Genomic DNA, 260,280 nt, shown 5'->3' with positions numbered 1-260,280 from the left:
GGATATGGTCTTGTAAAAAAGAGATGAATTAAATCTGAATTCTGGATTTCAGTTTGGTACCATTTACTGAGATATGTAAGGTTGAAGGAAGCAGGATTATAAGCAAGGTGAAGATCAATAGTTCCCTTTGCAGAACATTAAGTTTTAGATGCATCTTAGGCATTTAGGGGGAGATATTTAAAAATATCTAATTTGTTTCTTAATGTTGAAATCAAGTCCAGAGTTATAGAAGGGTTGGGACAAAAGCATGCCTGCTGGTATGCTAAAGAGAAGAAAGGGAAATCATCTCTTTGTACATTGGGAACCCATTTTTAATTTTTAAATTGTTGCATAAATAAAACCTTTTAAAGAAAATATTTGTTTAACTTTTTAATTTATTGGATACTATGCAGACATTAAAAATTCAACAGGTATTGATAGATAATGTAAGAATTGAGAAGACTTTTAGATCATTTTTTACTACCATTCTAATTTCAGTTCAGTTTTCATTTGTGTCTCAAATGGTCTGCAGATAATGAGTTTTCTTCTTCTCCCAATATCGCTGTTAAATAAATTAATACGAAAAATTCTGAGCTGTAAAGAATTAATTTTGTAGATGTCTAGAACACAAAGTACATTTGAGACACTCATCATTCCTTAGAGGGTCATATTGAGCTGATGAGTTATTTAGAGTATTTCATTATAAACATTATATATCTAATTTTATGAGAGAAAAGTCTGTACAATGAGAGTTTGGTGAAAAACTGCCATGAATGTGATGATGTGGGAAGAACATTAGTTAATGCATCCAGCTATGTTTATGTGGTTCATAGGGTTTTTTTGATGACCACTCAAATTCAATATCTAGTTTGTGACAGATTGTATTCACCAATTTTATCAGCTTTTTAGCAAATTTAATTTAATAATCTTTCTAAATACAGACACAGTGAAAGTCTCCTGGTTTAACTCTTGACTTATGTTTAAAATATTTAAATATAGAAGTTTGAAACATTTTGGATGCGTAAATGACTCATAGTGATTCTTTTTATAGAAAGTTGGGTAGTTGATGTGTTTGCGAGGTAGAAGTCAAAATTCATTGTCTCTTATAGGCATTACTTATGTTGTAAATTTCAGTTACAAATTTAGACTAAATACTGTTTGGAGTTGGTAAATGGTTAGGACTCTAAAGAGATTTATAGACAAGGTTGCATGCAGATGTTATCAGTGAGATGTGGTAAAATAAAGTGATAACATTTCTCAAGTGTTTTACTCTGTTATATCTGCCCTGTGTTGATAAAATTAAATAATTTATTGGTAAAAGCAAAGTTATTCCCTATAAAATACTTTGTGACACATTAATTAGAACAATGTAGAAATACCCTGAGATCTCAGCCTGGAATAGTGATTCTTTCCAATAAAAATTTTAAATTCCAGAACTCTGATCTGTGTTTGAAAACCTTTGCTAGATGTGCAAGCCTGAGAAATGTAATTGATTTCTCTCTGAGTAAACTAAGAATAATAATAAGTGGCTTGGAGCAGTGGCTCATGCCTGTAATCCCGGCACTTTGGGAGGACAAGGCAGGTGGATCACCTGAGGTCAGAAGTTTGAGACCAGCCTGGCCAACATGGTGAAACCCCATCTCTACTAAAAATGCAGCAGGATAATTAAGGAACCAGAGAGACTGAGGGGTTGAGGAGGAATTATTTAATTATTTAGGTGCACCCATCCAGTCGGATTAACATCCAAAGGACTGAGCCCCGAACAAAGAGTACCATTACCTTTTAAGCATTCCGTGGGGTTGGGGGAGATCTGTGCAGCGGGAAGCATTTTACAGAAGCGAGAAACAAAGACAGTTATTCAATTAAGACATGCATTACGTTATTTCTTACTTTTCAAGGAACAACATGTCTTATGACTTGAGATGATCTGTTTAGTGACCTTGCAACTGCACAGCTAGAGAAACAGAGTCTTCACAATGCCTGGGAAAGGGAGAGATAAGGCTCACTAGCCACAGGAAAACATGCAGTCCATTTTTAAAGGACTTTAGCTCTTTCTCTTCCACAGGGGGGATTGGTTTTTCTTACATACAACTGAGTTTTTGCTTACAAAAATACAAAATTAGCTAAGTGTGGTGGTGCATGCCTGTAGTCCCAGCTACTCAGGAGGCTGAGGCAGGAGAATCATTTGAACCTGGGAGGCAAAGTTTGCAGTGAGCCAAGATGCACCATTGCACTCAAGCCTGGGTAACAAGAGCAAAACTCCATCTATTAAAAATAATAACAATAATAATAATAATATCTCCCCAGATTTTTGTGAGGATTATAAGAAATATATGTAATATATTAAGCACTGTGCTAGGCACATCCATTAAAGAAATTTAATATTATCACAAATGACAAACTTGGAACAAAATAAATAATTAAAATTTCTATTAAAAATTTCATTTACTTGCTGAGTAGCAAAAATTGCTCAGTAAATAGTTATTGAAATCTTACTATGTGCTTAGCTCCTACATTGGAGTTAGAGCACACAAAATCATTTATTTAAGATCTGAGGGGAGGATTCTGGGAGGAAGGCACAGTAGAAAGCACCAATATTCTGTCCTCTCACCTAGACAATAATTGCAGTGGCAGAATCTGTCTATTGTAACTATTTTTGAAACTCTGGAGCCTATAAAAGGCTTTCAACTTACAGAGAAAAACTTGGATGCAAATTGAGGTTAATGTCAGTCCATTTCAGTGCTTAGCACAGTAGTAACTACCCATCTCCCAATCCATGCCATACGGCAGGAAATTGTGCATTCATTCTGGGGCAACTTGCATGCAACTTGAAGAGTCATCATGAGCAAAATGACCTTGTTATCCAAATACTGGGATCTGTGCCCTGATAGCTGATGGCTGCTTCTTATCACAGAAATATAGACAAAGAGGAAATGGCTGTTGTTTTTGCACCTTCCTTCATAGTTACAAGCATCTCATCTTCCAGCTAAAGTTACATGCAGAGGACTTAAAGGATCTTCTTTTTATTTCCCTTCATTTTTATTTTTCCCTTTTGGGAGCCAGCTATTAAAGACAAGGACATTTAAAAAACAACAACATATACAGAGAAAGTAGTCATTGTGCATGTCAAAAGAAAGATGTAAGCTAAGACCCAAGAACACTTATAATTAATGCATTAGTCTGATTCTCAGCAAATAAACAGTTTACAACAATCAAAACAAAACAACACATACAGAGACACAAACACACCCAGCAAATCCTTGAGGGTGATGGAGAATATGATATCTAGAATTAGCATGGTAATAAATTTCAATGTCTAGTTTTCAGCAGAAAATCACAAGGCATACAAAGAAACAAGAAAATGTGGTCCATTCAATGAAAAACAATTAACTAACAGTAATTGTCAGTGAAAAGGGCCAGATGATGGATCTATTACACAAAGACTTCAAAATAACTGTCTTGAAGATATTTAAAGCCAGACATGGAAAAAGTTGAGAAAATAATAATAAACAAAGTAAAAACACCAGTAAACGGATAGAAAACTAAATAAACAAGCAACAAGAAATTCTGGAAGTGAAAAGTACAATAACTAAAATAAAAAAAGTCAGTAGAGGGACTGAAATGAATATTTGGACAGGTAGAAGACTCAGTAAACTTGAATATAGGACAATAGATATTATTGGATCTGAGTAACAGAAAGAAAAAAGATTAAGGAAAACTGAAGAGAGTGTAAGGGACCTGTTGGGCACAATCAATCAGACCAACACATACATTATGGGAGTCCCAGAAGGAAAAGTGACAGAAAGTGGAGGAGAAAATATTTAAGGAAATAATGTCTAAAAGCTTGCCAAATTTGATGAAAAATATAAACATCAATATAAGCAAAGTCTCAGGATACAAAATTACTGTGCAAAAATCACAAGCATTCTTATACACCAGTAACAGACAGACAGAGAGCCAAATCATGAATGAACTTCCATTCACAATTGCTTCAAAGAGAATAAAATACCTAGGAATCCAACTTACAAGGGATGTAAAGGACCTCTTCAAGGAGAACTACAAACCACTGCTCAGTGAAATAAAAGAGGACACAAACAAATGGAAGAACATACCATGCTCATGGATAGGAAGAATCAATATCATGAAAATGGCCATACTGCCCAAGGTTATTTATAGATTCAATGCCATCCCCATCAAGCTACCAATGAGTTTCTTCACAGAATTGGAAAAAACTGCTTTAAAGTTCATATGGAACCAAAAAAGAGCCTGCATCTCCAAGACAATCCTAAGTCAAAAGAACAAAGCTGGAGGCATCACGCTACCTGACTTCAACCTATACTACAAGGCTACAGTAACCAAAACAGCATGGTACTGGTACCAAAACAGAGATATAGACCAATGGAACAGAACAGAGTCCTCAGAAATAATACCACACATCTACAGCCATCTGATCTTTGACAAACCTGAGAGAAACAAGAAATGGGGAAAGGATTCCCTATTTAATAAATGGTGCTAGGAAAATTGGCTAGCCATAAGTAGAAAGCTGAAACTGGATCCTTTCCTTACTCCTTATACGAAAATTAATTCAAGATGGATTAGAGACTTAAATGTTAGACCTAACACCATAAAAATCCTAGAGGAAAACCTAGGTAGTACCATTCAGGACATAGGCATGGGCAAAGACTTCATGTCTAAAACACCAAAAGCAACGGCAGCAAAAGCCAAAATTGACAAATGGGATCTCATTAAACTAAAGAGCTTCTGCACAGCAAAACAAACTACCATCAGAGTGAACAGGCAACCTACAGAATGGGAGAAAATTTTTGCAATCTACTCATCTGACAAAGGGCTAATATCCAGAACCTACAAAGAACTCAAACAAATTGACAAGAAAAAAACAAACAACCCCATCAAAAAGTGGGCAAAGGATATGAACAGACATTTCTCAAAAGAAGACATTCATACAGCCAACAGACACATGAAAAAATGCTCATCATCACTGGCCATCAGAGAAATGCAAATCAAAACCACAATGAGATACCATCTCACACCAGTTAGAATGGCGATCATTAAAAAGTCAGGAAACAACAGGTGCTGGAGAGGATGTGGAGAAATAGGAACACTTTTACACTGTTGGTGGGATTGTAAACTAGTTCAACCATTATGGAAAACAGTATGGCGATTCCTCAAGGATCTAGAACTAGATGTACCATATGACCCAGCCATCCCTTTACTGGGTCTATACCCAAAGGATTATAAATCATGCTGCTATAAAGACACATGCACACGTATGTTTCTTGCGGCACTATTCACAATAGCAAAGACTTGGAATCAACCCAAATGTCCATCAGTGACAGACTGGATTAAGAAAATGTGGCACATATACACCATGGAATACTATGCAGCCATAAAAAAGGATGAGTTTGTGTCTTTTGTAGGGACATGGATGCAGCTGGAAACCATCATTCTTAGCAAACTATCACAAGAACAGAAAACCAAACACCACACGTTCTCACTCATAGGTGGGAACTGAACAATGAGATCACTTGGACTCGGGAAGGGGAACATCACACACTGGGGCCTATCATGGGGAGGGGGGAGGGGAGAGGGATTTCATTGGGAGTTATACCTGATGTAAATGATGAGTTGATGGGTGCTGATGAGTTGATGGGTGCAGCACACCAACATGGCACAAGTATACATATGTAACAAACCTGCACATTATGCACGTGTACCCTAGAACTCAAAGTATAATAATAATAATAAAAAAAAGAAACCTAACGTGATTCATAATATTACACCAAAACAAATTTAACATGTGTAAAGATCCCATTAATTTGTAAATATATATAATGATTTTTTATTATGTTTTATTAATATGCATATAAGCTATTTGAATATATTAAATAATGTCAGCTATACATGTCAGTATAGAGAAATCATTAAAAATTAACATTTTTAATTAAGTAATTGCACACATTGTAATATGATGCATTTTAAACATATTCATTTTTACTCTTCTTAAAATTAAGAGAACAATGATTGTTTCCTGATAAGGTAGGTAACTAAAGCACAGCTTGAAACTTGTATATTGGCACACTTCACTATACTTTTGACATTGATAACTTAGCTGTGGAATTTGGATATCGTCTCGGCTTGTACAGTGATTTGTAAATGTAGTTTAGCAATGCTCTAAAATATATTGTTATAGGTAATGTTTAGTACTAGTTAAAATGCAATCTCTAAAGTTTTTGCCACTACATATTCATTGCAAATAACTTTTCTTATCTAAAGAGGATCATATGCCTTGGTTTGTCCCACTGCCTTTCTCTTTCAGTAGCCTAATTATTAATGTCGACTCTTTTAACTCATAATATCATCTTGGTTCAAATAATAAATTATATTGTCACCCTACTTCTCTGTCACTTGGGGAGTAATTCAAAAGTACAAAAGAGAATTCAAGTTTTTAAAACAGATATCAATTTAGATTTTTTATGACTATTTCAGAGTATAATAACGTGATGGGTATAATTTTCTTTCCTTTTCCATTCTCCACATAGCAATTAGGACATTTAAGCCAGGAAGAGTTTGGGTTAAGACTCTGCAGGTCAACTAAACTGTGTCTCCAGAAAAAACTCCATGTTCTGGACAACCCTGGATCCTGTAAAATGCATTTTTTACTGCTAATGTCACTCTGTACATTCGTTTATGGGTATATCTTTTTACCTTGTATACTTTTGTTGGAGTGTAGTAGCCTTCACTGTACACCGCTGTATTCCCTAATGCTTACCATGTGCCTCTACATAGTTGTTGCCTAACTGAAGCCAGACTATTAAAAAAAATCAGCTAAGTGACTCTTCCATTTTAATGTCAAGTAATTGATTTGAATGCTTTTTCACTGACCAGGTAACCTTGTTTATTTTGTTTCTTTTTCTCCTCCACATATCTCTCTTCCTGGCAGATCTATAACCACATATTCAGGTCCCAGTTTAGTGGGATATTATTACTTTCTCTGGGAAACATTTACTGATTTCTCTAAACTTGCATGTAATACTGTGATTTTCTGTTTAATTGTCTGTATTCCCCCAATACCCTGTAAATGTTACCAGTGCCCCATGGCTGTAGCACCAAGCATAGGTCTGGTACATAGTAGCGCATTGAATGAATTAGTGTCTTATGTGGCCACATCAGGATGTATAGTGCAGCTTGTCCCTCCACAGAGAGAAGTCTTGACTATTTGGTAAATTCACTTTGGATTGTCGATATAGGTTTTGATGTGAAAGGGAGAATAAGAAAGGCTGGCAGAAATGCTTCCCCTATTAGTTAATGTAACAGCTGTGTGGCTCTGGAAGGAGAATTGGCAGGGCAAACTTCTACACCAGCACACGTGTCCATTCTTGGAGTGACACTGTTGCTTCATCTCTGGGTAAATTGGGAAAGTATTGGAAAGCCATGTCTACGGCTCTGTGGCTTTCTCTTCTTTTGAAATCTATTAAGGCTTAAAATTCGATGAGAAAAATACTTTCTGTTATATGCAAGAAATGAATAAGGCCTGCTACCAAGTGAAATGACTGCTCAGAATGGCACAAAACCTAATCTTTTATGTCTCCATGGGCTTCCTCACCTTGCCTCTCTGACTTTGTGCATTCCGATCCTTTTGCCAAGGATATCTTTCCTCCCGTCTGTCACCTGGCATATTCCTGTTTATGTTCCAAGACCTAGTTTAAGTTTAATGATTGTTTTTTTTCCCCCTTTGGAGCCTTCCTAAATTCACCATCGTTTGGGACTCTCCTGTTTTCCTTTAACTCTTTTATTCTCAAACTTTACCATATTCTCTATGTTGTAGTTCACTCATGTTTTCAGTTTGCTGGTGCTATGATTTAAATGTGTTCCTCAAAGTTCATATGTTGGAAACTGAATCCCCAATGCAACTAGGTGGAAAAGGGGGGCCTTTAAGTGGTAATTAGGTGGTGAGGGTTCTGCCCTTATGAACGGATTAATAGCATAATTGTGGGTATGGGTTAGTGATTGCAAGAGTGGGTTTCTGATAAAAGAGAAGAGTTTAGCTTTCTTTCACTCTTGCTCTCTTGTACACTCTTGTCCTTCTGTCTTCTGCCATGGGATGTCACAGCAGGAAGTTCCTTACCAGATGCAGGCCCTTTGATCTTGGACTTCTGTTTCCAGAACCATAAGAAATACATTTCCAATGTTTATAATAAGTTACCTGATGTCAAATATTCTGTTATAGCAGCAGTAAATGGACTGAGAGAGTTGGCTTCCATAACTACACTGTGAAGTAATTTAAGACAGAAAAAGCTCTTTTTTTCTTGATTTATTCATAGATATAGTGCAACAAAATGTTAATTGATATGCAAATTGATATGTTTATTGATGGATTCAAAATTACAGTGGGAATAATAAAATCCAGAACTACAGGGAACTGTTGAGATATTTACTTGAATTCTATAATTTTGAGAGATGAAAACCTTGGCTATAAGAACTTCTTAACAATTTGAATCTGATTATTTTTGCAATGCAAATGGCATTGGGGAGAATTGAGAATGGGAAAAATATGTAGTCTTTCTTTGTCTAATAAACATTTAGAGCTTTAGCATCATGCATTTTTAACATATTTAACTTTTGAGTAAATTTTTAACATAGTGAGTGTTACATGCAATAAATATAAAATTAAATAAATTAACTTGATTCTTATATATCAGCAGGACATTTATCTTTCTTTTGCTGTGAAACTTAAACTGGTATGCTGTATTTCAGTTATGCACTTATGTATTACTGTAGAATAGAGTTATGAGCTAAGAATTGGCCTTCTGAAACTGGCATTTCCTCTTTGAAGTGACTATTTTGAAATATAGCTCCTAAATAGGATACATGCTAAGTGGTTGAGTCAATAACCATTCAATATTCATTTTACAGCCCTTTTTATTTAGCAGAATTCAAAGGCAAAGAAGTATAAAAATGAGCATGACAATGTTATTGCTCTCAAAAAGCTCCTGATCTGGTTAAAAAGAGAGATAAACCAGAAAGTCACAATTCAGCTATCTAAATATTAGATACAGTGGATGGAGTGACTACTGTGCTTTCTGTGCTTATTTTGGTGGCTTATTTTTACTCCTCTTCTGTACTCGCAAACAATTGCAAAGATTGGAACCTAGTTCATTTTCTCCTATTACTACCCCAAGCCTTCAGTTCGATTCCCAATCTAGCTTTGTGATTTTGGACAAGCTACTTAAACATCTGAGTCCTAGTTTCTTCATTTATTAAATAAGAATGATCTCTGTTTTATAATGTTGCAATAGGTATTTCTGAAAATATTACATTTAAAACACTGGCCGGGTGCGGTGGCTCACGTCTGTAATCCCAGCACTTAGGGACACCAAGGTGGGTAGATCACCTGACCAGCCTGACCAACATGGAGAAACCCCATCTCTACTAAAAATACAAAATTAACCGGGTGTGGTGGTACATGCCTGTAACACCAGCTACTCGGGAGGATTAAACCCGGGAGGTAGAGGTAGCAGTGAGCTGAGATCACGCCATTTCACTCCAGCCTGGACAACAGGAGCAAAGCTTCCTCTCAAAACAAACAAACAAACAAACAAACAAACAAACCCATTTAGCATCATTCTTAGAGTACAGAATTATCGACAATTCTTACTTATATTTTGTGACCCCCCTTTACCCTTTAATCTTTTTGCTGCTCAGATTCAATAATAACCTGGATTATTTAATAGCTTACAATGTAGTGTGCATCAAAAAACAGTCTATGATTGCATTCCCTTCCTTGTTCAATCCACTCCACGATGCCATGAGTAATCCAGGCCAGGGACTGTGGCTTTATTCATCTTTGTAGTTACAGAGCCTAGTACTGCACAAGTGCTCAGTAATTACTTTTTCAAGGATTGGATGATCCCCTGGTTCTATTTATTTATTTATTTTTAAATAGGAATGATTTCTTGAGCAAAACTGAGCATGATATAGTCTAAGCAGTATAAAATTTATATGACTTCAATTTCTGGTTCCTCTAATTACAGTTTAGTGATGAAAACTATTACAGACAATTGCCATCATGTTAGAGTCAATGTTGGAACACAGTGGCAAGATATGCTCCAATCTGACAACAGAAAAATTGCCAGGGAAATTCTGATCCTAGAAGCATTCAAGTGGTGCAGTGATATGAAGCAAAATCAATTTAATTTCTAGAAACTAGATTAAGGAGAAGAAAAACAAAAGTACATTTCTGGCAGGTACAATAAAAGAGACCATGGTAATAGATTTATGATCAATATGGACAAGAGAATTTCTTCAGAAACACATTACTTTGAACATTCAATATAAGTATGCTTCCCTGATCCTTAGTATATTTTAGGTTCTTTTTGCATGATCTTAGCATAATAACTATATTCATACATTTGCTTGAGTGCCTCTTAAAAATGTCTTTACAAGGCATTTGTGTTGTCACTTATTAAATATGGTTTAAGATTAATATAGGGAATTAAGGAAGTGTTTGTTGGCATGCTGATTTGTCAGAGATTTATTGGAAAGAGCTGATGAAAATGTAACCTTTCTACCTATAAATAAAAAATAAAGCATGTCTTATAGAACTGGAATCTATTCAGATAAATACATCTAGACTCTTACCTCATGGTTCCACTAGAGAATCCTTGAGGTCCCTGGAGGAAGTGGGATACTCTATCTCCTACAAACAGAACAGACCCTATAGACCGTATGACTTCCAGCAGAAATCTACGGGAAATTCTTTCTAGATTCTTATAGAAATGTATACTCATTTTCTTTCATGGTTTGTGGATAAATCCTTATTGTATATTCTTGGCAAAATTAAAAGTTCCTGTTCTATATTTTGTTGAATTGTATCTAAAGCTAATACAATAAATTGGAAAGCTTTTTTTTTTTTTTTCTTTTCTGAAAAAGGAGTTTGAGGCTTCTGAATGTTGCTCTTCAATCAAGGTAATAAGTATGAACAGACTCAAAAAATGCATGTATTCTTTGTCGCAACAGAAGCCACCAAGAATATTTATAGCCTGTTAAAAATAAAAGTAGTTAGAGACAAGCCTGGGCAATACAGTAAGACCCAGTTTCTACTTTTTTTTTTTTTTTTTTAAGCTGGGCATGCTGATACATGCCTGTGGTCCCAATTACTTGGGAGGCTGAGGTGGGACAATCGCTTGAGCTGGGGGATTGAGGCTCTAGTGAGCCATCAAGTGCCACTGCACTCTAACTTGGGCAACAGAACAAGACCCTGTCTCAAATAATAATAATAATAACAATTATGACAATTTTTATTGGTAGCATGTAGATAAAATTTATTGAGTACTTAGTTTATACTAGGTACCAAAATAACTATGCTATATATTTTATTTTAATATTTTCAAACAATGAAGAATAGCTATTTTCCCTCTTGAGTAACTTTTCCGAGCTTAGAAGTAGTAGACCTAGAGGACTTGAATGTAAATTTGTTTGATATTGTTATGGAGACTATAGTTAGGGAGGCCCATAGAACTCCAAAGAGCGGTAGAACTTAGTCTTATAATTAAGCTAAAATTCTTTCTCAGTCTCCCTCTTCTCTTCCTCTCTCCATCTTTACCTTTCTGCCTCTCTCCTTCCCCTTTCTCTATCTCCCATACACACATACGATAATAATGAAAAGAGTTTAATAGAGACTAAATCCTGTCTTATTGACTGATTTAACTGGCTTTAACTCCATTTAGTTTTGCTGAAAAGTTAGATGGATATTTGGAGATCTTCATAGATAGGGAGAATATTTATTTATTTGTTTGTTTGTTTGTTTGTTTTGAGATGGAGTCTTGCTCTTTTGCCCAGGCTGGAGTGCTGGAGTGCAGTGATGTGATCTCGGCTCACTGCAACCTCCGCCTCCTGGGTTCAAGCAATTCTCCTGCCTCACCCTACTGAATAGTTGGGATTACAGGTGTGTGCCACCATACCTGGCTAATTTTTGTATTTTTAGTAGAGACGGGGTTTCACTACATTGGCCAGGTTGATCTCGAACTCCTGACCTTGTGATCTGGAGAATATTTAATGTTCAGCAAATGTGAGATAAAACTAGATGATCATGTGGCGAAAAATTTATATTTCTCTTAAAAAACTAAAAAGACATATCATTGCATTGTTTCAGAATAAGACACTTCTTAGGAAGCTCACATACTACAATTGTCATGATCTCCAAAGTCTTCTCTCAATACACATTTTATTCAGTGACTGTCCCCAAAACTGCACTCTAGAGGTTGGCCTCTCAGGAAGCCTGATTAGACCTATTCAATGGCACATCGATTTATTTTGCAATTAACAAAAGACAAGGAGGATCTATTGGAAATTTCTATTTCTTGCACCACTATTTGTAGTTTAAGCACTAATTAAAAGAAAAATCTATAAATCTAAATATTTATATGTGAATAACAGTGTGAACCACTCATTAAGAAGCACTTAGTAGATAAAATTCAATTTTTATTCAAATGCAAAACATTATCTTTATTTTTAGCTGTCATTCTTAATTTTACTATGAATTAGTTACATTTATAATGCTTGATGTTTCTCCTGAACTCATCTCAATGAAATTTTAGTTATAAATGCCTTTTGCATACTTGAAACAGAGGAAAATGCTTTTCTTCACTATTTCCTTTGTGTAATGGTGGAAAAAAATTGCACTGAAAGTGAATTTTTATGATGTACCTTGGCCACTGATTTATTTTGAATTGATGCCTGAGGGTTTCTTTCACTCCACATGCCCTCCATAGTTAAAATTGATTAAAGCCAGGATGATGAAAGGAGAAAAAGAGAGAAATACACAGAAAAACTGAACATTTGACTTCAAGGTAAATTTTACAATTCTTTCTTTTCATGTTTGGACTTTATTTTTTAATAACAAAATTGCTATATGTTTATTAAAAATGTCTTTGAAAGGAACATAAGTAAAGATAACATATATATATCACTGATGTTCTTATGCCAGAAATAATTATTGATAACATAATGGTTTTTATCCTCTACTTTTAAAAAATCACATATATAGATCATTTTTACAAAAGTATTCATAAGCATAGATAACAGTTAATGCTAATTGGTAAGAACATTATTTTTCTTATATCCTCCACTTCTTTTCTGGGTGGAAATCAAAGCGTGTACTTTGATAGTCATAAGTACTGTTTACCAAATAATTTTGGTTTTCTCACTTTTGAGCATATGGGAATATTTCACTTTCTGCTCATCTTTTAGTTAAATGAGATCATGTGCTAGACAGTTTTAAACCATTGATTATGATCAGAGTGATGTATGTCATTTTGGAACCAGATCATTTACTGGTAAATGGGCAACCCTCCTAAGAGTTCTTCCAGGCAATACAGTAAACAACAGCATTCAAAATGACGTCTGTGCCACGGGCTTGGGTCTGCGATTAATTAAAATGAAGAGAGCCCCCTTCTGGCCAGCACAGGACATATGATAAATGATCGATATGTATTTTTAATGAAAAATTATCATTAAGCTAATGTGTTCTGTGGTTAAAAAAGTGCTGTGTGAGTTAACATCAAAGTGAAACAAGGAATTTCTCCTTGTTTAATCAGGACTCTGAATATGGTGATATCTCCACAGCAATTGAAAATCTAGGATACCAAGGGCTGTTCTCATTCAAATGATAAAATAACAATATGCTCCTAAACATGCCCCTAAAAGCAGGCAGAGTTGTAGTCAAAGAGAATTTCTTAAAAGCCAAAAGATAAATAACACTAGTTAGCCCCTCATAAGACTGATAATGAAAGGACAGAAAGCACAAATTGTAACCATCAGAAAGAAAAAGTGAGCTAAGCACAAAACTTATAGTATTTAAATTTATAGAAAGAGTTACTACAAACATTTTTGCCAATAAATTAAAACAAAATATAAAATTTCCCAAATATGCATAGTCACCTGAGTTACCAAAACGCACATAAGAAGAAATATAAAATCTAAATTAGTGTTTATTTTAAAAAATAAATCTAAAATTACAAACTTTCTGCAAAATAAGATTTAAAGGTTGTGTACAGAACTATATAAAACATTTAAGGAAGAAATAATAGTACTAGCTAGTACGATAAGACAAACAAAAAAGGAAATAAAAGGTATACATATTGGAAGCGATGCAATAAAACTGTATTTTTTTGCAGATGACATGATTATTTATGTAGGAAATATGAAAGAACCGACAATCTCCTGGAACTAAAAAGTGAGTGTAACAGGGTTGCAGAATACAAGGTTGATACACAAAAGTCAATCATTTTCCTATATACTAGCAATGAACAGGAAGAATTCAAAATTAAAAACACAAAGTCATTTATATCAGCACCCCCCAAAATGAAATACTTAGGTATAAATCTAACAAAATATGTACAAGATCTGTTTGAAGAAAACCACAAAACTCTGATGAAAGAAACCAAAGAACTAAATAAATGGAGACATACCCCATGTTCTCAGATAGGAGGTCTCAATGTCAAGATGTCAATTTTTTTCTAACTTGATCTATAGATTCAACACAATCCAATAAAATTCCCAGCAAAATATTTTGGAGATATTGCAGAACTGATTCTAAAATTTATATGGACAAACAAAGATGCAGAATAGTTGTTAACAAAGTATTGAAGGAGAAGAACAGAGTTGGAGGACTGATAGTACCTAATTTAAAGACATGCTCTACAGCCACAATTAGTAATAAAGACAGTGTGTTATTGATGCAAGAACAGACAAATAGATCAAAAGAGCACAGGAATTGATCCACATAAATATAGTCAACTGATTTTTCAACAAAGGTGCAAAAGTAATACAATACAGAAAAGAGAAGCTTTTCAACAAACGCTGGAACAACTGGGTATCCACATGCAATGAAGTGAATCTAGATGCAGACCTTATTATACCCTTCCCCAAAATTAACTTGAAATGAACCACAGACCTAAACATAAAATGCAAAACTATAGAAATCCTAGAAGATAACATAGGAGGAAATCTAGATGATGTTGGGCTTGGTGATGGCTTTTTACTTGTAACACCAAAGATATCATCCATGAAAGAAAGAAATAATAAACTGGACTTTATTAACAATGAAAAATGTCTGCTCTGTGAAAGACAGTCAAGAGAATGAAAGACAAGCCACAGACTGGGGGAAAAGATTTGCAAAGACATATCTGATAAAAGACTATTATCCAAAATATACAAATAACTTTTAAAACTCAACAATAAGGACACCAACCACTTGATTAAATGGACCAAAGACCTTAACAGAGAGCAATGCATATAAAAAGATATCCCACATCATACGTTTTCAGGGAAATGCAAACTAAAACAACAACAAGCAATCTATTCAGTTATATAAATAGAGTAATAATCTATTCAATTATGTAATTGGAATTATAGACAATATGTTATGAACATAGATTATTTAGGAAAGACAAATCAATATGGAATTCCAACCACAGAAACTATGTTTAAGAAAATTGCTGTCAACTTCTACGTAAAAATAAGAGGATTTCTATTGTTTTGTCAAATATTTATCAAAATTCATGGTTTTGACTATTTTTCTCTGTTTATTTTTAGTCTTCATACTGATTTTGATTGATTTCAGAAGAGAATAGAAGAGAAATAGTTTTTACCTACAATAGCTTGTGTTAAATGTCTTAAAGTAATTATGTTAAAAAACTCAAATTTACTCTGATTCCCAGTTTGCTCTTTTCTAAGTAATAGAAAGTCTAAATCAGAATTGAGGTTGAGAACACTAAAGAAAATTGTAGTATATACGTTGTAACTATTATTTTCTAATATCATGATTTTTTCCTTTCATTGTGTAGTCACTTTTTTCGGTATGTTATCTAAGTATAAAAAAAATTGTATTTTGCCCTCAGTCTTAAATTGTTCTGGTTTCTTGGCTATTTTGTGACATTTGCAGACTCATTTTGAATTCCATGTACCTTTTTCTGAATGCCTAGCTCAAGAAAGCTTGCCTTTGGGAAGACAAAATCAAAAACATTGAGACAGATATTAACTTTAGAATAAACACAAGCCGCTTGCCCTTTGCTATAAATTCATATTTCTTTGTATAATGTTCTTAGCATCTGGATGAGATTACATTCTTCAGATATCTACGCTAATCCTATCAAAATTTAATCTGTCAACTGATTTTTTTTCAAATACTGTTGTTTTCATCTAACCAGACTTCTATTTACTCACTCATTCTTTCCTATAGATAGCTCTGTGTATCACGTGAGATCTGAGAATGCTTTCAGACTCGCTTTGGGATGGACATTTATGGTTTGTATTACATACTGCTCTATTCAGCTGGCAAAGTTTTTTCATATCAACATTTCATTTATTCTTCATGAGGGGTATTATTATCCTCATTTTTTTCCATAGGAAACTGAATTATAGAAAGTGATAGGTATTTACTGAGGGACATGAAGAATAACCTTCAGACTACAAATTATTATCCCGGCCCCTCCATATTGACATACGCAAACATCACACTAGTATGCACACAGAAAGGTTTCAAAGCCCCACAGATATTGGGGGAATCATGCAAAACAGGGAAAAAGTCACACTCACCCAAGAGATACAATTTAAGTTCTCCATAGTCATCTGCTTAGCTCACTGTACTTTGGACACCATATTGTTTTCCTTATAGTCCAATATCTTTTCTTATTGATGGACTCTCTGTCATGCTCAGGGTTAGATTCCAGCCTCAGCTGAGATCTGAGGGGAGTGGGTGCATGGTGTCAGGGAGCTGGAAGAACATTCGAGAAACAGCAGGTAAATGAGACATGGCTTTATTTAGCAGCTCTCTCATCAGCAGTTCTCGTACACTGTCTGCTCTGTCTCAACTGCTTGCTTGGGCTGCTCCCACACACAGCTGTGTGACTGGCTCTCCCTTCAGGGACAGCAGATTAACTCTTTCTCTCTCTGGGCACAAACGTGCCTGTACAGTGTCAGCAGAGCAATTATTCCTTTAACAGACAATAGTGGCATAGGGCCAAGGGATGACCTTCCCGTATTATGGCTACATGGCTGTGATAACAAGTGGAGTCAAACGCTTGCACTCCAAACTGGCTGAGTCATGCAGGATGTTTACCTCAGCCTATGCCCACTTGGCCACAGTGCAGCCATGTTCCTTACACTCATCTTCCTTAGTTTCTATGGCCCTAATTCCTCTGGCATCTCCTATTTATTGTTGCTCTGTCTCCTATTTTTATTTATTTCATCCTCTAACCATTTTTTCAATAGCAGGTTTATCCATGGCATTAATTTATGGCCTCTTTCCCCTCACTCTATGCATTTACCTAAGGGAAATGTAAGCATTACTGTATTAATCAGTGTTCAATTGCAAATAACAGAAACCACTTTATTTAAGTGGAAAGAAGTTTAATTCAGAAAATTAGATGCCATAAATCATTGGACAGTCTTCAGCTGTGCTGTCCAATATGGTAGTCACTAATCACACATGGTCATTTACACTTAAATTAATTAAAATAAAATTAAATTAAAAGTCAGGCCAGGTGCACTGGCTCATGCCTATAATCCCAACACTTTGGAAGGCTGAGGCAGGAGGATTGCTCAGTAGCTCAAGACCAGCCTGGGCAACATGGTGAGATCCTGTCTCTATTTCTATTTTTTAAAATTAAAAATGTCAATTAAAAAAACTAAAATTCAATTCCTCAGTTGCAATAGTCACATTTCAAGTGATCGAGTCACAAGTGTCTAGTGGCTGCCATATTAGACAACACAGATTCACAGAACAGTTTTCTCATGACAGAACATTCCATTGGACAGTGCTGGCCTAGACAATCAAGTTCTAGGTTGAGCTTATAGTAATGATTCTCAGAACAATCTGACAGAACTTGTTCACTAGAGGATCTACTACCTCTACCACAATCAGCAAGGAAAGGAAACAGGAAGCCAATATCACAGCTGATGACTCCAGGGCCACATAACTTCTGTATAATCTTCGCCAGTAGAATGAATGTCCCATGCCCTGTCTCTTGAAACACATTAAGCTAAATGCTAGAACCTGGGACTTCTGCTACAATCAACACAAAAAACAACTATACTCACAATTGGGCTTGCCAGCAGAAACAGCAGGGGGAGCAGAAGTTTGTCCCTCACTCATAAGGATGAATTCTGCTGCCAGATCCCATGAGAATGCATCTGATCAGTAGACTCTGTGTGTAACCTAAGCTATAAAAGGATCTGTTAAATGTGCCGTTAGGTTTTCAGTCTCCAGCTTAAGGAATACTACAAGGATAACAAAATTAAGCTGAGTGAGCCCATCTTTATCATCTGTCACAGTTTCCAGGTTCTCTCCTTTGATGATAGACATATTTTTATTTCTAGCCTTTTTCTGTCTTATGGGCAACCGATCCATGTATCTAACTGCCACCCAGATGTCTCCCCATGGTTATCTCACACTCATAAGTCCAAATGTGAACGCTTCTTTCATCCAAATCTTCTCCCCATCATGTGCTTTTTCTTAGTGGATAATTATCGATTGAAGCCCAAACAGGGGCTTCACCTGTATGTTTTCCCTCCCCTTGACACTCTTCATCTAGTCAGCAGATCCTGTTGACTCTTTCTTCCAGGCTCTGGAGACCTTCCACGTACCTTCACCATCATTGCCTCTGCTCCAGATGAGAATTTATCATCTTCAACCTCTTCTATTGATTACCTGTAATATGTTTGGAATCATTCTAGTTTCTTGTAATATATTTCCCCATTTATTCTTCATGACAGGTGAGTGTTTTCACTTACCTTTTCAAGTAGGAAATCTGAGGCTTAAGGAGAATTAAAGTTTAAACCTTGATCTCCTTGGTATCTGACTGTGCTTTCAAGTGTTGGTTCTCAGGAGAGAGTAGGGGTCAACTCCAGCTGGTATGTTTCCTGAATCACCTTGAGCATTTAAAACATAGGTTCATAGGTTCTACCACAGACACCCTGAATCCGAATGTCTGGGTTTTTCTTACCCCCAGAAATTTGTACGTTTTAAAATCCTCTAAGGTGATTATGTTGGACCTCCCTTTCCATATGTATGATGGGAATTTTGGAACAAGGATTTTCTATATATTTTTTTTAACCAGTAGAATTGCTTTATCAATAAAAATCTATCATTTTGCATTCTCTGTCTCTCGTGTGTGTGTGTGTGTATGTGTACAATAAAAGCATAGATGTTTGATCAAAGCTGGAAAAAGGTAGAAAGCCACAAATGTTCAACTCAGAAGACTCCAAAGCATGTTTGTACAGCATGTCTATTGAAAATTATTTTCCCTGGAGATCTTTGATATTCTTTTCGTCTTTAACTTAATGTTAATTTAAGAAGACTAGAGCTCTGGGCATATGCAAATTAGAAGCAAATACCATACAGTTCCCTAACCCTCCCAACCATGCCACCATTGCCTCTCAATAAGCACATGACGATACTTACATCTTTGGTTTTGTCACTCTCCATTATCTTTTATTTAATGATTATTGGTGGGAAGAAAGCAAGAGGAATTTAAGGAATGCTCATTATTATTGTAACATCTGCTGTCAGTCCCCATCTTTTACAATCTACTGGCCCATTTTTGATCCATCTTCTCATATATTTCTGACAATTATCTGTACATAGAATTATTGATACATTGTATGGATAGTAAGACTTGGTTCAGAGAGAAGCAATACCTGACTACTTAAAACCATCAGAGTCAACTTACTCTTCCTACTCAATCCCCACCGCAGCAGTCTGAGATCACTTATACTTTAATAGCTCCCTTATCTCCCACCCTCAGCATATACACATAATTTAAATTCATTCAACAAAAAAGATTCTAGTAATTAACCAAAAATGGAAGGTGGTAGGTTTTCAACTCCATACTCAGCATAACAACAATGGTCTAGATACCACATACCTACTTCAGAATCACTTGGCCTCTGCAGCTACTCATTCTTTATTTGTTAGTGGCTTCTAGCTGGGCCTTGCTTCCAGCATCCCCTACACAGAACTAGCACAGCAACCCCACGGAATTTCAGCTCTCCATCCCAGATGGATTTGATGGTAGATACATGGGAAGGTAAGGCACAGACTGACAAGGGTCTTGTTTTTTTTTTTTTTAGATGCTGTCTCACTCTGTTGCCCAGGCTGGAGTGCAGTGGCATGATCCCTGGTTCAAGTGATTCTCCCGCCTCAGCCTCCTGAGTAGCTGGGATTACAGGCACCCGCCCCCATGCCCAGCTAATTTTTATATTTTTAGTAGAGATGGGGTTTCACCATGTTGGACAGACTGGTCTCGAACTCCTGACCTCAGGTGATCCTCCCACCTTGGCCTCCCAAAGTGCTGGGATTACAGGCATGAGCCACTGTGCCTGGCCAAGAGTCTTGAAAGTTTTGAAGGCTTGAAACATGTTTCTCTTCTTCTAGCTTTGTACTTAAAAGCCTATCCTAAGAGCTTTCAAATAATATATTTTTAATTTACAGGAACAGGACACATTTATTAAGTACCTCTTATTTTTAAAGTATCAGCTGGGAGTTTGAGGGATATTCAGACAGGGTGAATGATATGTCTTCTATCTTCAAGGATCAGTTTATATAGTGTGACTAGAGTTAAGAGAAAAAAATAAAGTACGGTAAAGAATGGCTAGGTACCATAGATGAGCTATCAGGCTCCTAAAGGAGGCCTGTTAAATTATAGTAATATTTTAGGAAAATAGTATGTGATCTAATACTTCATACACTTTATTGATATAAAAAAAATTATTCCAGATTGAAATAAATATTGTTAGTAAAGGCACAGAACTCTAAAAATGTTGGTGTGCTGAGGAGGTAGTGTACCATGAGAGAGATCTTGGAAAATAATACTTAAGATGTTGAATAAAATAAGATGATGTAGCAAGCTTTGAGTGCCAATCTAATTAGTTTGACCTCTATTATTCAGACAGGGGAATGCAATAGAGTCCTGGTAGAGAAGAGATGACATGCTCAAACAAGGTAATTGAGGATAATTTAAGGGAAGGACTATTGTACTTACAAATGTGGAGCAAAGGTAAGGAAATCCTACAAGAACCAATGAAGTCAGAATTATCCTGGTGTATCAACGTGGGGATCTGTTATACTTCTAAGTCTGAAGGAGCAAGGGAAGTGAATAGTTGTTCAAATCCTAAGAGAAGTGTAACAGTAGCAGAAGGTATAGGGAGAGTCACCCAACAAGCTGTACTTTCACTAGAGAAATGTAGCCACTGAAAACTCACAATCCAGAAGGAGGGAAGCCAGGGAATAAATACCCCAGTCTTAACCCTCTTCTGCCCTCAGGTCCCTTGCCAGTGCCTCTGTGTACTAATCTCAACATGGTATCCGTTGTATACAGTCCATTCTCAGTTAAAGCTGGACAGAAGATCTTCATGGTCAAAGAGAGAATGTCTAGAACAATGACTAATGGAAGGCTCTTGAGAAGCGTATCAATATGTTTTTACCTATAATGTAAGAAAGTGAATGTCAGGAAACTAAAACCAGAGAACAGGTAGGAAGCTTTGGCAAAAGGCAGGTAAGAAAAATTGGGAACTTTTCTGCAGCAACTTATTTATAGAACTTGGAAAACTGCCATCTTATTAGCAAAATAATTGGACCCAAATTAAAATTTCTGCAATGATCTTCTCCGATTTTCTATGCCCCATGCTTCAAATATCACAGTTATAACAGCATTCACTCCTAGCCTCCTTCTTTTACAATAAATTCTTGCTAAAATTTGAATATCAGATGAGTAAATACCTTATGGAATATAATAACAATAAGTCTCTGAGACTCTAGGAATGGGTATAGAGATTTCAGATTAGATTTCCTATATGAAGTAGAAAGATTCTAGAATTATGCCTCAGAAACCAGTTTACTTAGAAAGGAGGTAGAATCTGCCCAGATATACATTTGGAAGTGAAATGGATTTATTCCAACAGACAGATCCCATTAACTGACGATCCAAGTCAAACAATTACCTGTTTAAATACAAAAATTCACATAATGGAACAGGGGTAGACTGGCTATATTTGCTAACAAGTTTCACATTTTTTATATTTGGTTGTTAGTTGACTCAGGAAGCCAAGTGAATTCCTATGAGATACTGTCAGTGAAGCTCCTCGTTGTGGTGAGATGTCCTAATTAAAGACTCTCATTGGTCTTTTCTAGATTGGGGCTGTGGCTATCCTTGCTCAAGATTCACTTTCCCTACTACCAGGGCTGCTGAAGTTGTGACTGGTTTAAAGGTCCTATTTACTTACAGACACCCTGTCAACTGTAAAGAATGATAGGACTGGAATGAGACCAGTAGTTGATTTTGAGGAATGGAAGGGTGACTCTCAGCAGCTACTTACTAGTGTTCTGTTTAAATGGGGTTTTTTTTGGTCTTTTTCATCCAGTCCATGGCAATCCATTTCTTCCAGTTGGTTAAGCCACTTGAACCCTAGTATTTTCCTCATATGTCAAATCCAATTTCTCAGTAAATATTTTAGACTCAACTGCCAAAATATACAGAATCTGACCATTCCTCATCACTTCCACTGCTACTCCCCTGGTTCCAGCCATGATTATATCTCACCTGTGTCACTGCAACAGCCCCCTAGATGGGGACTGACCCATCAGCCTATTTCTGACCCAGCCTCCCTAGTGTGAAATTTGAGTCAGATCATGCCTTGCTTTAAATTCTTTAATGGCTTATAAGGTCCTATAGATTCTGGCCTCCCCCCTGAATTGATCTCCTATTGATCTCCTTGTCCACTCAATTGATCTACTTGTTCATTGTATTCAAGCCACATTGGCCTAGGTGTTCCTTCTTTAAGATATTTATACATGCCTGGAGTATTTTTCCACACTTGCCCACTTGGCTGCTCTTGCAACTCTTGTAATTCTTTATTCATATGTAGTCTTCTTAGTCTTCTCAGCAAGGCTTTCTTTCACCTTTCAGAATTGCAACTCCTTCTCCATTATTCCCTTTCCTTGTGATATGGTTTGGGTGTGTCCACACCCAAATCTCATCTTGAATTCCCACGTATTGTGGGAGAGACCCAGTGGGAGGTAACTGAATCATGGGGGCAGGTCTTTCCTGTGCTGTTCTCATGATATTGAATAAGTTTCACAAGATTTGATGGTTTTAAAAAAGGGAGTTTCCCACACAAGATCTCTTCTCTTGTCTGCTGCCATGTGAGATGTGTCTTTCACCTTCTGCCATGATTTTAGGGCCTGCCAGCCATGTGGAACTGTAATTCCATCTAATCTTTCTTTTGTAAATTGCCCAGTCTCTGGTATGTCTTTATCAGCGCATGAAAACAAACTAATACACCTTGCTTTTACTTTCTCACAGCACTTATCCTCATCTGATATACTCTATATATCTGTATATTCTAATCTATTGATTTATTGTCTGTTTTCCTAATAAGAGAGTAAACCATGAATACAGGATATTTTCCAGTTTACTCTTTAATTTCAGGACTTAAAATAGTGCTTGTGAGAAAGTGGACACTCAAAGCGAACTAAAAAAGACAAAAATGTTGTTAAAGATGAGAATGTAAAAAAGATGTACTTATTTTGTGGCATTCTGGGACATTTTATTAAAAGCAAACACTTTTATAAGAATGATATGCATTAAATTGATTAATCCCCTCTCTACTCCGCCCCCAACCCCAACATACATCTCTTTCTCTCTCTCATCTATCTGCCAGCCTACCTTCATAATACACATCATATCATTGGAAGTGTAGGGGATGAAGATATGCACTAGCTTCTGGGTAATGCATAGTCCCTGTGCTCCTCTGACACTCTAGGTCACCAGGCCACACACAATGATGACAATTCAGCTTGGCAGAGTATTGACTGTTTTCAAAATGTGCCCTGCCCTTAACTCTGACTTTGAAGAGGACACATACGGTCTCTCTTTGGGTTGAGACCTACTAGACCTTTTATGAAAGTCAACACCACTGAAGATAAATCAAACTCTCAACCTTTGATCTGATGAACTCACTATATATTACAGCTTTTATGTATGTTTTATACTCTATTAAACTTTGTATATATAATCTTTGCCACAGTATTCCTTGAATATTTAAAGTATACCAACAACATGATTTCCCATAACAGAGACTGCCCGCACATAAATTATTTGGAATTCTTCTGCAAGGGACATTTACTTCTTTCTCCCCATTTATTTATTTATGTAATCATTTATGTCAATATGGATTCATGGATATGTATTTTACACCTTGTTTTATAATCCAATACTGATTCATTTGTTTTATTCCTTAAATTTTCCAGCTGGCCATTGGAAATTCTTTCACTTAGCTTCTGTGTCCTTTTGACATATTCCCATTGTGTGTGTGTGTGTGTGTGTGTGTGTGTGCGTGTGTGTGTGTGTGTGTGTGTGTGGATGTTTTAGTAATTTCCTGACTTCCCTGCTTTCTGGTACCATTAGATACTCTAGACTCATCTTACATATTTCCTGCCTCAGTATTAGAGTCAGTCATTCCTACAAAAGCCCTGTGTTTTGTTTTGCTTTGTTGTGTTCATTGCCGCTAGGCCCTCTCAGCCAACAGAGCAAGAAAATACATGTGTGATAATATTCATATTTATTCACCTATATCTATATCAAACTAATAATGAGTTCAAACGGATGCTGTCAACATTAATCCTATATTTCTTTTCACTGTTTTATATTCTATGACTTACATAAGGCCTCTGCACAAGGTACACAACAAACAAGTATAAGTAAATAAGTGAATAAGAATATCCTCTTCATTTTCCTCCTACTTCTGAGCTCCTGTGTTGATTTCTCTTCTTGCATATTAAATTTAGGAGTTCTCTGAAACTACTTTTTGTGAAGATAAAATAGATGTATGGTGCTTACTTGCATGGATGTACTTTGTGGTCTAAAGTATTTTATATGTATATATGTGTGTGTGTGTGTGTGTTTGTGTATGTGTGTGTGTGTGTGTATATATATATAAAATATACAGCTTCCTATACCATGGGAGGTTGGGGGGTGTGTGTGTGTGTGTGTGTGTGTGTCTGTATACCTCCCATGAAACTCACAGCAACTTCCTGCCGCACTTTCGTTTTTATATGTGAAGGCCTTTTTAGCCTGGCTTCGCTTGTCTACTTTTGTAATTTATTGTCCATCTTTTTCCCCTTTCCTCAGCCTAGAGCAATCTATCCTAAATGTGAATGTGGTGGGAGCTTGGACTTCACTCCTCAAAACCTCAAATATTTTGCCTAAATCTCAGTGTTCTCTTTATTCCACCATGAGTATAGGTTTTGGAAAAAATTCAGAAAGATTTGAATAGGATTTTCATTCTGATAAATCCATGCTCAAAGTAGTAGACCCAGAACAGTCTAATAATAGAATGGCCAAAAAGGCAAAGTGGGGAAATAGTAATGAAAACACATTGGCCCTTTGCACAATTTGTTTCTATACCATAAATTCCAATATTCTGTATCTCTTTCTGTCCACCCATGACTTTCATATCCCAGAGACATTTTCCAATTTGCACACAGAAGGAGAGATCTTTGATAAAATAATCTTTCTTCTTGTCTCTCCCTGCTGCAAATCATCTTTCCTGCTACTGCCAGTTACATCTTTATTCCTATACTCATAAAGTCTTTTGTGCTTTTCCTTGTTTCCAAAAAAGGATCTTGGCATTCAAGGTCATTGCAATATGGTCCAATTGCCCTTACCATATTTCCCCACTGCTTACTTTATGTAAACGATGCAATATTACACGAAATTCTTGATATTCTGAAAGCTAGTCCTAGGTGTTCCTTATACTGTGCATTTGCTTTTACATTTCCTTTGACCTGCTGTTAATTTAGCAGTCATGTCTTTGAACATAAGCTCTCTTCTTTTTCCTAGTTTTAAATATTTTATAATTGACATACTGCATTGACCTGTAAGTCAAAAGTATTATTTTGATTTGTTTGGCACTTGATGTAACCTCTAATTTGAGGATTCTCTTAAGGTCTATTCAGGGATCCCAATAAGTAGTTGATCTCTACCTTTCATGGGTTTTGAAAAAGTTGCTAAAAGTTACAAAAATAAAAATGAAGGCCAAAATGTGATCTTTATTATAGGTATAGGTCAGATTAGATAACTTAATTTTAGCTCTACTAGTCTAGTGTGTATGCTAATTATTGAACTGGGCATATTTACCCATTTGGACTCAGGGAGGTAGACCTCCCACATGAAGAGTCTGCAATGAAGAGGAGAGTTGCTGACCTGAACATGCTTAATGATTTTTCTCAAATATACCCAGTAGATAAGTCACTCTACTTCTCTGAAATAGAGTGAGTAAAGGGATGGAAAGAGGACAGAAATATTTTTCAATAAGTTCCTTTCATCTGGAAGAGGGAAGAACATTCTTACTCCTCTTCCTCTTAAAAAAAGAAAAGACTGATGTCTTTATTTCTGGAAAAACCTCAATCCACTAGACTATTTTTAAATTGGAGTCTCTTAATTTAAAAATACTTGTGTCTCAATCTTTGTTATTCTATGTTATCTCTCTGCAATACATTTGGGAGAATTCCTAATAATATTTTCCCACACATTTTCTTACTTATTACATTTTGAATAAAAGTTATCCCATTATGGTAGACACTTACAATTAAGTGTATCTTCTTCCTTCTCAGTAAAAATCCTATTTTTGGTTAAGGAGTAGGAAGTATCTGTCCAACCCAGAAGAAATACTCATTATCCTGCCTTTCTTTGTAGCCAGTGATGGTAAAAATTCTGAACAAAGTCTAAAGGATGCTTTTGAAAACTTTTGAAATTGTTAATAGTGTGATCTTGAACCTAAATTCATGGAGTTACTGCTGTCAACTGCATGTTTTAATGTCGCCCTCTCCCCCCAAATTCATATGCTGAAATCCTAACCCTAATGTGATGATATCAGGAGGTGGGGCATTTGGGAGCCAATTAGGTCATTTGGTCCAAGCACTCATGAATGGGACTAGTGCTGTTATAAAAGGGACCTCAGAGAGCTTCCTCATCCCTTGTACTGTGTGAGGCCACAGTTAAGAAGACCTCTATCTGTGAACCAGGAAGTGGGCTCTTACCAGATGCTGAATCTGCTGGCACCTTGATCTTGGACTTTCCAGTCTCCAGAACTGTGAGAAATAATAAATTTCTGTTGTTTGTAAGTCACCCAGTCCATGGTATTCTCTTATAGCCTCCCATTTAAACTAAGACAGTTACTGATTCAATCTTAAGAAAAACCTGTCTTCAGATGAAAACTCATAAACAAATATGGTTTTTCAATTGACCAATGACCTTTCCTACTTTGTGGATTGTCTCTTAATATCCCTTGCCAAATTTTCTGTTTTAAATTTATTTTCTCTCTTTTTCTTATTGATTAGTGAGTATTTTGTATATAATCTGGATACCAACTTTTTGTTAGCTTTATGCATTGATCTCTCATTCTGCAGCTTTGTATTTCTACTTTCTGTATGAATTTCAAATTTAATGTGGTTTAATATATCAATATTTTAATTTAGGGATATATATACACATATATATTATGACTTGTCTGAGAATACTTTGCCATTTTGATTTGCAGACTTGAAGCTATCTTCCTACATTTTCTTCCAAATTTTAAAGTTTTGTTTTTCCCAACAGATCTTTAAGCCACATAAAATTAATCTTTGTGTTTGGCATGAGCCTGTTTCTTGGCTCTCTGTTTTGTTCTAATGACCTTTTTGTCTGTCCTTATGAGAACACAAAATAGCTTAAATATAAACCTTGACTTTCTTCAAAGTAGTCTTGTCTCTATTGGACCTTTTATTTCCATATACATGTTTAATATTATGAACTTTACATGAATCATTCATTATATGTCCATGTAAAATCTTATTGGTATTTTAATTGAAATTACATTGATTTCAGAGTTTGATTTGGAGAAAATTAAATGTTGTGTGATATTGAGTCTTTCAATCCATGAGCATTGCATATATCTCTCCATTTATTAAGTTTTTTCTCCCTCAACAATTTTGGTAATATTTCTGAAGAAGTTTCACACATCTTTTAAAAACTTTATTCCAATATAATGAATGATCTTTATGTGAATGACAGTGGATCATTTTTATATTAAATAGGTTTTACTTGAATATAAGAATGCTGTTTAGTTTTCTATGTTGATCCTGTATTCAGAACTCTTAGCAGATTCTCTTACTAATTCTGATATTTGGTCCTTTGAATGTCTTTGATTTTATATGTAGACAATTGTATAAAGTAATTTAGGTTCTACTACATGCTAAGGAAATTACACTACAGGGGCTAAGAAAACGGAAGGGTGAATTTGCAGTAAGAAGTTTGGAGGAAGGCAGTTTCAAGATGGTATAGTGGCTCAGGGGTTTCATTGAGGACCAGACTTCTAATTTCAGGCTCACTCATACTGGCAGTGTTACTTTCATCCTCATTATTACAAGATGGCCACTGTACTATCAGACATAAAGTCACCACTTCATTCAGAAAGAAAATGGAAGGCGTCTCGGACCCCTCCCTCACCCCATTCTTCCACCTGGAGGGGTTTCAGTCTGTATAAGACCTTTCCTTCCCCTATTGTAACTTTCACTGATGTCACTTCCTTTGCTGTGATGCACTTTCTTGTTCGGTTGCAGACAACACATTTTCCCAGGCAACACTTAATAATAGCTCCACCCAGTTCCAGACTGCCTGCTGTGTAAATTGTCCGATTGTCCTTTCAAGGAAAGAGTTGTTCTTGTTTTTGTTCTTTGCCCAGTGGAAAAGGAAACAGAGGCAGATAGACTCACAGTACAAATTTAGCAAGTAAAGATGTCAGATATCTGTCTTCTCCTCTTTCACTAAAGCATTTATTACAATTTTTCCCTTTCCCCAATAAAGCTTATTCCTTAATCCAACTGCACATTTGTAACATTGTGCAATTTGTCCCAAGCTCTATTGTATAAGAGGTGATGATCATGTTGGGACAGCTGTTACATGACACTTTCTAATTCCTATAGCTGTTATTTACTTTTTGTTTTCCATCTGGTTGCATCAACTATCTATTGTATACCCCCAATAGATACACAATAAATTTTACAGTGAGTATTCTTGATTTTTTTCTGAACTGAAGCAAACTGAGACTGTTTTCTAAGTATAATATTTACCTAGTGTTTTCATTATATAAATATTTAACAAGGTTTTCTTTTTTCTTAATTTTTAATATTTTCTTTTGCATAAATAGATGTCAAACTTTATGAAAATTCCTTTCTACATTGAGAAAATATTTTTTTTCTGTTAGACTATTAATGTGGAGAGTTATAATAATATTTTTCCTGATATTCAATCATGCGTTATTTTCAACAATAAAACTTTTGATCATAATTATTTTGAATATTCTATAGTATCATATAAGTAATATTTATTTAGATATATATGTGTGTGTGAAATGGTCTTTTGTGTGTGAATTGTTCTGATGTGAGCTCAATATCAAGAGTTTCCTAGCCTTATTAAATGAACGGAGTACCTTTTATTTACCTTTTGTATCATGTGGTACAACTTAAAAAGGATCGGAACCAACCTTTGTTATTATAAATGCTATCTTTTCTGAATTACATTTCAAAGTACACTTAGATTTTGGAGTAAATTACAATTTGGATTATAGTAACTCTCTGTTGCAATTGATTTTATACACAATAACATTGCTAAACTCTATTAATTCTAACACTTTCTCCATAGAAGCTATTATTTGATTTTCTTTATAGTATCTACAAATTATATTTTTCTTACTTCCATTGTGATTTTTGTTCATTGTGACTTAGTTTTGTTATCTTATTACATTGATTAGAACCTCTGTACAATAATAGAGATAAAAACTGAATCTCTGTGTTGTGACTGATTTTAAACAATGTAATTTTCACTTTTACTATTGACTGTATGTAATATGTGTTTTCATTTTTGGTAGATACCCTTAGACATTATAAGAAAGTTTTCTTCTTGTGTAAATTTGCAAAGCTTTTGAAATAAATGAATATTGAATTTTGATGAATACTGTTTGCACCTTTAGCTCACCTTTAACATGGCTTTTCTTACTTTTGTAGGTTAACCTAAATTTATATTCCTTGTACAAATTTTCTACTGTTTGTTAGATGGTTGTTTATGATCATAAATGGGACTGACCTTGAGTTTGATTTTCTTGTATTATTTATATTTTGCTTTGATACTATGGTTATACTAGTCTAATTTAAGAAATGTATATTGCTGCTTTTATTTCTATTCTCTGGAATAATGTTACATTTGGAAATAAGATTTCCTTGAATTTTTAGTCAAATTTGTCTGTAAAACAGTATGAGCTAATATTTTCTTAGTTATTAACAGAAGTTCTTTAGTAGTCAAGCATCTATACAAGTATTTATATGCTTTTGATTCAATTTTATGTTATTTTCATCAGAAGTTTTACTTCCTTTTCAAAATTATTTGAATATTATTCTCAAAATTATAGGAATATTATTTACTTTATTTAAAAAAGTTTTGTTAAGTAATACACATCTAAAAAGTACCTGAGACTTAAATGTACCATACAATAATTATACCGGTATCACTCGTGTTACCACCACTTATGTCAAGAAATAGGACATTGAGAGTATCTTAGAAATTCTCCTTTATACTCCTTTCAGCTAACATCGTTCTCCCACTTAAATGCAACCAACATTTTGATTTTTATGGTAATTATATCTCTGCAATTTTTATTTTTACCTCCTATACGAGCATCACTATGCAATAGAGTTCAGTTTGGTTTATTTTTGAACCTTCAAAATAGAACCATACTATACATCTTCTTATATATCAAGTACATATCAAGTCTTTTGCTCAACCTTAGGTATGTAAGACTCACATGTTGACATATTGCAGTTTCATTTTGGTACGTAATTTTTTAAAAATTTCAATTAAAAAATTTTTAAATTTCCATTATGATTGTTCTTTGACCAGGGATTATTAGATGTATATTTCCTTAGTCCAAAAATATGGAAATTTTCTAGTTATCTTTGTATTACTGAATTTAACAAAATTTTATTATGGTCAGAGAGCATGCATTGAATGATTTCAACCTTTTACATTTGTTACTTTGCTTTATCTCTTGTTAATGGTCAATTTTTATAAAAGTTTATTTTATGATTGAAAGGAATATATATTCTGCAATCATTGTTAATTTATCATATTGTGTAAATTAAACTTATAATTTAAAAAGCCTATTCTATCAATAGACTTGTTAAAAATATTCCTAATTTACAGATTTATCCATTTTTCCTTGCATTTTTGTCAATTTTGTTTTTTGTCATTTTTGCATCATCTGTTTAAAAGAAATTTGATGAGGTGCATACAAATTTAAAATAGTTAATTTTTCCTGGTTCATAGACCTGTTTATCTTTTTCAAATGACCTTTCTTATATTTAAAGAAGTCTTCTTTATCAATCGGATTCTTTATTTTTAAGCTTTTTGCCTTAAAGACTATTTTGTCTGTAATCAACAGAGAAATACTAGCATTCTTCCGACAGTGCTTGCTTGATTAATCGCTTTCTTTTCAAAATTTCTGTACTATTCTATTTTACAAGTGTCTATCATTGATACACATAGTTTTTAAAAATGTAATCTGATAATTATTTACTTTTTATTGGAACACACACCATTAACATTCAATGCAATTAATGATGATATATTTTAAGATAGATATTAACATATATTATTTCAATATATTTTATAAAATTCCAAATACATCACTATTATTATTTACAGTAAATGTAAATAATGTTTATTAGGAATCGTTGGGGTTCTAGAATCCTGTTTTGATGTCTCTCAATTCTGAAAAATACTCAATTCACACACGCACACATACATATATTCATAGTACTTATTGGTAAAAAGATTTTTCAAAGTAGTCATTTTGTTGTACCAATATTATGCTTTTTGGTATGCAAATTGTCTCATCTTGGCCAATAAAAACCACTCTCTTGAAGCATCTGCATGCACACACATGACATTTTAAGAACAACAGTGATATTATTTTTAAAGCAATATGATACTGAACATAGCTTACAATTCTTGAAGACTTCCTTGTCCACAAGGTATATTCTACTGTAGAGACACAGTTTTAAACTAATTTGAAATATTTTTCTGAGATTATACCATTATCTGGATATACAGCTAGATCCATCTATTGTATTTTATTTTCAAATTTAACCATCACTTTTTTCATTTTCATTTAACTTTATTTAAAATTTTATAATTTTTTAAAAATTTGTAAACTTTTGACTTTTTTTTTTTTTTTTTTTTTTGAGACGGAGGCTCGCTCTGTTACCCAGGCTGAAATGGAGTGCAGTGGTGCGATCTCGGCTGGCTCGCTGAAAGCTCCCCCTCCCGGATTCACGCTATTCTCCTGCCTCAGCCTCCCGAGTAGCTGGGACTACAGGCGCCCGCCACCACTGCTGGCTAATTTTTTGTATTTTTAGTAGAGACAGGATTTCACCGTGTTAGCCAGGATGGTCGACTTTTGACTTTTAAAGTGGCCATTTAGAAAATATTTCCTGTGTCTTTTAAGGTACCACAACTATTCTCTGATTCTGTGGAGTGGTGTTTTACAAATGTCCATTAGATCAATCTCATTCATGGTATTATTCAAATTTTCTGTTTTTTCCAAGAGGCAAAGTTTACCTTTCCAAGACTGATTTTCTTCAACTTGGCTTCTAGAGAGGGATTATGCCTCCTGTGAAACTCTTTATAAACCAACCAAATCCAACCACTTAAGGCAACAATTTCTGGCCAACCACAAAAATTGAATCCCAGTTCCCTGATAGTGCCAAGGAAGCAAGCAAACACAAATGTGGAGATGTCAGGAAGACGGGCTGGATCCACATTCTGTTACATTATATTGCTATTATATCATAACTCATGATAACACCATGGGAATGGTTAGAGCTTTTTAAAAAAGGAGGCACCTAGAAGCCCTGTTGCCCAAGTATCAAGATCTTTGCTGAGTTTTACGTCTGGCACTGCTAAATTTCTCTATGCTGCCAATCTCGTGATGAGCAAGGCAGGATATACAAGTCTGTTATGGATCCTGTTTTCCTGAGTTTTTCTCCAATGAATGCTGATCCAGCAGACCTTGTGCAGGTGCCATCTGATCATTTGCTTTTGTTCACATGACATTTACTAATTTATTGCCACTTGATCAAATAGTTACCTAAAAATATCAGATAAATTATCCTTCTATGATATTGATTAATAATTTTTTATTTTTTTTTTTTTAAGTGCACAACTGGCCCAGATAAGCATGTCTTAGAGTTACTGCCTCTGAGGGGATTTGGGATTCTGACCGATGCAGTCATTGTTTCAGCAGGTGGTTTGGCTAAGTCCCTAGAAGCGATTAGTGAGACTAATCTGCCGTCTAGCTCCTGTTAGTAGGAATAGAGATTTTCAGTGATTTTTCAGCTTTCTTTAACACATTGTAGGGCTTGCCTAGCTTCTAGCTTCAAACGTTGATCCTGTCTCTGGCTCACCATTTCCTGCAATACCATTTTGGTTTCCTTTAACCTCTAGATGCCAAATCCTGACTGCCTACTTCTGTACAAACACACTAGTAAACCCACAGATTAGCTCCTGCCAAGCTGTGTCATGGTGGCTTTTCTTTTTTATTTTATTTATCCTACTTTTTTTTTTTTTTTTTTTTTGGTTTGGAATAGAGGAGGTTTTTAAACCCAAACCCCAATAATCCATGTTGACCTTTTTGCAAATTTGCATAATTGACTTTATGCAAATTCTAGGCATAAAGTCTTTTTAAATAATTTTTTATTACCTGAATGTTGTTAGCTTTAAATTGTTGATTTTGTTGCCTTATCAGATTTCTTTATGTAATTTGGAATTTTAGTTTTGTCTTGAGAGGGAGGCTGTCCAGTTATCCGTTTGTTTTACTTTCTTTATGTTTACGGTTCCGTGTCGGTTAGGTTTGTGACTGTCTTCACCAGTTTTCCGAGGCCCTGCTCCAGAAGCAGGTCTTATATTAGTGGCTCAGGGCATTCATCCCACAGTTATTTTCTAGATCCAGCAACTGAGTGGGTTGGTATTTAGGCCTAGCATTCACTGAAGTTATCTTTTGTCCTAACAGAGTATATAAACTTCAAACCTGAGTAGCCCTCAGGAATCTTCCACTTATTATTTGGGAGGAAGAATTCTGTCACAGTCTTTGCATGCATGCAGTGACACCTAATCTGACCCCCATAGTGGGCTCTATTATACCATAGGAGACAAACTGACATCTGCTTCTACTTAGTTCATTACTAAGGCTTTGCCATCATTGTCAATTTATTGCTGTGTACCTGATTCCAAAGAGGTGTTTATCTTGATTTGAATGCAATGATTGTTAAACAATTGAACACATTTATCGTTGCTGTACATTTGGAATATCTTGTGTCATAAAGTAAAGGAGTGCTCAAACATGATGAGAACTTTTCAATAGGATAGAGGAGACAGCTCAAAGTGATTTACACTGGCCAACATTGGGTCAATTTAACATCGAAATAAACAATAATAATAAAAAATATTCAGCCGGGCACAGTGGCTCATGCCTGTAATCCCAGTGCTTTGGGAGGCCAAGGTGGGTGGATCATTTGAGATCAGGAGTTCAAGACCAGACTGGCCAACATGGTTAAAACCCATCTCTACTAAAGATACAAAAATTAGCCAGGCATGGTGGCAGGTGCCTGTAATCCCAGCTACTTGAGAGTCTGAGGCAGGAGAATCACTTGAAACTGGGCGGTAGAGGTTGCAGTGAGCCAAGATCATGCCATTGACTCCAGCCTGGGTAGCACAGTGACACTCTGTCTCAAAAAAAAAAAAAAAAAAAAAAAAAAAAATTGAATAAAATAAAAATCCATGAGTTTTTAGTGATATCAACAAATAGATTAACAAGGAAATAATAGAATGCCAACTACTAACTATAAAAGGGATGATGAAATTTTAAAATCACCATTGGAAAGAGAGAAAGATAAAATAAATACAATAAAATGTTAATCGTGGAATTTAGATAAAGGATATTCAGATGTTATTTGTATTACTCTTGTGACATTTGTGTCACTTTGAAATTATTTCAATATAATAGTATAGAAAAGAGTAATATAGTAAAACCATCTCAAATTGTGTTGCTTTGAGAAATGAGAAAAGAATTCAAAATTAGGAAATATATGTACATAAATATAAATCAAATAAATACATTTCAGGAGGAAATATATACAAACATCTGAACTTTAATAAAAATGTTAGGTAAAATTTCATGTCCATTTGGTTAAAAATATCTTAATTAGGGCAGGCGCGGTGGCTCATGTCTGTAATCCCAGCACTTTGGGAGGCCGACGTGGGTGGATCACAAGGTCAGGAGTTCAAGACCAGCCTGGCCAACATAGTGAAACCCCATCTCTACTAAAAATACAAAAATTATCCAGGCTTGGTGGGGTGTGCCTGTAGTCCCAGCTAGTAGGGGGCCTAAAGTAGGAGAATCTCTTGAACCCGGGAGGTGGAGGTTGCAGTGAACCAAGATCTTGCCACTGCATTCCAGCTTGGGCAACAGAGTGAGACTTGTCAGACAACAACCACCATCACCACAAGAAGAAGAAGAAAAAAAAAACCCTTAATTAAGTAGAAATAGAAGCTACATACTGATGAAAGTGTCATCTCAAAGAAAAATTCAGCCTTATGAATATAATAAAACATGGTAGCTTTTCATTAAATTTAATTTTAAAAACTTGAGTATCTGCTTTTATCATAGGTTTTAAGTAATATTTGTAAATATTGTATCTTTAGTATTTTAAGAGAAATATTGAATAGATTTGGAAAAACATTATTTGCATAGGATATTATCTAGAGAAGCAAAGACAGGCAATAGGAAAACTATTAGGAGTTTTCAGGTAGACATTTATTAATCAAAAATTAGTGTCATTCTATAGCTACCAACGTGATTGCTTTGAAAATTTATTGAAAAATAAACCCATGGTGAAAATAGGATGTGGCCTTTGAGATACTGAGGAATTTTAAATTTTTGGAAGATGGAGAGCAGATACAAATTTATTTTACAAACAAAATAGATGAGTTGAGTAAAACACAGTTGTGAATACATACAGAAGTGCTGTAGTGAAGTTTGGTTTCAATTGGCCTGAAAGAGCCGTTTGAGCCAGCTCTGAATGAATAGGGAGTTAGGGGGAAAGATTTCTAAAATTGCAGGTAGTAGAGGAAGATTTTACAGTAACCCCTTTCTCTATCGTCCACAACTCCAGCACCTGAAGCTGTGGGCAGCTTGATGCTGATCCCCAGCGAGTCTATGGATGAACCAGAGAGAATTAGAGTCAAAGGTACATTTTTTTAGAAAAATTTTCTGGAAGCCTAAGCTGCTGTGAGACTTTCTTTCCTCCTGTAATATGGAGTGATTCTACTCTATATTTCTGTGGGAAGTTCACCCTGTAAATCCTGTAAAACAACAGCAGAGCTTATATATCGTATGATGTCTGGTTAAATTTGAGAAGCAGAAAATTTGTCTCTTCAATGTAGAGGAGAGGGACATCAATGATTCTCTTGGTTTACTTGTTTGTTTGTTTTTTGTTGTTGTTTTGAGGCTGGGTCTCACTATGTTGCCATGGCTGGAGTGCAGTGGCATAATCACGGCTCACTGTAGCCTCAGTTTTCTGAGCTCAAGGGATCCTCCCGGCTCAGCCTCCAAAATAGCTTGGACCACAGGTGCATGCCACCGTGCCTGGTTAACATTTTATTTTTATAGAGACAGGGTCTTCCTATGTTCCCCAGTCTGGTCTCAAACTCCTGGGCTCAAGTGATCCTCCCACCTCAACCTCCCAAAATGCTGGGATTGCAGATGTGAGCCACCACACCCAGCCTCATGCTCCTCTTTGGATTCTTAGAAAGGACTGTGGCTCACAGGCCATGCATGAGAGAATGCATGCTTACAATGACTATTTTACATTAGTATGGTAGATTTGTTATAATTAGTTAACCAATTCTAATACAGTATGAACTACAGTTTATAATTTATTTTTCTAATTGTTATCTAATGTCCTTCTTCTCTTTCAGGATCCCATACAAGATACTGCAATACAGTTAGTTGTCATGTGTCTTTAGTCTCCTCTTGGCTGTAACAGTTGTTCTGACATTCCTGGGTTTTGGTGACCTTGACAATTTCGAGGAATACTGGTCAGGTACATGGTAGAATGTCTCTCTGTTGAAATTTTTCTGATGTTTTACTTGTTATTAGATTGAGGTTATTGATTTTTGAAAGGAAGATCATTGAGGTTAAGTACCACTTTTATAACATTTAATTAAAGGTACATAAAGAAATGGTGTGCTCACCCTCCAGCCAAAAAATGGAGATAGATTTTATATATATATATATATATATATCTTTCCAAGGTATTCACATGTCCAAGCTAACATAAAAAGCACATGTTAAATTATTTTGTGAATATTAAAACTTACTTAAAATCTATTTTGACAGTTTTTTTCTTTGTAACAAATTGCTTGATATTCATTTTTCCCAAAACAACAATGGTTTAAAAACTATAGTAAGATTACCTATTACCTATTTGTTAATGATCAAGTAGAAAAATGGGTCCTAGGGTTGATGAAATGCAGACAAGTTTAATATTACATCCAGGAAATTTATACACTGACTTTACAAACTTTGTTGCACAAACATATCACATCATCACTAGATCAATACATTGGTCATCTAAGCTAATTTTAAATCTAGAATGGCTCAAGCATAATTTCAACAGCCTTTAAGAAAATTGATTAAATAAATGAGCCACAGAGAACTGAGCTTTCTTTTTTCATAATATTGACAGATCTCATTATGTTTAAATCTAAGAATGTTTAAATATTAACTACAATAAAATTCCAAATGAATATTATTTTAGTGTAAGCTGGAAAGTTCTAATGTCATTTAAAAAGCATATAATAATTATTATTTATGTAAATTCTCAAGGCCCTCTGGTTGCATATGTTTTATTTACATTTCTTTCACTCATATTTTATAATAGAAAAGTTAACAGTGGCAGAAAAACTAGCATGCCATTCTTTTTCCTTTTTCACAATTTCGTGGATAGATTTGTTCTTACAGATCTTAGCAACCCCAGGATATTACTTATTAAGTTGAGAACTTTCACCTTAACACTTTAAGGAAGGACTTTAAGGCTTCTCTGTGGTTTATCTGAATTGCCAGCATCACTATTTCTTCTGCTTTATTTCTTCTGCTTTGTGGCCATTATTAAGTCAAATAAAGGTTACTTGAGCACAAGCATTGTGGTGCATTGAAAGCTGATCTGATAATAGATCCAGCAAGTAAGTAGCTAAGAGGCAGGGCACAGACAGAGTGGAGATGCTGGGAAAGGGATGATTCACGTCCCTGGAATGGAACAGAATGGTGCAAGATTTCATCACGCTACTCAGAATAGCGTGTAACTTAAAATTTATCTTCTTTCTTGGATACATAAGCCACAAATAATAAACTAAAGAACCATAAAAGGAAAAAAATCAAAAAAGTCTATGAATTGTTTGTTTCTGGAATTTTTCATTTAATATTTTTAGACTAAGGTTGACCATGGTTAACTGAAACCTTGGAGAGAAAACCCGCGTATGAGGGGGAGCTACTGTATTAGTTTCAAGAATCTGAAGAGAAAGGAAGAGGAAGTGAAAAGCTAATATTTATGTTATTACTTATTCTAGAATGACCAATGAAAAAAGGTAAAATCAACTGGCAGATTGGTTGCTTAGTGGTCTTTCCAGGGTAGATGATTTCTAGAACGCACTTACCTGTGGTACCAAACTTTTGATACTTGTGCACATTACCATATGTCCACCACTAGGCTCTCCCCCACAAGTCTTGTCTCCAATCTTTCTGTCTTTTCCTTCCAGGTTTCTGACCAGCTGGCCAGGACTCTTGTCACTGTCCAGGAATCCATTTACATTTTTACCTTTGGGTACTTTTCTTTCCACACAAAGTGGGTACCAGGTGCACCCCTTACAAATCCTCATCATGTGTCAAAATGTCCCTGACAGCTATTAAATGCATTCACACGGGCCTCACTTGAGAATGTAATAAACATTAAAAAAAATTCTTGAATGAAATAATGAATATGTGAATGATTGGGCCCATAAGAATAAGAAAATTTCAACTAATTTTGAATTAACTCTTAACAAATATAGCCAGATTTCGTGAGTAAAATGAGCTTTTAGAAGATATAGACTTAATATTTCCTGGCTATTATTATTGTATTTTTCCATAATAATACTTATTAAATGATAGGAAAATACACAATTTGGAAATTTTAAGTATTCATTAGCTTTATTTCTTTCATCTAGACTTTTAGCTGAATTTACAAGATACACATACATTTCTCAAATTCATTTGTTTTCCATCACAATGTAACCCTGCTTAAGTGTACTTTCATGCTTTGATTTACTTTCCATATTTTTCCTAGAATTCTCTCTTTTCTAGTTATATTCAATAAAGACTGAGGATACTTTCTGAGGCTGAGGCATAATAAAACCTCTGCCATGAAGCTCTGTCTACCAAAAATGCCAATGAGTTTCACTTTTATTTGTATTCTTAGAGCATTTTACCGTTTAATTGTGTGTTATCTTGCAGTTTATTTTTTACAAAATTTAAAAGGCTTTGTCCATCCCAAGCTGTAAGCTCTTTGAAAGCAGGAATTATGATTTCTTCTCATTACATATACCTCCTAAGTCTGGAAAAGTGCCCAGCAGAGTAAATGCTCAATACACACTCATCACATAACAAATATGCATTTTCTGTATGTTTCTTTTTTCTGGAATAATTTTTTTCCTGAATATCTTAGAAATTAAAGATGCTATCTCTCTAGCTGTAATATAAGCCCATTTATTACTGTAGAAGAAGAAAATATTTTCAATTTATAAAGCCATATGAATTGGTAATGTGTAGTAATTTCCTTTCAAAATAACAATTTCAGTAGAGTATTATTAAATTTAATTAATGTAAAAATAATTCTCTGGTCTCAGAAGCATACTTGCAATAATCATCATTCTAAGCTTTAAAAATTCTACTTTATTCTAAGATGACAGTGTTAATATATTTGGTTACAATGTAGTGATTCCCTTGGGCCCAGAACATGTTGAACGTTTTATAACACTTTAGCTCTCTAACCTGTAAACAAATAAAATACGTTCAATTCCCTAGGGAGACATTTTATTTCTGAAGTTTTATGAACCTCTCTCTGTCTTTTCCTCAGGGCTGACAGCATTTAAGTGGCTGGTGTTATATAATTTATAATGTGGAAGAATTTACTGGATAAGGAGATTCAAAGTGATTACTTGTTTGTTCAAGAAATATATATATATATTTTTAAGTTGCAACACTCTGCTGGGTGTGGAAAGTAAAAACATGGACCTTGCTTTCTGGGAACTTACAATTTATAAGCAGTGAGATATGTCTAAGCAAGATCAAAACTGGTGATTTAAGTCACATGTGACTGATGTAAAAAATTTCATAGTCACAGAGGCAGGAAGATTATTTCTAGTTTTATTGATCACTGAAGATTTGATGGAAGTGGTGGCTGATCATTGGGAATTGAGTAAAATGTACATAACTGTAGAGAAAAAGAAAACTCCTGCCCAGGGATTGAACTGTGACAACAAATGCGTGGCATTGTAAAGGAGACACTTTAATGAGATTTAACCGGCAGCAAATTGAAGACTGTGACAGGGCGCAGTGGCTCACGCCTGTAATCCCAGCACTTTGGGAGGCCAAGAAGATAGATCACCTGAGGTCAAGAGTTCAAGACCAGACTGACCAACATGGAGAAATTCCATCTCTACTAAGAATACAAAATGAACTGGGCGTGTTGGCGCATGCCTGTAATCCCAGCTACTCAGGAGGCTGAGGCAGGAGAATCGCTTAAACCCGGGAGGCAGAGGTTGCAGTGAGCCGAGATCTGCCATTGCACTGCAGCCTGGGCAATAAGAGTGAAACTCTGTCTCAAAAAATAAAATAAAACAAAATACTATATTAGTAAAGGTGGTTTGTAAATACAACTGTTATGTTAAATAAGGAGGAAGCAGCAGGAATAGAAGAGATGGATTGGGTTAGCATCTACACTAGAATTAGAATTCACTGTTGAATGGACATAGTTGTTGACTGAGAAGGTGGAGTTGAAGCAGCAAATTCAATCCCGAGTATCTGGGAGTGTGATTGTATGATAAACAGAAATACATAATCAGGAAAGATCTATTGTGTCTTTATGGGAAAGAAGATGAGCTCGAATATACCAAATTCCTACAAGAAGAACATCCTGAAAACAGGAGTAAGGAAGTAAAGATTCTGAGAGTTCTGAGATGAAGAGGAAGAAATGGGATAGAGTTTACAGCAGATAAATTCAGACTTGTTGGTAAGGTTGTGGCAAGAGTATTTGAGAGTGGATGGAGACAAACAGGTTAACCCCTGGATCAGTATCACTGATTGTTCCTTTGGCCTCAGGTTCAAGTATAACTGGACATGCCACTTTTAATGGTCTTGTCTTTATTTAAATTTTAACATTCTGTTTGCCATGGATTTTTTGCATTAATTTTGGCACATTAAAAATCTTTCATTAAAATGTTTATCTTCATTGTTTTGTTTTTGGCACCTCCTTAAGTGTTTGAGCTGATAAAAAGCATGATTTCATAATTGGGGAAACATCTACGTGGCATTTTATGCGTAATAGATCAGCATGTTGTGATGAGTACAAGTTCTCAGTGAACTAAAGGTATAACTGAAAGATTTTCTTTTTAATTGCACTAAAAATGTAGGATGTAAAATGTACCATCTTAACTATTTCTAGTGTACAGTTCAGTAATGCTAAGTATACTCACATTGTTGTGCAATGGATTGCCAGAACTTTCTCATCTTGCAAAACTCAAACTCTATACCCATTAAACAACAATGTCCCATTTTCTCCTGCACCCAGCTCTTGGCAAATACCATTCTACTTTCTGTTTCTATGAATTTTACTACTTTAAATAACTCATGTGTGTGAAATAAAACAGTATTTGCCTTTTTGTGAGTGACTTATTTCTCTTAGCATAATATCCTCAAGGTTTATTTATGCTGTAGCCTGTGACAGGATTTCCTTCCATTTTAAGATTGAGTAATATTCAATTGTATGTGTATATCAGATTTTGTTTTTCATTTATCTTTTGATGCACATTTGGATTGCTTCAGCCTCTTGGCTACTGCTACTAATGCTGCTATGAATGTAGTATACAAATATCTGTTGAGAGCCTGCTTTTAATTCTTTGGGTATATAGCCATATATGGGATTGCTGGATCACATGGTAGTTCTAGTTTTAATTTTTAAGGAAACTGCCATACTCTTTTCCATAGCAGTTGCACCGTATTATAATCCCACCAAGAGTGCACAAGGTTCCAATTTCTCCACATCCTTGCCAACACTTGTTAGTTTCTCTCTCTTTTTCATGGTAGCCATCTGAATGAGTGTTAGGTCTTATTGCAGTTTTGATTTGCATTTATCCAATGATTAGTGATGTTGAACATTATCTCATATGCTTGTTGGTTATTTATAGATCATCTTCAGAAAAACTTTTATTCAAGTCCTTTGTCCATTTTTAATGGGATAATTTTTTTATTGTTGTTGAGTTATAGGAATTCTTTTTATATTCTGGATATTAATCCCTTATCAGATAAATGACTTGCAAATATAATCTCCCATTCTGTAAGTTACTTTTCACTCTGTTGATTGTGTCCTTTAATGCATCGAAGTTTTAAATGTTGATATAATCCCATTTGTCTATTTTTGCTTTTGTTGCCCATGCTTTGGTGTCATATCGAAGAAACCACTGCTGATCAAATATATAGCTTTCCCCCTGTGTTTTCTTTTATAGATTTTATAGTTTTGGGTCTTATGTTTATGTATTTAATCAATTTTTAGTTTTTTTATATATATTAGCCTAATTTCTTTTTTTTTTTTTTTTTTTTTGCCTATGGCTATCCAGTTTTCCTAGAACAATTTGTTGAAGAGACTGTCCTTTTCACCCTTGTTAAAGACCAATTGACTGTATACATGAGGGTTTATTTCTGGGCTTTCTATTCTATTTCATTGATCTACATATCTGACTTTATGCCAGCACCATGCTGTTTGGTTACTGTTGCTTTGCAATATATTTTGAAAGTAGAAAGTGTGAGTCTTTCAGCTTTTTTTCTTTTTTTATGATTGTTTCAGCTATTTGAGTTTCTTGAAATTCCATATGAATTTTAGGATTGCTTTTTTTAGTTATACAAAAATTGCCGTTTGGATTTTGATAGCGAATGTATTGAATCTGTACAACGCAAGTAGTGTCAACATCCTAAATACATTGCCTTCCAATATATCAACATAGATGTCTTTTCATTTATTTGTCTTCAATTTCTTTCAATGATGTTTTCTAGTTTTCAGCATACAAGTTTTTCACAACTTTGGTTATGTTACTCCTAAATATTTTATTCTTTCAGTGCTATTAAAAATAGAATTGTTTTCTTAATTTTCTTTTTGGATTGTTCATTGCTAGAATATAGAAGCTTAACTGATTTTTGTATGTTAACTTCGTATCCTGTGACTTTGCTGCATTCATTTATTATTGCAACTGAGGATTATTAAAAGTGCATATTTGATAAGCAGTATTCTGGACATGAAATGATAAGAATCATCTTACTAAACTCTACCTTGGTCAGATTAAATATAGAAGATTATAAGATTATATTTAGTTATAATTGCAACTTAAGAGAAATTCAGGAAAAATAAACAATCCTAGAAATTACAGGATTATATTTGCTTTTATTAAAGGCAGACTGTCTTGTGATATAAGAAGCAGATTTAACATTTGCTACCATAGATAACAGGGGACAGATTACTATATGGTTATATACAGAAGTAATTTCTACTTAAAGAATTAGGTATATCTGCCTCCCTAGGTGTATTTTGCTCTTCTTTTTTCTACCATTTTATGGTGGAAGTTTAAATAACTGATTTTAAACTTTCTTTTCTAATATAAACACTTAGAGCTATATTTTTAACTCTAAGCAATACAGTTTACGGCTTTATCCTGCAACTATATTTATGTTCACATCATTTACAAATATTTTATAATTCCAGTTGTGATTTTCTTTTTTACCAATGTGTTGTTTAATTTCCAAATATTTGGGAATGTTGTGGATACTCTTCACTTATTAATTCTGAATGAAATTCAGTTCTAGCCAAATAATATACTCTGTATGATTTCCATTGTTCTCAGTGTATTGAGGCTTGTTTTATGGGTGAGCATATTTTCTATCTCGCTGAATTTTCCAAGTGTACCTCCAATTTTTCTATTTACAGCATAAGGTGTGTATCCTACTAGTGTATGGATTTTTTAATGTGAAATGGGTCAAGTTGGTTGATAGTATTGTTCATTTTGTTTATATTCTCATTGATTTTCTTCTTAATTACTGATAGAAGAATATTTAGTTTTCAACTGTAGATTTATATCTCTCTTTGGTTTTGTCAATTTCTACTTCTTGTCTATTGAAGTTTTGTCCTAGGATACCTATACATATAACACTGTTATGTCTTGTTTCAAACTAAGTAAACAATTTACTTTTATAAAATGCTCATCTACCTTTGGTATAGTTTTTGTTCTGAAGTCTATGTTGTCTGACATCAATATAGCTCCTCTAGTTTCTCATGATTAGTTTGTTTTTGGTTTCTCTTCTTCTATCTTTTAATTTCTGTTTTATGTCCTTATATTTAAAGTGCATTTTTGTTGTCAGCATTTGGTTGGATCTTGATATTATATTCAGTCTAATGTTTTCTTCCTTTTAATAGAACCATTTAGATCTGTGCCATACAAAATGGCACTAACTAACCAAATGTGACTATTCAGCACTTGAAAACTGGCTAGTCCAAATTCAGATGTGCTATAAATGTAAAATACACATAGGATTTTGAAAACTTGATATGAAAAAAGAATGCAAACTATCTCAATAAATTTTAATGGATTATACATTAAAATGGTATTTTGGGTTGTGTTAAATAAAATGTATTATCGAAATGAATTTACTTGATTTAATTTTTAAAAATATGTCTACTATAAAATTTTAAATTACTAATATGTTTCTTATATTTCACTTAGAATGTTTATACATTATAATTACACTATAATGTAATTTTAATTATGGTCGATTTAATTGAAATCTTGCAATTTGTTTACTTTTTTCTTTTCAATTCTTCTTTTAGATTGAGCATTTTAGGATTTAGTTTTATCATCATTATTAACTTTTTTTTTTTTACTTTAAGTTCTGAGATACATGTGCAGAATGTGCAGATTTGTTACATAGGTGTACATGTGTCATGGTGGTTTGCTGCACCCATCAACCCGTCATCTAGGTTTTAAGCCCCGCATGCATTAGGTATTTGTCCGAATGCTCTCCCTCCCCTTGCCCCGTACCCTTCAATTGGCCCCAGTGTATGATGTTCCCCTCCCTGTGTCCATATGTTCTCATTGTTCAACTCCCACTTATGAGTGAGAACGTGCAGTGTTTGGTCTTCTGTTCCTGTGTTAGTTTGCTGAGGATGATGACTTCCATCTTCACTCATGGCCCTGCAAAGGCCATGAATTCATACTTTTTTATGGCTGCATCGTATTCCATGCTGTATATGTGCCACATTTTCTTTACCCAGTCTATCATTGATGGGCATTTGGGTTCTAGGATTTGCAATTTTGCATCTACAAAATATCAAAATCTCCATTCAAATAAAATTTTATCATTTTATACATAAAACCCTTCCATTCCCCCTTCCTGTTCTTTGTCATATTGTTGTCCTATTTTGACCTATGCAAGTTGAGCCTCCCTTATCCAAAATGCTTGGAGCCAGAAGTGTTTCAGATTTCAGATTTTTTTTCAAATATTGGAATATTTGCATATACATAATGAGATTTCTTTGGGATGACACTAAAGTTTAAACAAGAAATTTATGTATACTTTATACATACAGCCTAAAGGTAATTTTCTATAATATTTTTAATAATTTTGTGCACCCATCACATGAGATTGGAGGTTTGGAATTTGCCACTAGTAGTGTCATGTTGGTGCTCAAGAAGTTTTGGATTTTGGAACACTTCAAATTTTAGATTTTTGGATTAGGGATGGTCAACCTATATTATAAGCCTCAAAATACATTAATATACATTTACTTTACAGTTTTATTTTCATATAAGTTTAAAAATAAGAAAAATTTAAAATTCTGCCATTTTCCAGTACTCTTAATTTTTTGTGTAGATCCATGTATCTCTTGGATAATGTCCCTTAAGACTGAGAAACTAACTTCCTTTAGCATTTTTTTAAATGCAGATCTTCTCTTGATAAATTTTCCTATAATTTTAAGTTTCTTTAATTAAAATTTCTTTTTATTTAAATTAGTTTCTTTAATTCTAGATAAATTTTAATTTTTAATTAAATTTCTTTTTTTATTTTTAGATAAATAACTCTAGGTTGATGTTTTTTTCCCCCTAGCATGGTAAAGATGCTGAAACTTTGCATTGTCTTCTCAATTACATTGTTTCTTACAAGAAGTCTATGATCATTCTTATTATTTCACTTGTATTTATTCAGGATTGTTCTTTTTGTCACCAGCTTCCAGCAATTTCATAGTAACATCTCAATATAAATGCTTTGCTTGGAGTGAGTGCATTTCCCTGTACTGTGGTACCAGAAGTGCATTTACGTAGAAAGCTAGGGAAATCATAGGACTCATCTCATTTGTACTTTTTGTCCTCTCATAGATCATAGACCCATACTGCCTATTGTTAGGTGTCTGAAAACAGTTGTTTCATGTACTTAACGTAGTTTTTAAGTTGTTAATATTGGTCACATAATTTTTGAGTCTGTTTTTCCATCATAGCCCAATGCAGAAGTCTATACTATGTTTTTAACCTATGTCTAAAAAAGAATAGGGCCAATTCACTCAATTTGTGCAATGTGATTATGTTGAATTACATATAACAATAAAAAAAATGTAGCTACTTTGTAATAGTCCCAACTTTTTTTTTTTTTTTTTTTTTTTTTTAGACAGAGTTTTGCTTTTGTCACCCAGGTTGGAGTGCAATGGCGCGATCTCGGCTCACTGCAACCTCTGCTTCCTGTGTTCAAGTGATTCTCCTGCCTCAGTCTCCTGAGTAGCTGGGACTACAGGCATGTGACACCATGCCTGGCTAATTTTTGTAGTTTTAGTAGAGATGGGGTTTCACCATGTTGGCCAGGCTGGTCTCGAACTCCTGACCTCAGGTGATCCACCTGCCTTGGCCTCCCAAAGTGCTGGGATTACAAGGCGTGAGCCACCGTGCCCGGCCCATAGTACAATTTTTAATAAGTTATGTATCTCTGATTTAAGTAGGATAGAATAATATTTCTTCTCCTTCTTACTCTTCTACTCTGTAACTGAGCCTCATAACCTTTAAAGTTAGGATCACATATTATATCTTCCATAGTGAATTCCCCATGTTTTCCTTAAGAATAAGAAATCTTTTTATCCTCAGTCTTCTCAGAGCATGTATGCATATCTTTGTTAGGTCACTTTCAACTTGAAGGCAGGCATGTCTCTTATTGTTATAGCTTGCCTGCAAATTCCCTAAGCACAAGAAGCAAATCATATTCATCTCTAAAACAGCCATGATAGCCCACACCTTTCCGGTAGTAAATGATAAAGAAATGTTTTTAAATGAATGAAATGTAACTCTTTTGACTGACTTTGTATTCACTTACCAATATTTCTGTGTATTGTACATAAGCAAAAGAGAACTATACTTTCAAAGTGTCAGTAATATATATGTTAAGCAATGTTTTAGAGTTAAATTTTGGAAATAACTGAGTCATGTGTTTTTAAGTTTAGAGCTAAATGACCTATGGGTACAATGAAATTTCCAGTAGTTTATTTCTCCCTGCCAAAGAATAGTACAAATCTATGATAGAAACCCAGAGGCACATTCTCTATAGGATTCTTTTTTCCTTTTGGTACTACTGTCCATCATAGGCATAATTAAACCAAAAAGTGATCTGCTTTAGTTGTCATATGTATTGAGCAAACTTAAAATTAAATCAAGACTATTGTTCTGTCTCTGAAATAAAATGCAAATAAATCAAAATAACTTTTAAAGTAAAAAGGATATACTATATAGCACTTGGAAACATAAAAATTTACTTTTAATAAGAAAATTTATTGCTGCTTTTTTTGGGAGATTTAAAAATCTGCAGATAAATTGAAAGACCAGTACAAATAAAGTCCACACAGTCTTCACCTAGTTCTACTCACAGCTGATCAATTTTGTCATATTTTACTCCCCTCCCTCAGTACACATTTGAATTTTTGTTGCTGACATCATGACACTTCACCCTCAGCATTCATCTACAAAAAGTATAGCAGTCTTCTAAATTAACCTAAGAAAATTTTCACTAATTCAAAAATATCACAATATATGCACCACACATTTAAAAATGTCTTAATTACACAAGATATATATTTTAATAGTTAGTTATTCATTTACTTGCTTTTTATTCATTTGTCTTAGGTAATAAGATTCATAAGCTGTAGTGAAAGTTCACACACAGCCTTGAGGTGTTATATATCTTTTATCTCTTTAGATACATAACAGTAGAAGAGCCCCGAACCCTTTTGTTTTGTTTTGCTTTTTATGATATTGAGTGTTTTAAAGGATCCGGTCCAGTTCCCTTGTAAAGGGTGCTATTTTCTGGATTGATCTGATAACTCCTTGTGATTACATTGTCTAGAGATTTTCAGCAAGAATACTACATTATTGATATTGTGGATTTATTTTTGCAATACATCAGGAGGTTTAAAATGTCAGATCTTCATGCTACTAGTAATGCTAGGATTGCTCATTGTGTTCAAGTGAAACACAATAAAATTTACACATTTGAAATTACTTTGTGTTCTTTAATCATACCAAATCAAGACGTTTGTTAAATGAATGCTAAATATAGCACTGTTGTTTCTCCATTTCATTGAGTAGCATATAAATTTAGCACGAATACATATTTTTAATCTTAATGTTAGCATTATAGCTTTGCTATATTAAACCAATGATATATTCTTTTTAATGTGTAAGTTATTGTACTAAAGAGTGTAGAAAGGTGACTTTCAATGAAAAAATAAAGGCATATATATAATCAAGATAAATTTGATTGGAAAAATAATACAATTTTAATGAAGAAGTAAAATTACAAATCAATTTCAGGAGCATGAATAAGACAGCATGCTTATCATTTACAGCTACTTGATGAAACGAATTTTTATACAATTTTATGTATCACATTTTTAAATGAGCTTGAATCACCAACTATCTTAATTATTTGATAAACAGGAAGAAATGACTATGCTAAATAGCTTTTGATGGTTTATCAAACTATATTTGGAAGCAATGTAATATGCTAGAAGTTTTGATAAGTTGTCATAGAAAGCTTTTGTTAGTAATAGACTAGTAAAATAAAATGCTGTTATGACCTTTGTTTGCAAACCTACCTCTTATCTGCTTTTATTGAATTTGCCAGAAATATAAGCATTTGTAATTACATAAAACGCCCTATTGAAATGCAATTTTATGATCAGAAAATATAGACTGGCAGAGTAGTTTGGCATTAGAATTAGCCTAGGGGTAAGGAGAGCTGATTTATATTATGGACTATTCTCTGAGTCATGGTTTGAAAACAATATTTTTTTCTCAGTTCTTCCCTCTGAGATTGTTAATATAAAACATACTTGTTGTCTGTCTACCTCTGAAGTAGACAGATAAAGAATGACTTTTTATATATTTTTCACTCATATTTACACAGTGAAGACAATACTTTGAAATATTTTAAAATTATTTCAACCAATAATTTATTCAACAATTACTTATTATTACTTACTACAATTGCTTATTACTAATTAACTTACTTATTAATAAGATACTAGGTTCTGGATTATTGTTGGGTAGGCATGAAGAACGTCACATGTTCTATGGAGCTGATATATTTAGAAAGCCAAATAATAAAAAGATATTTAAATAATAAAATATCAAATAGGAACAATTACCTAAACAGAATAAAGCAGGATAAAGGGAGAATTATCAAAAATGGAAGATATTTTATACAGGGGAGACTTTTCTGTCTCAGTGGCACTTTAGCAGAAACTAGTGAAATGAGAGAGTAACCAGTGAAATGAGAGAGTAACCGGTGAAATGAGAGAGTAACCAGTGAAGTGAGAGAGTAACCAGTGAAATGACAGTGTAACCAGTGAAGTGAGAGAGTAACCAGTGAAGTGAGAGTAACCAGTGAAATGAGAGAGTAACCAGTGAAATGAGAGTGTAACCAGTGAAGTGAAAGAGTAACCAGTGAAGTGAGAGAGTAACCAGTGAAGTGAGAGTAACCAGTGAAATGAGAGAGTAACCAGTGAAGTGAGAGAGTAACCAGTGAAGTGAGAGAGTAACCAGTGAAGTGAGAGAGTAATCAGTGAAATGAGAGAGTAACCAGTGAAATGAGAGAGTAACCAGTGAAATGAGAGAGTAACCAGTGAAATGAGAGAGTAACCAGTAACCAGTGAAATGAGAGAGTAATCAGTGAAATGAGAGAGTAACCAGTGAAGGGAGAGAGTAATCAGTGAAGTGAGAGAGTAACCAGTGAAGGGAGAGAGTAATCAGTGAAGTGAGAGAGTAACCAGTGAAGTGAGAGAGTAACCAGTGAAGTGAGAGAGTAAACAGTGAAGTGAGACAGTTACCAGTGAAATGAGAAAGTAACCAGTGAAATGAGAGAGTAACCAGTGAAATGAGAGAGTAACCAGTGAAGTGAGAGAGTAACCAGTGAAATGAGAGTATAAACTATGAGCTGATTTGGGGGAAAGTCACTTAAGGCAGATGAAGGAACAAGCACAAGGCCACGAAAAAGGAAAGATCTATGTTTCCCAGAAAAACAAGAAGGCCAGTGTCCTAAAGCAGACTGAACATAGGAAGAATGATGGGAGATGTGATAGGGTCATATTAAAGCTTGCAGGTTCAAAAAGTACTGGGATTTTATCAGAATGTGAAGAAAAATCTTTAGTAGTTTTCTCATCTTGGAGTCATTTTGACCCCAGGGGACATTTAGCAATGTCTAGGGAAATTATGGTTGTCACAAGTGGGAACTTGTCACTGGCATCTTGTGGGTAGAGGCCAGGGATGCCACCAAACATACTACAACGTGGGCACAGCCTTCACCTCCAACGAAGAACTGTCTAGTCTAGAATGTCAACAGTGCTGAAGTAGAGAAACCCGGAGGAGCAAAGCATCTCTTGGACTTCTCTGTGGAAGGTGGAGGCAGAGGTGGGTATACAAGAGGCTGATTAGGAGGTTACTGCAGAAAAGTGGCTGGGACTGCAGGCACTGAGAGTGGATGTGGTGAAAAGATACCTGATCTGAGGTGTATGTTAGAGTTCATGTCTGTGGGCTTTGCAAATCATTAATACGTAAGTATGAGGAGAAGAGAAGAATCAGGGTTGATCCTTGGGTCTTCTCACTGTGCAGCTATGAGTTGGATGGTACCATTTGCTGACATGAGGAAGAAAGAGAGAGAAGCTGATTGGGTGCAGGAAAAGAAGCATGAGAAGAGGAGACAGTGAGTTTGATCTAGGATACAGATAGTTGTGATGGTTAATATTGAGTGTCAACTTGATTGGATTGAAGGATGCAAAGTATTGTTCCTGGGTATGTCTATGAGGATGTTGCCAAAAGAGATTAACATTTGAGTTAGTGGACTGAGAGAGGCAGACCCACCCTCAATGTTGGTAGGCACCATCCAATTAGCTGCCAGCACAGCTAGGATAAAAGCAGGCAGAAGAGAAAGATGGAAAGACTAGACTGACTAAGTTTGTTAGCCTCCATCTTTCTCCTGTGCTGGATGCTTCCTGCCCTGGAACATCAGATTCCAAGTTCTTTAGCTTTTGGACTCTTGTACTTACATTAGTGGTTTGCCAGGAGCTCTTGGGCCTTTGGCCACAGACCAAAGGCTGCACCGTCAGCTTCCCTGCTTTTGAGGTTTTGGGACTCGGACTGCCTTCCTGGCTCCTCTGCTTGTAGACGGCCTATTGCGGGACTTCACCTTGTGATAGTGTTAGTCAATACTCCTTAATAAACTCCCCTTCATATATACATCTATCCTATTAGTTCTGTACCTCTAGAGAACCCTAACTAATACAATAGTCTAGGATTCCTTTCAAATGTTCAAGTAGGGCCACAGGTACGACCTTCTCTGGAGCTCAGAGGAGATGTGGTGAAGATAAATATTTAGGAATCATCAGAACATAGACAGTATTTTGTACCATAAGGCCAAATGATGTCAGTAGTGAGGGATTATAGACGAAGAGGAGATGACGAAGGACCAAGCTCTTGGATACTCCAACATTTAGAGGCCAGAGAGAATAGAAGGAAGCACTGAAGGAGACTGAAAAAGAACACTCAGTGAGGTAGTATTCCAAATGACAATGCAAAAAAAAAAAAAAAAAAAAAAAAAAAAAAAAAAAAAAAGGATTTCAAGGATCAATTGTGTCAAATGCAAAACATAAATGGAGAATTTACAAAGGAATATATGCAAATAATTAGGTATGTGGACAAATAATCAATCATATGAGCAATCAAACAAACCAAAACTTTAATAACGAGATATTATTTTTCATTGACAGTATTGGGAGTTAAGGGTTAATTTGTGCTTTATGAATCCCTGCAAGCTGGCTTTCCAGAAAGTCAATCTTCACCCACCCTAGCAAAGCTCCCAAAAAACTGGTATGGTCCAGTACTCAAGGCAGTCAGTCCTGATCAACCCCAGAAACTGGACTTCATGGGAAAGCTTGGTACTCTCCCAGCCAATGGAGGCTGATGTGAATCCTGTCACCAGGTTGCTCTGATAACTACCCGTAATGAAAGACTTTGATCCCAGACACATGAGTATGCCGGGAAGAGGCAGGGAGGGGATGGAGCTAAGGTTCTTACACATCATATTGCTACTCTAGCCCAGTCCCTGATCCTCCTAGGGGAGAGCTCGATGCATCCCTAATCACAGACTCACAGGCCACACAGTCCATGGGTCAGGGAATCTCTCACCAAGCTGATATTCTTTCCTGCCAGATCACTGCCCAGTGCTTCAGATTGTGATAGGGCAAGGATGCAAGGGTGGTAAGGGTACAATGACTGCTATTGCTCCTGTCTCAGGGAGTTTTCCCTATGAATCAGATCCAGGAGATGCTGATGTATCTGCTGAAGAGCAGTTTGGTTTCATTTACATGTAAATATTCACAAAAATAAAATAGTGGCTAATGTCAAATATTAGTGAGTACATGAAAAAAATAAGCATTTGTTTACATGTTTTACTGTATATTTTAGGATATTCCTCAGGTAAAATCTGACGGTGGTAAGTACCAAAATATAAAAGAAGGAAATGCTTTGTTCCGGCAATGTAACATCTAAAAAAAAATCAGACAAATATGTAAAGCATTATTTTAATAGTGAGAAATTAGCCAAAAGGCCTAATTTAATCTAAACAATAAGGAATTGGGTCAATAATCTGTATCAACAAAGTAGAATTTCATTGCATGTGCTATATTTATGTGTGAAGTACTTTATAGCTGTATAGATAATGTGATCTCTTTTTATGTTTATAGATATAAATATATACATATGTGCTTTCTACATTCAATAGTATGTTTATTAATAGTGATTTTTCTTTGACAGATGGAAATATGGTATTTTTCATATTCTAAATTGTGATCTTTTATAATGACAGTAGTCTGAATTTCTTAAAATAAAAATATTTTACTTTTACAAAAGATCATACATACCACATTTGAAACATAGGAAAGCATATATTTTTATATATTCCATATTTTTATGTTATTTTAGTAGATTCTACAAACAAGAAAGTAAGATAATTGTATCTTCCAGTTGCTGTATTATAATAAATTTTTTTAAAACTAATTTTTGCAAACAATTGCCCCTTTTGTTTCAAAACAGTATCTTAAAGTTGGAAAATAAAATGAACATTGATAACAAATATATCTTTGAGTGGCACTATATTTAAAATAATAAACATATTTTTTAAAGAAAAGTTCTGTTATTGCTGATACAACACCATGGGGGTATATACTAAATTCCTCACTATTACCTGAAATTAATAAATAAAATGAATCTATGCCAAGATTAAGGAGAAAGCACATGCACATGGAGAAACCACTTATTTTTATCAATGCTAGAAAGAAAAACTGCTTCTAATATCCAGCAACTGGCTTGGCACTCATAGCTAAGTCATAGTATTCTCATGTTGGTCATGTGCTGTTTCCCAGAACACCGACATCAAACAAGGCTGTAGCCATGAAGGATCAAGGCAAAAACAAAATCTCTCTGTAATCATACGTGAACACAGACAAAAACATGAGTATTGTCCAGACCACAAAAATGTTCAAACATCTCCATATCCGGGCTAATATGCATGACTGCTGCTTCTTCACCAATCAGGCTTTAGCTTCATTTCATTTTGCTTGTCTTCTAAATTAGATTTGTTGTGATAAAAAATCTTAGAATTATCCTCCTTTTTCTGACAGCATCCATGCCAGAGCAAAGTTCAGCTTTTTAAAGTCCTCTGTCAAGTCACTTTACACAAAGCCCAAATCCTAAAATAAGTCTTTCTCACACCCTTTTACTAAGTTACCCCAGAATTTGCCATGGTGTAGGTTCTCCCTCATTGCAACAAAAATAAAACCAACTCTTCAACTATGGGTGCATCCGTGGCGCTATGTGAATGACAGGCATTGATGATGCATTGCTTCTTTGAATGGACAAATTTGTCTTTATGAATACTTTCAACTCTAAGAACTTTTGTTCATTGTGAAAGTTGTCAGAATCAAAATGAAGTCACTTGTGTTAAAAACAAAATAAAATCCTGGTAGAGCCAGGAAAGACAATAAAAAGTGGGTTCTCACACTTATATGTCTAATTAAACTACCACAAAAGACTGCAAAAACCACAACGTTGCAACCTTACACACAAAAAAATACTTCTGCAAGGACATCTGCCCAGCAACTGCCTCTCTAATCTTGGACTGGCACCTTCCTTGTAAATCATCCTTGTAGCCAAGGACAATTATCTCAAAAGAATTATGTAACCCTCCTCATTTTTTTCTTTAAAATGTTTTTGTCTTCTTTTACCGTTTTGAATACACACATAGTTTACTATGACATGTGTAGTCCCATTGCAGCCCTATTCCCAAATAAATATATTTTTCTTTTAGAAAGTCTTCCTCTTATTTGTTATTTAGGTTGACATAAATAGTGTCCAGAAGTCGGACCTGGCACAACATCACTTTAGAAAGGAACTGGCAACTCTTGGAAATGGATTGCAGAATTCACTTGAGCCCTTTCAGCTCTCCACTTCCTCAACTTGCCTTTTCTGCCCTGGTGAGTCTTCTCTCAGGCTGAGCCTCCCTCCCTTCTGTTTAGTAGAAGCTCTAGACATTATTTGGAATCTGATTTGGATAAGGCCAGCTTAATAAAGGACCTTACTTTCCTTCTGAGATAATAAAAGTCTTTTGTATTTTTGGAAAGTGCTTTATGGTCTAAGGACAAGTGTTCGCCTGGTTTGAGTACTCTGATTTCTGCAGAATTTGCATTCTGTCTATGAGGCATGTCTTTTCTGGTGAATTTTTTTTTGGTGCTTTCTGCATGTCTAATTTAATACTTTATTTTATCTGCATGCCTGGATTAAAACATTAAGGCCTGCCAAGTTTTCTGGGATTTTAGCCACCTGCATACCGTGGCCTGTTCTCATGCATATTTTTTAACTGATGGGCAAATTACACCAAGAAAAATTCAGAGCTCAATGGTCATTATCCAGACTCTCTTTACAAAAACTCTTACAATGATAAACTTAACATGTAGATCCTCCTAAGTTATCTGTCCACTTTTTTCTGTGTGTACTTTGAATTTGCTGACTTTTCTGCTGGTGTTGATATAAAACTTATGGCTTTTGGCAACCAAGATTAAAAAAAATGTCTTAAAGAGCTTTCAAATTAATGATCTTACAAATTACAACAGTTCCATGACAACCACCAACCTAGATATATTTTGAAGATGTAATTTAGGTTTGCTTAACTAACAATTGCTTAGGGTGATGGAACAGTTAATGAAAGGATTAATAGTACAAAAACGAAAGAAAGAAAGAAAGAAAGAAAGAAAGAAAGAAAGAAAGAAAGAAAGAAAGAAAGAAAGAAAGAGGAAGAGAGAGAAAGAAAGAGAGAGAGAGAAAGGAAAGAAAGAAAGAAAAAAAGAAAGGAAGGAAGGAAAGAGAGAGGGAGGGAGGGAGGGAGGAAGGAAGGAAGGAAAAGAAGGAAGGAAGGAAGGAAGGAAGGAAGGAAGGAAGGAAGGAAGAAAGAACGAAAGAAAGAAAGAAAGAGAAGGAAGGAAGGAAGGAAGGAAGGAAGGAAGGAAGGAAGGAAAGAAGGAGAGAGAAAGAAATGCCAGATAAATGTGTATAAAAGTTAAGTGCTCAGATTATACAGGTCAAAATCTTGAAATCAGAGCAAAAATATGAGGTGTCTCTCTGTCCAGCATAAAAATTGCTTTGTCTGCCATGCAAGGGTCAGAAAACATTGAAAAACTGCTGAAATGGTTTCATGCCTGCATTGTCTAGTCAAGCAAACCAGACTAGCAAACAAAAGATAGACTAGTTACTGAAAATTCAAGGGTACTTGAAGTTTTGATTTTCTTATGCAATTCAACCAGTCCTAGCTAAAATGCAAACATTAAAAATTTAGCCAGACCTCATTTGAAGCTGAAAAAAGAAAAAAAATAGAAATTAAAAAAATATTCCTTTATCCAAATTTCGCTCCACAGCCTTTATTAGATTACCTAACAGGTCAAATAAACTTTAGCCATGTAAACAGGTCCCATTTTGTCAGAAATGTAATGTGAATCCAACTGTCTTTTAAAGTGATGAGTTTGTATTACTATTTCACGACTAAAATTTTATATTTAAAGCTATAAGATCGTTGCTTGTGTATATGTAGAAGTGTTTCAGTGTGTTCATGCATATGTACCTGTATTATGTTATATGTTGCATCTACAAAATAAAATCTGGTGCCATTGGACAGAAATCTCCAAAAAAATTCTATTCAAATCAGCTTAAGTAAATGAACACATATAAGATATGTATTAATTAAGCCAAATGTCTTTTAGTTTTTGTGACTTAAGTAAATTTTTACTAAATAAGGTGGTTTTAAAATTATTGGTAAAATAAAAATACAAGAGTCTTTAAAATTGTCAGCATACATTTTTGCCTATATTGACTGGTCAGTTTTATCTTCATCTGTACTATATGTTTTAAATTCATAAAACCATAAACCTAGTCTAAAAACAGAATAATCTTTGTTTTTGTAACTCTTTGATAAATATTGCTAATTTAATGTCATTGGTTTAATAAAAACAGATGCATCTTCTGAATTATTGGCAAATTGCTTAATATTTAAAGTTCTTAGGTGAACACTTGATAGTTAAAAACTATAAAAATGATTTCACAGAGAAATCACTTGCAATAATGACTAGCTTTGTCTAATATGTCAGTTTCCATAAGTAATCTAGGTAAATTGTTGGAAGTAAGTAGATTAGGTAAAGGTAAATGAGATTAACATCTATAAATAAGTTTTTCATGTAATTTGAAATCTTAAAGTTATGTTAAATTAAATGACAGCTATTCATTAAATGTCTGGGTCTTTTTAAAATAATATTTTAAAAACTAAAACAAATTGTTGAGCATAAATATAAATTTGTTCTCAACTTCTTCTGTTCTATATCATTGTAGGATTACTACAGTTAATAATAACATATAGTTTCAAATAGCTGGAGGAGATTATTGATTGTTCCCAACAACAACAACAAAATGATAAATGTTTGATAAGTGTTTGAGATGATGGGTATGCTAACTACCCTGAATGGATTACTATACATTACATGAATCAAAACGTCACTGTCTACCCCTTGAATATACATAATTATTATTAGTCAATTTCAAAAATAAAATAAAAATAAAAAAGAAGAAGAGATCTAGTTTGAGAGGCCCCTGGTATGTATGCACCCACTGCATCACCCTCAGACCAGTTTTCTCATGCTATAAATGAACAAATAAAGTAAATCCAAAAAAACAGTTATAGAAGGACTAACTATATTTGGGTCTATTAATACATATAGAATTGTGTTGTGGGGAAAATGTTTCTAAAAATTATAAAATAATTCTTAGCTCTAGAATACTGATATGTAACAGATAGCTTGTTTTGGTAAGAAAAATTATTAAATCAGGCATAAAATGTGTTTTTTATTAAGAAGAAATTATTTTGTATAATTTGGAGGTTATTTAAAGGTTGTTTGAAAAAATAAATTTAGGAAGGAAATAGAAACAAGATAGAAAGGAACAAGTAAGTAGGAGAAAGAGATGTTGAAAAAAGTTATGGATATGAAGATGTATTTTTGGTAAGGAAGTTTAGAAAGGAATAGGAATAATTTTGTATGAGAAAGAATGTTGTCTGGTAAATTTTTGTTCTGAAGGAAAATGACTGGTTATTTCAGAAAGAGGAAGTATAGGACCAAGCATGAAGTCTAAACGTGTCATCAAAAAGCTAAGTTGCGGGTGGTTCATTCCAAGATGGCCGAATAGGAACAACTCCAGTCTGCAGCTCCCAGTGTGATTGGTGCAGATGTGATTTCTGCATTTCCAACTGAGATACCTGGTTCATCTCCTTGGGACTGGTCAGAAAGTGGGTGCAGGTCACAGAGGGCAAGCCAAAGCAGGGCAGGACATCACCTCACCTGGGAAGTGCAAGGGGTCAGGGGATTTCCCTTTCCTAACCTAGGGAAGCTGTGACAGGGAAAATTGGGACACCGCCAGCTAAACACTGCACTTTGCCAATGGTATTAGCAAATGGCACACCAGGAGATTATATCCTGCACCTGGCTCAGTGGGTCCCATGCCCATGGAGCCTTGGTCACTGCTAGTCTGAGATCAAACTGTGAGGTGGCAAGCCTGGCTGGGGTAGGGGGCTTCTGCCATTGCTGAGGCTAGAGTAGGTAAACAAAGCTCGAACTGGGTGGAGCCCACTGCAGCTCAACTAGGCCTGCCTGCCTCTGTAGACTCCACTTCCGGGGGCAGGGCATAGTTGAACAAAAGGCAACAGAAACTTCTGCAGACCTAAATGTCCCTGTCTAACAGCTCTGAAGAGAGCAGTGGTTCTCCCAGCACAGTGTTTGAGCTCTGAGAACGGACAGACTGCCCCCTTAAGTGGATACCTGACCCCCATGTAGCCTAACCTGGTGACACCTCCCAGTAGGGGCCTACTGACACCTCATACAACTGGGTGCCCCTCTGAGACAAAGCTTCCAGAGGAAGGATCAGGCAGCAATAGTTGCTGTTCTGCAGCCTCTGCTGGTGATATCCAGGCAAACAGTGTCTGGAATGGACCTCCAGCAAACTCCAACATACCTGCAGCTGAGGGATCTGACTGTTAGAAGGAAAACTAACAAATAGAAAGGAATAGCATCAACATCAACTAAAAGGACATCCATACCAAAACCCCAATTGTAGGTCACCATCATCAAAGACCAAAAGTAGATAAAACTGCAAAGATGGGGAGAAACCAGAGCAGAAAAGCTGAAAATTCTAAAAAACAGAGCACCCCTTATCCTCCAAAGGATCACAACTCCTCACCAGCAACGGAACAAAGCAGGATGGAGAATGACTTTGACGAGTTGACAGAAGTAGGCTTCAGAAAGTCAATAATAACAAACTTCTCTGAGCTAAAGGAGGATGTTTGAACCTATCACAAGGAAACTAACAACCTTGAAAAAAGATTAGATGAATGGCTTACTAGAATAAACAGTGAAGAGAACACCTTAAATGACCTGAGGGAGCTGAAAACCATGGCATGACAACTGCGTGATGCATGCACAAGCTTCAGTAACTGACTCGATCCACTGGAAGAAAGGGTATCAGTGATTGAAGATCAAATTGATGAAATGAAGTGAGAAGAGAAGTTTAGAGAAAAAAAAGATGAAAAAGAAATGAACAAAGCCTCCGAGAAATACAGGACTATGTGAAAAGACCAAATCTACATTTGACTGATGTACCTAAAAGTGATGGGGAGAATGGAACCAAGGTGGAAAACACTCTTCAGGATATTATCCAGGAGAACTTCCCCAATCTACTAAGGAAGGCCAACATTCAAATTCAGGAAATACAGAGAACACCACAAAGATACTCCTCAATAACAGCAACCCCAAGACACATAATTGTCAGATTCACCAAGGCTGAAATGAAGGAAAAAACGGTAAGGACAGCCAGAGAGAAAGGTCGGGTTATCCACAAAGGGAAGCCCATCAGACTAACAGCAGATCTCTCAGCAGAAACCCTACAAGCCAGAAGTGAGTGGGGACCAATATTCAACATTCTTAAAGAAAATAATTTCAACCCAGAATTTCATATCCAACCAAACTAAGCTTCATAAGTGAAGGAGAAATAAAATCCTTTATAGACAAGCAAATGCTGAGAGATTTTGTCACCACCAGGCCTGCCTTACAAGAGCTCCTGAAGAAAGCACTAAATATGGAAAGGAACAATTTGTACCAGGCACTGCAAAACATGCCAAATTGTAAAGACCATCGATGCTAGGAAGAAACTGCAACAAATAATGGGCAAAATAACCAGCTAACATCATAATGACAGGATCAAACTCACACATAGCAATATTAACCTTAAATGTAAATGGGCTAAGTGCCCCAAGTAAAAGACAAATACTGGCAAATTGGATAGAGTCAAAACCCAACATTGTGCTGTATTCAGGAGACCCATCTCACGTGCAGAGACACACATAGGCTAAAAATAAAGGGATGGAGGAAAATCTACCAAGCAAATGGAAAGCCAAAAAAAGCAGGGGTGGCAATCCCAGTCTCTGATAAAACAGACTTTAAACCAACAAAGATCAAAAGAGACAAAGAAGGCCATTACATAATGGTAAAGGGATCAGTTCAACAAGAAGAGCTAACTATCCTAAATATATATGCACCCAATACAGGAGCATCCAGATTCCTAAAGCAAGTCCTGAGAGAACTAAAAGGAGACTTAGATTCCCAAACAATAATAATGGGAGACTTTAACACCCCACTCTCAATATTAGACAGATCAACGAGACAGAAGGTTAACAAGGATATCCAGAACGTGAACTTAGCTTTGCACCAAGCAGAACTACTGGACAGCTAAAGAACTCTCCACCCCAAAACAACAGATTATACATTCTTCTCAGCACTACATAGCACTTATTCCAAAATATTCCACAGAGCTGGAAGTAAAGCACTCCTTAGCAAATGTAACAGAACAGAAATCACAACAAACTGTCTCTCAGACCACAGTGCAATCAAATTAGAACTCAGGATTAAGAAACTTACTCAAAACCGCACAACTACATGGAAACTGAACAACCTGCTCCTGAATGACTACTGGGTAAATAATGAAATGAAGACAGAAAAAAAGATGTTCTTTGAAACCAATGAGAACAAAGACACAACATACCAGAATCTCTGGGACACATTTAAAGCAGTGTGTAGAGCGAAATTTATAGCACTAAATGCCCACAAGAGAAAGCAGGAAAGATCTAAAATTCACGTGCTAACATCACAATTAAAAGAACAAGAGAAGCAAGAGCAAATAAATTCAAAAGTTAGCAGAAGGCAAGAAATAACTAAGATCAGAGCAGAACTCAAGGAGATAGAGATACAAAAAGCCCTCCAAAAAATCAATGAATCCAGGAGCTGGTTTTTTGAAAGATCAACAAAATTGATAGACCACTAGCAAGACCAATAAAGAAGAAAAGAGAGAAGAATCAAATAGACGCAATAAAAAATGATAAAGGGGATATCACCACCAATCCCACAGAAGTACAAACTACCATCAGAGAATACTATAAACACCTCTATGCAAATAAACTAGAAAATCTAGAAGACATGGATAAATTCCTGGACAAATACACCCTCCCAAGACTAAACCAGGAAGAAGTTGAATTGCTGAGTAGACCAATAACAGGCTCTGAAATTGAGGCAAAAATTAATAGCCTACCAACCAAAAAAAGTCCAGGACCAGACGGATTCACAGCCGAATTCTACCAGAGGTACAAAGAGGAGCTGGTACCATTCCTTCTGAAATTATTCCAATCAATAGAAAAAGAGGGAATCCTCCCTAACTCAGTTTATGAGGTGAGCATCATCCTGATACCAAAGCCTGGACGAGACATAATAAAAAGGAGAATTTTAGACCAATATTCCTTATGAACATCGATGCAAAAATCCTCAATAAAATACTGGCAAACCAAATCCAGCAGCACATCATAAAGCTTATCCACCAAGATCAAGTCAGCTTCATCCCTGGGATGCAAGGCTGGTTCAACATATGCAAATCAATAAACGTAATCCATCACATAAACAGAACCAAAGACAAAAGCCACATGATTATCTCAATAGATGCAGAAAAGGCCTTTGACAAAATTCAACAGCCCTTCGTGATAAAAAACTCTCAATAAACTAGGTATTGATGGAACGTATCTCAAAATAATAGGAGCTATTTATGACAAACCCACAGCCAATATCATACTGAATGGGCAAAAACTGGAAGCATTGCCTTTGAAAATCGGCACAAGACAGGGATGCCCAAGGATGCCCTCTCTCACCACTCCTATTCAACATAGTGTTGGAAGTTCTGGCCAGGGCAATCAGGCAAGAGAAAGCAATGAAGGGTATTCAATTAGGAAAAGAGGAAGCCACATTGTCTCTGTTTGTAGATGACATGATTGTATATTTAGAAAATCCCATCAGTAGGTTCAGAATCTCCTTAAGCTGATAAGCAATTTCAGCAAAGTCTCAGGATACAAAATCAATGTGCAAAAATCACAAGCATTCTTATACACCAATAACAGACAAACAGCCAAATCGTGACTGAACTCCCATTCACAATTGCTACAAAGAGAATGTGGGATGTGAAGTAATTCTTCAGGGAGAATTGCAAACCACTGCTCAACGAAATACAAGAGAATACAAACAAATGGAAAAACATTCCATGCTCATGGATAGGAAGAATCAATATCGTGAAAATGGCCATACTGCCCAAGGTAATTTGTAAATTCAATGTCATCTCCATCAAGCTACCAAGGACTTTCTTCACATAATCGGAAAAAACTACTTTAAAGTTCATGTAGAACCAGAAAACAGCCAGCATTGCCAATACAATCCTAAGCCAAAAGAACAAAGCTGAAGGCATCACGCTACCTGACTTCAAACTATAGTACAAGGTTACAGTAACCAAAACAACATGGTACTGGTACCAAAACAGAGATATAGACCAATAGAACAGAAGACAGCCCTCAGAAATAACACCACACATCTATAACCATCTGATCTTTGACAAACCAGACAAAAACAAGAAATGGGAAAAGGGTTCCCTAGTTAATAAATTGTGCTGGGAAAACTGGCTAGCCATATGTAGAAAGCTGAAACTGCATCCCTTCCTTACACCTTATACAAAAATTAATTCAAGATGGATTAAAGACTTAAATATTAGACCTAAAACCACAAAAACCCTAGAAGAAAACCTAGGCAATACCATTCAGGACATAGGCATGGGCAAGGACTTCATGACTAAAACACCAAAAGCAATAGCAACAAAAGCCAAAATACACAAATGGGATCTAATTAAACTAAAGTGCTTCTGTGCAGCAAAACAAACTGCCATCAGAGTGAGCAGGAAACCTACAGAATGGGATAAAGTTTTTGCAATCTACCCACCTGACAAAGGGCTAGTATCCAGAATCTACAAAGAATGTTAACAAATTTACAAGAAAAAATCAAGCAACCCCATCAAAAAGTGGGTGAAGGATATGAACAGACACTTTTCAAAAGAAGATATTTAGGCAACCAACAGACACATGAAAAAATGCTCATCATCACTGGTCATCAGAGAAATGCAAATCAAAAACATAATGAGATATAATCTCACACCAGTTAGAATGGCGATCATTAAAAAGTCAGGAAACAACAGATACTGGAGAGGATATGGGGAAATAGGAACACTTTTACACTGTTGGTGGGACTGTAAACTAGTTCAACCATTGTGGAAGACAGTGTGGTGATTCCTCAAGGATCTAGGACTAAAAGTACCATTTGACCCAGTGGTTCCATTACTGGATGTATACAGAAAGGATTATAAATCATGCTACTATAAAGACACATGAACATGCATGTTTATTGTGGTGCTATTCACAGTAGTAAAGACTTAGAACCAACCTAAATGTTTATCAATGATAGACAGGATTAAGAAAATGTAGCACATATACACCATGGATTACTATGCAGCCATAAAAAAGGATGTGTTCATGTCCTTTGTAGCAACATGGATGAAGCTGGAAGCCATCATTCTGAGCAAACTATTGCAAGGACAGAAAACCAAACACCACATGTTCTCACTCATAGGTGGGAATTAAACAATGAGAACACTTGGACACAGCATGGGGAGCATCACACAGCAGGGCCTGTCGTGGGGTGGGGGGCAGGGGCAGGGATAACATTAGGAGAAATACCTAATGTAAATGATGAGTTAATGGGTGCAGCACACCAACATTGCACATGTATACATATGTAACAAGCCTGCACGTTGTGCACATGTACCCTAGAACTTAAAGTACAATAAAAAAATAAAACAAAATAAAACAAAATAAAAGTTTAATGTATTAAAAAAGATTTAAATTGTGATAAAGTTTGTGAAAGATGAATTTATGACAGAAGTTTGTGAGTGATCAAGTTGTCTGTAATTAGAAGGGAATTATTAATAAGTTTTCTAAAGATTGAACTTTGATATTAAAGGCACACTTCTACAAAACTAAAAATTGGGTTATTTATGTTAGAACAAGATTTTCCTGAATATTGATCTCCTCAATAAAACTGCAAGAGGTTTTGTTCTATAATTCTGAAATGTTTTGTTAATAGTCATCTTCTAAACTGCAAACAGTTTGTATTCCTGTCATATTTCTTTCTGAGAGCTATTTAATTTCCATAGTTTCAGATTGGAAATGCTATTTTCTTCATTCATAATGGTAATTTCATGTCTCTGCGTAACTTTTTTTTTTCCTTAAAGTTTCTCAAGTTAAAATCTTAGAAGTTTAACTTTTGCTGTTTCTCACTGCATGTGATTTGAAAGGCACACATCATTACCTTCTGCTCTTCCTCTTTCTTCCCTTGAGAAAGTCGGAGATAATAAATCTCCCCTTCAGAAGGTCTAGGATGAATACTGTTATCAGCTCCTGTAACTTTTCTCTCTAACTCTACTGGTATGACCTGATGCTAAAATGTTTATCTTGAAGGCCCAGAAAAACAATGTTTTCCTCCAGTATAACATAATTCTATGCACTTGGCTTTTTTGGCTGTGTCTGAATTGTTCCATGTAACCATAAAACTTCCCATGCTGTTACTAAGGGCCAACTATTACTCTGATTAAGGTACTAGTTTCTTATTTACATTCTTCTATAACATGGTATACACTGATAACCTTAGATGCATTCTTCTTGTATCCAATTAAATTCAAGTATACTTTTCATCGGGTTCAACTTTAACATTGTCAAAATAGGCTTTCAATAAAGAGAAGAAATCACACTGCAAGAAGTTTTTCTTTACCTTTTTGGTAACTGACCTAAGAAATAAGGCTTTTATATTTTATCAAGGTAACTTACTGTGTCAGTTGTGTTATTTTTTAATTATTTAGGAAAACTGAGCATTGAAAGGGTTAAAGTTTTTACATTGATATAACATTCTGTATTGCTTTTGATGTCCTTTGATTATCACTTTGGTTAAATTAATGACTATTATTTCACAGCGATCCTATTTTGGCCAAGTGTTTCTGAACGTTTTAACATCTTTGGCCAACTTCCCCAGGATCAAAATTTTAAATTAAGACTTTTTGACCTAGAATTAATTTTGAGATTTTTTTTTTAAGTGGGCCCTGGAGAGCCTCAAAGAATGTATCTCTCATCTTCTAAAAATATTAAATAATTAGGATTATTTGTATGGGAAGCATTGTCAAAGGATAAGTGATGGGAGGTCTTCCTTCAGTTCCATTTATGGGTATGTTACTAATATTTATATTTCAAAATTACATAAAAGTCTTATAAATTAATTTGTCAGGTATAATTCTGATTGTTATATTGTACGCTGCAAAAATAACCAAATTTTATTGTCAATTTCTGGTTATGGTGAACTTTAATCAGATATTTAGCCATGGTTATTCTTAGTCTCTGTCATCCACAATTTAATTTTTCTCCAAAGTCATCTGCAATCAGACTCGTAAAAAAGACTCTAGCAAGTACTGTTAAATACAGGGCTCTAATAAGATCAATAGACTAAGTGAATTCTTTTTTCAGAATTTTAACAAAGAAATTGATTGGCTCATGAAATTTGAACATAATGTTTTTATGACTTATGTGATATAGTATTGATTATCAACCTAAATGTTTTATTTTCTAGATTTGAGGAATTTTTTTCCTTAAGCTATCTATAGTTTAAAACAATTTGGTAAAGTAAGGTTTTGTAAACAAAGGTGGAAGCATTTGCTTTTTCTCTATACTTAATCCCTCAAAAATTTGGAAATTAAGCATGACTATTCTTGTTTTTTATTGCAATATTATTATTTGCATAAGTTCAATAAAAACTTGATCTCTATAGCAGGATGTCATTCTAACAATTGGTTATATTACCAAGGCTTTGACTGACATATCATTTTTGAGAATATGCATAAAATGTCTGATATGAAGGGTCTCTAACGTCACATAATTTCCTCACAGGTCGAGGAACCCTAAGACTCTAAATGAAACCTAAAGTCTGCACTGGTTTGTCTCCCCAGCTTCAAGAGGCTTCTAAATGTGAGATTGTTAAGTGATCATTGTAGAAATAGATATGTTTCTTTAAAAAAGCTGTAATATCATTGTTGTTAGATAATAGTTCTGTGCATTAATGTTGAGCTCTTGCCTTCTCCTAGGATTAGACTACATCCTGAATTTTTCTGGAATTTTCTAGATTGCTCCAGTCAAATTTGATTCCATGGAATTACCAAAAATAGAATTTTTTTTTTTTCTGAAAGCCTTATATGGTGAAACTAGATAAATTTTAAGGAAAAATCTCATGTCTGATGTATAGACCACACAAATATTCACCAAACAGTTTAATGCCATAAACAGAGATACTCCAAGGGCAAATCAGAACAAGAAGTCATTTTCATGCTGTAGACAGCATTTCCAAAGACACTGGAACAAGAATCGATATAAAAACGAGACTTACTCCTCTTAATGCCTATCTTCTTTACTTGACAAGTAATAATCATTTTATTTATTTTATTGACTGCATTTAAGCCTAGGTTCATATTATTATATTACTATTAATTTTACTTTGTATTTTCTCTTTAAAAAATTTGTATCTGTTTCTTGTTAAATTTTTGCAGAAATACAAATTCTAGCAGAATAATGCTGGCCCAGCTCTTTGAGATAATAACAAAAGACTGTGGAAGAGATAAAATTGAAGTTAATAATGAAATCCAGGTAGATTTAGTCTAAGGATCACTCCCTTCAAGTTTCCTTATTGCTCAAATGTGGCTAAAAGGGTTTTGACACAGACTTCTAGTTGTCAATCACTTCGGTCAATGTGGGACCAGACCAGCATCCTGGGACAAGGTCATCCAGCATGAAGGAACTATGAAAACTTAACTAAAGGAAAATTGATCATTGATGCTTTTAGAGAAAGATCTTAACACGGGGAAATGTGAAAGTTGTACAAATCCAAATGGAGCCACTTGAGTTAAAAAAATGATAATAACCCTGAAAAATAGAGCTGGAGGAGGTCATAAAAGGAGGGTTCTCAAGCTTGTGTGCCTAATAATGGAACTATCATAAAAGACTGCAAAAACAACTACCTTGCACAAAGGGCATCAAAACCTAACACAAAAAAATACTTCTTCAAGGTCATCTGCCCAATAACTGCCTGTCTAATCTCAAACTGGTTCCACCCTTGTTAATTGGTCCTCATAGCAAAGAATAATTTATCTCAAAACATTTATGTAATCCTCCTCATTTTCCTTTAAAAATCTTTGTCTTTTTTTTACCTCTCTGAATATGCACATAGTTTACTACAACAAACATATTCCAATTGCATTGCCCTATTTCTGAATAAATATAATTTTCTTTTAAAAAGCTTCTCTGTATTATTTAGGTTGGCATCATCTAGTCATACCAAGTTGTCAAGTTAAACCATTCTTAAATAGCTGGTTGATGGTATTTTCTGGAGATTTAGACCTCTATGCCTTGACATTAAATAATTATGTTATCCTGAACAAATTGTTTAACCTCTTCAATTTTAATTACTTTAACTGCGAAGTCTAGAAAATAATACCTCTCTGAGAGGATTTGTTAAGGATCAAATGAGATAATATATTGAAACTATTTAGCAATATTCCTATAGTATAGTAATTACTGGATACCTGGTACTTGAATTGACTATTATTGTTGTGATTATCTTTTTATTATTGCAATTACATTCAGTTGTTTTGGAAAACATTTTTTGATAAATTCTCTTTGAAGATAGATTTACACTGTATGTCTAAATTGAATATTTTTGCTGTATCAGTCAATATTTTTAAAAAAATGAACATCTACTTCAGTGTGCCATAAGTTAGCATGCATTGTCTATTATTGTTACCCTTTAGCTGTATTACTATTTTAAATTATCCTCATTTAATAATTTTCATAAATATTTTATGAATGATTTTCAATTTCTGTATTTTCCTTTTATATTTCAGAATAAAACAATGAACAGAATATTCTGCAAAATAGTGAAAAATCCAAACTTAGGGATATGTAATATGTAATATGAGGTTGGCGTCTATTCTACAGTTTACTTATACTTTGCTTGTAGTTCACTGTGATTTTGTTTTCTTTATTCATTCCTTCACTGGTTTAGGCTATAAAGCTACCAGTCATCCCTAGTTCTTTTCTTCCCATAACTACTAATCACTTCCCTCTCCCTTCCCCTGAGCTGAATCATCACTCCAGCCACTTCTAATTTAACAGTACATTCTTTAAAATATATAAATGATCTCATAGTTTGTCTTCATCTCTGTGGAATTACATCTATATCTAACCTGGTTTATCACAGTAGCCTCCTAACCAATTTTGCTCTTTCCAGGACTTTTGCCTCCCTGCTGTATATTTTCTGTCCAGTAGCTGGAAAAACATTTTAAAAATGTAAATCATATCAGGTCACTTCCCTGCTTAAAACTTTGCAATGGTCTCAGTAAACTTAAAAAATATCCAAACTTCCTAAAATGGCCTACACTGTTTAGATTTGTCTCTTCCAACTTATTTCCCATCTTTTTCTTTTGACATTATTGGCTTCCCTATACATCTTTGTAACTATCCATCTAAAGACATCTCTCCCACTAATCACTTTCAAACTCTTTATTCTATTTTTCAATATAATCTATCACTACCAGATATTGTTTTACTTGTCTATTCCCACTTTTTTGTTTGTTTGTTTGTTTGTTTGTTTGTTTTTTACTAGAATGTAAGCTACAGAGGGCACAAGAATAGCACCTAGAACAGTGGCTGATGATAGCTGGTGCTCAGTAAGAGTGTTATAAGTGAACCAGATATTTTGCTTATTTAAGGTTTTTGTTCTGATTATACTGTTTTTCTTGTGCAAAATACACTTTACTCAGTTTGTTTTAAACATTTTGTCCATGTTGCTGATATTACTTATTTAGAGCCAGTTATGTAGCATATCTAAGCCCCAAAGGAAAATTTTAAATAATCCTAAATTTAATATAAACTCATACAATTTCCTACTTATTGTCACTGTGGTCATCACATTATTAGAATATATAAATCAATATTTATAGTGGATCCAAATCTTATACATATTCATAAACAGCATTAATTACTATACTCTTTAATAAATAAAGAGTTCTAAAAGGAAAAAATTTTGATGTTGTTATAAATATAATAAGTGCATAGTAAAATGATAACAAGTAAAATATAAAACTTTTACTCCCCATCAATTTATCAATCTGCTTATTATTAGAGAAAATTATATGAGTCTAATGAAATTTCTTAGCATCTAGTTATGTTAAGTTTAATTTTTTATTCTTCTCTTGTAGACAGTTGAAAGAAAAAAACAGTTGTAAAACATGCAGAGTTGCTCAAAAGTGCTAAGAGCAGGTTTACAATATCAACCAAACTCCTTCTCTTCTCCAACTCATCAAATGCCATAGAATGATGGAAACAAAGGGGAAAATCCTTGTCATGGAGGTAGCTAGGGTTATTAACGTTAAATGTAAAAAACACTTCCCAACAATGCAAAAACCTTTGGGGCATTCGGTCAGATAGAGCACAATTTTTAAGAAATATAAAGAAAGCAGTGAGAACCAACACCTACTGCCCCTCCCAAGAGGCCAATCTGTTTAAGAAAGTGAAGGTGGTTCTAACAAAGCATCTTCAATATCCCTTCATGTCAAGAGACAAAGAGAGGCATGAGGAATGACCAAGGAAGATTGTTTCACTGATGATCAAGATGTCTCCCCACTCTTTGCAATACCAAAATTAACAAAAGTTATTTATGTTGTAAGATGGTGTGTAGAAAAATTTAGAATTGGTATTTTTTTTTTTTAACCAAATCCCTTTAGTTTCTATCCAATAAATAGTGCTTAGATATTATCTGCACTATTTATTTCTGGTGAGATTTCTCTCTTTAATGGCAGCACTATTTCAAAGTTCTCACAGAAACTTGAAATCACCTCCAAACTGCTCATCTCCCACCCCAGTCACAGGAGAAGCAGAGAAAAAGATGTTACTCTATATAAAGTCTCCTGGTCTGGCCTGGCCATTGCTTCTTCCTCTGAAGTTATCAGAAGGTGATTGATTATGATGGAATCAAAATTTAGCTTGTCATTTCTCGTTTTTAGTATGAGGAGGTTGGCTTCATCTATACTCAAATACAGATCTTACAAAATGACAAATATGAAAAAGAATGATCTTGATGTAAGCTGTAAAACTAAGAAACACACTATGCTTTTACTCCATGCCCTTATCAAAACTTCCACAAATTAATCTAGAGGGAATGGGAAAATATGACTTTGCTGATTAATTCTGTCCATCTTGCAGTTCACTGGATCCATATGTTCACAAGAAGGAAGCATTACCAGATAGTAACAGTACAAAAAGCTCTTTAAGCCTGCTAAGGAAAGATTGTTCAGTGTTCTCTGGAGAAGTAAATATTGGAAGAGAAGAGAATTGTTACACATGTCAAGTCCCTTTCCCAGAACAATCTGTGGTCTTGAAAAGAAAATGTTAATTTTCCATTTTTACCAATAAAGCTGTTTATAGTTGAATAGAATCACTTCAGTGAAAGGGAATTATCTTAATATTCAGGGAGAAGCTTGGAGACCATGGAAGCCTAGAAAAAAATGGGGACTGATGTACCTCTGAGCAACTCTGCAGCTGTTGACCCACAGTCAAAAGGTGAGTGGCTGCATGTATCACAGATAATTGCTCTAAAATTTATATATATATTTGAAACAGAGTCTTACTCTGTTGTCCAGGCTGGAGTACAGAAGCACGATCTCAGCTCACTGCAACTCTGCCTCCTGGGTTTAAGTAATTCTCCTCCCTCAGCCTCCTGAGGGTGCCTGCCTGGATATTTTTTGTATTTTTAGTAGAGACAGGGTTTCACCATGTTGGGCAGGCTGGCCTCGAACTGCTGACCTCAGGCGATCTGCCCACCTCAGCCTCCCAAAGTGCCGGGATTACTTACAGGCATGAGCTGTTGAGCCCAGTCAAAAAATTATATTTTTATTCTGTCTTTTTTTTACAGTTAAAAATGGGAAAATTTTAATGCACATAGCAGATGTAAAGCTTTTATTTATTTGTACCTTGAAAATAAAACTACGTACACATTTTCTTAAAATTCTTATTATAAACAACAGGATTTTAGTAGTGTTCTTGACTATGGTTATTGTGATATGACTTAAAATTGAATCGTTATTTCTTGACAGGTGACAGCTCTGGGCTCATGTCATGATACTTCATTGAGCTAGATATTTATGATTCATGGACTTTTCTCTGCAGATGCTATCATTTTCTGGGCATATTTGTTCTACAAGAGCTTGTGTAGCTTTTTTTTTTTTTTTGTATGGGTTGTTTGATGTAAATTACTGCATCTTTTTGGCTTTGTTTTTTTGCTATGATGTGAAAATTTGTATAATTTTGGACAAGCAGCTAGCCACAGCAGGAACCTGGGGAGCCATGGCAATAAACTAAAGCAAGCCCTGCTTCACCTTGTTATTAGGAAACCAGATAATGGCAAATCGTTACTGAGCATCAACAATACACACTATTAGGCTCTGTGTGAACTCTGAAGATCGCAATCTAAATTCAGATCTATCCTTAGAGAAGACTAAAAAGGGATCACCCTCAGGGAAAATCTGCTTCCAAAAGCCAATAAACTAGAATGAATCAACATTTTTCTGCGGATAATAACTTTGTAGAAGAATAAAAGAATAATATACTTTGTTATAGTTGTCTTTAGAATGACCACAAATAACTACTATCATCTATTAAAAATCACTGGTTATGAAAGCTTATTTTAAAAGAAAAATGTATGGAATGAAGTAAATCAAAAGTTTCCTTGTATATTCAAAGATTCATTTGGATTTGATGAAGAGAAATTCAGTGATTCACAAGGCCAGTTAAGTTGCTTAATAAATAGATTTGAAATTAAAATTAGGTTAGTGTAATTCATTTAAATATTACCTACTTTTATTCCAACTGAAGTTGGAGCTCATTGCTTAGATGTTTATCGTAAATATCAACAGTAAAAATTCTAGGACACTGGGTAATGCAGAAACTGTCATTTTTTGATTTTGTTGTCTATTCCTTAGATATAAACAGAACAGTTTGTTATTAAAGTAGGAAATCTGACAGGGTGATCAAATAGAAGACTTTTCTCCAAGTACTGTTTACATTTTATAATCTAGATGTATCTGCTGCAACCTCAGTTTTTCAATTACTTCTGTTCTTCTGAATCTGACTCAGTATGAATTCATAAACTTTACAACTCTTACTATTTTATTTTTACTTCTAGTCTGATTTTCTAAATTCTAGTCATAGATTTGTATGCAACAGTAAAAGACAAAATATTCATAAAAAGCAGTTTCAAGTTATTTTAGTTGGACGTGTAATATTTTTGACTAAATTTTTTTTTTAATTTTAATATGCAATCTTTTCGTTAGGTAGTTTAAATGCTGTTTGAGAGAACATACATAGAAAAAATCACTAAGATTAAGTTTTCCATTGGGAAGAGCTTTTAGGCTATATATCAATCTTGTAGATGGCTAATGTGGAAGATACAAAGCTGTCATCACCAGCAAGCAGTTTTAAGGCATTTGTTCTGCTTTAGCTTTCATAGCTTTGATGCAGATCATATACTCCTATACGGCATGGACCCTTCTTACTCTTACCCATGTGAATTTGGTCATTGCTGTCATGGACGTGATAGTGAAGTACATTTATTTTCTTTTAATTTTCAGATATACAACCTTTTTCTTTAAGTCATGTTATTAAAATTGCCGTGGCATATTTCCAAATAAGGAAATATCTCTGCTGTACGCTGAAATTAGTTCTGAAAGTGGGGTGTGGTAGTCAGCAGCTTGTTCTCACTGTCATAATCTTGGGAAAAAAAAATCATATTGTAAAATTTGTAGCATATGGATTCATAACACAATAATCTCTGAATAAAAGAATATATGCGTACCTAATATACACAGTGTCATTCAGTTCCTTGTTGGATAGAGAAACTGTGCCTATTTTAGTATTTTCTAAAACTTTAATTTGACATCAAAGTTGATTTTAACTGTGGTCTCTTAGAATTAACTTTCTTTTTCTATTTTCTTGGGCATAAAATAATTCTACTGTTAAGAGAACTACAACTAAGAGCTTCTAACAAAAATCTGGAAATTCAACATCATCATCAAATATCACAGGAAGTACTGTTTTGGTTTAGATACAGTAAATCACAACTGTCTTACTCAGTCAAGCCGCTCTAACAAATTCCGTAGACTGGGTGGATTAAATAGCAAATCTTTATTTCTTTCAATTCTGGAAGCTGAGGAGTCTAAAATCAAGGTGCTGGCATATTCAGGGTCTGGTGAGGCCCCTGTTCCTTGTTTGTAGGCTTTCTCCTTGCTGTATTCTTTCAAGGCGAAGTGCTAGAGAGAGAGAGAGCTCTCATGTCTCTTCCTCTTTTCACACGAGCATTGATTCCATCATAAGGGTTCCAATCTCATTACCTGATCTAAAACTGATTACCTTCCAAAAGCCTCACCTGCAAATACCATCACTTTGGGGATTAGGGATTCAACGTATGAATTTTTGTAGTGATACAAACATTCAGTCCATGTCAACAACATAATCAGCGTCAGTTGAAAGCTTGGGTTAGGGAATTCACAGATGGTAGTGACATTTCCTCAATTTTAATGAAAGTTAAAAACTCAGCAAAACTGAAACATCTGGTGACTTTAACTTACACAATCCTCAAAAAAAAAAAAAATCATGAATCTTTTTCCTCCTTAAGTATCTTGCCCATCAACATCACTGAAACACTCTCCCCTTTTCGAAATGCTGCTTAATTCCAGACACTCAATATGTTTGGTCATACTGTAAAATTACTATTCGACTTATCCTTGGTTATTAAGAATTTCTCTCATTTTCCTTATTTCAAAGAAATAGCATAAGAGCAAAGTTTTTGACATTCGTCTTCCACAATGAGATGACAAGGTTCTTTTGAGTAAAAACAGTTCAATATAATTTTACAGTTCATTCAAAAAGTTACAACATATGGAAAATTGCCTATGAAGATAAATGTTAATCTTGACAATAAAAGAGTGAAAACTATTTTTTTAAATGAGTGTAAGAAGTAAGAAGGGAGGGAGTAAAAGTGAAAGGAATTACTAAACACCAATTAAAGTATACCAGAAGCAAATAATTATATTCTTCTTCTGCGTTCCATATAAAGCAAAAGAAACAAAGACTATAGATTTCTTAAATAGGCATTGTTCCTGTTTTCAGTATAATACATAAAGATTTAGTTAAAGAAAAGATTGGAGCATTTGTTATGTGCCTTTTTTTTTCTCAGATCCATTCTTGCCATTCTCTTCATTTAATCTCTCTATCACATAACTATGTTTTCCAGGCTTCCATGCTGTATTAGTCCATTCTCACACTGCTATGAGGAAATATCCAAGATTGGGTAATATATAAAGGAAAGAGTAAAGTTTAATTGACTCATCAGTTTCACATTGCTGGAGAGGCCTCAGGAAACTTACAATCATGGTGAAAGGCAAAGGAGAGACAGGCACCTTCTTCACAGTGCGGCAGGACAGAGTGAGTGCAAACTGGGGAAATGCCAGATGCTTTTCAAACCATCAAATCTCATGAGACTTACTCACTATCATGAGAAAATCAGGGGGAAACCACCCCCATGATCCAATTACCTCCACCTGGTCCTGCCCTTGACACATAGGGGCTTGTGGGGATTACACTTCAAGATGAATATTTTGAGAGGGGACACAGTCAAACCATATCACATGCCAACTTGTCTTCTAGTTGATTTAGTCAGGGGAAGGCACAGGAAGACTAGAGGGTAGAAGGACCCAGAATATTTCTTCTCTTTTCTTTCTGTCACTCTTGGCATTTCCTGTACCATCTGCATCCTCTTCATTGCTCCGGTTCCCCCGTGAAATTGCCCCTTCCTCTGTGGTCTCAGTTCTCACTAAACAGGCTCATTATAGTTCTAGATTTTGCTGGGTGGCCAGCCCCTGAAACTTGCTAATATGAAATTCTCTCTTTGATTCTCTAGTCCTAGAGGTGGTAGTGACTTCCAGCTCATCTCTGTTTTCTTAGCTCTTCCATCACTTGTGTAACTGATTCGTGATATTAAATTCCTTCTGATTGAAGTATCTCAAGTGGTTTGAATCCTGGCTTATACAATGAGTAGTAAATCTCTACTGATTTTTAAAATAAATTTTATTTTTTAGAACAGCTATATATTTACAGAAATATTGTGAATAGGGTAAAAGAGTTCCCATACACCCTGAATCCAGTTTCACCTATTGCTAATAATTTTATATCGGTATGTTACATTTGTAATAACAATCAACCAATATTAATACATTATTATTGACTAAAATAATTTCATTCTATTCAGATTTCCTTAGTTTTTATCTGGTATCTTTTGGAAAAGTTGTCAGAATAAAAATGGAGTCACTAGTATTTAAAAAAAATAAAAAATACCCTGACAAATAGCACTGTGGAAGGCCATGAAGAGAGGGTTCTCATGCTTGTATATCTGATAACAAAAACTATCACAAGATTGAAAAATACACAACCTTGTGCTAAGGCCCTTACACAAACAAATGCAACAACATCTGCCCAGCAACTGCTTCTCCAACCTCTAACTGGTATCACCCTTATTATTGATTTGTAGCCAAATAATTCGTAGATAATTATTTCAAAACAAGTAATTCTCCTTATTTTTTCCTTCTTTACCTCTCTGAATACACACAGTTTACTATAGTTTGCATATTCCCATTTCAGTGTCCTATTCTGAAATAAACATCATTTTCTTTCACATCATTTTCTTTCTCTCTGTTTGTTATTTAGGTTGACGCTTTTTTAATGTTCCAGGACATTACATTACATTCAGTTGTTTCTTTTGACTCTTTCAGTGTGGACAGTTTCTTTAACTTTACTTCTTTTGAATAAACTAGGTAGTTTTGAGAAGTACTGGTCAGCTCTTTTATAGAATGTCCACCTAGTGGAATTTATCTGATGTTTCTCATAATTAGACTGAATTTTGGGGAAGACTGCAAAGGTAAAAACGTCATTTTCATCATATTTCAAAGTCCATGCTATCAACCTGATTGATCACCACTGATGTTTACCTTAGCCACCTTGCTGAGGTAATGTTTGTCAGGTTTTTCCGTCCTAAAACTGACCTCCTCCTCTTTGCATACTGTACTCTTTGGAAAGAAATCACCATGTGCAACTCACAGTTAAGAAGTGCAGGTCTCAGCTGATTTTTTTTTTTTTTTGACATAGAGTCTTGCTCTGTCACCAGGCTGGAGTGCAGTGGTGTGATCTCAGCTCACTGCAACCTGCGCCTCCCAGGTTCAAATGATTCTCCTGCCTCTGCCTCTCGAGTAGCTGGGTCTTCTACAGGTGTGCTCCACCACGCCCAGCTATTTTTTTATTTTTATTTTTTTTTTGTATTTTTGGTAGAGACGGGGTTTCACTATGTTGACCAGGGTGGTCTCGATCTCTTGACCTTGTGATCCGCCCACCTTGGCCTCCCAAAGTGCCGGGGTTACAGGCGTGAGCCCCTCTGCTGATTTTTAATCCTATACCTTGCCCTTAGGATTAAAGAGAATGCTGCTTAATGGCACAGCAGCATGGAGAGCCTCAGTCTATTCTAGAGAATTGTTGGTGACCATCTTAGCTGTGAGCTGCTTCCCTTATGTAATGTAATTGAACTACAGTATTTCTGTGGCTTATACCACAATAGCTTTGTACTAAAAGGAATTACCACTTTTCCTAATTAAAATTAAAGAATTCTAAGTCAGTCAAAAGCTCCCTCATCCTTTAAAGAAGAAAGAATGGGATATTAGAGTCATATAATGTTTAAAACCTCAAAATTCCCTTTCCCTGGAAAGGACAATTAGATATTCATATGGTAGAATTGACCCGTTATCCTCACATGCCTAGTGATAAAAACCTTAATAGCACAAGAGGTTCCAATGAAACAAATATGTCAGATCCACTGATCATGTAATTAGCAATACAGACCAAGTTCTCAGCTGCTTTCTTGGAAAAATAGTAGAACTATAGTCCAAAAAGTAGTTGCATAATTTAGTCTCCTATAACTGGGGACAGTGGTGGGATGATCTTCAGCTTCTTAGCTTTTAGTACGACTGTTGAAGCAAGCAGATTGCAATTCTGCCACGGTGAGCATGCTGTCATTAGTTTTGGGAACAAGTAGCTTTCAGTCAGTCAAATTATTCATAATCATTTCAATGCAATATTTCTTTTGAGGGTTTTTTCCAAATTATTCCCTTCAAAAAGTGCTAACAACCTTAGTTGCCAGGCATAATGAAACGATAATATAAAGTAAAAGTACCTCCTGTTAAATTTTACATGTTACTACACTGGGCACTGAGTCAAATTTTTCATCCAACAAATATTTTCTGAACAGGTTTAATGTGCCAGAAGCTGTTCTAAGTGCTAATGGTGTATAGGGAAGTGCTCCTCAAAGTGCCAGTCCTCAATGGTCATTAAAATACAAAGACTAGAATTGACAAAGGCTCTTGAGATGTCTGTGGCTTCATCTGTGGTTTTCGACCATCTTCGTTTTTGATTCCAGGGAGGTTTCCCTATTCTCTTGCATGCATAAATATGTATTTCATACAATAGTTATTATATTCTGATCATTAATAATCTTTTTTTAAAGAGACAGAGTGTTTCTCTGTCATCCACACTACAGTGCAGTGGCATGATTATAGCTCACTGCATCCTCAAACTTCTGGGCTCAGCCTCCCTTCTCAGTAGCTGGGACTATAGGCATGCACTATCATGCCCAGCTAAGCTTATATATATATATATTTAGAGACAGAGTCTCACTATGTTGCCCAGGCTGGTCTCCAACTCCTGGGTTCAATCGATCCTCCTGCCTCAGCCTCTCAAGTACCTGAGATTACAGGCATGAACCACTGCACTTGGCTCAATAATCTTTTTAAATGAGAGGGTGTTTGGACTATGCAATTACAAGACTCCCAAAATGAAGTTTTGTGATTAGAGAAAAGCATTCCTACCTATGCTTTTCTATTCTGCTTTTCTTCTTTTACTTCTTAAAAATTATGAAAAAGACATGTCACTGCTTTAAATCATACTCTTTCTAATGGTATGAAGGGTTGACTCTCACTAATTTTCTAACCCTTGCTTAATAATAAAAACATGATTTCATGGAATATACCTAAAAGCATTAGTAAAAGTTCAAGATCAAGAGTGCATCCATTAGGAAACAGGGCCAAATAGGTTATGCCCAGCTTTTTTTTTTTTCTAGCTCTTTTATATTCCATTTTTTTCTGAGATCATTATTTTATCAAAAGTACCTTTTCATTTTTCCAGAATCAGTACTTAAAATGGATTTTTGCTCTTTACACCAATTATTATTTTTTGCTCAAATAAATTACAGTTCACTTTGTGCCCACTGACACTCTGATTGTTGGATATTAATTATGCATTAAAAAGTCACTAATTTATTTTCATTCTTATTGATAAACTCGAGGACATAAAATTATTCTGAAGGTATTCTTTTTTTGAGAGGAAATACCTTTACCTGAGCAGTGTCTTTTGATGTAGCTCTCTAAATTTTAAATATTATAGCAAATAAATTAATAAGACAAATGATCATGTGATGACAATTTCATAGTCAATACTAATTTGCATATATAGAGATTGTTTCATTGATTTAAGTGAAATTGCTATAATAGTTCATACAATCCAATAATAATATGTAGCTTATTGTCTGGTATGGTAAAGTCTTTTGCTATTCCCCAAAGAAAGTAATTTTATATTTTTCCTAAAAGGTAGTCTTCAAAAGCTGTGCAACCACCTTTTTTTTGCAATGCTAATATAATCATCTAATATTGAAAACATCCATCTGAAAAGTCTATCTTTATGATGAACTCAATAGATATCTTTTTTAGACAGAAATATTTAAACCAACTTTGTTTCTTCTTCAAATTGAGAATACTTACATTTATGTAATTCTTTAGAACTTTTGATAATTCTTTTGTAGGGACATGGATGCAGCTGGAAACCATCATTCTTAGCAAACTATCGCAAGAACAGAAAACCAAACACCGCATGTTCTCACTCATAGGTGGGAACTGAACAATGAGAGCACTTGGACTCAGGAAGGGGAACATCACACACCGGAGCCTATCATGGGGAGGGGGGAGGGGGGTGGGATTGCATTGGGAGTTATACCTGATGTAAATGACAAGTTGATGGGTGCAGCACACCAACATGGCACAAGTATACATATATAACAAACCTGCACGTTATGCACATGTACCCTACAACTTAAAGTATAATAATAATAAATAAATTTAAAAAAAAAAAAGAATAAAACACCTTAGAGAATAAATAGGTTGACCAACTAATCTTTTAGTTTCCTGTTTAATGTAATCAAAATGGAACAATATGTCATTTTAAAATAATTTTAGTACATATGTTTCACTTTAAATGTCTCAAAAGGAACTAGTAAGCAATAAGGCCTCCAAAATTATATATAAATAAAAGATTTTTTTAGTTATAAGGCATTAGTTAATAATTTAGAGTGAGGCCAATATTTGAATAGAACATCTTGATTTATCACTGGGTCAGACAGAAGGATATTACTAAATGATAACTAGTAATTGTTGTCAGGGGGGGCCTTCTACAGAATTATATGTAAGTTGGTTATAAATAAATCACTTCTCTAAAAATATGTTAAAATAATCTAATTAAAATTATATTAAAATTTCTTAACTTTCTATTTTTATCACCTAACATTTATTGTTGCAAATGTACAAAAGGGATAAATATTAGATAATTGTTTTCTTAAATCACTTAAAATGTTAGAGTTCTGCATTTGCATATTGTTAGGAACTCTTCGTGGGCACAGTAAGTAATTCTAAACAAAAATTCCTCTATGTTCTTTAAGTATAGTAAGTCAAATAATAACATATTACATGTAAAGAATATCTTTTTAAAATGACATAAACCTTATTCAAGTCTGCCAGAAAAACTGATCTTTGGTGATTGGTAACAAAATACTTTAAGGAGGCAAGGATTCAGAAGTAGAACACTTTCTTCGTAATAAACCCAGATATGTTATCCATCTTGCTTTGTGATTTTTTTTTTTTTTGAAACGGAGTCTCGCTCTGTCACCCAGGCTGGAGTGCAGTGGTGTGATTTTAGCTTACTGCAACCTCCACCTCCTGGGTTCAAGTGATTTTCCTGTCAAAGCCTCCCGAGTAGCTGGGACAACAGGCATGTGCCACCGTGCCCGGTTAATTTTTGTATTTTTAGTAGAGACAGAGTTTCACCATACTGGTTAGGCTGACCTCAGGTAATCCACCCGCCCAGGCCTCCCAAAGTGCTGGAATTACAGGAGAAAGTCCACTGCAAATATCTCTTTCTACAATATATTTTAAAAGAAGAAAATAGGTATATAATAATATTTATCAGCCAGCTATCTGGTAGACTATTATGAAGACTAATGGGATACTGTTTACGCTGTAATGACAACCATTTCATCTAAATTAAAGTAGCCTGCATTCTACGTCTTTCAGAGCTGAGTGGTGGAGAGCATTATTCATTGTTAAGTATATAAATGATTTTCCTTCAGATTGTAAGAAAGGTAGACATAATCTTAGAAGAGAGAGAGAAAGACAGGGACACTTGTGATTATTACTTACCATATGGCTAAAATCCATCAATAACGAATTTTAAAATTTATAGCTACAGTTGGAGATGCTGTTACACATTATATGCACTAACTCACTTAGTGATCACAAAAGCCTTATAAATAGATATTGCTATTATCCCCATTTAACAGATAGGGAAACAAAATCACAAAGAGGTTAAGTAACATGTCCAACATCACAAAGCTAATAACTATGGAACCAGAATTCACATCCAAGTAGTCCTGCCCCAGAATCTTGGCCTTAACTATGATGCTTAATTGTTTTTATAACAAATATTACTTTTGTCAAAGTAACTATATACTGAAGAGTCCACATCTATCCCTATTTTAGAAACTTTCTAAAATACATTAAGGACTCATTATATGCCAATAATAATTGTAAGTGCTGGGTATTCAAAAGTGACTAAATCAGAAACTGTGGAGCCTGTATGGAATGAAGGAGGAAGGTAAATAAAAAATAATGATGAGATGTGATAAATTCTGATAGAAGTATGGATGACGTGCTAAAGGGGCACAAGGGAGTTGTACTCTAGTTAGGGAAAGTTCAAGACCATAGAGCAGCATATGCAAGTAACCAGTCCTGAGAGTGTGAATCTTTTAGAGAAGCATGAGTATGAACTCACAATGGCTGCAGCATAAAGCTCAAAGATGACTGATGAAAGAAGAGGATGGAAAAGAGGCAGGGGATAAATCGGAAAGTATGCTGTATCTAATATTTTTTTTTTCATCAGAAAATGTTTAAAATGGCTAATTTTCTTATGGCAAACGTGATCCTCCTCTGGCATTTCTCCTTTTGGTTAATAGCACCCTAACCTACCTCTTTGACCAAGACAGAAACATTTGAGGCATCTTCACATCCTCTTATTTTATCATATTTTACATCTAACGAGTCTCCAAGTTCTGCTGATTCCACATCCTCCATGTCTATAGAGTTTTTCATCCATCTATACTACTCTCAATCTAGGCTGCTACTTTCTTATTTTCTTACTGTTTTTAGAGCATCTTTTGAAGAAATTCCCTATGCTTGGCTCCTCCTCCAATACACTGTATGTTTAATAAGAAGCAATCAGCTTAAAAATAACAATCCAATCACATCATTACTCTGCCTAAATATTCCATGGCTCCCTACTGCCCTCAAAAAAAAAATCTTCAAATTCTTGGCATAGTCTGCTATTTACCATCTGGTCAAGTATGTCCTTCCAACCTATGCTTCTATAGTACGTAATTCGCACACACTGAATTCAAATGTGCTGAACAGTTATTCTAATACAGTTGTAGAATAGCTCAGTGGTTAAGCAATGTTTTAATTTTTTTGTTTACTGGTTAAGCATTTCTCTCATCTCTATACCTGTAAATACGTTGTTCTGTCTTCTTAGAATACTCTGTTTCTACCCAACTGTTTGCCTGATAATTTCTTACTCACACTTCAATATTATTTGATGTGCTAAGCACTCTGAAAATAGAGTAGTCAAAATGTCACCTCTTCTAGGGGGTCTTTACTCCTGAAGGACTAAAAGAATCTTGTTTAATCCTTCGATAGTGCCTTTATTATACTAGCTATTAGGGGGATGCAATTTTTCATGTACTTGCTTCTGAGCACTGAAGGAGAAACATTATTTGTGCTTACTGTGCTCTGGAAATACAGTAGATGCTCAGTAAATACTTGTTGAATAAATAATATTGACCAGCTTAAGAAAATGGTTTATTGGCTTAACTATTACCATCTGCCCAATTACTGGTAACTTCTCAAGATATTTTAAGACTAGCAAAAATTAGATATCCTTGCACATTTACTCATTCCTTTACCAGATATTTAATGAGATTCTACTATGGCTTGACACATGGCTAGGTTTCAGGGATAAAGGCAACAACAACAACAATAACAAAACATTTAGTTCATACTACTGATGTCTAAAATCAGGATTTCATGTGCTAGCAATCCCTGATTTTAAAATAATGATATAATTATTTGTTAAAATAGCAAGACATTCAGTTAAGAACTAAGGTATTAATATATTTTGTAAAAATCGATTAACTTGCAAACCCATGTACATATGCTTAAGATACGCATAGTATTACAAAAATAGAGACTGAATTTATTGCAATAACACAGTACAGGCTTTGCATGTTTTTGTATATAAGGAAGGACCAAACTTAGCTAATTCCTGAAGCTAGAAATACTTGACAAGAATAACTCAACGCAGATACACCCAAGTGTGCAGACACACAAACACACGTGCTGGATTAAAAACCAGAATAGAGGCCAAGTGCAGTGGCTCACACCTGTAATCCCAGCACTTTGGGAGACTGAGGCAGGTGGATCACGAGGTCAAGAGATACAGACCATCCTGACCAACATGGTGAAACCCCGTCTCTACTAAAAATACAAAAATTAGCTGGGTGTGGCGGCCTATGCCTGTAGTCCCAGCTACTAGGGAGGCGGAGGCAGGAGAATAGCTTGAACCTGGGAGGCAAAGGCTGCAGTGGTGGAGATTGTGCCACTGCACTCCAGCCTGGTGACAGAGCGAGACTCTGTCTCCAAAAACAAACAAACAAACAAACAAAAAACAGAATGGAGTATAGAAGGAACAGATAGAAGTAAATGATGTCTTGATATATCTGTACTTATTGTTGGTTTACCTGAGAGCTCAAAAGCAGAGATTGGAATAGGAGCTTATCAGGTGTAGTTGTATAGGTACATGCTCGAAGAACACAGGAGAGATTCTTAGGCCTGTGCCCTAGGATATTGATTTCCAGTAATTTAATCTTTTCTTTTTTACTCTTCTCACCTGGAAGAAGAGGAAACTGAAATATTTGATATTTGCATTTCTTTATGACTCTCCATAGTCTATATTTGCTTCGCTTTGATCCACACTTGATAACCCTTCAATGGCCTTGCCTTCACAACCCTTCAATGCCTTTCTCTTCGTCTTCTCTAGGCACCTGATGTTAGGATGCCCTTTTTAAAATGCTTTCTTTGATTTTCATGAAATTGAACACATTATTTACATACCTCTCCAAAGTATCCTCATTTTTTTTCCCCAGAAGTATCTTCCTTCTCCTACCATCTAGGCATCCCTCAAAGCTGTTTACAGAAACTTCTCTTTTTAGTTTTCCCCTTGATTAGTTGACTCAACCCTGTAGCTTCAACTAATACCTCTGTGTGAGTAACTACCAAAGTCTAAATTGGAAATACAATCTCTCTGGCACTCACCAATTCTATATATCAGCTGCTTACTTGGTATCACTATCCATTTCTCCTGAATTCACCTTAAATTCAACCTGTCTAAAACTGAAGAAGCATCTTCTCCAGGGTGTATGTCTTCCTCCTCACTTTCTTTTTTATGTTGATGGTATTGGCACCCTCTAGTTACTAAAACTCTAAATCAAGTACGGGAGTCACCTTAACCTCAATTGCCAGTTCCTGCAGCATGTACCTCCATCAGATATCCTGTCTCCACCTCCTCATTTCCATTTTCACTGCCTCTTTTTAAAATAAAGTTCTCTCACCAAAACTGTACAAAATCCATTGCCTGTACCCACTTCCACATTTAACTGATTTTGGTTACTGCTCTTCTTAATTTTGTTCTCTCCCTAGAATTTAGTGTGTAGCATGTTTAGGTAAGGCTCCTTCATAGCTAGTCTCAGCTATAGGGACTTACACAGCTGGTCTCAGCTATGGGAACTTCTCACTTCAGGTCCCAAGCTATAGTCTTCATACCATGGGAGGAAAGCACACACAAATCATCTCAAGTTATGGATAACCCAATGAGTGTAACACACTATAGAGATGCAGGGAATAACTAATAAGTTCTTCAAGACATAGTCATTTTAGAGAAGTTAAAATTTCTTTCTCATTCTATGACTTCAAGAAATGAATCTCAAATAAATCCATTGTAAACAAATCCAATACATACAAATAACAACAATATTTTGATTACTGATTACACTGTTAACTAATTCTTTTTTCACATCCCTATCCCTTAAGTTTCTGCATTAGGGTATTTGTCAAAAGTATAGCTTAGTTTATGCAGCTTAAAATGTTAGAAGGAAAAGCACTAGATCTGGAATCAGAAAATATCATCACTTCTCTTTCTGAATCGTGGTCAGCTGTGTAAACTTCCTCAACTTTCCGAGCATCTCTGAGTGCGTACACACACACACACAAACACATTAGTAATACAGATATAATGCCTGTCCTGATTATTTCTCAGAGCTCTTGGCAGGATCTAATTGGACAGATGTAAGAAGATAATCAAAGGATCCCAAGGCAGACTAATCCGAATAAATCACCTGAGAGACTTCTGAGGCTCCCTGGCCCTCATCCTTATTTTTAAAGGCACTCTAAGGGATCTGCCATTTGGAAACCATGTTATACAAATTGTAAATGAGGGTGAAAATTATTATTGTATTGCCAACTACTACAATCTCTAACATTTTCCTTTGCAGGTCATCAGTCATCATAGTTTCTGAGTTCAACAGCATTGTAGACCGTCTTTGGATTGCTTTTAGTTATAGAGTTTATATTAGCTGCCATCCTAAATAAAATTTTAAAAGCTTTTGATAACAAGTTTCAGCCTTTATTCTAAGGGAACCTTTCCTTCTGTAAGAGGGCTGATAAATAGATTTAGTCATGTTAGATGATTAGAGCATTCTGTAGTCTAAATTAACAACATAAATCCACTCTTCACTTATTCACAATAGATTAAGCTAAATTATTGGTATGTCGGAAAACCCAGAAACATATTTTAGAGTTAATAAAATGTATTGAATGACAAAATACTTCTCACTCTAATACTTCTTGGTACTTCTGAATATTACTTTTCCAAAAACTGTAAGGTTTTTGTTTCCTATGCATTCACTGTACCTGGATAATATATATTTCCAGAGGTAGTTGCTTTAATTTTATCTGTTACATAATCGTTATTGCAATTTGGTGAACCATGATGTTTTTAAGACAGTGGCTTAAATATAAGAATGAGCTACTGGAATAAAAACCAAGCATGAAACTAGAAATTACTTCTTTGCATTACAAACAACTAGAAATTTCTACTCTGTAATGTAGAAATTTCTACCAGTAACATAGAAATTACTACTTAGAAAGGTAGAACCAAAGGTTAGGTATAACATAAAAGAGGTTAACCAGAAAAGAAGTCTAATGATAGCTTTTTAAAAATGTATTAACATCCTTTTGCAGTATTCAGCAAAGGATTAATCACATCATGGTGACACATAAAACAAGGTCAAAACATTTTCTTTGAAACAACAATAAAAAGAAACTAGAGTATTTAGAAATGAATTTCTTCCAGGTGCTTCAGCTCCTCATTGCTTTGACAGGGTCCCAAGTCAGCACACCAGGCACTCATGATCAGGCCTCCATTAGTTTCCACACCATTCATCAAAGGCCCTCCCTCTATTCTATGTGAATGAATTTCAGTTTTCCTTGTGCCGAGTTAACAAGGCATAATGGATAATCACAAGGGCTTGCAGCTCAGACAGATTTTGGGTCCAATTCTGTCCCTGTCACTTACTAGCTGTGTGACTTGGGTACATACTAGCTTCAGTAAGACCTTGCTGCACCAAGTGTCCTCTGTAGAACAGCAGCCTTATCACTACCTGGGAGCTTGTTAGAAATGCAGACTCTCAGACCGAGCTTTGGACCACTGAGTTGGAATCTGCATTTAAGAACAGAAAACCAAACACCGCATGTTCTCACTCATAGGTGGGAACTGAACAATGAGATCACTCGGACTCAGGAAGGGGAACATCACACACCGGGGCCTATCATGGGGAGGGGGGAGTGGGGAGGGATTGCACTGGGAGTTATACCTGATGTAAATGACGAGTTGATGGGTGCAGCACAGCAACATGGCACAAGTATACATATGTAACAAAACTGCATATTATGCACATGTACCCTACAACTTAAAGTATAATAATAATAAATAAATTAAAAAAAAAAAAAAAAAAAAAAAAAAAAAAAAAAAAAAAAAAAAAAAAAAAAAACAAAATCCTCCGCTAAAATTGGCATTGAAATTTAAGGATCATTGTTGTAAGCCACAGTTTTCTCATCTTTAAAAATAAGGTGAAACAGGGTTTAAAAATCCTTTTAAAGGTACTTTACAGGATTAAATGGGGGTAACAATTAACAAGGGCTTAGCATATTACATGAAATATAAATCTAGAGTTAATATTATCAATAATTTTCAAAAGCACTTTTTGAAAATTGCCCATTTTAAGGGATATTATTTCCATTTTAAGGAAAGTAAAGTTTAAGGAATTTTAATAACATCATTTGGTCAAATACTGGTAAATAAAGCCAGCAGGACTTAAATCTCCATAGTGTGGCCACACATTTGTATATTATACTCAGATGTACAGCACAAATATACTTTCCTCACTTTTCTGTGATTGATGATATTCTTTGTAGTGAGAAGGATTGGAAAGACAAAACTTTGACGTTTATGTACTTATAATATTACAATCTCTTCTTATTTGCATAAAGTAACACCTTTTGTTCAATGCATTGTTCTTTTTTCCCTGCTTCCTGCTAAGGTGGTATTTTGTCCTTCGGAGGTTAAAATAAGAAAGGGCCTTTCTGCCTTTCTGCCAGGAAATGATAGGTGAAAACTGGTCCCTTCATCTAAAACCAGTACCTTCTGGCCTTTCAGAGAAATGTGCCTTATTCTACTGCTGGGTGCTGACTCTGATTGCCTAATTCCTGTGCACAGTGGCTTTTTATCCTGACTCAGACTCTCTCAGGACCTCTGTATTTCCTCAGTGGAGAATGTGGATTGGTTTGGTTCAGCTGCGTTTCATACCCAGCTTGTGGAGAATGAGGAATAAGACTTCAGACTCACCGATTTGGCCACTTCCTCCACCAATGCAGCTCTATCCCTCCCATGTTCAGTTGGCTGTGTTGCTGAGCTCCAAACACTGGGCACTTCTCAGTGTTCATGACAAGCAACTGCAAACCCCTGCTCCCATTGCTTCTGAGAGCAGTTGTGCAGATGGGTACAATTCACCTACAACTCACGATAGTCCTGATCTCAGAAAGGTATTCAAGTACTCTCTCTACTTATTTCATACAGTCTGTGCTTTTACCAAACCAAGCTAGGAACTGTTTTTGTACAAGCCTCATGGTTCCCTAGCTCCATAGTTTGCCATAGTGTTTCCTTTGCCTGAAGTATCCACCCTCATCCCCGTCTGATGTGTCCAAATGGTACTAATTCCATGAGACCCAGTTCAAATGTCATGTCCTCGATGCCTCTATATGTGATAATATTTTCTCTTTGACTCCAAAGTTCTTTCTTTGGACTATGTAGTTCCTATCTTACATGTCTTGCCTCTTCATAACAGACATAAATAAAAGCTTCTAAGTTCAAGAACAGTGTTTCATATGTTTACCTAAGTTCTACCTACTCTGCATCAAAAAACTAGCACAACTTTACTTGATGGTAGAGAGTCAAGAATATTATTGAGTGACTGAAGCCAGCTTTCAGAAAGACTAGAAAACAGCTAATATAGAAAAGCAGGAAGACAGTTTTCTAGACTGGGAGTTAGAATCATAGGCTCTTACAGCTTGAGAAATACTAGTTGAATCTTTTCATAGCATATTATTTGAAAAAACGGAAGCCTATGTAACTAAGTAAGGATCCAAAATGAAAAGACTGGGCCAGATTCTAGGGCTTCCATTTTCCATTCTGGTGTCTTTTTCAATTATTTTTTAATTATACAAACCCTATAATAGATAAAAATTTTGAAAAAATGTATTTATCCATGATCATGACTCCACAATAAATGAATTGCTATTATTCAGATGCTCATTTCAGCATTATCCATAAGAATATATAGTTTTGCATAGATAATCCTGATTCACCTAAAATATCATGTTTGCTTTATTTTCACTTAATATTATTCTACATTCCTTTCTCTTTGTTATTATTGTTACTATAATTAAAACTTTTTATGACCACATAAATTTCGTTGAATTAATGTACCAGAGTGCTCCTGGTTTCCCACTAATTAGTTAAAGCTAATACATAACTTTCTCCTTGTAGTTTTTATTTTTAATGTTTCCAATGGGTATATTTCCAAAGATGAGTTTTCTAAATCAAAATCTATAAATATCTTCATTGATTTTTTAATCTACACTATGAAACTGTTTTCCAAAAGTGTTGTTTTTAAAAGGATTACACTACTTTTACAATGATCTGACAAGCATGTGTTATTGTTAATTTAAATAGGAAAATGGTACTTGAATGTTACTTTAATCTGCATTTTCCTGATTATTAACAATGTCTACTTCTTTACTCTTTGTAATTCTACTAATTGAGAAGGTATCATTTATCTATGTCTTTTGCCTTTTGGCTATTCTTAACATTAAGTCTTTTTTATCTTTGATGCAATTTTTAAAATTAATCTGCTTTTTGCCCATCAAGAAAAAAATAAACAAAATGAACAGCAACACTGAGTTCAAAACAAACAAACAAAAAAAGGATCAGAAATGACCACAATTAAGGTTATAGTCTTCTCTGTCCTTCTCTTCTATTGCCCTCCCACTAGTCACTTCTCTAATTTCTGTTCTTTTCTTGAGTCCAGGTTTGCTTTCTTCTTCCTGTTGTGCTTTCTTGAACTGTCTTCCCAAAGCTTCCATGTGGTTTGCAATATTCTGCTCTTTTGCAAGGCAACATATCAGTTTATCCTCATATTCCTTAAGGTAATATTCCCCAAGGTGGGGTACAAGGTGACATACTATTAGTGGAATGTAGGATAATTTAAAGTGCTCTATAGACAAACTTTGTAAAAATTAATAACATTTTATTTAATGTATATTATTATCTACTTCCTAATTATATCAAGTGACACTGATTTTTCCACTTCTGTGAAGAATTTATATATAAAGATACTTAATAACATATATTTTTTGGCATATGGACTTTTATCCCTTTCTCATGTAAAAGGAATACAGAGGTAGGCCAATCCAAACTGGAGATGAAGCTTTCTAGGGCTATCAAAAAACTCAGGTTCCTTTCATCCTGTTTCTCTGCCACTCTCAGCATGTGGTATACACCCCATGGTTCAAGGTGGTAGCCTGAGTGCCACCATATTTAAGCTAGCCATGAGAAGAATGTATGGCAGTGTCATCAACAGAGCTAGAGTATGTTTTGGGAAGAAGACCAGGATTCTAGTTTTAGACATGCTGAGTTTGAGGAGATGTTGACACAGACATTAACACTGTCAAGTAAGAGTCTCGTACTTACAGAGAAAATCTAGACTGGAGATGTAAATGTGGGGATCGCCTGCATATGCATGCTAATTAAGGCCAGTGGTGTGGATAAGAATGCATAGAAATTAGTGTAGCGTAAGAAGAGAAGTAAATCTAGCACTGAGCCTTAAAGAAATACCTATGTTAGGCTCGGCGACATGGCTCATGCTTATAATCCTAGCACTTTGGGAGGCCAGGGTGGGTGGGCTACCTGAGCTCAGGAGTTTGAGATGAGCCTGGGCAACATGTGAAACCCCGTCTCTACTAAAATACAAAACTTAGCTGCGTGTGGTGGCACATGCCTCTAGTTCCACCTAGTTGGGAGGCTGAGGCACAAGAATTGCTTGAACGTGGGAGGTGAAGGTTGTAGTAAGTCAAGGTCATGCCACTGCACTCCATCCTGGGCAATAAAGAGAACTCTGTCTCAAAAAAAAAAAAAAAAAAAAAAAAAAAAAAAAAATTGAGCACAGTAGCTTACGTCTGTAATCCCAGCACTTTGGGAGGCCAAGGGATCATGAGTTCAGGAGATCAAAATAGTACTAGCTACTAAGGGGGGCTAAGGCAGGAGAATCGCTTGAACCTGGGAAGCGGAGGTTGCAGTGAGCCGAGATGGTGCCTCTGCACTTCAGCCTGGGCGACAGAGCAAGACTCCATCTCCATCTCAAAACAAACAAACAAAAAAACAAAAAGCAAAACAAAGAAAGAAATACCTATGTTAAATGGCTGTGTAGGAAAATAAAAATTTAAAAACAGCCTGTAAAGGATACAAAAAATGAGTAGCCAGAGACGCAGGGTAAACAAACAAAAAATAGGGGATTATGAGGAAATATATGCCAAGAGGAGGAACTGTTACACATAGAAATCAAGCTGTTCAAAGGTCAAATAAGATGCAGACTGAAAAACATCCATTGTATTTCATTGTATTTCTCAACATGGAAGTATTGATGATTTTTGCAAGATTGGCGAGGGGGTCTAACTGGAGTGGGTTGCCAAGTGGATGGGAAGTGAGGAAAGGCAAATCGACAGATTGGACAGCAGAATAGTGCAGTTGTTCCTGAGAAGGAATGATGTATTACACTTAGGCCTTGAAGGAAAACAGTGGGATTTTTCATATCGTTTTGTTTTAAATGGAAGATCTTAACATATATAAAAGCCAGGAATAATTCATTTCACAAGGAGAGAAGAAATATACAAGAGAGTGTGAAAATCCTGAAAATATGGGAGAGGGTGGGAAGAAAAGCTCACCATTGTAGACATGGGCTTTAGCTAGGAGAAAGAAAGACAACCTTCTCTATTAAAACCAGTTATAGCAAAGAATGATGAATGAAAGCGTGGAAGTTAAAACAGGGTTTGTAGGTGTTTACAGGAGAAGTACTCAGGGAGAGGTGCATATCAGGTCCTTCCCTAGTTTTATGTAATTTTCTTCTGCTTATGGATACAGTCTATTGTTTTCAGTGGTGGTGGAATAGTAGGGGTGGGGAGCAGGAGAATAGTTCTTGCAGTGTGTTGTTTCATGATACAGAAATGGAATCATAGTTTAAATGATTGTTACATAAGTTTTATATTTCTTTTAATTTGTAATAGAATCCTAGCAAGCTAGACATTACCTCACTGTCTCATCAAAAGCATTGCTATTGTTTTCATTCATTTTAACGACTTATTTTTCCAGTGGTATGAGGGATTATGTAGAGCAATGATCCACAATTATTTTTGCACTTTGATTTCAGAATCTCAGGTTGAATACAAAATGCTTTTCTCTTCTTAGTTTTATTTTACCCAACTAACTTATTATTCTATGCTATGACTCCTGTATTATCTCTTTAATATATTTTTCTTTTCTATGACTTTCTGTGCCTTGAGTATCCTGATAAACTTTAGAGAAGTGGAACCAGTATCCTTACTTTGAACTTGGTAAAGTCTTGGGAGAAATACCCCTTCCTAAATCCTCAGTGTAATCATCATCCAGTTTTAAACACATCACACACACACACACACACACACACACACACACACACACACACACGTCAGAATCTGCAACTTTAATCCAAGACCAAGGAATCCTACTTTAAAAGGTCTGTCTCACCATAGGCTTTTTTTTTTTTTTCCCCTGTATCCCACATGTACCAGTGATATAGGTGGAGAAATGTAGTAGATAAAGAAATGAATTTGGCTTCTGGAGCTGTTCTTTCATTTAAATACCAGTTCTGTCATCTTAGACAAGTCACTAAACCTTGGTTCCTCTGTGTGGATCGGAAATAATTATACACCAACTCTTCACAAACCTAGGGTACTCATGTGAGGATTAGCTCCAATAGGCTCCTCACAGGTTTTTCATGCTTGAAGCACCATTAATTATCCCCTTCTCAGTAACTGTATAAATCTCTAAGTTAATCCATTAAAGTCTAGTCATGTTCTCTCTGTTAGCAAGACCCAACTGGGCAGATAGTCCTATTAGGATCATTGTGAGTCTCCCCAGGGTTCTCCCCCTTCCATTTCTGATTATGCTGTGAATAAATTTCCAGAATTTCAGAGGGGTTTGCTTGCAAGCTAAAAGGTCTTTGCAAAGACTCAAAGAATAGGGTCTGCTTCAGACAGAGGGAGGGTTTGCAATATGCGATGAACCTCTCAGTCCCATTAGAACCTTAAAGATGATGATAGCTCACATTTAGTGTAATGCTTAATTTGTACAAGACTATTCCAGGCACTTTTGCATGTAGACAGATAATTCTCAGATGACCCCTCTGATTAATATCATCATCATCTCTATTTTACAAACGAGGAAACTGAGGCACAGAGAGGCTAAATCACTTGTCCAGGATCTGGAGCCAAGTAACGGAGATGATGCTAGTCACACTGATGCTTCCTTTTCTTTGCTGCAGTCGGATTCTGAGTTTCACAAGAATGTACCTGGGTGCCCATTAGCGGGATATGAATAGTTTCTTCGGAACCCCAGCGGCCAGCTGGTGCCTCCTGGAGAGTGACGTCTTATCTTAACGGGACAGGGAGGCGGGGAGCGAGCGCAGAGCACTCAGCGCCCTGCACCGCGGCGGGGCAGCCTGGAGCGGAGCAGGGAGCCCGAGGCTGACAGACGTCTGCTGGGGTTGAGCCGCCAGACCGCGAAAAGTAGCTGGAGCCAGAGCAGGGACAGAACCTGTTGCTGCGGACCGGCTTGGTGGATTCTGGTTCCCGCCGCCGACAGGGCTCGCCGGGAGAGGTAACAGCATGGGCCAGTCTGGCTGGGGGCCCCCGCGTAAGGGCGCGATCCCTCTCTAATGCCTAACGCTTGCCTTGATGATACATATTAGCGATTGGGGACTGACACCTTGGATTTTTCAAATCCCTTCCTAATTACACAGGCATCCCTTTGGTCACTGGCCCGACATTGGGGGACTTCTCTGCCCTGGATGTCTGCACCACAGATGGCTGTGGCCCCAGGCTTGCAGAGCAGGGACCTGGTCGAGGGATGTGGGGCGCTTTCTTAACCTTAGAGTTTCCCCCAAATCCTCTCCAGGGCTGTATTGTAACTTTGTTGAATTTCCTTAGCCGGTTTGAAGCTAGCGAGTTTCTAAACTGTTTTCATCCGTGATGCTTCTGAGCAACGATCTTTGTGTATCTGAGGCTTCATCCTGTGCATTTCCACTTGCTAGAAAAGCTAAAATGAGGTTTCCGAGCTGCGTCCAGGACATCAGAGTCCTTATTGAAGGCGTTTGGATAGGTTTTATCCCCTTCCGGGAGTGAGATAGGGTTTCCAGACAATACCATTTTAGTTCTTCCGCCAAACTATCAGGCATTTTCCAACAGTGCTGCCCTAGGTCAAATTTAGGGTCTGGAGGAGAGGAAAATGATCTGCTTCAAGCTATCATTCCAGTTAAAGACAGAACTACTAACTAAAAACCAAAAATACAGTTGTTCATTTCCCATTTTCCCTCAGCTAGACTGCAGATCTTTGAAATATTAATTTATTTTTAAAAATCTTATTTATAACATAAATTATACTAAGATGGTGGTTTACTTTTTTTTAATCCAAATATGCAAAGTTGTTGTAAAGGTATATCTAAATTTCTAATTCCATTCACATCCAAATAACTTCCAAGTGGTAACAATTAATGAGAGGAAGTATGGAAAAATCAATGGCTTGTAAACTGTGAAGGACATATTTTTGGTTCCGTCTGGATTTCTAATTAAACCATAATAAATTGAGTAAAATTATAATAATGATGAATCTAAGTTATGGTTGAATTTGTAAAATGGCTATAACATGCTCAAAAATAGTGCCATTATCATCAACAGAATGGTAATTGTATGCAGAATTCAGTTAGAATATTTCATCTGTTAAAAACGTCTATAGGTTGATCATTTTAAAAAACAGTGATGCAAAATAGTGCAGTAACAGTACTTACTGCACTGAATTTAAAGACACATATTAACATTAAAGACTGGCTATTGTAATAACAAAAATGTGCTTTCTTTATTGCTTGAAAATAGCAATATATCACTATCCTATTCTTTTCCTCAATATTTGTTTTTCCAAAATCCATACACCCCAGTAAGATCTTTCTACTAGCCATGATTTCTTCGTGTCTATAGAAAACTTCAGAGCATTTGAGGCTTAAACTTATTTTTGCTTCATCTATCTATTTGTCTGTTTTATCTGGCAGTTTTATTCTTGGTGCATTTTGTGAACACATTATAAAGTATCTAAAATTATATATTAGAAATTCATTGTTTTATTTGTATGCTTATTTTATTCCATAGTTCCTATAAATCATACTACTCACCAATACTATCTTTTACAGATGCCAAAGACTATAGGTTGAATAAATATGAATTCACTATAAACAAATGAATGATTTCTTCCTGAAGTATCAGCTTATTTATTGTAGTTATTCTTTGGCTGTGTGTGTGTGTGTGTGTGTGTGCATGTGTGTGTGTGTGTGTGATTTTTTATGAGAATTCCATGCAAATGCCTCTGTGATATTATAAACCTTTTGACTGTATTGCATTAAAATGGATTTCCAGCTGTAATATGGAACACAAAATAAGGACAACTTCATGCCTTGAAGCTTCAGATACTTAAAAATAATAATTTTGTAAAATACTACCCTCCTTATTATGGAAAAAAGGACATTTATTTTAGCTAAATATTTTAAAACTGTCAAGCACATTCAAAGAAAATGGGATAAATATAATCTCACATTCCTAAAACATATCTGGATTAGTCTATTCTCATGCTGCTATAAAGGACTGCCTGAGACTGGGTAATTTATGAAGGAAAAATATTTAATTGACTCAAAGTTCTGCAGGACTGAAGAGGCCTCAGGAAACTTACAATCATGGCAGAAGGGGAAGCAAACATGTTCTTTTTCATGTGATGGCATGAAGGAGAAGTGCCAAGCAAAAGGGGAAAAGCCCCCTATAAAACCATCAGATCTCATGAGAACTCACTCACTATCATGAGAATAGCATGGCAGTAACTGCCCTTATGATTCAATTACCTCCCACCGGGTCCCTCCCGGCAACACATGGGGATTACAAGAACTACAATTCAAGATGAGATTTGGGTGGGGACATGGCCAAACTATATCAACATTTATATAGTATTTTAATAATCTTAACAAATTGTTCCCTTAAACATGTGCATTTTATGCTTACCATTAACCTGATGTTAACAGTTAATTTTCCTTTCCTCTCTGTTTCCCTTTGATTTTAAGTTCTAGCTTTATGGATAAATTGGTTCTTAAATGAATTTTCCAATTGCCTTGAAACTGAACGTTAAGGCTTCAGGGAGACTTTCACTCCATTAGACTAGAAGGAAATGGAAATATACTACCCATACAAAAAGATGCAATGGTCACTGCAGCAGACAGCTGTTGAGAATTGTCTGGTATCCTTGCTTTGTGGAGTTTTCAAATACGAGACTTCTAAAAGTAAAGAAATTAGGTTTCTTCCCAGTCAGGCTTCTAACTGGCTCTGTGCCTCAGGCAAATCATTTAACTTCTCCATGTCTAAGATTCCTCAAATGTAAAAGGATGAATTATAATTTGATTTCTAAAATCCTTTCACCCCTCTAGATTTCTCTGTTTCTATGGTAGAGGGCAGAGGATCCAGAGTGAGAAAGCTCATATATCCTTGCTTTGCCATTTGAGAGCTTCTGCCCTTAGGCAAGGCCCTGAAATTCTATAACATCAACACCTCCTCTACAAAATGGCCTAATAGAAGAAATTAACAGAATGATCTATTGTGCTGGATACTGTGTCTGGTATACAGGGGATGCACAATAATGTTTTTAACGCACGCATCTCTGAAATATCTAAAGGGATTTCTGCCTGTGACAGGGGAGGAAACGAGCTAAAAGCAGAGGAGTCTCTCCTGCATCTGCAGGTGGGCAATTCCCAGTATAGTTTCTATAGCATGTACCAGAGACCAGGAAAAGAGAGGTCCAGAGCCTCAAGCATAGTATGAATGCCTCCTTGATATCTTCCCATAGTTTAGCCCCGCCCCCCCCTCAAAAAAAAGGCAAAGTGAGTCAGGACAGCATAAATATTAAATTTAATGCCACACACGAATGACAAGACATGTCCTATTCTGGTTTCCATGTCAAACTAGGCTTGATTCTATTACAGCTAAGCATACCAGCTAGGTCGTATAATGACAATCAGAATAATTGCACAATCCAAATCACACCACACCAGTAATTAGAAAAGAGAAAGAAAAAAGAAACAAACAAAATAACTCCTGAAATGCCAAAATGTTGGTTCTCTTTCAACTGTATTTCCATTTAAAATTTAAAGTTTTCAAATATTATGAAAGTATATTTCTTTCTTTCTTTTTTTTTTTTTTTTTTGAGATGGAGTCTCGCTCTGTCGCCCAGGCTGCAGTGCAGTGGCGCGATCTCAGCTCACTGCAAGCTCCGCCTCCTGGGTTTACGTCATTCTCCTGCCTCAGCCTCCCGAGTAGCTGGGACTACAGGCGCCCGCCACCTCGCCCGGCTAGTTTTTTGTATTTTTTAGTAGAGACGGGGTTTCACCGTGTTAGCCAGGATGGTCTCGATCTTCTGACCTCGTGATCCACCCGTCTCGGCCTCCCAAAGTGCTGGGATTACAGGCTTGAGCCACCGCGCCCGGCCGAAAGTATATTTCTTACTATTTTCTTCTTGGGCTATTATAAGAGTCTTATTTAGGTGTCTACATAGAGTCTGGGTTCCATGTGGCAGTTGCAGACTAAAGTAACTGCCATTAGAACTGATGAGCCTTTTTCTAGTCCCTCAGACAAGTCTCAGTTGATCCGTATTTTCAGAATTCTGGAGGGTTTACCAAACGTATTAGAATATTATAGTTCTGGTTGCATTCCCACAAAATTTAGAAAACATCAATAATTTCCCAAAGCCAAATGAGATCAAAATATCTAAACTTAAGTGAGCTGTAACCATACACATTATCTCATTTAATCTTCATGATTTTAGAAATTGAGTAAGCTTACAATCCGTTTTTGGTGTTTAAAGAAACTGAGGCTCAGAAATAATTTGCCAAAGTAAATATGTTTACTAGTTTGAGGAACCAGGATAATGAACTCATGTCGTGTCCCAGTCCACATGTTTAAATTCTACACTGCAGGGCTCCCAACTATGTAGTAACAACAGCTTACAATCAAAGTACCAATTTCTGCATATACTGATCCTTTCCACATGAAAGCTATGTACCTAGGAAGAGATAAATATTACAGTCCTCATGAAGATTTTTCTAAGTGGAAGTAAGAAACATCGGAGTTATTTGTGAAACTTTTTGAAATGTACCGCCACAGATTAGCAGGCTGGAGTTGGGTTTGGGTGGTATGTGTTTGTGTGTGTGTGTGTGTGTATACACACATTTTATATATATATATAATATATACATTTAAATATATAGTATAGATATGATTCTGAGTCAAAATTATTTTCATGATTTCCCATAATGAAAAAAATTTGTCCCAATCCACATTGCCATTTTGTAGCCATAGACAGACTAATCTTAAGAATCTTAAGTGTTGTCTTGGACAGGAGGTATTTAGAAAAATTATAGCAAGAGGATAAATATTTCTTCAATTTAGCCTCACCAGAATGTGAGTTAAATCAAATAGTTGTATATATTAGAATTTATCACCTGCAAACATACAAGGAAATAAGGACAAATTTTAGATTAAGTGCTTGCACATGACGTTATGATTCTCATATCTTGGGGGAGTTTGTGACTTATAAAAACTGCTTTATCTTACCAAGAGTGCTGTCTCAAACACCCTATCTCCTTGCTAAACGTAAACATTTAAAGAGGTGATACTTGCAGTGCTTAGGATTTCTCTCAAATTCCCTACTTTCCCTTAAAGTATGGAGTCTCATTTAAAATCTTTAAAGTACCTCATTTAGGCCAGGTGTGGTAACTCATGCCTGTAATTCCAGCACTTTGGCAGGTAGAGGCAGGAGGATCACTTGAGCCCAGTTCGAGACCAGCCTAGGCAACATAGTGAGATCCAGTGCCTACAAATTAAAAACAACCAACCAAACAAACAAACACAAAGAAAGAAAAAAGCTAGCTGGTCATAGTGGCACATACCTGTAGTTCCAGCAACTCAGGAGGTTAAGGTTAAGGTGGAAGGATTGTTTGACCCCTGGAGGCTGAGGTTGCAGTGAGCCATGATTGTGCCACTGCACTCCAGCTTGGGCAACAGAGCAAAATCTTGTTTGTAAAAAAAAAAAAGAAAACAAAAAAAAAAAGGGTCTCATTTAAAGTCTCCAATTTTTCCTTCCCATTTTACTTCCTGTCCTTGCATTCTTGGCACACTGATAATAAACTGAATGTGGGGTCTCTCTAGGATCACACCTTCCACTCTTTGTAAGGATGCTGTATCTCATTTACAATAGACAACTCTCTCAGCAGAATTTACAGCCTTGCGTTTCTCTTTCTCCTTACTCATGATCTCCTCTTCTGTCTGGAATTCCCCATCCTCCACAGGTGTGCAAAGTGTTTTCTTTGTTTTTGTCCTTGGGTAGCCATTTATGTCATTTATATCAGTGTTACTAAAGGCTTAGAAGCCTTTGGCTAAAATCTTCCCTGTTTAAGGGAGTTCCCTTTGTTCTTGCTCTTTTTTCAGCTGGAAAAACTACATTAAGTAATTTCTGTGATATATGCTTCTTTCAAAACTAGTGGCCCTGTGCTTCCCTTAACACAGAAGTATCAAAGATCAGCATGAGCTTGGCCAATATCCTGAGCTTGCTTTTCTTGATATTTTGATTATCTAGGTTTTAGTAACTTCTAATTCATGTTTACCTACAGAATTAGTGCCCAGCTTGAAGATTCTACAGTATCCAAAGCCTTACAATTTCTCACTGTCCGTATCCTCAGCTCTCATCTCTTTTTTCCTCCTCTTAGACCCTCAAGCCTTGAACATGCCAAGCTCATTCTCAATCACAGTTTTTGCACCTAATGCTCTCCCTGCCTGGAAATCGTGCCTCTCAGAGCTGCGCGGGAGGGGTTCTTTAAGTCCTTTCATCTTGGGTCTGGAGTGCCTCTCCACACTGGTGGTCATCACAGTATTGTCTGATTTGTGTCAAAGCCCACTTGCTAGTGGAGACTATCTCCATTTATGTGTTCATTTATCAATGATATTATTCCCCAAAATGAAATATAAGCTCCATGAGAGATGTACACTATGCATTCATATTTATTGCTGGCCTTAGTGCCTAGAACAGAGTCTAGCACATAGTAGATACTCAGCAAATAATTATTCTGTGAAAATTTTACATCCATTTCCCTATTAGATTCTCCTGCATCTTTTTATAGGTACAGACAAGTTGCCAAAACTTCAACCTTAAGTTGCTCCCATGATTCATTCCTGTTTCTAATTCTTTCCTGTTGATCCTATCTTAGCTAAAATACCAATGAGTATATATTTTTTCCTTTAATATGGAAAAGAATTTTGAAAAAGCTATCACTGCACCATTTTAATATATATTCAGGTTCCATAGTATCTGTATATGTTGGTTCCAAAGAATAATCTGGATCTGAGTACTAGGAAAAACTAAAATGAAAAGTAGCACAACATTTACTTTTCATTAAAGTTACATTACTCATTCCATTATTTTCTCTCTTTTTTTCTTTTTTTAAAATTATACTTTAAGTTCTAGGGTACATGTGCACAACATGCACGTTTGTTACCTATGTATACACATGCCATGTTGGTGTGCTGCACCCATTAACTCGTCATTTACATTAGGTACATCTCCTAATGCTATCCCTCCCCTCTCCCTCCACCCCACGACAGGCCCTGGTGTGTGATGTTTCCCTTCCTGTGTCCAAGTGTTCTCATTGTTCAATTCCCACCTATGAGTGAGAACATATGGTGTTTGGTTTTCTGTCCTTGAGATAGTTTGCTGAGAATGATGGTTTCCAGCTTCATCCGTGTCCCTACAAAGGACATAAATGCATCCTTTTGAATGGCTGCATAGGATTCCATGGTGTATATGTGCCACATTTTCTTAACCCAGTCTATCCTTGATGGACATTTGGGTTGGTTCCAAGTCTTTGCTATTGTGAATAGTGCCGCAATAAACATACGTGTAGCCTGTGTCTTTATAGCAGCGTGATTTATAATCCTTTGGGTATATACCCAGTAATGGGATGGCTGGGTCAAATGGTATTTCTAGTTCTAGATCCTTGAGGAATTGCCACACTGTCTTCCACAATGGTTGAACTAGTTTACAGTCCCACCAACAGTGTAAAAGTGTTCCCATTTCTCCACATCCTCTCCAGCACCTGTTGTTTCCTGATTTTTTAATGATCACCATTCTAACTGGTGTGAGATGGTATCTCATTGTGGTTTTGATTTGCATTTCTCTGATGGTGAGTGATGATGAGCATTTTTTTCATGTGTCTGTTGGCTGCATAAATGTCTTCTTTTGAGAAGTGTCTGTTCATATCCTTTGCCCACTTTTTGATGGGGTTGTTTGTTTTTTTTCTTGTAAATTTGTTTAAGTTCTTTGTAGATTCTGGATATTAGCCCTTTGTCAGATGAGTAGATTGCAAAATTTTCTCCCATTCTGTAGGTTGCCTGTTCACTCTGATGGTAGTTTCTTTTGCTGTGCAGAAGCTCTTTAGTTTAATTAGATCCCATTTGTCAATTTTGGCTCTTGCTGCCATTGCTTTTGGTGTTTTAGACATGAAGTCCTTGCCCATGCCTATGTCCTGAATGGTATTGCCTATCCTCAGAAATAATACCACACATCTACAACCATCAGATCTTTGACAAACCTGACAAAAACAAGAAATGGGAAAAGGTTTCCCTATTTAACAAATGGTGCTGGGAAAACTGACTAGCCATATGTAGAAAGCTGAAACTGTATCCCTTCCTTACATCTTATACAAAAATTAATTCAAGATGGATTAAAGACTTAATTGTTAGACCTAAAACCATAAACACCCATTCCATTGTTTTAATTGGCATGATTTTTCATCTTTAAAATATATTTTGAAAATATATACATATATAGAGAGATAATGTTGTATAAGTGCCTAAACTAAAGTACATCATAATGTTCTTTTTTAATTCTTAATTTTAAAATTCCCTCTTAATTGCCTCTGTCTACCTCTTCTCTTCTGCTTCCGTGTTACAGGTAACCAATCTTAACTGGGTTCTATTATGTTAGATTTTTATCTACTCTTATAGCCATTCACATATATTCACATTCAAATCAATCTTTTTGTCATCATTTAGAAAATATACACATCTTGTTTTCTTACTCTTGATTACTTCGTGGAAATCCCTCCATGTCGATTTTTATGGATAAAATTCAATTCTAAATGGCTATATGTAATATAACATGATATGGATAATAAGAAACAAATTCAACCATTCCCTTTTTGATAAACATTCACTTTGTTTCCAGAGGTTTCTATTTTGTTGGGTTTTGTCATAAAACAAGGCTACAATAAAAGTAATTATTTAAAAACTATTTTATCTCCAGGTCTAAAGAACAAAGCTATTTTTCAATTTTAATGTATATTGCCTTATTGCTTTCGAAGTACTACAGTTATTTACATTTTTAGTAGAAGACTATGACACTGTTCTTTGCTCATGTCCTTACAGCAATAGGTGTTGTAACTGTTTACGTTATTAGTTGTTAATTTGAATTTCTTAACTACTTGTGAAGTTAAATATATTTTTATATTCTTCAGATGTTGGAACTTCTTATGTAAATCATTTATTAATATTCTTGCCCACTTTACTGAGATATTAGTATTTTTCTCAATTTATATGCTCTTTGAATATTATAATTATTAATGCTTATCATATATAGTAAATGTTTTCCATATCGTCTGCTGCCTTTCTTCATAACTTTATTGTGCACATTTAAAATATTTGTATAGACAATATATTTAATTTTTTTGTATATATTTTGGATTCCAGTGTTGATTAATATGATTTTTCTTATTGCTACATTAGACATGTAGTCTTCTAGATTTTATTGAAGGATTTTTATTTTTAAAAATTTTAGCATTGGTTTTTAATTCAAGTGGAGTTTCAAAACACATGCCATAAATAGTGAACCAACCTTCACTTCTTCCAAATAACTTACTAAATATTTCATCCTTCCCCTTCGAATTGAAAACCGACTTTTGACATATTTTAAAATCTCATGTATAATGGGATCTATGTTTGTATCCTTGATTCTGTTTACTGACCAATTTCTCCAGTTCTATGGCAACACCAAATTGTTTTGATTATATTTGCCATAGATCATTTTTCTGATATCCTAAAAAGCATATCTCCTTACTGTTTTTCTCCACAAATGTTCTTAGCTTTTCTTGGGCACATTTTCTTTCCTCTGAACTTTTAAAAATAATATTCCTAAACAAATCCTGTCACTGCTTTGCAAATATTTTTACCAAACGAACTATTTGTATATACATATTTTAAATGATATTATATTAAATTGATATGTTAATTTGGGGAGATGACCTATAAATTATTAAAATTTATCTTCCAAAAATTAGGCATGCTGTTCAATTTTAAAGAAATTTTAAAATATTTCAATGGGGTTTTATTTTTTATGTCATTATTTTATATTCCACCTTTTTTCCTGTTAAATTTATTTTTACATATGCTACATTTTAGTCACTGCTGTAAAATATATATATATATATATATATATATATATATATATATATTCATTTAAATTTCTAGGTGCTATTGCTAATATTAAGAATGACCACTTTAAAAATTTTTTTTAACTTATTTTATATTCAGGGGGTACGTGTGCTGGTTTGTTACAAAGGTATATTGTGTGATGCTGAGGTTAGGGGGACTGTTGAACCTGTGAGCAAAGTCTCCAATACATAATTTTTCAACTGTTGCTCCCTTCCTCCCTTCCCCTTCTTGTATTCCTTAGTGTCTATTGTTCCCATCTTTATATCCATGTGTTTCCAATGATTAGCTCCCTCTTATAAGTGAGAACATACAGTATTTAGTTTTCTGTTTCTGCATTTATTTGCTTAGGATAATGGCCTCCGGCTGTATCCATGTTGCTGCAAAGTACATGATGCTGTTCTTTTTTATAACTGCATAGTATTACATGGTGTATATGTATCATATTTTTAAAATCCAAACCACTGTTGATGAATACCTGGGTTGATTTCGTGTCTTTATTATTGTGAACAATGCTGCAATGAATATATAAGTGCAAGTGTCTTCTTGGTAGAATGATTTCTTTTCCTTTGGATATATACCAAGTAATGGAATTGCTGGTTCGAATGGTAGTTCTATCCTTAGTTCTTTAAGAGATCTCCAAACTGTTTTCCACAGTGGCTGAACTAATTTACTCTCCCGCCAACAGTATATAAGCTTTCCTTTTTCTCCACAACCTCATCAGCATCTGTTCTTTTTAGACTTTTCAGTAATAGCCATTCTAATTGGTGTGAGATAATATCTCGCTGTAGTTTGATTTGCATTTCTCCAATGTTTAGTGGTGTTGAGCATTTTTTTCATATGTTTGTTGACTGCTTGTATGTCTTCTCTTGACAAGCGTCTACTCATGTCCTATGCTCACTTTTTAATGGAGTTTTTTTTTTTTCTTGATTTGCTTAAGCTCCTTATAGATTGTGAATATTAGACCTCTGTTGGATGCATAGTTTTCAAATATTTTCTCCCACTCTGTAGGTTGTCTGTTTACTTCATTGAGAGTTTCCTTTGTTGTGCAGAAGCTCTCTAGTTTAACTAGAGTCTCACTTGTCAGTTTTTGTTTTTGTTGCAATTGCTTTTGAGGTTTATAAATTCTTTGCCATGGCTAATAATATGGCTTGGCTGTGTCCCCCACCCAAATCGCATTTTGAATTATAGTTCTCATAACACCATGTGTCCATGCTGTTCTTGTGATGGTGAGTTCTTATGAGATTTGATGGCTTTATAAGGGACTTTCCCCCCTTTTGCTTGGCGCTTCTTGCTGCCGCCACGTGAAAAAGGGCATGTTTGCGTCCACTAGTCCAGTGTGAAAATGGACTAGTAGAGTATATTGGTACCCAGAATGGAGTGCTGCTGTAATGATAGCCAAAAATGTGGAAGCAACTTTGGAACCTGGTAAGTGGCAGAGGTTGGAACAGTTTGGAGGGCTCAGTAGAATATAACAAATGTAGGAAAGTTTGGAACTTCCTAGAGACTTGTTGAATGGCTTTCATCAAAATGCTGATAGTGATACGGACAATAATGCCCAGGCTGAGGTAATCTCAGATTGAGATGAGGAACTAGTTAGGAACTGGAGCAAAGGTGACTCTTGTTTTGCTTTAGCAAAGAGACTGGCAGCATTTTGCCCCCTTCCTAGAGATCTGTGGAACATTCAACTTGAGAGAGATGATTTAGAGCATCTGGCAGAAGAAATTTCTATGTGGCAAAGCATTCAAGAGAAAGCAGAGCATAAACGGTTTAAAAAATATACAGCTTGATTATGAAGTAGAAAAGAAAAATCCATTTTCTGAAAAGAAATTTAAACCAGTAGCAGAAATTTGCATAAGTAATGAAGAGCAGAATATTAATCATGAAAACAATGGGGAAAACATCTCTAGGGCACATCAGGGCAGCCCTCCCATCACAGGCCCGGAGGCCTAAGAGGGAAAAATGGTTTCTTAGGCCGGGTCCAGGGCCCCCTGCTGTGTTCAGCCTTGGGACTTGGTGCCCTGTGTCCCAGCCACTCCAATCATGACTAAAAGGGGTCAATGTACAGTTTGGGCCATGGTTTCAGAGGGTGTAAGTCCCAATCCTTGTTAGCTTCCATGTACTGTTGGTCCTGCAGGTGCACAGAAGATAAGAATGGAGGTTTGGGAACCTCCACCTAGATTTCAGAGAATGTATGGAAGTGTGACCTGGATGTGAGACATGGAGTCAAAGGAGATAATTTTGGTAATTTAAGGTTTAATAATTACCCTATTAGATTTCGGGCTTGCATGGGACCTGTAGCCCCTTTGTTTTGGCTAATTTCTCCCATGTGAAATGGTGTATTTACCCAATTCCTATACTGCATTGTATCTAGGAAGTAACCAACTTACTTTTGATTTTTATAGGCTTATAGGTGGAAGGGACTTGCCTTGTCTCAGATGAGACTTTGGACTTCGACTTTTAAGTTAATGCTGGAATGAGTCAAGATTTTAGGGGACTGTTGGAAGGGCATGATTGTGTTGTGAATTGTGAGGACATGAGATCTGGGAGGTCAGGGGCAGAATGACATGGTTTGGCTGTGTCCCCACCAAAATCTCATCTTGAATTGTAGTTCCCAAAATCCCCACATGTAGTGAGAAAGATCTGGTGGGAGGTAACTGAATCATGGGGGCACTTACTTCCATGCTGTTCACATGATAGTGAGTGAGTTCTAACAAGATCTGATGGTTTTATAAGGGACTTTTCTCCCTTTTGCTTGGCATTTCTTCTTGCTGCCACCATGTGAAAAAGGACATGTTTGCTTCCCCTTCCACCACGATTGTAAGTTTCCTGAAGCCTCCCCACTCCTGCAGAACTGTGAATTAATTAAGCCTCTTTCCTTTATAAATTACCCAGTCTAGAGTACGTCCTTATAGCAACATGAGAATGAACTAATACAGCCAATGTCAAGAAGTGTATTCCCTAGGTTTTCTTCTAGGATTTTTACAGTTTTAGGTCTTACATTTAAGTCTTTAATCCATCTTGAGTTGCTTTTTGTGTATGGTGAGAAGTAGGGGTCTAATTTCATTCTTCTGTATGTGGTTTGCCAGTTATCCCAGAACTACTTTAACAATATTGATTCTTTGAATCCATGAGCATGGAATGTTTTTCTACTTGATTATGTCATCTGTGATTTCTTTCAGCAGTGATCCCTTTTATCCACGTTCTCACCAATGTTGGTTATTTTTTGTCTTTTTAATAGTAGCCATTCAAACTAGGGTAAGATGATATCTCATTGTGGTTTTGTTTTGCATTTTCCTAATGATTAGTGATGTTGAGCATTTTTTTCATATAGCCACTGGCCATTTGTATGTCTTCTTTTAAGAAATCTCTATTCATGTTTTTTGTCCACTTCTTACTGGGATTATTATTTTTTTTTTCCGTTGAGTTGTTTCATTCCTTGTATATTCTGTATATTAGTGCCTTTTTGGATGAATAGTTTACAATTATTTTCTCCCATTCAGTAGTCTTTACTGCATTCATTTTTTTTTCCTTTGCTGTGCAGAAGAAGCTTTTTAGCTTGTACTAATCCCATTTGTCTATTTTTGTTTTTGTTGCCTGTGTTGAGGTCTTAGCCATAAAAATCTCTGCCTAGACAAATGTTCTATATTGTTTTCCCTATTTTTTCTAGTCATTTTATAGTTTTAAATCTAAGTCTTTATTTCATGTTGAGTTGATATTTGCCTATAGTGAAGGATATGGCTTCACTTTCGTTCTTCTGCAATATGGGTATCCAATTTTCCCAGTACAATTTATTGAAGAGGGTGTTTGTTCCTCAATCTGTGTTCTTGTCCCTTTGTCAAAAATCAGTTCGCTGTAAATACCTGATATACTGATTTTGTTTCCTTTGGATAAATACACAGTAGTGATTGCAGGATTGAATGATATTCTATTTATAGTTGTTTTTGAGAAATCTCCACATTGTTTTCCATTATGGCTGTACCAATTTACATTCCCACAGCAGGGAGTATTTCCAGGTTCTCTATTCTGTTCCATTGGTCTATGTGTCTATTTTTATACCAACACCATTCCTCTTTTGGTTACTATAGCCTTATAATATATTTTTAAATCAGATAGTGTGATATTTTTGCCTTTGTTCTTTTTGCTCAGGATATCTGAGTAGCCAAGTACAGATGCTGCTCAGTTTATGATGTATAATAAACCCATGGTTAAGTTGACAATGTTGCAATTCCCAAATGCATTTAGTACAGTTAACCTGAACATTGTAGCTTAGTCTAGCCTACCTGAAACATGCTCAGAAAATTTACATTGGCCTACACTTGGGCAAAAATCATCTAATACAATACATATTTTATAATAAAGTTTGAATAGCTCATGTACTTTACTGAATGCTGCACTGAAAAGAGAAGAAATAATGGTTGTATGGGTACAAAAAGTATGGTTTCTGTTGAATGCATATGGCTTTCACATGATCATAAAGTAGAAAAATCCTAAGTTAAACGTTTGAATGTTGGGAACTGTGTGTATTGATGAGGGTGTGGAGTAATGAAAATTTTTACTTGCTTTGGTCACTTTGGAAAGCAATTTGATTTCATACAATTAAAAATGTATATGCCCTATATATGCATAAGGAGATATGTATAAAGATGTTTATTGCAGTATTATTTATAATAAAATAATGAAAAAACCCCATTAATTAAAGAATGGGAAAGTAATATGTAATATAATCATGTGGTAAATACCGCAGGTAGGCAAAAAAACAGCTGCCATGATTTGGTTAAATGAAAAGACTGGATAGATTTGAGCCCTGGCCCTGTCATAACTTTGGATAGTTACTTATACTTTTCCTGCTTCAGCACTGTAAAATATAAATAATGCTATGGTTTGAGAGCTCCCTCCAAAACCCACGTTGAAATTTAACTGCCAATATAATATTTTTGCTAACCGGGGCCTTTAACAGATGATTAAGTCATGAGAGTTTCACCCTAATGAGTGGATTAATGCCATTATTGCAGAAGTGGGCTAGTTATTGCAGGAGTGGGCTCCTGATAAAAACATTAGTCCAGCCCCCTTTTGTTCTCTATGTCTCACATACTTGCTTACCCTTCCACAGTGGGATGACCCTCACCAGATGCTGGCACCATCCTTTTGGACTTCTCAGCCTCCAGACCCATGAGCCAAATAAATTTCTGTTCTTCATAAGTTACTTAGTGTGTGGTACTCTGTTATAACAGCAGAAAAAAGAGATACTATTCATACTGAAAAGTGAGGCTGTTGTTATAGCAAAGTGCTGAAAAGGTGGAAGCAGTGGAACTAGATAATGGGTAGAGGCTGGAAGAATTTAGAGGAGCAGGCTAGAAAAAGCCTAGATTACTATGAATGTAGCATTAAAGGCAACTCTGGTAAGGGGTCCAAACAAGAGGAGAGCTGTAGGGAAACATGAAACTTTTTAGAGATTACATAAGGGGTGGTGACCAGAAGGCTGATTGAAATATTAATGGTAAAGGCCATTTTGATGAAGTTTCGGAGGGAAATTAAGAATAATGTTTTAGACACTGGGGTAAAGTCCATCCTTGTTTTACAGTTGTAAAGACCTTGACTGAGTGCCCAAAGCCTGAGGGCTTTGCAGAATGCAGAGCTTAAAAGTGATGAACTAGGATATCTGGCGGAAGATATACCCAAGCAGCACAGCATTCAGGCTGCTGCACGGCTGCTTTTAACCATATACAGTGAGATGTGAGGGATGACTTCAATAAAGAACTTATACTAAATAGGAAACAGAGTGAAAGGATTTGGAAAATTCACAGCTTAGTTATGTAAATAATTTAAAAAAAAAAAAAAGAAAATTTCAGAAGTGAACACTATGGATGTGGCCAAGTGACAATTGCTAAAGAGATTAATATGGATAAAAGCCAGGTGCTATTTATCAAGACCATGGAAGAAAAACCCTGAAGGCATTTCAAGTATCACTGAGGTTGCCCCTTCCGTCATAGGCCCAGAGCTGTAGGAGGGCAGAATGGTTTCTGGTGATGGTCCTGAAGCATCTTCCATGGGCTCACTGCCCAGGGCTAACTTGGGTCTCTACAGATTGCAATTCTAACAATGTGCCCCTAGTCTGCACTGTGAGCATCTCATATCTAAGGTTTTGATTTAACCCTTTTCCAAGTGGGCATGCCCAGTCTGGGATCTGGTTTAGCTCTTCCTGATCTAATTTGCCCCACTGCCCAGGTTTCCCAAATCACAGAACTCATAATCCTTGTGATTACTTGCTCAATGTTTTGTCTTTTATACAGGATTGTTAGCTTAATGCAAACTGTTAAGCCCGAGTACTGTGTTTAAGTCACAGCAGAAGATCCTAAATGAGTAATGAATGAATAAAAATTATAGAAATATCTGCATATATTTTAATAATAGTTGGATCTTTCAGAGTATTTCAAATAGTAGCCTTCTTTCCACTCATCTGAATTTGGAGCTATTTAGAGATAGACACAGAAGTGTATATGCTTGCATTTAGGATAGATGCAAACATATAGACGTCAAAATATCAGTTTTATTTCTGTTGAAACTAACTATTTGAGAATGTGTCTAGGGACTGTGGGCAAGGAATAAAGTTATTACTAAATTTGACAGATTTCCCCCACTCAATCTCTCATTACAGGGAGATGACTAAGTTCATATATATTACAGTTCATATTATATTATGTGTGTATATATTACACACACATGTATATTACACACACACATATATAGGTATATGTACAGGTCATCTCTCTGACATATATATATACACACATATACATAAATGCACAGAGAGCATATGCACTTTATTGGCAGCAAGATCCAATAGGGAGCAACGGAAAGGCCAGAGACATTCAAGTTTAGTTTCTTTTACCCAAATTCCTGATTCTTGAAGAAGTGAGGGAGGAGTCAGGCAACTTACCCAAGAGAAGATTTCAGGAGTAGAGAATAAGTTATCTCTAGGAGGGGGTAATTTGGGTTTTTGGTTTTTTTGTTTATATTTTCTATGTTTTCCAACGATCATGAACTATTTTTAATCAGATAAAGATTCTTAAAACATAAATTGCAATCTTAATTTTTCTTGGCCTCTTATTTTCTCACAAGTGTTAATTTGGCCAATTCACAAAATACGTATGCCTGTGTAAAATTGTAGACCTCCTGTGTGGGAATGAAAGAAGAATCTGATGGAGAAAATGAACAAATTGCTTAAAAATATATAAAAGAGAAACATCTATATTAACTATTTACAATTACTTGGGGATAGCTTCTTGTGTGAGAAAATTATATTTTAAATGGAGTGGCTGGTGCCAAGTGACATGAGTTCTGATTTTTTTTAATGATACTTTGGTAATGTGGTCAAAATGTGAAATAACTTCTTCCTTTATCTTTTTTTTTTCAATATTTTTCTACTACTTCTCAGTAAGCATGAGTTTTGTTGGAATTATTGTGAAGCTTTAGAGTTAGAATGTAATCTTTTTCCTAATTTCACAGATCATATTAAAATTTACAAATACTTATATTGCTTATAGAGCCACAATGAGGAGTCAGGTTTCTTGTTCTGCCAGTTAATGCAGTGTCTGTTTTAGAATACTATCATCTATCCTAGTTCACAACTTTTGAAGATCCTGTGAAAGAAGATATGTAGGGTAGTCAATATCAATGAATCTTCCAATAAGCAAAAGGAAGAAAGTTCTCATTCCCTGATTTTTCAAACCTACCTTTTACCCTTGTGTTTGATGGTTTTACTGCTCTATTACACAGCATAATTGGATTGTTTTCTCTGAAAGTGAATAATAAGGACAAAACTTTAAAAATAGAACTGTTTGAAGGTAGAACTTACTTTTATTAAGAGAACTTGTCCTCTGAAAATTATCATTTGGAAACAGAAGCCAAAGTACATTTATTAAATAGCATCTTTTGCAATCAATGCCAAGGCTGTGTTGTGTCTTTGGTTGTCTTTTGGTGAATCTACAAAGGAGCATCAACTTAGTGTCCTCATAAAAGACACATATGTGTTCCACTACATTCAGTGTGAACAATATTTTAATTTAGCTTGCCAAGATATGGTGAAGTAGAATTTTGCAGGGTGGTTGTTCTGTTAAAAAATGTATAAAATGGTCTATAAAATAATCTTTTGGCTAAAGCTGTAGAAAACAGACTGCCATTGATTTGCAGAATATGTTGTTTGGTGTTTAGACAGCTGGAAAATGTTTGGAGGGAGAATTTCAAAAACCTTCTATAACTGTAGCCTTGGGTATGATATGGTATGGCAACTAAGAGATCACCTTAAAAAGCTATGATCCACAGGCAATGCTGTCTTAGGTGTTATAAATTCATGTTTATGTCAAAAATTCCAAATATCTATTGAGATACTGTGATAGAATAAGAATACACATTTTGGTATTCTTTCGCAGCTCCTAGCCAGACCTCCTGAAACTCTTGTAAGTGCTAGTGGTAAAAGCCGTAGGAGCACCTTTTATTATAATATAATTGGTTTTTGTTCCTGGCTCTTGACACAACTTCTAAAAATGTGAAAGGATAATTTTTTGCTAGTCATAACAAGCCCCATTCAACTATACTTGAATTTCAGTCAATGAAGTGACTTGTGGAAAGCCCCTAAGGGTGGGGTTCACTGGTTGTGAGGGAAACCAACATCATGATTAGAGGGTTGGAGCTTTTAGCACTTCCATCCAAACCTCCAAGGACGGGAGAGGGGCTTGAGGTTGATTTAATCATTAGTGGCCAATGATTTAACAAATCATGCCTATGTAATGAATACCCTAATCCTTCATAAATATTCTAATCAAAGGAGTTTTGAGATTATCCACGTTGGTGAACACATGGAGTGCTGTCTCAATCTCCAAACTATACATACCAAGAACAAATAATGTCACACAAATCCTTTGCCATTGCAGAAGGCAGAGTACTATATAAACCAAAATTAACATTTTAAGCTCCCTAACCAGCTGAATGGAACTCTCTTCTTTGCCAAGGGCATTCAAAAGTTAACCTGATAAAACAATTCAGTCTGTGATGGGAAGGAGGGTTGTACGTGCTTCATTATACACTCCTCTCTTTACAATTCGGGCACAACTGAACAGCATTAACCTTAAAACTGACACCTTAAGACTGACAAAACAGACTCTTTGTAGCAATAAAATACCAAATTTCAAACCGACTCTAGTATAGCATGACATGACAAATAGCAGGCCCTGGAGGAAATCAAAGTATTGTACCTCAAAATATATTTATTCGACATATTTTAAAAAGGCCCTGCAAAACTGTCTCTTGTGGGAAAAATCTACATTCTGTAGAGAATCCCTTTCCCTTTTCGGGTCTTTTCCCTGATCTAGGAGCGATTAACTAAGAGTCTGGCACCTTTTTAAGTCTAATAAGAAACACTTACATTCTATTCTCTTTGAAGCCTGCTACCTGGAGGCTTTATCTTCATGATAAAAATCTTGCTCTCTGCAACCCCTTGTCTTAACCAGACACTCCTTTCTATTAATTTCAGGTCTTAGATAATAACTTAACTCTTTCAACCAACTGAAAATCAGAAAATCTTTGAATCCACCTATGACCTAGAACACCCCTGCCCCTTGCTTCAAGTTGTCCTGCCTTTCTGGACCAGTCAGTGTACATCTTACATGTATTGATTGATATTGTGTGCCTCCCTATAATATATAAAACCAAGCTGTAGCTCAACCACCTTGGGCACATGTTCTCAAGACTTCCTTGGGCTGTGTCATTGGCAATGGTCCTCGGCTTTGGCTCAGAATAAATCTCTTCAAATATTTTACAGAATTTGCCTTATTTTGTCAACAACTTCAAACCAAGTTATCTGTAAATAGAAAACAATAATAATGACAACAACAATACTGATTTCAAGCAGAGATGCTTCTCAAGTTCCCAGATCCCCAGGCTTTGTGGAGAGAAAAGTGGATCTGAGGGAAAGAAAACAGCATGGAAGAGATCATCAGAGAACAGAGAGCCTATGAGTGAACTAAAATTGTCCCCAGAAAGAGAAAGTTTACCCTAGGAACAAAAATACTATAAATAGTACTGGAAATTCTGTAAGAAAAGTGATTTTTCATATCCACCAACAACGTTTTATAGTTTTAAGCATATGCATTTTATACATTTTTTCTTAAATTTGTTTCCATGTATTTTAGTTTTTTATTTATGATAAATCAAGTACTTTAAAAAATTTTACTTTCGGGTTATCCATTGCCAGTATATAGGAATGCAATTATTATTTGTAAATTGACTTTATATGATGAGAACTTACTAAATTATTATTTATGATGACTTTCATATAGATTCAGGATTTTATATGTACACAATCATGCATTATGCCAATAAAGACAGTTTTATTTCCTTCTTTCTGATCTGTATGTCTTTTATATACTTTCTTTCCTAATGCACTGGCTATATCTCCAGTACAGTGTTAAAACAGAAAGAACAGACATCTTTGCCTGTTCCTTATCTAAGAGCACAGTATTCAATCATTTTACCATTGATTACTATAGTCACTGTATGTTTTGTATACATCTCCTTTCTCAAATTCCCTTTTCTCCTAGTTTTTAAAATCATAAATAGTATTGAATACATGTTCATATTTTGAGTATACATTTATGGGAAACTCAATATTATTAAGATTTTTATTCTCTAAAATTGATCTATAGATTCAGTTGATCTGTAGACACCATTGATCTCTATTCAATCTATAGATTCAATCCAACAAAATCTCAGCATGCTTTTCTGAAGAAAATAACAAGCTGTTAAGGTATATGGAAAAGCAAACAACGTAGAAGAAACAACAATTTTTTTTTAAATGAACAAGTTTGACTAGACTACTTGGTTTAAAGATTTACTGTAAACTACAGTAATTGAGACAATGTTATTGGTGTAAGCATGGCCATGTAGACAAACAGAACCCAATCACCAGTACAGAAATAGACCCACACTTATATGGTCAATTTATTTTAGACAATGGATCCAAGATAATTCAATTAGAAGAGGCTAATCTTTTTAATAAATGGTACTGAAACTATCAAATATCCCTATAAAAAATTAACCTTAACTCTTATATTACACCATACACAAAAATTAAATGGAAATGGAACACAAATGTAAACATATAAGCTAAAACTATAAACCTTCAGCAAATACACCAGTAAATCCATTACAAAATATTGTTCATATAAGCCAAATAAGCCCATCAAGTGCAGTACTTCTTAGTTGCTGAGGAGGTGCAAATTAATGGAACTGTCTTTCCCTTTGGAGGGAATAACTATTATAGCCATAGACCACTGTTCTCCTAGAAACTTCATTCAGGTAGTAAGTTACTATTTTTGTGTGTGTGAGGATTATCTCCTATCCTCTAGTACTCATGTGTTTCATTAAAGCATCTCATGAATTAGCTAATTTCTGCTCCCCAGGTCTGATTAATATGATTTTATTGATTTAGTAGACCAGTGTAATGACAAGATGGGCAAGGTCCCTGTAAGATAGATTATGACAAAGTTAAAGAAAAGACATAGTTTCACATAGCGCTGAGGTAAAATATATACTACTATCTCTGCACAGTGAAAACAAACTAGTTTTTTGACTAGTTTGATCATTTGCATGGAGAAAACATATTTGTCAGACTAAGAGCTGCACACCACATTCTAGGGGCTTCTGCACTATGGGATTTAAATTTGCAGTAAGTCCCTGTCATTTTCCAAGACCTGTCTATCTATTTAAATAGGCAATTTAACAGGGATGTAAGAGGAATCAACAACTCTGTGTCTTTGAGATCTTTGATGATGGCACTAACTTCTGTAATGCCCCAGTGATATAGTAATTGCTTTTGGTTTACTGTCTTGGTGGGGAGAAGAAAATTACAGGGTCTTTAACTTGGTTCTTCCTATTCTTATAGTATTAACTCTATGGTACAGGGAACCAAAGTGGAGTTTCTTCTAATTGCTCAGTATGGATATTCCAACTTATATTAATATTTAGTCACCAACAGAAGAAAAGAGCATGGCATGTATGCAGACCTACTGGGTCTACTGTGAAACAGACTCAGGCTAATGTTCTATTACTATCTGACCTCTATAAGCCTCCACTATAACTTGTGGCCCAGAATTAATCTGGGAACGTACACATTAGCAATGATCACAAATCCTGAAAAACCTGGTTATTTTTCCCCCCAGAGAATTATCACTTTAATAATTAACTGCAGTTTCCTTTATTAAAATATCTATGGAAATATTTGAGGCAGTGATGCATGATGCTTTCTCAAGTGGATCCAGCTTCCCGAACTTTATTAAAGAGATTTTATGCCTGTGAACTGGTTCTGGTCAAGAATTGAGTGAGAGACTATAGTTTTCCATTGTAGTGACTTGAGACAGATGTCCAATCTTTATTCCTAAAGTATAACTTTAGTAGAAAGTACAACTACTTTAATTCTTGAGTCAGTAGCATTTTATAATAATCTCTGTGTGTCAGATGTTCTTACTACCTTATTCAACCTGCCTCCCATTAGAATAAGCGCACTCACCTTTGTCTGGCAGTTAAGTGTCTGTCTGTCCAGGATTCCATAATGCTTATTGTAATCAAGGAGCCTCTTTCAATGACACCATCTCCAGCCATTATATATCTACTGATTTCAGAATATAACCATATTCGAGCATGCTGGCACTTCACTGACCAATGCATTTTCCAGTGCTTTGGTGAAATAGAAAGTTCTTTGGGCCCTCCTAGGGATACAATGAAGAGGTAGATTCCCTCCTTAGTATTATAACAAAAGTGTTAAAGAATATAATTTTATTTAATGTAGATTAATGTTGAATTTAATGAACCAAGAAAACAGATTTATTCCAGTTGCATAAACCAATATATTAAATTCTGAACCTTTGGGGAAAACAATGTGTGTATATATAGACGCTGAGCTGAGAATTTAAAATGCTAAGCTTGTCATTCTTATTACTATTTGGGGATTTTTCCAGTGAGGTCAGAAGCCAACCCACCTGAGGCCCCTTCATCATCACTTTTCTACTAAAGTCCCCATTTAGTAGCTGCTGAGATGCTCATTCTGAAACTTGCCTTTAATGGACATTTCATTCTATTAAAAACTCTGTGATAATTTAAGTAGCTTTTTTGCCACTGCATGTTAGAGATTACAAATATCACATTTTTCACTGGAAGCCATTTATGTACCCTACACAATATCAGTCAACTGTCTCTTAAAGGAGAGTTTCAACAGCAGAAAGGCATTTAATTCAGAGAATATGTGCTCACAAAAGCATTAGAAATATTGGAGGATCAAAGATGAGGGAAAGCTGCTGCTGGCTGTAGGTGTTAGAAACCTCTATCAAGTTTTACAAAAAAAACAGGCAGGTGTGGAACCAGTGTCTTCACTGCAGCACTGACAGTCATGATTGCAGAGCACCTGGAGGTTAGTGAAAGACTTTCTATCTGCTGAAGCTCATAGATCCGACTGTCACTGCTGGAGAAGCAAAGTAGAGCTTTCTGCCTGTCTTTCACCTTCCAAATCTCATAACTGCTTTTTGCTATTGGATCTAACCCAGAACTAAAGAAAGTTACTTGTTTCCAGCCCTGCGATACAGGAAGATTAGAGAAAAGTCTGAGACCGTGCTAATCTGTCACTAGACAAACTGACATAGTGGCTAAGAGAATGGACTTTGAAGCTCTGGAGCCAGATCACCTGGGTTCAGAGCCAGGTTCCTCCACCTACTATTTCTAGGACCTTTGGCAGGGTGCCCAATTTCTCTGTGCCTCACTTGTGACAGTTTTGAACCGTAGCTAATCTCCCTACCTCAAAGATTTTTAAGAGTTAGTTCACATATACTGTATGATAATGCCTGGCATATGTAAGCATTTCTTTGCAGGAACATGGATGAAGCTGGAAACCATCATTCTCAGCAAATTAACTCAGGAACAGAAAATCAAACACCTCATGTTCTCACTCATAAGTAGGAGTTGAATGATGAGAACACATGGACACAGGGAGGGAAACATCACACACCAGGGCCTGTCAAGGGGGTGGGAAGCAAGCGGAGGGAGAGCATTAGGACAAATACCTAATGCATGCAGAGCTTAAAACCTAGATGATGGGTTGATAGGTGTAGCGACCACCATGGCACATGTATACCTATGTAACAAACCTGCACGTTCTGCACATGTATCCCAGAACTTAAAGCAAAATAATAAGTAAATAAATAAATGACAGAAAAAAGAAATTATTACTAAAATATATGAATGTAGAAAATGATTTTGCAAATATGCAAATAAAGTGATTAGGCATTGCATAATCTGTTTGGAACTCTTTGGTACTCAATTTTTTTTTTTATTTGAGGTATTTCTTTCCACATGAGAAATAATTATTTACTATTTTAGGTTTATGTTACTTTTGAGGCTAAATATACTAGCAGCTAGCTTACATTTAATCAGCATTACTTTTACATAAAGGACACGCATCTGAAATCTCAAGGTAGTAGAGAAAGTCATTATATTTTACTTTTTCATGAAGGCCAAGGAAAAATACCACAGCTCTTTTTACTCTTCTTGGTAGGATCACAATTTTGTTAAATGTCCATAAATAAGATGCCTTTAAAGATTTGCTCCATAACTGTAAAGTAATAAAACAAAATCTTCCAATTTGAATTTCTCTGGAAACACTGATTGCAACTTAATCAATTAAACTTTTCACAAATTGACTTTATAATTTCGTAATGTTTTAAATTCATTCAAGAGTAGGCATACTGTAATAGATTGTAAAAAAAAAAATGGTCATGATTCTTCATTCTTTCCCATATCTATGTCCTTTCCAATGTGAAATTGTAGCTTCTTCCATAAAGACATGAAATCTTACTGATCCCTTTAATCTGGGCTGCACATGTGACTTTTTTTTTCCCAACACAAAGTGATGGTACTCCAGGTTGAGGCTTTGTGATTCTTTCTTGCTCCTCTGCCTTTATCATGAGAATATGCACAAGCTGGCCTGTTAGAGGATGAGACTTGTGGAACCACATGGAGCAGAGCTGATTCAGCCCAGTTGTCTCAATCAAAGCCCCAGATATGTGAGAGAGGCCAGGTGAAATTAGCAAAGCCAGCCCATCGCGAATGGGGCCAGCCCCTCCACGCCTGTGGGTATTTCTCGTCAGGTGGGATGAGAGACTGAGAAAAGAAATAAGACCCAGAGACAAAGTATAGAGAAAGAAAAATGGGCCCAGGGGACCGGCGCTCAGCATAAAGAGGACCTGCACCGGCACCGGTCTCTGAGTTCCTTCATTATTTATTGATTACCATTTTCACTATCTCAGGAAGAGGAATGGGGTAGGAGAGCAGGGTGATAGTGGGGAGAAGGTCAGCAAGAAAACATGTGAGCAAAGGAACCTGTGTCACAAATAAGTTCAAGGGAAGGTACTATTCCTGGATGTGCCCGTAGGCCAGATTTATGTTTCTCTCCACCCAAACATCTCGGGGGAGTAAAGAATAATAAAGCAGCATTGCTGCCAACATGTCTCGCCTCCTGCCACAGGGCGGTGTTTCTCCTATCTCAGAATTGAATAAATGTACAATCAGGTTTTATACCGAGACATTCAGTTCCCAGGGAAAGGCAGGAGACAGTGGCCTTCCTCTATCTCAACTGCAAGAGGCTTTCCTCTTTTACTAATCCTCTTCAGCACAGACCCTTCACAGGTTCGAGCTAGGGGACGGTCAGGTCTTTCCCATCCCACAAGGCCATATTTTAGACTATCACATGTGGAGAAACCTTGGACAATACCCAGCTTTCCAGGGCAGAGGTCCCTGCGGCTTTCCGCAGTGCATTGTGCCCCTGGTTTATCAAGACTAGAGAATGGTGATGACTTTTACCAAGCATACTGCCTGTAAGCATTGTGTTAACAAGGCACGTCCTGCGTGGCCCTAGATCCCTTAAACCTTGATTCCATACAACACATGTTTTTGTGAGCTCAAGGTTGGGGCAAAGTTATAGATTAACAGCATATCAGGGCAAAGCAATTGCTCAGGATACAGGTCAAAATGGAGTTTCTTATGTCTTCCCTTTCTACATAGACACAGTAACAGTCTGATCTCTCTTTCTTTTCCCTACACTATAGCTGACCAATGATGCATAGATGAGCCCAACCAAGCCCACTTCATATTAGCAGAATTTCCAGGAGACTTTTGAGGAAAAAAAAAACAACAACAAACACTGTACATCTTGAAGGTTGTGTAGTTGGTTGTAATTATTGCAGCAACAGGTAACTGTACATACACAGTGACATGATTACAAATTGAGCAGTAAGTATATTTAAATTCAAAAAGCATTTTTTGTTTAGCAATATTAGAAAAGTAGCAGTTTCATCTCTTTGATGCTTTCTCAAAATATACAGTATAATGCTTTCAAAAACATTAATTTAGGGAAAATTTAGAGCATCTGCATTCATAACCAAAGATGTGTTTATATTTGTTATTCTACCAAGACTCTATAAAACAAGCCTAAATAATTTATTCGTTGGCAAAATGAATTTTGTATGGCAAAATTTATGGTAAAACATACAAGCCAGAAGCAATTATTCATTCCTTGCATTTTGCATTCTACACTAACTTGCTGCCTATGTTGAAGCAAACAAGGTAATCTGAAGAAATAAGTGGTTTCTCTTTAATAATGTGCAGTAGGGAAGTCAACTTCTAAAGAAATGATTTTGAAGTGATTAAGAAGGAAAAGCTTTATAAGTATTTTAAGGGCATTGAGTTACTCTGAGGATAAGTAGGATAAATGTTAAGAGTGGAAAGCAGAGCAAGGTTTCAAGCATTCAGCAGGCAAGTTTTCAAAACATAATATTAGTTGGCATAAATAAAAATAAAAGTTATTTTCAGTGTTGCTTGAGAAAAGCAGAAGTGTTTATTCTCAGTCAGCCCACTTTAATTCAGTACCAGGTGAAGTTTTCCAGCTGGGACATATGGAGCATAGAAATGACTTATAAAAAGAGGGGGTTCAAGATAGTTCAAGAAAATTTAATCTTTTACCTATAACACGTTAGCCGTTCTCCTAGGTGCTGAGAACAGAGTTGGCCAAAGAAAATGATTGTAAATCTGTGTGAAGTGCAGAATAATAGTATATGCAAGACATGAGAAACAAAATTTGTCTATGTGATTAGGGAATGATTCACAGAGGAGAAAACCAATGACTGGGTCTCAATTTACGTTTATAGTTTACCATTTAAGAAAAAAGGATGACAGTAATGAAAAGAAACAGTATAAACAAAGGCATAGGGATGTGAATGAGTGAGTCACAATGGGAAATTCCACCCACCAGGAGCATGGATAACCCGAGACGGAAGAGGATGGAGGTAAAATATGATAGTACTGATGGTATATTAGTTATTTATTTCTGCAAATGAATTAGTGAAAACTTACTTGCTTAAAAACAACAATATTCATCTCACAGTTTCTGTGGGTCAGAAGCTGAGCATGGCTCACCTGGGCCCTCTGGCTCAGGATCTCACAGGTTGCCGTCAAGGCTGCTGCCAGCCTCATCTGGAGGGACAGTGTGGGGAGGATCCACTTCCATGCTCACTGGTCATCAGCAGGATCCAGTTTTTGTGGGCTGTTGGCCTGAGGTCACCCTCAGTTTCCTGTCACCCTCCATAGGCAGTTCTCAACTTCTCAGCTTGTAAGCAAGCATGGAGAGCCAGAGAAAAAGTGTGACAAGATGGATGTCAATCTTTTGTTACCTAATCTCAGACCTGACTTCTGTCACTTTTGCCATATTTTCTCCATTAAAAGCAAGTTACTAGATCCAGCCCACTTTTAAGGAAGTGGGAGGGAGGATAATGCAAGGACATAGATAGCAGGAAGAAGAGATATCAGTGGGAGCCTTGTAGAAGCAGCCCCCCAAAGATGGTAAACGTAATTCCATCCATCATGAGTGACAGTACTAGGAAAAGAAGTGGGTGACAGGGATACATGAAATTGATGAGACAGACAGTTGGTAAATTATAGGGAACATTTTAGTGTTCTACCGAAATGACTGGAGAGCCTGCATAGGGGGATACATTGATCCCTTTGCACGGGGCTAAAAAATGCTAACACTCATCACCTACGACATCTAGGGAAAGAAGAGCTTTGAGTGCCCACATGGTGGAGACTTGTTTCCTACTTCTTCTACACAGGCAAGATGCTGCTGAGGGATGCTTGCAGCCTAACCTGACTGCCAAGTATGAAAAGAGAAAAGAGGAGGTGAAGGACAGAATGCAATATCAGTGCATCCAAGGTGTGCAGTGGCCAGAGAGAGAAATCTGAAATAAAACAACCAGCACTGGTGGCTCAGAGAAAAAAAAAAAAAACTTACTACAAAGGCAATTTTCACAAAAATAATATCAAGAATATTTTAAAAGATAATTTAGAGGGTTAAAAAAACTTCATTAAAATTATTTTTGAATCAAATCATTCCATAGGCAAGTGGAAAGAGACGACATTAACATTGAGAACTGAATCAGAAACCTGAAACATCAAGTTAAAGAATCAGGTCTCTGAAAAAAATCAGAGACCAAAAGGAATGTGGTGGAAATAATGAATGCAAACATGTAAATAATCTTAATTCTTAAAGAAGAAAAAAGTATCGAGAAATTACAGGCAATCATTAAATAAATGAGGGAAATAAGTTCTTGGCCTCAAAAAGACTTTCTTCTCCAACAGATTGAAAGGAAAATGAAATTCCAATATTAATGTTTTAAAAGAAACTCCTGATCATATGTTAATATAATTATTGAATTCTGAGAATAAAACAATTTATCCTATTGTAAATTATACAAATTGACCCAAGGAGATACACATTTTTTTCTAACACACCCTCTTTCAGCCAAAGTGGTCTATTTGCTATTCATTAAACGTAGTGCACCACCATTCCTAGTCCCATTTTCTTCTAGTAGGAGGAGCCTTACCCCAACTACACATTTGGACTACACAGTTGGAATTGGAGAGCAAAAGGGAGTGCTGTAATAATTACATCAAGACTAGAAGCTGGGTATAGAACTATCCCAGGCAAATCTGGTCCTGTGGTTCTCCCTACCCAGATCTTCAGAAGTCTCATCTTTGTGATGTCCTTAAGACTTTGCTTAAGTGTCAGCGTATCCACTTTCCTGACTATCCCCTAGTGAATTAATGAACTACTGTTCATGCAAGCCCCCTTATCGTACTTGATATTTTGTCTCATATATTATGTATTTATTTATTATATCTCTCCAACCTGTCTTAGTTAATTTGTGCTACTACAACAAAATACCATAGACTGAGTAATTTGTAAAGAACAGAAATTTATTTTCTGATAGTTCCAGAGCTTTGGAAGTCCAAGATCAAGGAACCGGCAGGTTTGATTGTCTGGTGAGGGCTGCTCTCTGCTTCCAAGATGGCGCCTTGTTGTTGCATCCTCTGGAGAGGAGGAGTGCTGTGTCTTTACAAGGTGGAAGGCATAAGGGCAAGAGGGCCAAACACCTACTGAAGGCTCTTTCATAAGGGTTTTAATTTCAGTAATGAAGAAGGATCCCTCATGGTCTAATCACCTTTTAAGAGCCCCACCTCTTAATACCATCTCGTTGGCCATTAAGTTTTAACACCTGAGTTTTTGAAGAAATACATCCAAACAATAATGTGTTGCCCCCGGTCATCCAAAATTTATGTCCCTCTTAGATGAAAAATACATTCAGTCCATTCCCGTAGCCCCCAAAGCCTTAACTATTTTCAGTATCAACTTAAAAGTCTAAAGTCCAAAGTCTCATTTAAATATTTCTCAATCAGATATGGGTGAGACTCAAAGGTATATATCATCTGGAGGCAAACTGCCCTTTAACTGTGAATCTGTGAAATTAGAAAAGTTACGTGCTTCCAAAATACAGCGGTGGAATGGGCACAAGATAGCTGTTTCTGTTCCGAAAGGGAGAAACAGGAAAGAAGAATGAGGTAACTGGCTTTAAATAAGTCTAAAATCCAACGGGACAAACAACACTCCATCTTAAGCCTTGAGAATAATCTTTGATTCCATGTCTCACATTCCAGGCACACTGGGCCAAGGGTTAGGTCCCCAAGGCTCCAGGAGACTACAGCCCCATGGTTTTACTGAGTGTACCCCAAGCAGCAGCCCTCACGGGTTGAAATTGGGTGCCTACAACTCTCCAAGACTGGCATTCCACACTGATGGCTGTACAGATCTAGGCTCTCTGAGGTGGCTCTGCCCCCATGGCTTCACTAAACATTGCTCTAGTGGGAGCTCTCTGCAGTGGCCCCAACCGCACAGCTCTGCTGGGCTTTGCCAGGTCAGGGCCTTATTCAGCACATGAGCAACAGTCCTCTGCCTGGGCCCCGAGCCTCTCTGAGGGTCATCCTTTGAAATCTTGGTGGAGGTGAAGTCATGCCACCACAGGTCAAGCACTCTGTAAGCCTATTGAATTAGCATCATGTGGATGGATTCTTCTGTTTATAGCATGGTGGTTTACAGATCATGCCTTACAGAGCAGTGGCCTGAGTTCTACCCGGCCCACTTTAGCCACAGCTGAAGTGGCCAGTGAGCGCTGTACCAGAATGTGGAAAGAAGGACTTACAGCAACCTTGGGTGGAAAGCCCTGAGGCCCCACAGCCACCCTGGGCCCCTCTCTTGCAGCTGTTCTGTTCTCAAGGCCTAGCACTCTGTGTGTTTGAAGGACACTGCAGCCTCTAAGATGTCTTCAGTGTGATGCGCCCACTGTCTTAATGAATAACACCTGCTTCCTTCTAGTCATAATAATCTTATCAAATGATCTCTTGGGTGTACCATTGGTTTTCTCTCCTAGTTTTTAAAATTCTGTACATGGCCAGACTGAGCATTTTTTCAAATATTTATATTTTGCTTTCAACTATAAATTCCTTCTTCAGTTTTTTTCTCTCTTCTCACATTTTACCATAAGCGGGAGAATCCACGTAGCACCCTGAATACTTTGCTCATAGAAATTTCTTTGACAAAATATCCTAATTCATTGCTTTTAAGTTCTGCCTCCTACAAAGTCCTAGGACATAGACACTATTCAGACAAATTATTTTTCACTTTATAATGAGGACAGCCTTTTGTACAGTTTCCAATACCTTGTTTCTTACTTCCATCTGAGACTTCATTAGAATAGTCTTCGCTAACCATGTTTCTATCAGCATTCTGTTCAAAACCACTTTAAGTAATCTTTGGGAAGAATGAACCTTTCCCTATAGCTCTTTTCTTCTTCTGAGCCCTCATCAGAATCAACCTTAAGACTCCATTCATGGCAATGCAGGCTTTTTTCAACATTTACTTCAAAAGTGTTGCAGCCTGTACCCATTATCCAATTCCAAATCTACTTCCCTATATTTGGTATCTGTTATAGCAACATCCACTTCTTTGGTACTGATTTCTGTCTTCGTCAATTTTTATGACTATAACAAAATATCACAGACTGGGTAGTTTTTAAAGAACATAAATTTATTTCCTTGCACTTCTGAAGGCTGAGAACTCCAAGATCAAGATGTGGGCAGGTTTAATTGTCTGGTGAGGGCTGTTCTCTGCTTCCAAGATGGCACCTTGTTGCTGCATCTGCTGAAAGGAGAAGTGCTGTGTCCTAAGATGGCAGAACGCATATGGGCAAGAGGGCCAAACACTGAGTAAAGCCATTTTGATAAAAGACCTATCCCATTCATGAGAAAAAGAGCCCTCATGCTCTAATCACTTCTTAAAGGCCCTACAATAATACTTAATAATATCATGTTGCCCATTAAGTTTCAACACCTGAATTTTGGAGGAGACATGCCCAAGCCATAGCACCACTTCTATGAGAGCAGGGCCCTCTGTTTAGTTTACTGCTATATCTATCCCTGTGCCTAGAACAGACAGTGGCATGTCACAGGCATTCAGTAAATACTGTTGAATGAACCAATTTTTGAATTAATGAAAGAATAAATGAACGAAATAGAAAAATTAGATAGATCAATTTCCATAGAAAAAAATTGGAAGGAGATTAACAGATGGATTCAGCTGAGACAGCATAGAATAGTGGTTCTATGCTACAGAACAGAACTTAATAATGCTTAAGTTCTAGAATATGACTGCCTGAGGTTCTTGTCTTAGTTTTTTTTTTTTTTAATCTTATCTTTTTTTCTTTTTTTTCCTGTATGGCTCTAGACACATATGGTTTGATTTCTTTATCTTCAGGTTTCTTCATTTGTGAAATTAGGATGTTAATTATAGCTTTTGACATGTAAGAAACATCAAAAAGATTAAATGTCTTCATAAGAGTGAAGCATGTAGATCAGTGACTGGTGTGTAAGTATTCTAATATTCTTTTGATCTTTTGAAGAAGCGATAATACCAACACTACTTAAGCTATTCTGATGAGGAAAAGATAAGAATAGCATAACAGTAATGCTAAGCCTTATAAAGACCGACTAAATCTCACTTTTAACTAGAGAAATATCATTTATGACTACAGATTTTTAAAAGACAAAGTATAGCAATCTGGAAATTAGCTGTGTGTCAAAAGAACACTGGAGTATGACCTATGAAAGAATATCTTATGAATGCAAAGGTAGTCAATAATTATCATACTATATCATTATGTAAACACAACATAGCATTTAAAAAACTATAATTGGCCGGGCGCGGTGGCTCAAGCCTGTAATCCCAGCACTTTGGGAGGCCGAGATGGGCGGATCACGAGGTCAGGAGATCGAGAGACGATCCCGGCTAACACGGTGAAACCCCGTCTCTACTAAAAAATACAAAAAAATAGCCGGGCGAGGTGGCGGGCGCCTGTAGTCCCAGCTACTCGGGAGGCTGAGGCAGGAGAATGGCGTAAACCTGGAAGGCGGAGCTTGCAGTGAGCTGAGATCCGGCCACTGCATTCCAGCCTGGGCGACAGAGCAAGACTCCGTCTCAAAAAAAAAACTATAATTGTACCATCACATTCTAAAAAGGCATTTCAAATAATTCAGCAGTCTTTCCTGATTAAAGTGCTAAATAAAATAGAAATTAAAAAAACTTTTAAGTATAATACAGAGTCTTCATCAAAGTCCAACCGGAAAGATTCTAAAAAGTGAATTTTAAAGTTGTTTTTATTAAAATAGGAATCAGACAGGGATGCCTATGATCACTGCAGGTGTTGTTATTACTATTAGTCAACATGAAAGTTTTAAAACATTTGCAATAAGATAAGACAATAAACAACATTGACAAAAGATATAATAAAGTCAAAAACTTTTCCATAGACTAGAAAAATATATAATGTACAGAATATTTCTGCAAGTTAATAAATAAATGATAATTAGTAACAGAATTATTGGAAATGTGAATAGGAAACTCATAGTAAAGTAAATGTAAATGGCAAATAAACATATGAAAATCAACCTAGTAATAAGGAAATGTGAATTGTTTTAAAAGTTATAGAATACTTTTTCCATATCAGATTGGTAAATATAAAAAAAATTGATCATACAAACTGTTAATAATAGCTAACATTTATAATCAAGTACTGATTTATGCTAGGGACTGTTCTCATGTTCTATGTATATTAAGTCATACATTTTTTATAACATGTATATGACTAAGACTAATATTAGTCTAATATTTCAATACTGGTATTATTAGTCCTATTTTACACCCAATTAAACCAAGGAATATAGCGATTTAGTAATTTACTCAAGGTCTCACGGGTGAAAAGTTGCAGAGCTGTAATTGATCCCTAGCAGATTGACTCTACAGATTGCTCCTTTCACCACTACACTAAATTTTCTCATTGCTATCAGCAATGTAGGTAAAGTGCCCTTCTCATATATAGCTCATTGAAATAAGAATTATTATAGTTTTTATAGAGTAACCCACAATATTTATTGAAATTAGAACTTTAGCCTTTGACCCCTCACTTCACTTCTAGGTTTGACAATATTTATTTGTGAATAAGCATTCCAATAGGAATAAGTATAAGCAAATTCAGGGAGGTAGAGGAACACAAGGTTTTTAAAGGAAAAATGAGGAGGGTCACATAAATTTTTTGAGAAAATTACCCTTGGCTACAAGTATCAATAATAAGGGTGGCATCGGTCCAAAGTTAGGCAGCTGCTGGGCAGATATCATCATGGAAGTATCGTGTGTGTGTGTGTGTGGCTGTGGTGGCCTTTGTGCAAGATTGTGTTTTTATGCAGAGTGTTTCTGATAGTTATTTTATCAGACACACATGCGTGGGAACCCTCCCTTCATGGCCTTCCCCAGCTCCATTTGTCAGGGTTTTCAAAATAAGTGGCTCCATTTTGATTCTCACAGCTTTCACACACTTTATAGGAGACAAAAGTACGTGGATGTAAAGATGTGTACAAGATTGTTTATTGCAGCATGTAGTACTAATGGATGCATAGCAACAGGTTTAATAATTGAAAAACCTATTGTATACTTGTAATGAACTTTGTGGTTGTTTTTATAATATCCACTCCCATTTTCTTAGGAACAAATTTATTTTGACAATGTTTCAGCCTTCACCCTCTTGCCAATATTTCATGCTCTTTGAGAGGGAGAGAAACAGTTGACTGCATTTCTAGTTTTAAAAGTGATACATGTGATTGAGGCTTTATCACTGTTAGCAAATTATCAAAAGCAGATAATGTTGAACATTGAGAAAAAACATAATTCTGGACATCATCTTCAGAAATTATTATTCAATAGCTCTAGAGTTACTTCTCCAAGAATCTATGTTTTCCTTTTTTGTTAACCAGACTCTCCAGGTGTTTCTCATGCAGACATGTTTAAAAACAAGCATGAATATCATAAATGTAAATGCTGTATGGTAAATATCACCTAGCAGAGACTATGGATTCATGGAGGAGAGTGTAATTAATTACTAAGATCAGAGGTAGAGGCGAGAGTTGACACTTTCTTGATTTTCGAATATTAAGTGAGATTTTGTTTTTATGAGGAGCATGTGTGACCCTCCAAAGAGAAGATAGTACAGTGTGGATTCTTGAAAGATGGTGGAGTATAAAGCATGTGAAATCTTTCTCCCTAACTAAATAATAATTTTACTGGCACAATCTGCCTGATGTAACTGTTTTGGAGCTCTACAGTGTATTGAACGCTTGCAATTGAAGACTTGGATGATAACTTGCAGTTAATTTCAGTAAATTTCAGCTCTTGGCACAAAACCATCCATCCCCCACCTCTCAGCCACATGGCAATTAGATCTGAACATGTCCCTGGAATAGCTTGAGCACAGCTTGAAGAAGCCTGGGTGCCCAAAAAGGACCCTTCCTTTCATATACTGGGGATCTATGCCCTGATTGTTACTTCTGATTGCAGATGCACAAAGAGGCTAAGGCCATTGTTGTTTTACCTCCTCCCATTGTTGCAAGCCCTTCCCCTTCTCGCTGAAGTGACTTCCAGGGATAATAAAGGGCCAATGACTTCCCCTTCACCTTAATTTTTCTTTTTTTCCACTTTGTGAGCCAGACATTGAAGACTAGCTCATTGAAAAGAAACCACATACACAAGAAAATTAGAAAGTCACCACTCATGCCCAGGGAAGGCACCGGCTCAGAAAAGACCAGAGAGAAGACATTAAGTTTGCCTTTCTGGCTTATTCTTGGCACAGAGATAGATAGCCTACAACAACCAAGAAACAACAACAAAAAAAGCAGCAAATCCTGGTGAAGAGGAAGGATCCAGTTTCCAGAGTTGCTATATCATTAGATTAACATGTCTAGTTTTCACCAGAAATCATAAACCATATTTAAAAACCAGCAAAATATGGCTCATTCAAAGGAAAAGCCACACAAACTGCCCCTGATAAAGAACTGATAATTGATCTATGAGACACAGACTTTAAACAACTGTCTCAAAGATGCTGAAAGAACCAAGGCAAGATATGAAGAATGCCAAAAAATCAATGTATGAAAAAAATAGAAACATAAATGAAGAGATATAAAACCTAAAAAGAAAGAAAAAAAGAAATTTTGGAGCTGACAAAGAAAACAGCTGAAATGAAATAGTCACTAGACGGATTCAGGAGCAAATTTGATCAAGCAGAAAAATCAGCTAACCTGAAGATAGGACCATGGAAATTATTGTCTGAGAAACAGAAAGATAAAAGATTGAAATAAAACACCATCAAGCAGATCAACATGTACTTTATGAAAATCTCAGAGGGAAAGAGAAGGAGAAAGAGGAAGAGAGACTATCTGAAGAAAGAATGGCTGAAAACTTTTCAAATATAATGAAAGATATGGAAGTAAACATCTGAGAAGCTCAATAGATTCTGAGTAGAATAAACTCAAAGATACTCAAAGTGAGATACATTATGATCAAAGTATCAAAATCCCAAAACAGGTAATGTTGAAAGCAGCTTTAGAGAAGTGACTTACCACATAAAAAGGATCTCAATACTATTATCAGCAAATTTCTCATCAGAAACCTTGGAGCATTTCCCCTATGGATAAGGGTGACTAATGTATAGAAAAAAATAGCAAAATGGCAGCAGTAGGTTCCTGCTTATCAGTAATTACTTTTAATGTAAATTAATTAAACTCTCCAATCAAAAGGCAGAGATCAGCAAAAGAGAGTTTTTAAAATGATTCAACTATATGCTGTCTACAAGAGACTCACTTTAGATCCAGAAGGCAGTGGACTGATATATTCAAACTTCTCAAAGAACAAACAGAGAAACAACCTGTCAACCAAGAACTGTATAACTGATTTAATTGTATATTTTGAAATAACTAAAAAAGAATAATTGGATTGTTTGTAACACTAAGAATAAATGCTTTAGGGAATGGATACCCCATCTTCTCATGATGTGATTATTACATATTGTATGCCTGTATCAAAATATCTCATGTACCCCATAAACATATATAACTACAATGTACCAACAAAATTAAAAATATTCTATAGCTGGCAAAACTATATTTCAAAAGCTTATCACTAGAACTGCCCTGCAAGAAATGCTAAAGGGAGCCCTGCAGGTTGAAATTAAAGAACACTAAATAAGAAGACATAAAGATCTCAATAAAAGTGAATACATGTGCAATTATAAAAGCTAGTGTTGTGATAACTTTGATGTATGATTCCAGTTTTTGTACTCTTGTGCTTTTGAACCAGAATTAAGTAAAATGAGGGTTACTTGAACATAAGTACTGCAATACTATGACAATTAAGCTGCTAACCAAGACGGTTATTAGGTGGCTAATCACAATCCAGGTAAAGATTTCATCCTGCTACTCAGAATGACATGCAATTTAAAACTTACAAATTGTTTGTTTGGACTTTTCCAATTGTGTCATAATGCCTACATAATTCACCTCATAAATCTCATCACATGGGGATTTTGTCATCTCACTTCATCACAAGAAGAAGGGTGAGGACAGTACAATAAATATTTTGAGGAAGAAACACCACATTCACATAATTTTTATTATAGTATATAGCTATAATTCCTCCATTTTATTATTATTGTATTTTTGTTAATCTCCTTCTGTGCCTAATTTATAAATTAAACTTTACCTTAGGTGGTTATGTGTAGGAGAAACCATAGTGTATATAGAGTTTAGTACTATCCATGATTTCAGGCATCCACTTTGGGTATGGGAACACATCCCCTATGTGTAAGGGGGGACTACTATATAGAAAACAAAATCAGAATGACAGAAGTAAGACCCTACTACTTATCAGTAATTGCTTTAATGTACATGAATTAAACCTTCCCATCAAAAGACAGAGGTTGGCAAAATAGATGAAAAAAACATGATCCAACTATATGCTGTCTACAAGAGACTCACTTTAGAGCCCAAGAAATAAGTAAGTTGAAAGGTTGAAAATGGATATTCTATGTAAACAGTAATAAAAATTCAGAAGAATGGCTATACTAATACCAGACAACATAGACTTTACATTTAAAAAGATTATGAGACAAACAAGGATATTACATATTAATAAAAGATTCAATATGGCAAAGAGACAATTATAAATATGTTTTTTTTGTGATGATTAATACCAAGTGTCAATTTGATTGGATTGAAGAATGCAAAGTATTGATCCTGTGTGTGTCTGTGAGGGTGTTGCCAACAAAGATTAACATTTGAGTCAGTGGGCTGGGAAAGGCAGACCCACACTTAATCTGGTGGATGCAATCTAATCAGCTGCCAGTGAATATAAAGCAGGTAGAAAAACATGAAAAGGTGAGACTGACATGGCTACATCTTTCTACCATGCTGGAAGCTTCCTGCTCTCAAACAACGGACTCCAAGTTCTTCAGTTTTGGAAGTCAAACTTGCTCTCCTTCCTCTTTAGACTGGAGACCGCCCATTGTAGGACCCTGTGATTATGTGAGTTAATACTTAATAAACTCCATTCCATTAGTTCTGTCCCTCTAGAGAACCTTGACTAATACACATTTAATAGCAGATTACCAAAATATATGAAGTAAGAAATGACATAACTAAAGGGAGAAATAACAGTTTTACAATAATATTCGGAGACTTCTATACTCAACTCTCAGTAATGGAAATACACAGTTCTACAATAATATTCAGAGACTTCTATATCCTCTCTCAGTAATGGATAGAAACATCAGACAGAATTATAACTAATTAAGTAGTGAACTTGAATCCATAATAAACCGACTATATCTAACATATATGTACAGAACATTCTACCCAACAACAACAACAGGATACACATTCTTCTCAGATGCACGTAGGACATAAGCCAATCACAAAATAACACATACTGTATTATTCTACTTATATGAGGTACATTGAGTAGTCAAAATTATGGAGATTGAAAGCATAATGGAAATTGCCGCAGGTTAGGAGGAGAAAGGATTGGGGAGTAATTGTCTAATGAATATAAAATTTCAGCTTTCCAAAACAAAAAGAGTTTTAGAGATGAATGGTGGTGATGGTTGCACAACAATATGAATGTACTTAATATCCCCAAACTGTACACCTAAAATAGTTGTTACTCAAAATAATAAAAAGTAAATCAATCTCTCTCTTGCTTTCTCTCTCACACATACACAGAAGGAAGACAGCACAAGCCAAAACAAGAAGGAACGAAGCACTTTCTATATTTGGGAAATAACAAAGGACAAGTGAGGCTAGACAGCATAAGTAGTGGAGATAAGTCTAGAAAGCTAGGTAAATGCCAAGTCTAGAAAAATAATTGATGCTATGTTATGGAGTTTTTTTTTCCATTATAATTTAAAGCAAATACTTCTTTGGATTAAAAAAAATAAAATGACCTTATTCATTGTATGTCTTGGGAAAAAATAATATGGAAATATAGATTGGAGAGGAAAGATAATTGAATAAAATATTTTATATTTTTGGTATTTTGAGAAAAACTATTTATTTCATCTATATTATACATACATTGTTATATTCTAACAAAAGTTGATTTTTATATACTCATTTATATCTCATTTTAATAACATTGAGTACAATTTCCCTAATAAGCATGTACCCCCAACCTGAATATTAAGAGAATACAGGGCTTTGGAGTGCACAAGAAAGGCATCAGGATTTGATGTGAAAATAAGCCATTGGTTTGACCATCAGCAAATGACCTCAGCAAGCATAGATTCAGTGGAAAACACAGGCAGAAGCCAAATTGCTGTGTGTGGAAGAATAAATGGTGGTTGAAGGGCTAAAGACAGCATCATTTTTCTTCAGGATGAGTAAGAGTGACTGCTAGAGCAGGAGGCCAGCTTGAGGGTAACCAGATCATTTTAGCACAAATACAACCTAATGTACCAAGTCCTGAGAGAGCAAGCAAATTCATGCAACAGTCATCCAGCAAGAATGTCCCTCATCACTCCTTTGGTGCTGCATGTTCAGACAGTATATCTGTGATGTGATCATGAAAAGTAATTAAAGAAACAGTCTGCACTGTCAGCAATGCATAACATTTAAGTGTTTATTCAATGTTCTGCCTTTAGTGATCAGCGTTTTCAAGAAAGAGTAAAATATTGTTATTTTTTCTAGAAAGTAATAAATCATCTAAATTAATTTTATCTTATTTTCCTCCAAATGAGAACATGTGCTACTCCCCTTATCAGTTAATGATTTGCTGAGGTACGTAGGATAAAATAGTATTTAAAAAATCTTTTGTTTATGTTCATAGATTTCCGTTTTCTACCTCTATATTCATCCTCATATTCAGCCTATTTTAAAACACTTCTTTCCCGAGTTCCATTCTTCCTGCTTTCACTAATGTAACCCTGTACATTACACTGTATGCGTTGGGGTTTTTTTGTTGGCTGGCATAAACTTACTGCAAGAAAATTTTGTTTCTACATACTTTATAAAAGTAATAAAAGCTACCCCTACCATCTCTTTTAGGGGCTGTGGTGTGCCAGGAAAATGGCAAATTAACTGCCAAATCTAATGAAAGTTTGATTAAATATGAAGAGAAGAAAAATTCAACCATCCTCATACACTAACAACTGAGGTTTCTTGCTTTTATCTTTCCAAATGCCCTTCCAGTGAGGGCAAGACAAAATTAATATATCATCCACGATTTCAGTCTGGCAGAAAATGAACCTCTTTTACAAACATGTTGATTATTAGTTAGTGTTCCTAAAAGGTTGTTCATTTTGCTCATCTTTAACGCTGAAATTGAAATTGCTACAGATCTTGACAGACACCCACTGAAAGTTCTCACTCCTTAAATACGACCTTCATCAGAAACATCAAATCTTTTAGGACAGATTTGTCCTGATTTTTAAGGCATACTTCTCATGGGGCTTTAATTTTCACTTGATTCTATTTTACCATTTTTTGGTATTAATTCCTTCACACATTTTAGCTATTAGAAAACCGGTATGAAGCGATGTGTTTTTGTAAAAAATAGATTTGCCTCAACAAATTTTTACTCAGATAAAGAAAGTGCAAATTAGATTTAGTTTGCAATTTTAAAGTAGAGATTTTACAGGTCATTTATGTTGTATGCATGTGTGTAGTGGTTGTGTGGTGGTGTCATTTCCTTTTTTTATTTGCCTTAACCATTCTTAAATAAAAATAAGTGCAATATATTAGAAATAAAAGGTATCCTCTCTCTCATAATCTATAATTGGTGTGTTATTTCTTAATGTTTGTTCCATAGTAGATACCGTGGGTTATCAGCTATAATTATGGATTAAGATTCATCTTTTGCATATAGATACCTTATTATTCCAGCCATATTTGTTGAAAAAATTTGATTAGAAATTTTAATGTAGCAACAAAATTGCTGCCATGACATGAGAAAGTAAATGAACTGAATGTATAAGAATGTCTTCTAAAATCAAACTTTCAAAGATGGTGTCTTTGAAAGAAATCAAGAGAAAGGGTTGAGGAAAGAGAGTGACATATGTACTAAAGTGATCAATGAATGAGGGAGAGCAAATAGCAACCAAAAAAAGATTAGCATGAAGCTTTGTCTTGTGGCATGAGTTTCAAAAGATCTGGTGCTTTTCGAACTAGGACAGAAGACTCCCCAAATTGATCTGTAGAATATTATAATTTCTATCAAAATGCACACAAGGCTCTTTGTGGACATAGGCAAGTTCCTCCTAAACTTTATGTAGAAAAGCGCAGAACTAGAATAGCTAAAACAACCTTGAAAAATGAGAATAAAGTAGAAGGAATTACTCTACCTGCTATTAACGCTTACTACATGGTTATATTGATTAAAAAAAAAATAAAGCAATATGGTATTGGTGAAGAAATTGACACACAGATCAATGAAAGAGAATAGAAAAAGCAGAACTTCACCCATACAAACATACCCAAATTTTTGACAAAAATGTAAAAGCAATTCAGTGGAAATTTGCTGAGCGAAAAAGGCCAATCCCAAATTTTCCGTAATATATTATTCCATTTATATAACATTTTAAAATGACGAAATAATGGGATGAAGAATAGATTAGTGGTTGCCAGGTTTATGGAAGTTGGAGAGTGGGAGGTGGCTGTTGCTATAGAAGGGTAGCACAAGCAATACTTATGATAAAACTGGTATTTTGACTGTATTCATAGTCAAAAAATCTACATGTGTTATAAAAATGCATAGAACTAAACACACACACACATATATATATCTGTTGAAATCTGAATAAGTTCAGTGGATTGTATGAATGTCAAACTCCTGCTTGTGGTATTGTACTGTAGTGGTGCAGGATGTTACCTTTGGGTGAATGACACATAGGCTCTTCTTCATATGATTTCTTACAACTATGTGTGAGTCTACAGTTATCTCAAAATAAAATGTTAAAAAACAGGGGATAGAATATAAATGGTTTGATCTTAGTCTTCTTTTTTTTTAGCTCCTGTTGAAAAAAACATTACAAGTTTTCAAATACTACATTTGGATGATAGCCTCATGAGAGATTTTGTGGCATGATGCATGCAAATTATTGCTTTAAAAACGTATGACCAGTTAGTCAACATAATCAACTTATGTTACTAATCAGCGCTGTAATTAATAAGAACATGATACCAAAATAAACTCAAAATGCATCAGAGACCTAAATGTAAAACTTTAAGCAATCAAATATCTAGAATAAAATAGGAGGAAATCCTTGTGACCTTGTTTAGGAAAAGATAAAATTCATAGATTAGACCTCCTAAAAACTAAGAAATTCAAAAACCAGTACTGAGAGAATGAAAAGACAAACCATACATAGGGGGAAAATACTTTCAAACCATACATCTGATAAACGACTTGTATTCGGAATATATCAAAACATCTCAAAACTCAGTGTAAAAACAAAACCCAGAAAAGTACTTATAGCCAGATTAGCTTTGTAGCATAGGTCCCCTAGCTCCAACACTGTATATTGATGCAGTGAGAGCCAAATGGAGAAATGTCTTACATGATTGTCTGACTTTACTTGTTGAATGAGGAAAACAGAAAAAAATAATTTTTGTGCTTACAAAAGGAAAAGAAACCAATTTCCCTTCTGAAAGAGGCTCCTTGGATATGTAATGGAAGGAACACACACTCTAGCTCTTTTATATATAAATAATTCTCTCTAGGAACCAAATAAGTTCAGTGTCTCCAGGTTTCACAACATAGAGATGTCTCTAAGGTTCCGGGACTCATTTCTTTTGAAATATAAATACCAATTTTTCTTTCTTTCTTTTTTTTTTTTTTTTTTTTTTTTTGAGGCGGAGTCTCGCTCTGTCTCCCAGGCTGGAGTGCAGTGGCGCATCTCGGCTCACTGCAAGCTCCGCCTCCCGGGTTCCCGCCATTCTCCTGCCTCAGCCTCCCGAGTAGCTGGGACTACAGGCGCCGCCACCACGCCCGGCTAATCTTTTTGTATTTTTAGTGGAGACGGGGTTTCATTGTGTTAGCCAGGATGGTCTCGATCTCTTGACCTCGTGATCCGCCCGTCTCGGCCTCCCAAAGTGCTGGGATTACAGGCTTGAGCCACCGCGCCCTGCCCAATTTTTCTTTCGAGATGGAGTCTTGCTCTGTCTCCCAGGCTGGAGTGCAGTGGCGCAATCTCGGTGCACTGTAACCTCCACCTCCCGGGTTCAAGAAAGTCTCCTGCCTCAGTCTCCTGAATACCTGGGATTAGAGGTGCCCATCACTGCTCCTGGCTAATTTTTGTGTTTTCAGTAGAGATGGGGTTTCACCATGTTGGCCAGGCTGGTCTCTAACTCCTGACCTCGTGATCTGCCTGCCTCGGCCTCCCAAAGTGCTGAGATTACAGGCGTGAGCCACTGTGCCTGGCCTAATCTAAATATTTCTAAGAGAAGTAAAACAAACATTCTCTGTCTTCATGTTATACATATTTCCATGTTTCATGAACCTGCAGCTTTGAAACATGGGAATAAATCCAGGTTTATTTTCTCAGTTACATTATGCTAAAATGAGAATATTTGTTCCTCAATGTCAGCTGAGATCCAAAGAGAACATACCAATTTGTTCTAGCGTCAACTGTATTGAACTAGGAGCTATGTTCCCCATAATCTCCTTAATCTGTATCCTTCCGGTTTAGAGTTGGATAAGAGAGGAAATCCCATATTAGGAGGTTAAATGGAATCGGGGTCTTTACTCTCAGAAAGATCTAAGTCTGAGAGGCAGTGACAGCTACAGAGGCGCTCAGCTTTTCCTCACTTTCCTCTGCTCCACCAGCTCTTCTTCCAGCACATTTCTTTCTGTACCCAGCTTATTTAACTTAACATAATGTCCTTTAGGTTCATCTGTGTTGTTGCAAATAACAAGATTTTCTTTAAAAAAAAAGAAAAAAAACCTGAATAGTATCCCATTGTTTGCATGTATATACATTCATATGTATGTGTGTGTGTATCTATAAACAACAGATAAATTGATAAAGAAAAGTGGCATATATATCACACTTGAATAATGGCTACTGTGAATAATGTGCCGATGAAGACCTCTTTGAGATACTGATTTCATTTCCTTTGACTTTACACCCATAAGTGGAATTGCTGAATCATATGGTAGTTCTATTTTTCATTTTTTGAGAACTCTCCATACTGTCTTCTATAATGGTTGTATTAATTTATATTTCTACCAATAGCATACAAGGGTTCTCTTTTGTCCACATCCTTGCCAACACTTGTTATCTTTTGTTTTTGTGATAATAGCCCTTCTGACAGACATGAAGTAGTATTTCATTGTGGTTTTAATTTGAATTTCCCTGAAGGTTATTGGTGTTGGGCAGTTTTTCAGTACCTTAGCAACATTTGAGTATTTGCCATCAGTGACAATTATCTCCTTTTTGAAATACCTTATTGGCTTCAGGAACACCCTATTCTTCTGGTTTTGTTGTACCTCACTTTCTATTCTTAATTTTTTTTTTTTTTTTTTTTTTTGCTGTATTCACTTCCTCTGCCTAACCTCTAAATATTGCAGGACTCTGCACTTGACTCTGGGCCCCTCTTTTCTCATCTACTTTCTTTTCATACATGATGTTTTCTGATTCCACAGTTTAAAACACTATCAATATGCTAATAATTCCAAAACTGATCTCATTAACTTCGATCTCTCCTCTAAGCTCTCAGCTCATAAAACCAAGCACTTTTGATCTCCACTAGGCTCTCTAAAAAGCATCTTATATTTAGTATGGCCAAAACATAACAGGCTTTCCAACATATGTAAATGTTTACTGTATTCCATTCAGTTCTCAGTCAAAGCTAGAGCGTGTTCACTTGCTTTCTTCCTTTCTACTCAAGTCAGATTCAACACATTATCAAAGTCAACACTACCACCACCAAAATCACCCATCCATCCTTTTCTTTATATTTGCACTGCTATCACCTAACCTAAGATACCAGCATCTTCCATGTGAACTGCTAGAGTTACTTCTTAATGACTTTCCTGCTTCTATTCTTGCTCCTCTCCTCTGCCCAAACCATTCTATATAACAACCAGAAACATCTTTTAAAAATGTAAAGCAGGTAATTTTCTCCCCAGTTTGAAATACTTCATATTAGGAAAAAAATTCATTTCCTTTACCATGGCTTGTAAAAATTTACTTAAAACTGATTTGATCTTTGCAATCTCTTATCTCAACTCCACAAAAGAATAGAAAATAGCATTTTGTAGCTGAGAAACTGCAAAACATTAGTGTGGCTGAGGATAAAGGTAGATGTGTGAAACTTTGGAAGGTGATGAGACTGAAAATATTGAAAGGATGAAATTGAAAGACTTAGGAACTTAGAAGTTTAGACATTCCTCAAGGAATTTGAGCAACAAAATGACTACATCAAAGATTACAAATTTGGAAGATCAACTGGCAATAAACTAACTTTTGTTTATCAGTGATAAAGAGTGGCTCAGATTCATCATTTTAGTGGATGTTTTAGGTGACCCACTCATTCTTTCAGTGCATGTCTGATTTCAGCAACAGCTGTGGTGAACAGTATCTGCAAACAACATCAACTTTTCCTCTCAAAAGTGGCCCACTCTCAGCGTCTGTGCCTCAGTGCTTTCCTGTAAGCAGCAGGTCTCTCATCCTGGAATGAGGGACACTGAATGCCTTGAGGGTGTCTGGAGTCAGTAGATAAATGCCCTGGCCACAGGTCATGATTTCCACACATTTACTCAGATAGCTTCTTTTGCCCACAGCACTAAGCATCTGGAAAACTTGGCTTTATTGAGTTTGCTTCTCTCACTTTCTCATTTACCCTGTTCACTCACTCTTGCTTACTGGAATTGCCTCCCAAATATGTCATCCAAGTCCTTGTTTTAGGCTCTGTGTCAGGTGAAATCCAAAAATTACAAGCATTCATGCTGTTCTTTATTCAAGAACTATTAACTTAAAATAATGTGCTTAAAAAAACGAAGTCATTAAGACATTTCATAAAATAGTGGTAAATCCTCTAAGAGTAAAACTAGAAATGTGTGGGATAAAAAATAAGACAGATACCAGCAAATGTTAATACTAGTTAATACTATTTTCCACATTCTTCAGCCCATATTAGTTTTTTGTTTGTTTGTTTGTTTTTGGTAGCTATTTCAACTGACATGTGGTGACTCTCAGCTGAACATGAAGCTATTATTTGCTCTCAGTTTCATATCTTATGTAATAGCAGTGTCAAAATCCTATGAAATCTAAGCAACCTTCAGCTATGAAGGACAAGGAAAGTCTATTGAGACAAAGGGCTCATAACTTGAATTCTTGTTTTTTATATGTATATTTTGTATTTCAAGCTTCAGCCACAAGCTTTTTTCCCCCAGCATATATTTTACATTTTTTCTCTTTCCTTTACATGCCTTAATCTACTTTTTCTTTTGTTCAACTAAATGTATGCCATGTTGAGATCCTCAGAGCATAAAACCTTTCATTTCAGAGTTGTTTCTACATGATTGCTTAGGCAAGTGGTATTCTACCATTAAATTGTTTCACTTTTTATTGACATCATTACTGATTAAGGAGGACAACTAAATTATGTTAGGTTCAATTAAGTAGGCCAATGAGACAATCCAGATGTAAATTAGTACTAGTTATCTAATTTTTTAAAAAGTCTCTGAACCCTCCTACACTGACTACATTTCCATCCCACTCTTCAGCACGTGATTTTTTTCAGAGCAAACTAAAGTTTTAAATGAAACTAATGGTTAAAAATTAAATTATCTTTTTGGTAAGTCCTAAAAGTACAAGTTTAGCTATATATACATATCGTCACAGCAAGCCAAAATCTAAGGAGAAACAATGGAGGGAAAACATGGATTTCTTTGTCTTATAAACTGGAAGAGGGCAGGTGCTTTGTCTGATTTGCTTGATACATACCAAGAAGATGCTCAATAATGACCACTCGTTATCAATGTGCCATTGGTTATCACATCACAAGGTTATTATGAGCATTCTTTATATTAAATAATGAATAGAAGATTACTGAATACCAAGCACATTGTAAGTGTAAAATAAACGTATTTTCCTTGGTATGCCCTATTCTCATTTGTTGATTAATGCAGCGATCATTGCTTTATATTGAAGGTTGAAAATAAATTTAAATAAATTGTCCATGAACCAGCAAAGTCCATGAAAAAAAGGTTTAGATCCTTGTTGTTTTGCAATGTGGTAATGGTTTCAGATTTCTTAAGCTCTCTTAAGTAGGTAGGAGTTGTCTTACATAGATAGCAGTCTGATGGAATAGAACATGGATATTACTAATAACTGTATTTCTGTCTCACTGTAGCAGGCTACATTATTTTCAGCTATTTCTGCCACCTATAGTGCTCTATTTAGAACCTCTTAGAATGTAAGCTAACAAACGGACAATCAAAAATTAGATCTTAAGTAAGAGTTTTGTGAAAATTTAGATATTAAAAACATAATTTATATGTTTCTTCTGATTTTCTTGAGGATTATAAGGAAATAACTGTATGCCTATTCAGTTCAATATTTTAAACTAGTTAACAGAGAAAAATGTTGTAATTGATGGTTTACGTTAGTTAGCTCTGTTTAGTACCCAGAACAATTTAAATCTCATTAACCATATTGTATGCTATTCTTCAATAATGGAGCCCCTCAAATAAAAAATATTTTGGAACAGTTTATTGCTAATGCAGAATAAAGAGTAAAACAATTGTTGGTAGAAATTAAGCTGCATGTAAACAATATAAGATGATACCATGTTTAATAAAGAGTTATGCATCCCATGGGAACACAAAAATATATTTCCTAGATTACTGAACTGTCGATAAACTATGATATGCACATTTAATAATAATACAATTAGTAAACATTTTGTCAAGTCTGTAACTTCTGCATAAGCATTCTGACAGAGAAATTGGGAGAGAAAAAGAAAATAAAACATTTATTTTCACATTTAGCATTAGAAGAGTGGTAGACTCCACCAGAAATACCTACTTGGGTTGAAAGAGAGACCATTTTGTACTAAGCTTATATTGATGATGTACATACTCTAGTGTGAAGATTTTGCCCTGAAAGTACATGCCAGCTTGTAGGATTTCGATTTAACATTCACCTCTAAGCACTGAAAAATCTGGGTTATGGTCAACACGTCAGCTTGCTAGAAATATAATTAAGACTCTATGAATTGCTTTACTGAAAGCCTGGTTGTTTAACATTGTTGCTAAAGTTCTGGGAAAAAAATCCAAACACAACATACAAAAAGAAATTTCCATGGCTCCTACTGTTTCCGTTGGAAAGGCAGATAATACACTTCTTATTCCCTTCTATTTTCAGAGATTGTTACAGGAAAAATAGATTTGACTAAAAATGTAATCTAGGAAAATTTTAACCAAAATTCGAAATTTTGCTAGCGATCTGGATTGCTAAGAATCTAAGCATTAATACATGATAGTCTTGTGGAGGTAATCTTCTTCAGTTGTGATGGATGAGAGCCCCTGTAAAGGATCCAGAAGGAAAGAATTCAGAGAAATAAGCTAATATCTGAGTAATAAATTTAACAGAAATTTGACAATGTCCCTAGATAAGGCTGAAGATAAAGGAGAACTTTGCTGCTTTTTAGAAAGGAGTGGTCAGGACTGATGGAAGAAGGGAGGAAATGAAAGGGACTGGAGAGTAAGTGTGAGAACAGTTCCCACAGGCTGAGATTAAGGAAAATAACTTTTCCCTTGAAGAAAAACATTTTTTTCATGGTAGCAATGACAGAACTTTGTGAAAAATGTTATCTAAAGTCCAAAGTCCAATTTAAGCCCGTTTCATTTCTGGTTCTGCTGCATTTTTCCGGCATCATCCCCCCAAAACTAGACATGCAAAAGTGTACCTTGAAAATTAAATGGGAGGTCAAGAAAGCCAAAGGAGGGGAGAATTTAGTGAAAGCCAGAACCTGGGACCAGAAGAGAGACCAAATATCTCTTTTCACTGCTTAATTTCCTCAAATTCTGAGAGAGAGAGAACTGGATTTATCACAGTCCACTGGCCAGGGTAATAGCCACTTAAGATAGACATTAACGAAAAGGCTTATCTCAGAAATATAGGTAAAGGTAAAGTATACATTTTTTGGATGATGGTTAGTCAGGTAGGCAATTAATGGGTGAATTTCTTGGGCTGCCTCACTAATTTGTGAACTATATTGCATATTTATTTAACTCTATATTTCTACCGCATTCTTCTTTTCTTTCCCAAGTGTCTCTAATACATTAATGAAAATGTGTAGTATTTTACTTTTAAGGGAAGATAAATTTTAAGGAGCAGATTTTTAAAAAATTATTCAATGTAAGTAAAATAGCTTACATTTTAAAGATAGTTTATAGAATATAAACTATGGACATATGGAGAGAGACTATATGAAGTCATACATACTTCTATGCGTATGTTTGCTTTTGTAGATTTGAAGAATTGTATTTCTTTTATTTTTTAGTTTATAAAGAAAAGAGGTTTAACTGACTCACAGTTCCACATAGCTAGGGAGGCTACAGGAAACTTACCAATAATGGCAGAAGGCAAAGGGGAAGCATGGCATGTCTTACATGGCAGCAGGAGAGAGAGAGAGAGCAAAGGAGAGAGTGTCACTTTTAAAACCATCAGATTTCCCAAGAATACACTCACTATCATAAGAACAGCATGGGGGAAACTACCCCCATGATCCAATCACCTCCCACCAGGCCCCTCCCTCGACATGTGGGGATAACAATTCTTTTTTCTTTTCTTTTCTTTTCTTTTTTTATTTCCATAGGTTTCAGGGGAACATGTGATGTTTGGTTACATGAATAAGTTCTTTAGTGGAGATTTATGAGATTTTGGTGCACTCATCACTTGAGCAGCCTACACTGTACCCAATGTGTAGTCTTTTATCTCTCAACCCCCTCCCACCCTTTCCACTGAGTCCTCAAAATCCACTATACCATTCTTATGTCTTCGTATCCTCATAACTTAGCTCCCACTTATGAGTGAGAACGTGACGATGTTTGGTTTTCCGTTCCTGAGTTACTTCACTTAAAATAATGGTTTTCAATCCTATCCAGGTTGCTGCAAATGTCATTATGTTGTTTCTTTTAATGGTGAATAGTATTTTATGGTATCTATGTACCACATTTTCTTTATCCAGTTGTTGACTGATGGGCATTTGGCTGGTTCCATATTTTTGCAATTGCAAGTTGTACTGCTATAAACATGCATGTGTGAGTATCTTTTCAAATAATGACTTATTTTCCTCTGGGAAGATACCCAATAGTGGGATTGTGGATCAAATGATTTATCTACTTTTAGTTCTTAAAGGAATCTTCACACTCTTTTCCATAGTGGTTGTACTAGGTTACATTCCCACCAACACTGTTAAAGTGTTCCCTTTTCATCACAGTCTTGCCAACACCTATTATTTTTTGATATTTTGATTATGGCCATTTTGGCAGGAGTAAGATGGTATCATATTGTGGTTTTGATTTGCATTTCTCTGATAATTAGTGATGTTGAGCATTTTTTTCATTTGTTTGTTGGCCATTTATATATCTTCTTTTATCAGAATTGTCTATTAATGTCTTTAGCCCACTTTATGATGGGATTTTTTTTTCTTACTTATTTGTTTGAGTTCCTTGTAGATTCTGGATATTAGTCCCTGGTCAGATGCATAGATTACAAATATTTTCTCCCACTCTTTGGGTTACCTGTTTACTCGCTGAATATTTCTTTTGCTGTGCAGAATTTTTTTAAGTTTAATTAAGTCCTATCTATTTATCTTTGTTTTTGTTGCATTTGCTTTTGGGTTCTTGCTCATGAAGTCTTTGGATAAGCCAATGTCTAGAAGGGTTTTTTCTAATGTTATCTTCTAGAATTTTGATGGTTTCAAGTCTCAGATTTAAGTCTTTGAATTATCTTGAGTTGATTTTTGGATAAGGTGAGAGATGAAGATCCAGTTTCATTCTTCTACATGTGGCTTGACAATTATCCCAGCACCATTTGTTGAATATGGTGTCCTTTCTCCACTCTATGTTTTTGTTTACTTTGTCAAAGATCAGTTAGCTGTAAGTATGTGGCTTTATTTCTGAGTTCACTATTCTGTTCCATTGGTCTATTGCCTATTTTTATACCAGTACCATGCTGTTTTGGTGACTATGGCCTTATAGCATAGTTCAAAGTCAGGTAATGTGATGCCTCCAGATTTATTCTTTTTGCTTCATCTTGCTTTGGCTATGCAGAGTCTTTTTTGGTTCCATATGAGTTTTAAGATGGTGTTTTCTAGTTCTATGAAGAAAGATGATGGTATTTTGATGGGAATTGCATTGAATTTTATAGATTTTTTTTTTGGTAGTATGGTCATTTTTACAGTACTAATTCTACCCATCCCTGAGCATGAGATGTGTTTTTATTAGTTTGTGTCATCTGTTATTTCTTTTAGCAGTGTTTTGTAGTTTTCCTTGTAGAAATCTCTCACCTCTCTGGTTATGTATACTCCTAAGTATTTTATTTCCTTTTTTTGTAGCTATTTTAAAAGTGATTGAATTCTTGATTTGATTCTCAGCTTGATCACTGTTGGTGTTTAGCAGTGCTACTGATTTGTGTACATTGATTTTGTATTCTGAAACTTTACTGAATTCATTCATGAGATTTAGAAGCTTTATGGATAAGTCTTTAGGGTTTTCTAGGTACATGATCATATCATCAGGGAACAGCAACAGTTTTACTTTCTCTTTACCAATTTGGATGCCTTTTATTTCTTTCTGATTGCTCTGGCTAGGACTTCCAGTACTACATGAAATAGAAGTGGTGAAAGTGGGCATCCTTGTCTTGTTTCAGTTATCAGAGGAAATGCTTTCAACTTTTTCTCATTCAGCATGATGTTGGCTGTATGTTTGTCATAGATAGGTTTTATTACCTTAATTATCTGGCAATTTTTCCGAGGGTTTTAATCATAAACCTTAATCTATTTTAATCATAACAGGATGCTGGATTTTGCCAAATGCTTCTTCTGCATCTATTGAGATGATCATATGATTTTTGTTTTTACTTTTCTTGGTGTGGTGTATTACATTCATGGACTTGTGTATGTTCAACCAACTCTGTATCCCTGGTCTGAAACCCACTTGATCAAGGTGTATTATCTTTTTCATCTGCTGTTGAATTTAGTTAGCTAGTATTTTGTTGAGAATTTTTGCATCTGTGTTCATCAGGGACATTGGTGTGCAGTTTTCCTTTTGTGCTATTCTTTCCTGGTTCTGGTATTAGGGTGAACTGCTTCATAGAATGATTTAGGGAGGATTCCTTCTTTCTCTATCTCTTGGAATAGCGTCAATAGGATTGGTACTAATTCTTCTTTTAATGTCTGATAGAATTCAGCTATGATTCCAGCTGGTCCTGTATTTTTTTTGTTGGCAAATTTTAAATTACCAATTTGCCACCGCTCACTGCTTGTTATTAATCTGTTCAGTGTTTCTACTTCTTTCTGATTTAATCTAGGAGGGTTATACATATCCAGAAACTTATCCATCTCCTCTAGGTTTTCTAGTTTATGTGTGAAAAGGCATTTATCGTAGCCTTGAGTAAACTTTTGTATTTCTGTAGTGTCAGTTGTAATATCTCCTGTTTTGTTTCTAATTGAGTTTATTTGGATTTTCTCTCTTCTTTTCTTGGTTAGTCTCACTAATGTTCCATCAATTTTATTTGCCTTTTCAAAGAACCAGATTTTTGTTTCATTTATCTTTTGTATTTTTTGTTGTTGTTTCAATTTCATTTAGTTCTGCTCTGATCTTGTTTGTTTCTTTTCTTCTGCTGGCTTTGGGTTTGGTTTGTTTTTGTTTCTCCAGTTCCTTGAGCTGTGACCTCAGATTGTCTGTATTCTTTCTGACTTTTTGATGTAGGCATTTAATGGTATGAACTTTCCTTTTAACACTGTTTTTGCTGTATCCCAGAGATTTTGATAGTTTATATCACTATTATCGTTCAATTCAAATAATTTTTAATTCCATCTTGATTTTATTGCTTACTCAGTGACCACTCAGGAGCAGGTTGTTTAATTTCTATGTATTTGCATGGTTTTGTGGGTTCCTTTTGGAGTGGATTTCCAATTGTATTCCACCGTGGTCTGAGAGAGTATTTGATATAACCTCGATTTTCTTAAAATTGTTGATTCTTGTTTTGTGGCCTATCATATGGTCTATCTTGGAGAAGGTTCCATTTGCTGATGAATAGAATGTATATTCTGTGGTTCTTAGGTAGAATGTTCTGTAAATATCTGAAGTCAATTTGTTCTAGGGTACCATTTAAGTACATTGTTTCTTTGTTGACTTTCTGTCTTGATGACCTGTCTAGTCCTGTCAGTGGCATATTGAAGTCCCCCACTATTATTGTGTTGTTGTCTATCTCATTTCTTAGGTTTAATAGTAATTGTTTTATAAATTTGGGAGCTCCTGTGTTAGGTGCATATATATTTAGGATTGTGATATTTTTCTATTAGATTAGGCCTTTTATCATTATATATTGTCCCTCTTTGTCTTTTTTAACTGCCATTGCTTTAAAGTCTGTTTTGTCTGGTATAGGAATAGTTACTCCTGCTCATTTTGGTGTTCATTTACAGGAAATATCTTTTTCTGTCCCTTTACCTTAAGTTTATACGGGTCCTTATGTGCCAGGTGAGTCTCTTGAAGACAGCAGATACTTGGTTGGTGAATTCTTATCCATTTTACCATTTTTAATCTTTTAAGTGGAACATTTAGGCCATTTACATTCAACATCAGTATTGAAATGTGAGACTCTAGTGAATTCATTGTGCCATTTGTTGCTTGAATACCTTCTTTTCATCATATTATTGTTTTACAGTTTCTGTGAGTTTTATGCTTCAAGGAGGTTCTATTTTGGTGTGTTTTGAGGATTTGTTTCAAGATAGAGAACTCTTTTTAACATTTCTTATAGTGCTTGTTTGGTAGTGGTAAATTCTCTCAGCATTTGTTGGTCTGAAATAGAATGTATCATTTCCTCATTTATGAAGCTTAGTTTAATGGATACAAAATTCTTGGCTGAAAATTGTTTTGTTTAAGGGGGCTAAAAATAGGACCCCTACCCTTTTAGCTTGCAGGGTTTCTGCTGAGAAGTCTGCTATTAATCTGATAGGTTTTCCTTTATAGGTTACCTGATGCTTTTGCCTCACAGCTCTTAAGATTCTTTATTTCATTCTGACTTTGGATAACCTGATGACTATGTGGCGAAGCAATGACCCTTTTGCAATGAATTTGGCAGGTGTTCTTTGAACTTCTTGTATTTGGATGTCTAGATGTCTAGCAAGGCCAGGTAAGTTTTTCTTGATTATTTCCTCAAATATGTTTTCCAATTGTTTAGATTTCTCTTCTTCCTCAGGAATACCAATTATTCTTAGGTTTGGTAATTTAATATAATCATAAACTTCCTGGAGGCTTTGTTTATTTTTTTAAATTCTTTTTTCTTTGTATTTGATGGATTGGGTTAATTCAAAAGCCTGGTGTTTGAGCTCTGAATTTCTTCCTTCTACTTGTTTGATTCTATTGCTGAGGCTTTCCAGTGCATTTTGCCGTTTCTCTAAGTGTGTACTTGATTTCCAGATTTTGTGATTGTTTTTTATTTATGCTGTCTATTTTACTGGAGATTTTTCTATTCACATCCTGTATTTTTTTTTGATTTCTTTAAGCTGGACTTTACATTTCTTTGGTGACTCCTTGATTGGCTAAATAGTTGACCTTCTCAATCCTTTTTTTTTTTTTTTTTTTTTTTGGCAATTCAGAGAGTTCATCTTGGTTTGGATCCATTGCTGGCGAGCTAGCATATTTTGGGGTGACAAAGAACCTTGTTTTGTCATATTACGAGAATTGTTTTCCTGGTTCCTTATTTGGGCAGACTATGTCAGAGGGAAGATCAGGGACTCAAGGGCTACTGTTCAGATTCTTTTGTCCCATTGGGTACTTCCTTGATTTGATGCTCTCCCCCTTTCCCTAGGGATGAGGCTTTCTGAGAGCCAAACTGCAGTGATCATTATTTCTTTTCCGGATCTAGCCACTCAGCTTTGCTACTAGGCTCCAGGATGGTGCTTGAGAGTGTTTCCAAACAGTCTTGTGATGGGATTCGTCTTCAGGTCTCTCAGTTGTATATACCAACACCTGCTCCGGTGGAAGCAGCAGGGGAGTGAAGTGGGCTCTGTGAGAGTTCTTGGTTGTATTTTTTTTTTTTTTTTGAGACGGAGTCTTGCTTTGTTGCCCAGGCTGGAGTGCAGTGGCCGGATCTCAGTTCACTGCAAGCTCCGCCTCCCGGGTTTACTCCATTCTCCCACCTCAGCCTCCAGAGTAGCTGGGACTACAGGCGTCTGCCACCTCGCCCAGCTAGTTTTTTGTATTTTTTAGTAGAGACGGGGTTTCACCGTGTTAGCCAGGATGGTCTCGATCTCCTGACCTCGTGATCCACCCATCTTGGCCTCCCAAAGTGCTGGGATTACAGGGTTGAGCCACCCCACCTAGCCTCTTGGTTGTATTTTTGCTAAGTACACTGATTTTGTGTTCGTTGGCTTCCAGCCAGGAGGTGGCACTTTCAAGAGCACATCAGCTGCAGTATTATAGGGAGGATACAAACTTGCCCTAGGATCAGGCAGTGTGTGGGGCCATAGAGCTCCCAAGAGACTAAGTCCTTTGTCTTCAGCTAGGAGGGCAGGTAGAGAAAGACCATCAGGTGGAGGGCAGGGTTAGGAGCTCAGACTCTCCTTGAGTGGGACTTGCTGCAGCTGCCATGGGGGATGAGGGTGTTGTTCCCAGGCCAATAGAGTTATGTTCCCAGAGGGATTATGGCTGCCTCTGCTGCCTCACACAGGTTGCCAGGGAAGTGGGGGAAAGCCAGCAACCTCAGGCCTCACCCAGCTCCTATGCATCCTGCAGCCTGAAAGGCTGGTCTCACTCCCACTGTGCGCCCCGCACAGCAGGACTGAGTTTATTTCCAGGAAACTGGTGAGCAGGGCTGAGAACTTGCCCCAGGCTACAAGCCTCCTAGCTGAGAAAGCAAAGAGACTTAGCTCCTTTGCTGCCCCACAGAGCCTGCAGCAGCAATCCATTCACTTCAAAAGGTCTGTGGAAATTCTCAGCTTTCCGGGTATGTTCCTGCCATGGTTCTCCACACACTGGAGAATTTGGGTCTCCACACACTGTTCTGCCCATCCAACTGGGAGCTGCAAGTTAGTCCTGCCTCCTATCTACCATTTTCCAGAACGATATTTCTTTACCCACTCATTTATTTAGCTGTTTCCTATATTTTGTACATAAATGACTAAAAATTATAACTAATAATGGTTATTTTTCTACATCTTCCCTCTTCCAAGGCTTTTTTTTCATTTTTTTCTTTAATGAATACTTTTTTGAAAAAAAAGGAAATGAATATTATGTTAACTATAGTATTAATTTTCAGAAAGATAGTAAGAAGACGATTCCCAAATCCCAATCCTCAGAAATAAACACTGTTAACACTTGATGGACATAATTACAGATATGTCTGCTGGTGTGCTGGAACTGGCTTGTACAGGCTTCTGAGAATCAATTGTATGTATCCCGTCCTAGCTCTGTACCCAGGGACATTATATTGGTAGACTGAAATCAGTCATGAGGGGAGTATTAACATCACGGAAATAGACTACACTGAAGGGCTCTTTTTGTGTTGCTGTTTTTTGTTGCTGTTTTGAAAGCCAGTTATTAAACATTTGCAAGCCCACACACCACTGAATCACTGAATGTATGACTATGAACAGATATAGAAAGGCAGCTAAACATTTTCTATAAGGAGATAGACAAAAATTACCTCATGGTCTACATTATAATATTTAATTAAATGTATTCAATTTAAAATATTTTTAAATTTTAGAAGAAAGAGAAATTGAAGTGAAAGTGAAGGAATTGCCGAAGTCTGGCTGGTGGGGAGAGGCACTATTATGGGCCCTATATAAGCCCCAGCACTGCTCCTTCTTATCATTTAGGGAGGGAGAGGACAGTTCACTTTCTGTGCAGCTCTCACCTTTCCATGAGTCTGTCCTGAATATTCTAGCTGCCTTGGTGTTGCTGGACTTTCAACTGTCTCTTTAACTCAGAAAGTTCACAGGGCTTAGCTCATTCTCTGCTCTGTAGCCTCAAAGCCATCTCAAGGCAGTAAGCTAGGCAGGCAGTCATGGGGCTCTCCTTATTTGTTTTCCAGCTCTCAGTGATGACTATTCTTTCAACCTGATGTCTAGTATTTTTGAAATAATTGTTTCAATATATTTTGTTTCTTATTTGTTTTTTTCAGGTGAGAGAGTGAATTCAGTTTCTGATATCCCATTTGGATAGAAGTTCTAAGGATATTTATGCAAATATAAGGTCTTTTTCAAATTGTGTTGTTACTGTGGATAGTTTAACATTCCTTCCAATAATTCTCTACCTTTACAAAGGTTTGATAAATGCCAGCAAAACATTAGATGGTGAAACCTGGATAAAATGAATGGTACCAGGTAAATATTGGTAATTTTAAAAAAGATGAATAGGCCATGACATCTGTTTTGAACCTAAAGCTGAATATCAGAATGAATCTTCTGCTTTTGTATTAGCATCCGTGGACTGTCAAGCCTTTACATTTTATTAGGGTAGCAATAATCCATGCTCTATTCATAATATGCATTCATGATCAAACATCATATTTAATAAATACTGTTGAATTAATGTATAGTCTTGTTTAGAAATGCAACCTGAATAAAGTATTACAAGACAAACATAAAATTACATTATTTAATGTGCAGTTTCGATAACTGTATATTATTAAATATATATGTACAATTATGAGGAGAACACCTATCTCAATTAAAATTCTTCTTAAGCATCTACTTTTAATATTGTATGAAGAGAGCTACATCAATATCTACCAAGCCTCTTTTCTTTAGAAATGTATGATTTTAATGAAATTTACCAACCTGAGAATTGTGACAACTAATTAACATCTTACTTATATACATTAGATATTTCTGTTCACTCAGTTATATATTCATGTATTCAACAAATTGCTTTATACAGTTGCTCCTTTACTTACAGTGGAGTTACATCCCATGAAATCATCAAAAGTTTAAAATATCATAAGTCAAAAATGCATTTAATACCCTGAGAAGCCCAGTATAAAATAAAAAAATTTAAGTAAAACCATAATAAATTGAGGACTTTCTGTGTAATACAAATATTTTGCCATAAATAAAATGTTGTTAAAAGTTTAAATTGTCCTATAGACAATTTGGAATGTAAAATAATGCTTATAATAATAATAATAAATGTTCTATCAGGTATTATAGAATACTAGATGTCCCTACATTTTAGTTTTCTAGATAATTGAAGTTTTCCCTAAATAGAATCAATAATTTCCAAAAGGATTACCTACTTATCACACATTTTTCTAAAGTACATTCCATGTATTTTGTTCTTCCTACATAGAGCAAACTTATAAAATTTATAGTTACACTAATAATTCAATACTTTCATTATGGAATACTGTTTTTGTGGCTATGTTATTGTCTTTAGAAAATGTGTGAAATTGATGTTCCCTACATGAAATTTTCCAAGACTTTGTGCCTTTTTAAATACGTCAGTGTTTTATAGTTTTCCTGTCTCTTCCTTTACCCAGGCTTTCATATGGTCCTTTTCTAGTTCTGTAGTGATTCTGTCTTCATCAGTTTTTCCTCTCTCAATTCTAATCTATTGTGACCAGCTCATAAGGTAACCAAACTAATTAGAATAATGAGTTTAATAAAATTGGTCTGTGAGTAATGCCTTAAAATACTGACTTTATAGTAAAAGCTTCACTGTAGTCTTTTATTTATTTATATTTTTTATTTTTTATTTTATTTTTTTATTTTATTTATTTTTTTTGAGACGAAGTCTCGCTTTGTTGCCCAGGCTGGAGGCGATCTTGGCTTACTGCAAGCTCCGCCTCCCAAGTTCACGCCATTCTCCCGCCTCAGCCTCCTAGTAGCTGGGACTATAGGCACCCACCACCACGCCCGGCTAGTTTTTTGTATTTTTAGTAGAGACGGGGTTTCATCATGTTAGCCAGTATGGTCTCGATCTCCTGACCTCGTGATCCACCCGCCTAGGCCTCCCAAAGTGCTGGGATTACAGGCTTGAGCCACTGCGCCTGGCTCACTGTAGTCTTTTAACTACTGGAGACTTTTCCTTGTTTTCATCCTGCTTCTGGATTCTTGAATTGAAATTGTTCTTTGAAGTTTTACATTTAAACTGCACTTTCACATCTAGAAGAAAAATCACATCTATAAATTACACCCAAGACCAGGGTGATAAAGCCTTAATCTGAAAGAGACCACCATACTTCTGAGATGTATCTAATAAACTTTTAGTTTTTCAGAAGATTGTGAAGAATATACAACCCCCAAAACACACAAGTGGGAAATGTGTTTTCAAATTACCTCACTTGTTGGTTGTTGGTGTCATTCAATGAACTACAATATACCCTTCAGATTAGGCTCAAATAACTTACCTTCTTGGGAGCAATTTCTGACCTTTCAGATAGAGCTGACAGATTCTTCCTTTATATTCTTCCTACACCATGAATTTTTCTCTACCTTAATCCCATTATATACATATTTGTTTACATACATATCTTGCTTTTTAGATTGAAAGTTTCCGGATGACAAATAGAATAACTTAAAGAATATCTAAACCAAACACAGTGCCAACATAAAGTAAGAGCTCAACGAATGTGCATTGAATAGATGGTTATTCCCTTTAGGAATTATGGAAACAACATGATATTTTATTAAATCTATGGGATTAAACAAATAGCTCTAACATACTGTGTTATGTGATGAAGTTCACAAAGATGAGTAAGATATTAATCTTTACTGTCAAAAACTAGACATATGTAAAAAGAGATAAAATGGTACACAAATAACTGTGGAGCTGTATTAGTTGGGATAGGCCAAGATATGCTCTAGTTCAAGTTGGTCCAACCTGTTGCCCATGGGCTGCATGAGGCCCAGGATAGCTTTGAATATGACCCAACACAAATTTGTAAACTTTCCAAAAATATTATGATTTTTTTTTGCGATGTTTTTCTTTTTTAGCTCATTAGCTATCATTAGTGTTAGTGTAGTTTATGTGTGGCCTAAGACAATTCTTCTTCAGATGTGGCCCAGGGAGGCCAAAAGATTGGACACTTCTGCTCTAGTGAGTAACAAGTAAACCCTCAAATCTTAGTGGCTTACAACAATAGAATTTTCTTTCTGCTTCATCTAAGTCGGAGGTGGGCTAGAAACTTTACTCACTCCTCTCCAAACCATGCCACAGGGATCTTGGCTTCTTCTGTCATGTATCTGGACCAACTCTGAGTCTTTGCCTCCAAGAAATGGATGGGAGAGACAGAGGGAAGTGGGCAATTACACAATGCCTTTCCATGAGGATCCAGTTTGGAATAGACATGTGTCACTTCTTGTCACATTTATTTGGCCGGAACTTGCCCTATTACTCTGTATTGATTCAAGGGACTCAGAAATATATTCTTCCTGTCTGCCTAGGAGGAGAAAAACAAAGGGTCTGATTAGCACTGTGGTATGCAGCATATAGTATTGCCTCTAGCTCAGTTGCCAAGTATAAGTACGAAGTCAATATGTACAGGCAACTTATAAAGGAACAATTTACTTATATAGTACTTCCATTTATTTCTTATCATTATACTCCAAGATGTTTTCTTGATGTGTCACTAAATTACAAGTATAAAAACCTCTCTTCAGACAAGAAAGCATAACAATCACATGCATCTTAGCACTGCTGAGCTTTTATTTCATTCACTTCCTGATAAATTGTTGTTTGTAAATATTGTGTTAATGTCTGTTGAGACCAGCACAATGGATCTGATAAAAAAAAGTGATTCAATTAAGAGACAAAGAATGAAGTTTACCATTTCATTATTTTACCTTTTTGGTGACACCAATAGAACTATGTATTTGGTCATTCTTGCATTGCTATAAAGGAATACTCGACACTGGGTAATTTATAAAGAAAAGAGGTTTCATTGACTCAGGGTTCTGCAGGCTGTACAAGCATTGCACTGGGATCTGCTCGGCTTCCAGGGAGGCCTTGCGGAGTTTTTACTCATGGTGTAAGGCAAAGCTAGAGCAGGCATATCACATAGTGTAACCAGGAGCAAGAGAGAGGGGGAGGAGGTGCCGCAGCTTTTGAACAGCTCAATCTCATGTGAACTCACTGTTGTGAGGAAGGCACTAAGCTATGAAGAATCCACCCTGATGACCCTAACACCGCCCATCAGTCTCCACCTCCAACACCAGGAATTACATTTCAACATGATATTTCAAAGGAACATCCAAAGTATATCAAACCATTTCTTAAAAAAAAAACTTAGCATTTTACTACTTTACTATGGTTTAGTGGTACAATTCTTTATGCTACTACCCCTAGAGAACAGACATATGTGCTGTGTATGTGTAACACAGACACAGAAACACACAAAGGGCTCATACCCACATACATACACAAATATCAGTGGTCTTAGCATTGACCTAATGTCTGAATTTGTACCTTCAGACATATGGGAATATTTTCATCTCTAAAAATCATTTTGCACATTAATGTTTAAATTATAGTTTCATATTTGATATAAAAATTCTGACATCTGACTTAATATATGGTTATTATACTGCTGCTCAGTGAATGTATTTTCAGCATTCAAACATTTTGTCCTTCAAATTATTAATCATTTTTCATTTTAAAGATAACTATAAGAAGTACAAGGAAAACATTACAAAGTAAAAGTACATATGATTCACTCTCCATATTTTACAAATGAAGAAATGGCTTTCTACTGACTAAGACAAGAACTCAAGAACTGTAAAGAAAACTGTATAGGTTGTGAATTCAGACACACCTGGATTCAAATTTTGGCTCTGTTGCTTAATTTCTGTGTGAATATGTATAAGCTACTTAATCTTCCTAACTTTCAGTCTTTTTATTTATAAAATAGGTATTATAGTACATGAATTTCAGAGTTGCTGTGATAATTAGATGACATTAGATAATTAGATGAAGGAAATGAGATAATTAGATGAAGGAAGAAGAAAGAATGTAGCTGTATAAAATTCTTGTTATCAGCAGCAAATTTCTGACTCTCTGATAATAATAATCGGATATTCTTATACTACTGCTACTAGTGCTATTATCAGTTTCTTTCTAAATTATTTGAAGACTTATCAGAGCATCTTCAAACTAAAATAGAATTTAAAAGTGTACTTCTTTTCTATCATTCGAATACTATTATTAACAGGTTGAGTTTTGGCAAATAGTTTCCCTGTTGATATAATTTCTTGAATTTGACAAGTATAACAAAATATGTTATCTGAACACAGTGGTAATAACATAATAATTGGACACATCACAGAGCAGAGAATTAAAATGATGTAGACTTGGGAAATTTCTTTTGTTGTTAGAAATGACTGATGAATAAATGGCAAGAAAAAGATGATTTATTGTAGGGCTGTTATATTTTTAAATCATTTTGGTAGAAGGTATAGGAAGTATCTGTCTATGCATTTTCCATCTGCATGAGTTTGTATTGAGAGAAATCATTCTTTTCTTTTTGTCAATGATAGTGTCTCATTGCTAAAACAACTGCTTGAAAACTTCAAAAACTAGATTTCACTTTAAAGAAAAAATAAAAATCTGCACTATTTCCACTTACTTACATTTTAAATAAAATTATGTTAAGAAACAAACAAAATTAATGTGTTTGCCAAAATCTATCTGTCTTTGTTCTTCACATCACTTTATTTTATTTTAACAAATTTACTGAGGTAATTCACATACCATACAATTCTCCAATTTATGCATAATAAGATATACCTATGCCTATCCAATCTAAGAATAAAAAAAAATCAAAATAAGCATATCAATATTGAATATCAACTCTGTAAAAATGATTAGAATAGACTAGAATAAGTGCTGGGGTGACACAAATATTCATATGTTTTTCCCTTTAAGGTATTAACTTTCAAATTAGAAGAACTGGACACAGGTACGTTAATCAAATATTTAAATAAAGTATTAAAATATGTTATATATAATAGAAGAGATACTATAACATAATGACTAATAATAAAATAGAGGTCATAAAATAAAAGTGATTTAGAAATTTCAAGGAAGAATGTATATTTTACACTATATTAGTTAATAAAAATTGCCTAGATGAGATAAAATTTAAGTTGTGAGTTCAGAGAATGCCAGAAGAGAAGAGTTTTTCTGGGTAAAGGGAAGGAAGGGGTCAAAACAGCAACAAAAGCAAAGGCGTAGAAAACCAGAAGACTCCCTCAAGGAACAATGTGTGAAAAATAATCAGTTGGAGCAGAACGTTGCCCTTGAGGAGAATTACAATGTATTCTCCAACTGGGACTCGTGGGCAAGGTTGTTAGCCAGAAGATATACCTAAGCCCATCCAATCTAAGAATCCAAAGAAACATCAAAATAAACATATCAATATTGAATATCAACTCTGTAAAAAAGGTTAGAATAGACTAGAAAGGTGCTCCAAAAAGCCACAGGATATGCAGCGTAGCTTATCATATGGAAATATCATATTTCTGTAGGACTAATTAATTGAAGATGTGATTTTTGTTTTTGAAATCTCATATAAATTGGAATTTTATGTCACTTTTCAAGTGTTTCAGCTACTCTCTTTAAAAATCATGAGTATGAGTTTATTCTCCTTAATCACTTTAGTTTTTTTAGTGGAAAAAGCTGACTATCAAGAATTGAAAAAGACAAGAATTACGAGCTCAATTGGGTTCTGTTGGTGGAAAAACTTGAATGTCAGATTAAAGAGCTTGGACTTTGTGTTAGAAGTAAGGAGCCTTAGAAGAATGCTAAACTGTAGTAAAATATATAAAAAACATCTTTCAAGAAATTACTATGGCAACTTAATATACAGGATGTATGAATGAGGAAATATTATAGGCTGAAACAGGCTTAGAATGTGCAAACACAAATGATTTATTAAGGCAGTTACATCATTTAAGAGCCAATTCTATTATTTGATTTATAAAAATTGCTTAAGGTCTGTTACAGTTTGAATGTATCTCACAGAATTTATATGTTGGATACTTAATCTCCAATGTGACCACATTGGCAGGAGGAGCCAAATGGGAGGTGTTTAGGTCTTGAGGGCAGGATATAAAGGGCTCTCAAAAAAGGATTTGCTTTCTTGTGCCCTTTGACCTCCTGCCATGTGATGATGCAGGAAGAAAACCCTTACCAGTTGCCAATGCCTTGATCTTGGACTTTCCAGCCTCCAGAACTCTGAGGGAATACATTTCTATTTATTTATAAATTACTCAGTTTCAGGTATTTTGTTATAGCAGCACAAACGAATTAAGCCAAGGCCCCTTGTCATTGACTAATTCTTGAAGGTTAGAGGACTCACTTCATTGGAGCCCACAATTGCTAATTTAAGATCTAATAATTGTATATCATCAAAGAAAAATCTGTGAAGGCAATCACCTTTCCTTTATGGAAATAAAAAAGACACTAAACTACTTATTATGCCATATCAGTTTATAGCTGAACTAATAGAAAATATTACCCATTAATGATTTGTGTTGTCTTTATCAGAAAAAAACATGCCTTCCAAATACATTTTATCAAAAATTATTTAAGAAATACATCTCATTTTATATAAGAAATTAAAGTGGGTCTAATCCCAAGCTATTATAAATAGCAAGTATTGATCTCCTCCTCTGTCCTCCAAGAAACAACTGGCAAATTTCTGAAACTACTCTAAAAAAATCAGTGATTATTTCAAAAGGTGGTAACAGTGTTTGAAGATTAGCATTCTTGGTGGAATATTTAATGAGCAGTTTAGCCGTAGTTCCCTAGCAGAATGAAGAGGGCCAGAAATTGTGAAAAACATATGGAGGCAAATGGCAAAGTTCACATCCCCTGCCCAGTTGGATCTCAGCTACATCCATGTGATCCCTCAGCCATATTTAGGTCTTTCGATTTCTGCAGATGAAAGAACATTCTTTCACAAGAAATAGAGAAACTACCATTATAATAAAAGCTCTTAGGGTGCCCCATCAGATGTAAGCGCTCCTTGATGATGTCGTCAATTATCATCCTGTTATTTTTGGCATTTATTCGTTTTCTCTCAGGCATGGGACTTTGCTTCATAATAAGTAGGAGAGCCTCAATTTCTTTAAGCTGCCAGAACAACCATATTCCAATTATCAATTTTTTCACAAATGCCTACAAGATAATGTATGGTGAACTTCCTGGTTAAGAACGTGAAATGTTTTTGTACATTTCTGAAGAATGGCAAACTATCTGGCTTAAATAACCCGTGCCTAATTTCCACTAATATTGTTCAAGAATCCAAAACCTCATAAACCCCAAGGAGTATATAGCTGGGGGCAGAATAAAGGTGAGCTCAGAATGCCTAGCGCCAGTTATGTCCCATGTTAGAAAGGACTCAGAACTAACTTCTCCCCCTGGTACTTTCCTTATGCTTCTCTTAATGAGGTCTTTCCAGAAGATATAGGTTTCATTAACTCCTGGAAATCAATTCTTCCTTCAAAATGGTTGAAGGCATTAAACCAGAAGTGACTATTAATATCAAAGGAATATTTAAGTTACAGAAGAATTAATATGAAATATACATTAATATACATTAATATGAAGTATACACTCATAGGGTATTGTTAGGTGTCACAGGAAATTGAGAAACCTGTTATCTTTGCACAGTCCAAATATTTAAGAATTAACTATAGAAACATATGTACATAAAGAATTGTAAACAACCGTATGACAAATTTTCTATCAAATTTATAAAATGCAGGAAGTAATGACAATCTAAGTGGTATAATGTATATTTAATATTTTCTAGGGATGAATGTATGCTTGATATATTTACAAACTTCAACTTGATTTTCAATGTAACATATACACTTTGAGAGGTAAATTTAGGTGTTCATAAAGTAAGGAAAAAGCAGCCCATAAAAATGAAGTGTCACCTTTCATTTGAATAGGGATTTTTAAATGAATAATTTACAATATATAGAGTTATAAAACATGAAAAATATTTCAAATGGTATAAAATATATGTGAATATTTATATGGTCCCAGAAAGAATATCTTAGAAGAAATACAAAGGAAATAACATATTTTACTACAAAAACATGAACATTTTAAAACCCAAAACACAGTACACATTAATGGCATATTGCTAGCTGGAAATTTCTATGCACTCTGGAATAACTACGAAGCAAGACCAACATTCTAGGAGAAAATTATCAATAATCGTTAAGAGCAGAAAGATGATCATTTTTAAAATCCATTAATTCTCAATCTAAGAGTATTCTAGAGAGTACTAATAAATGTAAGGAAAGATAAAACATCAAAATATTACCTTAATATAAAAAGGAGTGGAAATTTTATAATTGTCTAACACCAGGTTATAGGTTAAATTAATTGTGCTACATCTTAAACAGATCAAGAGTCACCACTGAAAAATCATTCTTGAAAAGAGCATATCGTGCTATGAACTTTGAAGAGACTATTTATTTATATGAACGAATACAATATAACCTTAAATGACATCAGGAAAAAAACCCTAATTTTTCAGTACAATTCCAATTTCAAACCCTTAAATATAATGAGTGTCACGTGCTAGACTATTCTTAGATACTCTTGCCTTTGGGGTTTATCTTCCTAATAATTATGTAACAGGATGTTATAACACTACGGAACTATTCTGGTTTTAGTTTCAGCTGAGGCCTCAAGACTATTATTGAGACTACCATGTAGAAATTGTAAATGGGAGTTATTAACCCTTATTAAGAACACTTATCCTCAGCCTGGGGAAATAAAATGATCCAGGATTAGAGAGAACAGTTTGCTGATGTGTGGTGAGTCCCACACACTGGTAAGATGGAGGGGTCAGTGTGCTTGCCCTTCAAATCGTGCTTTAGGATAGGGGATTAAAGGAGATGTGCAAAGAGTTTAATATATGAGCCTAATACTTTGGAGAACACAGTGAACTTGGGTCTACCTCACAGACACACCTGAGACATCTGAAGTGGAAGGACCTGGTTGGCTGGTTTCTGACAGCAAAGGGAAGGAGAGTTGGCGTCACTCGCCAACTAACACTCCTAGAGTCTTTCTGGACAAAAGATGCATTCGTGTTAACAGTGAAGCTAGGGGTGAGTGACACATATGAGTGAGAGTTAACTTTGATTCTCTACAGTGAGGTGAATTGTCAGATTTCTCATGGCCAAGGAAAGAGCCAGCAGCAGCCAGAGAAGAATTTCCCCACATGAAGAGAAAGCTTGGTAAGAAATTCATAGCAATAAGTTGTTATCCCCGAAGAGCCCATAATAACGCTCAGAAAAGTAAGGGTCAGCTTAAAACTCTGTCCAGTCCAAGGAACACCTCATGACAACCCTAAAAAGAGAAGTAGGACTTTCCCTGCCTCTTTCTGCCACTCTGAACTTGCTCACCCACAATCCTGGTGAGGATGAGAGCTGAGAATGACAAGCTGGCGATGAAGATATTGCAGTCAGGAAAGAGAAAAGAAGCCGACGAGGCATCCTTGTTGGAAATTTTACATTTTGTTTATTATTAGGCTGAACAAATTAATTACTATACCATTTTTATTATTAGAAATCAATTAGAAAAGTAGTACGATTTATTCTGTCCAAATTTCATCCAAAGGAAAGGGAGAAATTTAGCTTCAAATATTAGAATTAAAAGGTTAGCAGCATACAAATATAGTTGCTTTCACATTGAATATCACAAGTCACGCTTGATCAATGCAGCTGTTATATGCAAATAAAGTTGTCCCCATTTCTTGTATTTTAGAGAATCCAATATCCACCTATCTCTCCCACGACAGTGTGCCCAGGATTTTCCTGAATATAGATGATTTTTTCCTGTTGCTGCCTCATCACTTATAGCTGCTTATTTATCTCCGCCCTACACTAATTCAAACATTATAAGTCCTCTACCTTGATATTTGAAAAATATCTCTCCAAAAGGAGTTATATTTAGTAGACTCCTGCTCACAACTTGGGGTTACAGGCAGGGTTGGGGAGTACTTTTTGTATAGTATAAAAGTTAGCATAAAATTAAATATAAGGCACACTAGATTTTAGAAATTCCTTGGCCATATTCACCTCATTGAACTTCATTCTGGTTAGTTTTCAATCCTCAAGTTGCCCATTTCCCAGCTATGTTGCTGACCTTCACAATCCTAAGAGATCATCCTATAAGTTTGCCAACTTTTCCAGTATTAATTGTGCAGCTTGGGTCAGGTTACTTAGCATCTTCCTATCTTTCTTTCCTTTTCCCTTAAATTGGATTACCATTAGTAGCTACCTCACAGGATTTCTGGGAAAATTAAATGGGCTGACACGTATAAAGCAGTTAGCTTAGTGCCTTGTACACAGCTTATGTTTCATAAGGTACTCGACTTGCTTTTGTTTATTCTACTCATCATAAGTATGCCCTAGAGGGTAAGGTAGAATGGGAGTGGTTTCCTTCTTACATGAGAAGAACTCTTCACAATGTTTTCCTACGTGAAACAGTTCTCACTTCCAATACAATGAGTTACCTTCTTGAAAATAATATTATATTCTCCAGGACTTGTATGTTAAAAAATAAAGTCAAAATAATTGTATGAAATAGACTAAAATATTGTGTATGTGTATTTCTGGATATAAAGTTGTGAAATTTTATTTTTATGCATATTGTATTTTATACATTAAAGCTGAATTTCTTTTCTAAAAACAGAGATCTTACTTATTATCACCACGCCTTACTAACAATTTCATGAATATAGCCAATCAATAAACATAATCAAAGAAGGTCTGGGACGTTGAAAGTGGTGCTGTAGGACCATTCTTCCTGCATTAGATGTTCACTTCTGGCCCAGAGCAAGTAATGAGGTCTCCAAGGAGGGTTTTACAGTGTTATATACCACAGCACAGTGAGTGTTCAGTCTATAAAATATCTCCATTTTTTACACCAGTTTGTAGGACAGTTTCCAGGGAGTCATGCCTCATAAATTCGTATATTCTGTATTTATTTATAAGCAATACTTATTCAGGGATATCCTATTAAAGAATTAAATAAAGAAGGCTTATTCTAGTAAATATCATTAGTCTACCTTGTGGTTCAATTATTATGTTCACAAGAACATTCATTTCAATCATTAGTCTTCTTTTTATTTCCCCTGGGTGCAATCTCCTGGTATTGGGGGAGAAATAGATTTCTGGCCAGTTGCTTTAACAGCTTCAACCAATTCACTGTCTGAACTCAGTTAATATCTTCTTGCCACACATGTCTCTAGTTATTATTATTTGTCTTACCATATTTTAACAAAGACGGCATCTAATACCTTAAAAAACAAACCCAAAAGAATTGTAGGAAATAGGCTAAAATATTACATATGTGTATTTCTGGATATAAGGTTATAAAAGCTTATTTTATGAATATTATATTTTATTGATCTTGTTCAAATCAACAAGATTTGAACTACCTAATAGGGACTAGGAATAAAATATATTCATAGTGAAAATATTTATTTAAATGTCTTTTGATACATTTATTCTACTTAATTAGTGTTTATCTTCAATTGCACATTTTATATGATTTGATGGAGACAATTGAACAATGCAATATTTATAAGGTCAAATTCACTTTCTTCTCTGGACAATCCATTTTAACATGTTTTTAATCAATGGGAGGATTCAATCCAACCTCTCAAAACATTTCCTTGTCCTTGGAAGCATCATTTGCATAAGTCTAGTTTTCGCTTACTTCTATCAATAAATTACAAACCCTCTAATACACTATGTAGCTATGATAGAGAAATTGACGTAGGGTTTGACACACCATACATTGGTAAAACTTACAGTGTCAATCAAGGCAATGTGTCTCTTCTATTCTTTAGATTACAGATTACTAAGAAGCCAATATTCCTTTTTCAGACAAAAGAAGTCCAAGGATTTTCTTTCAATATTGGCCATTAGTTAGCACCCAGATCTGAGAGAGATGTCCAACTGTGTTATTCTTGAACTTACTTATTTTGCATAACTGAAACTTTATTCTAATTGAAGAACTCCCATTTTCCCCTCCTTTTAACTTTTGGTAACTACCATTCTATTTTCTGCTTCTAAGAGTTTTTCATACCTCATATGAGTGGAATCATGTAGTATTTGTCATCCTGTTACTGGTTTATTTCACTTAGTGGTAATGTCTTGCACATTCATCCATGTTGTGAGAAATAGTAGGATTTCCACAAACATTTTTAAATGATTTTGTCTGTTGACTGACTGTGGGGTGCGGTTTCTTATCTCATTAGCCCTTCAGTGCATGGCCTGAGAATCCAGTGCCCGCTCACTTCAAGAAGCAGATAATAATCCTGGAAATCTAAGTAAAGAATCTGCCTCATTCCAAATCTCTTCTGAGTCAACAACTAGTTATTTCTGGTAATTATGTACATGGTGCACTTGAATTCTTCTTTAAACTCCCACAGAAATGTTTTTGTTGTTTTGTTTTGTTTTGTTTTTAACGTGTTCCCATTCCCTTGACAACAGCAACAAGGCCATTTGCTGTAAGTGAAGAATCTTTGAACTGCTTTCATCTCTGTCCAATGTTCAGGTGTGCCCTTGTCTTCTTCCATTAAGCTTTCCCCATCTGCAGGGTATACTGTTGTTGTTTTCCAAACAAGTGACATAATCCAGAAACTCTCATCAGTGAACCAGACAACTTACTTTGCTTCAATGGGAAGCAATTCATGAGACACAGAACATGCAGCAATGAAGCTGGAAAAGTCTGCTGAGGGCTTTATTTGATTGGCTCTATAGTCAGTGAAGCTACCTGCTTGATATGGTTTGACTGTGTCCTCACCCAAATCTCATCTTGAGTTGTAGTTTCTATAGTCCTCATGAGTTGTGGGAGGTGCCCAGTGGGAGATAATTGAATCACAGGGGCCGTTACTCCCATGCTGTTGTACTCATGATAGGGAGTTCTCATGAGATCTGATGGTTTTATAAGGGACCTTTCCCTTTTTGCTCAGCACTTCTCCTTGCTGCTGCCATGTGAAGAAAGACAGGTTTGCTTCCCTTTTTGCCATGATTGTAAGTTTCCTGAAGTCTTCTCAGCCATGCTGAACTGTCAGTCAATTAAACCTCTTTCCCGTATAAATTGCCAAGTCTCAAATTTGTCTTTATTAGCAGTGTGAGAACAAACTAATACACTGCTCCTGTATGCGGTGATTCCCTTCTGTGACCTTGCCCACTTCCCAAAGTATGTTTTTTAACATCCCATTTCTAATTTCTGAGTGAACTTTGGCTGTGCTGTTTGACCCCTATATGAATGTTTCTGACATCATCCAAGACAAATAAGGAGAACAGGAGACAGAAGCTCTCCAAAGTAGGACATCTTTCATTATCTGTGCCAGAAATGTTAAATTGATTGTGTCTTTCTGATCATCAAATAGACAACTTTGGGTTGGTCACGCATACCATGCCTGGAGCATGAGGAGACAATATACACTTGTGAGTGAGTGGATAGGGAAATTACCTCTCTCAGGAGAGGGTTGCTATGCTTCTATTTTTACCAGTTATATAGATTAATTATTATACAATGTGAAAATACCTGCTTACAGAAGTTTTCAGCCACTGGGGATTGGCCTTCAACTTACATAGCTCTATAGTTAGTGAGATTTCCTAGACAGTTGAAGAAACCCTGCAAATAATGATTTACCTAGCTTCTGCTGGTATTTTTATGTACAACATTTGAAAATTTGCACAGAATATCCTTGGGATTTAGTAGTCACCTGATTTTATCCTCCAGTTATTTGTGTATTTTTTGAGTAATCAGTGGCCTTGTTTATCCTGCTTTGTAAAGAAGTGGGACATCATTCCAAGTAGTCATGGAAATACAAGTAGGTCTTCCATGACGGGAAACAGTCTCACAGCAAAGAACAGTAGGATTTGGAATTTTTTTTCTTAGGATTTGGTAATTATAAGCAATACATAGATTTTATTGTTCTTTGCTTGAAGGAAACTTAAAGATCTTACTTTATCAGCACCACTAGCACTAGCCAGGGACTAGAAATTGTTCTATCTTCCCCTCTTCCAGCCACCCTTTATCAATCCACTTAGCCATTTCCCTCATATCTAAGTGTACTTCCTTCACATTCCATTGCATCAAAGATTTGCTGTGTCCTATCATAAATGGGTAGGGCTCAACTTGTAATTAGATCTTCACTATATTTTTTATATATGTTTTATTGCTAAAACTGACCCAACCCATTAAGATTTATGAGATTAAAGCATAGTTCTTCTTGCACTGCCAATCTGTCCTCACACAAAGTCTCAGACTGGCAAAGAAACATGGTTCAAAAGCTTTACCAGTTCTGAAATATACTAATAATTTCAAGAATACCAGCAGACAACCCTGGGGGGTTATCCGCGAGTCAACCAGTTCCCTGGCACTTTCCATGTTTGAGATGTAGTCTCCGGTTCAAATAGAAGATGAGGTCTCCTGGTGGAGTTTTGCTTGGTTGCCTCACACAGCAGGAGGAATATTTAGTTTATAAAATATTGCCATCTTATACCTCAGTTTAAGGGACATTTTCTAGGAATGCCAGTATTATAAATCCTTAGGTTCTTAATTTATTAATGTTTTCTTCAGGCAATCCTTTACCAAGGACATTCTGTTAAGAACTTTTCATAAAGACTTCTCTAGAAATATGAATAGACCATTTGCCCAGAGGTTCAGTTATCATGTTGACAAGGAGATAATATTGGGTCACTTGCCCTCTGCTTTTCTCCCAGGGTCAGAAATGAATAGCCAGTCAGCAGCTTTAACTCCTTCCTGTTGAAAAAAGTGTGCATAAATATAAAATTCATTGAATTTTTAAAAACTGAATATATTCTTGTAACCAGCACCCAAATCAAGAAATATCCCTATTCCAGCTGCCCAGAAGCTTCCCCTCATGCTTGTTTCCTGTCACTATGTCACTACTACGATTCAAGGGCAAGTAATCACCATTATATAATTTTATAATTAAAAATGTGTTATTTTAAATTGTTGATTGGTACCCTATAAGAATTCACATGTAGATAATCACATATACTTATATGTAGATAGTAATCTCTTAAATTATCGAATGGGGTCTAACTTCTGTCTGTTATGTGAAAATATGAAGCTTTCTAAGCATGTGGCTTTCAAAAGTTTTCTTAGGATTTGGCAAATGTAAATAATGTATAGATCCTGTTGTTTGTTTATATTAATTATTTGAGTACCATATGAATATATTTATGCTGTAAAAAGATTCAAGCAATAAAAAGTAGTAAAACGTGAAAGGTTTTTCATTACCTTACAACACAATCTAGTCATGACTCCAGAAGTCACCACTACTAATATATATTTTTCTATTAGAGTTTTGCTTTTGACATGAACATGTTATAGAACATTATGTGTCAGAATAATTAGACTCTTCCTATTGATTATAATGGCTTTATTTTATTATAGCACAGAGGATACCATAAAGCCTCTGAAGTCAGACTATCTGACTTTAAATCTTGACCTTGCTACTTCCCTGCTGATGACCTTGGGCCAGTTACTTGCTTTTTCCCCAGTTTCTTCACCTAAAAATGGAAATAGTGATAATCATAGTATTTGCTCAGAGGATTAAGTGAATTAATAGGGGTAAACTTTATAACAGAAACTGGTATAGGTCAAGCATTAGATATATTTTGCCATTATTAAGATGTTATCACATAGCACATTTGATTATTAATATTGCTATAATTCACTTAAATTTTTGTCTGTTTATGACCAAATATGTTGTTTCTAAACTTTTCCTATGACAAAATTACAATGAATATAATGCTTTCATGGCTTTTTAATCATGGATGTATTTATTTCAATAAATTATATTTGTAGAAATGAAAAGGTCAAGTGGAACATAATGCACATTTTAATTTGACTGGCATTCCCAAATTCACTTTCAGTAAGCCTTATCATTGCATCCCTAACACTGTATGAAAATATTTGTTTCCCTGCATCTGTTGTCAGTCAACATCACATATAATTAATCTTTTAAATTTTTGCCAGTGTGAAGGATGTGAGTTTTGATTATTAGAAACATGTTTGCTGTGACTGGGAAAGCATGGGAATAAGTGCGTCTAAACAAGGTCTTAGGACCAAATCTTCTGAGCATGTGTGTCCTTGGTCTTATCGGTAGAGGTGTAGTGGATACTGTAGGGTTCATCTGATCCAAAATCAGCTTCCCAGTTTACCTCAAATAACTCCCCTGGGTTGTCTCCTATTTCTGTATATTGTAACTCTGATCTTGGAGCCATCTCTAAACCCTCCATTTTCATGAAAGTTCTTTCTTGGATGCGTTTTAACCTAGAATTTCCTGCAGTTTTGTTTCTCCTTATTCAACCTTAACAGCCTTCTGTGTTCTGAGCCTTTAAGAACACTCTTCTTTTGTTTTCCAATGTATCTACAGATTGTTTTTTATAGTCTTCACTATTTTCTTTAGAACTTTTAATTTAGACTTCACAAAAGGTATTGTTGCATTAAAGTGGTTCCTGCTTTCACACAAATCATTAAAATTGATCATTCTAGTTTGGTACAATATTAATATATCTTGGTTTGTATGGGCAATGAAATAGTAATTCTAATACACACATAATTAATCATTTTTACACATTAATTTGTACATTTTTAAAAATAAGAAGGAAAGGATGCCAGAGTAGGATATACCTAGCAATATATTTTCCACTGCATATGCTTATTGTTTTGAAACTATTGCATAGATTGCATGCAAATATCAAACTTTAATGTTTGTACTAAAGAAATTTTTTTCTGTAACAAGCTGTGTGAATATGCTTGTTTATATATTTTTAGATTTTATTTGAAATTTATTATACTATTAAGTAGAATTCCACTGTTAAGGTGATTATTTAATTATAATCTGCTTTCTTTCATAATTTTATCATAGTAAGAAAGCTAGTGAACTTAAATTTGACTACACATGGATATAAAGATGGGGACAATGGACACCGGGGACTACTAGATGGGGAGGGAAGGAAGGGGATAAAGGGTGAAAAACTACCTATTGTAGTGACTATGCTCACTATCAGGGTGATGGGATCATTCATATCCTGAATCTCACCATCATACAACGTACCCACGCAACAAATCTGCACACATAGCCCAAACCTAAAATAAAAGTTGAAGTTAAAAAAGAAAAAAAATATTACTTTTGAAATAAAAAACTAGAAGAAAAATACTTCACTGACACTACAAAATTAAGAGGGAAACCTATAAACAGTTCACTTGAGGCGTAAAAGCATAACAGTCATTTAATCAATGGACTTATTTCTTTTATGGGCATTAGTTTGATTAAATCTTTTGTTCAGGCATATTTATAATTTTATATTATACTGTCACTCTGGTCTTCTACATTCCCTCATTTACTGTACTTCTCTTGTTTGTGTTGTATCTTCTTTTCAGCTAAGTTGTAGTTGTTAGGGTCCACCCAACTGAACCGTTTCCCCCTCCTGTAGACCAAAAGTAAAACCTCGTATCCCAAACCCGCCTGTAACTGTCTGACCAGAGGCCAGCTTTTCCAGGATGTGGTCAAGAAAACTACCTTACTCGATAGAACTGGCAAGAAAAACATCTCCAGGAAGCAGCAAGACACCTGGCACAAAGGATCCCCCACCCTTTTCTTTTTCCTTCACCCCGACCCAGTTCTATGCCCTATAAAACCTTGCTATATCCTGTAAGCGGGGCTGCCTCCTCTGCTTTTGTCAAGAGGTAGCCTGGCAGGACTCACGATAAATCAGCTTGCCTGAACTTGGGTCTATTGGCCTCATTCCTTTCTCGGCTGTCCTTCCAATTATTCCTTACAGTAGTCAGTTAATTCCTTTTCTTTTTAATTTTCCTAATTATCCTTATTTTTGCATTTATTTTCTGTTTTTGATGCTTTGGTTTAATCTGTTGGCATATGAATACATATTTAATAATCAATTTTTAAAAATGAAGAGGTTTCATCTTTAGAGGTTGCCATTTCTCGTGGTGTAAATCTATCAATCACAGTCAACTTCAAGCAGCAACCATAACATTACTGAATGTGCGTTTGGGCAGAGATGTGCACAATTGGCTCTCACTGTAAGCACGCTCCAGAACCCCAGTATCTGTATTCCTCATTACCATGAAAGCTGCGACATGGTCTGCTTCATTGTTGTATTCCCCAGTTCTTAGAACAGTACCTAGCACATTGTCAACACAGTCAATATTTGTTAAGTCAATCAATGAATGAATGAACAAAAGATTTTCCCCTCACTTCCAAGAAAGAGTACAGTGAACTATTTCCCTGATGGAATGTCCATGTGATTCTGGCCCTTTTCCACCAGCTTCAGGAATCCGATAACGAAAGAAAATGTAAACAATTTTGGTACCCAGTCCTTGAGATCACTTTCTGAAGGAATGATGTTAACATTAACAAATATAAAAGGAACAAACAAAAAGCACACCACACATTCTTTGTTTGTGTCCTGGTAGCACTAGTCCTAAACGCAATATGAGTAAGGTAACAAAAAAGTAAACTGAGATATATTAAAAAATTTTTTAAAACCAAAAGGGAGGAAGAAAGGAACAAAGGAAGGAAGGGGGAACGGGGAAAGTGAAAAACATATGGAGGAAGGAAAGGAAAATCATATCAAATGTTCATGGAGTTCTTACTCTGAATTATGTACCCTTTTATGTGCTTTATATAAATTATATTATAAAGTTGAAAATATGTGCTCTGGAGCAGAGCTGCACAGAATAAAATCCCACCTCTGCTTTTTACTGATGGTGTGACCTTTAGCAGATTAGTTAATTTGGCCATTGCTTCAGTTTCCTATTTGACTGTCCTACCATAAGACTATAATAAACCAATGCATATAAAAATGCTTAGCACTGAGTCTGACATATGGTAAGCATACAATAAATTTTAACTACAATTATTTGATTAAAACCTAACAACAACACTATGAAGTTTGTATAATTATTATTTTTACTTTTTTGATAAGGAGTCTGAAGCACAAAGAGATTAAATAATTTACGCAAAGTCATGCAGTTATTAATCATGCATCTATCTTCCAGGAAATTTCAATAGAAAACAAGATGTGGGATTTGAGTGCAGGCAATGAGACTCCAGAGCCTAATGTTTTTAAACCCTATGTTATTACAAGAAGACATGCACATACCTTTAATAGAAGAAAATTTGAGACAGCAAATGCTTAACAATCAAGAAATTACAAAAGAAAAGAACTACAATCTATGAAACAAAAATTATATGATGAGATTAATTAATGCATTTAACAAATACTTATTGAGCACCAATTATTGGTTCAACCATGCTTTTAGGTACTCAGAATTCAACTGTGAACTGATCTCTACTCTCACAAAATATACTTTATAATACAGTATAAAATGGCATAACAAAATGGAAATGTGGTTGGTAAAGGCAGCAAAAATCTTCAACAGAAAAATAAATATTTTTATAAACCAGTAATTTTTGAAAGATAAGATATAGCATATCAACATATGGAAAATAGGTATCCATGGTAGAGAATATAACAGTGGAAGAGTTAATGACTTCTGACATAAAGGAAGTGCTGAGATGGGAATTTAACAGGGTTTGTTTTCTTTCAGAAAAAAAAAAATCAATAGGAAAAACATATGCTAATATAGCTAAACAAATTTGAGGATTAAAAAATCTCTTCTATACAATACATAAAAATGCATAGCACCTATAAGAAAACAAAAATATTGGGTTGGATTTGAATATTTTTGTACCAAAATTTCCAATAGATGATGGAGCATGTCTGCAAGGATATGAGCAAAATTACTGGGATCTAAATATGTTGTACATAGTTATTCCTGTCAAAGGGATAAGGAGTTGGTCTCACATATGTACTGACTCAGCAGATAACAATAATTTGGAAACTTTTTGAGAAGCTTTGTAGTTATATACACACTGTAATTACTCATAATACTATTAAATGCAATATAACAATTTAATACATGGAGAAGCTGCCTTACTAAACTATTGAAATAAGCATTGAAAACTCTGAATGTGGCTGGCAAGATGGCCGAACAGGAACAGCTCTGGTCCATAGCTCCCAGTGAGATCAACACAGAAGGCAGGTGATTTCTGCATTTACAACAGTGGTACCCATTGCGTCTCATTGGGACTGGTTAGACATTGGGGGCGTCCCACAGATGGTGAGCCAAAGAAGGGTGGGGCATCACCCCACCTGGGAAGTGCAAGGGGTTTGGGAAATCCCTCCCCTAGCCAAGGGAAGCCTTGAGAAATTGTGCCTTAAGGAATGGTGCATTCTGGTCCAGATACCACGCTTTTCCCATGATCTTTGCAACCTGCAGACCAGGAGATTCCCTCAGGTACTTATGCCACTAGGGCCCTGGGTTTCAAGCACAAAACTGGGGGATCATTTGGGCAGACACCGAGCTAGCTGCAGGAGTTTTTTTTTTTTTTTCATACCCCAGTGGCACCTGGAACCCCAGTGAGACAGAACCCTTCACTCCCCTGGAAAGAGGGCAGAAGCCAGGGAGCCAAGTGGTCTGACTCAGAAGGTTCCACCCCCAAGGATCCCAGCAAGCTAAGATCCACTGGCTTGAAATTCTCACTGCCAGCACAGTAGCCTGAAGTAGACCTGAGAGGCTCGAGCTTGGTGGGGGGAAGTTTGAGTAGGCAGTTTTCCCCTCATAGTATAAACAAAGCCTCCAGGAAGTTCAAATTAGGTGGAGCCAACTGCAGCTCAGCAAAGCCACAGTAGCCAGATTGCCTCTCTAGATTCCTCCTCTCTGGGCAGGGCATCTCTGAAAGAAAGGCAGCAGCCCAATCAGGGGTTTATAGATAAAATCTCCCTGGGACAGGGCACCTGGGGGAAGAGGCAGCTGTTGGTGCAGCTTCAGCAAACTTAAACATTCCTGCCTGCTGGCTCTGAAGAGAGCAGCAGATCTCCCAGCACAGTGCTCCAGCTCTGCTAAGGGACAGACTGCCTCCTCAAGTGGGTCCCTGACCCCTGTGCTCCATGACTGGGAGATACCTCCCAGCAAGGGTTGACAGACACCTCAAACAGGAGAACTCCGGCTGGCATCTTGTGGGTGCCCCTCTGGGACGAAACTTCCAGAGGAAGGAACAGGCAGTAATCTTTGCTGTTCTGCAGCCTCTGCTGGTGATACCCAGGCAAACAGGGTGTGGAGTGAACCTCCAACAAACTCTAGGTAGACCTGCAGCAGAGGGGCCTGACTGTTACAAGGAAAACTAACAAACAGAAAGGAATAGCAACAACATCAACAAAAAGGATGTCCACACCAAAACCCCATCCCTAGGTCACCAACATCAAAGACCAAAGGTAGATAAATACATGAAGATGAGGAGAATCCAGCACAAAAATTCCAAAAACCAGAATGCCTCTTCTCCTCCAAAGGATCACAACTCCTCACCAGCAAAGGAACAAAACTGGATGGGGAATGAGTCCAACAAATCAACAGAAGTAGGCTTCAGAAGGCGGGTAATAACAAACTCTTCCAAACAAAAGGAGCATGTTCTAATTCAATGCAAGGAAGCTAAGAACCTTGAAAAAAAGGTTAGAGGCATTGCTAACTAGAATAAACAGCTTAGAGAAGAACATAAATGACCTGATGGAGCTGAAAAACACAGCACAAGAACTTCATGATGCATAAACAAGTATCAATAGTGAAATCAATCAAGCGGAAGAAAGGATATAAGAGACGGATGATCAATTTAATGAAATAAGGCATGAAGACAAGATTAGAGAAAAAAGAATGAAAAGGAACAAACAAAGCCTCCAAGAAGTATGGGACTATGTGAAAAGACAAAGACCAAACTTGCATTTGATTGGTGTACCTGAAAGTGACAGGGAGAATAGAACCAAGCAGGAAAACACTTTTCAGGATATTATTCAGGAGAATTTCCCTAACCTAGCAAGAAAGGCTGACATTCAAATTCAGGAAATACAGAGAACACCACAAAGATACTCCTCGAGAAGAGGAACTCCAAGACACATAATCATCAGATTCACTAAAGTTGAAATGAAGGAAAAAATGTTAAGGGCAGCCAGAGAAAAAGGTTGCATTACCCACAAAGGGAAGTCAATCAGACTAACAGCCAATCACTCTGCAGAAACCCTACAAGCCAGAAGAGAGTAGGGGCCAATATTCAACATTCTTAAAGAAAGGAAATTTCAACCCAGAATTTCATATCTAGCCAAACTAAGCTTCATAAGTGAAGCAGAAATAAAATCCTTTACAGACAAGCAAATACTGAGAGATTTTATCACCACCAGTCCTGCCTTACAAGAGCTCCTGAAGGAAGCACTAAACATGAAAAGGAAAAACCAGTACCAGCCACTGCAAAAACATACCAAATTGTAAAGATCATCAACACTATGAAGCAACTGCATCAACCAACAGGCAAAATAACCAGCTAGCATCATAATGAGAGGATAAAATTCACACATAACAATATTAACCTCAAATGTAAATGGGCTAAATGCCCCAAGTAAAAGACACATACTGGCAAATTGGATAAAAAGTCAAAACCCATTGGTGTGCTGTATTCAGGAGACCCATCTCACTTGCAAAGAAACACATAGACTCAAAATAAAAGGATGGAAGAATATTTACCAAGAAAATGGAAAGCAAATAATAATAATAATAATAATAAAAAGCAGGGGTTGCAATCCTAGTTTCTGATAAAACAGACTTTAAACCAACAAAGATAAAAAAAAAAAAGAAAAGAAAAAAAATTACATAATGGTAAAGGGATCAATGCAACAAGAAGAGCTAATGTCTTAAATTTATATGCACCCAATACAGGAGCACCTAGATTCATAAAACAAGTTCTTAGACACATACAAAGAGATTTAGACTCCCATGCAATAGTAGTGGGAGACTTTAACACCCCACTGTCAATATTAGACAGATTGATGAGACAGAAAATTAATAAGAATGTTCAAGACTTGAACATAGGTTTACTTAAATGATGAGTGGCTCACTATGTTTGTACAAACATAGTACAAAGTGTTTGTACAAACAACATGGTTTATGCGGAATATCTACTTTCTGTCTAGGAGTCTGGAATTTTGATATATGCTAGGAAGAAGAGCCCCACTTGATCATTCTCCCAGAAAAACCCTGGGTGTTGAGTCTCTAGTGAGCTTCTCTGGTTGACAACACTTTACACGTGTTTTCTGTTACTGGAGGAATTAGGCATGTTCTGTGTGACTCCACTGAGATTAGATGCATGGGGCTTATACCTAATTTCCTGCAGTCTTCACCCCATGTACCTTTTCCATTCCTGATTTTGCTTTGCATCCTTCACTTTGATAAATATTATCTGTGAATGCATTATATGCTGGGTCCTGTGAGTCTTTCTAGTGAATCACCATACCTAGGAGTGGTTGTGGGGACCTCTGACATGCAGGATTGATTAAGCTGTCTACATTAAGCCATACAGGCTTGGCGCGGTTGCTCACTCCTGTAATCCCAGCACTTTGGGAGACCAAGGTGGGTGGATCACGAGGTCAGGAGATCGAGACTATCCTGGCTAACACGGTGAAACCCCGTCTCTACTAAAAATACAAAAAAATTAGCCGGGCGTGGTGGCAGGCGCCTGTGTCCCAGCTATTTGGGAGGCTGAGGCGGGAGAATGATGTGAACCCGGGAGGCGGAGCTTTCAGTGAACTGAGATCGTGCCACCGCACTCCAGCCTGGGAGACAGAGCAAGACTCTGCCTCAAAAAAAAAAAAAGAAAAAAGAAAAAAGAAAAAAAAAAAATACAGATTCTACATAATTTCTTGATACATTGTGTGTGAATAGAATTATGCTAAATGAAACCGAGACAAGTAACCTAGCCCTATATTAAGAGACTCACAATATGGTGGCTGTGTCTGCATAGAGAACTATATAAAAATAACATTTAGGTCAGGCGAGGTGGCTCGTGCCTATAATCCTAGCATTTTGGGAGGCTGAGGTGGGTGGATCACTTGAACTCAGGAGTTCAAGACCAGACTGGGCAACACGGCAAAACTCCATCTCTATTAGAAACACAAAAATTAGCTGGTCATGATGGCACACACCTGTGGTCTCAGCTACTTGGGGGGCTGAGGCAGAAGGATCACTTGAACCTGGGAGATCAAGGCTACAGTGACCTGAGATGGTGCCACTCCAGTCCAGGTGACAGAGTGAAACCCCTGCAAAAAAAAAAATTATATATATATATATATATACACACACACACACACACACACACACATACACACACACACACACACACACAAAATATTATTAAATTAATTGAGTCAGAGCAAAAACAAGAAGCTTATTTCTTTAGGGGTTTCAAAGATGTAGACATCGTATCTTGTTCGGATTATCAGGAAAGCTAGAGGCATGTGGGTCAGCTTTAAATTAATAAGTGGGTCTTGACAGAATGTGACACCTGGAGGTAGAGGCAAGGAGAGTTTTGGAAGGCAAGGGAAATGGATAGAGCGCATGCTGAAAGAAGCAAAATATAGAGTGTATTAGAAATAAAATAGAATAATATTTTATTTGGCACAAATTGGAATTTTCAAATGCTCTTGGTTAAAATCCTAATAATTTGAGTGCCTTATTTATAATTCCGTTTTATGTAAAACTTATAGATTATTATAGAAAGACCATAAAACTTCCATGGCATTTTACAAGTGTTCCTCTTAAACTCAGGCACAGAATTTTTGCTTTACTGGTTCGTAATTATGTTTTTCTTTTCTGTCTCTTCTTTATTAAGGTTCATCATGAATGAGAAATGGGACACAAACTCTTCAGGAAACTGGCATCTCATCTGGAGTGTCAATGACACAAAGGATCATCTGCACTCAGATATTAATATTACCTATGTGAACTACTATCTTCACCAGCCTCGAGTGGCAGCAATCTTCATTATTTCCTACTTTCTGATCTTCTTTTTGTGCATGGTGGGAAATACCGTGGTTTGCTTTATTGTAATGAGAAACAAACATATGCACACAGTCACTAATCTCTTCATCTTAAACCTGGCCATAAGTGATTTACTAGTTGGCATATTCTGCATGCCTATAACACTGCTGGACAATATTATAGCAGGTATGTTGACTTTTGTGCAGTTCGAAGATAATATGAAATATTTGTCCCATATTTCGGCAGCCATTGGCAGGGCTGCTCATTCTTTTGTTTATTCACAGATATTTATGGAAATCCAGGAACTGATTGAGGCACCTGCCCTCATTGGATCTACATTCTGAAGGAGTAGACGGACAATAAACAAATAGTGATATAATTAGAGAATGAGAAGGATTCTGGAGGAAAGTAAAAGTGATATAATAGAAACAGAAAGTGGAGGCTGCTATTTTTATGGAGTATTCACTGGAGGTCATGAGAAAATAAGATTTAGTATGTCTTACCTGAAGCCTTTGAATTTTCTTAATAAAATTCAGGGCACATATAAGATGATAGAACTGTCACTACGAACTGTAAGGTCCAAAGAACTGATACATCTGATTTGAGTTAATGTAATATCTTCAATCTAATGTAAGTAGAAATTTAGGCCCTCATGTGGTTAGCTAGAGAGATTTCCAACAGTTTTTGAGAGAAGCTGCAACAATCTTAATGATTTTCAAAAAGTGGTAGTTTATGTGTGCAATATAAGTAAGTTTACATTGTAAAGCTTAGGGTAGCACCCTATAGTACTTCTGGGCCCACAGAAGTACTTTACCTTACTACGTAGATCTGAGTTTTTGCGATGTTTATCATTTTAAAAATTTCTGTTGAGGATGTGATGAAAGGACCGTTCCTTTGACTCCTTCACGGGACTGGTGAAGGGGCGGTTCCTTTACTCCCAGTTTAGCACTGCCTTACATGCTCCTGAAGTGCAGGAAAAATGTATCTCCAGCTTCCAATACACTTTTTGTACACAATACCAGCTTAATAAGTATCTGTTGTGTTCATTAAAGAGCAGTGCTCACAATATTCACATTCCAAATCTATGTAATAAAAAAGAACATCAAAAGAATATCAAATATATTTAGAACAGCATGAGCTATAACAAAGTTCATACATTTTTACAGCATTCAGCATCAATTTACTGAAAGATAGAAAAAGAGATTTCTCTTAAGAGTTTTCTTGTTTCCTTCCTTTCTCTGGAGTGGGACTCAGGGAGAGTTCAGAGCACCAGTTCTGTCAGTCACATACTGCCTAGATCTGCTTTTTTGTGATGTTTATCATTAAAAAAAAATGTTATCGAGGATGTGATGAAAGGACCATTCCCTTGACCCCTTCGCGGCACTGGTGAAGGGACGGCTCCCTTACTCCACCTGCAACTCTCAAGCCCCTTGTGGGAGGGGGAGCATGCAGGTGAGCGGGTGCAGGAGCTAGGGCAAGTGCTTTTGGGTGCCAGCAGGAACTAATCCTGTACCAGCCCCCACGACTGTGTCTAGCAGTTGCCTGCGACCCCTGGAAGTCCAGAGAGCAGACAGCTAAGTGTTAACCAGCTCAGTGGAGGGTCAAGGTGACAGCATTTGGCACCTGCCCTCTGGGTACCTGAGTTCCTGTCTGGCATCCAGGAAGAACCAGGTCGCATGAATGAATTGAAGGGTGGCAAATGTGGAGAATTTTACTGAGCAGTGGAAGTGGCTGTCAGCAGGATAGAGAGCTGGAACAGGGATGGAATGGAAAGATGATCGATGGTCTCCAACTGAACTCCTCTCCAACCATAGTCTCCGATGTCCAGCTGCTTTTCTTTTCAATGTTCAGATGCTTCTTGTCTTCTCTCCTCTGCCGCACCACCTGCTGCTGTGTCAGTGGAACCTGGGATTTTTATGGGTATAGGATGGGGGGCGTGGCAGGGCAGGGTGGTTTTGAAAAAGGCAACATTCAGGTGGGAAAACAGGATTGCATGTTCTCACTTAGAGCCACAAGGTCCAAGCTTGAGGGTGGAGCCGTTGCCAGGGACTCCGCCCTTTTCTAAATAGTATTTCCTTGCCTCACGTCCATATCAGTTACATTATCAAGACACCATGCCAGACAAAAAAAAGGTGTACAAATTTATAAAAATTATTGTTATCACTCTCAGGCAAGTATTTTTTAAATTAAACTTCTATTTTTAACTCAGGGGTACATGTACAAGTTTATTACATAGGTAAACTTGTGTCATGGGGGTTTGTTGTACAGATTATTTTGTCACCCAGGTATTAAGCCTAGTACCCATTGGGTTTCTTTTCCTGAGTCTCTTCGTCCTTACTCCTTCTACCCTCCAATAGGCCCCAGGGCATGTTGTTCCACTCTATCTCATCATTAGCTCCCACTTATAAGTAAGACCATGTAGTATTTGGTTTTCTGTTCCTGCATTAGTTTGCTGCAGATAATGGCCTCCAGCTCCATCCATATTCCTTCAATGAACTCATTCTTTCTTATGGCTACATAGTATTCCATGGTGTATATGTACCATATTTGTTTAATTCATCTACCATTGATGGGTATTTAGACTGATTCCATGTCTTTGCTATCGTGAATAGTGCTGCAATGAACATACACATATATGTGTCTTTAAAACAGAACAATTTATATTCCTCTGGGTATATACCTAGTATTGGGACTGCTGGGTTGAATGGTAGTTCTGTCTTTAGGACTTTGAGGCATTGCCACATTGTCCTCCAGAATGGTTGAACTCATTTACATTCCCACCAACAGTGTAAAAGTGTTTATTTTTCTCCATGATTTCACCAACATCTGTTATTTTTTGACTTTTTAATAGTAGCTACTCTGACTGGTGTGGGGTGATATCCCATTGTTTTTTATTTGCATTTCTCTAATAATCCGTGATGTTGAGCTTTTTTTCATATGTTTGTTGGCCACATGTATGTCTTCTTTTGAAAAATATCTGTTCATATCCTTTCTTTGCTCACTTTTTAATCGGATTGTTTATTTTTTGAAAATTTGTTTAAGTTTCTTTTAGATGCTGGATATTAGACCTTAGTGAAATGCAAAGTTTGCAAAAATTTTCTCTCACTATGTAGGTTGTCTATTTACTCTGTTGATATTTTCTTTTGTCATGTGGAAACTCTTTAGTTTAATTATTAATAGATTCTCTTTGTAAATTTTTGCATTTGTTGTGATTGCTGTTGGTGTCTTCCTAGTGAATTTTTTGCCTGTTCCTATGTCCAGAATGGTATTGCCTAGTTGCCTTCCAGAGTTTTCATAGTTTTGGGTTTTACCTTTAAGTCCTTAATCCATCTTGAGTTAATTTTTGTACATGGTATAAGGAAGGGGTCTGGTTTCAGTCTTCTGCACATGGCTAGCTGTTTATCGCAGCACCATTTATAAAATAGGGAATCCTTTCCCCATTACTTGCCCGTTGTTTTTGTCAGTTTTGTTGAAGGTTAGATATTTGTAGGTGTGTGGTCTTGTTTCTGGATTCTCTATTCTGTTGCATTGGTCTATGTGTCTGTTTTCGTACTAGTACCATGCTGTTTCAGTTACCATAGCCTTGTGGTATAGTTTGAAGTTGGGTAACATAATGCCTCCAGCTTTGTTCTTTTTATTTAGGATCACTTTGGCTACTCAGGCTCTATTTTTATTCCATATGAATTTTAAAATAATTTTTCTAGTTCTGTAAAGAATGTCATTGGTAATGTAATAGGGATAGCATGGAATCTATAAATTGCTTTGGGCAGTGTGGCCATTTTCATGATATTGATTCTTCCTATCCATGGGCATGGAGTGTTTTTCTATTTGTTTGTGTCATCACGAATTTCTTTGAACAGTGTTTTGTAGTTCTCCTTGTAGAAATCTTTCACTTCCCTGGTTAATATTTCTAGATATTTTATTCTGTTTGTGGAAATTTTGAATGGGATTGAGTTCCTGATTTGGCACGCGGCTTGACTGTTGTGGATGTATAGGAATGCTAGTGATTTTTTTACATTGATTTTTTTTTATCCTGAGACTTTTAGGAAAGTTATTTTGCCAACAAAAAGTGCTCTCAATATTTTATCCCATACATACTTTAAATTACATTAATTATTTTAAAGTTCTTGCATACAAATTACCCATCCTTGGCCAGGCACGGTGCCTTGCACCTGTAATCCCAGCATTTTGGGAGGCCAAGAGGGATAGCTCACTTGAGCCCAGGAATTCAAGATCAGCCTGGCCAACATGGTGAAACCCCATCTCTACTAAAAATACAAAAATTAGCCTGGTATGGTGGCATGCACCTGTAATCCCAGCCACTCAGGAAGCTGAAGCATGATAATCACTTGAACCCTAGAGGCAGAGGCTGCAGTGAGCCGAGATCGCCCACTGCACTCCAGCCTGGGTGACAGAGCAAGACTCTGTCTCCAAAAATAAAAAAATAAAAATTACCCATCTTTAGCTCTTTGTTTGCATTCTCAGGAGGCAGCTGCCTTTGGCAATTTTTGCTTTTATTTTTTTGTAATTACTAATATATTTCTAAATAACATGTTTTCAATATTTTTTCTTCAAATTCTCATAGACGTAAATTGAGTTGTAAACTTTCACCACATCAGTACAAACATACATTCATACTCTTCACCTTCTCGCATTCTCCTGGTATAATTATGCCACAATTTTTGTTTGAATCAACATACAGAATATACATTCTTATTTTACATATATCTTATCCCTGCTGAGCCTTGGAAAATGCTGTATCAATTTCTCTCTTATAAAATGTTTCATTTTCCTAGATTTATTAAGGGTATATTTTGATTTGCTTAGTTTGGGTGTGTACCCATTATTAATGCATCCTCAAATTCGCTTCCAGAAGTGTTACTCTCTTGCCAATAGCTTTAAACATATCAAGTATCTATAAATTTACCTGCAGGTACCTCTCCTGGTGTTTTCTGTTCTCTTGTCTTTATAGGAACACCTTACTCCCAGGGCAGAGCAGCTTCTGCTCTGGGATACCCCTTCGCTGATACCTGACAACTCTCTTCACCTCTCTTTGTGGTCAATCCCATTTTCTGGATGCCATGTCCACTTCTCTTTTTTTGTTTATTCCTTTCTGAGGAAATGTTGGAGCTCTTATATGTCTGCAAGTATCTTTATTCTGCCCTCACAATTAGTTAACTGTATAAAGAAGTCTAGGTTGGAAATTTCTTCTGTCAGAATTTCAAAGGAATCTCTCTATTGCTACTGCTGTAATATATGGTATTACTGCTGAAAAAAATATGATATTTAATTCTTTCTTCTTTTGCCCATGATTTGTATTTTGTTTTTCTTATGGAAAGCTTTTAGAACTTCCCTTTATCCCTAATGTTCTCAATTCTCATGAAACTATGCCTTGAAGTAAGCCTTTTTATTTTGTATTTATTGTGCTGGACATAAATTAGGGATTTTCAATCTGAAAAATGAGTGGCCTTTAATCTTAGGGAATTTTCTTGTGGAGCTATTTTCTGTTTTTCTTTCTTCTACTCATATTAATCAGATATTAGAGATTCTGGATTGCTCTTTTTTTGTCATCTTTTTACTTTAAGTTTTTGCCCCTCATTCTTCTATTTTCAAAGATTTTCTCAGCTTTCTCTTTTAAATTTTATGTTGAACTCCTCAATACGGTTACCATATCTTAAATATTTTGAGTTATTTTTATTTTCTGCATATTTCTGTAGTTCCCACCATAATACAACAGTATCATGATATAAACAGTATCATGCACATGTTTCATGGACAAAATGCACTATATCTCTGGGGTTGTAATATTTGTTTCTGTTTTCTATTTTTCATATCTCTGACTTAATTTGGTTTTCCTATTTTTCTTCCTATGTGTGTTAGTCTTTTTCTTTTATGTTTGACATTTCCCTAGTGTTAACTGTTTATTTTTCATTGCATTTTAAAAATTCTTTTAATTTGTTTTCTTTTTAGTTAATATGGGTACATATGTGTATATTTATGGGATACATATGATATTTGATATAGGCATATAATGTGTAATAACCATATTAGGATAATAATCATATTAGGGCATTTGGAATATCCATCACCTCAAGCATTTATCATTTCTTTACGTAAGAACATTTCAATTCTACTCTCAGTTATTGCTAAATATACAATAAATTATTCTTGACTGTAGTCACTCTGTTGTGTTATCATATACTAGCTCTAAGGCTGGGTAAGGTGGCTCATGCCTGTAGTTTCAACACTTTGGGAGGCCAGCGTGAGAGAATTACTTGAGCCTAAGAGTTCAAAACCAGCCTGGGCAACATAGTGAGACCCCATCTCTACAAAAACTTAAAAAAAAAAAAATAACTGGTGTGGTGGACTGCACCTGTATTCCCAGCTACTCAGGAGCTTGAGGTGGGAAGATTGCTTGAGCCTGGGGACAGGGTGGTGGGGTAAGTGGAGGGGTTAAGGCCACAGTGAGCCACGATCACACCACTGCACTCTACCTTGTCTCAAAACAAAGAAACAAACAAAACAAAACAAAACAAAATAAAATATCACCAAAAAAAAAAAAAAGACTAGATCTAGTTAACTGCTTCTTAGCTTCCGTATTTCAGAGTGAGGCATAGTGTGGCTGCCTGGAAGTTCTGCATGCCTGGAGGTTAAGGTTAGGACCACTGTCCACTTCATTAGTCTGGACTATTCATTGGGAAATTCACAATTGTCAAAATCTATGTATCAGTATTATTGAACAGGCCACTTTTTCCAGAAGGAGATTTTCTAACGTACTGCCATAGGAATGTAGGGCTGGCTGTTACATTCCACATTGCCATGCAGTGCCGCGGTATACTTTCGCTTAATCCTTCTGCATCACAGTGGCACTCATTACCCCGCACCTGGCAACTCGGGGTTTAGAGTACTTACGGTTCTGCCTCCTCAGAGAGTAAACCTCCATTCTTCTACCAACATGGGGGAAAAACCAGTGGCATCTAATTGGATTTATACATAATTTCCACCAATCATGTTGTTTTCTCAACCTCCCATTTAGTAGTATCTGGCACTTTAATTTCTAAGGATTTATGCTTTTTTATCCTACACCTATCATTTCAGTGGAATTGAGGGAGGGAGATAAGGTAAAATATATCCTTAATATTCCATGTCCGACCAATGGCTACACACACTTTTGTGCATTTTTGTTGACAAATAGTACTACTACACGCTAACACATTTTAGAACTGAAAGAGACATATTCTCTTTTGGTTGCCACTCACTAGAGTCACTCAAGCGTTTCTTTTAATATGATCTGAATAGGTGACTTTTAAAAGATATACTTGAATTATTTAGGTTATTTAAAAACACTTTATGGGTAAGAATATTTTGTTTCGGAAAATAAATTGCAGAAAATTTTAAAAAATAAATTTTAAAACTCTGAGAAATGCATAATTTTCATCCTTTGAGAAATGAGAATATTTGCTAGGAGAAGAATATTGTTCCTTTTCAAGTAATAGCAGATGGGTGTTTAGAATATCAAACTACTACAATAATTTTATTAATTTCTTTTATAAACTATACAGTAGCTAAGGTTTAGTAGGAAAGTAATACTTTTGTTCATGCAAAGTGCTCTTTATTCTGGATGTGTCTCTGGGGTAAATTGTCTCATTTCATTCTATATTAATAAATACAGTTTATTCTGTATGTAACTCCTGATTCCTCATAATTTATGGGGTGCCTTTCCAAACTAGAAAATCGGCATTCTGTTTATTCATTTAAAGGGCATTGCTGCATCAGAGTCAATGGTTTAGACTCTGGAGTCTTACTGCCCAGGTTCAAATCTTTAAAATGTTCCTAACTAGCTGTGGCAAAGTATGTAATATTTGTTTATTTGTTACCTCATCTACATTGTGATGAAAATAACAAAGCCTTCAAAAGCTTGTTGTGAGGGTTAGATATGTCGATAGACAGAGACCACTTACAGTGCCTGGAATGTGGTAACTACTATTAAGTTTTGACGTTATTATTTGTGTACTGAAAAACAGAGCTCTGGAGAGATTAGGGAAAATACTGAGAAACATTGATTGTTCTCTTCCTATCATGCAGAAAACAGTTGCGTGAGTCTTGTTTCCATGCCTTTCTATTTTTATTTTCAGTGAGATTGTGAAAATATGACCTTTTGAAAGACTATTTCATTTTCCTTTCAGGATGGCCATTTGGAAACACGATGTGCAAGATCAGTGGACTGGTCCAGGGAATATCTGTTGCAGCTTCAGTCTTTACATTAGTTGCAATTGCTGTAGATAGGTAAGTCTACACCAAACTCTGAATCCGGAAAAATGGGCATGTCTGCAACTAGCTTACCCGAAAAATATATAACCTACTAAATTCGGACATATCTTTTCAAATTGTGTTTAAAAAATCAATCTCTTTTTAAAAATTATTATACTTTAAGTCCTAGGGTACATGTGCACAATGTGCAGGTTTGTTCCATAGGTATGCACGTGCCGTGTTGGTGTGTTGCACCCATCAACTTGTCATTTACATTACGTATTTCTCTTAACATTATCGCTGCCCCTACCCCCCACCCAATGACAGGCCCCAGTGTGTGATGTTCCCCACCCTATGTCCAGGTGTTCTCATTGTTCAATTCCCACATATGAGTGAGAACATGCGATGTTTGGTTTTCTGTCCTTGTGATAGTTTGCTCAGAATGATGGTTTCTAGCTGCATCCATGTCCCTGCAAAGGACATGAAGACATCCTTTTTTATGGCTGCATAGTATTCCATGGTGTATATGTGCCACATTTTCTTAATCCTGTCTGTCATTGAAGGACATTTGGGTTGGTTCCACGTCTTTGCTATTGTGAATAGTGCCACAATAAACATACGTGTGCATGTGTCTTTATAGCAGCATGATTTATAATCCTTTGGGTATATGCCCAGTAATGGAATTGCTGGGTCAAATGGTATTTCCAGTTCTAGAACCTGGAGGAATAACCACACTGTCTTCCACAATGGTTGAACTAATTTACACTCCCACCAACAGTGTAAAAGTGTTCCTATTTCTCCACACCCTCTCCAGCATTTGTTGTTTCCTGACTTTTTAATGATGGCCATTCTAACTGGTGTGAGATGGTATCTCATTGTGCTTTTGATTTGCATTTCTCTGATGACCAGTGATAATAAGCATTTTTTAATATGTCTGTTGGCTGCATAAATGCCTTCTTTCTAGAAGTGTTTCTTCATATCCTTTGCCTACTTTTTGATGGGGTTGTTTGATTTTTTCTTGTAAATTTGTTTAAGTTCTTTGTAGATTCTGGATATTAGCCCTTTGTCAGATGGGTAGATTGTAAAAATTTTCTCCTATTCTGTAGGTTGCCTGTTCACTCTGACGGTAGTTTGTTTTGCTGTGCAGAAGCTCTTTAGTTTAATTAGATCCCATTTGTCAGTTTTGGCTTTTGTTGCCATTGCTTTTGGTGTTTTAGTCAGGAAGTCCTTGCCCATGCCTGTGTCCTGAATGGTATTGCTTAGGTTTTCTTGTAGGGTTTTTATGGTTTTAGGTCTAACATTTAAGTCTTTAATCCATCTTGAATTAACTTTTGTATAAGGTGAGGAAGGGATCCAGTTTCATCTTTCTACATATGGCTAGTCAGTTTTCCCAGCACCACTTATTAAATAGGGAATCCTTTCCCCTTTGCTTGTTTTTGTCAGGTTTGTCAAAGATTAGATGGTTGTAGATGTGTGGTGTTATTTCTGAGGCCTCTGTTCTGTTCCATTGCTCTATCTCTCTGTTTTGGCATCAGTACCATGCTGTTTTGGTTACTGTAGCCTTGTAGTATAGTTTGAAGTCAGGAAGCATGATGTCTCCAGTTTTGTTCATTTTGCTTAGGATTGTCTTGGCAATGGAGGCTCTTTTTTGGTGCCATATGAACTTTAAAGTAGACTTTTCCAATTCTGTGAAGAAAGTCAATGTTAGCTTTATGGGGTTGGCATTGAATCTATAAATTACCTTGGGCAGTATGGCCATTTTCACAATATTGATTCTTTCTATCCATGAGCATGAATGCTCTTCCATTTGTTTGTGTCCTCTTTTATTTCACTGAGCAGTGGTTTGTAGTTCTCCTTGAAGAGTTCCTTCACATCCCTTGTAAGCTGGATTCCTAGGTATTTTATTCTTTGTAGCAATTGTGAATGGGAGTTCTCTGTTATTGGTGTATAGGAATGCTTGTGATTTTTTTCACGTTGATTTTGTATCCTGAGACTTTGCTGAAGTTGCTTATCAGCTTAAGATTTTGGGCTGAGACAATGGGGTTTTCTAAATATACAATCATGTCGTCTGCAAACAAACAATTTGACTTCCTCCTTTCCTAATTGAATACCCTTTATTGCTTTCTCTTGCCTGATTGCCTTGGCCAGAACTTCCAACACTATGTTGAATAGGAGTGGTGAGAGAGGGCATCCCCGACTTGTGCCAGTTTTCAAAGGGAATGCCTCCAGTTTTTGCCCGTTCAGTATGATATTGGCTGTGGGTTTGTCATAAATAGCTCTTATTATTTTGAGATACGTTTCATCAATACCTAGTTAATTGAGAGTTTTTATCACGAAGTGCTGTTGAATTTTGTCACAGGCCTTTTCTGCATCTATTGAGATAATTATGTGGTTTTGTCATTGGTTCTGTTTATGTGAAGGATTATGTTTATTGATTTGCATGTGTTGAACCAGCCTTGCATCCCAGGTATGAGGCCTACTTGATCATGGTGGATAAGCTTTTTAATGTGCTTCTGGATTTGTTTTGCCAGTATTTTATTGAGAATTTTTGCATCGATGTTCATCAGGGATACTGGTCTAAAATTCTCTTTTGTTGTTGGGTCTCTACCAGGCTTTGGTATCAGGATGATGCTGGTCTCATAAAATGAGTTGGAGAGGATTCCCTCTTTTTCTGTTGATTGGAATAGTTTCAGAAGGAATGGTACCAGCTCCTCTTTGTACCTCTGGTAGAATTCGGTTGTGAATCCATCTGGTTCTGGGCTTTTTTTGGTTGTTAGGCTATTAATTACTGCCTCAATTTCAAAATTTGTTATTGGTCTGTTCAGAGATTCAACTTCTTCCTGGTTTAGTCTTGGGAGGGTGTATGTGTCCAGGAATGTATCCATTTCTTCTAGATTTTCTAGTTTATTTTCATAGGGGTGTTTATAGTATTCTCTGATGGTTGTTTGTATTTCTGTGGGATTGGTGGTGATAGCCCCTTTATCATTTTTATCGAGTCTATTTGATTCTTCTTTCTTTTCTCTTTTATTAGTGTTGTTAGTACTCTATCAATTTTGTTGATCTTTAAAAAAAAAAAAAAAAACAGCTCCTGAATTCATTAATTTTTTGCAGAGTTTTTTCTGTCTTTATCTCATTCATTTCTGCTCTGATCTTAGTTATTTCTTGCCTTCTGCTAGCTTTTGAATTTGTTTGCTCTTGCTCTTCTATTTCTTTAAATTGTGATGTTAGGGTGTCAATTTTAGATCTTTCCTGCTTTCTCTTGTGGGCATTTAGTGCTATAAATTTCCCTCTACACACTGCTTTAAATGTGTTCCAAAGATTCTGGTATGTTGTGTCTTTGTTCTCATTGATTTCAAAGAACATCTATATTTCTGCCTTCATTTCGTTATGTACCCAGTAGTCATTCAGGAGCAGGTTGTTTGGTTTCCATATAGTTGTGCGGTTTTGAGTGAGTTTTGTAATCCTGAGTTCTAATTTGATTGCACTGTGATCTGAGTGACAGTTTTTGGTGATTTCTGTTCTTTTATGTTTGCTGAGGAGTGCTTTACTCCCAACTATGTGGTCAGTTTAGGAGTAAGTGCGATGTGGTGCTGAGAACAATGTATATTCTGTTGATCTGGGGTGGAGAGTTCTGTAGATGTCTATTAGTTCCACTTGCTGCAGAGCTGAGTTCAAGTCCTGGATATCCTTGTTAACTTTCTGTCTTGTTGATCTGTCTAATATTGATAATGGGGTGTTAAAGTCTCCCATTATTATTATGTGGGAGTCTAAGTCTATTTGTAGGTCTCCACAAGAGACCTCCACGGACTTGCTTTATGAATCTGGGTCCTCTTGTATTGGGTGCGTATATAGTTAGGATCATTATCTCTTCTTGTTGAATGGATCCCTTTACCATTTTGTAATGGCCTTCTTTGTCTCTTTTGATCTTTGTCAGTTTAAAGTCTGTTTTATCAGAGACTAGGATTGCAACCCCTGCTTTTTTTTACTTTCCATTTGCTTGGTAGATCTTTCTCCATCCATTTCTTTTGATCCTATGTGTGTCTCTGCATGTGAGATGGGTCTACTGAATACAGCACAGTGATGGGTCTTGACTCTATTCAATTTGCCAGTCTGTGTCTTTTAATTGGGGCATTTATCTCATTTACATTTAAGGTTAATATTGTTATGTTTGAATTTGATCCTGTCATTGGGCAAGAGTGTCCCGATTTTCCAGATACAGTCTGTCATGGCTTCGCTTGGCTAGGAAAGGGAAATTCCCCTACCCCTTGCGGCCAGCTGAGGCGATGCCCTGCCCTGCTTCGGCTCACCCTCTGTGGGCTGCACCCACTGTCCAACCAGTCCCAATGAGATGAACCAGGTGCCTCAGGTGGAAATGCAGAAATATCCCATCTTCTGGGTCGATCACACTGGGAGTGGCAGACCAGAGCTGTTCATGTCCGGCCATCTTGGAACAGAGTCTAGAATATCACCTCTTTAAAAGCAACACACCTATGAAAGTTTCAGTAATAAGAAAATAAAACTATTGAATTTTCCATGCTTTAAAAATAAATAATTGGAGATGGTAAAATTTTCCTATTTTTTACACTACAATATAGACGTTTCTAACAGCAGAAATGCAAATATGCTGAAATAGATCTGAAATTTTATGTATATTTTAAGATTGAAAATCATTCATCCATTCATTCATTCACACATGTTGTTGATCATTTATGATGTGCCAGGTACTGGGCTGGGTTGGTAACATCTAAAACAAATTAGAAGTGCTGCCTCAGGAAGGCTACAATCCGGTGAAGCAGACACAGTCATTAACAAATATTTACAAATAATTCTATTAGGGGACCAGTGACTGACAGCTATGCAAAACAGATAATAACCAATTCTACCTATTTGGGCAGGGAGTGGTGGATTCACAAGGGAGGTGAGACCTTCTGATTCCTTGAGGAGTCAGAAATTTACCCTTAGAAGAAACTGGGAAAAGGGCTTCCCTTAAGACAAGTATATACTTACGACATTGAACTAGAAGGCACTTGTTCAGAGAAGGGCATAGAGGTAGTTCAGCTGGAACAAGGAAGGAGAGGTGGTACATTTGTCCACAAAGAGAGAGATTTATTATGAGAAATTGGCTCACATAATTATGAAAACTGAGAAACCCCAGAATATGCTGCCTGTAAATTGGAGACCTCAGAAAGTCTGCGGTATTATTCAGTGCAAGTCCCAAAGCTTGAGAACTAGGGAGAACCAATTGTGCAAGTGGCCATTTGTGTAAATTGCATCCTGTGGGCAGGAGAAGATGATATGAGATGTCCTAGCTCAAGCAATGAGGCAGGAAAAAAAGGGGGCAAATTCCTCTTTCCTCCACTTCTTGTTCTATTCAGGCCCTCAAAGGACTGGATGATGCCTACCCATACTGGGAGGGCAATTCACTTTACCGAGTCCACTGATTAAGAGTTTAATCTTATCCAGAAACAGTTTTATAGGTACATCCAGGAAAAAGATTCAATCTCGGCACCCCTTGGCCCAGTCAAGTCAATAGATTAAATTAGCCATCACACTTTTGTAGCAGAGACTCTCAGTGCTCTGCCAGATCTTTTAAATGTTTCAGTGGGTTCTGTCTTACATCCAACTGCCAGTATCTTCATCTCTGTATCTCAAGTCCAAATTGTGCAGTCTCAGTTCTTAAGCAGAACAGACAAAAAATGCCAGATAATTAATACCCCTAGAAGTAGCCCTCAACTAAAATCTCATGAGAGTTGGTGTACTCAGCATTCTCTCCCCTTGGGTTGCGTAATTCTGCAACGAATGGTTTGATTCACATCCTTTGCTACCTACCTTCCCATTAATGAATCACTTCTCTATACTTTCAGTTATCTATTGACATATAATGAATCACCCTCAAATCAAACCACTTAATGAGTTAAAATGACAGCAATATTTATTATGTCACAAATTTGTGATATGTACAGATTTAGAAAGTACAGCTTGTCTCTGTTCTACTTGATGTCAGGTGGAGCAGCTTCAAGGTTAGGGCTGAATCTTCTTTCACTCTCATGTTAGTACCTAGTCCAGGGAGACTTGAATATGTGGAGGCTAAGAGAGCTCTGTCTCTACTGGTCTCCGCAAATGGGCTCTCCAGCGAGGTTACTTTAAGGGACCTGGACTTCTTATAAGTTAGTTTAGGGCTCTGAAGGTCTGTGTCTCAAAAGATAGTACCAGCAAAAATCATGATGTGTTATCATTTTTTGCTACATTCTATTCATGAGATTGAGTCATCAATCCTTAGCCAAGGAGAAGGGAATAGAATTTGAAAGCAATGTCGAAGAACTCGGACATGTTTTAAAACTACCACATCTTTATTTCTTGCACTTGCTCTCAAAATTTTTTTTTTTTTTTTTTTTTTCTTTTCAGGGCTAGCTTTTGCAGAAAGCCAAACTGAAAAAAACTCCCAAGCTGATTTCTCCGGACTAAAATCCTTTGCCTGAATTTTACGGTTACGTTCCAAAGCACCTACCATACAACTTCACCTGCATATTCAACAAAAGGCACCTTAAATTAAACATGCCCAGAGCTGAACTCATTATTCCAAGCCCCACACCATACACAAACTAAATAACAGGCAGCTCTTTTTCTCATGCTCCCCACATCAATGAATGGCAGGATCACTCACTCAATTCAAACACAAAACCTGAGCTTTATCCTGGAATCTTCTTTCTGTCTTCAACTTTGCTGTCACTCTCCAAATTCTATTATTTCTGAGTGCTAACTAGTTGTGAACCAGGCCACTGTCCTTTGTCACTTGGAATACTGAGATTGTTTTCTAACTGGCCTTAGGGCTTCAGGAAGCCAAACTCTAATTTATTTTTTTCTCACAGCAGCCCAAATAAGCTTCTTAAATTGTAAAAATAATCCTGTCTTTCATTGTGTAAATCCTTCAATGAATCCCCACTGGTTTTTAAATGAAGTCCAAACTTTTTAGCACAATTTTAGTAATTATTATATAGTTTTTAATATTTTTAATATTTCCATTGATTATTTCTCAGCAGGGATTATTCTCTATCTTATTCATCTTTGCTTTCCTGAAGAGATACATACAAACACACATATATGTATGTGTACAAATATATAAGTATATATAGTCATATGTGTACGTTTATTAAACAAATATATAAGTACATACATTTGTTATAAATACAAATATATAAGTACATATATATGTACAGATATACATATGTACTTTTATATTTGTTCATCATTACTTTTATTGTTAATAATGTCTGCTATACACCAGTTATTCAAATTTTGAGTTAAAATTTCTCTCATATATCAATATGTGTACTTATATATTTGTTCAATAAGTAAACGAAACAATAATATCCAAAACCCTATTAATTTGTATTCAAAAAGAGCAACATACATAGGCTTGTGTTTATGAAATTACCCATAATTTCAGGGCAGGTGAATGGGAGGATTCATGGATTAGAAGACTGTAAGAACACTTCAAGGTGAAAAGAGAAGATCTTACACATGAAGGAGTTATAAAGAATGACAACAGAGCAGTCAAAGCCCAAGCTAACTAGTCATTCTATGAAGATAAGTTAATTTGGAGTTGCTGCTCAAACACTTAAAGCTCTATATTTTCTTATCTACAGATCTAGAATGTACCAATTTTCATAACATTTCAGTTTTATGGAGTCATAAAAATCAAGGAAGATTAAATAGGTAATAGGTACTTTGAAAAAATATAAAATGTTACACAGTTGCATGATAGTATGATTATCTTATGATTAACATAATGAAATTCAATAATAACAACAAGATCCACAATATCAAAATCATAGTAAAATGAATCAGGCTTACTCTACATACGGATGCTGAATTTTTGTACCCACCAGAGGACATAGAATGTTGAGAAGGCTCATAATCAGAGATCATAATGAATACTCTCAGATTTTTACAGCTGTAAAGCAAATCAGCAAACACTTAGTGGCTTCAAACAATATTGGTTTATTACATCTCATGATTTTGTGGGTTAACTGGGCATCTCTTTGTTCACCCTCCTGCTTCATGTGTTATAACTGGAATCACTCATGTTGCAGCATTATTCTGGGAGCTAAACTGGCACTGGAACATCCAAAATGGCTAGGCTCTTATCTCCCAGAATCTTTCTCTACATGCCTTTCATCTAATTCAACTTCTTGGAGTTTGAAGGCTGGCTTTTAAGAAGAAGCATTCTAGAAGGACCTGCCCCACATGCAAGTGTATAAAAAGCTTCTGCTTGCATCATGTTTGCTAATATCCTATTGGTCAAAGCAAGTTATGCAAATAATGTGTAGGGGACCACACAAGTGCCTGAGTGATAAAAGGTTCATTGATTGCTACAGATTAGCAGTCTACCACAGCCTAACAGAACTACCCATCTAAAGAGGACAATGTAGAGGTTGAGTTCGAGCTCTGAAGCCAAACTACTTGTGTTAAAATCCTATGTAATTATTGGTAAGATTTTTACATTTTCCAAGTCTGTTTTCATATCTTTCAAGCAAGGAGGCTTAAAGAGATGGTCCATGCAAATTAATGGAACAGAGTCTGAAACGGTTTTAGGCCATGTTCATCATTACTTTTTATTATTAATAGTGTCTGCTATACTCCATTTGTTCAAATTTTGAATTAAAATTTATCTCATGTATCAATTACGAAAATGACAATGCATGCCTTTCTACTGCAAATGATAACTTTCTATATTTTTGAGGGGACTGTGGGGTGAGAGGCCTGTAATTACATAAATAAATTTGGTGTATGACTTGGTCAGAAGTGATGAAGCAGTGCCTCATTTATATTTGTCCTTAATTGCAGGTTCCGGTGTGTGGTCTACCCTTTTAAACCAAAGCTCACTATCAAGACAGCGTTTGTGATTATTATGATCATCTGGGTCCTAGCCATCACCATTATGTCTCCATCTGCAGTAATGTTACATGTGCAAGAAGAAAAATATTACCGAGTGAGACTCAACTCCCAGAATGAAACCAGTCCAGTCTACTGGTGCCGGGAAGACTGGCCAAATCAGGAAATGAGGAAGATCTACACCACTGTGCTGTTTGCCAACATCTACCTGGCTCCGCTCTCCCTCATCGTCGTCATGTATGGAAGGATTGGAGTGTCACTCTTCAGGGCTGCAGTTCCTCACACAGGCAGGCAGAACCAGGAACAGTGGCACATGGTATCCAAGAAGAAGCAGAAGGTCATTAAGATGCTCCTGATTGTGGCCCTGCTTTTTATTCTCTCCTGGCTGCCCCTGTGGACTCTAATGATGCTCTCAGACTATGCTGACCTTTCTCCAAATGAACTGCAGATCATCAACATCTACATCTACCCTTTTGCACACTGGCTGGCATTTGGCAACAGCAGTGTCAACCCCATCATTTATGGTTTCTTCAACGAGAATTTCCGCCGTGGTTTCCAAGAAACTTTCCAGCTCCGGCTCTGCCAAAAAAGAGCAAAGCCTATGGAAGCCTATGCCCTAAAAGCTAAAAGCCACATGCTCATAAACACATCTAATCAGCTTGTCCAGGAATCTACATTTCAAAACCCACATGGGGAAAACTTGCTTTATAGGAAAAGTGCTGAAAAACCCCAACAGGAATTAGTGATGGAAGAATTAAAAGAAGCTACTAACAGCAGTGAGATTTAAAAAGAGCTAGTGTGATAGTCCTAACTCTACTATGCATTAGAAATTTAAATACCATTGTTTTTTGTGGCTTTGCACTTCAATTTTTTCAAAGAATGTTCTAAATAAAACATTTACTGAAAGCCCTCTCTGGCAAAAAAAAATTTAAAAAAACAAAAATGGTCATAAGATCATAAACAATCTTATGTTGTATAAAAATACAGAGTGACTTATACATGTTTGCATGAATAAATGTATTTCTAGAGAACAGTTTACAAAGCCTCATCTTTCCCAACTTAACCCTTTGTGTATGCGTCAAATCAAGCCCGCGCATGCGCACACGTGCTTGTATGTATTTTCCCAACATGATGATGATGAACAGTGAGTGCTTTGCATGAAACTATATTTTACCAATTTCTCCTTTGGTTTTGGATTTAAAATTTTGGACTACAAGACTATTTCTCTGCTTATGTTTATAAACTGTACTTAGTTTTCTAAGAAATACATTCAATCACATGAAATTCTCTGCTGTTGTTTTTTCTCATTTCCATTACTTAATTTGGGTTAGTCTACAAAGGCAAGATATTATAGGTCCATGGGTAATTATGTCACAGCGGCCCTCACTTCCTGTGTGTCAGAACTGTAGTAGCAAATAAAGGGACACGTTTCTTTATATTTAAAAGTTGATTTTTTAAAAAGAATACAAAGGAATTTTTGTTGGCTTTTTCATATTTTCATAAGTGAAGTTTGTGCCCTAGTTGAACACACATTTGTTACAGAGCTGATTGAGGACCCCAACTTGACCCCTTTCTCTAACAGAATCTCTGATGTAAAGAAGCAAACACTTTAATAATGCAGCAGTTAGCAGAAAAACAGCACCTTTCTTTGAAGTATTTAATCATAGATGTTTAACAATTATCATAAAACTCTCACATAGAGAGCAAGAACAATTATTTCAAATCTTCTACTGAGCACATTTAAATCCAGCACCCTGGGTTTAGTAAATTAGTATTATTGTTTAAAAAAGAATTGACAACCCCTGAATTCAGCTATGTTAAAATCATGTAATGATAATGGTTGTCACGGTTAGCTTTTATTCTAGGGTGAGGTAAATCTCTAGAAAATTGGACATTATAACAAAATAAACAGTTTGGCAAATAAAAATAAACTACTAGAAGTGAAGCTATTATACTTTTTTTTCAGTCATTTTTGCGGTTCAAACTAAAAGCATTTGCTGTGGTTTGGATGTGGTTCGTCTCCACCAAAACTCATGGTAAAATTTGATTCCCAATGTGGCAGTGTGGGGAGCTGGAATCTAGAGGGCAGTGATCAGATCATGGGGGCACTACCCCATTAATAGATTAATGTCATTTCACAGGAGTGAGTTCTCGCTCTTGTGAACCTGGATTCATTATGGCAAAAGTGGGTTGTTGTAAAGCAAGGTCCTTCTCATGTTTTGTGTCTGTTTGGACATGCCTGCTCACTTTTCTGCTTCTCTGCCATGTTGTAACACAGAACATGGCCCTCACCAGAAGCCAAGCAGATGCCAGTGCCATGGTCTTAAACTTTCCAGTCACCACAGTTGTGAGCCAAATAAACCTCTTTTCTTTGTAAATTACAAAGCCTCAGAATTCCGTTATAGCAACACTAAATGGAATAAAACTTTTCCACATTCTACTCTTTTGAGAAATAATTGTAGAGTTTTTTGTTTGTTTGTTTTTGGTTTTGCTTTTTTTTTTTTTTTTTTTTTTTTTTTTTTTTTTTTTGAAGTCTCTCTCTGTTGCGCAGGCTGGAGTGCAGTGCTGTGATCTTGGATCAATGCAATCTCTGCCTCCCAGGTTTAAGGAATTCTCCTGCCTCAGCCTCCCCAGTAGCTGGGATTACAGGTGCACACCACTGTGCCTGGATAATTTTTGCATTTTATTTTCTTTTTTTGAGATGGAGTTTCACTTTGTCACCCAGGCTGGAGTGCAGAGGCATGATTTCAGCTCACTGAAAGCTCTGCCTCCCAGGTTCACACCATTCTCCTGCCTCAGCCCCGCGAGTAGCTGGGACTACAGGCACCTGCCACAGCGCCTGCCACCACGCCCGGCTAACTTTTTGTATTGACAGGGTTTCACCGTGTTAGCCAGGTGACCTCGTGATCTGCCTGCCTCGGCCTCTGAAAGTGCTGGGATTACAGGTGTGAGCCACCATACCTAACCAATTGTTGAGTTTCTAATTGAATTGAGCTATGTGTTATTTGAATATACAAGTGTTATTTCCTGCAATTATGAAGGGCAACTCTTAAAAGTTGTAGGTATAGAATTTGACCATATATTCTTTTATCTTGATTTACTGAAATACTACTTACAGTTAGTGTACTCAGACAGAGAAGATTATTTTCATATAGACTATCACTTTCTTATGGGCCTCCTCATATGGATACGCATTCTATCAGCACTTGAAACTCATTTTCACTAACTTGCATGTCCTCCCATTCATCTACCTTCTTTTATCACCTTCTATTCCCTGTTTCATCTTCCCTAATGGTGACAAAACTCTCCTTACTGCATCTTATCCCGACATTCAGTCTTGCATCTTTTAATTATTTCTATAGTTGGCAAAGGTATCTTCCTGAATTAGAGGACTACTTTGCTTTCTTTCATTAATAAATAATTTGACAAATATAAGTACATCTCTGGGAGTCTATTATATTTTTTATAATAGCTCTCTTTTTTTTTTTATAACAGGCTCTCTGACTCTTAAAAGATGTGCATTTTAAAAGCCCACCATGGCCTTGCCCTCATCTCCTGGTTATATCTCTCTGACACAAACTGTTTTCAAAACTCAAGTCAGAAATGGTCAGCCTAGATTGTTATGTTTTTTGTCATTTATTACTTATTCACTGCTTTACTCCCTTATTTGACTGTCTATCTTTTGTCCAAGATCTGTTAAAAAGTCACCTCTCTCAGAAAGTCTGCATTCTTACGGCAGAAATTGTTACTCTTTTCTAAGTACTATGTACCTCTTATATATGACAACCTAACTTGTAATTTCTTTGTCTTGTGCTTGCAACTAGAATATAAATTTCTTAAGGGCATGATGAATTGGGCCTTACTTATCTTTAGATCCCCTACAGTGTGGCTCACAGTAATAGGCAGTAGATATATACATGCTAGATAATTGCCACAGGCAAAAACCATCTGTCATCTTGCTTAAAAGGAATGTCTAATTCTGAACAAGTAGAATTTTGCATACAGATTCTAGTACACCTGTTACAGACAAAGGAGAGCTTTTCTATAAATTGAAACAATAAAATAACAGATAAAGAAAGCTAAAATGTCTTGAACATGCATAGTCACTAAGATTTAGATTATATAGTCATACATGATTTGCTACCTAATAGTTTAGCCCTTTATACAAACAAATTTCCTATGCCTGAATTTTCTTATCTGTAATATGGGAATAACAATAGCTCCTTCCTCCTGGTCTGCTGTGAGTATTAAATGATGGGGGGAAGTTTGCATAATAAAAAGCAGAGAAACTATAACTTAGCAAAGGCTAAATGATTGTTGCTGTCTTGGTGATAGTGAAAAGTATTAAAGGAGTAGTAGTTATAATAGTCTCAAGCCCATGCTAGGTTATATTGTAGATGTTTGATAACCCTCACTAGAGCACTCCAAGGTATGTATTATTCCCATTTTACAGATGAGAGTACCTAGTCTAAGAGAAGCTGGTTTTACCCAAAGTCATGAAGCTTGAAAGTGGTACAAACAAGTTTGTAACTCAGAAACATGTAATTCCAAAATGTTATTTTTCCTTCTATGTCATATCATCTGTGTGTTATGATGAACTTAGTTTGGACTACCTCTTAACCACTTCTTCAATCACCATTTTTCTGATTGTAAAACAACATTTGGGCTACTTGTAGAATTTGTGAGAAACACAGAATAGTACAAAGAAGAGATTAAAATTACACATAACCCCTCTAGCAAGAAGAAAAAAAAACACTGAAGACACATACTTCAACTTACACTTAGTTCAGCACCCTTTATATAAAATTTGCCAATAGTGATTATTTCCTAAAGTAGATTCCTAGCAAGAAAATTACTAGGAAGAGCATTTTTGTAATACTTTTGATATGTTCCCTAAATTATTTTTAAACTTTTAATATAAAATTCCAATTTTGTGGTTGATCATCTCAGAGTATCCGTAACACATAAGTTTCCCTTCAACTTTGCTACTTTAATATGTGAAAATCGTTTAAATTTGTTGTTTTGATTACTAGTGTAGTTGAACGTTGCTCTGTTTCTTACTAATTTATATTTCTTCCTCTTCCTATTTGGCCATTTTCCCTGTGTATTTTTTGTTTTATTTTGTATTTTTATTCATTGCTATGCATTTCTGTATTTAAGGCATAGCACCTTCAATAACAGGCAGCACAATCTTTTTAAAAAACAAGTTAGATGTCACTTTCTCATTTCAAAGCCATCAATAGCTTCCTTTCAAATTAGGAAAGAAACAAACTCCTAGGCTTACATACGTTTACTTTTTCTGCCCTTGCCTACCTCTTAACCTCATCTTGAACCCAGCACTCATCATTCACACAGACTATCTGTCTCTTCCTCTGACATGGGCCAAGCCCTTTGCTGTCTCTGTATTCTGCACCTGTGTTCTTCCTGCCAGGCTCCCCCATAGCCTTCAGTGTTCAACTGAAACCCCACCTGTGCCTTGCCTATTTCCTCCACAGCACTTCCAACTATCTGCAATAATCTTCAAAATTTATTGAATTACTTGTTTAATATCTATCCCCTTCCAAGAAGCAAAATTCATAAAGGCAAGGATTTTTGTCTTGTTTATCATTGTATCATTCAGTGTCTAAGAGAGTGCGTGACTCATAATGGACACATGATAAATATTTGAGCAAATTAACTGGTCGCAAATATTTACCAGTTTTTAATTTTCACTAAGTTTATTCATGAATATGAGTTATATTTTATTTTTAAATATTGAAATAATTCAGAACATAATAGAAACATTAAATAATATACAAAAGCAGATGAAATAAAATAAAATAAAATAATTCTTTATTCTGCTGTAACTTACTGATAATCATTCTTGCTGTCATTTGGGGGCAATGGTACATGCTTTCTTTCACTATGATTCTGGGGCATATGTTTTATTATCTTTTTATGTACTTAGTGTATCAAGGACATGTTTTACGTTGTTTATTAGTCATCGGAATATTTTGTTTGTTTTCATTCCACTTCCATTATTTATTAAGCTTCTTCCCTGTACCTGGAAATGTAAATTATTTCTTACATTTTATAAAATGATATAGTTATTTGCACCTTGTAAAATACTGGGCATAGTTATAATCATCTTAGAACAGATTTCCAAGAAATTCAATTCCTTGGCCAAAATGCAAGTACATTTCTTAGTGTTTTAATGCAGACTGTCAAATATCTCTTTAAAAGATTTTTAACATTCACTTAGTGCTGTAAAACTTTGTTCACTCACTCTCAAATACTACACATTCCATAAAACCAGTTGTTTTGCCAAATTGATAAGAAAGAACTTGTATCCTTATGGGTATTGCTACACAACTGAACATTAAAAAATAATCTACATTTAACTTGATTCATTTGTATTCATTTGTCTTCACTTGTATTCATTTGCATTTTCTTCTTAGTCAATTCCCTCTTCATGGTTTTTGCCCACATCTCCATTTATTTTTCTTAGCAACTTGTAAACACATTCCCTGATTCAAGACATTAATCTTTGACCAGCAGGCAGATAGCCACATTTTCCCTTATTCAACATGTGCCTGTATACACATGTATGCATATAGATATGAGGGTAAAGACCTTAGCCTTGAAAGTTTTTTTTTTTTTTAAAGTGGCTTAAAGAAGATAGATAATTATATCTCACTCATAAAGTTATACCTGATGGGAGTGGTCTAGTTTTGCACAAACTTTATTTAGAAACCCAGATTCCTTCCTTCTGATTGCTAGAGAGCAGGAATCAACAAACCACCCTCAAATCTGGCCTTCCACCACGTTTTGGCAAGTACAGTCTTATTAGAACACAGCTCTGCCTATTTTATTTATAGATTGTCTATAGCCGCTTTTGTGCTATAATAGAGGATCTGAGTAATTGACACAGAGACTATCTAGTTAACAAAACCTAAAACATGTATTATCTGAACAATTATGAAAAATTCATTAATTCCTCCACAGAGTTTTGTTCTTGTCTCCATGGTCACAACTGACCAATACGCACATCCCTGTATAAGAAACATGAAGAGGGAAAGGAAGAGTTCTAGAGCAGGTAGTGGGTCTTTAAATTGTAGAAAACCTGGAATGTATACAAGTCATTGCTGCTTATATACAGTTAGCCAAATGTATGCCAATCTTCAAAGACAGCTGGTAAATCACAGGACATTTGCTTTCTGTGGTAGGTAAAATAATAGTTGCCTCCCTTTCAAGATATCTATGTCGAAATCCCTGGCATTTATAAGTATGTTACTGTATTTGACAAAAGAAACTTTGCAGATGTGATTAAGCTAAGAATCTAGAAATGAAAAAATAATTCTGGATTATCCAGGTAGAGCCAACGTAATCACAAGGGTACATCTAAGCACAAGAAAGATACAGAAGGGAGAGGCAAAAGAAACTCTGGCTATAACAGAGATCAGAGTGACACAATTTGAGAAAAATTGGAACCTGTCTTTGAATGTGGGGGAAAGGGACCTGAATCAAGGAATGTGAATGGCCTCTAGTATGGAAAAGGCAAGGAAATGGGTTTTCCTCTAGAGCTTCCAGAAAGAAACACAACCCTGATGATGACTTAATTTTAGCCTAGTAAGGCCTATGTTAGACTTATAACCTATAGGACTTTAAGAGTATATATTTGTGTTGTTTTGACACACTAAGTTTGCGGTAATTTGTTGTAGCCATAACAGAAAAATGAATGCAGACCCTGGTGCCTAGAAGTGAGAAGCCACAGTCACAAAAAAGTAAGTGTAAGTGGCTTGAAATATGGCAATGAAGAGGGGTTGGAAGAATTCTGAGGATCCTGAAGAATAAGGCTAGATCTCCTTGAACAGGTTGTTGGTGAAAATATGGATATTAGCAATTCTGTTAGTGAAAACTGAGAAGGAAATAAGAGCCAGGAGACAGAAAGATATTTATCACTTTAGAGAATACCTGCATTGTTATAAAAAGACTCTTAGTAGAAATATGGATGTTTAAGGCACTGCTTATACAGCCTCAGAAGGAAACGAGGGGCATGTTTAGGGAAACTTGAGGAAAGGAGAGCCTTGTTATATAGGGCCAGAGGTTTAATGGAATTAGGTCTTGTCATTATGTGGAAATCAGAACTTGGATATTTAGGTGAGAAAATTTTGGGGCAAAATGTTGTAGGCATGGCTTGGTTGCTTCTTGTTGATTACAGTAAAATTCAAGAGGGAATAAAGTAAGGGAAGAATGGTCTTTAATAAAAGAAAACATGTTTTGACAATTTGAGAACTTATCAGACTATTCCGATTGCAAAAAATGTTAAGAGAGTCACTGTCAGAAAAGTATGCTATATGAAAAAAACCCAGGGTATGTTTGGATAATCTTTTGCTAAATTTCAGAAAAACAAACGATCAGAGTATTCGGAGGGTAAGCATGTGACTCATAGATGCCCTCAGCCATCTCAGCAGAAGCCAAAAATGGAAATGGGATTGTCTTTGAAAAATCTATTGAGGATCCTCTTGTCTAATAGAATTTAATCTGTGGCCCACATAGGAGACCCACCCAGTTTTTGAGAATGTTATATCAGCAGAAACACTGCCAGATTAGACTAAAAATGACTGAGAGGGGCTGACATGAAAGAAGGCTCTCAAACCCCCAAAATTCTATAGGCAAAAAAACAAGCTGATAAAGCTCTTCAACTGTAAAAGGTGATGCCTTTCATGAATAAGGGAAGACGACAATAAGCACAGAGTTGAAAGCTCAAAAGAAAGAGCCATGAGCCCACATAAAACAACTAAGAGCTTAGAGGGCGGAGCCAAGAGCTCAGAAGGAGTCAAAACCACAAGCTACAGAAGATTATTCCTCATGCTTAGAGCCTAATGGAATTTGCATGACTGAATTTTAAAAAATACTTGGGATTGGTGACTCCTATTTTTCCTTCCATTTTCTCCCCTTTTGAGCAGGGATGCCTGTAAATGTTATCCTATGACAGTCCTACCATTGTCTTTTAGAAGCAGGTAACCTGCTTGTTTGGTTTGTAGGTCCGCAGATGGAGAGGAATTGTGCCACTAAGTTTGTGATTTTCTACTTTTTTAAAAAATCAATTATTTGATTTGTTTGAAGTGCATATTTTTGTAAGGAGAAATATTTTCTAGACTTTTCAATAAGCTTTTTCATTCAATGATATCTCTCCCTGGCTTGTGTTATCACCAGTTAAGGAACTCTAGTTTGAATCTGCCTTCGCCTTCTCTCTTAGGTAACATTTACCAAGCATCCCTACAGCAGCTCCACCTGGTGGTCGCTTGTACTGCTCCCATGCTTAGGTATTGTGCTGTAGTGCATTTCCTTTCTCTGGATAGTGAATGCTGGCGGTTAGTGGCACATGGATTATGCCATATACACATTAAACATACGTTCAATTCAGCAAACCAGACATTAAAAATACATACCTTAAAAAATCCAAAAATTCAGCTTGAATGAATTTACATAGAAAGTTACAATATGAAGACTATAAGAAGCTGCATGAATTTCAGAATAAGAATGTTTTATGTTTTATAGTAGTCGATTATAACATAGAAAGAGGATAACCATAATCTTTCCAGAGGCTAATGCCTCACGTGGCCCACAGGTATGGTAGTGTGGCAGTTAAAACCAAAGATACCAGAGCAGGACAGAGAGATTCCAATGAAGGATTCATTGCTTGTTATCAGTTGCATGATTATGGGCAAGGTACTTAAACCTTCTGTGCATCAGTGTCCTCATTTGTAAAATGAGGTGATAATAGTACCTGCTTGCAAAATTGTTCTTAAATGAGTTATACAAAGCATTTGAAACTGCTTGGTCTTCATATAATTATGTCTGCAATTGCACATACTACATATTCAGGTAGGAAAAAACAAATTTTAAAATATTGAATAAAAAATTAAAAGCAAGAAAATTTCTTTACCTGATAAATTAGCCCTGAGTAGTGACTTTGTGTAAGCTTTCACCTGTCACAGTGTGATTGTTATAGAAGATGACATATATGTAGCATATAAATACTAATTAAAGTTAAAATGGAAAAAATTAATAATGGTGAAAATCTCAATCCTGCAGGAATGAGGGTGGACTAATAATGGACTATGTATCATTGCTTAATATATATCAAGTGCTTTTTTTTCATTTATTGCTTTCTTCTTTTATATAGTGGTCTTTTGAGGAAAAATAATCTGCTTTTTAAATCTTTGTATTTTTAGGACTCAGCATATTGCCTTAAAGATGTAAGTGAATCATCATTGATTTTGAGTAAATTGAATGTCAGAACAAGTGTTGTAATTTATGAACTTGTTACTCTAATATCTGCATTGCCTCTTGGATAAAACATTATGATCTGTGATTGTGGATTGGAATAAAATGAATAAAACATTTGTCCAATCAGAATTCTTGATTTTCTATTAAATATTTCTTGTAAGCAAATATATTTTTCTTACTGAAGAACTCACAATGATACTTTTCTTATTACCAAAGCATAATGATAGTAAATTTCAGATAAAGAACTTTGCCAGGAACTACATTACCAGCATTTTTTCCTATTGGTTTCTTAATATTGATTTCAATTTTCTAAAAGCGTATCTCTAAAAATTTGGAATCTCTATTTGAAAAACTATTTTTAAGTATCACAACAGAATAGTACTTATGTTAAAATTATAGTCATTAGACATTCATTCCATATAAAAAATTTCAGACAAAGCCAAATAGTTGTATTATTTAAGTTTGCTGGATTAAGGAAATCAAGCCAAAAATCCTCAGTGGTACCACTCTTAACAAGAGCTATGAACTGTTGATGTTCCTTAAATCTTCACAACATTACCACATATTAGCCATTAGTATGCCCATTTTGATGAAGAACTGACCTTATACATGTTAAGAAGATTGTCCAAAGTCACAAAACAAGTGAGCAGCAGAGCCAAACTATAACCATGTCAACATTTAATGAGTTTTTATAATGAGCCAGGCACTGTGCTATGGTCTTTACAGGCATTGCATCATAATCCTTATATGCTATGAGGTAGGTATTATCACTAAGTACCTTTTCAGGTAGACACAGAAGATGAAGCATAGAAATATTAAAATAGGACAGTAATTTAAAATGTTTGTTAAGTGTTGAGATGGTCTTCTTTGCATACTGGCTCAGTTTCTAACCTGTAAAATAGATATAATAGGAACATTTTGAAATTTAATGAAATACTATATGTAAATAGATTAGAACTGTACCCTATTTACCAATAAGAAATATGGTTCATACCTGTCTAGTATCTATTGCTGATTTTTAAAAGAGACTCAGTACTATGTAGACAAAAGTCAGTGCTATTTAGATTAGGGATCCCCCACCCCTGGGCCATGGAGGTCCGTGGCCTGTTAGGAACTGGGCTGCACAGCAGGAGGTGAGTGACGGGCTAGTAAGTGAAGCTTCATCTGTATTTACAGCCACTCCCCATTGCTCACATCACAACCTGAGCCTCACCTCCTCTCAAATCACCTGCAATATTAGATTCTCATAGGAGCATGAACCCTATTGTGAACGGAGCATGTAAGTGATCTAGGTTGCATACTCCTTATGAGAATCTAATGCCTGATGATCTGCCACTGTCTTCCATCACCCCAGATGGAACTGTCTACTTGTAGGAAAACAAGCTCAAGGCTCTCACTGATTCTATAATTATTTCATTATATATTACAATGTAAAAATAATAGAAATATAGTGCACAATAAATGTAATGCACTTGAATCATCCTGAAACCATCCCCAACCCCTGGTCAATGGAAAAATTATCTTCTATGAAACTGGTCCCTGGTGCCAAAAAGGCTGGGTACTGCTGATTTAGATGACTGTTTTAAATTGACCACTTAAACCATAGCAAACAAACAACCACAAAAACTCAGTCTCTTATTGAGCCTTATGTACCAAAATTTTATATAATTTTTGTTTAACTTCAAACTATCACATATGTGTTGTTTATCCTTATTTTATTGGTGCTAAAAGTAGAAGTCAGGAGATACCAAGTGACTTATCTAAGGTCGTATATCCAAACTCTGATGAAGCTCTTCATTGGTCACACGTCTATACAGTCTCAAAGTCCGCGTTCATTCAGTCATACTTCTAAATGGAGGTTCTATTTTTAACATTTTTATTTTGTTTTAAATTTAGAGACACATGCGCTGGTTTGTTACATGGGTATATTGTATGATGCCGAGGTTTGGGCTTCTGTTATTGGAAGTCACCTAAGTAGTGAACATAGTACCTGATATGTAATTTTTCAACCCTCACCCCCTCCCTCCCTCCCTTCTTTGAGAATCTCCAGTGTTTGTTGCTGCCATCTTTATATAAGTGAGTACCCAAAGTTTTGTTCCCATTTATAAGCAAGAATATGTGGTATTTGGTTTTCTGGTTTCTGTGTTAATTTGCTTAGGATAATGGCCTCCTGCTGCATCTGCATTGCTGCAAAAGACATGATTTATTTCTCTTTTATGGCTGCATAGTATTCTGTGTTGCATTTGTGCACCATTTTCTTTATCCAGTCTACCATTAGTGGGAGCCTGGGATGATTCCATGTCTTTGCTGTTGTAAACAGTCCTGCAATAAACATATGAGTGCAGGTGTCTTTTTGTAGAAAGATTTATTTCTGTTTGAGTATATACCCAGTAATGGGATGGTTAGGTCCAATGGTAGATCTGTTTTTAATTCTTTGAGCACTTTCAAAACTGTCTTCCACACAGTTAAACTAATTTGCATTCCCAACAACAGTGTATACGTGTTCCCTTTTCTCTGCAATCTCAACAACATCTCTTATGCTCTGACTTTTTAATAATAGTCCTTCTATTCTAACTGGTGTGAGATGGTATTTCATCATCTTTTTGATTTGCATCTCTCTGATGATTCATAATGGTTAGCATTTTTTCATATGTTTGTTTGCTACTTGTGTGTCTTCTTTTGAGAAGCATCTTTTCACTGTTCATGACTTTGCCTACTTTTTAATGGGGTTATTTGTTTTCATTCTTGTTGATATGTTTACATTTCTTGTAGTTTCTGGATATTAGTGCTTTGTTAGATGCACACTTTTCTGCCATTCTGTAGGTTGTCTGTTGACTCTGTTGATACTTTCTTTTGATACGCAGATGCTCATCAGTTTAACTAGGTCCTAACTGCTAATTTTTCTTTTTGTTGCATTTGCTCTGGAGGACTTAGACATAAAATTTTTGCCTAGGACAAGGTCCATAAGAGTATTTTCTAGCTTTTTCTCTAGGATTTTTATAATTTGAGTTATTACATTTAAGTCTTTAATCTACCATGAGTTAATTTTTGTGAATGGTGCAAGGTAAGGGTACTGTTTTATTCTTCTGCATATGGTTAGCCAGTTTTCCCAGCACCATTTATTGAATAGAGCATCCTTTCTTCATTGTTTATCATTGTTAGCTTTGTCAAGGATCAGTTGGTTTAGGTGTGCAGCTTTATTTCAGGGGTCTTGTATTAGGGTTCTCTAGAGGGACAGTACTAATAGGATGTATATACATATATATATCCTAAGCAAGTTTGTTAAGGAGTATTGACTCACACATCACAAGATGAAGTCCCATGATAGTCTCTCTGCAAGCTGAGGAGCAAGAGACAGTACGAGTCCTAAAACTTCAAACTTAGGGATGCCGACATTGCAGCCTTCAGTCTGTGGCCAAAAGCCTGAGAGCCTCTGGCAAACCAGTGGTGTAAGTCCAAAAGTCCAAAAGTTGAAGAACTTGGAGTCCAATATTGGAGGGAAGGAAGCATCCAGCAGTGGAGAAGGATGAAGCCCAGAAGACTCAGCCAATCTAATCTTCCAGTTTCTCTTGCCTGCTTTATTCTAGCTGTGCTTGCAGCTGATTAGATGGTGCCCACACAGATTGAGGGTGAGTCTGTCTCTTCCAGTTCACTGACACAAATGTTAATCTCCTTTGACAACACCCTCACAGACACACCCAGGAACAATACTTTCCATTCTTCAATCCAATCAACTGACACTCAATATTAACAATCACAGGTCTCTATTCTGTTCCATTGGTCTATGTGTCTATTTTTGTACCAGTACTGTTTTGGCTACTGTGTCCTTGTAGTATAGCTTGAAGTAGGGGAATGTGATACCTCAGGCTTTAATTTTTGCTTAAAATTTATTTGGTTATTTGGGTTCTTTTATGGTTCTCTGTGAATTTAAAAATAGTTTTTCCTAATTTAGTGAAAAACTACAATGGTAATTTGATAGGAATAGCATTACATCTATAGATTGCTTTGGGCAGTATGTCCATTTTAACCATATTGAATCTTCTAATCTAACATTATGGAACATTTTTCCATTTGTTTGTGTTATCTGTGATTTCTTTCAGCAGGGTTTTGTAGTTCTCCTTGTAGAGATCTTTCACCTCCTTGTTCAGGTATAGTCCTAGATATTGTGTGTCTGTGTGTGTGTGTGTGTGTGTGTGTGTGTGTAACTGTTGTATATGGGGCTGTGTTTTTTTTTTTTTCTTTTGAGACGGAGTCTCGCTCTGTCGCCCAGGCTGGGGTGCAGTGGCCGGATCTCAGCTCACTGCAAGCTCCGCCTCCTGGGTTTACGCCATTCTCCTGCCTCAGCCTCCCGAGTAGCTGGGACTACAGGCGCCCGCCACCTCGCCTGGCTAGTTTTTTGTATTTTTTAGTAGAGATGGGGTTTCACCGTGTTAGCCAGGATGGTCTCGATCTCCTGACCTCGTGATCCGCCCGTCTCGGCCTCCCAAAGTGCTGGGATTACAGGCTTGAGCCACAGCATCCGGCCTGGGGCTGTGTTCTTGATTTGACTCCAAGCTTGAGCATTATTGGTGGATAGAAATGTTTACTAATTTTTGTATATTTATTTTGGTCCCCAAACTTTGCTGAAGTTGTTTATTAGGTCTAAAAGTCTTTCAGTGTAATCCTTAGGGTTTTCTAAGTATAGGATCATGTCATCAGGGAAAAGAGATAATTTGACTTCTTCTTTTCCTATTCGTATGCCTTTTATTTATTTCTTTTGTCTGATTGCAATGTCTGAGACTTCCAGTATTATGTTGAGTAGGAGTGGTGAGAGTGGACACCCTTGTCTTGTTCCACTCTTTACGGAAAATGCTACCAGCTTTTTCCCATTCAGTATGATGTTGCCTGTGGGTTTGTCATAGCTGGCTCTTATTATTTTGTGTCCTATTCCTTCAATGCCTAGTTGGTTGAGGGTTTTTGTCATGAAGCGATGTTAGATTTTATCAAATGCTTTTTCTGTGTCTATTGAGGTGATCATTAGTTTTTGTTTTTAACTATTCTTATGTGGTGAATTATATTTATTAATTTGCATATGTTGAACCATCCTTGCAGCCCAGAAATAAAGTCCACTTGATTGTGATGAATTAACTTTTAAAGTGCTGCTGGATCTGGTTTGCTAAAATCCTGTTGAGGATTTTTGTGTATTATGTTCATCAGGGATATTGGCCTGCAGTTTTCTTTGTTGTTGTTGTTTTTGTGTCTTTGCGAGAGTTTGGAGTCAGGATGTTACTGGTTTCATAGAATGAGTTAGGGAGTTGTCCTTCCTGCTCTATTTTTTGAAATATTTCCAGTAGGATTGGTACCAGCTCTTTTTTGTATGTCTAGTAGAATTTGGCTATGAATCCATCTGGTAGGGGGCTATTTTTGATTAGTAGAATTTTTATTAATGATTCAATTTCTTTACTCACTATTTATCTGTTTAGGATTTCTATTTCTTCCTGGTTCAATCTTGGGGCGTTGTGTGTTTCCAGAAATTTATCCATTTCCTCTAAATGTTCTAGTTTATGTGGATAGAGATGTTCATATTAGTCTCTGAGGATCTTTTATATTTCGGTAGGATCAATTGTGATATCACCTTTGTCATTTCTGATTGTGCTTATTTGGATCTTCCCTACGTTTTTCTTTGTTATTCTAGCTAGTGGTCTATCAATCTTGTTTATTCTTCCAAATAACTGGACCATCCTTAAATTTCCAAATATCAAAAATAAGTATTAATTTTTAATTTCTCTTACAAACAGCCACTAGCAGCAGAGTTACCAGGAAAATGAATCAAATGATGTGTTCTTTCATCAAAATTGCAGGGAGAGCACAACATTGAACAATAATGCATAACTATTGCCAGACTATGCTGACATATCCTTTAAAAGCATAGTTTAGACCAATTTTTTTCCATATAGCCATTTTACCTCTGACAAAAACTAAGAAAATTAGAAAAGAAAATAGATTTAAAACTACTTTTACATAAGAGGCAGTCGACTCTTGGACAACTAAACATTGATATAATTTTACAAACAATTCGATTTCAATGATATAATACATGATATTTAAAGTAACTCACCTGAGCTCATAATTCTCACAGGCAAAATGGTTTTATTGTTTTATAATGACATCATATACTCTTAATTTCCTCTCCAATGGAATCAAATCTGATTAATTTGGAAGCATTCATTTGGGCTTGTTGAGCTATATAGCACTGAGTGGCAACTAGTGGGTCATTTATTTTTCACACGTTGAAATCCACAAGTGGAACATTCCTGATATCGACATAAAAGCAAAATTTTGTATGCCACCAAGGAAGCATCTGTATACATATCTTGATGGCTACAGGATTGTATGTTCCTCAGCTTTACCAACACCTGTTTGAACTCACTTCCTGAAATAACTTCGCTCTATTCCAAAGACATTTACCAAGCTCATTAGGAACTGTTAAAGTAATATTCTTAGGACATTTTTTCTAGTTTAAGTATATGTGTCTTTCTTGTATCCATGGAAATTTACCTATAATATGTAATAATTTTATAAATTATTATACTCTATATTCCCAAATTTCTAAGTCAAATGTATTCAAGGAGATCTTTTCTCAATTTTCTCTCTTGGCAAAACTCTTCAGTATTATCAGCATTATTAATATGTACAATAGCAAGATAATCCACTTTAAGGATAACAAAAAAATGCTTTGAGACAGTGCTATATTAATACGTTCACACAAGGGAAAACATTCAAGTGGCAGTAAAAAAGCTTGTATTCTTATTTTTACTTTGGTCGAGGGTGGAAATGTATTTTCTTGCACGTGAACATATCCTGTCAAGATAGGTCATCAGCCTCTCAAATGTTAACTTTATGCAATCCTGTGCTGTCTTGTCACTGGGACTTATGTTTTCTACGTCTTTCCAGAGTATCATTTGCAAACCAAACTGTCCTCCTTTAGTCACACAGCATTATTCTTACTATTTATTTTTTTGCAATAAATTAAGTTTTTAATGCCCTCTTTAATGTTATGTACCAGAGATAAGGAGCACAGTATTTTCACACTCTAGAAGTGGGGTTTGATTTATGCTCCTATCCTCACTCCCTTCACAGCAGTTGTTGTTTGTTTGTGTGTGTGGAGGCCCGTAGTAGATATTGAAATGCTGATTTCCTCATCCAGTGGCATGTAAATTTTCCCAAGAGGAAAACTGTTTTTGCTTTTTTTTTCCAAACTTATTGTCTCAGGGTCACGAGGTGGCTACCATGAAAGAAAGAGTAAGTTGATAGGTCAGCAACGTCTGTTCAACTCACTCAAATAGCAAAGACTCCCCAGAGATTATCCAGCTGATATTTTATTGACCTAATTAAGAATTAAGGAAGAATTGGTTTAATTTAAATAAAAATAGAATATTGTTGCCATCCCAGCTATTAGTTTAACAGCTACAAATCATTCTTATAAAGTCTTTTTATCTGCTTATGCATGCATAACAGTAACAAGGTCTACCATCTATTGAGGCTTATTATATGCTAATTTCCATATTAAGTTATTTCCTTGCATTATCTTACTTAATATTCACAACAACCTTAAGAGTTAGTCATTATTATATCTATTTAGAGATTAAGACTGGAAAATTATGAAAATGGGTACCTTGTCCTTTATCATGAGCACTAAGCTTGATATTTTATCTTGCCCAAATTCCTACTTAAGGGTGCTAGGGAGTCATGCCCTATAAACCATAAATTCTCATCAGATGGGTTTTACTTGACCTTGTATATCATATACATATCACTAGATTAGAAAAATCAGGCTACCAAATCGAAGAAAATGAATGAGAATCATGGTTTAGCTGGCATCCAGAATCATCAAAAAGAGAGAACGATAAACTCGCCTCCCTCCAAGAAGTTAATAAAAAAAATTTTGAAATTGTCTCAGAATTAAAGAAATTAGTAGAAGCCACTACTGAAATAAGGAAGGCTCCAGAAACTGTCTCCTCTTCTGCTCCTCCTGACCCTCTGCTCTCTGAACTTCCTTGTCTGCACAATTTCATTTTTTCCTCCTCCTTCCCCTACTCCCTTTCCTTAAACCACAGGGGGATCAGAAATAGCTAGAGAAAATCACATAGCATTTGGCCCTTTTTAGAGTAAACGCCAAAGGCACATAGGATCGTAACATAATATATACCCCCTATACCAAATTAGAGTTAAAGATCCTGGTATCTGGATTCCCCAATCCGACTGAAGATCCCTTTGGGTTTGCTAAGGAATTCCAATTAACATTTCAGACTTACGATCCAGAGTTCTCTGACCTATATCAGCTGATTGAGTTACTGGTCCCCAAAAACAAAGCTGAAAAGTGGTTTAGAGTAGCAGCCTTTAATATTCTAAAGGCTGGAAATAGATTTCTGTCAGGCCTCTGAGCCCAAGCCTGCATGTATACATCCAGATGACCTGAAGCAACTGAAGAATCACAAAAGAAGTAAAAATGGCTGTTCCTGCCTTACCTGATGACATTACCCTGCGAAATTCCTTCTCCTGGCTCAGAAGCTCCCCCACTGAGCACCTTGTGACCCCCTCCCCTGCCCACAGGAGAACAAACCCCTTTGACTGTAATTTTCCACTACCTGCTCAAATCCTATAAAACTGCCCCACCCCTATCTCCCTTTGCTGACTCCTTTTTTGGACTCAGCCTGCCTGCACCCAGGTGATTAAAAAGCTTTATTGCTCACACAAAGCCTGTTTGGTGGTCTCTTCACACGGACACACGTGACAATTAGATCTTTAGAATATTTTGGCAAAATACATGCAACTGGAAGAGAGAAATGCAGAGAGCTTTGCAATCACCTCTGTGAAACTGTACCACAGATATTCCCCAAGGTTATAGATTGGGGAAAGGTACAACACTGCAAAATATGCCCCAACAAAACCCTGCCTGACTTTTATATCAGGTGTGAAAAGACATTCAGTTTTCAGGAATACCTCCTGAAAACGTTAAGCACAGTGCAAGTGACACCTTACTAAATTCTGGGTTTATTCAATGGTTATATAAGGAGTTAGCAAGCCTAATATAGAGGAATAATGCGGCTTGGGCTTCCTTACCCACTAACCACCTAGTCACTCTAGCTGACCAATTGTCACAAACTGTAATTAACAAAGAAAAGAAAACAGTCTCTAAAATTATGAGTTTACAACCAAAACAGCTTAGTAAACAAGTTGGGAGTTTGCAAGGGTCCCATGGTCCCCAGAGATCTAAGTGACCCCAAGAAGCAATTTGCCACCATTGCAAAAAGAAAGGACATTTTAAAAAAGAATGCAAATAACTTAAATGGGTGCTTACATAAATGACGCAAAGGGCCCCAGATGAAGGCACCAGAACAACTCAAAAATTAGAAACGGGATGTTCCAAGGGAATAGAGAGGGCTTTCCCCCTGCTTCTAACTAATGCTTTAGGAGTAGAAATATCCATAAATGGGGGAAACACCAAAGCCCTTGTCGACACTGGCACTACACTGTCTGTCCTCTCGACTCCAACTTGATTAAAAACCCTCTCTCTCAGAGTAAAGAAAAAGTCCAAATGGTAGGGGTTTCAAAATCTGCTATTACAGCGTTTAAATCAAATCTCCTTCAATTTCAATTAGGATAAATAGTGGGGCATCACGTTTTTCTTATAGTAGATAGTGCCCCCGTATGCCTCCTGGGATGGGATTTCCTAGAGACCCTTAATGCTTGCATCTCATTTTCACGAAAGGGAGAAATGATTCTCAACTTGGAAGACATAGAAGACTTACAAAAGTCCACATGGAATATGCTTGTGAAAGTTAATCAAGATTCGGGACAGGAAGAATTAGAGCCTTTTTTATCTAAGGTACCAGACTCCGTATGGGCAAGCTTTTCCACAGATATTGGAAGAATTCAATCAGCAGTCTCTATAAAGATAACCATAAATAAATTCAAACACCTGCCAAATGTAAGCCCTTAGACCTGAGGCCTTACTAGGAATCAAACCAATCATTCAGGACTATTTAGACAAAGGACTCGTAATATCCTGCACCAGCGCTTGCAATACACCAATCCTCCCAGTTAAAAAGTCAAGTGGTAAAGGCTGGAGATGTGTTCAAGACCTAAGAGCTATGAATAAAATAATAATTCCTAGACAAGCTGTTGTTCCTGACCCCCACACCTTACTGTCCAATACTCTTATCACTACCAGCCACTTCTCTGTTATTAATTTCATTATACCTGTAGCTGGAAAATACCCAGTATCTTTTAGCTTTCACTTGGAAAAATTACCAGAACATATAGATAGTCTTACCCCAGGGCTACTCTGAAAGTCCTACTTATTTTTCTCAAATACTAAAGGCAGATTTAGATGACACTGAATTGCCGAATGAATCTACTCTAATGATTTATTGTCGTGTTCATCCTTCCTACCAAAATGCAGAGGACGTACTGTACACCTATTACAACATCTTCCTTTTAAGGGACACAAAGTGTCAAAAGATAAACTATGATTTTTCCCCCCTCAAGTTAAATATTTGGCAGATATGATTTCCCAAGGGGGCTATTAATAAACCCTGAGAAAATCTCTGCTGCTATGACATTTCCCCTGCCCAAAACTAAAAAGCAATTAAGAGGATTCTTAGTGTTAATTGGCTGTTTCAGGAGCTGGATTCCAAACTACTCCTTAATAATAGCCCAACCTTTATATAAAAATCTTAGACAGACCCAGCCAGACCCAACCCACTGGGAAGAGGGGGAAAAGCGACACATACAAGATCTAAAGCAGGCTCTCACCCAAGCATCTGCTCTAGGCCTACCCCAATCACAGTCTTCCCTTTTCCCTCTTTGTGCATGAAATAAACAGGAATGTTCTACAAGTATTAACTCAAAAACATGCTGACAATTCAGATTAATTGGTTATTTCAGTCAACAGTTAAATCCAGTTGCAAGGGGGCACCCTCCTTGTATGAGGGCTATATCAGCTGCAACCACCCTATGCAAAAACTTTGAAGAATTTGTCCTAGGGTCCCCTCTGACCATCTATGCCCCCCACTTTGTGAAATCTCCATGCTCAACACTATTTTTAGCCACCTCACCTTTATAAGGTACTCCTGCTTTCTGCCCCCAATATCATTTTGAAGTGCTGTAACACTCTAAACCCTGCTACCCTTCTCCCCCTTCCAGGTGAGCAACAAGAGGAAGAGGAACATGACTGCAATCTGCTAATTAATATCTTACTCTCCCCTAGATAATATTTACAGGAAGCTCCCATTGAGAATGATGAATTAATTTGGTTCTCAGATGGTTCTTATTTAAGGGACAACCAAGGGCATTACCAGGCAGGATACTCCATCACTTCTATAACAGACGTAATAGAAACCAACCCAAGAAGTCAAATCAGCCCAGGTGGCTAAATTAATAGCATTAACTGGAGCTTGTAAATTTGCTAAAGGAAATGTGGCAAGTATATATACCAACAGCTGATATGCTTTCTTAATAGCCCATGATTTTGCCATGCTATGAAAACAGAGAGGATTTCTTACCTCATCTGGACAGCCCGTACGAAATGGCCACCAAGTCTCAGAATTACTAGAAGCAATTCAGATGCAAAAGCAATTTGCAATTATAAAGACTCCTGGACTGATACGCTTTGGGTTAGGCTCCAGTTCATGCTGAGGACCATGCTGATGGGAGTGGGTGGATGAGCAGAAAGAACACTCGGGAAGCCGTAGGCAGGTGAAAGATGATTTTATTCAGCAGCAGCTCGCATCAACAGCTTTCTCAAACTCTCCACCTTGTCTCGGCTGCTTAGTTTGGGTGCCACACACACAGTTGTGCAGCCAGCTCTCCCCTGCCTTCAGGGTTAGCAGCTTAACTCTTTCTCTCTCTGGGCATGAGTAAACCAAGCTGTGTCCTGGCTCCCTATTGTCCATCTGAAAAGACGGACAGCTCTGGCTCTCTCTCTTTCTCTGGGCGCAAGAGTACCTACACAGTGTCAATCAACAGGGTAATTCTACCTTTTACAGACAATAATGGCTTAGAGCCAAGTGATGGCCTTCCCATGCTATGGCTACATAGTTGTGTTTACATTATACATGGAATTGTGCACCTGCATTCCAAACTCACTGAGTTGCTTTGTCCCAGATGTCCACCTCGACCTATATCTTGACCAAAGCACAGCCATGTTCCTTATACTCCACCCCCTAGGCCGAGGGAGACATAGGCCTTGGATACATAGCTTACACATATAAGCTTTGGGTACATAGGCTTGATATACATACGTAGGCTTTATACATAAGTTTTGGGCACATGGGTTTAAGAAACAGGCTTGGCACACAGGCCTTATATTCCATCCCCTAGGCTGAGGGAGTCCTTACTGGGGATTCATTCACATAGGGCAGTACCTTGGACTTATAGGCCACAGCAACGATATAGGAAGCAATAACTTACCATTAATATTCTTGTTATGCTACCTATGATTACGAGAGCCAAACATAGGCCAGAGCCTAGAAATGCTCACCATCTCTGCAGGGGGTTGTCAGTAAGGTGCTTGATCACTTTAATTTTCTGTGACCCCCCTTGTAAAGCTGCCATTATGTTTTGGTGGTTGTTAGGGACAAATGTACAACACTGTGTCCCTACAAGGGCACAGGTGCCACCTTGGGCAGCTGTGACTATGTCTAAGGCCATTTGGTTTTGCAACACCACCTTCCTGATCTGATTAACCTCATTAGTTAACAAAAGGAGAGCAACTTGGGTGTAATTCAAGGCCCACGCTGTGTGCTCTGCAGGGGCTGTAACTTGCATTTCTGCAGTAATGACACCTGCTTTGGGGATAGTTATTACCAAAGGATAGAACCACCAGGGAGCCCACCACACTCGGAGAAAAGGGGGAATGCAGCGCCTCCCAGTTATGTGAGCGACTAGGCAAGGTAGGAAAAACAGTGGCAGACACATAGGGCCACCCTCAGGCACAACGTCCAGTTTAACTGGCTGGCAGATATGGCAATCCTGTGTTCTTACAGACCCATCAACTGCCAGCTGGCACGAAGTCCATGGGGGCCCAGCCTTGGTAAGGCCGCTTGTTCTACCACATCCTTTGTGTGGTGATTTGTGTTATATTTACACAAACCTCAGCAGGCAACCATTCTATGGTAACTTTACCCTGGTGCCTGCAATGGGGGCACCACCAGTTTCTCCCATTAGCCAGCCCCACCCACCACGGACATTATGAGTTAGCCAGGGGGCAGGATTGCCATGGGTTTTGCAATGCCCCCTATTTAAAGCTCGCCATGTTGCATCTCACTCATTGTTTGTGAGACCCCAAGTCTCTAGCCACGTCCAGTTCTGCACAGAAGCTGTATGCACACACCAGGGCGAGCCATTTGCAGCTGCTTGCTGCTGCTGGAAGGGCAGTGCAGATTTAACAGCTGGAGGCATTGGTCTCCTCAATGTAGGTGTGAGCCCAGTCCACGATGCTGTTGGAGCATGCCAGCCTTTGACCGGAATGACAAAGCAAGCATAAGCACTAACAGGGGCAAATCACATCCCTCAGGCAAAATATAAGCCAACTTTTATTCCTGGATAACAATGCAGCCACCAAGGGCTTCTGCCCTGGGTGATGGGACTATATTTTCTCAGCTCCCTATGGTTTCTTTGGGTCCCATACCCATGCCGAAGTCACAGGGGCACTTATAATAGGCCACAGAGACAGTACATTTCCCCTGGAGGAGGGTTCCTTCCCTGGTCATTCCCCTGTGAATGACCAGTCATAGAGGCCGCACATTAAATACCCAAGGAGTAACATATAAGTCATACAGCAGACCCTCCCCACAGGGTGCTGCTATAGACTCATTGGCAACGAGGGGCTTGGAGGGTCCATGGCTAACACCAGGTTTTGTTTGTTTCCCTACCTCTAGGGGCATTGGGGCAGGCAATAACAGATTGCCATTTGTCCCCGTACCTGGTTGGAGGTTATCCTTCCTCTTATTGATCTGGCCATGTGGCCTGGTCCTACATGGTTGGGTGACTGACTAACTAATTCTGTAACTTTTAGGTAATTAATCACAAGATTAAGCCTCAGTAAACTGCCTAGTTACTGCTGCAGATTACCATAGGTGTCACCTCCCTGGTGATTACTATCTACCCTGCCTTGAGCTTAACTTACTAGCTACTTTGCCTACACTTGGTATTAAATTATATGGTGCCAGTTCTAGGCTGGACTGTGGCAGCAATCCAGCAGCAATACTCTGACTAGACCTATCTGTATACGATGCCTCATTAGAAATGGGGGGTTCCTCAAGCTCCATAGCCTTATCTTGCATTAAGACTACAGGTCCCAAGACTTCTTGCAACTTTGCTGCTAAGAGACTTGTACTTAGAGTACTTTACTGCTCTAAGTAGACACCCCACTTTGCTAAAGTGGATATTTGTGCCATTCCTGTTTAGGGGGTTGTTACCCATGAACATACTCACCCTGCTGTCAGGTAAGTCATCTGTACGATGACTGTAGCCCATCCTGCCACACTCTTATGAGCCTGAAGAGCAGCCTACTCAGTTATTAACTGCTTTCCTAGTCTGGGGGTGGTTATCCATGGACGCACCCATCCTGCTATTACTAACTGCTTCTTTATTAAGGAATACTGCAGCTCAGCTCCCTTCCATAGTTAGAACTAAAAGCCTACTGGCATACTCAGGCACTCTGTGTGCTGCCATAGGCCTTAACTGAAACTAACTGTGGTCGCATGCACATCTAGCTTAAACGGGCATTTTTTGGTTAACTACCCATAGGGCTTGTGCCAGCTAAACAGCCTGCTTGGCTACCAGGAAGGCTGTCTTAGCCACATCATCCAATCCCAGGCAAGAGGGGCATTGCCACTTTTAAACGTATAAGAGAATTAGAGGTTAATATAATATTATTAACAAGACCATGACATATGGTGGTGGAGTTACGCATATAGCCCTGCAGCAACAGTGTGAAAGTCCTTTGTCACCCTCCCATGAAGGCAAACTGTTCCTGGCTCTCCGGAGCAATGTCAGTGGAGAAGAATACATTAGTCAAGTTCATCACAAAGTGGTCGTGTCCCAGTTCCATTGTCAAGTGGTCCATTAAGTCCATGATGGAAGGTCCAGCTGCACACAGATGGGATGTTACCTTATTCGGTTCCAGATAATCCACTGTTATTCGTCAAGTTCCATTCGATTTTTTACTGGCCATACCAGGGAATTGAAGGAGCTATGGGTGTCAGGGACTATTTGCACCTACTCTAACTTCTTAATTGTCTCAGTTATCTCTGTATGCCCCCCTGGCAAATGGTGTTGATGAATAGAAGTAACCTGTTGGGGTTGTGGCAGAACTTGGGGCTGGTGATGTGTATGTTCACGCAGTGCCAGCTTTTCTACATGAATCTGGAGTCTGAATTATTCGGCTGTGGTGTGTAAATCCAGGCCACGCAATATGTCCACACCCAGAATATATTCAGGTGTGGGAGAAATATACACAATGTACACGTGGGGAGCCAAGTGGCCAATGCCAAGAAGCAGAGACAGAGGTTTTACCTTCACTGACTGGCCCCCATAACCGTCAATGAATGCAACTTCGCCCAGAAACTTATCCAGGTTCCCATAAATAAGACTGAAGTCTGCACCAGTATTTACCATTGCTAGGACCTGCTGTACACTCATGAGGGACCAGTGGGTTGTCAGCTTCACATATAGCCTCCAGTTACCCAGTTTCCCCTGCCAAGCCGGGCACCTTAGCCAGTTCCCTAATTCAACAAGAAAGGCTCCATATCTACAGCTGTCTGCAAATAGTCCTTGAGTGGCAGTGTCCAGGCAGGATTAGGTGGAACAAACTGTCTTGCCCACTCTTGAGCATTTTCTGGAATTGCTGCTCCAGGGACAATTGCCTCCATAGAGCCAACAGAATGTTATTGGGTTGCCTGTCAACTTTTTTCCTGAGCAACCCCAGCTGCAATTAAATCAATCTGGAGCTGCATGCAGGTCACAGGCTGGGGCCCCTTTTCATCTTGTGGGGTGGTTACCTGTGGATAAGGCATCTTTCCCTTCTCCATGGCACAGATTCCATGGTCCTGCCAATAGCCTTCTGCCTCCTTGAGGGCTGCCATAACAGTAGTCATTTCATGTTGGCAGTGCCCCACATATGGGGTAAGAACAGCAGGTAGAGAGCTAAAGGTCCTCAGGGGTGCTGAACCCAGCACAAGATCCCTCTTGTGGGATGTAAAGCATTCATTATCTGGCCCCTGGATATTCAGATCAAACATGGCCTGCTGCATACCCTTCTCCCGGAGTACTTGCACCAAATCAGTATATGATTGCCATTTACTCACAGTTTCTGGTATCTCTCTGGCATCATTCCAAACAGTCCATATGGCTGCCATCAGCCACTTGATTAACATGTGGTCACCTTGCCCTTGTGCCAACTGTTGGCACAGCTGCAGCCACTGATGAAGGGAGGGATGAGTTGTGATAGAAGCCAGCTTCTCCATCTTGAAAGTGGAGCAAGAAATGTTATCAGCTGTTTTGGACGCTACCAGCACTGTTTACCTAATTCCCGCAACTCAGTAGGGGTATAAGCACTATAAGAGGTGTGCGCCATCACTGTGGGGGGGGGTGTCCTGAACTCTCCCCTGGGGTCCCCTTGGCTGCTTATATTCTATTTTCTGATGGATCACAGGGCGATCCTGCAGCAGAGGAGCTTCCTCTTCCTTGACATCAGATGGAATGGGAGTGTCCGGCTGGGAGAATGGGCTCAAGGTCTCACTGACAGCTGTTTCCAACTCATGTTCCAAGCTGTTTATCTGGGCCTCTAAGTGCCCGGCTTGCACCTGGAGGTCCCCGACCCCCAGGTCCTCCTCCAAGCTGTTCACTTGGGCCCCCACACGCACGGCTTGCACCAGGAGGTCCCTTACTTGTGGGACTGAGCATGTATTTCCCACAGTATAGTCAGAAACATCCATCCAACTCTACTGGCGAAGGAGCATTTCTTCTCAGTGCTCTGTGCTTCCAGCTGCCTCAGTGCTTTCTCCAGACTCTCAGGAGACCTGTCCACTGCCTTCCATGCTTCCATTGAGGCTCATCCAAGCAACATTGCTGCCACTGGGCACCACAGCACATGCTGTGGCCACATAGCTGATCAGGGAACCCTCAGGGGCTGAAGACCCACTCACCTCATCCTGTTGACTATGTCAAATGCCACTCTTGGGGTCAGGTTCCAGCCTATGCTGAGGTCGGATGGGAGTGGGTGGATGAGCAGAAAGAACGCACAGGGGGCTATAGGCAGGGGAAAGATGATTTTATTCAGGAGCAATTCTCATCAATAGCTTTCTCACATGGTCCACCCTGTCTCAGCTGCTTAGTCTGGTTCCCATACACAGAGCTGTGTAGTCAGCTCTCTCCTGCCTTCAGGATCAGCAGCTTAACTCTTTCTCTCCCTGGGCATGAATGAGCTGAACTGTGTCCTGGCTCCCTGCTGTCCATCTGCAAAGATTGACGGCTCTGGCTCTCTCTCTTTCTCTGGGCACAAGAGCACTTGTACCATGTCAACAGGGCAATTATACTTTTTACACACAACAGTGGCTCAGAGCAAAAGTGATGGCCTTCTGATGTTATAGCTAAATAGTTGTATTCACATTGTATGTGGAATTGTGCACCTGCATTCCAAACTCGCTGAGTCACTTAGTCCCGGATGTCTGCCTTGACCTATTCCTTAACCAAAGCACAACCGTGTTCCTTACATGGGAACCCAAACGATAACACTGAAGAAGCAAAAGGAAATAATCTAGCTGATGCTGCAGCAAAGAAGGCTGCCCTAGGAAAGATGGTCTATCCTGTACGGGAATGTACCTTTCATCCCACAAATACCCTCACTAACATTCTTTTACAATATCAACAAGCATCTAGCCCTGAAGAGAAACAAACCTGGCAGCAGAAGGGAGGCATGCTTGACCCAAGTAAGTAATTATGGCTAGGGCCTAACAAAAAACCCATAGCTCCCACGGGTGTACAATTGTCTTTCCTTCACTTTATTCATAAAATGACTCATCGGATCCCTGAAAAAAATGTTATGAAGGGGAAAGCAACACTTTTGGAAACCATCCCCCATGGTAGCCCAAAAGGTATATTCTTGATGTACTCTATGCCCAAAATATAACCCCAGCAAGCCCTTACAGGGCTCCCAAGGTCATTGTTCTTTGCCAGTAAGACCTTTTGAAGTATAGCAGTTGGATTTTATCCAGATGTCACCATCTCAAAATTTCAAACATGTGCTGGTCTTAGTCTGTATGTTTTCTCTTTGGGTAGAAGCATCTTCTTGTTAGAAGGCTACCTCCTTAACACTAGGGAAAATTTTGTTAGCATTATTCCAGTTTGGGGAATTCCTTCTGAACTGCACAGTGATCATGGGACTCATTTTTTGTTGTTGTTTTTTGGATGTCATTTTTTTATATGTATGTGTGTGTGTGTATATATATATATATATAAAATTATACTTTAAGTTCTAGGGTACATGTACACAACATGCAGGTTTGTTACATATGTATACATGTGCCATGTTGGTGTGCTGCACCCATTAACTCATCATTTACGTTAGGTATATCTCCTAATGCTATCCCTCCCCCTCCCCTCTCCCCACAATAGGCCCTGGTGTGTGATGTTCCCCTTGCCATGTGTAAGTGATCTCATTGTTCAATTCCCACCTATGAGTGAGAACATGCAGTGTTTGGTTTTCTGTTCTTGCGATAGTTTGCTGAGAATGATGGTTTCCAGCTGCATCCATGTCCCTACAAAGGACATGAACTCATCCTTTTTTATGGCTGCATAGTATTCCATGGTGTATATGTGCCACATTTTCTTAATCCAGTCTGTCACTGATGGACATTTGGGTTGATTCCAAGTCTTTGCTATTGTGAATAGTGCTGCAATAAACATATGTGTGCATGTGTCTTTATAGCAGCATGATTTATAATCCTTTGGGTATATACCCAGTAATGAGATCGCTGGGTCAAATAGTATTTCTAGTTCTAGATCCTTGAGGACTCGCCACACTGTTTTCCACAATGGTTGAACTAGTTTACAGTCCCACCAACAGTGTAAAAGTGTTCCTATTTCTCCACATCCTCTCCAGCACTTGTTGCTTCCTGATTTTTTAATGATGGGAATCATAGGACTCATTTTATTGGACAAGTTGTTTAATCCATTTGCAAAATCTGGCCCATAATACACTTCCATTGTGCCTACCATACCCACTCCTCTGGGTTGGTGGAATGGACAAATGGTACAATAAAAATTTAGCTAAGTTGATGGAGGCTTTTAACCTCTCTTGGCCAAAAGCCCTCTCACTGATCTTGCTTAATCTTAGATCCACTCCTTTTGGAAAACATTGTTTATTGCCCCATAAATTCAACAGGGAGACCTACGAGGCTGGATGAGGGCTTATATGAACCAGCCTTACTCAAAGGGGAAATATTGCACTATTATCAAGGGCTCCTCAAAACTTTAACAAGTAATACAAGGTTGATAACAAAATCTTTCCACAGTGAGCTCCCAGGTGCTGATGACCCCAAAGACCATGGATTACAGCCAGGTTACTTTGTATACTGGAAAAGATACCAGCTGAAGTATTTCCTACAATCCCACTGGAAAGGACCTTATCAGGTGCTTTTAATGAACTCTTGCTCTGCAAAGTTACAGTGAGTCACTTCTTGGATTCAGACTGCATACCTAAAATGAGGACCTGACTGCCTTCCTGACCACACTCTTGGACATCTGAACCAGTCTCTGACACCCACCTGTGAATCAAGTGGACACTGGAGGCTTAGCCAGTCTCTAGGACTACAACAAAAGCCAACATACTTACAGAGACACCTGATCAGGCCAGTCCTCATGAACCCTAGAATAACTCTCATTCTTACTTTCCTTGCTATATAATATTGCTAAAACTCTGAATGTTTTAACTGAGATCCATAAGAAGCTGTTTGGGATCTATACAATCTTCCTTCGTATAACTTTCTAAATGGGTGTGGCTATACATTCCCTTGTTAAAGCCAGGAAAATGTTTTACTTGTTCATTCTCATTCCCACAGCTTCCTCTGTCTGCCGACTGTCTGCCCACACTCCTTCTCTTTTTTAATCTGAAAATTTATCCTGGTCCCCTGCAAACCTTAGCAATCTTCCTGCAGGCAGAGCCACATCATTTAATATGGTATAGACCAGGACAAAAAGAAGACTGTTATGTGGAACAGCACCATTCTAAACATTCCCTGAGGTCACCCCTACAATCCCCAATAGTGTCAGCCCTACTAGGAATCTTCAAATACGATTTATTGTAAAGTTCAAATGACCCTTGATAAGAAGGGTAAACACGGCCAGGCGCGGTGGCTCAAACCTGTAATCCCAGCACTTTGGGAGGCCGAGATGGGCGGATCACGAGGTCAGAAGATCGAGACCATCCTGGCTAACATGGTGAAACCCTGTCTCTACTAAAAAATACAAAAAAAAACTAGCCGGGCGAGGTGGCGGGCGCCTGTGGTCCCAGCTACTCGGGAGGCTGAGGCAGGAGAATGGCATGAACCCAGGAGGCGGAGTTTGCAGTGAGCCGAGATTGTGCCACTGCACTCCAGCCTGGGCGACAGGGCGAGACTCCGTCTCAAAAAAAAAAAAAAAAAAAAAAAAAAAAGGGTAAACACATTATGAGTCTGATAAAAGAGTATGATGATGCTTCCCTAACAATGCCTCAAGATGATCACCGAGGGGGTCTAACCAGGTGCAACAATGCATAACCGTAGATATTGGGGATGATCAGTTGACACAATTGCCTGGTTACAATAACAAAAATCTAGCCGCCTCTAGCTGCCTCCTGTGTAAACTGCCATAGCACGGACTGTCCAAATAACCACCAGCTCTGTGCTTGCAGCTGGATGCCTCTATCCAGCACCATCCACACTGACACTGCCCTTAAACAACTATTTATGGGAGTCAATTGATGAACAGAGGTCCCTGACAGCACAAATTCCACCCTAAGACCAGGGCACCTCTGGGAAGCCTTATGGAATATCAAGACAAGGGTATATTTAGGTGTAACCTCCACTCACCTAATAATCAGTGGTTCTGAACTGACTCCATTTATCCAAATTGTACAAATGCCTTCAGTATACAATGACAACAGCATTCCTGGTGGATACCTCAGAATTGGCCATCCAAAAAACTAAAGTGTGACCTCACTGGAGGAGTTGGAGGTGGGCTAGGCATACTGGGGCAAACTGAGTTTATGACTAATGAAGAGAGACATTCTTTAGAAAAAAATTCCCTATCAAAAATAGGCCACATAAAAGGAATGCTATTCCAGGAAGAGGGAAAAGGATGGAAAGCTGCTTTAAAAGATAATGCAGCGCTCATCAAATGGATAGAAGAAACCAGACAAACCATAAAAACATACTCCCAAACCCAAAGATGGGAACAAGCGTGTACTCTTCCCCAACAGGGGCTCATTTTGTTACAAACGGCACCTGAGGTGGCCATGGAGCAATAGCCTACAATCTTAAGTGCTGGGGCACAATCCAAACATCTGTGGAAATCATATGGTCCCCCAAACTTATGGAGATTTTTGGATGGTAAATGTGACCTTAAAAATTGTATTCTCAGAGCACAGGCACTGAAGTTATATGAGGTTCAAAGGTACTCTGCCATCCAACTGGCAGGTATTGGGACTATTGTAAACAATATAAGACTACTCCCCCTGGGAAACAGGCGTGCTATTTTAGCTGGTAATAGCACATGCATGGCATACCATCTCCCTTTCAGATTGTGAAAACAGAAAAGGAGAATGACTATGCTCTCAAACCATTTGGAATCCTGATTTTTCCCAAACTTGGCCTCTAGTATCCACCTCCATGGAATATAACATCTGGTATATGGGGAAGGGCTACTTTTGTTGGGAGGGACAACAAAATGACACTGTAGAGTTCTATGACTTCCCCTGTGAAAAAAACCTCCTTTTCTCTCCCAAATATCAGCATATTCTGCAATACAAAAGTAGTGGGAAAAATAGATTTGTCCACTGTTAACAATTTTCATGACAATTTAGACAATGAGAAACAGGCATTCCTTGCATTTGATTTAAACCCTCCTCAGGGTGTTATACCTATGGAGATAAATTGGCCAGAAGAGAGATTAAATTTATTGGATTCTGATTTAGTGTTAGCCCTACAATCCTCAAATAAGATTTATTGTAAAGTTCAAATGACCCTTGATAAGAAGGGTAAACACATTATGAGTCTGATCAAAGAATATGATGATGCATGCAGTGGGTGTCTTGGCTCTTTAGGTTGTTTACTGCCCTCTGACTCTACCTCTTACCTTCTTGGGCACCTAATCTTTGCTATCTTCACTGTGTTAGCATTACTTATCTCTTGTAAATGCTGTGACAGTTACAGCAAAAGGAAGAAGGCACATTTAAAGACCTGGATCATGACAGCTCACAAAATAGATATGAACTGGGATATTTTTAAGACTAAATCCTAGGCCTGACTTCATCTCACCAATTAAAATATTGGCTAGTACATCAGGTCAGACAATGTCCTCTCCCCATGATCCAAATCGCAAATATTTAAAACTATTACCACCAACCATACTATTCAAGGAATGAGCCTTCCTAGCACCATGGGACCTGTTGCTATTGTTGGCCTGAATGGGCATTCTGTGGAACACTTTTTGCCCAAAACGGGGTACTGAGGACTAACTTCTCGTTTTTTATCTTGCCCAAATTCCTACCTAAGGGGTCTAGGGAGTCATGCACTACTAATCATACATTCTCATCAGATGAGTTTTATTTGACCCTCCATATCCTGACATACTTTTTAATCTGACTCTAGCATAACATTAGGAGGCAAGGAAAAAATATTTAACCCCAAATTATATTTCCTTGCCATACCTTGAAATTGCCCTGAAAAGTCTCTTGTAGGAAAAATCCACATCCTGTAGAGAATCCCCTTTCCTCTTTCTTTCCCTTCCTTTCTTTCCAGATCCAGGAGATAATCAACTAAGAATCAGGCACCCTTTTAGGTCTGATAAGAAATATTTTACACCATGCTTTCTCTCTGAAGTCTGCTATCTGAGAGATTCCTCTGCATAATAAAATGTGATCTCCATAATCAGTCCTTTATCTGAAGTTGAACTTTCCTTTCCATTGATCTCAGGTCTTCAGATAAACTCAACCAATTGTCAACCAGAAAATGTTTAAATGTATCTATAGCCTGGAAGCCCCCTCTGAGTTGTCCCGCCTTTCTGAACCAAACCAATGTATTTCTTTTTTTTTTGAGATGGACTTTCACCCTTGTTGCCCAGGCTGGAGTGCAATGGCACCATCTCGGCTCACCACAACCTCCACCTCCTGGGTTCAAGTGATTCTCCTGCCTCAGCCTCCTGAGTAGCTGGAATTACAGGCATGCACAACCATGCCCAGCTAATTTTGTATTTTTAGTAGCGACGAGTTTCTCCTTGTTGTTCAGGCTGGTCTTGGACTCCTGACCTTAGGTGATCCACCCACCTTGGCCTCCCAAACTGCTGGGATTACAGCATAAGCTTCCATGCCCAGCCACCAATGTATTTCTTAAATGTATTTGATAGATGTCTCATGCCTCCCTAAATTATATAAAACCAAGCTGTACCCCGACCACACTGGGCACACATTCTTAGGACATCCTGAGGGCTGTGTCACAGGACATGGTCATTCATATTTGGCTCAGAATAAATATCTTCAAATATTTCACAGAGTTTGACTCATTGTTGACAATAATAACTGAGCTAGAAAGAGATAAATTACTAAGAACTAAGACTCTGACTTCAAACACCATGCTCTTGACCATCATAATAATCAGTCACGAATAGATACGTGTATGTAGTAGAGTTCAAGGGATTCTTTTGCCCAGAAGTTGCCTCTTATAGGCACATATGCATTTGGGCATTATTACACACTTCACCCCTTGAACTTTATTTCTTGACTTCTCTGCCTGTGAGTCTATAGTGGGCTGAATGGTGCTCCCCATGCCTCCAAAATAAAGATGTTTATGTCCTAATTCCTGGGAACTGTGAATGTTATTTTATATGACAAAAGAATAACATTACCTTATATGGCAAAACAAGTAATTTAGATAAAGATCTTGAAAGAAGGAACATATCCTAAATTATCTGAGTGGGCTCTAAAGCCATTACAAGTGTCTGTGTGAGAGTTGGATGAAGACCAGACGCACACAGAGGACAGAAACACAGGAGAAAGCAGATAAGACATTTTGAAGATGGAGGCAAAGACTGCAGCAATGCAACTTCAAGCTAAGAAATGCTGCAACCACCTGAAGCTTAAAGAAGCAAGGATCAGAATCTCCCCTGGAGCCTTTGGAAGAGAGGGCAGTTTTTCCAACAAGTTGAACTTCTGGTCTCCATAATTGTGAGAGAATAAATTTGTCATTTTAAGCCACAACGTTTATGGTAATTTGTTATGGAAACAACAGGAAATTTATACATCCTCCATAACCTTCCCTATATTCAATCTTTATTTGGACATTGAAAAATATCTTACATTGATTTTATGAGTTTATTAAATGTTTGGAGAAGCAAACAGGAAGGTAATCATTAAAACAGCATACATCCCCCATCTATTCTGGTATCTTTCAGCCTCTCACATTTGTAGATGCACCCATTTGCCACTGTTGGTTCAGCATACATGATAAACTATCTTTCCTGTAGAGATGAGGAAGTAAAGTCATTCTCAATTAGGGTTTACCTTCTAGATCATGACTGCCACATTTGCTGCAGCTATTCAAGAGTCCCATCAAAGGTTCCTCTATATTTTCACTTTTACACCCTTAATATATTTGGCTTCTTGCCTCACAATTATAAAATAGCTATCACAAAACAAAACAAAAAAAGAACTGTCAGCCAGGCTTGTTTGAGATAGTAATGTTTAGGGTACATTGTGTTTAACAGGTATTTTCTCATTTAAAAAATTGGTTATAACCAATACAAAATGACCAACTTCAGCATTATTTTCTATAAAATGAGGTAATTTCTCTTGAGAATAATGGATGTAGAATATTTATGACAAAGTTCAAATAATATTTGTTTCTATTTGATGTCCTGGATACCATATGCATACATAAAATGGGTTGATTAGTTTATAGCTTAATTTATAATGTGGCTTGCCTTGGATATCTTAAAATGGCTTCTCTGAAAGAAAGACATAAAAATAAACATAATCACTTTCTTCTTTATTGCTTTCTATTATCATATTTCTGGTTACTTTTACTTCCCAAGTAATACTATTTTTCAAATAAATATTTATTTATTTACAAAAGAATTTAGCCTTATTCTTCCACAGGCTTTCCTTGGTAGACATAGATTGCCTGTCAGATTCAATAGCCTTTTGTTCTGAGGAGCTCAAGTTGTTGAACAAGGAGTTCTCAAGAGTTCACATGCAGAAACAGTGGGAAAATAATGAGAGTGATGTCATGGAATGAAAACAAACTGGCAAATGAGCACAATTTAAAAGTGAAAGTGAAGTAAAAATTAGGATAATTTTTAAAGTAATTATACATGAAATGACATTATGTATTTCAGTTGTTTTTATCCTAAAATTCCTAACCTTTCCCCAATTATTCCATGAAGTATTATATTATCAAGAAGAGTCATACTGTGGAGTCATATTTTTTATTAGAATTTAAATTTCTGGATGTACCACATATTAAATGAACCTCCCTTGGAAGGTGACTTAATCTCTGTAAGCCTCATTTGTCTCATGTAAGGATCAATTTTGAGAATGAAATTTGCTTTACAGGTGTTGGAATAAATAAACAAAGCAATGTATGGAAAAGTCTACAGAAACATCTAACACTGCAAAAATATTCACTAATGCCAACTTCCTGTATTCATAATTCAATGAGACTTTAGTTCAAGACCCAAATGTTCTGGGATTAATCAAGAATATCTGTGTTCTATTTTCTGTTAAGTTCCTGTCTAGATGATTATAATCCAGCTATAACTAGGACCATGGAGATGACCCTTGTCTTATGCTAATCTTGGGGAAGATTCTGTACCTTTCTTTCTTATCCCCAAATAAATTTACTCCACAGGTATTAGTGTAAAAGAAAAAAAAACCTTACATATACTCAGACAGTCAAGAAAGGAAAAAAAAGCATACATCACAGACCATAAAATAAAACAAAACGAAATCAATGTTAGATATTATTGGTATTCTACCATATTGCCTCCAGAGTTTCATCTTTGGCTATATTTTCTGCCCCATGCAGCCTTTCTAGGTAACCTTTCCCTTCTCCCAGAGCACCCTTTTGGTTAATCTCTTTTTTTCTTCTTATAGGCATTTTAGCCCTTAGTCGGAGTATTAGGAGTCTTTGTAAGTGACAGGAATGTGGATGAAATGGTCTTAATCCAAAATAAAAGAGTGGCACACATAACTAAAGTACAAGGATGGATATGATTTCGTGTGTTACATGGTGCTGATGTTCTAATTATGTAAAAGATCTGTCTTTCTCTGTGTCATTACTCTGCATTCTTCTCATTTTGTTTTTTCAGTGAGGCTCTTTATGGTAGTGAGATGGCTACCAAGAGCCCCAAGCTCACATCTTCATGGCTTAAAATGGTAAAAGCCAAACAAGAGTCTTGGAATTGAGTTACATGCCTAATCACTAAACTCACCACTGATGCTAAGGAAATGATCATGTGATCACATATGGGAGAAGTTCTGTACCACACATACCACAAGAGCTTAGATAAAGAATTCCTCAAAAGAAAACTGAGGGCCGGGCGCGGTGGCTCAAGCCTGTAATCCCAGCACTTTGGGAGGCCGAGACGGGTGGATCACGACGTCAGGAGTTCGAGACCATCCTGGCTAACACGGTGAAACCCCGTCTCTACTAAAAAATACAAAAAACTAGCCGGGCGAGGTGGTGGGCGCCTGTAGTCCCAGCTACTCGGGAGGCTGAGGCAGGAGAATGGCGTAAAAACCCGGGAGGCGGAGCTTGCAGTGAGCTGAGATCCGGCCACTGCACTCCAGCCTGGGCGACACAGCAAGACTCCGTCTCAAAAAAAAAAAGAAAACTGAGGCATTCAGATATTTTTATTGAAAGGAGATAAATGGATATTGGGTAGGCAAAATTCAATACATTTTAGTTTATCCACGGCTTTTCAATATTCAAACTTACGCTTCTTCCCAAACACTTGATTACAAAAATTCCTCCACATAATAAAACAAAATCCTAATACATACAAGTATAGATTATTTTATCTAGGGAGATAAACCCAGACTACAGCTTCATTTTCTCCTTTAGGCAGTGAGACTATTCCCACACAAACCATATAGCCTTAAAATGAAAGCAGGGAGACCCTTTAAGACACATCAGAAAAATAAGGGCATTACTACTAGGAAACTGGAAATTAATGCTTATGCTGAACAGGCACAAGCAATATATGTCCTGAACACATAGCTTCTTCAGTGTGGAACTCCATCTCCATGGTCCTTGGATGGTAGTGAAGATAAGTAACTAATAATTTACCATGCAAAAATGTTACTTTTTGCTCTTATGTGTGCATTTTCCCACATATCATCCAATATTATTCCACCCAGTCACTAAACCAATGAGAATAAACTCAAAAGTTGGATAACTTTTAGTAAAAATATAAAGCCTGGTTTTCACATTTCCAATTATTAGTGATGGTTTTGCTGCATCTGCTCACCTTCTGTAACACCAGCAGATCAGTTTACATAGTCCTACCTTTCTCTTTCCAGAAGATACATATTTTGAGGAAACAAATATTAGAGATTTTGGAAGAATGCTGACAATAATAAAAGTGACAAAAACCAAAATGATAGGCAAGGTTGCTGTGATGTGCAAAGCAGCCCAGAGATGCTTTTGACTTCCAGGAGGAAACAAAATCTTAAAACAAAACAAAACAAAACAAAACAAAAAACAAAACAAAACAAAACATGCAGGATCCTAATGTCATTTCAAAGATTCTCATTGAAACCATTTAGACAGTCTGAATCCCTATAGGCAGTATATTCTAAGCAATTAATAAAGTATATTATTTTGGTTGAATTTTAGTCTAGAATGGTGCTAAAGAAATTTCTATTCATTGAAGGTTATTAATTTTGAAAGAGTATATTTGAAAACAATCAATAAAATGTAATAGAAGAAGTTCCAAAAGTATGCCATGTTGTCAACAGAAGATTTGAAAGGCTAGCCTGAGACAATAATAATTATCTTAGGATTTTACTATGTGCCCAATAATGTGATGCTTTACATGCATTGGTGCATTTAATCCCCACAATACCTGCAAAGTCTGTATTTATTACCAACATTTCAGATATGAGAAAAATAAAGTCCACAGAGGACAAATAAGGTCATCCAAAACGTAAGTTTTCAATCAGTATTGAAATTCAGGTGTGTCTAATGCAGAAACCCATGGAAATAATTTATTTAAAAGTCCTTTTAAAAACTGTTATTTGGAGGTCAACAAATCTTCTAAAGTAAAAATAACATTATTACTCATCCAAGGCAGCTCGACGTAGATAAAGAGCACAAACTGAGGTTTGAAGCATGGAAATTTTAACTGCAACTGGCTAGCTGTACAACTACAGGATATTTACTTAGCAATTCTATGGCACGTTTTTCTTCATGAAAGATGAATAATACATACATCACATTCTTTAGAGAGTATCTGACTAACTCAGTATCTAGTGTTAGAGTAACTAACACAGTGTCTGATACATGTAGAAAATTATGACTGTTGATAAGTATTAAACAATTTCAAAATATTTGAGTTGATATGTGCATAAGCCTGTAACAATTTTCTATTTAAGCCCAAAAATAAGAGGAATTAGTGTAAAGATAGTCCAAGTCCACCAATATTTAAAATAGGCTCACTGAAACATAAGTAAATGTTTTTTAGTCATGCACTTAAAATCAATTATGGTTTTCTTTGGGTACATTTGTAATTATTCAGAGAAAGTTTAATCTTTCTATTTATGAAATTTCAGTTCTTTAAAGGAAATGGTGCTTTACATGTTCAGATAATTTTTTTCTTTTTTTAAACTAAGTATATTGCATTTCACTATAATTATGTGATTCACATTCACAATAAAATGTATATTTCATTAGACAAATATTTTAAAACACTCTTTATGAAGACAATTTTGAGGAAGGCTGGACAATTACAAGTACATTAAGTATTATAACTCTACCAAACACTATTGTGGATAGCAGTTTGATATCAATTTTAAGTTATTAAAGTAAAATTAACTGAAATTATCAGAAATAAAACTATACATAAGTTATTCTAATCTTGAGATCTAAAATACTAAAATAAATACCTAGTCTCTTCAAGGAAAAAATATCATGCCTTTAGAATTAGAAAATATGAAATCATTCAGTACTAAGTAAAACAAGGTAAAATCAACTTTAGAAAATGGATCTTGAACTCAAAGATTGAACATGTCATCATATGATTAGTAGTAATTAAATTTGTTAATATTCATTATCTATAACTTTGATCAAGTATTACATTATTTCAAATAAATGCAATTGATTTGGGCATAAAATATGGTTTTAAATGTGAGATTCATATATGTAAATACTGACTTCAATGTAAAAAAGAATTGTGTCATTGTTCACCATGGTCCAGAGCAAATAGAAAAAAGAAAAAAGGGTAAAATGGTTCAAATAACAGAAATTTGAATGAAAATATCTCAGTGTTATGAGGTCAAGGGTAGAGCAAAATATATTACAGTGAAACTATTATTTCACTTTGTCGCTGAAGCTTTGTCACTGCTAAATTATGTGACTTTGGACGAATTATTCAGTCTCAGATGTTTACCAGTGTTGTGCATAATCAGTGTCACTTTTTGTTGAAATGTAGTAACAGTGTCATAGAATATTAAAATGTAAAGGAAGTTTAGAGAGCACCAAGTATAGACTTTCTGTTCTGTTTTAAGAAAATAACTGATTTCAATTAGTTCAGTAAGATGATGTTACTAAGCATAATTTACTTTCCTACAGCATTTTCTTGTATTAAGAGTGTATTTACATACATTATTTGCAAAAGATCATGAAGAAGGCAGGCTTTTAGTTTATAAATCAAGGCTTAGAGACATTGGAATAGTTGGTTGTGACCCACTGATAGGGTTAATAATCTGTCTATACTTTAAACTCTATGTAGACTTTGAGGATAGAAAAAGAAAAAATAGTACATTAAAATTGTAACATAAATAATTTAAATTAAACAAAATTCTCCAAATACTGAGGTTTGTTCAATTAGAATAGAAAACAAGATGTTTTCATCAACAGAATAATTTTCACTGGTCTAGGATTATATTGATCTCTTTCCAAATTACTGACCTTTCCAAGTGTTTTAAAGTAATTTGTGAGCATACTATAATTTTCAAAACCTGATAAAATGATAAAATAAAAATAAACTATAGAAAATCTTCACAATCTCTTCAAATTACATAATTAAGTGGGGGAATTATAAGCTGTAGAGGAAAGTGTAATTAAGAGTGACGTTCAGTACAGCCTTGTGATCTGTTCAAGCAGGGACTGCCTTAAAACTCAACTCAACAAAGACATCCAAGCTGGTGTAGTTTACCAACACAAATCTCTTGAGTTAAAGCACCCATATCCTCAGGAAAAAATAGTTTTAATTTTGCAGTAGAATGAAGCAGTGATAAAGATAGATTCGGCAGATTAGGTAAGAGAAGAATGAGAAAAGGAAATAATAGCATTCTGCTAAAGGGATTTTTTCAAGTACTAAGGGTTTTCTTGATTATAAAGTAAGACTTTGCCTAGGAAGTTCCCGCTCCCATGGTTGAAGAGTAACTTGCAGTGCAGTTAGTCTTTAGTTATGCACTCGGAGGCCATTTCATCAGCACTGTTATTTCTGCATCTTTAGCTTTTTAGATGCCCTTTTAATGGGGATAGACCCTTACTCAATTGTGAGTTGTGTGTTATGCCTTTACTAAGCTACTGCTCCACTTCCAGGTTGGGCTGCCTAGAAAAAGTCTTCAGTGCTGGGAGGAGAAAGGTTTGATGCCATTGTCTCTATTGTGGAGAGTCCTTGAAAAAAATTAATAAATAAATGAAGGTTGATACTTTACAACAGCCCATACCACAAGTATGATTTCTTCTTTATCTCGTCATTAGTGAGCTACCTAGTGAACATCGTTAACTAACTAAGCACCTCTGATCACCTAATATGTGTGAGGAACCAAGCCAGATTCTGAAGGTAAATAAATAAGACACAGAACTATATTCAAAGAACTCAGGGCTTTAGAGGAAAAGACAAGCATGTCAAAAATTAGCTGTAGTGCAGTAGGGGAAATGCATAATGAACTAGACAGAGAATAATAACTCAGAGAGGAGGCTGAGTATAGAACATTCAAATCAGCCTGAAGCAGCGAAGGATTTTCACTGAGGAAGAGACATTGAGCCCAGGTGTTGAAGGCAGAAGTTGTAGAGGCACATATGCAAGTTGAAGGAACAGCCATTCCAGGCTAAATAATGACTTGGACGCAGGACGGCAGGCAAGAGGGAGGAATTTGTTTTGTTTTGTTTTGTGGCAGGAAGAGGGAGAAATTTGTATAAGAAGTTGATATAATATTTGAATGGTTTTCTATAATCAGCTAAGAAATTTAGGAAGAGTCATTAATTAGGTCCATTAAGGGTCTATGCCAGGGTCCCTCATACAATAGGTTAATGAAGGAGGGATAGTGAGTGGAAACCTATTGTGCCTAGAATCAATGTGGGACAACTAAAAGGCAGACCTGTTTCTTCATTATCTAACTTGGAAACAGAAATGACTAAAAGGCCATTATGTGTCTCATGACTGTATTTTTTTTTTTTTTTACATACTGTTAGATTCTGTTTCCTAATATTTTGTCTAAAATTTTTGCATCTGTGTTCATGAGAGAGCTCATGATGATTTTTCTCTTAATGTCACAGTCAGGTGTCGGTAAGAATTTTTTGGCCTCACAAAATGATTTGAAAAAAATTTTTATCTGTCCCATTTTATGAGATAGTTTGTGTATGATTACTGCTGTTTCTTCTTTAAATATTTGGTGGAAATAACAGATCATTCTTATTTTTCTATTGAAGAACCCAGGCCATCCAATAGGCTCACTTTCCAGAAAATCTGTTCCATGTATGCTGACGACTCTATGCTGACGACTTACTTAAGATGTAGTTCAAATTGTTATTTTGTTTTCTGCATATTCTACAAATTGGCAACTGAATACAGAAATCTGACTTCACCCACTTGTTTCTTTTGGCAAGATTATAAATGGGGTCTCATTCTTTCATCAGGAGGCATATGCTGTCCCTTTTATCTCCTTTTTAATATTAGCAACCATTGATTCTCAATGCCTAAATTCACTGGAGATTGTAAACGAGTGATAGTCTAATTCTGTCATTATGTTTTGTTTGTTAGCTAAAATAATGAGGTACTCCCCTCAGTAGTTCAATTCACATAGGAAACTGAGATAAATGTTTGAGTCTGTCAAGTTATTTACCAGTTTTTCAAGATAATGACTTGTTTTTCTCAAGATGTGACCAATTAGTTTGATAGTGCTCTTTTAACAATATATGCTATCTTTTTGTTACATAAAATTTAAGTATAGATACTGATCTATTGTTTAACTTACACTTTTATTCATGATACCTTTTGTTACATCAAACTTTTAAAAAGTATATGCCAATTATGCTGTATTTCTCTAATATCTTTTGGATTATTATCATTATTAAAAAGAACGTGTATATTAGCTTTAGCCATCTATAATTTATTTCTTACATAGTATGAGATGAGTGTACAAGTTTATTTTTTCCCTGATACATAGGTTATTATACTAGCACATTTTATTAAATAACTTATCTTTGCCTCCTGGTGTTAAAGTGCCACCTTTGTCATATATTAAATCCCCATATTTATTTCTAGATGCCCTATGGGGTTCCATTGATTTAATTTTGTCTTTTTATGCCAATATGGTGTTTTTTAGCTCAGTGGCTTTATGGTATGTTATGAAATTTTGAAAGATGAATCCTTTAATTATTTTTCTTTTACGTAATATTTTTTGCTACTCCTGATGCTGGACTTTATTGTATTTTTTCCCAGTGTCAACACATTTTTTAAAAAATGAAGTTTTCTGCACATTCCAATGACAATTCCTATTGTGATTCTCATTGAAATTTTGGCAATTTATATATTACTTTTGGGAGCATGATAATTTTATGATATATATTACCTATCATCTAAGCACCTGTCATCAGCTTTCTACCTAGCTATCTATTGAAACAACTATTTATTTTGAAATACAATTAAAATGGAAACTGCAACTAGAATGTAAATGAGGAGAAAAAGTACAGCAGGATATTTTCTCTTTCTCCCCTTTTACTGTGGGACACACAAGGAAAGAAGCAGCATGGTGACCCAGTGAAACTTCCAGATAAACACTAATGACAGAACTCCTAGCAATGATGTTAATGGTTTTTGCTAATAAGAGAGTTTTTATCTATAGAATTTACACAATGAATAGACTCTGTTTAGGATTACTTATGACAAATGAGACTAGAAATTATGTAGTTATGGTGCATGGCTCCCTGGAAAATGTCACGTAAGCTACATTAGTATAAGAATATAAAGACGGGAGTGTTGCATGACCAAAATTGCCCCCTTTGTGTCAGTAATTTGCTACATGCGTTACTTAGATGAGGTCTCATACATTAATCTGGGTCAGAGTGAGTCTTAATCCAGCTGGAATGTCCTGGGAAGGTTTGGGATTTCCTAGATTTTTTTTCCCCTTTTTTGCTTGTGCCTGTGATCATCGCCTGCATCTTTGAGATATTAAGAAAGTTTGATACTAAGATCTAGTATTCGTATGGGTCTATTTGGCAATGAGATCCTTGTTATCTCAATAATAGAATATTTGAAAAAGCTCCAATAATTCGTCGTCCTTTTATCTGTGAGCTCTTTACACTTTGTACATTTTAAATGCAGTGTTTATCATATTCCATTAGAGTCAGTTTTTTTTTTACAGATTTATACAGAAAACGTATTTATTTCTAAATCTCTAACTCTTTACCACCGTACCACATTCATTGTAAGAAATTGTAGTGAACAGTGGATCTTTTTGGATGCTTCTTACCTTTTCTGTGTGTCTTTCCCCCAGTTTCAATGTGAGTTTTTTCGAATGACCTGCACCTTCAACTCAGTTTGGGGAAACTCCTTTTGGGTGTTCTAACCATGCTTTATCCAGGGAGCTGAAGTTATCAGCAATTCACATCCCCTCATCCTGTGGTTCATAACCAATAACTCACAAGTGGAGAGTAAAAGTCTCTACTGAGGTTCTGAAGTATAATTTACATTCTCCACCTCCCTGCAGGATCAGGTTGAAGCTGAGTCTTCATCTGAAATTTAATCCCTACATACTTAGTTTCCCAGCAGAGACAGGGAAAAATCCCCTATTTCCATTGCTGGTTTCTTCTGAGAGGACTTCCTTTAGTAAGTCGTATGCACATGAATCTTCATCTCAGGGTCTACTTCCAGGAAATCTGACCTCAGAGAATATCCAATTAAATTTTAAGAAATGGCTGAACGAATGTGTAAAAGATTCAATCCTCAAAGCCTTAAATTAATTGTGATTATTCATATACAGACACAGATAACTGGTCTGGTTAAGAATATTTTTCATTTGTGATGACAAAATAGAAAGCCAAATGATTAGAAGATAAATTGACAACTGATTGGAAAGAAAATCATAAAATTATATTTTTATATTAAATAGGTTTAAAGAGCCATGTTTGTATAATGGAAAGAGCATGAACTCTGAGGTCAAATACATCCTATTTCTGAAATGGATGAAGTCTTCATATGTTCTAACATATTAAAAAATTGTTTTTCCTAATCATCTATATATCTATCCAGCCATCTATCTGTTTATCTGTAACTATCCATTTATTGGCAGAGACCACATCATGTAAAAAATAGACATGTGAAAGAGCTCTAAACTGTTCAGAGAAAATTTACAACTTTGGGGGTTAGACTCATCTGGCACGTGGCAAGAAACAAGAGATGAAGCTTTGGGAAGTAAGTCATTGATAGACTGAGAATCATCTTGCACAGTGAAAGCATGCAGACATTGGACTTCATCATGCAGATGCTGGAGAATTATCATTAATTATTAAGCAGGAAAATAGTCTGATTGAATATGTGTGTTTAAAAGGGATTTGTAGAAGACATTTGGAAGAAAATCAGATGGAAAATCAGATTTAATATGCCTTTGATAACCTCACATTAAAGGCTTTTTATGTCATAAAACCAATAGATATTTTTTACTTTGGGAAGGTGTGATAAATCTATATTGTTAAAAATATTTTCTTCTAGAAAAGCTACCAGTAAACATTTGGGAATTTTAGATAAAAACATATATATGTGAATATACACATATACACACACATATGAGAGAGAGGGGGGACTCTCCATAATTTTGAATCAACTGGGTTCAATGTAATTTTTTATTAAAACTTGATTTGTCCTGTTACAGGTTTTCTGCTAAGCACATTTTAAAACAAAATTCTTCTTTAGTATGTTAGTGTGAATTTGTACCTTTTCATTTCAACAAATTCTATAGAATAGTAGATTTTATTTCTTGTGCTATTATTTTGAAAGCTTTAACATTTAATAATTTTGGTTTGCTATATAACAACAGTATCAATGAGAAAATATATACATCATCACAAAATCTGTCAAAATTTGTAAATACATTTCACACTTTACAAGTAAAATCACTACTTTCTTTCCCAAACCTGTCACAAAAACATTTAAAATTAGTGTACAGAAGAAAAATTTGGCTTATATTGTTCATTTACTTGTATGAGTTCTATTAGATTTCTGGTTCAACCCCTAACCAGAAACCAGGGCCCTAACCCTAACCCAGGGTCCCTTTGCTTTGCTTTCCTTTAAGCTCTGAGTCAACCAATTACAGTCCACATATATTAGTCAAAAAAATAACAATTTATTTCAGTTTAAATTGGGTATAAAGCGAGTACATGTTTTACGGATTCATGCTGATCCTTTGTTTTTCAAAGCATCCTTTCCCTTTCTCTCCACCTAATCACATCTCATATGGTTTGGCTGTGTCCCCATCCAAATCTCATCTTGAATTGTAGTTCCTAGAATTCCTTGTGTTATGGAAGGGACCCAATGGGAGATATAACTGAATCACGGGGGCAGTTTCCCCCATACTGTTCTCGTAGTAGTAAATAAGTCTCACGAACTCTGACAGTTTTATAAGGGGAAACCCCTTTTGCTTGACTCTCATTCACTTCTCTTGTCTGCTACCATGTGATACATGCCTTTCACCTTCCACCATGATTGTGAGGCCTCCCCAGTCATGTGGAACTGTGAGTCCATAAAATCTCTTTTGCAAATAGCCCAGTCTCACGTATGTCTTTCTTAGCAGCATAAAAATAACAAATAAATCACCCTTCCCCTCAAAACCCAGTTATATATGAAGGCTTTCCAGAGAATCCCAGAAAAAATAAACTTCATTTTGTGAACTCTTACAGCTTGTATTGTATGTGGTAGACATGGTAGAATTTAAGTTTTTCTACTATATGTTCTTTTTTAACCATTTTATTCATTTTTCTTGTTTCCTTGTTGAAAATTATAAGCTTACTGATTCAATTTTTATGGGTTATACCACTTGGACAGCTCCCCCTCCCCACCTTACTCAGCCCCATGCTGGGCATTATTAAGGAGTGAGTGTGTGCTGATTAAATTATGTACAACAGCTAATTTCAGAACAGACCTTAGCCAAATAATAGAGCAGAACATAGCCTCTCTGTATATGCCCTCTGTATATACCCTCTTTGGACTATTTTCTTCAGAGTTTCCTAATACCTATTGTTGTAAAAGAAGAGGTGTGACAATTAGATTCCTGGTAGAATGAAATCTCAAATTTTTCTAGGATTAAATGAATGTCTTATATCACAAGAGTTTATAAAAACTCTTATCTCACATAAAATATTTAATGGCTATAAAGAGACTTGAAATTATGAACTCAATATGGCAAAGTTAAAGATTGCTCAGGCTGTCTAGCTAAGATATCAAAGTTGCCAATATAACTCAGTGTGAGGTGTAAACAAGTGAAATGGGTGAAGTGGGGTGGAGAGGGAAGAATAATAATTTTATTTGGGGCTTTCTGATCAAATCCGATTACACTGGAAGAGGAGTTGGTGATTTTTCAGCCAATCAGTATGAGGTGGCAAAGTTCGACTGGGCTCAGCTGGTAGAACAGAAACTCTTGTTTCGCTAATCATGTAGCTAAAGTTGCACATTACGAGAAAGAGGGCCCCTCTCACTTGGAGTCCGATACCTTGTGTGAGTAGATCACTGTATGCTATTCCAGAATTCTATCCTCCCTTTCAACATAAATGGTGACTTATGTGAATAAGGTAGGTATGCCGGAGGTAGGATCCCCCAATAATCAAAGCTGTTTGTGTTCCTTGTTCTGATCAAACTTTTAGATGTCATTAAGGAGGTCTGCATGACTTAAAGATTGCTTTTCTTAAAAAAAAATAAGCTAATTAATCTTGTGAGCAGCTGCAGGGGTTAGGAGAGGAAGTTAATAAATTACTTGTGACTACCGTTTACCAAAATGATGACATGCAAGCAAGCATGCACAGAGGAAAAAAAGGAAAAAGAAAAAACTAAAATGTATTATGATTCCTGTAATAAAGGCTCAATTGCATGTATGGCCCACATTTATTTCAATGTTTAACATTAGAAGTGTTTTGGGTCTTTATTTAAAAGTTGGTGATGTTTTGTGACCAGAAATATGCCACAGGAACTTAACTCTTGTTTATATCAATTAGCTTATGGTAAAATTGTCTTTTTGCTTAAAGTTGCAGTTTCCAAGAACATACCAACAACTTAACTAAGGATTTTCTGTGTGTGTAACAAAAAGTTCTGTTAGGTCCTAGTACTACTATTTAAGTACTAGTCATTGTTTACCTTGAGAACATGTTTGTAGTGAGTTCTGTATGTGTGGCTATATAAAACGATGAGATTTCTTCTAGTCTTTGAAAACTCTTTAATGAATTACCTGTGATGTACATCACATTTCAGTTTAATGCTTGTTTAATAATAAAACTTTTTTTTGTTTTTCTCTTCTGTCATTTTGGAGAGGTTTTCGATGCTGGCAGGAGACTTTGTTTTTAATTATATTTCCCCAACATCCAAAGACTACTTCAGAAGATGTATTCAATTTTTGGATTGGGGAGGAGAGGTGGAGCAAGAAGATAGAATGGAAAGCTCCATGGATTATCCCTCTGGCAAGGACAGCAATTTAACAACTATTTACACAGAGAAAAAAACACCTTCATAACAACTGAAAATCAGGTGAGCACTCATAGTACCTGCTTTTAACTTTATATCACTGAAAGATGCATTGGAAAGATAGAAAAACAGTTGTGAATTGCTGAGACCACCCCTTCCCTACTCCGGCAGCAGTGGGTTGGTGTGGAGAGCATCTCTGGGTGCTGGGCAAGGGAGAATACAGCAATTGTGAGGCATCAAACTCAGTGTTGTCCCATTAGAGCAGAAAGGAAAATCAGACCAAACTCAGCTGACACCTGCCCAAAGAGGGGGCATTTAAACCAGTCCTAGGCAGAGGGGAATCTCCAATCCCAGTGGTCCAAATTTTAGTGCCAGCCAGAAAACCTCCCCACCAAGGGACAAAGTACTCTAAGTCTCTAAGTAAATTTAAAAGGCAGTCTAGGCCATAAGGACTGCAACACTTAGGTGAGTCCTAGGACTGAATTAGGCCCAGAGACAGTGGACTGAGAGGGCACGTGACCTACTGTGATGTCACAAGTCAAAAAAGTGATGGTGTCACCCCTCCTGTAACTCCAGGCTTCAGAGCTTGTGGCTCCAAAAGAGAACCCTTCCTTCTGCCTAAAAAGAGCACAGGGAAGAGCGGGGAAGACGTTGTCTTGCATGTTGGATACCATGTTAGCCACATCAAGATAGGGCACCTAGGTTAGAGTCATGAGGACCCCATTCCAGGTCCTGGCTCCCAGATAACATTTCTAGACATGCCCTGAGCCAGAGGGGAACCCCTCTGCCTTGAAGGAAATACCCAGTCCTGCCATCATTCATCGCCTAATAACTGAAAAGCCCTTGGGCTATGAATAACCAGCAGCGATAAACAGGTACAATATCAAGGGCCTTGGGTGAGCTTCTGAGACTTGCTGGCTTCCACTGTCACAGGCAAATAGAGCACCAGACAGGCTCTTGGGGCCCCCAATTCCAGGATGTGACTCTTGGATGGCATTTTGGGATCTTCCCTGGGCCAGATGGGAGCACACTGCCCTGAAGGGTGAGTCCCAGGCCAGGTGGGATTCACCAAAAACTGACTTAAGATACCTAGGGCCTTAAGGAAACATCAGTGGTGGTCTGGCAGTACTCCTCATGGTGGTGGCTATGGGGCGAGGCTCCTCTGCCTTTGGAAAGAGGAGGGAATAATGGGGTGTCCACTCCCTCAAGCTCAAAAGAGATGTTAGCCCACAACAGAATTTTATGGAAACCAACTAGAGTGAAATCTTGTGGTTTGAGGGCCAGCTCAGCTGCAGTACAATAGGACACCAGGTAGACCTCTAAGGATTTGTATTCTAGTCCCTGACCCCCTGAGGGTACTTCTGGATCCACCTGGTGTCTGGGGATCTTGCCACTCTGAAAGAAAAGTCACAGACCTGGCTGACTTTGCCACCTGCTGGTTGTAGAACTGTGGGACCTTGAGTGAGTATAGGCAGTAGCCAGGAATGGTTGTAGCAGGCTTTGGGTGAGATCCAGTGCTCTGCAGGCTTCAGGTCTGACCCAGTGTAGTTATAGTGGTGGTGACCAGAGAGGTGCTTGTGTCACTCCACCCCCAGCTCCAGGTGCCTCGGAACAGAGAGATACAGAGACTCTGCATGTTTGGGAGAAAGTCAGAGAAGAGTATTTCTGAGAAGAGAATCCAGAGAATTCTCCCCGATCTTGTCCAGGACCATCAAAGTCGTACCTCTACAAGTTTGCATGAACCAGTGTTACTGGGCTTGGGATACCCCATAACACAGAAACAGCTCAGATCACAACACCCAAGCCTTTTCACATATCTGGAAAGCCTTTTCAAGAAAGACAGCTACAAATAAGCTAAAACTGTGAAGACTACAATAAATACCTAACCCTTCAATGCACAGATGCCAAGAACATCTGCTAGCATCAACACCATCCAAATGAAGTAAATAGAGTACCAAGGAACAATCCTGGAGAAATAGAGATATATGACCTTTCAGGCAGATAATTCAAAATAGCTGTGTTAAGGAAACTCAAAGAAATTCAAGACAACACAGAGAAGGAATTCAGAATTCTATCAGATAAATTTAACAGAGATTAAAATAATTAAAAGGAATAAAGGAGAAATGAAATTCTGGAGCTAAAAAAAATGCAATTGACATGCTGAAGAATGTATCAGAGTCCTTTAGTAGCAGAATTTGATCGAGCAAAAGAGGAAGTTAGTAAGCCTGAAGACATGCCATTTGAAAATACGCAATCAGAAGAGACAAAAGAGGAAAAATAAAAAACAATAAAATATGCCTATAGGACCTAAAAAACAGACTCAAAAGGGGAAATCTGAGAGTTATTGGCCTTAAAGAGGAGGCTGAGAAAGAGATAGGTGTAGAAATTTTATTCAAAGGGATAAATAATAACAGAGAACTTCCCAAACCTAGAGAAAGACATCAATATCCAAGTACAAGAAGTTTATAGAACACTAAGTAGATTTAACCCAACTACCTCAAGGCATTTAATAATCAAATTCCCAAAGGTCACATATGAAGAGAGGATCCTAAAAGCAGCAAGAGAAAAGAAATAAATAACATACAAATGGCACTCCAACATGTCTGGAAGCAGACTTTTCAGTGGAAACCTTACAGGCCAGGAGAGAGTGACATGACGTATTTAAAGTGCTGTATGAAGAAAACAAACCAAAAACCTTTTACCCTAGAATAGTGTATCTGGTGAAAATATCCTTCAAGCATAAAGGAGAAATAAAAACTTTCCCAGAAAAACAAAAGCTGGGGTTTTTCATCAGCACCAGACCTGTCTTACAAGAAATGCTAAGGGGAGTACTTCAATCAGAAAGAAAAGGACATTAATGAGCGATAAATATTCACCTAATGATAATAAAACTTTCTGGTAAGAGTAAGTTCACAGACAAAAAAGAATATTATAACACTGCAATTGTGTTGCATAAGCTAGTCTTATCCTAGGTAAAAATACTAAATGATGAACCAATAAAAAATAATAACTGCAAATTTTCAAGACATAGTACAATAAGATATAAATAAAAACAGCAAAAAGTTAGAAAGCTGGAGGATGAAGCTAAGGTGAGTTTTTATTAGTTTTCTTTTTGCTTGTTCTTGTATTTGTTTACACAAATAGTGTTAAGTTGTTATCAGGTTAAAAAAATGGATTAGAAGATAGTATTTATAAGCCACTTGGTAACCTCAAACCAAAAAACATACAACGAATACCCCAAAAATAAAAATCAAGAATGTTAAGTGAAATAAACCAGACACAAAAGACAAACATCACAAGTTCTCACTTGTTTGAGGGATCAAAAAAATCAAAACAATTGAACCCATGGATATAGAGACTAGAGGGAAGGTTACCAGAGGCTAGGAGGGATAGTTGGGAAGAGGTTGTGGAGGAGGTGGGGAAGGTTAACGGGTATAAATAACAGAAATAATAAGACCTACCATTTGGTAGCAGAACTGGGTAACTATAATCAATAATGACTTAACTGTTCATTTTAAAATAAAGAGTGTAATTGTGTTGTTTGCAACTCAATGGAGAATTTGCTTGAGGGGATGGATACCCCATTCTTCATGATGTGCTTATTTCATAGAGCATGCTTGTATCAAAACATCACATGTACCCCATAAATATATACATCTACTATGTATCCCTAAAATAAATAAATAAATAAATAAATAAATAAATAAATAAATAAATAAAACAAAAAAAATGTGGATTGGGGAGGATGTAGGTTAGTTACCTTTTTCAAGGTAGGCTAACCAGTCTTCTACCTTTATCAAATGTAGGAGGTCAGCTGTCATGTTATCTGTTGATGTCTGCTCACAAAAGTTCTCAGCTACTTGGAAATCCATCATCAAACATAATTCCTTCTGTAATGTAATATCAAGCATTACAATGTGCCAATAATAATTTTCCAGGTTTCTTCTGGTATTTTCATATAAAGTTTCCTAATTTTTAACAGAATATCCTTGTACTTTGATAGTTGTCTGGGCTTGGCTTCCTCCTACCTTTTCAGATTTTGATAAATCAATTGAGTTACTTTGTGGGAATATAATATCTTTCTTGGTAATCATAAAAGCATTAGAAGGATGTCCAATAACAGGAATAAAACAGTATTACTGATTTTTTTTCCATCTGGCACATCTTTTAGAAGGCTAGATTTAACCAGGGCTATTAGCAAAATTTTTGGTATTTTTCTTTCTTTCTCTCTTTCTTTCCCTTTATCCCTACTTAGATATTTCACTCAGATCTAAGGTTATTTTCTCCAAATCCTCCTCATGAGATTTCGCTCTCATAATCTACCTTAAAACGTTTCCTACCTAATTCCAAAGATAAGTAGCCAGCCACCCTTGAATCAGGCCCTCATCATGTTTTTAGATCCATCCTTTTTTTTTCTAAAAAGTATGCTAGGTATTATGATTTGTGGGTCTGAAAGACAATCCTGCCCACTAAAAAATCTGATCTAACTCAAAAGATTGGGTTTCCCCAAATCATAAATCTTGCTCATAATCAATAATTGCTCATTATTTCTAGAATATTATAATTAAAAACATAAGTAAAGCAGGGAGAAATCCAGGATCTCTAATGCAGCTCCCCTGTCCTTTCGTTCCACAATGCTCTGACTCAGATTAGAGTATTCAGTCTTAAAGTGATGTTTGTAGTCAAATCATTTACACAGAGGAGACTTTAGGTCATGCAGCATCTCCATTTATATTCTAACAGCTATCAACTTAGGGAACATTATCCAGGAAGTTTGTACCCCATAAATCTGTATGCTATAAGCTTACTTAAATAATCCTACACAACTAGGTTCATTATGCTAAAAGAAAACCATAGAAAGATTCACTTGCTGAAAAATATCTTCAAATCGTCTATATGGAGGTCTACCATTAGCAAATTTAGAGGGAGATTTTTTTTCCAGCTTTTATTTTAGATTTGGGGGTAAATCTGCAGGGCCGTGACATGGGTAAATTGTGCGATGCTGAGGATGGGATATGACTGATCTTGTCACCCAGGTAGTAAGCATAGTACACAATAAGTACTTTTTCAATCCTTGTCCTCCTCCCTACTCTACTTGTGCCCATTGTCTATTGTTCTCATCCTTATGTCCATGTATAAACAATGTTTAGTTTCCACTTATATATAGGAATATGTGGTATTTGGTTTTCTGTTTCTGCATTCATTTGCTTAGGATAATGACCTTCAGATGCATCCATGTTGCTGCAAAGAACATGATTTCATTCTTTTTTAATGCCTGTGTAGAGTTCCATTGTGTATTTGTACCACATTTTCTTTATCCAATCCACCACTGATGGGTACCTAGGTTGATTCCATGTTTCTGCTACTGTGAATAGTGCTGCAATGAACATACAAGTGCATGTGTATTTTTGGTAGAATGATTTATTTTCCCTTGTGTATACCCAGTAATGGAATTGCTGGGTTGGATGGTAGTTCCACTTTTAGTTCTTTGAGAAATCTCCAAACTGAATTCCACAGTGCCTGAACTAATTTACATTCCCACCAAAAGTTTATGTGTTTCCTTTTCCCTACAGCCTCACCAACCTCCGGTCGCTTTTGTTTTGCTTTGTTTTTATTTTATAATAATAGCCATTCTGACTGTACTAATCCTACAAAACTCTTCCAGGAGGAAGGACTCCTCCCTAATTCATCCTACAAAGCCAGCATCACCCCAATACCAAAATCTGGCAAAGACACAATGAAAAATAGAAAACTACAGACCAGTATACCTGTTGAACATAAACACAAAAATCCTGAACAAAATGCTGCAAATCAAATCCAATAGCACATCAAAAAGTTAATTCACCCTGATCAAGCAGGCTTTATCCCTGGAATGCAAAGTTGGTTCAATATATACAAAATCAATAAATGTGATTCACTACATAAACAGAAGTATAAACAAAAACCATATCATCATCTCAACAGACACAGAGAAAGTGTCTGATAAAATCCAATATTTCTTCATAATAAAAAATCTTAATAAAGTAGACATCAAAGAAACATACCTCAAAATAACAAGAGCCATCTATGACAAAGCCACAGCCAACATCACACCAAACAGGCAAAATCTGGGAACATTCCTATTAAGAATTGAAACAAGACAAGAATGCCCACTCTTACTACTCTGATTCAACATGTTACTGGAGTCCCAGCAGGAGCAATAAGGCAGGAGAAAGAAAATTCATCCAAATAGGAAACGAAAAAGTCAAATTATCTCTCTTCACCAACAAAATGATTTTATAGTTAGGAAACCCTACATACCTCACCAAAAGGCTCCTAGAACTAATAAATAACTTCAGTAAAGTTTCAGGATACAAAATTAATGGGCAAAAATTAGTAGCATTTCTATACACCAATAATTTAAGCTGAGAGTCCAATCAAGAACAATCAAGAACAAAATCCTGTTTACCATAGCCGTACACAAAAATAAAATACCTAGGAATACATCTAGCCAAGGTGGTGAAGAATCTCTACAAGGAGACCTGCTAAACTGCTGAAAAAATGGAAAATAATTCCATGCTAATGGATCAAAACAAACAATATTGTTAAAATTGTCATACTGACCAAAGTAATGTAAAGATTCAACATTGTTCCTATCAAACTACTAATGACACTTTTCAGAGAATTAGAAAAAAACTATGCTAAAATTTATATGGAACCAAAAAATAACCCAAATAGCCAAAGCAATTCTACAATTAAAAAAAAAAAAAAAAAGCCAGAGACATCACATTACCCAACTTCACTATACCATAAGGCTACAGTAAACAAAACAGCACAATACTGGTACAAAAGCAGACACATAGATGAATGGAACAGAACAGAGAACTCCAAAATAAGACCACAATTCTATAACCTATGATCTTCAGCAAAGTTGACAAAAGCAGTAGGAAAAGGACTCCTTATTTAATAAATGGTGCTGGGATGGCTGACTATCCATATGTAGAAGAATAAAACTGCACCCCTACCTATTACCATATACAAAATTTAATTCAGGATGGATTAAAGACTTAAACATAAGACATCAAACTATAAAAATTCTAGAAGAAAACCTACAAACTACCCTTCTGGAAATTGACCCTTGGCAAAGAATTTATGACTAAGTCCTCAAAAGCAAATGCAACAAAAACAAAAATTGATAATTGGTACCTAACTAAACTAAAGTCTGCACAGGGGACGAAACTACCAACAGAGTAAACAGACAATCTACAGAATGGGATAAAATGTTTAGAAACTATGCATCTGACAAAGGACTAACGTTCAGAATCTATAAGGAACTTAAGCAACTCAGGCCCAAAAAAAAAAAAAAATCTCATTAAAAAGTGGGCAAAGGATATAAACAGACACTTCTAAAAAGAAGACATACAGGGAGATTTGATCAGTCTATCTTCTTTCTTTCCCTGGGGTGTCCCTCCAGGAATGAGAGCAAATGGACTGCAGAGCTGTGGTGTACATATTTTTTTCGTATCTTCTTAATATGTTTATGATTTTAAAGCATGCATTGGAATTAACCTACAAATAAATATAAATCAATCCCTTGAAGTCATCCAATAATGCTTGTACATATGGCAATTTTATTTGGATCACAAAATATATGTCTTATAAGTTATTGTGAACATGAATGAGGTTTGTGATACTGTAGATAAATATTTAGTTAAACAAATGATGCATGAAGGCAGTAATTAACACAAAAGTCCAGGAAATATGGTGGAGCTACACTGTGCTCAGAATAAGGACATGATGGCCTACCCATATTAACCACATTCTTATCTTCTCTCCTCACTAATGTATCTTGAGTCAAGTGTCCAGCCCTGGCCCATTCGATCACCTCCAGGAATGTGGAATTTCATGGCACAGACTTGGATGTTGGTGAGTATGCCTGCGGTTAGAGTTTAAATAACTATGGATGTGATCTACATGGATGAAAGAATTAGTTGAGCTAATGGGGGAAGATTTCACTCAGAAACAAGGAAAATTTTTCTAGTAACTAAAGGTCTACAGACAGAAATAGGAGGAAGTTTCTGACTTGCAAAGGAGATTGGAAAAGACAGAATCTAGATTCCTTTTATGAGAGTCTGTATTTCAATTTCACTCTTAAATAGAAAAAATATTAAACATGTAAACACAATAAAAGTCCATTTCCACAGGCTAGGAAATCTATTTTGTTTAGCCAAAATATCCATTTGAAATTGTATATAGCTTTTAGGATAAATGTAGATATTTATACATTTCATTATTAATAGCACCAAAGGTCAAAACCCAGTAGTGAATAACATTTAACTGAAAAAAATTAAATGTTAGAAAAAAATTATAATTTTAAATAATGTATGAGTAACTATTCAGTACAGATAATAAAACATTTTCTCTTTCTGAAAAATACTATTATTGATTTTAAAATGTATACCTTCCATAGCAGTGATGCATAACTCTAAGAAAAATGTAGTAATTTGTGGACAAAACTACCTATTTAATTTATTTTGACAGTATGTTGTTTATAGAGAAATATTCTAATTCACCACAGTAAATTTTGCTACTTTGACTTTCATAAGCAAACAGTTTTAGGCATTCTTAAAATGCAAATAAGTGACTATTTTAGTCACTGTTCCTGCACTCTTTCACTTATTCTAGAGAAAAGTGGGCTCAACTATTTTAACCATGACTGAGAATAGCTGATTGCAGACACTCACTCAGAATTCTAACATTCCTTCCTCTATGTATTCATTATTTACTATGCTGAGTCTCTTTCACAAGCCTAAAATTCCAAAACTATGTACTCCTAAAATTGCAATTTACTGATTTAGGTCCAGAAGACATGTATGGATAGTATACAGCTATGCATTTGCTGCATAGTGACGGGTCATGATGAAACACTAGCAATTTAGCATATTGTTTGTAGTGATTACTGGATTGTGTAAGTTCTGTTTTAGCCTCGTAATTTTAATGGCCTTACTCATTTTAATAACTTTACTTCTATTTTCTTCAATTCCATTTTGTGAATAGGACTTTCTAAAGGGATATAGGGATACTGTGGTATCTTCATTGAAAATTTAGAGGATGTTATGAAATATCCATCCAGTTCACATCCATATTTCTTTAAACTCTCACTGAAGGTGCAGCTACCAATACTCACATTTTTACCATAGGATTCTGCATTCCTGGACATGACTGAGTGGACCAGCATCGGACACCTGACTCAAGATGAATTAATGAGGAGAGAAGATAAGAATGTGACAAATATGGAGAAGCCATGATCTCATCATCTTGGGGGAAGTGGAGCAGGAAAATAAAAGGAAGTAAAAAGAGAAAGAAAAAGAAAGCTGATCTGCAAATGAACATGAATGGACCTGTCCTGGTGAGTAGCAAAAAGATAAAACAGGAGCAGATTCTGGCTGTGGATTCTTATCTTTGGCAAACTTTTCTTAGGTCCCTCGGCATTTCTGACTTAAGGTTCCCATGAGACACTTCAGTGTCCTTATAGAATAGCACATTTTTGTTCCTGACCTAATTTAAACTATTTCCCATTATTTGCATTCACAACATCCTGTAACAATGCTTATTTATATATCCTTAGGACTGTAGCGTGAACTTTATTTATATCAATTGACCTAATCCCCAATCATAATAGTAAACTGGGTATTAACCTCATTCTGCAGAGGAAGATGAAACATATGACTATAAAGCATATGCTAAGCCCTATGTCAGTACGGGCTGTTATCACTACCCTGCTAAATTGAGAGTCTCTTCAGATCAGGTTATATTCTGATTTTATTTTGTACTTTGTTTCCATTTCTAATGCACATCATTTTCCTTTGATACACTTAGTATCAGTAGTAGTTATAAAATATATGATCAGACCCCCAAAATTGAGAATTCCTGAGTAATAATATAAATGTGTGAGCTTACAGGCAATGTTGTGTGTATATGTGGTAGTGGTGTGTGTGTGTGAGAGAGAGAGAGACAGAAGCTGTATGATCTTTTGTGTCTCTTTCCTCTATCTTACAAGATTTTTATAATGGGTTTTAATTTAGACACTATATCTCAAATAACGTAAAATTTTTATAACATCTGGATAGTATGTATACTATTATAAACACCTTATAACTGAGCTTATAAATATAATATTTGCATAATATCTTTTTTACATATTACACTATAAGGAATAATTCTTATTAAATATGAGTAAAATAAGGTTCTAGGTTAACTCTGCTATTAGTCAACCTAGGGGGTGAATCCATATCTTTGGATTTAAAAATTCATGTTATTTCCAATTATTTTGGAACATTTGTTTTTTTAAAGAAAAATTCTTAGATTAATAAAATGTTAGTACGTTAAATAAACATATTAAGCAAGGAATACATATTTCAGATCAAGGAAGCTAAAGAAGGATACCTATTGCATAGTTACCACATACCAGGCATTGTGCCAAGGGATTCTTCGTGTGTGTTTTCATTCGATCTTCAAATCAAACTATTGTGACCCATGCCATCTATCACGGAGCAGTGCTAGGAGCAAGTAGATAACGGGTGGTTCCGTAAATGATTCTGAGTCTCAGAAAGATCATTACGGATTATTTTCAATCATGATTCAGTTAGTGTTGCCTGTTTACTATAAGTACTATAAGTACTGTTTACTATAAGTACAAAATGTCTCACAGCCTAGTAATATATAAATAAAGCAGCCTTAGGCTATTGAGTTGGGAGAATTACCTAGGTTTCTGATTTTGAGTTTGGGCCAAGAAAATGTGAAATCTCTCAAAACTAACTCCACCTTCGGCCGGGCGCGGTGGCTCAAGCCTGTAATCCCAGCACTTTGGGAGGCCGAGGCGGGCGGATCACAAGGTCAGGAGATCGAGACCACAGTGAAACCCCGTCTCTACTAAAAATACAAAAAATTAGCCGGGCGCGGTGGCGGGCGCCTGTAGTCCTAGCTACTCAGGAGGCTGAGGCAGGAGAATGGCGGGAACCCGGGAGGCGGAGCTTGCAGTGAGCCGAGATCGCGCCACTGCACTCCAGCCTGGGCAACAGCGTGAGACTCCGTCTCAAAAAAAAAAAAAAAAAAAAAAAAAAAAAAAAAAAAAACTAACTCCACCTTCTACAGGCTCCTCTCTTGACGGGTCCATCCTGCATGGGAACATGCATGCTTTTTGTCTCTCCCTGATTGTAATTTAATAGTAAACAACCACTACTGCACCATCTGCAGTAGCAGCCCAATGTAATTCTCATGGAGCCAACAGATATTGTAATAACACTACTTAAGAACAAGAAAACACTGATGATGCACTTCTCTCTTTGAGGTAAGAAAAGTTTTTTTTCATGAGGGAATATCTTAGAAAGTAAAGCATGTATAGCATTTTCATTTAACTTTTTACTATCCAAACTAACACCCCCATATATGTATATATACAGGGGTGGTAATTTTGGCAACGTGAGAAATTTTGGCAACACCTCCTTTACTAGAGCATTATGCATATTTCAGATTCTAAGAACACAGAGCATTCAGGAATCCTGCCTACTGTTTTCCTCCTACTAAAGATTTTTTTCTTTATCCTCTCACACTATTAAAAAAACACAAAGCTTACATTTTAACAAATTGCTCCAGACTTGACTTTACTATCTTATCTAAAATTTTGGAAAAGGGAGAAGAAAATTAGCCATAGAAAGAGTAACTTAATTTAGAGCACGTGGCATAAAACATTTAATCTCGATCCTGCTATTGAGTTTTAACTTCCCTGTAATATGTAGTTTAAACTATGCTGTTCAAAAGTAGAAATGTAAATCCTCAGGCCCCATCTCAGATTACAAAATTAGAACCTCTGAGTTCTAACCCAAGTTTCTGTGGTTGAATAGGGGATTTTTATGAATGCTTATAACTTGTATTTAAACCAGAATCATAAAAATTTGTAGGTGTTACTGTAGGGGTGACTCATAGATGAAAATTCCTAAGGTACAGACGAAAGAATATGGAAGCATTCTCAGGTGAATACCATATCATTAACCTTGAGGCCTTCAAACAGGATTGCCAACAATTTAAGGAACCACCCATGCCTCTGCCTGTATCAACTACATTCGGTCTCTCTGAGCTCGTATTTCTTCACCTGTGATCTGGTTTTACTCTGTCCTGAGGAGGTGATCTCATTAGGCAGACAATGAATACTCAGAGAGAGGTCCAAGGGCTTTCTCTCTGCTGTTCTGTTCAGCTTGGATCAAGCGTACAATTTTAATCCCCAAATTCTTCCACAGTATTGCATTCAATACATAGGACTTAATGATATTGTGTTCACTGATACAGATAATGCTAAAGTTGAAAGAAATCTTAGCTTTATCTATTCCATGTACATTTTGTTAAAGTATAAACTAGCACCCTGAAAAGTGGTGCCAAGCTCAGAACTATGGAGCCAGAAACAATGTGAGAAACCAATTCCATATACCCTGACTCCTGAGCTGCTTTTTTGTTACTGTATGGTACTATCTCTCTCTGCAATCAGTTAAGAAACCAATTTCATATACCCTGACACCTGAGCTATTTTCTTGTTACTGTATGGTACTATCTCTCTCTGCAATCAGTTGAATTCAGTATGTGGTATGAAAACAAACTGAAGTGAAGTGACAAGTTGTATTTTATGTGGAATGGAGATATCAGATATCTAAAGTAAATTTAAAGTAAATCAAACCTTAAGAGTAGATAAGATATAATTACAGATTTTAAATGGTCTTCATTAACTTTGCATTTTTCCACACTACAAATTTATCCTTAATTTCTCCACATGCATTTGTATGTTCATTGCAGCACAATTTACAATAGCAAAGACTTGGAAGCAACCCAAATGCCTATCAATAATAGACTGGATAAAGAAAATGTGGCACATATACAAATAACATGCAGCCATAGAAAAGAATGAGTTCATGTCCTTTGCAGCGACATGAATAAAGCTGGAAGCCATCATTCTCAGCAAACTAACACAGGAACAGAAAACCAAACACTGCGTGTTCTCACTCATAAATGGGAGTTGAACAATGAGAACACATGGACACAGAGAGGGCAACACCACACACCAAGGCCTGTTGGGGGGTGAGGGGCAAAGGGAGGCAGAGCATTAGGACAAATACCTAATGCATGTGGGGCTTAAAACTGAGATGACAGGTTGATAGGTGCAGCAAACCACCATGTATACCTAGGTAACAAACTTGCACGTTCTGCACATATATCCACAAACTTAAAGTAAAATTTTAAAAATGTATCCTTAGAAAGTTTAATTATTTATATAAATTATATATAAAAGTTAAGAAAAACATGCATTTAGGAAAACCATATTTTATAATTCCAAATGAAACTTTTAGGTGAGTGGGGGACTGTGGAAAAAAGATGTGAATATCTGAGGTTGACAAGAATCACTGAAATCATGTACAAACTCTGTTTCTTACCTAGTGGTTGCTTTCTCCATCAGAGACAGAAAGCATCAAATGCAGACATGTAAGAACCCTGCATGGACTGTGTTCACCTACCACTGAACTTACCAACTCCAGGCAAAATATGCTCCAATATTAAAATCACATTTCAAAGTATATTTAATTTTGCTGTTCTCAAATGAGAATGACACTATTATGAGATCTCTGGCGTGTCGATTATTCTAGCCAGAAACTTCTGTCCCAGCAGCACCTTTGCTGGAGTTCTTGTCCTGCATCCAGGAAGAATGAGGTATGCAGACAAGTGAAGGAGAAAGAAGAAGAGTTTTATTTAGCATTAGAACAGTTCAGAGGAGTGGGTAGCTCCTTTCTGTAGGCAGGGCATCCAGTCAAGTTGTCAGCTCTCTGCAGAGAGGAGGCCCTGGAGAATTTCTGCAGGTCTCTGAAGCTCTCAGTAGAGGGGGTAGCTCCTCTCCGCTCACTGGTTGTTTCTGCAGCTATCAGCAGAGAAGTTACTCCTCTCTGCAGCTGGTCTTCAAGTCCCATTGTCTCTCTACCCTCTTTGTCCCTTGGCCATCCTCTGCCCTGCTCTGGCTGAGCCCAGGTGTATTAGTCCATTTTTACACTGCTGACAAAGACATACCCGGAACTGGAAACAAAAAGAGGTTTAACTGGACTTACAGTTTCACATGGCTGGGGAGGTCACAGAATCATGGAGGTGAAAGGCACTTCTTACATGGCAGCAGTAACAGAAAAATGAGAAAGAAGCAAAAGCGGTAACCCCTGATAAACCCATCAGATCTCGTGAGACTTATTCACAATCACAAGAATAGCATGGGAAAGACCAGTCCCCATGATTCAATTACCTCCCCCTGGGTCCCTCTCACAGTACGTGGGAATTCTAGGAGATAAAATTAAAGTTGAGATTTGGGTGGGGACGCAGTCAAACCATATCATTCCATCCCTGACCCCTCCAAATCTCATGCCCTCATATTTCAAAACCAATCATGCTTTCCTGACCATCCCCCAAAGTCTTAACTCATTTCTGCATTAACCCAAAAGTCTGCAGTTCAAATAGTCTCATCTGCAACAAGACAAATCCCTTCTGCCTATGAGCCTGTAAAATCAAAAGCAAGCTAGTTACTTCCTAGATACAATGGGGGTACAGGTATTGGGTAAATAGAGCCATTTCAAATGGGAGAAATTGGCCAAAACAGAGGGATACAGGGCCCATGCAAGTCTGAAATCCAGCAGGGCAGTCAAATTTTAAAGCTCCAAAATGATCTCTTTTGACTCCAGGTCTCACATCCAGGTCACACGGATGTAAAAGGTAGGTTCCTGTGGTCTTGGGCAGCTCTGCTCCTGTGACTTTGCAGGGTACAGCCTCCCTCTCAGCTGCTTTTATGGACTGTCATTGAGTGTCTGCAGCTTTTTCAGGCACAGGGTGCAAACTGTCAGTGGATTTACCATTCTGGCATCCAGAGGCTGGTTGCCTTCCTCTCACAGCTCCCCTAGGCAGTGCCCCACTAGAGACTCTATGTGGGGCCTCTGACCCCATATTTCCTTTCTGCACTGCCCTAGCAGAGGTTCTCCCTGAGGGCCCCACTCCTGCAGCAAACTTCTGCCTGAGCATCCAGGCATTTCCATACATCTTCTAAAATCTAGGCAGAGGTTCCCAAACCTCAATTCTTGACTTCTGTGCATTTGCTGGCTCAACACCACATGGAAGCCACTAAGGCTTGGGGTTTTTACCCTCTAAATCCATGGCCCAAGCTCTAGATTGGCCCCTTTCAGCCATGGCTGGAGCAGCTGGAATACAGGTCACCAAGTACCAAGGCTGTACACAGCACAGGGACCCTGGGCCCAGTCCATGAAACAACTTTTTCTTCCTGGGTCTCTGGGCCTGTGATGGAAAGGGCTGCTATGGAAGATCTCTGGCATGGGCTGGAGACATTTTCCCCATGGTCTTGGGCATTAACTTGTTCCTTGCTACTTGTGCAAATTTCTACAGCTGGCTTGAATTTCTCCTCAAAAAATATTTTTATTTTTCTTACTGCATTGTCAGGCTGCAAATTTTCAGAACTTTTATGCTGTTTCCATTTTTAAAATGAATGCTTTTAACAGCACCCAAGTCACATTTTGAATGCTTTCCTGCTTGGAAACTTCTTCCACCAGATACCCTAAATCAAGTTCATCTCCATCTGAGACCACCTCAGCCTGGACCTTATTATTCATATCACTAGCAGCATTTTTGTCAAGGTCGTTCAACAGGTCTCTAGGAGGTTCCAAACGTTCCCCCATTTTCCTGTCTTCTTTTGAGCCCTCCAAACTGTTCCAACCTCTACCTGTTACCCAGTTCCAAAGTCGCTTCCACATTTTCAGGTATCTTTTCAGCAATACCCCACTCTAATGGTACCAATTTACTGTATTAGTCCATTTTCATGCTGCTGATAAAGACATACCTGAAATTGGGGGAAAAAAGAGGTTTAATTGGACTTACAGTTCCACGTAGCTGGGGAGGCCTCATCATGGCAGGAGGCAAAAGGCACTTCTTACATGGCAGCCACAAGAGAAAAATGAGGAAGTAGCAAAAGCAGAAACCCCTGATAAACCCATCAGATCTCATGAGACTTATTCACTATCACAAGAATAGCCAGAGAAAGACCTACCCCATGATTCAAGTGCTCTCTCTGAGTCCCTCCCACAACACGTGGGAATTCTGGGAGGTATCATCGAAATTGAGATTTGGGCGGGGACACACCCAAACCATATCACCAGGAGCTAAATGATGAGAACATGTGGACACGTAGAGGTGAATACCATTCACTGGGGCCTATTGGAGGGTGGAGGGTGGGTGGAGGGAGAGGATCAGGAAAAGTAACTAATGGGTGCTAGACTTAATACCCGGGTGATGAAATAATCTGTACAACAAATCCCATGATACATGTTTACCTCTGTAACAAACCTGTACATGTACCCCTGGACTTAAAATAAAAGTTAAAAAAAAATTATCCTTGGCCTAGACAGTTATGTGTCCGATAGAGTGAACCAACTTGAGTGGTCTTCTAATAAGAGCAAGGAAGTAAGTTTTTGTCAAGCATTTTGGTCTACTGTCTTTCTCCTCACTTGGATAGCATGCCCAGCTGCACTATCTATTTTAACACATTTTCTTCTCTGCAGCAAGTTTTTATCTTTTAAATATTTTTGATGTTGCTAGACAAGAAAGATATAGCATTTTAAATTCTGTTCTGTATTATTGGTG

At 36.5% G+C, this 260,280-nt stretch overlaps 1 protein-coding gene across 2 annotated transcripts; it reads left to right on the top strand.

The window, feature by feature from the left end:
• The first annotated feature begins 71,581 nt into the window (after positions 1-71,581).
• Positions 71,582-196,176, top strand: NPFFR2 (neuropeptide FF receptor 2). 2 transcript variants are annotated; one of them, XM_045392511.2, is made up of 4 exons: positions 71,582-71,736; positions 177,599-177,933; positions 185,934-186,033; positions 194,845-196,176. In XM_045392511.2, the coding sequence occupies exons 2-4, from the start codon at positions 177,606-177,608 to the stop codon at positions 195,677-195,679; spliced, it is 1,263 nt and encodes a 420-aa protein (XP_045248446.2). In that variant the 5' UTR covers positions 71,582-71,736; positions 177,599-177,605; the 3' UTR covers positions 195,680-196,176. The 2 variants fall into 2 exon arrangements, with proteins under 2 accessions (XP_045248446.2, XP_005555160.3); XM_005555103.4 differs by lacking the exon at positions 71,582-71,736 and adding an exon at positions 94,126-94,281.
• Positions 196,177-260,280: the final 64,104 nt, after the last annotated feature.

Source organism: Macaca fascicularis, chromosome 5, assembly GCF_037993035.2.
Source record: "Macaca fascicularis isolate 582-1 chromosome 5, T2T-MFA8v1.1".
Lineage (NCBI taxonomy): Eukaryota > Metazoa > Chordata > Mammalia > Primates > Cercopithecidae > Macaca > Macaca fascicularis.
The sequence above is the reverse complement of the archived record's forward strand: the minus strand, read 5'-3'. Positions and strand labels throughout refer to the sequence as shown.

Coding starts and splice junctions, on each gene's coding strand:
- NPFFR2 (XM_045392511.2), top strand. CDS start 177,606: ATGAATGAGAAATGGGACACAAACTCTTCAGGAAACTGGCATCTCATC. Junction 177,934..185,933: donor GCTGGACAATATTATAGCAG/GTATGTTGACTT, acceptor TTTTCCTTTCAG/GATGGCCATTTGGAAACACG. Junction 186,034..194,844: donor GTTGCAATTGCTGTAGATAG/GTAAGTCTACAC, acceptor CCTTAATTGCAG/GTTCCGGTGTGTGGTCTACC.